At 40.2% G+C, this 288,358-nt stretch overlaps 1 protein-coding gene across 2 annotated transcripts; it reads right to left on the bottom strand.

Moving 5' to 3' along the window:
• Positions 1 to 6,779: 6,779 nt before the first annotated feature.
• On the bottom strand, positions 6,780 to 237,007 carry LOC126198256 (zinc finger protein 236-like). Of its 2 annotated transcripts, none has more exons than XM_049934706.1 (26): positions 236,882 to 237,007; positions 236,312 to 236,490; positions 233,039 to 233,169; positions 219,107 to 219,484; positions 218,545 to 218,673; positions 208,351 to 208,515; positions 201,925 to 202,059; positions 178,963 to 179,112; positions 176,761 to 176,878; positions 160,129 to 160,274; positions 155,773 to 155,962; positions 155,477 to 155,594; positions 155,229 to 155,361; positions 153,138 to 153,277; positions 136,705 to 136,901; positions 122,622 to 122,790; positions 97,696 to 97,930; positions 95,401 to 95,590; positions 91,614 to 91,819; positions 75,737 to 76,084; positions 58,037 to 58,230; positions 38,669 to 38,798; positions 38,373 to 38,485; positions 30,354 to 30,618; positions 19,553 to 19,832; positions 6,780 to 8,068 (listed from the first exon to the last, which is right to left on the bottom strand). In XM_049934706.1, the coding sequence occupies exons 2-26, from the start codon at positions 236,427 to 236,429 to the stop codon at positions 6,942 to 6,944; spliced, it is 5,505 nt and encodes a 1,834-aa protein (XP_049790663.1). In that variant the 5' UTR covers positions 236,430 to 236,490; positions 236,882 to 237,007; the 3' UTR covers positions 6,780 to 6,941. The 2 variants fall into 2 exon arrangements, with proteins under 2 accessions (XP_049790663.1, XP_049790664.1); XM_049934707.1 differs by lacking the exon at positions 236,882 to 237,007 and adding an exon at positions 236,620 to 236,752.
• Positions 237,008 to 288,358: the final 51,351 nt, after the last annotated feature.

Consider the following 288,358-nt stretch of genomic DNA (forward strand, 5'->3'; position numbering starts at 1 on the left):
ACATTAAAACTACATTTTTGCATATTTTATACACAGGTTCAGCTATTTTTATAGTAAAAATACTGTTTAATTGAACTATATATTAAAAATTGCACACAACAGATTAAATGTATCATTGTAGTAAATAAATTGCAAGTGGTATAAACTTTCTTATAAATCAAAGTAAAATGGTTCTGTATTGTTTATGGAGCGACTGTACATTGGTTTTAATATCATGTATAATAAAGAACTAATATAAGAATCCTATTAGGCAATGTCATCACATAACTTTGCATACATAAAGTATATCAAAATATCATTAGCGGTTTCCCAACAGCAATTGGTTAAGTTATGATAACAAAAGAATTTGAAAATCATGTCGCCCTCCCAGAAGAAAAATTTTCAGAAGGAAAATACATGGAGGTAACCCATGCAATTGCTTGACAAGTATAAAATCCATCACAATGCTATCACAGTCCATAGTCATAAAGAAGTTTAACAGTGCACAAATCTGAAGAGGTGGAAATGTATACTATGACCACAATCTTGTTCACATCCAAGTTATTTTGGCACAATAAGGCTCCAAGAAACTAATATAAAAGAGGAATGGGAAAAAGAGTCAGTCACTGTACACACTAGAACAAAAAATAGTGTACTTGTTATTCAACCTTAAATATGGAATTGCTCTACCAAGAAATAATGAAAGACTCCATAAACAATATTAAATTATTGAAAATAACTTTAGGGAACACAATACATGTGACTTTTGGTGGATACGTGATTACATCCCACAGAATCTGTGTTTCAGAAAGCATTATCATCATTCTGACAAATCACGACAGCTGTAGGGAGCGATTTTGATACTTTTCTGAGCTACGCGGCTCAGCTGTCCAGAATCACTTTCATGATTTCCCAGGGAGACACACGCGCGTATGATATCAATCACCTGTCTAAGATGAAATTTACAAACATATACTTAAACTAAAAGACAACAGGACATCTAGGTTGTTTGGTTTGCTGGAGGGAACCAAACAGCGAGGTCATTGGTCCCATCAGATTAGGGAAGGACAGGGAAGGAAGTCGGCCATGCCCCTTCAAAGGAACCATCACGCCATTTGTCTGAAGCGGAGAAATCATGTCAAACCTAAATCAGGATGGCCGGATGCAGGTTTGAACCACAGTCCTCCCTAATGCAAGTCCAGTGTGCTAACCACTGCACCACCTTGCTCAGTGGACTTCTGGGGAGGATGGCATCATCTCTGAGTTACTGAAGTACATAGGGACAAACACACTTGAGAAACTTACACACATCATCATTGATATTTGGCACACAAATTCAAGTCACATGCAAGATATTCTAAACATGTCTGCTACAAATGTAAACATAAGATCAGCAAATATTAAATGAATTTTCTACTAGTATGCTCACGCATAGAACAGATCTTCAAGTTACAAACAATGCATTTATAGAATCAGATTTTTCACTCTGCAGCGGAGTGTGCACTGATATGAAACTTCCTGGCAAATTAAAACTGTGTGCCGGACCGAGACTTGAACTCGGGACCTTTGACTTTCGCGGGCAAGTGCTATACCAACTGAGCTACCCAAGCACGACTCACGCCCTGTGCTCACAGCTTTACTTCCGCCAGTACCTCGCTTCCTACCTTCCAAACTTTACAGAAGCTCACCTGAGAACAAAGACAAACTTCTGTAAAGTTTGGAAGGTAGGAGGCGAGGTACTGGCGGAAGTAAAGCTGTGAGGACGGGGCGTGAGTCGTGCTTGGGGAGCTCAGTTGATAGAGCACTTGCCCACGAAAGGCAAAGTTTCCAAGTTCGAGTCTCGGTCTGGCACACAGTTTTAATCTGCCAGGAAGTTTAATGCATTTATACTTTTGTTTGCTTCAAGAAGACATGACTTGATTGACCAATAAATAAGGGACAAGACTTGAAGACAGTAAGCCTCATTAACTACACAGTCTACAACACAACATCTAATATAGCATTTATAAGCAAAAATTCAGAAACCTTTGAAATTAAAACCAGTGTTTGCTAAGGAGATGGACTGTCACCACCCATCTTCGATTAAATCCTTATGGGATTGTAAAAATAATAAAAAAACTCAACACCTCTGGAATCCTCTTTTGCTTGGATGAATAAAGATAATATCTCTTGCTTAGCTTTCACAGATGATTCTGTGTTACTAGCAGATGCTGAAATCACAGCAGTAAGAAAGAAGTCCTCAAACAATACAATGAAAAGGCTGGCCTACAAACCCACCAGTAAAGGAAGGACACAGAGTTCGACAACAAAAACCCAAGAGAGCATACTGTAGTGCGCTTAACATCTACAATGGAAAGTGCATATTCACACACCCAAAAGATTAAGACATAGCATGGTGATAAATCCTGGAACTCTGTGTCTGAGCAAAATTTTAATTCTCAACAAAAAAGTTGGTCATGAAAACACCGTAGAGGAAGAACAAAGAATTATGAGGAAAATTCTAGGTTTAGACAAAATGGAAGACTGATAGAGATTGAAATTCTGTAAAACAACAGAGAAATTGTTAAATCTGGCAGCAGACAACAGAAAAGAAGGATTTAACTTTTGTGGATATGTTCAAAACTTTGTAAAACAAGGCTTACACACAAAATAAGAGCAACATTGAACAAGTTAAAAATGTAATGTTAAAAGCCCAGATGGAAGGAGTGGAAGTTGTCCTTGCAGATAGAAATCTGTTCAATCAAAAGATAAACTGTTTGAGAGAATGTGTTTTTAAACTTAGAATCAAGGGGAAATGAAGAAAACTAGCCTACAGTAATAGAATAAGAGCCATATGGAAGACCAGGAAAACAAATGTAAAAGCACTGTGTGATACACACACAAATAATAGCAATAATAATAAATTAGAAAGAGAAGAAAAAGGAACCAATTAAGAGTTCAGATTATCTCTCTTCCAAGAATTATGTTTTATCACAGTTCTACTCCACATTTCTTGGATTTAAGTGCAGAAAACTAGTTAAGTCACTGAAGTCAACTTTAACAGTTGTTTTGTATTCTATGGACAAGATGGTAAGAGTTAAAGGACTGTGTTCACCCGAGATACCGCAGTCCCTGGCAAAGCTATTTTGATATTGAGATAAGCATCTCTTAACCCATACTTTGAAAAAACCTTCAAACGGGAATCCATTTCAATGCTCTTAATCTTCTCTTTGACTAGAGGTTGAAAGCAGCTATTACTTTAGTTACCTATGCTGTATCAATATCTCTGCTATATTTAGCACCAAAATCAGCTGAAAATTTTGCAAGATACAGAGCATTCACTTAGGGTGTTTCCTGAAAGAAAATTTAAGTTGGATGAAATGTTTCTATATATTTGAGATCTGTTTTCCATTGCACTTATTGTTTTGTTAAATATGTTAAACCACCGTAGCTCAAACAGTTTCCCTCCAGCCCTCTGTCGGCAAGAATTGTGTGCTTTCAGTCAAATAGCCTATTTGATTCAGCATCAGCTACCTAACATTTGAGATCCTATAACACTGTAGCGAAGTCGAAGCACAAGCTCCATTACAGAACTCAAGTGAGTTGTGTAGGCAGCAGCTGCGTGAATCAAGTACACTGTTTGTACGTAAGACATGTTACTGACAGACGCCTATTCGGTAGTAGTCATTTCTACTGCCTGGACGAAATTACACTGTATGGAGATATTGTGACAACAGTGTGCATATGCAGCCGCCAGCCAAGGGAAAAGGTGGTTCTTGTAGGCGGCAGACAGGAACATGAGTAATAGGAGAACTCACATTATCCTCTTGATTAATTTTTAAACAATATTTCTTTTAACAAGTCAGATATTGCGTGCTCTATGTGTCTACACCCTTGATGGGGTTCTACCTTGCCATGCTCTCGCTACAGCCCCATGCACACCATTTGTATTCTACTATCTTGGTAACTGCTTCCTGTACCTAGTGCAAGTCTGACCCATTATGGAAGGTGGAGAGGTGGTTAACCAATATTTCTCCACCCAATAGCAAAGGTTGAGAAGTCCACAACCAAGACTTGTCATAGAACTGTCTGAGCCTTGTAGTGTTTCAGGATATTTGTAAACATCCCAACATACCATTGGAAAGCTGTCAACAAGAGACGTTCATGAGTAAACTGAATAAGGATAAATGTAGTGGGAGTCATTTGAGCCAAGGTGCAGCAAGTGCCTGAAGCCGAGAGCCATGGATTGGCTCTGAGCACTATGCGACTTAACTTCTGAGGTCATCAGTCGCCTAGAACTTAGAACTAATTAAACCTAACTAAACTAAGTAAAAGTATTTGTATGGAGTGTAGCCATGTATGGAAGTGAAACATGGACGATAAATAGTTTGGACAAGAAGAGAATAGAAGCTTTCGAAATGTGGTGCTACAGAAGAATGCTGAAGATTAGATGGGTAGATCACATAACTAATGAGGAAGTATTGAATAGGATTGGGGAGAAGTTTGTGGCACAACTTGACCAGAAGAAGGGATCGGTTAGTAGGACATGTTCTGAGGCATCAAGGGATCACCAATTTAGTATTAGAGGGCAGCATGGAGGGTAAAAATCGTAGAGGGAGACCAAGAGATGAATACACTAAGCAGATTCAGAAGGATGTAGGTTGCAGTAGGTATTGGGAGATGAAGAAGCTTGCACAGGATAGAGTAGCATGGAGAGCTGCATCAAACCAGTCTCAGGACTGAAGACCACAACAACAACAACAACAACAACAACAACAACAACAACAACAACAACAACCTAAGAACATCACACACATCCATGCCCGAGGCAGGATTCGAACCTGCGACCGTAGCGGTCGCTCGGCTCCAGACTGCAGCGCCTAGAACCGCACGGCCACTCCGGCCGGCTGCAGCACCGGTGCTGGTTTTTGTACACCATGTAAACTGTTCGGAGGTAAGGCCGCGACTGTTACTAATGGTATTGCAGATTGGAAAAATATTTCTAATAGTTTACCTCATCATGAGAATTCACTTGAACACAAAAATTCTGTGTTATCAGTCTTAACAAGAAAAAAAGTGACTTGGAACAATAGATAACCATTTTGAGTCATATGTTGAGACAGAAAAAATGTACTGGTGCATTGTGCTGAAAAGGGTGTTTGCAGACAGAGGGGTATGTGCAGGAGCCCGCATCTGTGCATCGTGCTGCGGAAGTAGCTATACACTATGCGAAGTGTACATTATAGAACAATTAGTGTGGAAGTATGGATTAAACACAATGAAGATCGTATAACCATAGAACTCTTTTACTTTGAGTCTTATCACATACATATTTCAGCCAATAAAAGCATTTTCACAAGTATATAAAGATAAAAAGTCCAAGAGTAAATATTTTTCCCTAATTCGCATATTATTCTTCAAATAAGTAAGTATCTTGTCCTACACACATTCTAAAGTAGCTTGTTTCTCCTCAAGATTCACGCTGTCTCTGTACATTTCATGAAAACCGGTTCAGCAGGTTGGTTGTAAAAACATAACAGAGTTATTTTCACGTTTATAATATTAGTATGAATAAAACTTTCAATTACAAATCTTTTTTTTGATTCGATTCTAATGAACTGACGCCTATATGTTGCCCTAAACTAAGTTTAACTTACCTACAGAACCCCATGAAAATTTGTCAAATAGTTCTGGGGAAGTGTGTTCAAACAGACATGACAATTTTTCAGGTTTTTTTATAAGTACAGACGGGAAACTGAAGTTTTCTCATTTTGCTAGGTGGATGAGTGTACTTTAAACATTAGATACATTTGTTTGAATAATTCTCATATCTTTAAGTAGCAGCAATTGTATGCACTATTTACCCACAGGTGTCTGGCTCCGGCATTCATACATTTAGTTTTTGATCGTTTTAGTGTGAATGAATTCACTGCCTCCCCATTATTTACACTCACAGGTGAATCATAAAACACTGCATTTTATATACAATTCAGTTTTATGTAACCACATGCAAAACCACAGGCTTCACCACAGTTAACTGCTGAGTTACAACACAGTGCCTCTGTTTCCATGCTACCTGCTCTGAACAGCGGGACATGGTACTCAAGTTATCCATCAGTGTAGTTGCAGAGTTCCTGACAGGCCGTAGTGGACAGGTTGATCTGACTTGTTACACAACATTAACACTAGAAGCCATTAGTAAAGTGACCGAATGACATCAAACAGTCTCACTCTAAAATGAGTGTTCTTATTTTATCAGTTCCATGAAATGCTACACATTTATCAGCAGCATAGGTCACACTCTTCTAACAAATAGTTGCAGCAAAAATTTGTACTTCAGGGAAGCAGTGCATCTCTCTTCTACCTAGCACAGTTTGCAAATTATATTTTTGGAGATATGGTTGCTGATCTCGCTATACCACTTCTCAATGGGTGTTACACAGACAAGGTTTATGTCAGGTGAAGGTGGTAAATTAATTTGGGAATACTAAGGATACGCAAACATTTCCCAGCTGTCAACATATTTACCCAAAGAGAAAGGCAGAGTCATTATCAAAAGCACTCAGTCAAACAAGTTACATATGTGCTGGTATTATTGAAATGTGCCACTGGATTGTGAAGAATATTCCTCTGGGATTTCCAACACAGTAATTTGAAATTGTAGATGACTGTCATTGTAATAAAAAAATACAGAAACACACACTCATGATGTTTATAAGCAATCTGCATACATATTTTATTAATGTAGAAGTATTTAACTGCAAGTTCTTTTTAAGTAAATACAATAAAAGTAAAAAAAATATTTTATAAATAAACAGCAAAGAAAAATCACAATTTCAAAATATATTTACAATACAAATATACAATTACATTTTCTGCAAATGTATTACATTTATAAATATTTACGGCAGTTGTAACATCATTTCTGATGTAAACAATATTTGTACTGGAAAATGCATGCAAACATGCAAATAATTTACATATTAGGGGTCTGTAAGAAAAGTACTGTTCATCTGAGGAAACAAGTCATCAACAACTCTATCGAGATCAAGGCTTTTATCAACGTCAGTTTCGCTGTTTATTGAAGGTTTTAACTTAATAACTGATTTGGGTGTAGGTGGACCTTTCGTCCCAAGCTCAGAACAACTGAATCTGTGAACTCGCTTAATGTGGGTCTTCAAGTTACCTTTTTGTGTGAAGGAGTAATCACAATATTGACAAGCAAATGGCCTTTCACCTGTGTGACTTTTTAAATGTATACTCAAAGCATCCTTCTGATTGAATCTTTTGTTACACACAGTACACTGGAAGGGTTGCTCTCCTGTATGAATACGAGCGTGCCGTTGTAACTGACTTGGTTTTGAGAACCATTTACCACACACTTGACAGTCATGACACACAAAGAAATCGTCATCTGTCTTCTTCTGACCACCAACAGGCACTAGAGATCTGCCACCTTTGCGACTGTCACTGACCCTGAAACGTGAAGTTGTGGAGGGAGTTGATGAAGAAGCATTGTTGTCAATATCAACATCTAATTCACTTTCAACATTAAAAACAATGTCGCTGGTGGTTGTCACATTATCTGATGATGTCTGCTGAACATTTATAAAAGGTATTTCAAAACGCACAGTGCCCAAATTTTGATCATCCGTTGACACTTGAAATGTTTCCTGACAAACACTCTGTTCCGTTCCTGGTGCCTGAATAATAATATTGGAAGCTTGTATCTGTTGTAGAATTGCTTCATCCAGTTGTAAGGCCTGTGTAGGTATCAGATTCCCTGAAGTATCTATCTGAAAGCTATCAGCTAGTTGAAACTGGAAGTTATTGACAACTTGAGAACTGTCTCCAGTGACTAAAAATGTGGAATTGTTCAAATCTGCCTCTGCATTTTCGTTTTCTGCTTGGTGTATCTCTCTCTCAGTTACCATATTTTCAGTATTTTTCTCTTGATCCTTCACAGCTGGTGAAAAACCCCGACGTTTAGGCTGCTTTCTTTGTCTGTTCAGTCTACTGGTTTCTTTAATGTGTGAAGCAAGATGAGCTTTTCGGTGCCCTGATGTCCGAAATCTTGCGTCGCACACTGGACACTTGAATGGTTTGGCTCCTAGGGAGAAAAAGTTAATATTGCATTAGCACATTTTCATGACCAGACTGTACTCAATAAATTATTATGAAGGCTATAAGACACACTTAACATATATTTACTTCTAAGTTTTTTCTTGCAAAATTGTAACTGGTATGAGTTGGTTGAATTCAAAATTTGGAAAATACTAGGTGGAGAAGCATGAAACTGGAATTTAGTTGCAATAATTACATGTCTGTATTTTGAAACTGATAGACAATATTTTATTTAAAATAATCCCTTGCTATTTATACATTTCTCCCACCTCTCTGGCAGGCCATGAAAACAAAAGTTCTTCTTTTGAAGAGGACCAGTCAGCGAGCCATTTTCGTTCATTTTCACAAGAAATGAAGCGTTGTTCAGCAAGAGAATTTCCCAGTGACTCAAATGGATGATAATCGGATGGCGGTAAGTCTGCAAAATAAGCCGCATACCTTAGTACTTCCCAACTGAATGCCTTGATCATTTTCCTGACCTGTTTTGCGGTGTGTGATGGGGCATTATCGTGGAGCAATATGATTGTGTTGCCTTTTTCCATATTCCAGTCGTTTTTCATGTAATGCTCGATTTTAATCAATCATTTGCTGTTGGTAGCGATCAATGTTAATGGTTTCAACAGGTTTTAGTAGCTCATGACAGATGGCACCCTTCTGATCCCACCAAATACAGAGCACTCTCTTCTTTCCAAAGCTATTTGGTCTTGCAGTGGATGTCAATGATTTTCCTGGAGTCACCCATGATTTACACGACACTTAGGATTCTCAAAATATACCCATTTTTCATCATCTGTCACTATTCGTGGAGAAACCACTTTCTCTTGTACCTGGTGAGCAGCATTGCCCAAGTGGTCTTTTGATTTGCTTGCTGTCTTTCATTCAGTTCACGCAGAACCCATTCCACCCCCCCCCCACCCCCCCCCCTCCCCTGTGCACATTTTCTATAGATTTCAACCGAAGAGAAACAGCTTTCTGTGTCACATTCAATTGCTCCGTGAGTTCCTGTTTAGTCTGAGTATCATCTTCCTCCAATATGGCCTGCAACTCGTTGTCTTTGAACTTTTTTGGTGGTTTCCCATGCTCATTGTTTCTTACATCAAAATCACCACTTTTGAGTTTTTTGAACCAATTGAAACCCTGTGTTTTCCCGCAAGCATGTTCGCCGAAAGCTTCGACAAGCATTCAACGCAATTCTGCAGCAATTTTCTTCAAATCATAGCAGAAAACCAATGCTGTCTGCAAATAATAGTTCGTAGGCACAAAACTCCACCTGTTTACGGGTTTGAAACAGACACCGATGTATGGAACTTGGGTTGATGCGATTTGGCATTCGTCGTCAGCCATTACAGCTCCTAAATTCCGGTTTCATACTTCTACACCTGGTATTACTAGAGCCAAGCAATGTAAAATTATGATGCAATTCTCTTAATGTTTTCATTTCTTTATTGATAGTTTGTAGTTTTAATGCTACTCATGTGACTGCACACACACACACACACACACACACACACACACACACACACACACACACACACACACCCCTTCACTGACAACCATCTTTTACAGTTAATAGTCATAATTAATTTTAAATAAAACTTGTGATTTATATAGAACTTTCAAATTTCACCGAATAAGAGGCAGCGGCTGTTAAATTTTGACAACACATTCTTGATGCTGATTGATGTATAAACTAGATAGGCATAATCCTTATCGCTTCAGGCAGGGGGGGATACCTTCATAATCTAGGATGTTACTGAATTTAGCTTATGTTAAAATTCGGGAGTAAGTAAGAAACATGTAATTTTTTTTTCTTTTCTCCAAAAAAATCCTTGCCGCGAGACACAGGCCTCCTCCATTTGGACATCTGTCAAAGTTTGAATTTTTTTTTATAATGTACAGAATTTTTTCTTTTCAAAAATGCCAATTCAGAAATATAGATTTCTGTTCTGTTGATTAGTACCATGTAGTACTATAGTCTCTGTAAAGGAGAGCTTCCACTTTTAAGTTGGACAGGTTTTATTTTTAAAAAAATCTTTTTTTTAACTTTCAAGGGTAATGTATGTCTTTACTGAAGTTGTTTCTTACTAATTTCTTTGTTACAATGATTATTTCTTTTGTCTTTGCTGCAGTTATTTCTTATCACTTTCTTTTTTGCAGTTATTTCTTTTGACTTTCATTGTTGCGGATATTTCTTACACTTTGTTGTAGTTTCTTGTCAGTTTCTTTCTTGTGGTTTTTCATAGCAGGTTTCTGCAGTGTAGTTGTTCAGTGCTTATTTGTTTACTGAAGACGCTTCTGAGAAATCTGAGACCATCCAGTGAGTTCTGTGAAAAGGACTGTTTGAAATGTCTTCTGACTGGAGCCACAGGAGAGTGATGTGTGCTTGCTATTTGCATACCCATAAAAGAGTGATATACACTATGTGATCAAAAGTATCCGGACACCCCCAAAAACATACGTTTTTCATATTAGTCTGTTGACTGACAGAGACCACCGCCAGTAGAAGAGGGCCATAATGTGTAATAGGCAGACATCTATCCAGGCCATCACACACAAATTCCTAACTGCATGAGGATCCACTGCAAGTACTGTGACAGTTGGGCGGAAGGTGAGAAAATTTGGATTTCGTGGTCGAGCGCCTGCTCATAAGCACATCACGCCGATAAATGCCAAATGATGCCTCGCTTGGTGTAAGGAGCGTAAAAATTGGATGATTGAACAGTGGAAAAACGTAGTGTGGAGTGACGAATCACAGTACACAATGTGGCGATCCGATGGCAGGGTGTGGGTATGGCGAATGCCCGGTGAACGTCATCTACCAGCATGTGTAGTGCCAACAGTAAAATTCAGCGACGATGAAGGGGGCCTGCACCCCTTGTTGCTTTATGCGGCACTATCACAGCACAGACCTAGATTGATGTTTTAAGTACCTTCTTGCTTCTCACTGTTGACTAGCACTTTGGGGATGGTGATTACATCTTTCAACATGATTGAGAAACTGTTCATAATTCACGGCCTGTGGCGGAGTAATTACACGACAATAACATCCCTGTAATGGACTGGCCTGCACAGAGTCCTGACCTAAATCCTATAAGCACCTTTGGGATCTTTTGGAATGCTGACTTCGTGCCAGGCCTCACCAACTGGCTTCGATACCTCTCCTCAGTGCAGCACAATGCGAAGAACGAGCTGCCATTTCCCAAGAAACCTTACAGCACCATACTGAACTTACTCCTGCGAGAGTGGAAGCTGGCATACAGGCTAACACCATACTGAATTCCAGCATTACCAATGGAGGGCACCATGAACTTTTAAGCCATTTTCAGCCAGGTGTCTGGATACTTTTGATCACATAGTGTTTGTGATTATATATATAAAAACCAACAGACTTTGTTCAGGTTGAGAATAACTGTTCGCATTTGAAAACTTTGTTTCAAAGTGAAGATGTTTCCAGTGATGACTTTTTGTGTTCTGAATGTTTTGACAGAACAACAACAATAATTGTATCTGAACAAGGTGAAGCCTGCCATGGTGCAGATGGAGATTTTGCATCAATAGAGGAAGAATTAAATATCCTGAATCAGTCAACTACTGAGGTAGGTGTTTAGGTGTTAGTCCTGTTAAGAAACTGTGGTAAGTGACGTTGAGTCATAAGCTCTATGCATCACAAAAGTGCAGAGACATTACAAAAGCTATGGATGAATACACTACAGCAAAACTGACCACACTCTTCAAAGTAGAAATTCAATCTTCAAAAGAAAATGAACCAAAGCACACTTGCACCTCTTGCCAGGAATTTTTCACAAATACAATTCAGCTGTTGAATATTGTGCATCCTACAGTCAAAATGTGCAAGTTTTAACTATTATTCTAGAGACATTTTCAAAGAAAACAATTTTGAACCACATTCAATCAGTATCAAAGTACATAGCAGACAAATAAAGAAATGTGAGGTCTGTAAAAGGAGTCTTTGGAAGACCAGATCCCTATTATGGTCATCCTGTAGAAGCAGCTCAAGTTCCAATAGTGCAGTCATTTTATATGGAAGATAAACGGGACTGTTCTTGCCAGAGTGCCAACAAAAAAGACACTATAACTGTAACAGTTGAAGGTCAAAAAGTTGTGGAGTGAAGAGGTACATGACTTGCAGTATTAAAGAAACTTTTGCAATTCATAAGAGCAACTATACAACTTCACATATTGGAAGATCAAAATTTTATGCACTATGACCTAAGTGGGTAGTTCCACACCCACCTGGAAAAGTCTGTTTATGTGTGTACTGTGCGAATTTTGAACTTTGTGTGGTAACTTTGAATTATTTACTGAAGCGTGTGACATATGACACTTTGGTTGCGCATGTGAAGTCATTAGTAGTGTGTGACATAAAGTGAGAGAATTGTTTGTTTCAAGAATGTGGTGACTACCCTGGGAAGGGAGGACTGTCTTTACAGACACTTGGCCTGGAAGATGTAGCAGATAACTATGCAGAAATTACATATGTGACATGGGAGGAAAATAAACTAATTAAGAAAACTGTTGCGTTTGACAGTTTCATTGATGAACTAGGTAAATGGTCAGTGAAAGCCGTAACACACCAGCATCTGAAGAAATTGCAACAACAACATATTACAGAAGTGAAAGGGTGTGTACAGGTTGAAGAACTATGTTTAGTGCTTCACTGTGATTTTGCTGAGAACTGGTCTGCAATTCTACCGCAAGAAGTACAAGGGTATCATTGGAGTATTGACCAGGTTTCAATTTTTATGGAAGTGACATATTTTCAAAACGAGACCCCAAGTGTTGCAGTTAGAAGTGATGACACAGGATATGACTCAGCACATGCTTTTCTAGCAATGCGCAAAATTCTTCAACTGCAAACAGGGGCAGAGAAGATCATCATTATTTCTGAGAGTGCTCCCTAGTCATTTTAAAAATCGTTACCAGCTGTTTGAACTGAGTAAGTCATTTCTGCCAACTGACTGGTTATACAGTGCTACTGGTCATGGAAAGGGGCCTAATGATGGTGTAGGAGGCCTGCTGAAGCACTATGCTACAAAACAATCTTTCCAGACCAAATACAGCTGTGATTCAGAATGTTGAGGATTTTACGAGAGTCGTGAAATCTTACACATCCACAGCCCTCAATCTTTTGTCTAAGGAGGAAATCGAATTCTGTGAGTAGAAAAAAGAAGAATGGTCCAAACAAACTACTCCTGTGAAAGGAATTCAGAAGAAACATTTTTGGACTCAAAGTGATGGACGAACTCCTATTGCACGCACTTTAAGGAGCAAGAAAGAAGAAATTTCTTTTGTTTGGCCAACACCTCAGAAACAGCACAATAATATTCAGATTCACAACCTGAGAAGGGGGATGTTTGTGGCGTGTGTGAATGACTGTGACAGGTGGTTGGCAAGGATTATAGACACCAGTTATGAGTTAAATGAAACTGTAGTGAAGGACAGCAACAATGCCATCAGGGCTCAATTCCTGTTCGCAATGTTTTGAAGATAAGTTCTCCACTTCCTATTGGTTCAACAGGAAAGCAACACACTATATCAAAGGAAGATACTGAAGCAGTGGAACATATTTTTAGTTAATTGACTGGCTAATTTCAGTACAATCTCTTTAGTGACCCTTCTTGAAAATGGAAATCACCTGCACATTTTCAGTATCACTTTGAATGGTTAGTTCTTCCAGCAACCTATGATACATTGCTGCTAAAAGTTGAGAAACTTCTTTCACATACTCTTGTGTAGAATTATGTATGTATCTCATCAGATCGGATCCATTCGTCTGTCTTTTGCTGAGAGATTTTTCATTATGAATTTCTTTTCTACAGTTATTTGTTTCATCATCTGCCATTTTTGTATTCATTGAGACTGCTGAAAGAAGAAACTGCATGTGCTACAATCTCTATCAGAGAAGCAATTTCAGAAAATTGCCTGAAGTATTTCGGCCTTTTCTGTCATCATTTGTTTCAGTACCAGTATGGTCATTGAGTGACTTGACAGATAGCTTTTATCTATTTATTGATATAATGGAAGATCAAAACTTCTTTGGGTGTCCTGTCAAAGCACCTGATAGCAAAGTTACTTCTAAATCTGTTGAATGGTTCGCTGATGGCTCTCTTTCATGTAAGTTTTGTTTCATTTTTTGTTATCTACAAGGCTTTTGCAAGCTTTAAATATTTGGGGAAACACTCTGCTTTCAAAGTTGCTTTATAACATGGTGATGAATCACAGTGGGTCTTTCCCACCCCTCAAAACTTTGCTTGGCACATATCTGTTGAAGACATTGTACAACACTAACTTTGTCCACTTGTACTTGACATTTTTAGTGTCTGAGATGAGCGACGGTGACTGCTCAGCTAATCTTACACCATTCCTCGTTGCAGTTTTTAAGTAGAAAATCTTCCTACCTTCCTTTACATTCCAAATGACAGTCATAGTAATGATATAATTTATCAAAAGATTAAAAAAACAGTGTAACAGAGTTCCTTCTGTTTAAAATACTGATATAATTTATGTTATTAATAGATACTAGATCATGGGCTATTACTGACTTACATTCTGTCTTCAGTCAAAATATCTTTATTTTCTAGTTACAGTCCAATGTGTTACAGAGCTACAACTCCATTTTCAACGTGTGGGTGGATGTAATGAGCACTAGTTTTTCACATAGCAGTAATAGAAGAACACAATCATTAGATGGAACAAGAAAACTATCTCAGGTGGGTTAACGAGAGAAAAATGCTAAAGAAATGAGAGAAATAAAGTACTGCAACAATTATCTGAGTTTGACCACATAACATTCGTCTTCCGCATTAATGAAAGTATTCTATATTTGCACTTACATTTTAAACAATTTAACATGTTTATGACAGTAGTACACAACTCAAATGATATGTACTTACCTTATGTTACAGTCATGTGATGGGTATTGAAATTCCTATTATTTTTATTTACATAGAGTGACAAAATAAAATAAGAAATTAAAAATTACTTAGAGTATAGACAGTTAATAACTTGGGTTTACATTCTTACATATTCAATTGTTAACTGTCACTCCCTTAATGGATTATTAATTTCTGATTTTATTTCATCAATCTATGCAAATGAAAACAATATGAAATTTGATATTGCATCAAAGACTAAATAAGCATCATTTGAGTCACATAGTACTGTCAAACGTTAAACCATTCAAAATGTAAGTGCAAATGTGGAAGTTTTTCACCAATGCAGAAGATGAATGTTACATGGGCAAATGCAAGTAATATATACAGCACTTTATTTGTGTCATTACTCTAGCATTTTTCTCTCATTAATTCCTCCTGAGACACTTTTATTATTACATCTAACAATTGCATTGACTTGTTATTGTTAAGTGAAAACCTAAATCAGAAGTAATGACCATTATGTCTATACAGTCATTGAAAATGGAGTTGTGTAGCTCCAAAAATATGACAGACAGTAATTAGAAAATAAAAATATTGTGCCTGAAAATGGAATATTATTAACCAAACAGTCCACTGGTGTATTTCTCATTTTTAGTGTCCAACAGGTACATTTAGGCAATCAGACATGTCACCATTGTCAAGTCTGCTGATGAACTGAGCTCTTGAGGGTGCACACTAACTTATATCCCCTCCCACCGCAAACCTTTCCCTCCACAGTCCACAACCAAGGGAGCGTATTGGCAGTTGCAGAGGTGCTTGCATCGGCGTCTGTGGTAATGTCAATGTAGTTATTAGTACACCTCTAACCTAATTGTGTAACTGTCTTACTCCCTGTTCTACATCAACGAAGTTGAGGAGTTCAGGCCAGTATGTAAGCACGAGATTCAAGGCGTTACCCTTACAAATCTGTTCGCCAACTAACTTCTCAAGGTAATTTTTGGATATGGTATTTAGAACATTGCTTGCTGCTGCAGGAAGTGGTATCTTCCCACAGCTCGTTCTTTGAAATATTTTATTTATTAGAATTGAAAAATTCACTATTGTGACTTGGAAAAAGAGAGCATTACATATGGATGCATGAGAATGTATGCAATACAGAGTTGCAGGAGTAACAGCTCACTAGCTTCAGCAAGAAACTGATCTCTTATTAAAAATGCACTGTTACAAAATTAACCAAATGGCATTAAGAAAACTCTGTTCCTCCAAAGGGGATAGTTCTGTAATCGCCACACAGAGTGGCTGCGCGGTTTGAGGCACCATGTCTGGGACTGCTCCCACCGGAGGTTCGGAGTCCTCCCTTGGGCATGGGTGTATTTGTTGTTCTTAGCACAAGTTAGTTTAAGTAGCGTGTAAGACTAGGGACCGATGACCTCAGCAGTTTGGTCCCTTAAGAATTCACACACATTTGAACATTTTGTAATCATGCCAAAGACTACGTCACCATTATCAGCAACACAAAAGCATCCATCAATCATCTGCCTTACAAGGCAGTATTTTGCACAAAGCCAAACTACCAATTACATATTGGTCTGCTGTGCCTACTGATATACAAAACACTAGAATGAGCTGATACACACTGTGTGAGAATAGTTACATACTTGTTAAATAAATGTTTTCTGCCTACTGAAACAAAGGGGCAGATCTAATAACAATTTCAGCTTTAACGTAGTCCCATTATTCACATGAAGTCTGTTACGTCTAGCGGTTGCCACATTCTTCAAGTAGCAATTAAAGAAGAAGGCACCGGATTCAGTGCCTTGCAGAACTACAATGTTGTGTAGGTATGTTGGCAATAAATTCATTGTACGGAAATATGATTAAGAACAAGCACTTCACCCCGAAGTGACTCCTATGTAGGCTTAACAATGAAGACTAATAAACTTTAACTCCACTGGCCTTAAGACGTCGGCACACAGACCGTGCATCTGAATGTTGATCATGCCGACTTTCTGCGAGGAATAGCATGTTTGGGAGTCTTTCCAAATGTGCAGAGCAATATCTAGCATGTCAGATATTCTGAGGGTGCGTCTGAGCTTTGACCAATCAAATGCCACCTACGTCACATGCACGCCATCTCCCTTCAGCACAGAGTTGTGAGGGGCATTCAGTTCAAGCCTACGTATATATGCGATTTCCGAGTACCAGAAAATTGAGAATCACTCGTAAACCCATAGTTAACTGGGTGATTCGTTGCAATAAAATAATGAGAAACATCATATTCATGGCAAAAGAATGATTGTAACTTGCGTATTATGAGAGTATGCCACTTGAAGGCAGTGACACATTGAGGATCCACCAAAAACACATTGTTCTTGGTACAATTTGTTATAATTAAATTTTAATTAGTAACATAGCTACAATTAAAGCTTTTAGCAAGTGGCAACATGTTACAATTGGCCATAAATGAATTGTTGTCTCTTAAGCGTGGTGAATAGCGTTAATGATTCAGTCTCGTCACGTCTAAATATTTTTTTCCTAACATTCGCCTTTTTAATAGGTTCTGATGCTTTGTTATTAGTTCAATGTATGTATATACTACAATATTTGATGTTATGTAAATATAAGTTTACTTTTTTATGAGGAGAGAGTTTGTTCGATTGGCTTAATCTACAGGACAGCTTGCGCTACTTGTATAAAGTTATTTTGTTCCTTTTTCTTTTAAGTTTCGCAATTCACATGTCGTAAAAATTCTGCTACTGGGTAGGAACAGTGATCAAGTACGAATGACCTTAGGGTTTTACAAAACTGTGAGAAAGACAAAACAATATTTATCTTATCTATTGCAAATTTGGTTGCACTATTTGTAATGGAACTTTTATAAGCCTATGTCCTTACTGATTGGACATGGTACTTTCCTTTTTGTCTTAAAACATGTACATCGATATTGTAGTTTGTATTTGTGCGTATTATGTATAGAACAATGTGACTAGGATATGGACAATGGAGGAAATGCGCATTTTAATAGATCTAATGTGGGAATTTTATGTGCGCCTGTTGAGTAAACAGTGTGATTTACGAACTAGAAACATTCCACAACTGCCGCTGGAGGGTGTTGCGATTGCGTATACCATGTTGGGACCACCATACCGTGTGCACAAGTCGCAATGTTCCTGAGTCTTCAGCAGCACGTTGAACTGTACAAGCTCAATGTTGACATTCGACAGCACGGTCCATGTGCCGACGGCTTTATGTTCAAGGAACTGAGGCTGATTGGGCAGCACTTGCTCAAGTCTTCAAATCATTTCTCTCATTCAGGTTGATGAACAACCTTAAAGCTTTGGTAAATGAAAATGTGCAGCTGATTATCTTGTATGAGACTTGCAACAACTTTGATCTGTATGAAATAAGCTTTATCAAGCAAATCTTCTACTTCATATTTCTGTGAACAATACCTGCCAGTTTTTATTTCTGTACAACCTAAAAACATCTTCAAATTGATAAATGCTGCAAGTACTTGAGGTTAACTTTGAACATACAGAAACCATTTAGGGTATTGGGTATGTTCAAGAAACCACGCACATGTAGGAAATCTGCATTGAATGATCTGATGTCCTACCAACACTGAATGACAAAAGCTCAGAGAAGGCTGGGAAAAAAGAACAAAGAAAAAAAAAATTGCCATGAGACAATGATCATTACATGGTAGTAACCCTGTCAAACCCTTCCATAGCAACAAAGTTATGGCTAAATTGATATTTAGTACAGGAATTTATTTAAAAAAAACCTTGAAATTCATAATTAAACCACAAATAGTCCAGGATAGAGAAACCATAATATTATGAGAAAGATAGATTGCTACTCACCACACAGACAAGGCTGAGTTGCACACAGACATGATCAAAATACTACTAGACATTTAAGCTTTTGGCCGAAAGGCCTTCTTTGGAAATATAAAGCACACACAATTTAACACAACCACAAGTCACACAAACGTGGCTGATGAGTATGGCGCTGTGGCTATGGCCTTGTACGTATCTATCCTTTTCATAATATTGTTGAAATTTATGATTATGTATAAAACTAATTAGGAAAATTTAAAAATTAATGGTGTACACAAAAAAAACTTTGGCACCACAAAGTGTAACTTACATGTCAACAAAAAAAGAAGTCATCTGTGCTGTAGTAAAGGTGCTGTAGTAAAGGTCCAGTAACCTAAGTAACATCTATTAGTCGGACCATTGGTACTATCTACATGTCGGAGACCCATGACAGAATGAAAAGGAAGGCTGGGGGTGGGGAAGATACATGTGTATATATAAGGGCTCTAAAATTAGTTCTTGGAAATGATAGCACACTAACTGGAAATGCTCTTTCAGGAGATATGAAGAAAAGAAATCTCAACACCACATTTTACACATGGCAAGATGACAGGTGTTTGAAAGGAAGAAAGAAACTGAGTAAAATTCCTCGGATTGGAAATATTTTCTTGTAACACGCTTGAAAATCGAAACTACATTTTATATTAATCTAATAATGCACAAGGAAGGAACAAATGGTGTAACTATATAGATTACCTGTATGAAGACGCATATGTACTTTCAAACTTCCTTTTGTTGAAAAGAAGAAGCCACATACATGACATGAAAATGTTTTCTGCCCTCCATGCGTCTTTAGATGGCTGTCTAATGTTGACTTCACTGTAAAACACTTATTGCAGAAACTACATTGATATGGGCGTTCACCAGTATGGATACGGACATGGCGTACCAAGTCGGAAGGCTTCTTAAAACTCTTTGGACAATATTTGCATTTATTAGCATATAGAGGCTCCATCTTGTACCGCTGGTGAGGATCCTGAAACAAAAATCTATGTATAATTATACCAACAAAATTAGTACAGTGAGCCTTTAAGGTAAATAACTTTCACCAGAAGTTACCTATGTTAGATGGTACCTTCAAGTACTGAATTAATAATATAGCACAGATTGGGTTCACTATTAACATTGTACCAATGCCTAGAACAATATGTAAATGAGACTTTCCTCCGATCATGTAAGGTATAATCTGACAAAAACTACTTTCGGATTGACAGTGAAGGCGGAAGTGATTGTGACTGTTGTGCCCTGTGACTGTGTGTGTGTGTGTGTGTGTGTGTGTGTGTGTGTTTTACTGTTATTCATAGGGTGGTACCCAATGATGTCAGTGGGAAGTTCGTCTAAAGTTATTAGTGGAAAATTTTAATGTCATTCTGAGGGAATTGCCTTACAAGGCCAGTCGAGAGAAATGGTTAATGGTTTGCATGTTACCAGAGAAATGGTTAATGGTTTGCATGTTACGTGCCTCCTTTGAGAGTACAAAACTTAATGGTGGTGCACTGCTCTCCATTACCAAAGTAATCGACAGAACTGCTGCAGCTTTGAATGTAAACAAAAACACTGTTGTAGAGATAGAGACGGAAAGGTCTGACAAAGAAAAAGGAAGCTGAAGAACTGTCGAACTTAACACAGCTGGAAAAAACTATCATATGGATAAGTGGATTCCCAACATCAGTTTGTTTGCAGAGGATAGAATTCGTCATCATGTTTATGATTACTATCACAGTAAAGAAACATCTGGCACTCAGGAGGCTGTTGGTCACATTTAAAGACTAAGAACTTTTTCACTGAAGTCAACACATCCTTGTCTGAAGTTTAACACAACCTGGGCTTTTAATATGGACATTTCTGTAGCCGTAAGCTGTTGATGGAGGAGGAGGATATAACTGCATGGCACTGCCAATTTTTAAGGGACATCATAGCATAAATACCTATGAAGTCATGTGTCTTGACAAAACACGGGTCAATTCTGGTCACATTGTCAAGCATGGCAGGACAGAGGACTCAGCTAAACGAAAAATGGCAATGCCGTCTGGCAAGGGGGGCAGACTACTTCTTCTTCTTCTTCTTCTTCTTCTTCTTCTTCACAAAGGCACTTAGCAAGATTTCCCCCAAATTGCCTTCTGCTTTCTAAATCAAGGAAAACAGGAAATTATCATGAAGAAATGAAGCACGTGACATTTACAAAGTGGTTCGAAGATTCACTAATGTCAAATCATCAAAAATTGCCATCAATTGTTCTAGATAATGCTCTTTACCATTCATTTGTCATTGACAAGGCACCTACCACAGCAAACTCAATGTAAGTGATGACCTTAAAAAGTTAGAGATTCATTCACATACTGTATTCAACTTACTTCAATAACAAAAAAGTTTACCGCATATTGAAAATTCAGTAAAAACATGAAAAAATGCATTTTCGTAAACTGTCTGTATATTTTCTAAATTATTAACATATTAAGGTAAAACTAAAATCAAAATGTAGTGTAACTCTTCCAGAACACATTTCTGCAATTTTCATACCCATAAAGTGAATAGTTTGCCTGTTTGAGTAATCTGAATGAAAGATAAGATTATGCACGTGATCTATGCAGGACATGGCAACTCTGTTCTGGTGCCTCCACATGCTCCTGCTGAAGAGTCAATCCTAAAGTAATTTTGGACACACTATACTTCTGTTATTCAACCTTACAAATCTTTATACACTGTTTTCAGCTGACAACTTCAGCCACATTGCTCAGGAGATATGATGTTAAAAAAGAGTCACTTATGATAGCTTTTTTCTAACATATGGCCTCACATTTAAGCACTGCAATCAGAGCGTAGGAACTGTTCACTACTGACCAATTGCTGTCACTCTTTGCCAACAGTGCTACTGTACGGCAGTGTGGAGGGGCATGCGACAGCACAACCAGTGTTGTAAAACTACTGTAGGCTACCGTAGACTATCACAAGTAAGTGTAGACTACAGTAGTTTTCCAAGTAGCCTTGGTCAGTCAAATCTGTAACCAAATTACCTGTATGTTCGGTGTGATGTATGCCTAGTGGGTGTTAACTCAAAATCACTTCATTTGTATTTGCTATCAATTTCTAACTAGATTCCCCTTAAAATCAGAAGTAGCTTAACTGCCTAGAAAGTGTAATCTACGGAACATTTTTGTTCTGCATAGTTATCTTCCTATCTGTCACTTAAAAGTATACAGTATTTATAGCAAAATTGAAATTATCAGTGTTTACTTCAGGTTTTATTAGAAAATTGTTGTTTGTAATGTGAAACAGAGGGACTTTGTAGTAAAAGTAATAACAAAAGACATATGTATCATATAGCACTAGAAAACGCAATCTCTCCCCCCCCCCTCCCCTCCAAAAAAAAGAAAATAAATAAATAAATAAATAAATAAAGCCGCAAAATAAAGACATGTCAAACATCCCTTCAATACTTCATTGAGCTTATATAAAAAATGTTTGTGTTATTCATAAACAACTTTTGAAACTATCAAAACAACAGGAAACTCTTGCCTATCATCATGACGATGAACTTCAGTTAAGTACAAAAAATGGCTCTGAGCACTATGGGACTTAACATCTGTGGTCATCAGTCCCCTAGAACTTAGAACTACTTAAACCTAACTAACCTAAGGACATCACACACATCCATGCCCCAGGCAGGATTTGAACCTGCGACCGTAGCGGTCACGCGGTTCCAGACTGAAGCGCCTAGAACCGCACGGCCACACCGGCCGGCAGTTAAGTACAAAATAACAACAATAATTATATAGATTTTTTTGTGTTTGTGCATATTAAGCCTAGACAGAGTTCAGTGGAACAAGCTGATGGATATTTTGAAGAGGAAAGGAGTAGATTGGACAAAGACGACTGATACAGAATCTATATTTACACCAGAAAGTAAGGATAAGTATAGGAAATGAAATGTCAGAAGAAAGCAGCATTGGACGAGGTGTTAGACAAGGTTGTTGCCTTTCCCCACCGCTGTTTAATGTATATCTTGAAGAGATTATTATGAAAGGCTTAGATGGGAAAAGAGGAATATGTATTGGTGGAAAGAGAATAGAATGTATAACATTTGCCGAAGACATGGTATTAGTGGCAGAAAGTGAGCGGACAGTGAATAACATGCTGAAAGATCTGAATGAAGCTTGTGTGGAATATGGGATGCAAATAAACACAGCAAAAACAAAGAGTATGGTTATCAGTACAAGAAGCAGACGGTCCAATATTAAAATAGGACAATCTACCATTAGCCAGGTAAGTGCATTTAAATATCTTGGAAGCACAATAACTGAAGACTTGAGATGTCACCAGGAGGTGAAACCTTGAACTGCAATAGCGAAGGAGGCATTCAACAGAAAGAGGAGACTCTTATGTGGAAAATTAGATAAAGGACTAAGGAAAAGGCTTGGCAAATGTTTTGTCTGGAGTGGGGCACTATATGGGGCCACACACCGTCAGGTGGCTTGCGGAGTATGGATGTAGATGTAAAAACATGGACGCTGAGACAGGAGGATGAAAAAAGGTTAGAAGCATTTGAGATGTGGATGTGGAGGAGAATGCAGAGAATAAGCTGGATGGAAAGAGTGAGTAATGAAAGAATATTGGAAAGGGTTGGTGAGAGAAGATGTCTGCTGAAGGTTGTAAGAGAAAGGAAAAAGAACTGGTTGGAACAATCACTGAGAACGGAGTGCTTGCTAGCAAATGCTTTGGAAGGATTGGTTTGTGGGAGAAGACTGAGAGGAAGAAGGAGATACAAGATGATAGACGACATAAAGGGAAGAGGAAATTATGCAGACCTGAAGAGGATGACAGAAGACCGGACAGCCTGGAGAACTACCATGTGAAAACCTGCCTTTTGGCAGAACACTGATGATGATGATGCGCATATTAATTACACTTGCATCAAAAGTAATTGCTTTGGTGACATAAAAGTGCAGAAGTTGTACTATCAACTAATTTTTACTAATTATAAAATGTATTTTGTATGGGTATAAAATACACAGTGGACTAAAACTGAACGATATGTGATTATAATTATGTGCAAAACAAACAAAAAACAAATAGAAGTCACCTTCTTCCAGTTTCTCTCTCACACATTCATTTATGCTTTTCCCTACCAATGCTACTAATACTAAAAGTAATCCTACCATTTACTATGCCATTTACAAACTGTACCAAAATACCGAACAGTAGAGTTGGCAGAGTGCAACTTCATGAACTACGTTCACCCAGACATTAATGTCAGATAGCAAACACCCCTTCAAGTGAAACTTCCTGGCAGATTAAAACTGTGTGCCCGACCGAGACTCGAACTCGGGAAGGTAGGAGATGAGGTACTGGCAGAAGTAGAGCTGTGAGGACCGGGCGTGAGTCGTGCTTCGGTAGCTCGGATGGTAGAGCACTTGCCCGCGAAAGGCAAAGGTCCCGAGTTCGAGTCTCGGTCGGGCACACAGTTTTAATCTGCCAGGAAGTTTCATATCAGCGCACACTCCGCTGCAGAGTGAAAATCTAATTCTGGAAACCCCTTCAAGTAACTGCTGTGTTGTTCTCTGAGGTCTCGATCACACCATCTTAGCATACATTTACAAAGGGAAATTTTTGGTAGTATCAGCAATATAATCTGGAGCCTCTAAGTCAGTCATCCTCAAAGTGGGATGAGCGTCCCACTCTTACACGTGACGCATAGAGTAATAGAGGGGGCGGTACCAGCTTTCAGTGAAATATTTATACAGTGGAACCTCACTCAACAAGCAACTCCCAAAAAGCACAATTTGCAAAATGATCAAAACAAATTGTAAACAAGTGACTCACTTAATGAGCAATGTTTCACATAACGAGTGACGACGATTTAGTGTGACGTCACCAGCCCTTCGTACATGGTGGGGAAAATGTTAAACAACATGAACATTTTTCATTGTTGGCAGTGGCATACGAACAATGTCTTTAGTATGTACTGCAGTCTGGGTTCAGCGTTCTTTCTGCTACCATTTTTGTGCAGCTTGTCATCCAGTCCAGCCCACTTGGGCTCAGATTTTGGATGAAAAATGACTTTTAATACTGTACTACTTGGCCGACATTTTTGAGAAACTGAATGATCTTAATGTATCACTTCAAGGCCAAAATAGTAATATCATCTTTCTAAACAAGAAAGAGGAAACTTGGACAGAAGCAGAAGGATACCAGTGAGATATTTTCTTGTCTGAATGATTTCGTGGAAGGAAATAGGAAATAAGTCAGATGTAGGTAAAAGTAATAGAATTGGCATACTATATCTCGAAAACCTTTGTCAACAATTCAAGAATAAATTTCCAGAACCTTCAATCTGTTCAATATGATCCACTTAGCAACAGTAGAACAGGAGGAGCTAATAGAACTCCCAAGTGACAGAACACTTCAAACTGAGTTTAAATTGAAGTCTTGTGAAAATATTTGGGTGCAGACTCGGAATGACTATCCCACTTTAGCAAGAAGAGCAGCAGACATATTATTACACTTTGCATCAAATTACTGGCATTAATCAAGATGAAACAATGGTCTCAACTGCAGCTGGGAGGGTACCTGTGAGTCACTGTTTCAAAGATCCAACCACAAATGGATCTGCCTTCTTCTTATGAAGAAGCACACACAGCACAATAAATGTGCAGCTGGCAAAAAAATTCAAATTTTAACAGTGTGCATTTTTGCTATTATTTATTTCCTTTTTGAATGATCAGTTTGAATATTACAGTTTTCAAATTGGCATTTAAATGCTGAATATTGTTCTATCGCTATTTGCACATCAAGTATTAACACTTTCTAAATGAATTAAATTGTAGATGGAAACACAAACTAATGAACTTTTAAAGAAAGTAGGAAAGCACATATATTTGCTCAATTCCAATAACTGCACTCATTGTTGTGGTCATTTCTAGCCTAGTTGTATTTGTCATCTTGTACCATCTTTCAATAACACAAATTTATGACAGTTAAAAAAGAAGTTTACCTTTGATGTGCTCAAATTATACTCATTATTATTATTATTATTATTATTATTATTATTATTATTATAGTTGCAATAATTGGACAGAAGTAAATAGATTTCACAGGTCGTTTTTGTTTCAGGTATTAGAAGTAGTGCTGAGGAAGGAAAGAAAAACAAGGAGAGGGGGCGGTTTAAATTTATTTATATTTCAGAATGGGAGCATGATGGAAAAAGTATAAGAACCCCTGCTCTAGGTCATGTTCAGTCAGACATGCGGAATGCTCAACTTTGGAAGCAAAAACAAACATTATTACCCAGTGAGAACTGAAATGACAATCATGACTGTATACATGCACATTAAGTTTTAAAGCCAGGGAAAGTATTTTTGAATTAATCAACATTTTGATGCACAACAGCCAGGTTCTCTACTGCAGAGCCAAAAAGACTGGTACACCTGCCTAATATTGTATAGGGCCCCCCGTGAGCATGCAGAAGTGCCGCAACATGACGTGGCATGGGCTTGACTAATAATGGGTGAAGTAATACGAGAGTGAACTGACACCATGAATCCTGCACGGCTGTCCATAAATCCACAAGAGTATGAGGGGGTGGAGATCTCTTCTGAACAACACATTGCAAGGCATCCCAGATATGCTCAATAATGTTCACGTCTGGGGAGTTTGGTGGCCAGCAGAAGTGTTGAGACTCAGAAGAGTGTTCCTGGAGCCACTCTGAAGCAATTCTGGATGTGTGGGGTGTCACATTGTCCTGCTGAAATTGCGCAAGTCTTATCAGAATGCACAATGGACATGAATGGATGCAGGTGATCAGACAGGATGCTTATGTACATTTCACCTGTCAGAGTCGTATCTAGACGTAACAGCAGTCCCATATCACTCCAACTGCACACACGCCACACCATTACACAGCCTCCACCAGTTTGAACAGTCCCCTGCTGGGGTCCATGGATACATGAGGTTGTCACCATACCCATACATGTCCGTCCGCTTGATAAAATTTGAAATGAGACTCATCCTACCAGGCAACATGTTTCCAGTCATCAACAGTCCAATGTCGATGTTGATAGACCCAGGCAAGGTGTAAAGCTTTGTGTCATGCAGTCATCCAGTGTACACGAGTGGGCCATCGGCTCTGAACGCCCATATCGATGATATTTCATTGAATGGGTCGCACGCTGACACTTGTTGATGGTCCAGCATTGAAATATGCAGCAACTTGTGGAAAGGTTGCACTTTTGTCATGCTGAACTATTCTCTTCTGTTGTCATTGGCCTCGTTCTTGCAGGATCTTTTCCCGACTGCAGCGATGTCAGAGATTTGATGTTTTACTGGGTTCCTGATATTCAAAATATACTCATGAAATTGTTGTACGAGAAAATCCCCACCTCCTCGCTACCTCAGAGAAGCTGTGTCCCATTGCTTGTGTGCCGACTAACACCACATTTAAACTCACTTAAATCTTGATAACCTGCCATTTTAGCAGCAGTAACCGATCTAACAACTGCACCAAACACTTGTTGTCTTATGTAGGCACTGCCGACTGCAGTGCTGTATTCTGCCAGTTTATGTATCTCTGCATTTGAATACACATGTCTACACCAGTTTCTTTGGCACTTCAGTGTATTTTCAGTATGAAGGCACTACAAAACTGACATCACTGTTCTGATCCACATTTAGATCCTCACCCTTCCTAACTGCCCTTCTCTCAGTGTTTTAAATTGGAATTATACAAAATTAGTTATACTCTGTACCATGGGACAAAATATCTCTGTGGGTTTACTATGTGCCATCTTTACCAATTCTGTCCTTTTCACCTTTCCTCCTGTCTCTTTTTGTCATGTCCTCACAGTATCTTGAACAACTGTTCTCATCAGGTATTTCAAGTTTTTTTTTTACAGGGTGTAAGAAAAAGGACAAACTTTAGGAGCGGGTTCCTTATACAGATAAGTAAAAAAAAAAAAAAGTCTTCTAAACAAGGGGTCTAAATGTATACTTTACGAGCTTTGAGCATTTGTTCACCTTCACTAGTGTGAAACAGATCTCTTTTACTGAAGAAGTGTTCATAGCTCTCAAAGTATGCATTTTAGAGCCCTTGTTTACTAGACTTTCGTCTTGTTCTGGTGTAAGGAACTGGTCCCTGAAGTCTGTGTTTTTTTGGAACACCTTGTATATTCACTGTATTCCCTTTTGAGATATTATTCTTATCCTCTCTTCTCTCTCTACTCATAACGACCGATTAATCTGGAGATGACTATGACTCATTCATTACGCGCAGCCTTTTCTGGTCTCCAAATTTTAGACTTTTCTTTGATACAAGTTACAAGAAAATATCCTTCATTCTGGTACAGAGGCGGTAATGCTATACAGTATCAGGTGCAAACACACTAAAATGAACATTATTACAACAAGTTAATGATTTGTTACTCGCATCACATTTGCTTTGATACAAGTTACAAGTAAAATATCCTTCATTCTGGTTTCAGCATTTTCCAACTTGCCATTTCCCAATATATTAATGTGAGATAGCCAAGATTAAATAACGAAGGATAAGACATTGATTGTGTAGAACGTATCACCTCAACAAGAACTATGAAAATGGTTGCTTGCAACAACTATCTTTCCCCTTAATATTTTATACCCAGCAGCATTTGCTGTAAAGTGGGCTGCTGTTGATTACCTTCCCAATTCTACCCCTTTGCCCTTGTTGTTGACAATATAACATAACAATATTCAACACTTGTGTCATCACAGCCTACCTTAAACTATTTCACCCCACACCAAGAGAAACAATTATTAAATTACAGCATCTAGTATGCTTAAGAGAAATAATACTTAATTTTATTCTATGTAATGCAACAGCATATGAACTTTGTAACTATTATCAAGATAAATAAATAAACTTAATAATGTTAAAATACTATATAGAGACTTGAACTAGTGTGAAAAGCTCTCTTGTCTCTTGCTCTTGGGTTCTGGTCTCTCTTGTCTTGCACTTTTGCTATCTTACTCGCACTTGTTATCTTATGCTATTACCTCCGTTATTGTTACAAATACAGGATTGTCACTGTGCTGTACCAATCACGTAAGTGTCGTAAAACCTGTTTTATATTTTTAAAAATCTAAATAATATTTTCAAACAAAGGAAAATCCAGGATGGAATGTAACAATATCAGAGACGGAAAGTTGCTACTCACCATACAGCGGAGGTGCTGAGTCGCGATAGGCACAACAAACACACACACACACACACACACACACACACACACACACACACACACACACACGAAAGCGCAACTTGCACACACATCTGCAGTCTCAGAAAACAGTGTAGTTTCAGCTCTCTGAGGCAGCAGATGTGTGTGCAAGTTGCGCTTGTGTGAGTGTGTGTGCGCGTGTGTGTATGTGTGTCTACTGCTGACAAAGGACTTAATGGCCGAAAGCTATGATTGTGTGAATCTTTTTATTGTGCCTATCGCGACTCAGCACCTCCGCTATATGGTGAGTAGCAACTTTCCTTCTCTCGTATTGTTAAATAATATTTTCTGTGTATACCATGTTTTTTAACAACCCTTTCAATTAAAAGTATAAGAAAGTAAACTATTTAAATAAGGAGACTTTCGTTTGGTTCATGATCTTTTTACAAGTCATTCTGTTTGTCATTTCCACTTACTTGTGACACTCGTTAGAACCTGCTATGATATTTATTTTTCAAATTCCAATAACCTTTCTGGATAATGTGTTCTTATAGTATTGCTGCCAACCATAGGATTTTCAATCGATCATTTACGTAATTTCAAAACAGAGGCAGTAATGCTTCACAGTATCAGGTATAAACACACTAAAATGAACATTACTACAACAAGTTAATGATTTGTTAGTCGCATCACATTGTTATCACCCGTTTATTCTGTTCTGCTGCAATTTTTTTTAACCAGTTCACTTTCATTGATAGATTCAGATTGACTCCCAATTTTTTCTTATATTTCAATACTAGTAGATAAATAAAATCCTTATTCCAACAGCTAATTCATCTGTCATCTTTCTTATGGGACAATGAAGTTGCTGGTGTCTATCACACATCAATATTTTCCATCACATATCAATTTTTTCTATCTTTCTTTTCTCTTTAAATTGCTACTTTTTGTTTTGTTTAGAGAGAACCACTGGTAAGAAAATAACAAGATTTTTGAAATGTGAGGTGATTACAAGGTTGTCATTCTACATGACAATTCAGTTCTCCATATCTAAAAACAGCAAAAATTATTACGTCTTCATGATTTGGCCTACACCGAACAGTTAAACTTGGAAAAAAGCCAAACATTCAATTACATAAAATAAATTTTAAGATGAAACTTTGACATTTCTGACCAGGCAACAATCTAAAGAGTTTTTATTTCTGAATTCACAGCTAGCAAATTGTAATCTAAATGATAAAGTCATATGTTTCTTAGTTTCATCAGAGTGTTAAATATAAATTTACCATTTAAATTTTAAATTTAAATATTACCTTTATTTCACTAATTCGATCCCTTTCAGCAGCTGATGCTATTAGCACCCTCTCCGACACTGAACCAGCCTGTTCCAGTGGCCGCTGTGCCAGGACCTGGGTTTCTTCAGCACTTAAGCGAATAACTGATGCTCTCTGTCGACCTCTTAGAACACGTTCTCCATTTCCCCTGCCTGCTCTTTCACTTGCTGTATGCGTTCTTAAATGCCGGCGCATATGTGCAGCAGAATGAAATTGCATGTCGCAGACACTGCACTGGAAAGGCCTACAAAAATTAACTAAATTAACTATATGAAGATAACAGAGTAATCTTTATACATAAGAAAATAGGAACATCAAACCAACAGTAATAGTAGGAACGCATGACTGCACACATTTGAATTTAGAATGGTTGGCTTACTTTTGTTGTTTACAGCAATCATACATAATGCATTGAGTGTTTTCAGAAAATTAACAAGACAATGTCTTAATAAAAGGCCAGTTGTACAAGCAGCAGCTCAATTATAATTTTCTCATCATCTGTAGACACTGTTAAATTCAGCCTCTGACATTTTGTGCTTGCTTTATTATCTTCGACTCCTACAGAAGAGGGGTGCTTCTCCCATTGGTACTGAAGGTTTTTGCAAGTTATTATGATTGGAAAATTTCTTATTCAGTATATGTGACTCACCCATCTGCTGTGACTTTCTTGACACTACCCAAATCAACCTTTTCTTTTGCGATTACGTAAGGAACTGTACATATCTTACAAATGTGGAACATCATTCCTTTTGTGCTTCTTTTATGTCAGCAATAATAACTACTACAGAAATGATGGTACCTACGACCAGCTTAGAGACCGAAGTGATGACACTTTCTGCAGCACCTGACCATCATTTTGCAGGACAATGCTCAAGCACGTACAGTGCAAGCTGTTACTGATTTGTTTGACTGATGGAGCTGCTAAGTGACACACTCCCCTGACTTAAGACTACTTGAATTCAACTTGATTTCTAAACTGAAGGAAACATTTCACGGCATTCACTTCAGAACTGCTACAAATTCGTCGGGCAATAGACCGCGCCGCTCGAACTGTCAACACAACTGGCACTGCTAAGAGTACCCTACGACTTCCACATTGCTGGCAACGGGTTATACACAATGCTGGTGACCACTTTGAAGGTCAGTAAAACTATGAAACACATATCTATTATGTACTAACTGTAAATAAATAGTTGCCACTATTAAAGTTCCAACCCTTGTATAGTGGAAGGAGAGAAGGTAACAATTCACCATATAGCTGATGCGTGAAGTAGTCAATAGGCACATAAACATTACTGCCAAGTTTTTTGAAAAATCCTCCTCCAAAACTAACATCACCTGTATGACTACATTGTCCCATCTGATGACATTTGTACTGGCATGTGGCTTTACTGGTGTGAAGGGTTGTATTGGGTGGAGTGGGCAATGTTAGGAATGAGGCACAGATTGGGAGGATGGTTGGAGGAAAGGGTAGATGATGACTAGGAGGGAGAGGTAGCATGCACACAGGATAGGATTGTGACGGGTGACCACACGGTGGCATAGACAGGGGATGATGTGTGTGGTGCACAATAACGCAGTGGAGTGGCTTGAGAGGGGAGATAGAAGAGAGGAATGGCACACCCCACTAGGAAAGGAGTGAGTGTAGATTGTATGAAGTAGTGGTTGTGGTGGTGGTGGTGGTGGTGGTGGTGGTGGTGGTGGTGGTGGTGGTGGGGGGGGGGGGCATGGGGACAGAAGTGGAGGAGTGGATCCAGATAATAGGGAATGCAAAGCAGCCATTAAATACCAGCTTTTTTTGCTCAGCAGTGTGTTCCACCATAGTGTGGTTAATACTGATCATTGCCACAGTATGGTGGTAGCCATTCATTTGATTGGAGACACTTGGTTGGTGGTCATAACACCTCCCCCCCCCCCCCCACAATAGACACAAAAAGCATGCAGAAGTGACTAGAATGGGATGTGCTGAATGAGTGCCTGTGACAGGTTTTGCAGCTGGATGTTTCGCAGGCCTATGGCCATGTGGCAAGGGGTTGGGGGTAGGTGTAGCATAGGGAAGGATCAGGATATTTTGTAGATTGACTGGGCAGTGAAGCACCACTTTGGGAGGTGTGGGAAGTTTTGTGGGGGGAATGTCTCATTTCCAGTAATGGTAAGTATCTGAACCTGTGATGAATTATATGGTTAAGTTATTGCAGGTCTGGGGAGATACTGGATGTTTAGGGGGACTGGGGTGAGTAGCTTCTTTGCAGCAGTTGTGTCATTCATGGATGGCCAGACTATGTGAGAGTGATCTCTTAGTGTGGAAGTAATGGCTGCTATAAAAAAATAGAGGTACAGTTTATGGTCTGTGGACGTGATACAGATGGAGGTTTTTATGGAATCACCAGAGGAGAACCAGGGGAAGTGGTGGATTGGCGGTGGTCAGGTTTTGGAGTAAAAAGGATAGTGTCTTGGCCATGGTTCCATATCAAAGATATCATCAACAAACCTGAACCAGAGAAGTAGATTGGGATTTTGGGTAACGAGGAAGCTTTCCTCTGAAAAGACCTTAAATAGGTTGGGGTTGGTATATGACAGTGCCATGTGGGTGTTTGTGGATTTGTTTGCATATCTCCCCCTGTTTTGAAGGCACAACCTTGTGAGTGAGTACACCCACCAATAAGGTGTGCACCCCTGTTTTGAAGGCACAACCTTGTATGTGAGTATAACCACCAATAAGGTGTGCACCCAGCTGATTGACCACCACCAAACTCTGGCCGACATAGTGGCTGTACACACTGCTAAGCACAACATACTCACTTCAACGGCTGCTTCACAGACTATACCATTTGGATCCTTCCCTCCCAGTTTTTTTCTGAATTATGTAGGTGGGACTTGCTTTTACAATATATCTGCAAGTCTTCTGGCCTCAATCTTGTTTAGCCACTGTAGGTCGCCATCCTCCACACCCGCCCCCTTGCCCTCCATTTCACTAATTCTACACTCACACCATCTCCTCCACAGTCTCCATCTTCCTATGTTCTACTCCCCCTCCCAATTCACATCATTGAGTGTCATGCACAACTCCCCCTGCCAGTGCCACAGTGAGCTAATCAGTGCCACATTCGCCTCATGTACTTCTATCTATCATTCCCATCTGTCAGCCACTATTTTCCCCAAACCTCTAACACACACTGTGTATCCTTCCTCTTCTTATCCACTTCACTCCATACAACCCCACACTCCAGTTGATCTACAGTGTAGATGTAATACAGTTGCACAGATGTAGTCTGTTGGTTATGAAGGAGGATTCATCCTGAAGTTTGCGATGTTCTCAGTTTTGTACATTTGTAGACTTCCACAGCTGGTGGAAGTTCTTAGTATTAGACTGTGTCATTATAAAATCCTAAAGCAACTGAATTTCTGATGTTTTGACAAACTTTGCAGCAGTCCTCTCCACGGCAGTTAACTGCCCTAAAGAGGACAGCTGCAGAGTTGATCACAACATTGGCAATTCAGTTGCTGTGTGTTGCTTGATGGTCACGTCAATTAAATATCTAGGCATAATACTGCATAATGGTACAAAATGAAGTGGGCATGTAATGACTGTACTAGGGAAGGCCAATGGTTGACCTCTGTTTATTGGGAGAATTTTAGGAAAGCAGATAAAAATTCACTTTATGCCCTCCTGAGAGAGAACTTTCACTCCTTCCAATTTAACAATGTACCAGTAAGTGTAGACGAGATGTGGCTTGAGTTCAAGAAAATAGTATCGACAGCAGTTGAGAGATTTATACCAAATAAATTAATGAATGACAGAGCTGATCTCCCTTGGTACACAGCATGAGTCAGAATACTATTGCAGAAACAACAAAAAATGCATGCAAAATTTAAACAAGTGCAAAATCTTCGAGACTGGCGATCTTTTACAGAAGCTTGAAATTTGGCGCGGACTTTGATGTGAGGTGCTTAAAATAGTTTCCACAACAAAACTTTGTCCCGAAACCTGGCAGAAAATTCTGAGAGATTCTGGGTGTATGTAAAGTATGCTAGCGGCAAGACACAATCAATGCCTTCTCTGTATGAGAGCAATGGAAATATTATCAACAACAGTGCTGCTAAAGCAGAGTTACGAAACACAGCCTTCTGAAATTCATTCACCAAAGATGACGATGTAAATATTCTAGAATTCAAATCAAGAACAACTGCCAACATTTGTAACTTACAAGTAGATATCCTTGGAGTAGTGAAGAAACTTAAATCACTTAAGAAGAGCAAATCTTCCGGACCAGACTGTGTACCAATTAGGTTCCTTTCGGAGTATGCACCATACTTAACAACCATATACAACAGCTCGCACAGTGAAAGATCTGTACCCAAAGACTCTAAAGCTGTACAGGTCACACCAATATTCAAGAAAGGCAGTATGAGTAATCCACAAAATTACAGGTCCATATTATTAACGTCGATATTTTGGAACATATATCATGTTCAAGCATCATGCATTGCCTTGAAGCGAACAGTCTATTGACACACAGTGAAGAGGGACTTAACACAACACCATTCTCATGAAACATATCTAGCTCTTTACTCACATGAAGTACTGAGTGCTCTTCACAAGGGATTCCATATTTCTAGATTCCCTGAAGGCTTTTGACACTGTACCTTGTAAACGACTTGTAATCAAATTGCGAGCTTATGGAATACTGTCTCAGTCATTTGACCGGATTCATCATATCCTGTTATAGATTTCACAGTATGTAGTAACTGACATAAAGTCATCAAGTAACACAGAAGTGATTTCTGGAATCCCCAAGGTAGTGTTATAAGCTTTCTGCTGTTCCTTACATAGATAAATGATTCAGAAGACAATCCGAGCAGCCATCTTAGCTTGTTTCCAGATGATGCTGTCATTTGTCATCTAGTTAAGTCATCAGAGGATCAAAACAAATCGCAAAACCATTTACAAAAGATACCTGTATGATGTGAAAATTGACAAATGACCCTAAATAATGAAAAGTATGAGGCCATCCATATGAGTGCTGAAAGGAATACATTAAAGTTCGGTAACATGATAAATCAGTCAAATCTAAAGACAATTAATGAAACTAAATACCCAGGAATTACAATTATGAACAACTTATTGTTACATTCTATCTTGGATTTTACATTGTTTTGTAATGGAACTGACAAATAGACCTAATTTTGTCATATTATACACTGATTAAAGTTGTGTTAAAAAGCATTTGTTTAAAATGATATTAGGATAGGTGTTATGATCAATAATTGACATTGAAATTGTATGTTCTTTGTCGTTATGGCTGTGATCTTTGGTGAGCAATACGTTTTCGGCCACTTGAGCTCTGGCGCAGTTGAGTGTAGTTGTATTCAAGTTCTGGCAATTAATTTGGTATCTTTTTTTTTTGTGGTGGAATGCTGCATCATGATTCTCTTGCACCCAGAGCAGCAAAGCAATCATCGCCTAGACAACATAGACTCAGCAGCATCAACAGAGGAGACATCATGGCCAGCTCTATAAAGTACAATACAGCCATTAGCCACAATGTAAAGGTGTCTTTATGGAGATAACTTTTGCAGCGTAGTAGAGAGGGTCCATGATAAGTTTAACTATGAACAACTTAAATGGGAAAGAACACAAAGAAAATTTTACGGGAAAGGCAAACCAATGACTGTGTTTTATTGGCAGAACACTTAGATGACGCAACAGATCTGCTAATGAGACTGCCTACATTACGCTTGTCCATTTTCTTTTGGCGTACTGCTGCATGCTGGGATGCTTACCAGACAGGATTAATGGAGTACAGCAAGAAAGTTCAAAGAAGGGCAGCACATTTTGTATTATCGAGAAATAGGAGAGTTTGTGTCACTAACACGATACAAGATCTGGGATGGATGTCATTAAAACAAAGGCGTTTTTTATTATGGAGAAACCTTCTCATGAAAATTCGATCACCAACTTTCTCCACTGAATGTAAAAATGTTTTAGTGATGCTGACCTACACAGGGAGAAACGATGATCATTATAAAATACAGGAAATCAGAGCTTGCATGGAAAGATATAGGTGTTTGTTTTTCTGCATGCTGTTCGAGATTGGAATTAAAGAAAATTAAATAATAGACAACTACTGTGAAGGTGGTTTGATGAACCTTCTGTCAGGCACTTAAGTGCGATTTGCAGAGTATCCATGTAGATGTAGATACAGACATCTGTCAGGACGACCAGGTATATGTAGATACAGACATCTGTCAAGAAGACCAGGTATGTAACACTAGTGCTACACATTCCTGAGTACTGCTCGAGGCTGGATTAAATGAAGTCATTGAAACAATTCCGAGGCGGGCACCTAGATTTGTTACTAGTAGGTTCGATCATTAAACAAGAATTGTGATGCTTCGGAAACTCAAATGGGAATTCCTGAAGGGAAGGCGGTGATCTTTTTGAGGAACACCACTGACAAAAATTAGAGAACTGGCATCTGAAGGTGACTACAGAACAATTCTACTGCCACCAACAAACATTTAGCATAAGCGCCAAGAAGATAAAGAGAAATTAGGGCTCATACGGAGGCATGTAGACAGTCATTTTTCTCTTGCTCTGTTTGTGAGTGGAACAGAAAAGGAACTGACTATTAATGGCAGAAGGTGGCCTCAGCCATGCACCATACAGTAGTTTGTGGAGTGTGTACGTAGATGCAGATGATAGTGATAGAAATGGGAGTTCCTTGGCCAATCATTTGGATAAAGTAACATTTTCGGCACTGGTCAGGCGATGCATGAGCCATTTATGTTAGCACAGCTTTGTGGCAGTGGTTGGCACAAAGGAAAGAGTGCAGAACGGTAATCTGAAGGTTGAAGGATCGTGTCTCTATGCAGGAACTCTACTTTTATTTTCAATTTTTATGTTACTTATTATGCGAATGAACTGAAATTATGTTGAATATACTGTACTTACTAATTTTTCCATAAAAATCAAAGAAAAATATTGGACTGAGGATTCAGAAAGCAGTCTGTGAGTAAGAGGCAAAATTTAATTACTTCTTCAAAAGTCTGGGAAGCTTATAACAGCCTCATACAAAAATTGTTTGACTAATATGATGAAAGCATGCAGGAGAACAAATTTAGTGTGTTAATTCTTGGGAGGAACAAACAAATCAACAATTATATGAAAAAATTATTAAAGATTAGAAGGATTTCCTTCATGCAGTGTGAAAGTTCTCCTCGAACTGCACTCCGCTAGTGCAAACTTGTGATGCCTATTTTTATCGACAGGTAAAGAATTTGATCAAAAAGCTTCAAAACTGCTGTTATCTCAGAGAAAAAGAAATCATATACTCAGGAGACAGTATCAAAATTAATGCCATTGTACATCACCAGGTACACTTACGAATATTTGGTGAAACGATACATTACGTATGGTTTGCTGCCAAACTGTTCTATGACAGCGAACTTTTGTGCAAGCTGTAAAGTAATAAAAGTATCTAATTTTACATTCAAAATTCTCAAATATGGCTTGTATTTCCTTCCTGGTAACTTATTTTCAATCCCAAGGTTTTCCCTGCTTTTCCTTTAATGCCGCTTACAAAAATATTAATAAATACAATATGCTGAGCTTTATTTTGATTTATTTGCAGCACGACATAAAAACTGAAAGTAAGAAAAAAGTTTCCACATAGGGACTGGCTCCAATGACCCTCTCATTACTTTTCTGTATTCTTTCCGCTATGCCATTCTCTGCCTTGAAACTAGAGAAACATGAATCGCTCATGGTTCGCCTGATCCATGCGAATACTATTTTTTTCCAAAATACTTTGCCATCTGGAGTTTCCCTTCTGTTCCTTTCATTTTCAGCTTAATAGCTAACGGTTTTTGCAAGTAGTGTGCTGTTACTTTGTTATAAAGTGAAAGAAGTATAACACAACAATTCAAATTGTAGTAAATCACTGAAGTAATGCATTAATTATGACAACTCAGTAATTCATGTGGACACTGACTTACCTCTCCTCTGTATGTTCCATCATGTGCTGGCAAAGTGTTGTATAATCTGGAAAGCGGTAGTTACATACTTGGCACATAAGCTCAGCTCCTTTTGTGTGGCTTTTCATATGGCCCTGAATGATAATGAAAGTGTTAGTAAGAATATGGAGGCTTGAATTAGAAACATTTGAAGTAAATTTTCGTCATTATATCAAGTTAATGAAAGAATGACTAATTATATTTGGTCAACATTTGAATATTGTAAAATGAAGACTTGAAGGTTAAAGTAAAACACAGTAATATATGTGTTAACTTACTCGAAGTGTGCAAAAATTAACATATTTTTTGTTGCATATTAAACATGCATATATTTTTCCGCCTGTATGTGTTCTCATATGCACATTGAGGTAGCTTAATTTCTTGAAAGTTCTGCCACACTGGTTACACCTGAAAAATAATAAGTCATACAGATCACTATAAAAATATTGCCCATTACCCCTCTTAAAGATTAACTGATATTTTCTACCAGTATAGTACTACAAATGCAGCAAAGAAGGCAGAATTAATTAGTAGCTACGAGCCATACTTATGTGGCTCAGATGGATAATAGCACACCTAACCAAGATCAAGTAACATTCAAGTGGTTTTTTCAACAGACTTTTACTATCCTCCTACAAATCTACATATTAGTAAGTTTAGTGACAATACACAAAAATTTCATTTGGAAAGACAACCTAAAATAAATTCATCACAAAATGCAATGAGAAATGAAGGGAAAAAAATGCATAATTGTGAAATGTAATCAAGTTCAAGGAAACCAAGATGATCCAATCAGAATGCTAACAGAGTAAACTCATTGAAGGTATGGGTAAACTAATACAGAAGTGATACATAAAGTAAGTACTCCTCCATCTAGAAATTCTCATTATTGCTGTACCGAAGTTAAATATGCAATGCATTCAAAGAGGCAAAAAAATTATTTGGTACAGGAGGAATGCACTTATAAAAATGTTTCTGTATCCAAAATACACAGTAAGATGTATAATTAGAAAAAATGGAAATGGGGCAAGGAGCATAGCAAGAAGCACATATAAAGTGCGCACGCACACACGCACGCACACACACACACACACACACACACACACACACACACACACACACACACACACACACACACACAGGCCAAGAACTGGCCCTATTGCAGGTGGCAAAGGTACAGTAGTTTTCATCTGCACACCTCACGGAAATTACATGACCAACTTAAATCAGAGTATGTGGCAAAGCACCTTATAGTCAATAAGATCTGCTACACAATACTGTCTGCTTCTTATCTTTACATGCGACAAACAGTGAAACTAACTATGCAAACTGCCAAGAGCCTGAGAGTGAGGGATTCACACATCCTCCTGGTAGTGATAGTTATGGCCCAGATGAAACACTATGGCATAACAGTGATTGCTGGTATGAGTAACATATCTAATGCATGCATGTGATGCAGAACATCTACTACACATTTCCTAAATAAGGAGAATGGAAACACCTTCCAAGATATCGTTGCAAGTGATACGATCTCAGAGCAGAAAAATTTTACACAATATTCCTAAGCTTTATAATATGATACACAGAATGATTCACTATGAACTACTAAAAATTGTTAAGACAGACTTAACACTTCATTAACCATGAAAAAGTATTTTAAAAGAAATGAGGTATTTCTGCTATACTGTCTCCCTCCGTACTACTGTAACCAAAATCTAATTAAATTGGTTTGAAACAAGTAAACAGAACCATTCAAACTCATACCAACAACTTCTCATTAAAAACTTTGAAGGTATTTGCACAAAGATACATAACAGAAGTAACTGTAGAAGACTGGGGTGAAGCACGTGCACAAATTAAAATTACTGAGAGTGAATACCAACAATGTAATGTTTTAGTTGGGAAAGGAACCTGGAAATGTTGTGATACAAGTTGAACGTGACAGTAGTTACTGGGCCACGGATGCTGTCAAATCCAACAACAAATGTGGAAGAAGTTCTAACAGTACGACATCAGAGTGTACTAACACAGGTAATAAAACCATAGTCTAAAACCTTAGGCCTTACTACAGTATTTACGATCAGATACAGTACTCAATAAGAACTAGTGATGGGCTAAACTGCGATTTTCCGATATAAGTGATTTCTGTGAATGCTACTTTTCAGTATCTGTTATTCTTAACTGTGATTTGTCGCAGTTAAGAGTCGCAGTTAAGGAACATAGGTCGTGTATCCCTCCGCCACTGCTATTTCTGCGATTTCTGCTACTTCCGCGATTTCTGCTACTTCTGCGATTTCTGTGACTTTTGCTACTTCTGCGATTTCTGTGATTCCTGCGACTTACCACCGTATGAAAAAGTTACATCTGTCAACACAGAAAATTGCATCTCAACAAAACTGTCATTGGCAAGTATGTTTTACGTTTTTTCTTCCATTGGCTTTAATTTTGTATTAAAGAAACAACTGTGAAAATATTAATAGTGTAATTAATATGTAAGTAGCCGTACAGTACCGTAATAGTTCGTATTTAGAAAATGAATTCTAACCTATTGTTATGTTCACAGGTACCTGAACTACATTTCAGTCACTCAGTAAAGTGATAACTCAAAATATCATAGTCAACAGATCTGAAGAAATTGCCACTGCGTCTTTAGACTGTTTTCGTCAGACGAGAGGTTAGTTTCGAAGCGTTTCGATGGACTTAATTACTTCAGTGAGATCGTTCTTGCAAATTTGATATTCATTATAGCAAATATTAGCAATCTACTCTGTCAATTATATTGCTAGTAATTAATGACAGCAACAATTGTTTAATAATCCTTGTGTTTTTGCAGACACAGTTCTGACTCTGATTACTGGTTGCTGTACGTATCTATCCACATCAAGGCTGTTGAGAGAGACTCGTGAAGATTCAAGACAGGATTTGCAGTTTAAAAGTGAAATAATTGCGAAATAAGTGTGTGAATGATTAAACTGTGTTTTATTGAAGTTGTTGTGCGATTTTAAAGGAATAATAAATGTCAAATACAGTGAGTGAATAATAAAAATCTCATCTTCCACATGTTTAAGCCGTCCTATACCCATAATTTTCCGCCACTTACTTATTTACTTATTGGTAAACACTTGTTGGCGAGTGACATGCCCCCCCCCCCCCCCCACCCTTTCTCCACAATCTTGGTGTGACACTGACCTGTAACATATCCCGAAGTCTACAATATGCATTTTGAGGCTGTTAATATGAAAGTGGGAAGTACAGATCTTCCAGTTAAATCAGGAATAGCTTAAGTGCATTACTTGAAAGTAACACAGGAAAAGCTTACTTATGTAGGTGGTAGTAGTGTCGGCAAAAAGTTCTTGTGTGTGAAGTTGCCATGTAGAACACCAGGTGTAAAACTTTTCTCCCGAGTCTTGAACTGTGTCGGAACAAAAGTGAGGCATTCATATGACTGTTTTCATTTCTCTACACTTATACAGATGTCTGAGTTCTGCTGTGTTAACATTGCAAAGTCCTGTAGGCATGTGGAGTATTAACCAAAACTGTCATATTGGAAGCAGAATCAAACACATTTGTTACGTTACTTGATATTTTCAGGAGAAAAAGGCAATGTTGCTTCTTATTAATATAATACATTCAGAGTCACAGCAGTATTTGACCAACCATAACTGATGCTGAATGTGCATGTCATCATATAATATGAAGGGCTTATTTCAATAGTGGTACAAGTCCATTACCTCCACTTTTCTGTCTATAATGCTTCAGAAATTAGTGATCCAAACAAACATAAATAAAGGTTCATCTCTAGCAAGAAGCCATATGCTTGAATATTTCTGGTATCTCAACTGCAGATTTTTCAGCGCTCATTTAACTTTACGGCTCTGTATCTCAAAATGAACAAAAATGGACTTGTACCACTATTGAAATAAGCCCTTCATATGCACACATAGCACATCGATCTCGTGAGGCACAAGGCTCTCATAACGAAGTACGTACGTCGGTCAACAGATGACACTAGGAAAAGTATGTTAACTGCGCTTTTTAGTTGCTACTTGCGACTCTTAGTTGCGACTTGTCACGGAAATCGCAATTGGACTCCATAGCATACCGCAGAGATGGACGTAGTACGAACTTTGGCCAACAGATGCCACTGTTCACCGCGCTTTTTAGTTGCTACTTGCGACTCTTAGTTGCGACTCGTCGCTGAAATCGCAGAAAGCAGTGCTAAATTCGACCAATAGATGGCTCACGTCTTTGAATGTGAAATACTACTTGCAACTGCTAACTGTGACTGAAATCGCAGTTAGATTCTGTAAAGTTGCTACTGTGATATCTGTGACTTCTCAGTCACTGTGATTTCTAACAGATACGCGATTTCCTGCCCACCACTAATAAGAACCATTACTAATTGGGAGTACCTGCAGTGTCTTCCTATTGACAGTGGTGTAATTAATGTCACCAATCTCTAGTAACCTCGCTGTCCAGCATTAAAGTTACATAAGTCAAGTAATGAGAGAAATGGCATTCTCTCATTGTCAAAATTTGAAAACTTTTAGTAGCAATTCACACACAGTAAAACAAACATTTATTCACTCTTCATTAAAAAATGACATGACACTGCACTCTTGCACTTTTATCATAGTTACTCACAACAGGTGTGTTACGAGAGATTTGTCACAAAGGAAATTTTGTTACGTGCACGAACTCCAATAGCTTCGTTAAAAATCTACAAGTTGCAGAATAATTGTAGTGTTGATTATTAATGTAAATGCAGTTAAAAACATACAAATATTTGTGAAGAACTTTAATCTGGTCCAAGTTACTGTTTAGAATCAACAACAAAAATTCAAATAGCCACAATGATGGCAGAAAGAGAATGTGCCACATGAAAAATGCCCCATGTTCTGTACTATAAAGTAACACACTTGGCTTGATTGCCAAAATAATTCTTTTTAATTATCATTTCATGATACCCCATTATTAAATCTATGGAATGCAACATACAATAAAATACAATACTAAAATGCACACATTGCAAAATGCAGCCAAGCCTAGAAACATACCAGTAAAAAATAATACAAACTACCTTACTCCTTCCTACACTAGACCACAACACCATCACTGTCCCAGTGGACATGGGCTCTCTGCTTAGTACGCAATGCAATGTTTCCAATAGTTGGTGTAAGCGACAATAATGCCTAAGACATCAGGCTAACCGTTGCATGACAACCCTTATTAAAAACATACATGTGTTATTTAACTTACTTCTATATAAAAAGTTGTTAATAAAGGAATCACTTTGTAGCAGCAAAGCCATAACTGCTAGTTTTGGATAGTGTGATGCAGCCTCATATGACTTCTCTCCGAGTGTAAATAAAATTTCATAAACCTGATAAGCTGATTACATTGATCATCAATAACCACCCCAGGCCAAATTATAGCCGGAATGGAAAGTGCAACAGAATATTTACCGAGTCACATACATTCAGCATCTAATGCTCTTGTCTCCATCAGGGAAGTTACTACAGTGCCAGATGGAGATCACCAAGTATTATCTGACCCAAGGGTCTTGAGATCACTCTTGATAATTTGATTAAATTTCAAAATACTGAAGTAGGAGCACTTGCAGAATTTATCCAACTGGCCCAGTTTTCCTTATCTTTTAATGAGAAATTATATCAACAAACGAAAGGCCTTGTTATGGGAAACAGTCTTGTTGGCACAATAGTGAACATATTCATTAATTTATCTGAGAATAAATTCTTCATTTCTTGTCCTGAAATTTTCTAAAAATAAAATAAATAAAAAAAAAAAATAAAATAAAAAAAAAATTATTTTATATCATGGCTATGCGGTATATGATATTATTTCATTTAAATGTGATAAAGATGAAATCCACAGGTTTGTTAGCAACCTTGAATGCATTGCTTCCATGTATAAAGTTTACCAGTAGGACTGAGAAATATGAACTACTTAATTATCTTTACCTTTCAAGTAAGAAAGCAAGAAAGCTGGTAATGAGATTCAGAGTGAAGCAGGAATTGCAAAACAGCTGCGACACGTATTATATAAAGTTACTTCAAGCTTTACACCATTGTTGCATATGGCCTCCACCGCCAGAGACTGTGGTCGCGTTGTGTGTGTGTGTGTGTGTGTGTGTGTGTGTGTGTGTGTGTGTGTGTGTGGAGGGGGGGTGTTGACAAAAGCCTTGTTGGCTGAAGCTCACTTTCTGACAGTCTTTTTGTTATGCCTACCTGCAACTCAGCATCTCTGCTACATGGTGAGTTGCAACTATCCTTTTAATAATATTGGTTCGCAGTAGTATCACATTTTTGTGAAAAGGATTTGTGTTATGAGAATTTTGAATCTGTGTCTATTCCAGTCCACAGTGCAGAATATTTTCTGTTTGCATAGTATGTGGTTTATGATGTACACGTATACTGATGAAAATTTCTGTAAATGTGTTGTTATGGTACATGGCACGTTCACCACTGCTTGTTTCTTTTCAAGTGCAAACACCAGCATCCCCACCACTATTGGGGCCATGCATAAGGTCGTGCAACAGCAACCATGGGTGGATTTCTTTAAGACAGTATCCCAGGACTGATGACTCATTTCCTTAAATGTAGTCCGCCTGCTTAGCTGGGTGGTAATGTGTTCGTCTCTCATGCAAGGAGGCCCGGGTTCGATTCCCGGCCGGGTTGAAGGTTTTCTCTGCTCAGGGACTGGGTGTTGTGTTGTCCTCATCATCTTTTCATCCCCATCACAAGCATGCAAGTCACACAAAGTGGCGTCGAATGAAATAAGACTTGCACTTGGCGGCCAAACTTCCCCGAATAGGGGCCTCCTGGCCAATGATGCCATACGCTCATTTCATTTTTTTCTTAAATGTATCATGCTAGTGAAAAGAGGTTTTTTTATGATCTTAAGCTCATGTTTACTCCAAGCAGCTTGAATTTTTTTGAGTTTTCATTGATTTGCTCTTAAATATAACAAGGAAAAATATATTACCAGACAGAGGGTGTCACCAACGGAGGTGGAATAATTGCAATAATGTTGTGTTCCAGAACCCAGCACTTTTCAATTCTTGATGGCTAATAAAATTAATTTGCTGGGCCATTTGGGTGCATAAAGCTTATTAAAATGTCCTTCTGCCCAGTGGAGGTCTCTCAGAAAATTCTAATCCACCACTCTTTTCCATAAATGCATGTGGGTCATTCCATGTCAAAGGGACCAATATTAAAAAGTGACCCATCGCCGTATCTAATGAAATCTGGTGTGAAGGCTCTACATGGTCTTTGATGGTTATATTCCAAATTTTGTTCCAGTATTTTCAGTGGTTGAATTTTTAGGGGCTTTTAAAGAGAGCCTACTCATCTTCGCACCACGTACGAAGGCTTAAAAAAAGTTCTAGCAAACATTTGGTCATTTGCTTTAATATACATAGACAACTTTTTATGCTGAATTACATCGTGACAAAAATTAGAGATTTAGCCACACCTAAATATAGATACAAGCCTTTACAGTGATTAAAAAATTCATCGTATTATTCTGAGAGCCAAGGTTTGACCGATCACTGCTACTTTTCATATGAACCAATCACAACAAAACTTCAGAGGATTTTTCTACCTATGATATCTATGTATGGATCACATTTAATTAACACTGGATGCGTAGACGAAAATATACGCATCTGCAAAGTTAGCCGAAATTTTCTGCGTGCAAATTTTAGGGTATTTTTTGGTGGCAATATCTCAACTGTCTCTTGTTCAATCCTTTTTTGTGCCACAGTGGAAAGAGCATGCTTTAAGCTTTCAAAGCTACATTGTTTAATTTCTGGATCTTGAATTTTATGAGTAAGAATACCTATCAATACTAGGGAAAATAAATTACTGATAAATACAAAAAAATTAATAAAATTTGAAGTCATAAATAAAAAATGTGTAATTGTAATGTATTAATAGTATAAGATTTGCCTGTGGTATGTATACTGATAAGACGTTTTTATGTTATTTTAAATTATAGAATATAAATACAATAAAACCTCAGAAAATGCTCTTAAGATTATAAAATCTAGAAGATCATAATGGAACGCTATGTCGCTTTAAAATGTTTTAACCCTACAATACATGGTGGTGCAATATGCACTGTCATTCAGTTTCCATCGAAATTATAAAGCAGCAATACTTCATACGGCTCTATCCTCACAGCAGTGATACATTGCTGAATCACCACTTTCAGTTGTTGCTTTTATTACTGACAATTTTCACAGTGTCAGTTTTCTGTCTGATGTAATCTTTGGTGCGGACATTGTACAATCATGGTGTTGAGTGCTGAGTGTTTGAATAATCAATAAATTGTTGTTGTAGCTGAAGGTAAGCACTAAAACAATAGGTTTTGATAGGCTAATTTGTATATTTTATATACAACAAGCCTGAATCTACTATGCTTCAAACCAGGATATTCATGAGCTTACAAATTTGCTTGTTATAGGCTGATACACTATTGCATAAAATGAACCAAGAAACCCTTGCATCCTGCTACTTTGGTGGTTCAGATGGAGCTGATTATCGTAAGTCATCACCATTCTATTATGGCGAAAGTCAACTACCATCAGTTACAGAAATGTCGCCAGTGGACAAGGAGTTTCTACGAAATAGGTCTGGGCTTGATTTTACTGAGGATGCCCAAATTTGTTCACACGATAATACCTTGTTGATGATGAAATTTCAATTCCTGCAGAAGGCATTTTTCAACCTGTTTGGTAAAGAAAAACATGTAATCAAGAAGGCTTTAACACCAATAATCACTGCAATGTCTGATAGGTTGAAGTTACTGACTAATGAAGTTTTTAAATCTGGTCATAAAATTTGTACCAAATGTAGGCATGAAGTGGCCCAAAAAGAATCACCCCACCAGGATAACTAAGAATCACCCTTTACTGAAGTCATGAACGTTGTTGATGCTTGTTTTACTGCTCATACTTGATCACCACCACTTGGAGAGTCACCATTAAAGCTTCACTGATCAGCAATAGGGATTCAATGGGATACATAAAGTGCACAAGTTCTGAAAGCCCAAGGCAGCATTACTAAGGTAATTGCCACATATGCTGGTATGAGCCAAGTAGATATTGCTCAAATACAAACGGAAGAGTGCCAAAAATGTAAAGATATGGGCATCTTAATTGAAGAACTTAAGATTAAGCTTCAAACTTCAAGCAATTGCGCTAAAGTTCAAATTTGGACCCTGGCCCCAAATAGCTGGACTATTGAAAAAACAGCCGAAGAATTTGCTATTTCAACAAAAATGGTGAAAAATGCTCGGAAACTAATGATGGAATATGGGATTTTGGCAATATCTGCAAACCAAAAAGGGAAAAAGCTCAACGACGAAGTAAAACAAATTGTCCTCACTTTTTTTTGAAGATGAGTTTTTCTCGTTTATGCCTGGGCAACAAGGACTGTGTTGCATTAAGAATAAATGGGAGAGATTAACAAGCAGGAATGCTTGCTTCTTTGTATCCTGAAAGAAATGTTCATTGCCTATTGTAAGCAATACGGAAATCAACTAAGCTTCTCAAAATTGTGAGCTCAGGCCGAAATGGTGTACAGCAGTCGGAATATCTGGATCACATTCAGTAGGAGTTTGTGCAATTTATCAAAATGTCAAATTAATATTGACTCCAGCAACATCCATCCAAGATGACTACAAATATTTGATGAGAAAAAAAACTGTATGCAGTTTGGAAACGAAAGACTGTATGCTGCAACGTTGTGAGAAATTTCCAGAAAAAAAGCGACTAGAGGCTTTTAAAGAATATGACCCTCAACAAACAATGGAATACAAGCAATGTGTCAATACTTACAGACACATTAGAGATGTGTCAAAGAACTGTTGAAGATTTCATGGAGGCACTGATGTGTCAAAACAAAACGGAAGTGATCTCTTGCAGAAAATGAGTTAATTATATTGATGGATTTTGCTGATAATTATTCATTTGCTGCTCAAAATACCGCGCAAGAATTTCATTGGGAGATTAGGCAGGTCACATTACATCCATTTGTTGTGTCTTTTGGTGGCAAAGAATGTCAGATTATAGCATTTGTATGATAAGCAACTGTTTCCGTCATGATACAATTGCTGTTCAAGCCTTTCAAATAAAGTTAATTAAAAAGAAAGATTAAAAACATTAAGAACATTTATTACTTTAGTGATGTTTCAGCTACTCAACATAAGAATTTCAAAAATTTCATCAATTAATGTAAACACAAAAAGGATTTTGGCATCACTGCTGAATGGAATTTTTTGGAACAAGCTACGGTCAATTGCTTTGTATGGCACTGGGAGAACAGCAAAAAGACTAGAAGCCCATGCTAGACTGCAGAGGCACTTAGATAACCAAATATCAACACCATATGATTTGTTCAATTTCTTTGATGATAGTATTCCAGGCATAAAGATTTTTTATGTACCGAAAGAAGAAATTGAAAAGATTCAGCCTATCGAGAAACAAGGAAGTAGCAGAGTAGTTGGTGTTATCATTACTACATATAAGATCCAATAACAGGTGTTGTCTCAGTATCCACCAGAAGACGGCCATATGGAAATTGCGATTGGTTTCACTAGCAATTGCAATGACTGATGTTTTACAATATAATGCAATGACTGATAGCCACTATGTTACTACTGTAACTTTCTTCAAAGTCATAATTATCAGTGGCTCCTTTTCACGCTCTAATTCTTCCCACATTTTTTAAAGTTCTATTTTTGATCTTTTATTATTATGGCTGTCATTGTTTCTTAAACAGGTTGTTTGAAACTTGCATATTGAATTTCCATACGCACCATATTCCTACTTGCATTTTCAGCAGTTAGAGGCACTGTGGCACAGCCTTCTTGGTAGAAACAGCCAATTGCAAAGACTGCCTCATTTCAAATTATATCAAAAAATATGTAGGGTAGGTGGGGATAAAAGTACCCGTGGGGCAAGAGTACACATCAAGCTTTCAGGTCCCAAAGCAGAAGTTCATTACGCAACCACCAGGCAGCACACACATAATCATCTTTTCCTCATTTCTATTCTGGAACCTTGGGGCAGTCGGATGCTTGCAGCTGGTGTTACATGAACTAAAATCTACTTAAAAATTAGATGAATCTGCTCTTAGAAGTGGCAGCTCTCAGCTTTCAATATCTGTCTTGATCTACATTGCTTGTATGTGTTATTTGTAGATTGCCGAAAAGAAAATAGCAGAATGGAGTAAAAGTATGCAGCTGTAGTGGGGTAGAAGTTCACAGTGGGCACTTTCACCCCATCACTGTAGTTTGACTTGTGTAGTCCCTTATAGAGTACTGAAGCATATTTTGTTCTTGTTTATTTACCTTAGGTGCCTCGTTGTTAACCTTAGAGACTTGAAATTATTTTTTCTTTTCTGCAGTTTTTATTTGGTTGGATATTGGTTTTTTCAAACAAAGGTATCACTCAAACAGACTTCTAATACAATCACATCTGCCATAAAAGCATTTTTTTTTCCAGAAACCGACCAATAACATTTACTCAGCAGCCCATAACAGACCAGCTCTATCACCAAGCTGTTGGCATTATCAAAAATGGGAGCCCAATACGGCAAACAGCCAAAGCTATTGGGTTTTCAGAGGCTGCCTTACAAAAACTTTTAAAACTGGCAAAGATAGTACTTGGCTGAAACACAAAACCTTTTTCATTGGAGGAAGAACAAATAATAGTGCAGCATTACATTTCCCATAATACACTTTTTTTCAACCTTACTCTCAGATCACTGCAACATGTATTTTCAGACCCCCCCGCCCCACACACAACTTGCTTGTACAGACTTCATCCATGAGTTTATGAAAAGAGAGAAATTGTCCTAAGAATGGACTGAAACACCAGTGAAGCATGCATGATGGAATTTAACAAGATTCAATTAAACAAATATGTTTACAATCTGGAGGTAGTCTTCAAGAAATTTGGGTTTCCTCTTGATCGTATTTACAACATGGACGAGGCAGGTGTTCAAACAATGCCTAACAAGCTCCTTAAACAAGTAATTGCAAGAGGGATGAGGAACGTGGGGAAAACAGTGACTGCAGAACAGTGGCTAACAGCCACTATTGCCTGTTCCTTGAATACTGTGAGACACCGTGTCCCAACCTCCTCCATTTTTGCACAGAAGTGATTTGAACCCTTAAGTGATAAATGGAGGTCCAATGGAATGTGATATGGCTATATCCCATAAAGGCTACATGATAATTATGTTTATTACATGACTTAATCATTTCATATCTCCCACAAAGGTCTGGAGGTAGCTTTGTTTGCCGAAGACAGCCACATACACATGCTGTTTGCCACCCCATAGCAGCCATAAGACACAACCACTTGACTGCAACTTTTTCAGGCCTTTCAAGGCACTTTATGACACAGTAGATTTGTGGAATGTGTGTCATCCCAGGCAGGTCCTGAGCTTGTATAACAGAGATGAACTGGTGAAAGTGGCATTTTAAAAGGCAGCTACTGCTGAAAATACTGTCGCAGGTTTCAGGGCAACGGGAATTTTTCCTTTCAATCAAAACAAATTTTAAGATGCAGATTTTGCGCCATCAGAAGTGATCAATCAAGATTTTGACAGTCACTTTTACAAGTCTACTGAACAACACTTCATAGTAATTGGTGGAAATGATGATGTTGGTTTATCAAGGAACGAGACAATCAATGTAGAAGATAAGGAGCATGAGGGCAGGAATCACGAGGAGCAAGATCCACAGTTTATTACTTCTGAATCAGGACCTTCAACTGTTACTCCCATTGTGAGATGCCTACTTATCTTTCTGCATCAAACTCTACACCTGCTATCTGCCACGTTAGCTCCTCTCCCAGCATATCCTCCTCTTCTGCCAATCCTACATCTGTTACACCCTTGATATCACCAGACGGGATAATTTTGCTTCCAAAACTTGAACTAAAATGGAAAAGCAGGAAGGGCTGTTCATCAGAGTAGTTAAAGAGAGCTCTCATAAGGCAATCAGGGGAGATGGAATCTGCCGAAAAGAAGTCGTTTGATGACAAGAAGAAAAAGAAAGCCCTTGCTAGATATAACAGAAAGAAGTCTATTTTTTACTGTTAAAAAACCTTCTTACATTGTCTTCATCAATATCAGAGACAAAGGTTTTTCTGTATAACTGTAGCTGTGATCTGGACGTAGATTTTTCAGAGGACGAAGCTGATGTAGGAGATAGTTCTGCTATAAGGACAGGGGAATTCACAGTTGTAAAAGTCCACAGAAAAACTAAAATTTTGTCGCCGTTACCTACTGAAAATGCTTCACCACTTCAATCATTGTTACGATACAAGTGTCTCCCAGGCGTGTCAACAAGATTTCACTAAACAGACGAGGAACACCCCACACACACTATCAAGACCAATTTATAAATGCTCTGGAAGGTTTGCAAATACAATTAGCTTTTCCAACCATCTGTCCAATTTACTGAAATTACCATTCAAATGCAAGTTTGGATAGGCAACCACTAATCTTTCCACATTCCCCATTGCGTTTTCATCATGAAAGTATCTTAATTTGAAAATGGTTCTTTTCTGTTACTTTCTGTTGTTCTACAAGAGGAATGTATATTTTGTTTGATTGTCCATTTTAGTTATGTCAGTATTCAAAGTTAGCACAATAATCCTTTTTAGTCAACTAGTTTCAATCTGTGAAACTGAAATGCATAAAAGGCTGTTCCTAATTATTATATAATTATGTTCTTGTGATTTTTTTTAAAAATAAGGAGTTCCTAATTTATTTTTCCATGTATTTATTTGTAACCCTTTATTTTTTTGTAGTTGGGGGTAAAAGACACACTGCTCTCTCTTCCCCCAGGACTGTGTACTGCTAACCCACAGCATGGGGTAAGAGTACACAAAGTTACTTTTTAGGAAAAAAAATTATTACTCCTCTAATAATTACTGGGTGGTACTGAAACTTTTACACAATGTTAGCAAGATGTTGAACTAGGTGTTGCATGCATAATTAATATAACATTGTTGCACATTTCTCTCAAATATTTAGTAAAACCAAGCCCATGTGCTTTTAAGCCCACCTACCCTATGTCATTCTTTCTTTCAAAACAGTTTGAACATTTATGCGTTTCATTTTATTCAGTGGTGTGATCTGCAGGTGGTGTAGCATTACAAGTGTGGCTCTTTGTTTCGTTTGGGGTGAGGGGAAGAATCCCATTGGTGAATGAAATCGCAATGACTTACCATACTTACCCAATTATAAGATGGGGTTTTCCCCCTTTTCTACATTGTTTAGTAGAGTATATAGGGGTAGTCTTACATTTATAGCAGTCATATTACATTTAGAGATGAAGCTTTGGCTATTGAGGTCACATACAGATTTACTTTGAAGAATTTGGAAGGGACGGCAAATGAAACTCTCATTCCAACAGCCTCAAGATTTCCCAATACGCTCAAGTGCTTGATACAGTATCAACATTGCTCGAAAAATCACTGACACTGACTTGTGCAGTGCTAGTGCAAAAGACACATGAAAAATTATGAATTAGCCACTACAACAGTCTATTGCTCTGATTAAAATTTGACAATTTTGTGAATCATAGGAGGAAATAACATTAAAGTCACCATCTTACAAACTTTTGTTGTATCTGAACTGATTTGCAATAAATATTCCCATACATGTATTCTGAAGGTGGCAGGTGTAAAACACAGGGAGTGAAAGGCTATTTACAATTTGTACAGAAACCAGATGGCAGTTATAAGAGGCGTGGGGCATGAAAAGGAAGGAGTGATTGAGAAGGGAGTGAGACAGGGTTGTAACCTATCCCCGATGTTATTCAATCTGTATATTGAACAAGCAGTAAAGGAAACAAAAGAAAAATTTGGAGTAGAAATTAAAATCCGTGGAGAAAAAATAAAAACATTGAGGTATGCTGTCGACATTGTAACTCTGTCAGAGGCAGCAAAAGGACCCGGAAGAGCAGCTGAATGGAATGGATAGTGTCTTGAAAGGAAGACACAAGACAAACATTAACAAAAGCAAAACAGGGATAATGGAATGTAGTTAGTTTAAATTGGGTGATACTGAGGGAATTAGATTAGGAAATGAGACACTTAAAGTTGTAGATGAGTTTTGCTATTTGTGAACTGATGATGGTCGAAATACAGAGGATATAAAATGTAGACTGGCTATGGCAAGGAAAGCATTTCTGAAGAAGAGAAATTTGTTAATATTGAATATAGATTTAAGTGTCAGGAAGTCTTTTCTGAAAGTATTTATATGGAGTGTAGTGATCTATGGAAGTGAAACATGGATGATAAACAGTGTTGACAAGAAGAGAATAGAAACTTTCCAAATGTGGTGCTACAGAAGAATGCTGAAGATTAGACGAGTAGATCACGTAACTAATGAGGTACTGAATAGACTTGGGGAGAAGAGGAATTTGTGACAACTTCACCAGAAGAAGGGATCGGCTGGTAGGACATATTCTGAGGCATCAAGGGATCACCAGTTTAGTATTGGAGGGAAATGTAGAGGGTAAAAATCTTAGAGGGAGGCCAAGAGATGAAAACACCAAGCTGATCCAGAAGGATGTAGGTTGCAGTAGTTACTCAGAGATGAAGAGGCTTGCACAGGATAGAGCAGCATATAGAGCTGAATCAAAACCAGTCTCTGGACTGAAGACCAGAACAACAACAAAAAACAACAACATGTATGGATACCACATACAAACATTAATGGTGCTTTTTAAGTAAAGGAAACATTCAAAAACAGAAATAACGTCCTTCAAAAAGCATTGCCTGATTCAGAACCCAGACCAATATTTTATTTGGTTATTAGAGACTGTAATGATTTACTGAGCGGATTGCAACAAGAAATACGGTCACTGTTCATGTATTAGAATCCCAATTACAAAATGTTACAAGTTTTTAATCAGCATTTAAGCATGATGGTGACATTCAATTGAAACAAGAAGGAAAATTCATCCAGAATGAAATGTGTCAAAGGAAATAAACCATATTAAACTGAGTAGTTGTTATAGTGAGGATAAATTACACCAGCAAGACAAATTGCGGAGTAATTACCAATAGACATCACTAGATTGTAGGGACAGTGGAAGTCACACTGGGACTGAATCGTAATTGTGATCTTTTCTTTATGTAGTAGTAGTTGTTGCTACATGTGACCAGCAGTCATGTGTTTCACAGTTGCTTGAGCTCAGCAATAAGGAAGGGTTGGACGGGGAACACTGACACCAGCTTGGCTGAGAGCTGTTGTCTCATATTTCACTGTAATGATAACCTCAGAAATAGCAAAATATTTGGAAATTTCACAGTGCTATTTAGGATGATGATGATGATGATGACAGAGATTAAAAATACTGATACCATAGGCTACAGGGTTGGTGAGGGAAAAAAGGCAGGAAAGAATAAGGTCTGAAAATTAATGTAAATCATTTCTTTTTGTTCATTTTTTCTCTCCTAGTATTATTAAAATGTAAATAATCAATAAATGGGCGTACATTTAGAATAGGTATAATGGTAACTGTTGGGACATATTGTACATCAATAAAACAGATTGTAATTCTGATTAGTCAGAATACGTTAAAAATAATTTTTTCTCAAGGTGTCTTCATGTGTAATTTGCACTAAGCCATAAGTACGTATGATTCCTTTTGAATGTAATAAATGCTACTGCTCCCTTCCTATGCACGTTTTTAAGATTATCATTTTGATGTTTTATTATTTGGATTGTAATGTACAACAGTTTTTCTAATAAGTTGGTTGAAATTTTGACTGTCATATACACTCCTGGAAATTGAAATAAGAACACCGTGAATTCATTGTCCCAGGAAGGGGAAACTTTATTGACACATTCCTGGGGTCAGATACATCACATGATCACACTGACAGAACCACAGGCACATAGACACAGGCAACAGAGCATGCACAATGTCGGCACTAGTACAGTGTATATCCACCTTTCGCAGCAATGCAGGCTGCTATTCTCCCACGGAGACGATCGTAGAGATGCTGGATGTAGTCCTGTGGAACGGCTTGCCATGCCATTTCCACCTGGCGCCTCAGTTGGACCAGCGTTCGTGCTGGACGTGCAGACCGCGTGAGACGACGCTTCATCCAGTCCCAAACATGCTCAATGGGGGACAGATCCGGAGATCTTGCTGGCCAGGGTAGTTGACTTACACCTTCTAGAGCACGTTGGGTGGCACGGGATACATGCGGACGTGCATTGTCCTGTTGGAACAGCAAGTTCCCTTGCCGGTCTAGGAATGGTAGAACGATGGGTTCGATGACGGTTTGGATGTACCGTGCACTATTCAGTGTCCCCTCGACGATCACCAGTGGTGTACGGCCAGTGTAGGAGATCGCTCCCCACACCATGATGCCGGGTGTTGGCCCTGTGTGCCTCGGTCATATGCAGTCCTGATTGTGGCGCTCACCTGCACGGCGCCAAACACGCATACGACCATCATTGGCACCAAGGCAGAAGCGACTCTCATCGCTGAAGACGACACGTCTCCATTCGTCCCTCCATTCACGCCTGTCGCGACACCACTGGAGGCGGGCTGCACGATGTTGGGGTGTGAGCGGAAGACGGCCTAACGGTGTGCGGGACCGTAGCCCAGCTTCATGGAGACGGTTGCGAATGGTCCTCGCCGATACCCCAGGAGCAACAGTGTCCCTAATTTGCTGGGAAGTGGCGGTGCGGTCCCCTACGGCACTGCGTAGGATCCTACGGTCTTGGCGTGCATCCGTGCGTCGCTGCGGTCCGGTCCCAGGTCGACGGGCACGTGCACCTTCCGCCGACCACTGGCGACAACATCGATGTACTGTGGAGACCTCACGCCCCACGTGTTGAGCAATTCGGCGGTACGTCCACCCGGCCTCCCGCATGCCCACTATATGCCCCCGCTCAAAGTCCGTCAACTGCACATGCGGTTCACGTCCACGCTGTCGCGGCATGCTACCAGTGTTAAAGACTGCGATGGAGCTCCGTATGCCATGGCAAACTGGCTGACACTGACGGCGGCGGTGCACAAATGCTGCGCAGCTAGCGCCATTCGACGGCCAACACCGCGGTTCCTGGTGTGTCCGCTGTGCCGTGCGTGTGATCATTGCTTGTACAGCCCTCTCGCAGTGTCCGGAGCAAGTATGGTGGGTCTGACACACCGGTGTCAATGTGTTCTTTTTTCCATTTCCAGGAGTGTACTTTTGCTTCTAAACTATTTTTACTGTCATACATTATCTAAATAGGTTGGTTGAAGTTTGTGTACGGAAAATTCCCATATGCACTTCAGCAGCCCCAAGTGCAGCAACTACACCCTCTTTGATAGAAATATGTAACTACAACTACCGACAATTTTTGTAGAGTATCTGTAATGTGTGATCTCTATGTTACTTGTATAATCTGCTATTAATCCATACATAGGCAGTAATTCCTCCCAATTTTATTGTGCCCCCCCCCCCTGCCCCCTCGCACTTCCTTCAAAATTTTATATTCATTGAACTATCTGTAATTTGTTTATGCCATGTGATACTGTATTTCATGTTTTGGATGAAATTTACGTACTGAGGAATTTCAATTTGCATCACTCCCTATCTTAAAAATCTAGCAACTCTTTGGAACGTAGTAGATTTTGCTTCACTACTACAATGTGCGCGCGCAGGTGTCCGCACACGTCCCCCCCCCCCCCCCCCCCCCCACACACACACGTATCATACAACAATTATGCCTGATGTCATAGGCATAACTATCACTTGAAGACTTCAGAAGTTAAGTCCCATAGTGCTCAGAGCCATAACTATCACTATTGCCACCTACTGGCAAAATTGTTCCCCTCGTACCATGTCTAAGTGCCTATGTTTGTTTGGGCACTGATGGTATTATGGAATGGAGTGCGAAGTGACAAGATATTTTGTATTGATTTTAGCAGGTATGTTTCTCATGCCATATATCTGGCAATGAGGTTCTCCTGAAACACTTTTGCAAGCAAAACAGATGTATTACAATTTATTGGCAAAGATGGTCACAGATCTCCTGAGCGGCTTTTTATCTAAAGTGTCAACAATTTTTTTGTTTTAGCAACAGTGCAGTAAACAAAGTAAATTGTGACCCAAAAAGGTTATACTTATCTTTTTCTACAACAATCCACTACACATACCAAGGAAGAAAACTACTGCATTAAGGTGTGCTCGCATTCATGTTAAATGTTTTGGTATTGGCATTTTTTGCTTGATGAGCAGGTTACACCCACAAACTTGTTCCAATATTCAATAATTTAAGCATGTTAACAAAGAACTGTTACTGTTACTGGTACTGGTCTCTGAAATCCTGTTAGTGGACTTTTATGTTGAAAAACTCACTAGTTTAAACTAAAAAGGCAAGAGCCCCATTTCTGTTGCTTCAGCAAACGTACAGCCAATTTTCCCGACACTGCTTATTTCTAAATATCCAGATTTTTTAAAATTATATGGAATATGAGATACATTAAACATGGGATACTGACAGAAAAAGGTACTTCCACAAGCTTACTGTGGTTTGATACTAAAGATAGAGGTGGAAGCTATAAAATTATACAGGAACGAGAGGAATACTTACTTGTGCTGTTTTTCATCTACTAATAACTGATTGTGGAAGCTGTCACCCAGTAAAGCATAGTTTTCATCAACTACTTCCTCAACGGTAGACTGAGCCTGCTGCACTTGCTCACCGTCCTTTGGTACTTCATTTTTCTTCGAAAGATCTGACTGTGGCAGCATGTTCGACAAAGCTAATGCCAAAGTATCAGGAGCCTGTAACAAAAATAATACTATATACTGCACAAGATTTCGAAAATACTGAAGTAAAACAAGTAAATGAATAGCCATTATCTGACTCCTCAAAAAATAAAGGCAGTCATATTGTATTAATATTCAAATACCTTCATGTCTCAGCGGCAGCAATATGCTGCTTATTTTTGTAATCTGCATCACTGAAATCCCACAAACACCTATGCAAAGCATAGAGATTCAAAAAGTGAATATTTTTCTCCATTCCCCACTCCATATTTCAGTTTGTCTACACTCTACGAACATGCATAACCTCAAAACTCATGAAACTAGTGTTGCCAAAGTTTGAACACGCTGAAAGTGTTTAGTTTCAGCACCGAGTTGCGCAAACGCGCGGCACGCATGCACAGTGGTCAGTAGCGCAGTTGCCTGCAACCTAGTGTCGTGTAAACTAGACTGAACATGTAGACTTGCCTGACATGTGCAAGTACCCTGCCACAAGGGTATTCACACCTGAGTGTGAGAATATTGGGAGTAATGGATTGAGAGAACTTGATTTATGGCTTTAGAATACGAGGACTCTGTTACTTACGTGATCCCATCTAGCTACAGAAAGTTTGGCTAAATCAATAATGAAATGTATCTTAGAAATTTAACTGTCTCTACTCTTTTTTATTTGGGGACAATAAACTGCAAAATTTTAAAAATCAAGTTATAGATTATAACGAAGGGCTACCAGAAGTGCTGCAAAAAAGTGAAGCCCAAACAGAATTACAATTTGGATGTACATTGTATTACAGGGAAGCACAGATGATCTGCGGAAGGCTTTTGATACTACTAAAAGGAATAAAATGTTTTCCGTTCTTAGGTAGTGTGGTATCCACTACAGGGGCAGATGTGTGGCCCATTCTCTTCGTGCAAAGCAAACTGAAGTAGTCAGAAATGATAGTACGACACCGTAGGAAGAAAATATGGAATGGTGTAAGGCAGCGTTACCCACTTTGAGCACTAATAAGTAATTTGGATATAGAAGTGGCAATGAAGGAAATAAAGGGGTAGCTCAATGTGAGGATTGTTTTTCACTGACAAAAATATAGCATGATATCATCTGCTGCTGCTATAGCAGTGGCTAGCAAAAGTGAAGAGGGAGTGAGTTTAGTGCGTAATGAAATGAAATGTGTCATAGTAGACAGTTATAATATACAAATAAAAAGAAAACTAAGGTAATGGTGTGTGCATAGGTGCACTTGCTGGATAGCTAAATGTTAAATGTGGACATAACGTTTCAAAGAGATATATGAATTATGAAGTATAATAGACACAGAATTAAGGTGCAATAAAGGCACAGCAGCAAGGATTGCACAAAAACAAAAGGACTTTCTATAAAAAGAAACAACTACTTACATCCAAAAATATAAACCTTGAGATCAGAAAATTGTTAATGAAAAGGTACATGTTAAATACAGCTCTAAATTGATGCAAAACATCAACAGGTTTTAGGTTAGAGGGTCTCAGGGAAATACAAAAAGGACTTCAGTCTCAAAGGGTGCAAGTTGAACACAGGATGAACTGAGATCTAGGAACCATCAGTATAACAGTTTTAAATTGTCGTAGCAATGTTGGGATAGTACTGGAGTTCCAAGCGCTAATAAAAAGCACTGATGCCGAAATTGTTACAGGAACTGAAAGCTGGCTAAAGCTGGAGATAAATTCAGCTGAAATTTTGGCGAAGGGCCAAATGGTGTTGAGAAAGTATAGGGTAAATATAGTTGGCAGTGGTGTGTGTGTTGCTATTAGAAGTAGATTATCTTGTAGCAAAACTGAAGTAGATAGTTGCTCTGAGTTGGTATGGGTAGAGGTCAGTCTTGCCAACAGGAATAAAACAGTAATTGGATTCTTTCACTGAACTCCCAACTCAGATGATACAATTTCTGAAAGGTTCAAAGAAAACTTTAATCTAATTTCAAACACGTACCCGATTCAAATAATTACAAGGTGGCGACTTCAATTTACCGTCGATATGATGGTGAAAATACGTGTTTAAATATGGAGGTATGCATGACACATCATCTGAAATTGTGCTAAATGCATTTTCTGAAAATTATTTCGAGCAGTTAGCTCATAAGCCCACTCAAATAGTAAATGGTTGCGAAAACACATTTTATCTCTTACCAACAATAATGTGCCTAAAATGTATACAGGGATTAGTGGACACAGAGTTGACGTAGCGAGACTGACTACGGTAACTCCCCAATCCATCACAAATAAATGAAAAATATATATATTCACAAAAGCAGATAAAAATTCTGCTTGATGCCTTCATGAGAGACAACATCCACTCCTTCCAAATTAACAATATAAGTGTATACCAAGAAACAGTATTGGCAGCAGTTGAGAGATTTATATCACTAAATTGACAAACAATAGAGCTAATCACCCACAGCACACAAAACAGGTCATGATAGTGTTGCAGAAACAACGAAAAAAGCGTAGCAAATTTACACGAATGGAAAAGATTGGTGATCTTTTACAATAGTTTGAAATCCAGTGCAGATTTCAATGTGAGAGCTTTTATGTTTTCACGATGAAACTTTGTCTCAAAACCTGGCAGAAAATCCAAAGAGATTCTGGTCGTATGTAAAGTATGATAGCGGCGATGAAGGTTATGGTTGTGTTATTTTTGAACATTAAGCGCCTCTCTGACTTCAGAATGTGCTAGGGGTTTAGTGAAGATGAGGAACTGGGGTTGTGTGTGTGTGTTTTCAGTGTGTAAGCTAGTGCTTGGTGTTTTGCGTACGTGTTATTGGCCCCTAAAGTGGCGCATAAGGCTTAGTTTTGTGCACCGGTGAGAAGATTCTACTTGTTCTTGACCTAAATTTTGAATGAGAATATAGGGCGAAGTTTGTGTTGTTTTGTAAAATTTTGTGGATTTAGCCTGAATAAGTGTGTAGCTGGTGGGTTGGCCTAAAAGATCTCTTATACGCATATTGGGGATGTATCTGCCAGCGCCTATGATGACACAAAACACTTTGTTTTGGAGACGCAGCAGTCTTGTTAGTTCTGTGTCTGACACCATAGATCACACTTTTGAACCATACAGGATGACCAGAAGTATGAGCTGGCACCAGGGGAGGAATTTGGATGGAACGGTTAGTCTGTCTCCTTCCAGAAGGGGATACAACCTACAAAAAAGAACACAGCCTTTGTTTGCTGCAGTGGTGGGATGTTTGTTCCACGTTAGGCGTTGATCGATCTCAATGCCCAGATTTTCACAAAAGTTCTCCAGATCAAGTCCCTGCCACCAGTGTTGAGTTGATGATTAGGGAGCTTGATTTTGGGGGAAAAATAAATCACTTGGCACTTTGTGAGGTTAATCTTGACCTTCCATACATTACACCTCTAAATAATCTTGTGAAGATGTTACTGAAGTTTGCGATTTGTTTGGAGGAGACTGTGACTACTTTAGTAAATGGTGTCACTGGTATAGAGCACAATCTCTCTACCGATTTGCTTAGGCCGAAATACTATACCAACATTTTGGTAAATTTTGATTTCTAGACCAGCAGCCCTGACACTAATTTTGCGGAAAATTCAAGAGTGGAAGCGCCTTCTGCCCTTGACCAATACTGGTGTTCCGCTGCCTAGGTGGTCATATTTGATGGTGTAGTTTCTGACAGCGAATTGGTCTTCAGGCTTCAGGTGTGATTCTGTCAGACATAATACTGATGGAGTGCCAGTATACAAAATCTTCCAAAACAGTTTTTCTTGTTTGGCATTCCAGGTTAAATTTTCATTCTGTTGGACCTATGGAGATCCATAAAAATATGTTACTATCATCTGCAATACCCATGACTTTAGTTAGGGCATTAGGCGCAGTATGAAACTTTGCCCAAGTGTCCTTAAATGTGGATAAGTGTGCAGAAAGGTTTATTGCTGCATACAGATGCCGCAGATATCTCAGCTTATTGAGAAATGTGGCTGGTTGAGTGCTAGTAGAAGACTGGTTGTTTGGTAACTGTCTCTTCATCCTGGGATGGGGAGCGCTGATGTGTGGGGTGTGGGGCGGACAGGCGGCAGTGGCCATCAGGATATGGGTAAGCACAGGGGCTGTGACTATTGATGGTGGCAAAGCTTGTACTTGCGGGTGTGGCTGAGGCAGCAGAGCTCATGGTCGCTATCACAGCTGCAGTAGTAAACCATGAGGACAACAGCAGGTCATGGCTTGCGTTTGGCTTTAGTTTTGTGGGGCAGCGGTTGTAGTTACACGGATGGCTACCTCCGCAAAATATGCGCTTTGCTGGCTTGTCATGGTTTTTAGTGCACATGCTAGAGAGATGGAGGCCGGCAAATTTGATACACCTGGATGGTTGGCAGTTCTCAGCACTATGAAGGGGCTGCTGGCACTGTTGTCACTGTACAGGGCCTTCAGGCTGCTGATGTTTTTCAATAGTGATGTAGCAACACAGCATGTGTTTTATTGCTTACAGTTCCGTATTATTCTCCACTGGTTGTAGCACAGCTTTGAAAGAGACGTGCTTTTTGTGACCCTTTCCAGGTTTTGCTGGATCAGAGCCACGTTTCTTCTTTAACCTCAATTATTTTGAATTTGCAGAAGATTAGTCTGCCATAATTTCTGCTGGGTTTGTGTTGGGAGAGAGCCCTTTGATCTCCGCCTTGAAAGATGTCTAGCTTTGTTGTGAGATGTGTGTGATGGGGCATGTTGTTCTGTTTCAAACAGTCCTATTAGTTTTCTGCAATTTGGTGGTGCAGAGGCTGAAATTTAACTGATGTGCTCCTGCATGTGGTTTTGCAGCGACCGTTCAGCTTGGGGCAATCTGTTAATAATTTTCATAGTGCCATCTTATTGGCATTGTTAGGTTTCCTCGAACAGCACCAGCCCTACCAAGGACACTAAGCGAGTCTCTGTGTAGCACCACAGGCCCTGACGTAGGAAGTTCCCCACTCTCATAGGAGCAAGGAGGATGCCCCAGTGTTCAGGTTAACAAAAAACTATTTCCAACAGCATCTCCGAATGAACGTCTATGACTAAGTAATTGCTGCATTAACTTAATTCTATGACCATCAAGCCCAAGTAGCTGCAGCTACATATCAGTTCTTTCATTTGCAGAAAAAGCCGGAACATGTGTACCACCAGTGGTACACTGAATTAACGGGTATGGCTAGGAAGTGTAAATTTAAGTGTAGTTGTGGCAACTTTTACAGTGATTTAATGATACAGGATGCAATAACATTCAATGTCCCAGTTCGTAGAATAGGAGAACAGATCTTAAAGTACCCATGCATCACCTCCCCACGTATTGCAAATCTTAGAGCAATACGATTTGGTTGCCATAGTGGCCACTAAGCCTGACCACGCCCCGATTTGTTGGGTCGAGTCGCCCCTTATTTGCTACTGCCGCAAGCAGCGACGACAACCAGTGCTACACAGCCGCACAGACAGCCACGTAGACATGTAAACAGACCTGTGAATTTAATGAACTCTTGCCCTAGATGTTCTGCTCGCCATAAAAAGACAGGATTGGCCATCACGTTAAGTTACATGTTATGCATGTGGAAAAGAAAAGACCATGTCTAAGCGGTTTGTTTGCAATGGTACAAAAACGCCAGTTTTCCCACTCCTAGGAGAAAAAAAAAAAAAAAAAAAACAGGCTTGTGCACATGCAGTGAACGCTGTGTTTTCAAAACCTACAAGAGGTTCTGACAAAAGTAAGATTAAGGTTGGGCCAACTCCTCGCCTTAGTGCTGTGCAATGACATTCTAACAAACTATATGTCTCATTACGAATTGTTGGCCACTGTGTGAGCTTTCAGTTAGACACAGGTGCCTCAGTAATTCTGCTTAATCATGCGACGTACAAACACTTAGGTTCGGCACACCTTTCTTAATCTACCAAGCACCTCACTGCTTACAACAGACAGGAAATTCCAGTGCTTGGATGGTGTAGTTTGCCTGCCAATTACAAATCTCACATCAGAACAATGAATTATACTGTGTTGAAAAAATGGTTCAAATGGCTCTGAGCACTATGGGACTTAACATCTGTGGTCATTAGTCCCCTAGAACTTAGAACTACTTAAACCTAACTAACCTAAGGACATCACACACATCCATGCCCGAGGCAGGATTCGAACCTGCGACCGTAGCAGTCGCGCGGTTCCGGACTGAAGCGCTTAGAACCACACGGCCACACCGGCCAGCCACTGTGTTGAAATCAAAAGACAGTGAGAACATATTCAGTGTACATGCCTTTGATTTGTCTGGACTTAGCATCCAAGACAATGTACTTTCAGTGACTGCTTTTAATCCCAAAGACAATGTAGCTAGCTTGCTTAAAAAATTTCCTGAACTATTTTCAGAAGGAGTGTGAAAAGCTAATAACTTTGTAGCGTATGTTACATTGAAAGACAATTCCCAGCCTCAGGTTTCCTGACCCGCCACGTTCAATTGCTTTAAGAGACAAAGTAGCCAGTGAATTGAAAGAATTGCAAGATAATGATGTAATTGTTCCCATCCAAGCTAATCAATGGGCAAGTCTTCTCGTTTGGTTGCCTAAACCTTCTGGTTGTATATGCATTTGTGTTGACTTCAAGTCTGCAGTCAAACCACAGACAGTAGTTGACAGTTATCTGTCTGTCACCTTGCCCTGAGGAACTCATTCACAGGATTGGTGCAGGACGTTACTTTTCTAAGACAGATTTGCGTGATGCCTACTTGCAAATTCCATTGGATGAAGAATCACAGAAAGCATTTGTTATAAATACATACTTAGGACTGTTCAAGTATTTGCATTTGCCCTTCAGCACTGCTTCTGCACCTGCCACTTTTCTACCTTACTTGGAATAGCTGACTGCAAAAGTGCCATTTTGTTCTAACTACTTTGACGATATTGTCATCTCAGGTCGCACACCAGAGGAACACATTGCCAATTTGCATACTCTTTTTTGAGTGTTGTCAGAAGCAGGCCTCACGTATCGTCTCTATACATTGACTTTTTTTCAAACTGAACTACAGTACTCAGATCATGTGATAAACAGTTAGGGTGTGCAACCCCTCCAATCTCACTTTCTTGCAATCTGTGACCTGCCTGTTCCTCACAGTTTTTCTGAACTGCATTTGGTAATAGGCAAGATGACATACAACATTCAGTTCATACTGAATGCTGATCACATCATGGCTCCATTGCTTCGCAAAAATGTATCTTTTGTGTGCGTCAAGATTCATTTCAGGAACTCAAAAATGCTTTGCTTAGTGACAGATGTTAAGTGCATTTTCACCCTGCCAAGTCAGTAGTTTTTGCGAGTCGACACTTCTTCCTGCAGAATCAGTGCTGTGCTTTCGCACAGAATTGGTGCACAAGACGGACCTATTGCTGTTGCCTCACAGTTTTTAACTCAAACTAAGTGCAATTATTCTCAATTAGAAAACGAGGCTCTCACTATTGTGTATGGTGTGACAAAATTCCATTACTATCTGTTTGGTTGCAAGTTCTATTTTGTGACAGATCACAAGCCTTTGCAGTCCTTGTTTCACCCGGCGAGGCTGGTTCCTACAAGCACTGCTCAAAAATTGGTCTCATTCATTGAACAGTGTGCAAAACTCAGTTGTATGTCAATATTTTGCACGTCGACATAATCTCAGTTCAACAGGGTGTGATTTTAGTTCAAAATGACAGTGGACAATTGTGTGCGTTTATTCCCAAAGTGTTGAAAAAGGATGTGTTGCAATTATTCCACCAAGGAAATTGAGGAATTGTTTGCACCAAACAGTGAGCATGACAGCAATGTACTTGGCAGGGCATGGATGCTCATACTGAACGAATGACATCACAGTGTCGTGCATCTGTGGAAACCAATCTGCTCCACCACAGACATTATCAGCTTGGCCTACGATTCAATCGCCATGGCAACAAGTGCACATTGACATTGCAGGACCATTTGGAACATCCGTTGGTTCATAGTAGTGTACTCGTTTAGCAAGTTTCCATTTGTGGTGTCCATGAACTCTACCACGTCACGTAGCACCAGTCATGTGTTGTTTTCCATATTTTGCATAGAAGATTTGCCAGAAGTACTTGTGTTGGACAATGGACCATAGTTCACTTAACGTGATTTTGAACAGTTTTTTGAAAGAAATGGCATCTGCCATCTAACAAGTGCTCTGCCCCCCCCCCCCCCCCAGACCAATCAAGAAGCAGAAAGCTTCGTACGCACTTTTAAACATATCGCCAAGCTTTGTACCAACCACACATGGGAACAGGTGCTGCAACTCTTTCTTGCCTCCTACTGCTCCCACCTACAAGATGGATCATCATTGGCGGAACTTCCACATGGCTGCTGCCACCGGGTGCTGCTACCCTTGCTACAGCCACTGCAGCATCCGGCACTGCCAATGGTCCGCAAGTATCGCTTTGCACCGCGCGATCTCGTTCTTTTCAGGTTTTATGGCCATTGTGGGCACTGAGAAAGAGGTGTGATTCAGGAACACATTGGCTCCTTTATGTACTCGATTGCAGATCCCGATGGTTTGCAGCGCCACCACCAGAACCAAATTCGTGCGTGTCGTTTGCCCCACGATTCTCCTTTCTTCCCCCGGATTCACCGTTTTATGGGACTGTGCAGCCTTTGCAGCTGCCCACTGGTGCCACCAGGGCACCCCAACAGGAGCAGATGGACGATGCGCCCTTGCTCCCAATGTCCCCACTCGCCGACCCAATTGACATGGACCCACCGTTGCCATCGCTGTCATCGCCCCAGGACACGTCCTCAAGCCTGAGCAATTGCCCAGGCAACAGTTTACGGGAGGATGTTTCTGTTGCCTCGCAAGCCAGACGGTGGGGTACGGTTGGGAGTACGCCATCCTCCAGTCACAATTCCCAGCTCATCTCTATGTCCCCTCTTCCACTCCCCCGTTGTTGTTAGCACAATGGTGCAGCATTTCCGGGAGGTGGAGGGGGGGAATGTGGTGGCATAAGCTATTGCCAGTACAATGGTCGGCAAAGTGGAAGCGAGAAGACCGATAAGTAGGTGTAGGATTAAGCACACCAATCACGAGAGCAGCCACACAAGAGCAGCCAGACAAGCCGACAAGCAACACGCTGCCAATGCCCTCTCCAGAGCAATATTCAGGCTGCCACCACTGACCGGACGGCCTCACTGCCTCACTCAGAGTCTGGCGTCTGTCAGTACAATTGCAGAGTGGGCTCAGTTCAAGTCACAGGTTACGACAGTACATAGTAACCAGATTAGTGACTGTTGTTGTTGTTGTTGTTGTTGTTGTCTTCATTCCTGAGACTGGTTTGATGCAGCTCTCCGTGCTACTCTATCCTGTGCAAGCTTCTTCATCTCCCAGTACTTACTACAGCCTACATCCTTCTGAATCTGCTTAGTGTATTCATCTCTTGGTCTCCCTCTACGATTTTTGCCCTCCATGCTGCCCTCCAATACTAAATTGGTGATCCCTCGATGCCTCAGAATATGTCCTACCAACCGGTCCCTTCTTCTTGTCAAGTTGTGCCACAAGCTCCTCTTCTCCCCAATTCTATTCAATACCTCCTCATTAGTTATGTGATCTACCCATCTAATCTTCAGCATTCTTCTGTAGCACCACATTTCGAAAGCTTCTATTCTCTTCTTGTCCAAACTATTTATCATCCAAGTTTCACTTCCATACATGGCTACACTCCATACAAATACTTTCAGAAACGATTTCCTGACACTTAAATCTATACTCGATGTTAACAAATTTCTCTTCTTCAGAAACGCTTTCCTTGCCATTGCCAGTCTACATTTTATATCCTCTCTACTTCGACCATCATCAGTTATTTTGCTCCCCAAATAGCAAAACTCCTTTACTACTTTAAGTGTCTCATTTCCTAATCTAATTCCCTCAGCATCACCCGACTTAATTCGACTACATTCCATTATCCTCGTTTTGCTTTTGTTGATGTTCATCTTGTATCCACCTTTCAAGACACTGTCCACTCCGTTCAACTGCTCTTCCAAGTCTTTCGCTGTCTCTGACAGAATTACAATGTCATCAGCGAACCTCAACGTTTTTATTTCTTCTCCATGGACTTTAATACCTACTCCGAATTTTTCTTTTGTTTCCTTTACTGCTTGCTCAATATACAGATTGAATAACATCGGGGACAGGCTACAACCCTGTCTTACTCCCTTCCCAACCGCTGCTTCCCTTTCATGCCCCTCGACTCTTATAATTGCCATCTGGTTTCTGTACAAATTGTAAATAGCCTTTCGCTCCCTGTACTTTACCCATGCCACCTTCAGAATTTGAAAGACAGTATTCCAATCAACATTGTCAACAGCTTTCTCTAAGTCTACATACAAATGCTAGAAGCGTAGGTTTGCCTTTTCTTAATCTATTTTCTAAGATAAGTCGTAGGGTCAGTATTGCCTCACGTGTTCCAACATTTCTGCGGAGTCCAAACTGATCTTCGCCGAGGTTGGCTTCTATCAGTTTTTGCATTCGTCTGTAAAGAATTCGTGTTAGTATTTTGCAGCTGTGACTTATTAAACTGATTGTTCGGTAATTTTCACATCTGTCAACACCTGCTTTCTTTGGGATTGGAATTATTATATTCTTCTTGAAGTCTGAGGGTATTTCGCCTGTCTCATACATCTTGCTCACCAGATGGTAGAGTTTTGTCAGGACTGGCTCTCCCAAGGCAGTCAGTAGTTTCAATGGAATGTTGTCTACTCCCGAGGCCTTGTTTCGACTCAGGTCTTTCAGTGCTCTGTCAAACTCTTCACGCAGTATCATATCTCCCATTTCATCTTCATCTACATCCTCTTCAATTTCCATAATATTGTCCTCAAGTACATTGCCCTTGTATAGACCCTCTATATACTCCTTACACCTTTCTGCTTTCCCTTCTTTGCTTAGAACTGGGTTCCCATCTGAGGTCTTGATATTCATATAGGTGGCTCTCTTTTCTCCAAAGGTCTCTTTAATTCTCCTGTAGGCAGTATCTATCTTACCCCTAGTGAGATAAGCCTCTACATCCTTACATTTGTCCTCTAGCCATCCCTGCTTAGCCATTTTGCACTTCCTGTCAATCTCATTTTTGAGACTTTTGTATTCCCTTTTGCCTGCTTCATTTACTGCACTTTTATATTTTCTCCTTTCATCAATTAAATTCAATATTTCTTCTGTTACCCAAGGATTTCTACAAGCCCTCGTCTTTTTACCTACTTGATCCTCTGCTGCCTTCACTACTTCATCCCTCAGAGCTACCCATTCTTCTTCTACTGTATTTCTTTCCCCCATTCCTGTCAATTGTTCCCTTATGCTCTCCCTGAAACTCTGTACAACCTCTGGTTCTTTCAGTTTATCCAGGTCCCATCTCCTTAAATTCCCACCTTTTTGCAGTTTCTTCAGTTTTAATCTACAGTTCATAACCAATAGATTGTGGTCAGAGTCCACATCTGCCCCTGGAAATGCCTTACAATTTAAAACCTGGTTCCTAAATCTCTGTCTTACCATTATATAATCTATCTGATACCTTCTAGTATCTCCAGGATTCTTCCATGTATACAACCTTCTTTTATGATTCTTGAACCAAGTGTTAGCTGTGACTATAGCGAGACTAAAGTTTGTAATAGGAAGATTACCTATACTGCCTGCAAGAGGACTATTACTGATAAGCCTGTACCCCAATACATGGATTATATTCCATTTAAGTAAATGTTCATGGAACCGTATTAATCCACGTGTGCATTTGTGTTTTGGAAAGACAATACTCGTCACCCATAGCAACATTCTCTTTGTTGCAGTACAGGATTCTACAGAGGTGATGAGGATACTACAGTGGCAATGAGGATACCACAAGAAGATCAAAACCAACTGCAAAACTATTTACAGAAGATAAGTGTATGGCGCAAAAATTGGCAATTGACCCTAAATAATAAAGAGTGTGAAGCCATTGACATGGGTGCTAAAAGGAATCTGTTAAACTTTGGTAACCTGATAAAATCAATCAAATCTAAAGGCCATAAATTCGACTGAACACCTAGGACTTACAATTATGAACAGCTTAAATTGGAAAGAATACATAGAAAATGTTGTGGGGAAGGCAAACCAAAGACTGTTTTATTGGCACAACACTTAGAAGCTGGAACAGCTCTACTAAAGAGACTGCCTACACTACACGTGTTTATTTTCTTTTGTAGTACTGCTGTATGCTGTGGGGTCCTCACAAGATAGGATTAACGGAGTACATTGAAAAAGTTCAAAGAAGGGCAGCATTTTTTGTATTATCGAGAAATAAGGGAGACTGTGTTAGGGACATGATACAGGATTTGGGGGTGGCCATCATTAGAACAAAGGTGCTTCTCGTTGGGATGGGATCTTCTCATGAAATTTCCATCACCAACTTTGTGCTCTGAATGTGAAAATATTTTATTGACGCCAATCTTCATAGGGAGAAATGATCATTATAATAAAATAAGGCAAATACGGGCTTCCATGGAAAGACACAGGTGTTCTTTTTTCAGGTTGTATGCATGGACAAGGAAAAAAATTACTGGATTTTTCCTGGATGTCCCGCTTAAAATACACTTTTTCAGTGTTAAGTGACAGAATACTTTCTCTCGGAATCATAAAACTTATCTTATGATTAGGGCTTTATACACTAGTGTAGAACTTTCTGGCACTTAAAAAAATGACCCCCCCCCCCCAAAAAAAAAAAGAACAAACCCACGCGCATTTTGGACAGATCTTTGATGTGCAGCAGCATTCGCTGCATGTTTTTGTATTACGAAAGTATACATTTGAATTCCACCAAACAAAGCACGTTACTTTCTGAAGCATTGAAATTGAGATTGTGATGCACTTTGGTAAGGCAATCATAGCTGATGTCCTCTCGCCAGCCGATTATAGCAGATATTCAGAGCATAGGACATGTGACATAGTCCACCAATAGCAACCAACATCACTGTTCAGTAGCGCGAAAACACAAATAAAAAGAGTTAATGGTTTAAATTAATATACATAGTGTAGCTACAAGTAAAGCTAAGCTCTCCCATATAGTATTGGTCGTTTTGCACTTTTAACACTTTAATATACATCACACAAATGTACCAGTAAGATTTTAAACAATACTACTTCTAAGTTGTTGGCCCTCACACTGTTAGGCTTTAAACGAGAATCAAATGCTCTGTGATTTAAGAAATTCAAAACACATTTGCACACGTAACGTAATTCATATTGCGTAAAATGAAATTAGCTTTGAAAGTAACGCTTTTCAACCACCATTTGCAATATTTTCCTGTGACCTGTTAAAATTCATTTCAGCAGTTGTCACAGAGTGCCAGAAAATGGCGTTACTGTGTGTGTGTGTGTGTGTGTGTGTGTGTGTGTGTGTGTGTGTGTGTGTGTGTGTGCGTGCAGCTATGACGATGTATGAAGCCAAGCCTACATGTTCCTACCTATATAGCATTAAGAGGTCTTACATTACATCGTAAATGAAACAGAACATGAGAGGGTACTCCAAGAGCATCGGAATTTTGTAAACCGGACAAGCATTTATTTGAATGATCAAAGGGATAAAACAGAAGCACATTCATTTAACAATGAACATAATGTCACTGTGGAAGCAATTCCAGAAGTAGTGTATAAAGACATTTAAGGTATGAAGAAAAGAAAGATATATGGAGATTGTGTGGTTCTGTGGTTGAATAAACATCATTAAACCTGAAAGACAATTAAAACTGGGAATTTACAAAATTGTATACATAACGAGTCAATAAAATTTTTCTGACTTTGTGACCGCATTGTCACAACTACCGACATTTCGGTCACTGTTGCAAGTGATCTTCTTCAGGGCGTTTCTGTTTATTGCTGAATGAGAAAACTTTGTTTCTTATATACCTGAAGAGACGGTTGTTATCTTATTCTGACAGGCTATTAAAGATGAAGGGGAGGGATGTTAGAAGTTCTTTATTGGTCTTTTATTATTTCTTTTTATTGGTGGCAACTCGACGTTGTGATTGGTGTTTGTATTACTGTTTGTGATTGGTGGAAATCGGCGAATGGAAAACCAGGTGGCAGTTGTGACGTGGCTTTGTTTTCCTGCTTTTAGTGCCAGCTGAGGCATGCCAGTACTCTACGTACCTGCGGCCACTGCGGTCTCGCATGCGCCTGTGTGTATTGCTTCACATGAGCTGTCGTCCTGAAACGCTGTTTTGCTGGCAGCCAAGACATCAGAAGTCGGTACCCATTCTCTGTTCATGCTGGGGGAGGGGGGGGGGGGGTCACTTGGCTATTTCCATTGCTTTTCTAACCTCCCTCCTGAAAGTAAGTATGCAAGCTTCACCAAAATCAATCTGTTTGCTGCACTTGTCTTTGCCACCGCTTACTTGGTATATTGCCTTAGTCAGCTATATCTTCTACGTTCAGATATCCGTATACTGATGGGTTGCCCCATCTTGCCTACATACACTAATCCACATTCGCACCATTTGGTGAGCCACACAAATTCGTAAATTAAGGACACCATCTATTTTGTAGAATGTTTAAAAGCATATCTTGGCCACAGATCTGATGATTAGCTTCGACGTGAAGTCTTTGTTCATGAATGTAGCAGTACAAGACAACGAACATCTTAGAGGAACGCATGGCACCCGATATCTACAAGCTAGTGTGAAACTGTTTAACAACTACCTATTTCAGATGGAAATGGGAATTATATGAGCAGACAGACAGTATAGCTATGGGCTCCCCCCTCTTGCCTATTGCACAGGGGCATTTTCGTGAAAGCATTTGAAGAAACAGTGCTCCAGCCTGCACCAGTATGCTCAGAATGTTGGCACCGATATGTTCATCTTACCTTTGTTATCTGGCCACATGGAGAGGAAGAGCTGCGAAATTTCCACCAACACCTCAACAAGCAGCACAGCCGAATCCAATTCACTACGGAGATAGAAAAGAATGGGTTGCTGCCCTTCCTCAACTTGGAAGTTCACAGAAAGCCTGAAGGTAAACTGGGCCATAGAGAATATAGGAAGCCAACCAGTACTGACAGGTACCTACATGTCTCCTCTCTCAAATAACTTCCGGGAATTCAGCCAGGTAACACTTTCAGCAACCGCGGAAGTTATTTGAAAGTTGTATACGCCAGGAGAAACTCAGGTCTCATGTCTCCTCTCATCACCACCCTACACAAGAGAAATATGCCCTGCACACTTTAACCAAGTGGGCTCACAGGATCAGTAATAAGGAACATCTAAAGAGTTAACAACAAAACCTCAAGTCCATTTTTGATGCCAATGGTTATGGGATGAAACTAATAGATAAAACTATGCTGACAAAGAATGGAGGCAATAGAGGAGAGCAGAAATAAGAACAGAACATCACTCTGTTACTATGTGTTCAAAGTGTTACTGAATGGGTGGGCTAAATTCTCTGCAGAGAAGGCACAAGCCAATTTTACGAAGCAGCAACAGAATAAAATATATTCTTTGAACAATAAAAGATGCAGATGACAAACTACATGCCGCTGTAGTTTCTGAAATCAGGTGCGAATGTGGATTAGTGTATGTAGGCGAGATGGTGAAACCCATGAGCACATGACTATCCGATCACGAAAGGTATATCCAACTAAGAAGACACACCAAGTCAGCAGTGGCAGAACACCAGGATGAGTGTGGCAAACAGATTGACTTTGGTGAAGCTCGCATACTGGTGAAACAATCTCTTACTTTCAGGAGGACGATTAGGGGGGCAATAGAAATAACCAAGTGACACAACAACATGAACAGAGAAGACTGGTATGGACTTCCGATGTCTCGGCTGTCAGCAATAACAGCATTATAGGATGACAACTCACATGAAACAATACACACAGGCATCTGGGAGACCACAGTGACTGCTACAAAGCAGGGAAGCAACACCTCGTCAGAACTACCTCCTAGTTTTCCATTTGCCGACTTTCCCCAATCACAAGCAGTAATGCAAACACCAGTCACTAATTTGGGTTTCCAGCAATGAAAAGAAATAGTACAAACACCAATAACATCCTGCCTCTTCATCCTTAACAGCCTATCAGAATTGGATAACAGTCACATCTGCAGGTATATAGGGAACAAACTTTTCTCACTCAGCAGTAAACAAGAACACCCTGAAAAAGATCACTTACAACACTGACTGAAACATCAGTAGTTTTGCATAATGACAATGTGGTCACAAACCCAGAAAAATATTATTGATTGTGACAATGGCCACAGAAGCCTGTGTTTATATACATACAATGTTTATGCCTGGATGCCAATTCCCCAAATTTGGTAAAATGTTGGATTTACTCTACTCCACACAAAGAGTAGTCAGATTTAACAAAATAGTATAGATACATCGGCCTTCTCTCCATAAGGTACAATATATACATTAAACTATCATAAACCTCATATAAAGACACATTTTAATCAGGCACTTCAGAAGTGGATATAGTTCAATGGACTACTTGAACTCTGTGGACACACACATGAATATGAATTACTGCCTTGTCTAGGATTCTTCATCAAAATTATCGGCAGCAGCACTGGATGCATTTTCAAAGTCCTATATGGAGGAATAGTTATTGACATACACATAAACAAATTAATCTTCATTTTAAAGATGACATTATCCTTTATACAAGTGGTATAGATGAGCTTAAAATGCAAGATTGGAAATCATGTACAATCTGACTAAAATAATGCATAAAAAGCACCCCAAAAAGCAAAATATACTAATTATTAGTAAAGCCAAAGAAATAGTTTACACGTTTTTGTACCCACAGCAGTTGATGACAACTGAATGGACAGAAAAAGAAACAGAGAAATAAAAATGGCCTCAAGTGCTTCTGGTAAACTAAACATGTATTAGAATATTACATTTTTGATGTAGCTGAAATTGAAGGCTTACTTTTAATGTGTTATAAGTTCTGACTTACCACAGTGAATGTGGATGTTTTTTTTAATGTGAAAACCATTCTAAAGTGAGGGTTGCTCAGCAAATGGCTGAGATAAGTATCGTGGGAATTGCTCGGAGAGACAAGAAAACTGAAAATTGGATTAGAGACCAGGCCGGAGTGGAAACTGTAATTTTAACTGTAATGAAAATGAAAGAGAGATGACTGGGATATACTACCAGGTGAACAGATTGCACATGGATCAAGAAGGTTCTTTACTGGAGCCCAAAATTTATGAGATCAGCATGATAACCCAATGAAGGTGGGATGTCATAATAAAACACACAACAACAACAACAACAACATGAATGTAAAAGGCTGAAGATGATAATGCATGAAGTCAGGAGGAGCCACCCATTCAACAGTGGATGTCATATGTCTGATGCCTTTTTTGAGTAAATTGTCTTTAGCAGCCTGCAATAGTTATTAATTTAGAATTAAACTACAGTGACTAAAATGATAAGTTGAAGAAGTTACTAATAGAGAAATTACTGAACAAGGAAAAAAAATTAACAATAGGTCAATAGGTACTACAAGAATACTGACCTGTAAATTTACAGATAAGAAAACAGATGTATCAAAGCCTTGTGATTCAAATACTTCTTCAAGTGTATTTCCTTCATGATTTTCAGAAGTACTCTGCACAACTACTTCTTGCTCTGCTGTAGTGGTATCAGGCTGTTCAGCCTGTGTTGCGGATTCAGTATGTACCACTGGTTCAATATTAGCACGTGTTTCAGAGTCATTGGCAATAAGATTCTCCACTTCCTTCACCTCTATTTCAGAAATTGTAATTCCTGGGTCTTGGCAATTTCCATTTGCTAATTGCGTAGCATCTGAATCATTTCCAAATATTTGCTCATTGAGGGTCCTTTCCAGTTCCTGAATATTTTCCTGAAAATAAGAAATAGCTTTCCAGTAATGCGATCAAATTATCTATGGTGATTTAATATTTTAAAATTAAAGCTTGAGTTGCTATAAAAGTTCCCAGATAAATACGAGATCAAAAAGATTCCGTTTTGCAGCATTGTTGCAGCATTTAGGCAACATAGTGCAATTCCGTATATAAGCACCGACGTGTAAGCAAGGCATAAGTGTGGCAGTCATTAGTCTGACGTGTGTGCAGTAAAAGCGGAAATGTGAACTATGGCGATGTTATTGCCAAATGTGTTCAAACAGGACCAACATACTGTTTTTCTTTTCTAGGCTGAGTAGACATCTACAGGAGAATGAAGAATGTGTGGGGGACAACATGTCTGTCAAAAACCACTGTTGCGGAATGGTGTGCCAAGTTCCGTGTTAGGTGCTGCTGTGTCATGATAATGCACATTGCCATGTTGCAAATGTTGTAATCCATAAGTTATGCCAATTTCAGTGGGAAACACTCGATAACCCACCCTACAGTCCTGACCTCTTCCCATGTGATTATCAAACCATCAGTCCCTTAAAAAAGACCTCAAAGGATCAAGAATTCCTGCTGGATGAGCATGTGCAGTAAGCAGGAATCTGTGTTGTACCAAACAGATATTTTCAGCCTGGTGTGTCTGTGGGATGATTGCCATAACGCTTTCGGCATACTGAGTTTGGACTGTAAGGCCTTCGAACTGAAACCTTTTGACTATCCCTCACATTTTACATTTATATAATGAATGAACAATATGGTGTTATAACTTTATCCTCTAGGGAATGGATGGATATCAAATACCACAGAACTAAATGTTAGGCAGTAAGGTAGGTGAGACAGTGAGACAATGTTTTTATCGATGATCTGTTGTCAACAATTGCTGTATACCATTTGGTATAAACCGTTGTTTGAAACTTCAGAGAAGTATATATGCAGACTGAAGTGACAAATGTAAATTTGTACCAAAGCTGAGATTTGAACCTGGTCTCCTGCTCACTAGGCAGATGCACTAACCACTATGCCACCATGGCACAGTGGCTTTGCATAAACAGCATGGACTATCTTAGTGTGCTTCCCACATAAGTCCAAGTTCTCTTTCATACCTCAGCCCACTTGGTATTCCCCCTAAACCTGAACAGCACTGCAAAGGCTCTCCAGCTGTATTGGAATAGCACCTCAATGAATAATGAAATGGAATCCTGCCTGAAGCCCTGGCATAGATGTTTTAACCAAATAAAACTATATGGTTCTGAAGACTCTTTCAAGTCCCAAACATTTATGATGAATATATGCACTATGTATTTCAAAAATTTTGAGACATGAAAAAGTTTCTGGAAGTATGTAGTTCCATTTGATTAAAGCACTTATGCCTGGGTTTCAGGCAGGACCCCTGTTTCGTTCTACATTTAGGTGCTGTTTCAATACAGTTGAGAGCCTCTGCAGTACTTTTCAAGTTTGAGGGGAATACTACGTGGGCTGAGGTATGAATGGGAATTTGGAATGAGGAGGGAGGCATGCTAAGGTAGTCTGTGCATTACTGCAAAGCCACTTTGCCAGGTTGGCGTAGTGGTTAGTGTGTCTGCCTTTGAGCTAGACACCCAGGTTCAAAACCCGGCCTTGAGATACATTTTCATTTGTCACTTCAGTCTGCATATTTATGTCATAAATGTTTGAGACTTGAAAAGGTCTCTGGAACCATATAGTTTCATTCTCTAAAGCAGTGGTTGTGATGTCTCCAGTGCATTCTACTTTGCAGCTTGTACAAATGTATCCAAGCCCTGTCAGCTGTTACAAGGTTGTATAACAATTTCACATTTTCTTGATCCACTAGTTTGAGCATTTCCTTTCACAAATTGAAACTGTATGAAATTCAGTGGAGAGTGTTTGACAGCTAAATGTTCATGTAAAAACACATACATTGCAGTCTTTGATACACCTACAGACGCTTCTACTGCATGGTATGTCATATGCCAATCTCCTCTGATGGTTTTTAGAACAGTCAATTTTGGTTGATCTTCACAAAATTCAGGATTGATTGAAGCACAGATACAAAGAATTTCTGCAAATTGATTATAAACAATGTTTTCTGAGTGTGATTGATTACCAAAAGTTCAATGAAGAGATATAAGGCATTGTTGCTGAGGGAGACTTTTAATTTGGTAATTGACATCTATTTTCAAGTGGGTAATAATTCAGAATTTTTCAGCATTTCTATGCTGCTCTTCCTCAAGTCAAACAAACCTGTGAGAATTTGTAGTGCTGTTCTTTGTATGTGTTCAACATTTCCTCTTGGTGCTATCTGGCTCAGGTCCCACACATTCGAGCAATATGTCAGGATGGATCATGTGAATGTTTTGTAAGCAATATGTAAACTGCATTCCCAGGACCTTATCAGTGAACTGGAGTATGCTTCATGTGTTACCAATGAATGAACCTAAGTGATATCTCCACATATTGTTACACACTTGACTGATCCAATTGTGACCATTGATATTGTAGTCATAGGATACTTCTTTTTACATTTTGCGCGGAATTTGATTTTACACTTCTGAGCATTTAAATTAAGTTGACAAGCTTTGCTGCAATCTGAAACCTTACCAAGAACTGACTGAGTGCATTTGCAGCTTTTCTCAGACAGCACATTACTACAGAAAACTGCAACATCTGCAAAAAGTCTGAGGTAGTTATTAGTATTGTCTACTAGACCATTAACATACAACAAAAACAGAAAGAGTTGCAACACACTTCCCAGGCACCTGAAGGTACATCTACCTCTGCCCATGACTTTCCATCCAACATAATGTGCTGTGGCATTCCTATCAATAAATCTTCAATCCTGTCAAAATTTAATTTGATACTCTGTATCATTATAATTTTGATTATTAGTGAGTGCATGGTACAGAGTCAAATTGCACACGAGCAATAATACAATGAAGAACATGAGATCAATGACATTTATTGAAATGCTGTAACTTTTTTCCACTCCCATGTAAGAATGTCTTACATTCTAGGCAGCAGTTTGCTAACACTGATAAATGATGATTATTTGATGTTGAAATTCAATTTTTATTTTTCTCTTATGGCTGACATGTTTAACTTTAAAATGATGGTTGATTACTCATATAAAGAACTGATGTCCTAGATGCAATGCTATGCTAGACGACATGATGCAGGACTGATGGGGAAATAAGTGGTCTACGACACAGATATTGGGTGGTCTACTTGCTAAATAAATGGAACCTATTTAGTGCAAGGTAATATCACTGTGATGATAATGGAGATGTCCTGATGGTCATTTTTTGTCACAATAGGTGTGGACAGACCTCTACGCAGTTTCCACATTGTCTGGAGGTAAGTATATGAGAAGTTCAGTGCCAATAATTGACCAATTATACATGCTAGTTTTATTATTTATAAGTGTGTATGGCATTCCCCACCCCTTCCTCAGTCCAGCATATCGGCTACCAAATTTGAAATCTGTCAATGTACCATAAGTGTAGTTATATCATTGCCAGAAGAAATTCAGCCTACCATGGTGGTCCAAGCTGCAGCAGGTGACTGCAGCGTTCAACAATGTAGGACACCATACCAAAGGCCAAAGCCCTTAGAAAAGTAGCTGAAAGTAGTTGTCAGCATAGGCAGGGATTGCCTCAGATGTCTTCTTGCAGAAACGGCTGAGAATGAGGTCAGTATTTAGTGTGCAGCTCTCAAGTGACATCACAGTGGAAGATGAGACTTGCTAATGTCACATAAGATACACGTTTTGTTTACTACTACGTCTCATAACAGCACAGCAAAATTGTAAGAAGAAAATATGAAGTTGAATGCTGCAATGTTTCAGACCACCATTTTGTGTACACTTTCATTGGTAAGGTAAGCGAAGAACATGTGCAAGTTGTATGTATTTGTCTCCTAAGAAATGTAGATAATTTTTCTCGGTACACAGATGAAGTGTAATTTAAATAAAATTTTTTAACTCTGTAGGAAAAGAGATAGGAGGAGGCAATTTATTTATTTATCTTTTGTTTTTCATGCCACAAACAATGTTGGTAACACACTGGAGAGAAATGCTCTATTGAAGATGAGTGTACTGCCACCAGGAGTGAATGATGAGAACTTAAAAGAAAGAACATGTCCAACTGATGTGAGTGACATCTATGAGTGAATAACAAACTTGGAACTGGACTAGCAATGTTTAAATATGGGGCAGCCTCTTGTTATTACGTATGAAATAATTATGGCTTTAAACATGTAACAATGTAATTAATAATTTCTTTGACTTGTAAAGACAGAGACAGGGTGAAATGATAAGATATGCTTTAAAAAGTTGTTAGATACTGAATTAATACATATTATAGTTTGTTCTAAATGACTATACAGTATATTATAAGGAAACACAGGGCAATTATAATTAAAGTTAAACTTTCAAACCGCTGTAGAAATAACACCACTGGTCAGAATGATGTCAAATTGCAGCGGTATATTATCGAAGAAGGGGGAAAACATATGGGAGAGGAAAAATAAATAATTACACAATGTAACAATAGAAGGTGCTGTAAGCATCATAATTTAATAGTGGTTGATTACAAATGACAAATGAATCATACAATGCCCAAGGTGTAAGTTTGACGTAAAACAAACTGTACTACTCAGCGTGCATGGGTTTACAGGTGTGATACTGTTAGTTACTAAGCCGATCCACCAAGGCAAGGTCATATCACATCAGATGGGAAAAATTGGTGTTTAACTGTCCTGAGGCCAAAAACCATATAAAAAGCATCATTCAAAATCAAATCGGATTATTAATTTCCGTGTGACTGGCGCAAAACATGTTCAATATGCTGTCCACCATTCTCTGCAACAAGTTGAAATCGAGAAACAGGATGTTCCACAACTGATCGAAGTATTTCCAGGGTCACGTTCAGAATGTGTTGCGCACTGCGTGCCTTCAATGCAGCTAAATGTGCAATCATAACACTGAACAAAACGTCTTTCGGATAGCCACACAGTCAGAAGTCACACGGATTAAGATCAGGTGATCAGGACGGCCAGGCTGTAGAGAAATGGCGGCTGATAATTCTAGCATTTCTGGATTGGTGCTTCAGCAGATGCTTAACTGGATTTGCAATGTGTGGAGGTGCGCCATCCAGCATAAAAATGATTCCATCCACACATCCACGCTGTTGGAGAGCTCGAATGATGTGGTTGTGTAAAAGACACTTATAGCACTTACCAGTGACAGTACAGGCAACAGGACCGGAAGCACCTGTCTCTTCGAAAAAAAGATGGCCCTATGATAAATGGTACCACAGACCCTCACCACACAGTGACCTTTTCAGGATGAAGTGGTACTGGTTGATTTGCGTGTGGATTTTCCGTTGCCCATATTCTATAATTCTGTGTATTGACATATCCTGTCAGATGGAATTGTGCTTCGTCTGTCCACAAAATCTTCTGTCACGTTCATAACAACTGCCAATAGATTGTGCGAGTCACCCTATCCTTTGTTGTTGTCAGGAACACGAAACGGCACTATGGCACCCAAAGGCACAGGAGGAATTTTTTCTGTGAGAATCCCTTTTCATTTTTTTGGCTTGAATCTCAAGGTTCAATTTAGATTCAATTTTACCTTTGATAGCTTTCTCCACATTGAAGCAAACACTGCACAAAATGCTAACCCCACGACCTTCTACTTCATCGCAGTCACTGTCTTTACAAGAAGGTCCGCAGATAGCATGAACCTTTTGGCCACACATTTGTGACATGTATGAGTACCACTGGTTTCTTTTAAGGAGATGCAACATATCAGAAAAAGAATGATTTTCGTTAACCATAGAAATGGAAAGTTCTCTAATAACCGGGGGTTCATCACTGTTTTGGTTTCATCCATCAATAAATGCATTCTCATTTGTTTTCTGCAGGGAGATGTGCCACCTGCATTTACTAATCTCGTTTTTCTTTCTACTGTTTTACGCTCCCTGTTATTTTTTCCAGTTCTTCATAAGTCTCAACGTCACGGAAAAAGAGAGACCTACTCTAGCTTTGCAGCCGAACAGAGCTGATGACCTGTTAATTCCAAAATGAAAGGCTCTGTTTTTCATAAGGAGGACAAACCACAGACCATCACTCCAGCAGTTACTTTTTTTGTCTTGTATCCAAGCACACAGCAGATCTTCAATGTCCTGATTTGCTCTTTTGACACTGCTGTTTTTGTGAGTGGTGTGGCTTACCGTAGGTGATCTTCAAGGTGGGCCAAAACTCCTTTAGGCTGCTTACTACATTGTTTGTGAATTACCTGCCATTATTGGACAATAGAATTGTTGGAGCATCAAGTGATGTGAATATGTCATTGAGGTTGAAGGCTACTTCTTCTGTTCTCATGCATTTCTTCAGAGTCCTGATAACTACAAAGTTGATGATATGATCTTGGCGGACCATTATAAACTTGTACACTCTATCAGGATGGAACGGAAATCAATGAGATCAACCTGAGAACAGGAATTGAATTTCGAAAGAACCACAACACCTTTTTTAACATCTTTTGTTTCTCCTGGTAGGGCTTAAAAAGGTGAATGTCCAGCTCCGTGTCATGATGTGTAATGTTCTTATACTTGGGTGAAAGTTCTTTCAACATCCTGTCATGCCTTGCATGACCAATAGCCAAATGGGTCTTGGAGCACGTCAAATAACTCTGAGTCCAGGACGTAAAATTGAATAGCACTCTTACCTTCTTTAACAGGATAGATCAACATGGTCTTATTCTCGATCATCATTACGTCATAGTGTTTTAGCAGCCAGTAGTCCTGTGGTTCCTTCTTCATGGTCGTCTTAACCTTTTTCATATCACTGACTAACTTTTGGTTACTGGTTTTGGTTAGGAAAACATACTTTTTTTGACAGCATCTGCTCTTAGTTGAGATAATTCATCACAGAACCATCACTGCATGTCAGCATTGCATGATTCTTGTCTTGGCACTACACTGCCTTCCGAAGTGCTGATACACGAACCAGAAAAGATGATGGGAGAGCGTCTGTCGAACTTCAGCTGGATGATATAGGCGGGTGAACTATTATGGTGATATGCATTGTGTGATAGTTGAACATTGTACAATAAGCTGTCTTCGCAACCATTAAACAATGACCTGAATGCCATGGTAAACTGTGGTAGTGAGGCAAAAATGGTGGGATTAGGCATATTACATACTTTGCCAGCAGACAATCTGGCAAAGTATACAGTGCCTAGGCAATGTATAAAAAAATGCCAGATTTCACACAATGCCAGTAACATATACACCAACTGGTTCTAAAAGAAATTTGGATCTAGAATATAAAGAGTTGGTTAGCAATACTTCCTTTAGGATCCTATTGAACTGCACTTTGTCTCTAAACTTTTTATGGCTGCACAAGCAAGTTATCAAAAATGTGTGATCCTGAAAATGACAATTTTCTGAACCATTGCAAGTGATTTTAAATCTTTAAACAGATTATTCTTATGAATAAATAAAGATTTGTTTAGATACTTCAATAGTTCTATGATATGCTCCTCTCAACTAATACACATGGAGGAAACCTTAAAACTTTTTAACTGCACATTCAATCTGTATACTAAGCAAGCTGTAAAAGTAACAAAGAAGACATTCGGAAAGGAAATTAAGTTTTAAGGAGAAGAAATAAAAACTTCACAGGTTTGCAAATGACATTGCAATTCTATTAGTCACAGGAAAATATTCGGAAGATCAACTGAACAGAAAGGACAGTGCCTTGAAACGAGGTTATAAGATGGAAAAAAAGAGTAATAGAATATAGTCAAATTAAAACAGGGAATTGGACCAACCAGTAAATAAGACACTAAAAGTACTACATGGGTTTATTATTTGGGGATTAAAATAAATGACAACTGCAGAAGTAAGGTGGATATAAAATGCAGACTTGCAATAAAAACAAAAGAATTTCTGTAAAAGGGAAATATTTTGACATTGAATATAAATTTAAGTTTTTCAAAGTCTTTTCTGAAAGTATTTTCTTGAGTCTAGCAACTTACAGAAGTGAACATGGATGATAAACAGTATACATAAGAATGTATAGAAGCTTTTTGAGATGTGGTGCTATGGAAGAGTGCTGTATGATACGATGGCTTGATTGAATAATTTATTAAGAGGTAGTGAATCTAGTGGGAAAAACAGAAATTTATGGTCCAACTCAGCTGAAAGAAGGGTTTGATTGATAGGACACAGACACTGAGGCATCAACGAATAGTTAATTTGATTACGAAGAGAGGTGTGGAGGATGAAAATTGTGGAGGGAGACCACAGATTGACTGCAGTTAGCAAATTTAAGTGATCTAGATTGAAGTAGTTATACAGAGACGAAAAGGCTTGCACAGGGCACACTAATCTGCAGAGCTGCATCAATTTATGCAGTCCTTGATCCCCAATTTTCTTCTTCATTTATGTTTTTTTTTTTTTTTTTTTTTTTTGCCTCAATCTGTAAAAACAAAACCCTTACAGGATCACTTTGTTGTCAGACTGTTATGATCCTTTTCACATGGAACAGGTTGGTGTAAGTTCAAATTTATGTCACATATCAATTCCTATGGTCCCTTGGCAATGTAAAAAAAAATTAAGCTTCTAAGTCAGTGCAATCAGAAGATTCAGTCATTTATGTCACTCACTCATCAAAACCTATAGGGTGCTTCTCGTTGACAAACTATCATTACATTTGGCAAGAAGCATGGTTTCACAGTGTAAGTACAGGAAAAAAATCTGAAAAGTTTGTTATTTTTTATCCGTCTGTCTGTCCGTCTATTAAGACAAATTTTCTTTGGAATATGCTAGTCTATCCAGTTCACATTTATATCACATATTAAGGTCTATTCTCTGCTGGCAATGTAAAAAATTTAAGCTTCTAAGTCAACGCAATCGGCGGATCTGGGCATTTATGTCAAATAGTTTGATACTTTCAAACTCACTCATCAAAACTTATAGGGTACGTCCCATTGACCTAGAATTTTGAAATTTGGCAAGAAACAAGGCTTCACATTACAAGTAAAGTAAAGTAAAATATCTGAAACTTGTTAAAGTGAACTGTATCAAATAAAAAATATCTTTCTGCCATTTGAACATACATCGCATTCATAATCTGTCAAAAGCATAGCACTCAAACATTGCTGCATGTGAACTTAAAATTTAAGTTGTAGTCATGTTTTAGAAAGTAGGGGGAATAAAATCTTATTAAATTTTCTCTCTCTACATATATAAACTGAAGTTCCCTGCTCGTTTCTGTTCGTATGTCCGGGCTGCTCTGAGGAACTACTGTAGAGATTTTGATGTGGTCCTGGAATTCCTAGAATCAACATCTTGCCAGTATTGATATCAATAAGAGGCAAAAATTATTGAGATTCTAGATTACAAGGCTGGATGAACTACATATACACATAATTAAGTTTGTACAGAACTCTCAGTCCCACTCGCACTAGGCCAATTTTTTTTTTTAACTCTATGGCCTCTTAGCCCTTTTTCTGCATATTTTATTTTCTATTTATTTCCCAAAACTTAAGCTACAAAACTTTTTACTCCTGACTCATTTCATACATCTTCCATGGTCCAGAATTTGGAATGGCTTTCCCTTCCCTTCGGCATTTGTGCACGCACCCTTGTCTTTAAAATTCCACAAAGGTGGGAGTAAAATAATCGAGACATACCAAACACTGCTTGAAGAAAGGAGAAAAACACAAGAATGACAAAAGGGCAACAAACACTAAAATGGACAAACTCAGACAAGAAAACCACAGAGAGATGCACGAAACATATAGAAGAGATCAAATCAAGAGAGCAGATTACCATGGCTGGCTGACCATGAAAATAAAAAGGAGAAGCCAGCCACTCTGCAACACATCAAAACCTCCACCCTAAAAGGGGACAAAGGACATGTGCTAAAACTTAGATCAAATGATAAAACCCATCCTCACGAATAAAACATAAAACTAAAGCTGCTGTTGAGGCACTGTCACCCAACACCGAAGGTAGGGTGCTGGGGGCGGCTAAACACGGGCAGTCCAGCATGAGGTGGAAGACTGTCGGCTAAACATGGGTTGTCTAGCATGAGGTGCAAGACTGTCATTTGTGAGCCACAGAGATACCAAGGTGGGTCCTCGCAACAGAGGAGGTAACCATGCGTTAACCACATATGGCCAATAGGGAGCCGGCAGAAAACAAGTGATTTTCTGTGGGAGGACTGCATGGAAGACTTCCACACATTCGTAGTCTCCTTAATGACATGCAGTTTGTTGTACGTACTGTTATGCCATTCCGTCTCCCAAAGCCGAAAAACACTGCAGCATAAGACAGAACACAGGTCAGTTGCAGAGATGTCCATCTCCAGAAGTGATTTCCGCTTAGCTTGTTTGGCCAGCCTGTCGGCAAGTTCATTTCCTGGGATTCCGATGTGGCCTGGGATCCACACAAACACCATTGAATGACGGGACCATTCCAGGACATAGATTGACTCCTGAATGGACACTACCAAAGGATGGCGAGGTTAGCACTGGTCTGGGCACGAGCGCACACGCTAAAGAGCACAAGATATGGCTGCCAACTCTGCAGTGGAAACACTGCAGCCATCTGGCAAGGAGTGCTGTTTAATATGTTCTCCATGAACATACGCAAAGCCTACATGACCATCGGCCATCAAGCCATCAGTGTAAACCACTTCATGGTCCCGGCACGTGTCGAGAATCGAGAGGAAGTGATAGCGGAGAGCCGCAGGGTTAACTGAGTCCTTAGGGCCATGCGAAAGGTCCAGAAGAATCTGCGGCCTAGTTGTACACCATGGCGGTGTACGTCAATGGACCTCGAGGAGAGGTGTAATGGAAGAACTCCAGTTCAGAAAGATGGGACCAGACATTAACTGGAATCTTAAGTCCTGACCTGGCCCCCGATGTGGGAGATGAATCACTGTGGTTGGGAAAAGGAGACGGTAATTCGGATGCGCAATAGAACTACGGACGTGTGCAACGTAACTGGCGAGCAGTTGTGCATGCCTAACCTTCAATGGAGGGACTCCAGCCGCCACCAGGACACTGGTCGCCGGACTCGTTCTAAGAGCTCCCGTTGCTAGGCAAACGCCACAGTGGTCCAATGGGTTGAGTAAATGCAACGCTGAGGACTGCCACACCATAAACCAGACTCCCATAGTCAAGGCAGAATTGAACAAGGGCTCTGTCGAGCAATCTGCACCCCAGTTGGTGTTGCTCAGGCAGCGGAGGGCATTGAGGTGCTGCCACCACTTCCACTTAAGCTGGAGAAAGTTAGGTAGCCAAGTCAATCGGGCGTTGAAAACCAGTCCTAAGAATCGATATGCTTCCACTACAGTGAGTGGATTGTCATTAAGGTAAAGTTTTGGTTCTGGATGAACGGTGTGCTGCCGACAGAAATGCATGACACACGACTTCGTTGCTGAAAATTGGATGCCGTGGACTAGAGCCCTTGACTGCGCCTTGTGGATGGCTCCCTGTAGGCGCTGCTTGGCAACACCAATACTGGAGGAGCAGTGCAAAATGCAGAAGTCATCCGCATACAGTGAAGGTAACACCGACGGTCCGAGAGCCGTTGCTAAACCGTTAATAGCCACTAAAAATAGAGACACACTCAATATGAAGCCCTGCAGAACACCATTCTCCTGAATACGGGGGGAACTATGGGAGGCACCGATTTGGACACGGCTAGTACGGAGCGACAGGACATTTTGGATAAAAATCAGAAGCAGGCCCCAGAGACCCTACTCATACAATGTGGCACAGATATGATGTCGCCAGGTCGTGTCATATGCGTTACATAAGTAGAAAAAGACCGCAACCAATTCTTGGTGTCTGGAAAAGGCTGTTCAGATGGCAGACTCGAGGGACACAAGATTATCAGTGGTAGAGCTACCCTGGCAGAAGCCGCCCTGGCATGGAGCCAGCAGTCCACGTGACTCCAGGACCCAATCCAACAGCCGACACACCATGCGTTTCAGCAGCTTACAATGAAAGTTGGTAAGGCTGATGGACTGGTAGCTATCCACATCAAGTGGGTTTTGACCGGGTTCGAGCACCGGAATGATGGTGTTCACTCGGCATTGCGATGGAAAGACGCCACCACACCAGATCCAGTTGAAGACGAGGAGATGTCATTTGTTGTCAGATGAGAGATGTTTAATCATCCGACTATGGGTCTCATCCAGCCCAGGAGCTGTGTAGGGGCAATGTGCAAGGACACTGAGGAGCTCCCACTCTGTAAATGAGGCATTAAAGGGTTCACTGTGGCATGTAGTGAATGAGATGACTTTTTTCTTTCCATCCGTCGTTTGAGGGTGCGAAAAGCTGTGGGGGTATTCCCTGATGCAGAGCCTCAAGCATAGTGCTCAGGAAAGTGCTTGGTGATTGCGTTTGCATTGGTAGATAACACGCCATTGATGCCAGGGACACCTGTTGGGGTCTGGTACCCAAAAAGACGTCTGATCTTCATCCAGACTTGTGAGGGTGACGTATGGAACACAATGGTTGAGACTTACCTCTCCCAATACTCCTGTTTCCGTCTTTTTACAAGCTGGCAAAAGCGAACACAGAGCCGCTTATGTCACTGTAGAGCTCGACAACGCCCTTTAATTGCCTTAGTGACTTCTGGCGACCACCAAGGGACTGAATTTCGCCGGAAGCACCCTAAAGAATGATGGATCACGTTTTCTGCTGCAGATACGATCGTTTTAGTGACATACTCAACGACAACATGGCACCATGTGAGGGAGATTCAGTGTTGACAGCAGAGGTGAAGGCTTCCCAGTCTGCCTTGTTTACAGCCCACCTGGGTAGGCATTCGTGGGCATGATGCCGGGGGAGTGACAGGAAGGTGGGGAAGTGGTCACTACCACACAGGTCGTCATGTGGTGTCCAGTGGATAGATGAAAGAAGGCCAGGGCGGCAAACCGAGACATCAACAGTAAATTTTTGACCACCCTACCTCTTCCAGTAAGCATGGTGCTACCCAACAAGAGGTTATGCTCGCTACAATCGCCCAAAAGTAGGAAAGGTTTAGGGAGTTGATCAATAAGTGCAGCCGATACGTTCAGGGATACTGCGCCATCTGGAGGAAGCTATACATTGCAGACAGTTATTTCCTGTGTCGTCCTTATCCTTACAGCCACAGCTTCAAGAGGGGTTTGAAGGGGCACAGGTTCTCTACATACTGAGTTCAGGACATAGACGGAAACTCCACTTGACACTCTATTACAGTCGCTACAGTTCCTGTAATATCCCTTATAGCCGCAGAGGGCCACACTGCAGGGAACCAGGTTTCCTGGAGCGCAATGCAGAAAGCAGGTGTAAAGCTTAACAGATGCCTTAGTTCAGCCAGGTGGCGGAAAAAAGCATGGCAATTCCACTGGAGGATTGCATGATCGTGAGACCGGGAAGGCATGAAACACTCAATGAGGCAGTCTATGCCTAAGGGGCACCTGCTGCCACCAGATGAGTACCTGTGCGATCAACATCCATCAATGCGTACGAGGGCCCAGTGAGATCATGTCCTCAGCAGCGCCAGAATCTCCACCTCATCCTCAGACACAGAGCTTGTAGGTAGTGGTGGTGTGGGTGCCAGCACAGTGCCTTGGTTCTTGAGGGTCTTTCTCTTTTTGTTTCTCTTGCTACTCCTTAGATTTGTTCCGGCTGGGAGGGCTTCACATATTCAGTCTCAAGGACTGAGGAGGTGGTGGGTAGTGTTTAACGTCCCGTCGACAACGAGGTCATTAGAGACGGAGCGCAAGCTCGGGGTAGGGAAGGATTGGGAAGGAAATCGGCCGTGCCCTTTCATAGGAACCATCCCGGCATTTGCCTGAAACGATTTAGGGAAATCACGGAAAACCTAAATCAGGATGGCCGGAGACGGGATTGAACCGTCGTCCTCCCGAATGCGAGACTGAGGAGGACCGTGAAGCCCTACGACAAGCTGCCTGTTGTTGCTTCAGCTACTGGCAGGTGTCAGCTTTGCCTTTGGTAGGAACCAGGGAAGAGAATGACCCATGGGGTCCCTTCCTGATGAAGGAGCAGAAGACGACTTGTGCTTCCCTGGCTGAGAAGTGGGGACTGATGTCCCCGATGGTTGAGGGTGGGGGTGTTGCCCCTGAGGTAGGTTATGGAGGAGCAACAGGGAGGGAAGTGCCCCCCCCCCCCCCCCCCACCATCATCAAGGGGGCAGGTGGAGTCCTACAGCTCTGAGAGCCAATGGTACGTGGCGGAACGGAAAATAGTAGAACCGCTGTCGTAGCAGCGGCATAGTTTGATGTCATATGCACAGGATGTAGCCTCCCATATTTTCTCTTAGCCTTAGTGTAGGTCAGTCAGTCCAGGGTCTTGTATGCCATTATTTTTGTTTCTTTCTGGAGAATGCCGCAGTCTGCCGAGCACAAGGCGAATGGTGCTCCCCGTAGTTGACACAGATGGGAGGCGGGGCACAGGGAGTATTGGGATGTGAAGGACGTCCACAATCCCGACAGGTGACACTGTAAGTACAGCGGGAAGACATATGGCCGAACTGAAAGCACTTAAAACACTGCATCGGGGGAGGGATATATGGCTTTACGTCACAGCGGTAGACCATCACTTAGACCTTCTCGGGAAACGTGTCACCCTCGAAGGCCAAGGTGAAGGCACCGATGGCAATCTGATTATCCCTCGGACCCTAGTGGATGCACCAGACAAAATGGACACCTCGTCGCCAGGCTGCAAAAGAAGGTTCCTGTGAAATATGATATCCTGGACCATATTAAAGCTCTTATGGGGTGTGATGGAAACAGAAACATCGCCCCAGTTTGCACAGGCGAGATGTGCCCATGACTGGGCAGAGGATGCTTTTTTGATCAAGACTGACCATGACTGAAATTCTGTCCTCTAAATGCTCCACAAAAAACTGAGGTTTCATTACAAGAAATGTTCCCCATCAACCCTCGTAATACAAGGTACCGGGGTGAAGAAGCTTCACTGCCATCCTTAGCCTGGTATTCCTCCCATGATGTGGCCTGGGTGGGGAGGGGTGGTGGGTGAGGGGTGGGTGATGATGCTTCTTTGAATTGAAGTTAGACCTTGATTGCTTAGAGACTGCTGGTGTTTGCCCACCAGCAAGAGATGACGTGCTATGCTTCATGGTGTGACATCTGCTCTGATGCCACCCACTCCGACCAGGGGGCCCTTTTACTGTTGCTTCCATCAGCCACCACACCAAGAGTTAACTTGGTCTGAACGAACAGTTTTTGGTGTATCTTCTGTAGCACATGCAAACATTTACACATATGAAGATGCTGTGATGTGTGTTTACCAATAATTTCATACCTGAGTTAAGCAACAAACAAATGTTGCTGCAATGCATTAAGTACTACTTATGCTAGCACTAATGTGTACAAAGGTACAAAAGTAACAGTTACAAAAGTAATAGTTTATTCAAAAACAATAAATATAGTAATTAAGTCAAGTAATGATTGAATTCACTGTACCTGTGTCAAAGTACTCTGTCCTTCGAGGGCTGGTAAAGTAATTGTTCCTGTTGCATCAGCATGAAGGGTATGCGTTATTACACTAGCACTGTTCTGAGGGTCGTGCAATGTGTGTGTGATTACACTTGCACAATTCTGTTGATCATGAAGTGTGTGTGTGATCACACTTGCGTTGTTTGCAGGACTGCTACTATGATTCACTTCCTCTGCAACAATCATCACACAATATTGCTATTTTTTCACAATCGATTCATAAAATTTCACTTTCAAAATTAATTTGTTACTGTACACAGAAATTATGGGGTCTACATTAATAGTACCGCTCATCAGTTCTGCTGACATTATCATATTTTTATCTCAAGAAAACATGGAAACAATACACAATCATAGATTTTATCTGCTACATGTATAATTATTGTAAGCATATGGTTTTTAACAAAGGACAAATTAAGTGATGAACATTGTTTTTGTACAATCTAGGTTTTGTATCTGAAGCCCATTTTCCAGTACACAACTGATTCCAAAGATGGCAGCCAAGCAAAGATGAACAAACATCAACTTCTTTAATCTACAGCCTTTTGACAAACTATAAAAGTTACCTCAGTTGCTATTTTAATCACAAAACAGTTACATTTGTACCATATAACTTCATAATATTCATTATGAGTAAAATGTACTCTAACTCAAGTGTAGCTTGTAGCTGAAGGATCTGACTTTTGGCCGCCTCAGTGTATGTGTTAAAATATATTTGTCAATAATGTATTAGAAATTATGGCAATCAATATTTTTGCGACTGTTGGGATATAGAATGACATATTTCGAACAGGTAGGCTGCTTAGCTCTATGTAGGAGGGGCTTGGGAGCATGGCTTCTACAAAGTAAAGTTCCTATGAGCCTCCAAAGATTCAACTAGCAGAGCCTAAGTGTATCCCCGAACTTCCATGTGATTTTCATGTTCTGATGCTTACATCAAATGGTAATGAAAAGAGTGGCTAAAAATTCGCTATAAAATCCCTGTCTCTCTATCTATAATGCTTTGAAGCTTCATTAATCAAAACTTAGTATTAATGTTTTGATAGTGTTTTAAATATTTGCCTTTGGAATCAGTTTGTAAATGTCTTACTAGAGTCCATTAGAATATTGTAACATAAAATGTACTGTTATTGTTATTAGCTAGTTTCACTGAGTGACTGTATTGTACCCAAGTTAGAGAGAGTTTTATTTTCTTTTGAATAATTGCAGGATACCAGTGAGTCTGAAAACGGCGTAATATAAATTTAGTGTGGAATTTTTAGGTAAAAATTTGGGACATGAGCTTGAAAAAGAACTACTGAATCACTCAAATGTTAATAGTCATAGACCCTTTTGTAACACAGAATGGGGGACATACTGCTTTGATATATAAACAAGTGAGTTACAGTAAGTAAAATATGAATTAATAGGTGATAAGAAGTCGTTCCTCTGTTGTAACTACCTATTTAGGCTGCTGCAGGAAGTGCTTATAATGGGTGGTAACATTTTTCCACTGACATCACATTTTCTAACATTTTAACAAAAAACTTAAATCAGCATGGTAACTGCTCTGTTTGCTTCTGGTAGCCAATCACAGCACAAGACCTGTCATGTCACGGAAGCTTCACTGCTTCATCTTGTGAACTTATAATGCCGCAGATTGAACACATACAAAAATTAAGTGTGTCAAGTTCTGAATTGAAATCAGTAAAAACATTGGGTATGCAGTGAAGTTAAAGATCTCTCAAAAGGACACCTTTTAGAACGATTTGTTGTAATAAAGTGTCACGAAATGTGGTGTTGGCAGATAAATATGCTACCTATAGATCTTATCTTTGAGTTAGCTTCTGATGTAATTTAGTAGTTGACCATGAAATGGAAAGGATGTAAAGTACACAAACTTTTGACTAGAAAGAGACAGATATCTCACAATGATCATGGGTTTGTGCATTTGAGTGTGTGTGTGTGTGTGTGTGTGTGTGTGTGTGTACTTTTACTTGAGAAACAACAAGAGCTTGAATTCTAGTGTAAACGATGTTTTCACTTCTCTGTTTCTATGCGCCACATAAATAATACACAAAAGAATGCAAATGATAATGAATAATGTAACTGAAGTGCCGCCCCCCCCCCCCCCCCCCCGCCAACCACACACACACAAATACACACTAATGCAAACACAACTCACACACACTGACAGTGTGGCTTCAGTTGCCTGAGACTGCTGTCATTTGTGTGTGATTTGCATTTGTGTGTGTGTGTGTGTGTGAGAGAGAGAGATCTATTTTTGACGAATGCCTTATTGGCCAAAAGCTCTATTTGTGACAGCCTTTTTGTTGTGCCTATGTGCAACACAGTACCTCGCTATATGGTGAGTATCCTTTTCATAATATTGTTGAGAAAAAAATTCATGTTTTGTCTGTGTGTTGACTACTAATGTTGGGAGAGGGAATCCAAACTATCAAACTGGTGCACCAGGTACCCAGACCCCATCCACTGACAGAAAAACTGCATGTCACAGATGTGGGTAGTCTTTTTTTGGAAACTCATTCTCAGTGGTAACTTGGTGGTTATGCCAATGTATTATCCTCTACAAATGTTAAGGTTAACTAATGGATCATTTGCGTGGTCTCTGAGGTAATATATACACTCAAGGAAGGATGTACAGGAACATCATGAGATGGAAAAGTTGGAAACAGCATGGAGATCCCCATCAAAATGGTTTAATAACATCAGGTGCTATGATGATCTGAGTTACTGTCAAATTTTACAATTGAAGTATACTTACTCACAACAGCAGGTTAAGTGTTTGTTCTCAGGGGGTTTCCATGCAATGGCATGAAATTTATAACCCTTTTTGCCCTTGTTCAAGTTATATCCCTTATACTATCTGAGGTATAGGGCAAATGAATTTCCAGTGCTCATCAGAAGACGTTTTCTCATAGGTGTAGGCTATATTTTACAGCATTTTATATGTGTGGCTGTATTAAGGAACAGTTGGTTTATTGGAATAAATAACCCAGTGTGGTGCAGATGTTCTTTCAGCTACTCTTGACCCATTCACATCACATGCCTCATGCTTCTTCATTCATATTTACATGCCATGCTGTATGCTCCCAGTGCGCAGAGATTAAAATTCTTCTCAGTCTTTCACAATGGTGCATTTATTTTGACAGTTGACACTGTTGTGTCTTTCCAAAAAAAAATTCTGATTCAGACTCAACAATTGCATAATGCAGCCCAGGCAGGAAAAGAGTTATTGACAAGTTGCACTACCAATTATTTGGGAATGCTCTGAGTTACAATAACTTCTGGGAGATGCCTGAATCAACTGAACTAATTTGCATAAAGGTACTGTAAGTGTGTGTGTGTGTGTGTGTGTGTGTGTGTGTGTGTGTATTTTCTGAAGAATGCTTTGGCCAAAAGCTCAGAGTGCAACAGTCTTTTTGTTGTGCTTGTCTGCAACTCAACATTTCAACTGTACGGTGAGTAACAATTTACTCTTTTTATAATACTGTTGATATTCAAAACCAAACTTTCCACAGTTTGAAACCCTTAATTTGCATGGATGTATCATTTAACCTTGCTATCATAATTATGTTTAGTATTTCTCAATCAAATATTTGTGAGTCAGAGGAAGAAAATAATTTGCTGCCATCACATTCTGCTGACAAAAAAAATCTTTGGTGTACATTCAACAACAATTAACACAATTACAAACTTTATTTATTGCAATACAAAATACAAGAAAACTGGATTCAAGCAAAACTACACAAACCTGCTGTTAATGGCTGGGTAAGTGTCGTTTGCGTTAAGTCCGATTCGATGTTATCTTGTGACCCTGTTTCTGCTACATTAAAAGGATTATCTGAGAATGCCTGAGTGAAATCTGGGCCCAAGCCATCAGGTGGGAAGTTACTACTATTTAAATCCCTGTTACCTTCTTTATCTGTCCTTTGTTGAAGAGCCTGCAAAAGTTAAGGAATTAATCTTTATGTTGATCAGAGACACAATAGTTTCACAGTCCCCTCTCCCTCCAAAATCACTATTCTCGTGAAGTGTATTTCCATCACAGTAATGAAGTATCTTTTTTCTCTTGTCATCACTGGATACAACAATCTTTTTAACAATTGTGAAAATCCACTTAAGTTATTACAAATAAGTGGAAACATTATATTCATAAGATTGCATTTCATGAATTCAAATAGGGTGTAATTATGGTGTATTCTGCACATGGCAAAAGCACATTTAAAGGTAACAATTTTAGGAAAAGATACAAAATTCACTTTGATGAATAACTATTTTCCTTTTTATTATTCATCACTACTATTTTGAACATTTTAATATTTTCCATTAATTTCACGTCTATGAACTTGTTTCACTTAACACGATCAATCATCTCCAACAGATTCTAACTTTATTTCTTTATGCGGTTCTTCACCATTAACGAAATGACTTACTAGATCCTGGCACCTTCATGTAAGTTCAGCAACCTGCCCCTCGTACTGGAGACTGTGCTCTTTTCTCCCTGACTGCCCAACATCTCTTTATTACACATTTTATCCACCATTAAATTTATAATATCCTTTTTAGCACCAGATTTCAGGTGCTTCCATTTTCTTCTCCTCCAACATTCCTATATATGCAAGGGCGTGCTGAAAAGTAATGCCTCCTAATTTTTTATTCTGTTCTCAATATTACATGCATATTACTTGGCCAACTTTCCAACTTCGCGGATGTCAGCTGCAACCCTCTGCTGCACAAGGGCTCTGAATTGTAGCATGTAACATGGCAGTGTGTAATATATCTATGTCAGTGTGTGAGAAACATTGCCAATTTTTAACTGGAGAAAACATGCCTCAAGTGACATTCATAGAAGAATGATAGCTGTGTACAATGATGGTTGTATGGACATCAGTAATGTGTGACAGTGGATTGTTCGTGCTCGTAATGAAGGAAATGGTGGTGCTACCCTCAACATTCGTGACAGAGCACTGAGCAGATGACCTGGCCCCATCCAATTTTCATCTGTTTTGAAAACTTAAAGAACACTTTTGAGGACTTCACTTTGATAGTGTTAAAGTGGCGCTATCAGAGGAGAGGCTGTAGCTTCATCAACAAAGTACAAGTAATGCAAATTGGTTTCTCCTTGGGAGAAATGTGTTTGTCATCAGGGTGACTATGTTGAGAAATAAATATACAGACATGAAAAATAAAGATGTAAATGTTACGTAGTTTTGTGTTGTTTAAAACCTTAAACAGTTTTTACATAAAAAACTGGAGGCATTACTTTACAGCAAGCCCTCATAATTTCTACAGTTGTGCTCCATCGCGAGAAACAGGTACCAACAACATCATTTCAGACAATGGTTGACGCAAGTATAAATGGAGTGAAACGAAGCTCATTCTGTAGACCATGCAATACTTCAAATATAGGGTGTTTCAATGCACGATGCAATGCTTCAGTTTCACTGATGACAGAAATACAGTAAGGTAATTATTGGTTAGGAACTGTACCAAGCAACACACATCTGTGCTTATTTTTATTCTGTCACAATAACATAAAAATAAGCACAAGCACAAGTGGTGCGCGCGCGCGCGCGCCCACACGCCTACACACACACACCTCTGATTCCTCCAACATGTAAAATAGTGTAATTTGAGTAGGAGAGTAGTTGCGGCACTTCTACAGAACTGGTTATCATAACAAAATTTTCTATGTAGTTGTTATTGGCATATCTTCTGCAGTTGATGTTTTACGAGTAATATCGAGCACATGTGTATGGAAGTATACACAGAACTAATATAGGAGCCAAAAAAAGTTGACCACTGAAGATGGTTTAAATAAAGCGAAACATGCCTGATCCGAATAAAATCACAATCACAAAAGATGGAGTAACTTCCATATTAGTTCCATAATACATGTTTAAATCATCTTTTAATGTAAAAGTAGAAAAACTCTGCAGATGCTTCTTTACAAAGCAGATCATACACCAGGTTGTGCCATTATTATATTGGCAAAAGAAAATTTACAGTTCAATCGAGTGGAAATACAACCAAGAAGGTAAATTACCTGAAGCACTAATTCCTGCCGATGAGTTTTCATGTGTGTTCTACAATTAAAAGATGTTTTGAATGTTTTACGACAGTAAGGACACATAAATGGCCGACTCTCACTATGTGTCACCATGTGTCTCTTAAGGCTGCTGTTGGTTGAGAAATTATTGTCGCAAAATGGGCAACTGTAGATCTTTGCTCCTTCATGTGTTCGCAAGTGTGTCTTCAGTGATGCATTTGAGATGAAGCTCCTGTAACAAATTAGGAATGTATCTGCAGGATTTAAAGAGGATTATTTAGATAAATATATTTTTGTTAGAATTTTATATTAAGACAACAAAAAATGGTTCAAATGGTTCTGAGCACTATGGAACTTAACATCTGAGGTCATCAGTCCCGTAGAACTTAGCACTACTTAACCTAACCAACCTAAAAACACCACACACATCCATGCCCGAGGCCGGATTCGAACCTGCGACTGTAGCAGTCGCGCGTTTCCAGGCTGAAGCGCCTAGAACCGCTCGGCCATTGCGGCCGGCATTAAGACAACAATATCATATATTTAGAACAATTATATCATTCTGAACTACAATACAAAATCAGAAGCATTCATCATATTTCAGAATTTGTAGTCACTTTGATATACATCAGTGTTTGATTGGTACTGACTTCCACGCAACACTTCCTTAATAGTCTCAATTTTTCCAGTGGCATATTAGTCCAAAGGTCAAGCCAGAGAATAAATGTACCCTGCTGTCTAGTGTCTAATATTTCCAGATTCTAGCCATTTTCGTATAAGAATTTTGACCACTGCTAGAGATGAGAATAAGATAAAAATTTCCTTGGTGCATCCACCGTTGCTGATATGTGCAGTTCATAGTACAGTAGAATCTTGATAGTTCAAGTTTCCCATAATCCAAGACTCTATTTATTTATTTATTTATTTTAAGTTGCAACGATCAACTCTCTTTTTTTTACTGACATGATAAATAATGAAAACATCATTGCAAAAGATAGATAGGGAGAGTACAGCTCAGTGACAAAGCAGACAACAACGCAATCAACACTGACTATTAGCTCGCTGCCCTGTTGCATGAACATCTGTTGTCAGTATGGCACGAAATACCCCGACTGCTGTACAGTGTTGTGTGTCTTTTTTTTTTTTTTTTTTTTTTTTTTTTTTGACTGTGTGTACTGTTGTACACCTTACAAAGATGAGTGCTGTAACAAAAAAGAGGAAATTTGTGCCTGTGCATTAAAATTAGAAGCACTAAGACGACTTGACAAAGGAGAAACAATAAAAAAGAACTTGCTCTCGAATATGGTTGTCGGTGAAGTTACTGGTGGTGACTGGCGAAGAAACCGACTTAAATTGGAACAGTTTTCTTCACAGAAATACTCACACGAATCTCTCAGTCGAAGAAGTACAAGAAGTCAGACTTCGAAAAAACAAGTGAGGCATTGTTCATGTGGTTTACCCAACAGAGACAGAAGGTTGCTCCAATTTCTGGCACAATCTTGCAAGGAAAAACTTTGTTTTTCAGAAACCAGCTGCAGGAAGGAGATGACAACTTTTGCCGCTAGTGTGGGCTGGCTCGATAAGTGGAAGAAGAGGTATGGAGTGCGTCAACCAGACGTATGTGGAGAAAAACTATCTGGTGATGCTCAGGCCGTTTCAAAATTTATCGCCGAGTTTAAAAAATCATAACTGACGAAAATTTGTCTAATGAACAAATATATAACTGTGACGAAACTGGGCTAAATTTTAAAATGTTACCAGTGAGATCACTTGCTTCATGTGAAGAAAAAAGTGCTCCTGGGCACAAAAAAAGCAAAGAGCGGCTCCCAGTTATGGCAGCTTCAAATGCAACTGGAAACCACAAACTAAAACTAATTGTGATTGGGAAGTCTGTCAAGTAAAGAGCATTCAAGAATGTATCCACCTCGGCTCTTCCAGTTGTCTATACACATCAGAATAATGCCTGGATGAATCAGGAAATCTTCAAGAAATGGTTTTTTAACTCATTTGTACCTGACTGCAAGATTTTTTTAAAAGAAAAGGGGACTCCCCTGCAAAGCAATTTTGCTCATAGATAATGCGTCCTCACATCCAAGTGCAGGAGAACTGCTGTGCGACGGTATCCGTGCCTTGTTTTTCCCACCAAACGTTACCTGTCTTATTCAGCCCATGGATCAGGGTGTTCTGGAATGTGTGTGTGTGTGTGTGTGTGTGTGTGTGTGTGAAAAGGTATCGACGGCGATTGCTACAGTCAATCCTGCATTCCGAAGACAACGAAAGCATTGTAGGAGCTTTGAAGAGAGTGACTTTGAAGGACGTGTACTGGATTAGCGAATCTTGGAGCGAAATAAAGTCAGACACAATTTCTAAGTCATGGAGGAAAATTCTACAGGAAAGTATGTCAGACACAGAAACTGAAGATTTAGCAGATGAGGACGATCAACCATTGTGTAATTTAATCAGAAGATTGCCAGGGTGTGAAGAGGCAGAAGAGGTGGAGGTAGGCGAGTGGTTAAATTCGGACGAACAGTTGGAAGTGACAGACTCTTTTATAATTGACACGGTTAACATTCCATCGCAGTGTGAGAATGACGAGGCAGAGGCTGCACTGATGATAAGTCACGCCGATCACTAGGCTGCTCTTGAGGCCGCCATATGCTACGTGGAACAACAGCCTGAGGCGACACCAACTGACCTACTGCTCCTGAGATGGTGGTGTGACATTGCCACGAGGAAACGTTGCAGCTTCATCAAACAAAAGACACTTCACTATTACTTGTCTAAATAAATAATTATTGTTATTCTGCCAATGCAAATGCATGTGTAAATACTTTTATTTTAATAAAGTTCATATTTTGACCTGTATTACTTACAACATCATAATATTTCTTTTTCCCATTTAAATTTCGATAGTTCGAGGTGGTTCTGGTCCCGTTCATCTCAAACTATCGAGACTCTACTGTAGCTAAGAACTGTTGATCATGTCCAAAGGGGACACACTATAATGCCTACTACTTTCCATTCTACAGTGTGTGCAAAAGCACAGTAGTCACCCAGCATCTGACTAATACAATCCAATGTAGATAAGAATATCAGCCAAAGCAAGTCAGATGCCACTCATTATTCCTGTGTCACAGGTTCCTAGGGAATTACGGGGAGAATTTTAGGTTATAATTTTATTCCCGGAGTGTTAAGCAGATGAATGATGTGACAACCCAGATGAACTGTAGTTCCAGGCCAACATAATCAACAAGGACAAAGTAGCCATGGGTGTGTGTGTGTTTTTAGACAGTTTTGAAGAAGATATTGTTGGAAAGCTCAGTAATTAGTCCAGCAACAGCATCACAAAATAGGCCCTTTGCTTGCAAAAAATTTTTATATTGTGTATATAATTGAGAGTGTGTTGATTCCAAGTTTAACTCTCAAGACAACTTTTTATGGCCAAAAAACCAAGAAATTTTGGCACTTTTTCAGGTTTTCTACTATTACTCAAAAACTATGCATCCTACTGAAAATGTTGCCCAAATTAAAATGAAAGAACATTAAATTTTGCGTCAAATGACCTATTTAAATATCCAAATTGGTGCAATCATTTGGCCATAATCAGTTGCCAAAGTTCGTTCATTTTTACCAATCTGGCTCAAAAGTTGGCTGCAGCAACTGTAACTGAAAAATGTCAACCTCAAATGAAAAATGTCAAAGCTGTAGAGCATGAAATTTCATGTTACAAAAGTGACTAGATTTTCAGTTTTATGCACTATTAAGCATTAATACACTTGAAAGTCAAAGTAATTCCATTTTGTTGCTTTTTTTTAAAGTCAAAAGTAACTCTATATAAATGGAAAAATGGTGTGATGCTTTGTCACATGCAGTGATTACTGCAACAAGGCCAAGACCATTTCTATCTTCATTATTGATAGGGTTCAGTATATTCATCCACAAAAGATTTGGGTCGAGACTTATTGTCAACGCTCTTAGTGCAATTGGATTCACAGCTCCATATATTGAAGCTTCCCTATTTGAGATGTCATCGACTGCTCGACCTGAGCATCCTAACATAGCCAGTGGAGGATTCATTCAGCTCATCTCTGATAATGGCAATTTTAGCATCTGCACAATTGACAGGTCGAATACTTACCATTCTATGGGAGGAAGTCTCTCCCTACACAGCTGTGGAGTCTGACAAGAACACTGATTGACAAAAAAAGACATTCAATTTCTGAATTTTTGTCTAGCCAATGGAGAACAAAGTCTTCTGAAAGATCTCGTCATTTAAAGACACCAGGTTCTCCAACAGATATCATTTTCAATGAAGGTACAAATGCTGTATTCATACAGGAGAAGTTTCTTGCAAATAAGAGCAACAAGAACCACTTGATTTTTTTTGCCCATGAGGAAGTTTGAGGATGGAGGTATTCAAGTACTACAGGCAGATGATTTATTAATTGTGGAAACATCTGTTTCCCAAGTTACTAAGTCTGACGGTGCAGCAATTGTAAGAGTGGACATTGGCATGCTTGTTCTCGTAATGGGCTGAGGAAACAACTACACCAACGTGTACTTCCATAAACGGGGAAGAGAGAAATCAGCATGAATGTGGTACTCCAGTAATTCTTTCAATTTCAATCCTGCATTTGCTCTTTTCAGCCATGTCTTCAAAGAATGTGATACCAAATTCTCTTTTTTTTTGGGCAAGGGAAAGGGAAGTCACGAAACCTTATGAAGCAACAGCCACACCTCAAAGTGCTAGCTGCTGAATTTGTTATAACCTAAGTCTCCCAAGACTTAATAGCACAGGCTGGAGAGCAGCTGATTGTAACACTGTATGGGAATTACAATTGTGCGACTTTGGATGAACTTCTGTGCAAAGTCTGCCCTGAGAAAAGCTTTCCATAAGAAAGGCAACTGCCAACATCAGACTCTGCTAGGTGGCACTCATTGCGATCTTACCATCAAGTGCAGTCCTGGGTGGGGAATAAAACTGATCCACACCAGTGGGAGTGGAAGAAAAACTTATCAAGTTTGTTTCCCATGAGGAAGACAAAAGATCTGGCGCCGCACACTCAAGTGAAGACGATTTCCTGAGCATGCAAAACAAGATGAGCAGAAGTATGTGGATGTCGCAAGCCTGGACTGAGCTGCTTGTTACATACAAATGTTGTCGCTTATCTTCCAAGAACGCTCCTGAAATTGGGCTCGATGAGGATGAGGAAGAGATAGAAGGTATGTTCCACGATGAGGAAGCTGGTGAAGGTGCCGCAATGGATCCTGAAGATTGGATGCTCGACCGCGACATACCACAGTCTCCCAAACAACCTCAATGGAATTGAAATCTGATAAAATGTTAATCTTTCATATTTAAATTGTTTTTTAATATTGCTAGGCGCTATTATTTGTTCATTTGTACAAATTTTATATTACACATACATAAATACATATTGGCCATTGCTATGTGCTTGGTTTTCATTTTAGCAATCCACTCTTACAAATCAAGGCATGGATAAAAACGACTAAAAATACACATGAATGAAGGAAATTAAAAAGGTATGCACAGAGAGCACACAGGTGTTCATTAGAGAGCAGTCTTCCCGCTAGAAATTTCATTACCTTGAATAACTTTGACATAAAAGAAAAACAATGAATTACTTTGGCTTTCAAAGTGTATGAATGCTTAATAGTGCCTAAAACTGAAAAACTAGATGCTTTTGTAACATGAAATTTCATGCTCTACAGCTCTGATAACTTGACATTTTTGTTTTGAAACAGTGCTTTCTGAGTTACAGGAATTGAAGTCAACTTTTTAGCCAAGTTGCTAAAAATGAGTGAACTTTGACAACTGGTTGGCTTGGGGTATAAAGGGACCAAACTACAGGGTCATCAGTCCCTTTTTCCTGACGCAAGCAAGGCTCAAGGTGAAAAACACCCAACACCATACCTAAAAAGAAATCGAATGGAATGAACAAAAAACGGGCAAAACATACACCACAACGAAAAGTAGAAGAAGATATTAAAACCATAGAGGATATGGTCTGGGCTGCCTGATCACAATAACCCCAAAAAGACGAGGCGAGATGAACACATGTAAAAAAAAAAAAAAGCAAAGAAAGTGTGACAGGGTTAAAATGGAGGGAGAGTGGCAACCTCAGAGAGAAGCTTAAATGCCCACCCTCAGATGGTACGATAAGTCCGTGGTACGATAAGAAGTCGTCTGCATACAGAGAAGGTGAGACAGCTGGTGCGACAGCTGCTGCTAGACCATTAACGGCCACTAAAATAGAGAATACACTCAATACAAAGCCCTGCAGGACCCTATTCTCCTGGATATTGGGGGAGGGGGGGGGGACTATAGGAGGCACCAACATGTACACGGAAAGAACGGAGCAATAGGAAATTTTAGATAAAAATCGCGAGTGGCCCCCGGAGACACCACTCATATAACGTGGCAAAAATATGATGTCACCAGGTCATGTTGCAAGCTTTTCGTAAATAAAAAAAGACAGCAACCAGGTTTTGGCATCTGGAAAAGGCTGTTTGGATGGCAGACTCAATGGAAACTAGACTATCAAACATAGAGCAACCTTGGCGGAAACCGCCCTGGGCTGGAGCCAGTAGGCCATCTGACTCGAAGACCCAACACAACCGCCAACTTACCATACATTCATCAGCTTACAAAGAATGTTGGTGAGAGTGATGGGGCGATGGCTATCCACATCAAGCAGGTTTTTACTGGGTTTGAGCAGAGAAATGTTGGTACTCTCCCGCCACTGCAATGGAAAGATTCCATCGCACAGATTCGGTTGAAGATGACGAGATGTTGCTTGTAGTCGGATGAGAGATGTTTGAGCATCTGACTGTGGATCCAATCTGGCCCAGGAGCTGTGTCGGGGCAATGTGCAAGGACACTGAGGGGCTCCAGTATAGGGTTCAATGTGACGTTCAGTGAACAAGAGGACTATCCATCCACTGTTTGAGGATGCGAAATGCTGGGGGATAATTCTCTGATGTGGAGGCTTGAGCATAGCGCTCAGCAAAGTGCTCGGCAACTGTGTTTGCCAGTAACACCTGTCAGAGTCTGGTACCCACAAACACGTCTAATCTTCAGCCAAACTTGGGAAGGTGACGTATGGCACCCAAGACTTGGTAAGGTGATGACAATGGTCAAGGCGTACCTCTCCCAACGCACCTTTTTCCGTCTTTTTATAAGCTGGAGAATGCAGGCACAGAGCCATTTAAAAGATATTAGGTGCTCCAGGGAAGGGTGCTGCTTATGTTGCTGTAGAGCTCGCTGATGCTCTTTAATTGCCTCACTGATTTCCGGTGACCACCAAGGTACTGACTTTGGCTGGGGGCATCCTAAAGAACAGGGATCGTGTTTTCTGCCGCAGAAACGATCGTTCTAGTGACCTGATCAATTTCCACATCGATGGTACCATGTGGGGGAGATTAAACGGTGACAGCAGAGGTGAAAGCTTCCCAGTGTGCCTTGTTTAAAGCCCATATTGGTAGGCGTCTGGGCGATTGGCGCTGGGGGAGTGACAGGAAGATGGGGAAGTGGTAACTACCACACAAGTCATCGTGGGCTCTCCAGAGGGCAGATGGGAGAAAGCCTGGGCTGCAGAGGGATAAATCAATGGCCGAGTAATTGCCATGAGCCATACTGAAATGTGTGGGGGCCCCAATATTTAAGAGGCAGAGGTCGAGTTGAGACAGGAAAGTCTCAACATTTCTACCTTGGCCAGTATGCACAGTGCCACCCCACAAGGGGTTATGGGCAAAAATAGGAAAGGTTTAGGGAGTTGATCAATCAGTGCAGCCAATGTTTTCAGGGGTACTGCACCATCTGGAGGAAGATATATGTAGCAGGCAGTTATTTCCTGTGTCATCCTTATTCTGACAGCCACAGCTTCTACAGGGGTTTGAAGGGGCACCGGTTCACTACATACTGTGTTCAGGACATAAGACGGAAACTCCACCTGACACACTATTATAGTCGCTACGGTCCCTGTAATATCCCTTATAGCTGCAGATGGCAGCAGCCCGCATTGCAGGGAACCAGGTTTCCTGGAGGGCAATGCAGAAAGCAGGTGTAAAGCTTAACAGTTGCCGCAGCTCAGCCAGGTGGTGGAACAAACCACAGCAATTCCACTGGAGGATGATGATATTGTGAGGCTGTGAAGGCCTGAAGCATGCAAGGAGGCAGGTTCTGCCTCCGGGTCACCTGCTGCCACCAACTAAGTGTTTGTATCCATTCCTATTGTGGATGAGGCGTAAATGAGATCCAAGTCATCAGGGGATGCAGAGATCTCCACCTCATCTGCAGGTGCAGAACTGGTAGGGAGTGGTGGCGTTGGGGCCACCGGAAGGTCCTTTTTCTTAGGAGACTTCTTTTGTTTTCTGGGAGGACTTCTATGAAGTAGCTTCAGGCACAGAGAAAGACTGTCAAGCTCTTTGTCCAGCAGCTTTTGGCTCCTTTAGTCACTGGCGATTGACCACTGTGGCATTAGGGCATTAGTGGAGATCTTGGGAGAGAGGGTCCCAAGGGACCCCTTCTGCAAGAGAGGAGCCGGAGGAGGCTGTTGCTTCTCTGGCTGGGGAGAGGGGACCGATGTCCCCTGCGTTTGAGGGGGGGCCTTGCTCCCGAAATAGGTCCAAGAGGGCAGATGTATTCTGGAGGCCCGGAGGGTCCACTGTTTGTGGCACAGAGGTGTAATCGTTCAAATTTATGTTTAGCCTTTTGGTAATTCAACCGGTTCAGGGTCTTGTACTCCATGATTTTCTGCTCCTTTTCGAGTACTGTGCAGTCTGGTGAACAGGGAAGTGCTGCTCTCCACAGTTGATACAAGTGGGAGGAGGCGCACAGGGAGTATCTGGATGCAGTGGACGACCGCAGTCTCGACATGTGGCGTTGGAAGACATGTGCCCGAATTTCCAGCACTTAAAGCACCACATATGGGGAGGGACGTATGGTTTAACGTCATAGCGGTACACCATTTTGACCTTTTCAGGCAATGAATACCCTTAAAGGCCAAGATGAAGGCACTGGTAGCAAACCTGTTATCTTTGGGTTCCCTGTAAATGGGTCAGATGAAATGAACACCGCGCCATTCTAGACTGGCGCAGAGCTCGTCGTCAGAGGAAGTCGCGTTGGAAAATAATCCCCTGGACCATGTTGAGGCTTTTATGGGGAGTGACGGAAACAGGAATATCCCCCAGCAGGTCACAAGCAAGCAACACCCGGGATTGGGCTGGGGATGCTGTCTGAACCAAGACTGCACCGCTTCTCATCTTTTAACAGCACTGTCACTTCCCCAAACTTATCCTCAAAAAATGTTCAACAAAAAATTGAAGCTTCATAGGTAGAACGAAATCCCCGTCCATTCTTCTACAAACTAAATACTGAGGCAAATATGGCTCTCTTCTTTCTGTAGCCCTACGTTCCTCCCATGGTGTACCGAGGGAGGGAAACTATTTAGGGTCATAACTGTCAGCATTGTACTCCATCTTGTCCTTCTTAAAGACTGCTGGTGCCATACGGTCACCAGCAAGAGATGACTTAGTCTGCTCCATTGCAGGTCATCCGCCCTGATGCCGTCCACCCCGATCAGGGGCTCTCCCCACAGGCACCACCCACCCACACACCTGGCATGATGGCCGTTGCAGGGAGCCCTGAGACCCCAGGAAGATAGGCATCTACTCCTCGGCATACATGGGGAGTTTACATCTCAGGCATCAGCAGTGCGATCCTAGTGTTGTCTGAGGGCTACCACCAAATGGGTACATGACGGCCCCACCACAACAGACTGGCTACTGTGCTGGATATTGGGAGCAGAGAAAGCTAAAACTGTCACGGGGGCGAAAGAGGACGGGAGACAATGGAAGAAGATGACATACCCTGAAAAAGTGACCTCACCCAAATAGTTGAATTGCAGGTGGAGATGCAAAGCCATGACAAGAGGTGCATGAGATCGAATCTAAGGGCACTATGGAAAACTCATGCACCACATAAGGCGTCCATCCCCATATGACCCGCACTTCTGCAGAATTTGTAAAGTGGCAGGTCAAACCATAAAATGGGACCTGAACATATAGGGCTGAAAAGCATGAGACTTCTTTTAGTCGTCTTTTACGAAAGGCAGGGATACCTCAGGCCTATTCTAACCCCCAAACTCGCAGGGGGATTTGACAACTGCTTATGGCCAAATGGCTGCACTGATCTGGACATTTAAATAGGCCATTTGATGCAGAATTTAATGTTATTTCATTTTGGTAAGGGTAAAATTTTCAGTAGGATGTACAATTTCTGAGTAATAGGCAAAAACCTGAAAAAATGCCAAAATTTCTTGGTTTTTTGGCCATTAAATTGTCCCGAGTGTTTTGGAGGTCAAAAACTTGGATTCAACATATTCTCAACTATATACACAAAATGAAAAAAATAAAATAATCTACCTCATTTTTTTGCAAGAAAAAAGTACCCCATTACTGGAATATATGTTTTCAATCTTCTTTATCTTATTGTCGCCAACTCAAAATCTCACATCTACAATGGGTGATTACCTTTACTCCTTCCATTATATGCCTGGGTTATTGAATGTATTAATATATAATGCACTTTTGTGTACTGCTTACAAGGGAACCTCCCCATCGCACCCCCCTCAGATTTAGTTATAAATTGACACAGTGGATAGGCCTTGAAAAATTGAACACAGATCAATCGAGAAAACAGGAAGAAGTTGTGTGGAACTATGAAAAAATAAGCAAAATATACAAACTGAGTAGTCCATGTGCAAGATATGCAACATTAGGGACAATGTAAGCTGAGGAGCGCCGTGGTCCCGTGGTTAGAGTGAGCAGCTGCAGAACGAGAGGTCTTTAGTTCGAGTCCTCCCTCAAGCGAAAATTTTACTTTCTTTATTTTTGCAAAGTTACGATCTGACCGTTCATTCATTGACATCTCTGTTCACTGTAATAAGTTTAGTGTCTGTGTTTTGCGACCGCACCGCAAAACCGTGCGATTAGTAGACGAAAGGACGTGCCTCTCCAATGGGAACCGAAAACATTTGATCGCAAGTTCATAGGTCAACCGATTCCTCCACAGGAAAACACGTCTGACATATTCTATACGACACTGGTGACGGCATGTGCGGTCACATGACAGGAATATGTTGTCGACCCACCTAACTTGCACACTAGGCGAATGGGTAAAAAGATTCTTCTACCTTGCCCGATTTAGGTTTTCTTGTGGATGTGATAATCACTCCCAAAAAAGTGATGAAAACACAAGAGTTTGTCACATAAACTGCAACAAATGAATGCAACAGTTTCACAGTCGCACAGTTTCCCTGTGCTCTTTCAAAACATGTTTTTTACGTTTTCAAATGTTTCCGTGTGTAGACCGTAAAATTGCGCATATGTCCAAGCAAATCTGAACATGAAACTTCCTGGCAGATTAAAACTGTGTGCCCGACCGAGACTCGAACTCGGGACCTTTGCCTTTCGCGGGCAAGTGCTCTACCAACTGAGCTACCGAAGCACGACTCATGCCCGGTACTCACAGCTTTACTTCCGCCAGTACCTTGTCTCCTACCTTCCAAACTTTACAGAAGCTCTCCTGCGAACCTTGCAGAACTAGGACTCCTGAAAGAAAGGATATTGCGGAGAGCACTTGCCCGCAAAAGGCAAAGGTCCCGAGTTCGAGTCTCGGTTGGGCACACAGTTTTAATCTGCCACGAAGTTTCATATCAGCGCACACTCCGCTGCAGAGTGAAAATCTCATTCTCGAAACATCCCCTAGGCTGTGTTTAAGCCATGTCCCCGCAATATCCTTTCTTTCAGGAGTGCTAGTTCTGCAAGGTTCGCAGGAGAGCTTCTGTAAAGTTTGGAAGGTAGGAGACGAGGTACTGGCGGAAGTAAAGCTGTGAGTACCGGGCGTGAGTCGTGCTTCGGTAGCTCAGTTGGTAGAGCACTTGCCCGCGAAAGGCAAAGGTCCCGAGTTCGAGTCTCTGTCGGGCACACAGTTTTAATCTGCCAGGAAGTTTCATATCAGCGCACACTCCGCTGCAGAGTGAAAATCTCATTCTGGAATTCTCAACATGCCCTGGAATTTTGGAGAGCGAAGTTGATTATGTGTGAGAGCCTGAACTTTGATAATTGTCTGAAAATAAAAAATTAAACTTTTCTCTTGAGAGAAGATTTGAACTGAGGACCTCTCGTTCCGCAGCTGCTCACGCTAACCACTGGACCACGGCGCTCGTACGCTGGCACTCTCCTTGATGTTGCCTACGTTGCGCATGGACTACTCAGTTTGTATATTTTGCGTAATTTTTCATAGTTCCACACAACTTCTTCCTGTTTTCTCGATTGATCTGTGTTCAGTTCTTCATGGCCTATCCCTGTGCCACCTTATAACTAAATCTGAGGGGGGTGCGATGGGAGGTTCCCTTGTTAGTAACTTATGTTGCAATGATAAACAACAGCTTCATTAGTTTACAATATTATTGCTTCTCATTTTGGGCATTTTCATTGCTCCGATAATGATCTGTACACAAAAACAGGATATGTGAGAGTTCAGTTTGTAGATCACAGCACCAGTATCACAAAATGAACAAATCTGCTACCTAAACTATTTTATGAATTTGAAAGTACCAAGTAATTCTGCTTCAGAATGATTATCATGTCTCGTGTGCTTTTCAAAGCAACAGTTTTAGAAGACTTACACCAGAAAGACAAGGAAGACCCCACAGCAATTTAGGGGATTTTCCACTTTCATGAATTATTATTTTTCACAAGCACAATTGTTTCTCTGCCTTCCAATTTGCACATCTCTGCTGGTCAGCACTTGCCTGATGGTGATTGGCGAACGATGGTGGGGTCGTAAATCTCGGTGGGGTTGCGAATCCCTGGGCGGAAGGTGAGATGTGAAAGTGGGTACCGGCCACATTGCTGTCCCCTTATTCTTCAAACCAGGTCTGTGGTTTTGCACACTGCTGAAAGAGTATCTAAGCTGGTACAAGATGGCACGTCTGTTTGGACTGTGGCCAATCTTCTTGAGGACTCCTGACAAGCACAGTGTGAGGAATTGCTTGTCATTGGGAGACCCAATGTTAAGCAGTTGATGGAGACCCACCAGGGAACTAGGAGACAGGTAGGGGAAGGAGGCCAGTGTTCACTCTGTCCGCTTGCCAGGGGGTTTTATTCGAGATGTGGAGAAGTTCTGATGGCAGCAAATTAGCCTAATGGGTGCACCCAGCTACAAATCGTGGCTCATTTTGGCATAAATGATGCCTCTCGTCTTGGTTTAGAGGTCATCCTCAGTTCCTACAGGGAGCTGGATGATTTGTTGTAGACAGATAGCCTCGCTTGGGAGGAAGAAGTAGAGCTATCTTTAGTAGCATCGTTCTCAGAACTGAATGCAGTCTTCAGGTTTCGAGTCAAGTAGAAGTCTTGAAGCAGAGGCTCGAACAATTTTATGATGGTCTTGATTGCGGATTTCTTGTCCTCCACTATCAAGTGGAGAAATGTAGCTTGTGTTTCTTGTTGATATGCTGCCTGAAAAATAGACATCTCTGCCACAAAACCACTGATTCGACAATGCAGAGATTCTTGTCTGGAACATAATTATTGCTCATGGGTATTGAAATGGTACAAAACTGACCTAATTGTGTAGTGCCAGTCATTGGATTAAATGAGTTGTCCGAGACGTGTACATATCTTAATAACAGCTGAAATCTGTTTCTACTTTTAACAGATTCCCAGAACATGACATTGTAAAAAGGACTTCTACTCCAGCAATGTCCATCAATGGAATACAAGGTCCCATGTGCAGCAACAGCCCCAGAAATACTTTCATTTCCATAATATTTGTATCCCTCCATCTCAAGAGCCTGGTTGATCTTCTCCTCCCACATTTTTCTGCTACCTGGCTCGCATACAGATTTGTTTGTTCATGTAATGACACTAGGAACTCTTCAAAAGGAGGAGGAGGAGGAGCAGGAGGAGAAGAAAACTAATCAGCAAGTGCATTGATACCAACATTTGGTCAGTCTAATTTCAATCCTCATTGAACATAAATACTGGTGGATCTTGAGGAATATCATTCCAGTTGTCACTGTTATTCATAGTGGACCAACCAGCTCATCATCTTCATTGCTTTCACTGTTGTTTACATGTAAATCCTCACTTGGATGATCACATGAAGATGGTGTGTAGAAACTTCCACTATCCGAGAATTCATCCATAAACTCATCCCATTCCGATTCATTCATGCTAGTGGCTGTTCTAGTGCTACTTCGCACAGTTTGCTCTTATTATTAGCCATTTCATGAGGAAAACTGAACACAGATAATGATAAATATCAGTAAACCATCTACAATGAAGATTGAACAACTACTGACCCATTTACAACAAAGACATGGAATGAATTATCTAACGTGCTTCAAAATATGCAAGCTGGTGACAGTCTTGTCAACAAGTTCTCTCTTAGTTGGTGTCCGAGCTGATGTTTCTGCTCTGTATGCCAACTACGACATAACTCGCGGGCTCCATTCTACCGTTGAGAATTTTTTTCAGTTTCGATGATATGGATGGACTACAAATGAGATGACAAATCGACCTGTATGAACCGCTTAACTTCACTTCTCGAACTAGTTTACTCATTTTAGGCAAGGCAGTGAATGTGTTAACTGCAGGAGCATCCACGGGAAGGTGTCTGAACTAGTTTTGCAACAGTAACAAAGCTCACTTAGTACTACGGGCATAAACCTGGCTGAAACCAAATGTCAACAGTAATGAAATTCTAAGTTCTGATTGAAATATATATTGCAAAGATTAGTTGAATGTTAGTGGTGGAGGTGTGTTTGCAGTCATAAAAAATATGATAATATCTAGCGAGATTAGTACATATTCCAAGTGCAAAATATTTGGGTGAAGAAAAGTTTTAAAGATGGTTCAAATACAATTATTGGATGCTTTTATAGACCTCCTGCCTTATGAACAATAGCGGTAGAGCATTTGAAAGGAAACCTGGAGAATATTTTGCATAACTTTCCTGGTCACGGCGTAGTTTTAGGTGGAGACTATAGCTCACCAGCAACAGACTGGGAGATGCAAGTGATGAGAACTGCTAGTAGTGGCAGGGAACTGAGTGAAATTGTTTGGTCTTTATCTGAAAATTACTTTGAACAATTAATTCGAGAACCAACTCGGAGGACAACATCTTTGAACAGTTTGTGCCAAGCACCAAGTTTTCGACAGTGTTAGTGTAGAACAGGGAATCAGTCATATGATGGTTACAGCATCACTGAACATGGCTATAAACAGGAGTGCAAAGAAAGGTAGGAAGATCTATCTGTTTAGCAAGAGCAATATAAGACAATTTCAAATTATGTGACATGTCAACCTGAACATTTCACCCTAGCATTGACAACAGACAACGTTCAAGAGCATTGTACAATACACTTTAGGAAAGTATGTGCCAAGCAAAATTGTAAAAAATGGAAAAGACCCACTGAGGTTTGACAACCATATTAGAAAGATGCTACGGAATCAGAAAGAGCTTCACAGCAAATTTAAATGTAGCTAAGTCTCACAGGAAAACAAAAAATATACAAAGCCAAAATAAGGGTAATTCCATCTACTGACTTGACAGAAAATCCTAAGAAGTTTTCATCTTATGTTAAATCAGTAAATGGATCGAAGCCACCTACACAGACACATTATGACCATAATGGTGTTTAAACAGAGGATGACACAGAAAATACTGAAATTCTAATTTTTTCCCGAAACTGTTTCACAGAGGAGGATTGCACTGTTCCTCCACCTAGGACAGACTACAAAATGACAAATATCAAAATAAAGTGACAACAGGACAAAAACAGCCACTGAAATCGCTTAACAGAGGAAAGGCCACTGGCCACTTCTACACAGAGAATGAGAAAGAACCTGCTTCTCTTCTAGCAGCAGAGTACCGTAAGCTTCTAGAGGCATGATGTGTGCCTAGTAATTGGTAAAAAGCACAGTTCCCATTTTAAAGAAGTGTTGACAAACAGACATACAAAACTGTAGGCCTTTATCTCTGATGTTGGTCTATTGTAGAATTTTGGAAGATGTTTTATGCTTGCATATTATGACATTTCTGGAGACTGCAAGTCTCCTCTGTACGAATCAACGTGGGTTTTGAAGACAATGAATATGTGAAACCCAGCTCATTCTATTCATCTGCAAGATCCAGAAAACAACAGACACAGGCACCCAGATACGCCATGTTCCTTAACTTCCAGAAGGAGTTCTGATACAGTACCACACTGCCATCTAATGAACAAAATCAAGCATACAGACCATCAGACCAACTGTGTGATTGGATTGAAGAGTTTCTAGCAAACAGAACACAGCTTGTCATTCAGAACATAGAGAAGTTTTTGATGTGAAAGTATCTTTGGGCAAACCCCAAGGTAGTGTTCCAGGACATACTTGTCACCGTATATGCAAATGACCACGTAGATATTGTCAAAAGTTCTGCGAGACTTTCTGTAGATGCTGCTGTTGTGTACACAGAAGTTGAACTGCTAAAAAACTGTAGCAAAATGCATGAAGAGGATTGACACTTGGTTCAGGAAAGGGCAGTTGACCCTCAACATAAACAAATCCAACATATTCAAATACATATTCAGAAGTACCCCTTATTGTGCGGCAACAGGATTGCAGGACAATCACTGGAAGCAGTTATTTCTATAAAATATCTGGTAGAAAGTGTACAGAGCAAAATGAAGGCAGATGACAGATAGAAACACATTGGAAGAATCCTCAGGAAAGGTAGGCCACCAGCAAAGGAAGTGGATTACAAACACTTGTTCGACCAATACTTGAATATTGTTCATCGTAGTGGGATAAACACCAGATAGAACTGATAGAGAAAATCTCAAGAAGAGCAGTATGTTCAAATAACTTATGGGAATATAGCTGTGTGACATTGACAAGCACCAATATTTCAACAGGAGCACAGCCTGCCATTTTCAAGGCAAAACTACAGCAAGTAAGCAATGTGGAAGTGAATTTAATATCTCAGTTTTCATGGAAACTCTGTAAACACACACACACACACACACACACACACACACACAGTACACATAAAACAAAAATGGCTGATGTTAGAAGTTATCGATAGTGAAATTAATAATGGATGAGGTAGCATAAACCCTGTCCATCTGTTTTTTGATAAATGAGAGAGCAGGATTCCATGCAGAATTTAAACAAAAACTACCATCTTTGTTTATAAGGTTACTTGCTAATTTAATTTCAATAGTTTCTTTAATAGCACTATCCCAATAGCTGGAAGTGCACGCTAGACTCTCCGTGTTGTTATATTCCATAGTATGACCAGTGCCAAGACTATGTTCTGCAATGATGGATTTACTCGGCACTTGTAAGCATGTGTGTCACTTATGCTCACATTACATTGGTCCTCAACAGTCCTGACAGTCCGACCAACATATGACATAACACAATTGCACAGAATATGGTAGATACTTGCCTTATGCAAACCAATATCATCCTTTACGGAACCTTAAACGTCCCCAACCCTAGATGGTGCTCGATAAACACACTTCACATCAATACCATTCTAAATGCTCCTCTGCCAGTGCGCAGTTGGTCAACAGCGCAACGCACGTCTAATCTCCCTTTCACTATAACCACTCTGACAAAGTGACTTCGAGGTGGGCAAACTCTGTCAAAAAAACTCTCAGTGTCTGAGATGACAGAAGTCCTTTGAATGAAAGTACGAAGTACCCCTTCACGTTGAGATGGGTGGTGACAGCTGTCAGCCTGCAGATACAAGTCAGTGTGAATAGGCTTCCTATAAACAGCATGTCCCAACATACCATCGACCTTCCTCCTGACAACACATAAAGGAAGGGAAGTCAGCCACCTTTTCCATCTCCATTGCGAAACAAATTTCTGGGTGGATTGAATTCAGGTGTTCTGAAAAGGTGTTCAAATACTGACTGCCATGAGATCAAACAACAGAAGTATCATCTACTTATGTGAGAAAACATGCAGGTTTCAAAGACGCCAACTCCAGGAAGGTTCCTTGAAATTTCCCATGAACAAATTGGAAAAAGGCTTCCCATCGCAATCCCATCCGTCTGCTTGTATTAGAGGTCATTGAATAAAAGGTAAGTGGAAGTCAATCCATATTGAAATAGGTTCATTAATTCAGCACCAAACCATAAATAAAAATGGTGGTTTTTACTTAAATTCTGCATGTAATCCTGCTCTCTCACTTGAAAAAAGAAAAACCCGAGGGGGGGGGGGGGGGGGGACAGATTTTATGCTACCTCATTCTCCAATTATTAACTTCACTTTCGATAACTTCTGACATCGGTCATCTTTGGTTTGTGATGGCACTAGTGTTTACAGTGTGTGTGTGTGTGTGTGTGTCTCATCTTTACATAGTTTCTGTGAAAATCAAGGTATTAACTTCGCTTGCACAGCCCTTACTTGCTGTAGTTTTGCCTTGAAAATGGTAGGGTGTGCTCTGCTGAAATATCGACAGTTGTCGAGAATGTCACCGGCTGCATTCCCATTAGTTATTTGAACACTGTATACACCGGTAGAAACTAAGGTCTCACAAGAGCAATTATGTTTCATTACAGACTCATTTAGTAAGCAAGAAAGCGTCATGGTGATGCTCAACCAACTCCAGTAACAAGACGCTGCTAGAGAGGCGCCTGCATTGCAGTGCGGTCTACTGTTAAAGTTACAAGAACGTGCATTGCTTAAAAGGTCAGCCGACATACTGAGTCCTGTTATGTATATATCGCAAAAGGGCCATGATGATAAAATTAGAGAGATTGAGACTACATGGAGGTTTACCAGTAATCATTCTTCCCATGAACCATGTGTGACTGGAACAGGAAAGTGGGGTAGTGACAGTGTCACACAAAGTACCTTTCACCACACAGCATAAGGTGGCTTGCAGATTACAAATGTAGATATAGGTGTAATGACTGCTGCAACAAATGTGAATGCCAATACCAGACATATGAGGCCTGTCTAAAAAGTATCTAACATTTGGCTAGAAAAAATATTTTGAATACCTGACGGGGTTGGGACCTTAATTTCCTTCAAAGTAAGACCCTTGCACTTGCACACACTTAGCCCAAAGATCCTTCCACAGCTGGAAACAGCTCTGGAAGTCTTCTTTTGGAATGGCATTCAGCTCCGCCATCATGTTCCGCATTATCTCTTCTCCACTCTCAAAACAGGATCCTTTCAGTGGTGTTTTCAATTTTGGAAACAACCAGAAGTCGCAAGGAGCCATGTCTGGAGAGTAGGGAGGTTGGGGAATGGCTGTAATTCCAAGTTTGGCTACAAAATTTTGGATCAAGTGGGATGAATGTGTGGAGTACATTGTCATGATGCAGTTGCCAGTTTTTCACCATCCACGTCTTGTCTTTTGCGCCAAACTGTGTCACGGAGAACAGCTTGATAGTACTTCTTTGTCACTGCTTGTCCTTCCGGTGCATATTTGTGATGCAAAATTCCACGGACATCAAAGAAGACAGTCAGCATCACCTTGATTTTGCTTCACACCTGCCATACTTTCTTCCGCCTTGGAGACTCGGGATGCTTCCATTGCAATGATTGTCTTTTTGTTTCTGGGTCGTACCCGTACTCCCTGACTCATCCCCAGTTATCATGGTGTTCAGAAATCCAGGATCCGGTCATGTGCAACGTCAAAACTGAGGTCTTTTTGTTCCAGTGACAACAATTTGGGTACAATTTCGCAGCCACTCGGTGCATGTTCAAATCATCATAGAAATTTGCATGTGCAGAATCTTTACTCACTCCAACCTCTTGAGCAATCTCCCGCATGGTCAAATGACAATCTGCCATCACCAAATTTTGCACCCTCTCAACAAAAGCTGCACCCCGCTGCAACCCGAGCAGTTTGGGGCCTGCCAGAACGCTGGTCACTCTTCAATGAAGCGTGGCCATTTTTGAATCGGTTGAACCACTCCTTAATTTGTTTAACACCCATCGCATCTTCTCCAAACACCTGCTGAATCTTATGAATTATTTTGCTTTGAGAATTACAAAGCTTTTAACAAAATTTGATGCAGTACCTTTGTTCAACACAATCAGTCATCTTGAGGGAATCGGTAATCTGGCAAACACATGTAACACTTCACTCAGCGAATGAGAGGCAGCGACTGATGCGCTGGAAGGTGGGGGACAAAATTCACGCATGCGCATAAAGGTCTCTTCCGCTACTGTGTACAGTGGCGCTGCACTACTGTCTATTTTGCGCAGGAAAAATCAAAGGTCGGATACTTTTTAGACAGACCTCGTACTGTCTATTGGCTTCTGACTTAGGATCTTTGGCTGGTATTTATTTAATGATTTTTCAGGAATTTTGTCAGCACAAGTGGCTGGTATTCTTAAATTTTTACCCTCCTTGCTGGTGGCAGACTGCAATGGAGGGTGAACTTCAACAACGCCAGCCACTAGTAAAGGAGAAACATCAAAACAATATTTAAACATTGATGATCTGGACTTCCATGAAAGTAATTACGGTTTGTGCCAACTTTGAAAAAAAAAAAAAAATTATATATATATATATATATATATATATATATATATATATATATATATTGCATTGTTTATGTGTTGCAAGCATGACACAAAAATTGCCGAAGTATTCCATATATGAGAACACACTGCACCACAGATGAGTGTGTCTGCCTATGCATGCCATGAGGGACAGTATCCTGGCACACATCCAGTATGAAGGTTCCAGTATTCCAGTACGCTACCTCAGTGAAGTGCTCTAGTTCCAGCAGAACTACACACTGGTTCACACGAGTGAAATCATGCAGCAATAGTTTTCACAACAGGCTGATGTCAACCACATCGACTGGCCTGTTTGAGTGTTGGACTTCAATTCCATTGAAAATTTGTGGACCAAAATGAAGCGTCACATTAACTTACAACTGGCCGACACCAGCCCCATGACCTATTGTTGGATAAATGGTAGAGTCTTGCAGACAATGAGACATATTTCCAGAGGCTTAGTGCCTCCATGCCTCATGGGATGAGGCGGGTAATTGATGCCAGTCGTGGATGGACCTCACACTAGCCTCATCCCAGTGTGAAACTTTCCTCGTTTCACATCACTCTACTTTACATTAGAACATATGGTACAACTGTAAGTTTGTTAATTTGAAATCTACAGGAAAGCATAGTGATTTATATTTTATTTTTTAAATTCATGCCTCTTAACATTTAATACATGCAAATTTTCTTAAATTTATGTCACCAAACACTTAATACATGTAAATTTGAAGAAAATCTGTTACTGTCCTTCAAAGTAGTCACCAGCATTGTGTAGAACCCATAGCCGGTGATGTGGAAGGCATAGAACACCGTTAGCAGAGCCTGTTCTGTTGATGGTGCGAATGGAGTGGTCTACTGCCTGTTGAATCTCTGGAACAGTTCCGAAGCGAATGCCACGAAGTGGTTTCTTCACCTTTGGAATCAAATCAAAGTCACAAGAACCTAAGTCCAGGGTGTATGGTGGATGGTATAGCACTTCTCTGTCCCATCGACCGAACAGGGCAGTCACAGCTTGCGCTGTATGCGCCCGCACATTGTTGTGCGAAATGATGGGTGGGTTGTGCAGAAAGTGCCTCTGTTTCTTTCGCAAAGCTGGTCGTAGGTGATGCTCCAAAAACTAACAGTAATACTGTGCACTGACGGTCTGCTGTGGAGGAACATAATGCATTAGGATAACACCATCACAGTTGTACACGAGAATCACCATAACTTTAGACCGCTCCATTCGCACCATCAACAGAACAGGCTCTGCTAATGGTATACTACGCCTTCCACATTGCTGGCAATGGGTTCTACACAACGCTAGTGACTACTTTGAAGGACAGTAACAGGTGCAAACATGTAACTCTTTTGTATCAGTTGTGAATAAATAGTTGCCACTATTTAAATTCCAGCCCTCATATGAGACAAAGATAACACTTAATATTGATCAATTTTAGAACAGCTAACCCGTAAAATAATAATATTCTCTATCTTACTGCCTCTCCAACATTATTTGGGTTTATTGCACAAAGGAAGTGCTGCCCGGGCATACAGAAGCTCCTTTTCAAGTTAACATACTTCAAAAGTCTAAGGATAACACTCCATGCACTGTGTCCATTTGTCCATGTTAAGGCTTCAGAGAAACGACCACTGCAAAATATGCATTCAGTGTCTTCTTCATGTCGCACATCTGAAGCATGGTCCTCGTTTACATTTGTATCAGACTGTGAATGAAGTAACTTAATGTATCCTGTGTTTCTCTCTTTTTCAAGAGCAAAACTTTCTCTTCTGCCTGCTTTGATTCCACTGCAGCTTTAATCTATCTGAATTGTTTCAGACATTCCCTGTACGAAAATAATGTTAGCTAAACAGATTCAGATGTGGCTTGCCGATTTGGTAGCTAGCTGGATGATATTTGGACTTGCATTTATTCTGTTATTTGCATCTTGTATGTCAAACTCCTTGTGTACTGCAAAGTCATTGGGACTTAGTATATGCCTGTCATATGGAAAGAATTCTGTTCCTCAGAAGCCTTTTTTAACATTTTCCATTGTTATTGCTCTGAAGCAGACCACTCCAAATAACCTCAATCAAAAATGAGGTTGCCACTTGATCTTGGTTATTTTTATTCCTTGGGGATAATGAAATCCACACAAGAGGCTGTATTTTATATGAGGAATGGGGTGATAAAAAGATGATGCTGGTAAGGTTTTTTCCTTACTTTGTCTATCACACACATGTGATATGATGCCCATCAAGTATTAGCACAACAGGATCATTACCAGATGAATCCAAAAACTACACATAATTGCCAAACCACTTAGTAACAATCCGAGTCTGAACCCAGCTGCTATGGTGGCAAGATGAAGTCACCCTAATATGCCTAATATGAGATAGCATCTTCTAATACGGGATACTGTTGTGTATAGGGATAACCATAGTCTAGCATATTAGGAATAAGTCCTCTTATGCTATAAACCTAGCCTCATACTTACACTGTTTGGTATGAAGGACAATTCATCATGGTGAATGAAACAGTACTTTGTGAGGAATACAATCAAATGAACATTGTCGCAAAAGCTACTCGTCTTCAGATATTAAAGCACTACAGGCACATAGACTCAAAAAAAAATTGAAATTCAACATTTTTAAAATTATGTATTCTTGACAACATCCAACTCCACAATGGTCTTCTTGTCACTGCTCTATCCCTCAGTTACTGTGAGCGCTAAGTTCTGATACCTCCCAGCGAAGCTCAGCACTTACTTCACTCAGGATCTAGCTCTCTTACATTAGCAAACTCTCCTGTAGTAGACACATTCCCTTACATTCAATATCATTTTCAGTAATGATAATATCTTTTTGGTAAACTGAAACAATTTCAAATCATAACTAAATAATAATTTTCTCAAATTAAATTCTCATTGCATTAAGGTAAAGATTAGAACATTCTGTCATCTGTAGTTTCACGTCTACAGACCGCCAACATCACTGCGTTCTCCTTTCCTTACAAATTGCAGAGAAATGAACCACACTTTACATTGGAAAACCATATTCTACACTTGTCCAGGCAACTGGAAGGTTGTGCAGTTTCATAGCTGCTAATCTCTTTTGGCTCATTATACACATCCAACTGGATTTTAATATGTATAGAGTGACAGAATTTAAATGTTTTTTTCAGAACCATTATAACTTAGTTTTCCCAGCATATTTGTAAATTCACTTGAAGACAAAATCTTATGAGCTCACTGTTAAAAATTTCTCTCTTACTCAGTTTCATCTTAATGATTGTAGTTGCTACTTCTGTAAATAGTTTTAGGCATACAGACAAAACGTTCTATATGGGAACTTAATTTGGACCTGATTGTTTTCGACACAGAGTGATAGTGAATTTTATTGTTCCCGAATGAAAGCACAAAAAGATTGCTGTTGAGCTTGGTGCTCATATTTGAGTGTGTAATTTCACAAAAAATCTATCATTCAAGTATGTCATTTCATTTGTGGCAAAGATTTGAATAACTACTTGTTTGAAATATGAGCTTCGTAAAAGATAATATTTTGCTAGAACCCTGATCTAAAATCACTTCCATCTGAACATAATACTCTCTCACTCTTTCTAAAACAAATGCTTTTTAAATTACTCTGATTAGTTTTATTCAACATCTGGGAGTTTTTGAAACTTTTTTTTAACCTCTACTACGATAGTTCTTTCAAAAGACTAAAAATGATATGCACTAGTGTTGTAATGAACAAGAACTGAGAAGTTCGACCATTGCCACCTTACCACAATGGGGACATACAAAAATAGTGGCCAGATGGTGCAACGGGTCTCTGGTTCACAGAGTAGTATCACATGAAGTATCTTGAGGTACTGATACTAAAATAACAGCATTTAGGATCTATTGCCAGAAAACAATTCATATATTTGATTAAATCTGGTACTTTTTACCACGAGGTGTGTTCAACGCAAAGCACCCACTTCCTGTAGAACCTAATACTTGCCTTGTTGTATAGATGTCTGTCAGTAAGATGTTGCTCTGCAAGTGGATAACATTCATCAAGAGTGATATTTAGTATTCACTGTCCAGTTCATTTTATCTCCAATGCAAGTAACAACTGTGTCTGTTATATACCTTCCCTGTCTAACCTAACTGGAAGCAGAATTGTCGGAATACTTTTCTCCCCATGAATCAGATTTATCTATGTGCCACAGATATCCACTACTGTTGAAACTGCTTTATAGGACAAAACTACACAAAAAATAGTAAAAGTCTAAACATAACACACAAAACTAATGTGATTGTGGTATAAGCTGATTAACTCATGCTTACTTATCACAGATGTCACATTTGAAGGCCTTCTCGCCAGTATGCTTATGATTATGCCTCTTCAACTGATTTGATTTCCGAAAACTGGCGTTGCAGTAGTCACACTTGAATGGACGTTCACGGTTATCTACTGGAAACAACTCACTGTTCCGAGGCGTTTGTTGGTCAAAACCTGCAAATTATAAGAGGTATGTTGTAAATCTTGGTACTGTTGATAAATCATTAGCCAAACATGTAAGAAACCAAAACAAATTACAAAAAATTTCAAATTAGCAGTCTTCCTGATTCTCTGTGTGTTAAGTGACCTTAAGTAAAACTGAAGAAACACTTGCACATATTGCAGTGTTCAACACATGTTCAGTTTTAGTAGCATTACTCAAAAGTATATTCAGTAATAGCTATATCTTTAGCACACTGGCTTTCGATGCTTTATTCCAGGCATCATTAGTAGAGAACATACGAGACGGATTTTTCAGAAGTATTTATATTCTTTGAAGAATGTTTTTCAATTGTATATTTTTTTATAGTCACAGATGTTACATACACTTTGCCTCAAATGGTTGGAAATTTCGCTGTGTTTCCTTTTTTTGTTTTTCTTTCCCATAAACGTTTACATGCGTAAGAGCTATGTATTTCATTTAAATGTTTTGTGGACATTGTCAATGTCATACGTCCTTAAAACATAAAGAACATAAACAAAGATTATTCTACAATAAGGCTTATGTCAATCATTACTTTTCGATGACTGTTCAAAATGATCTGAGACCTTTTGAATTAACCTCCTTTTAGCATTAACCTGCAACTATGTTTTAAAAACACCCTCCATGTTTCATTTTGATGTCAGCAATGAGTGCTTTAGTGCTGCAATGAAATGTTGATTATATTTGTATAGCAGCCGATATAGCATATTTAACATGTTTCTTGTCTTCTGGTGCTTTTTACTTTTGGAGAAAAGACAGTTACTGTGACAACATTTGGTAATAATTTAGTAAATGGTAGACAAAAACACATTAATTATGACTGAAATATATATGAATCAAACAACGGAAAATCCAGGACAGAATAATTACAATATTATTGTTTTATATTGGAATCAAATTACCTACAGGGTAAAAATATTGATAATTTCAGTACTGAATTTACTGATGGATATTATGAAACAATTGAGTTCTAAGATCATGGGTTTAATGTGAACAGTCCGGCACACTACTCGTAAATATTTTTCTCTAAGCAGCATTGCTACATGCCATGCAACACATCACAAACCTAAATATAGTTTCGATGTACTGCATGGCTTTCGCATCCTAGTTGGGTGCCAATCACAACATGAGGCAGGTTCTGAGAGCTTCTGACAATGACACTCTTGTGTGTGGTGTGGAGTCATATTGTTGAATCATACAAAAGCGTACAAATTTTCTGAAACCAATCTACATATGAAGCTGTTTTTTTTTTAAAGCTGATTGTTGGATTATTTTCCTCAACTTGAATGAATAACTGTTTGTAATGGAACAATGTTACAGTTACACTTATGTAGTGTGCTGTCAATATTTTCTTTGTGATTTTATTAATGATTATTTGAATATGCAGAAGGGGATAAAGATGTTGCAGAAAGGTTGTAAAAATATGTTGTGATTAGCAATCAAACATTTATTTCCTGTCACTTCATTAAATAACTAAATGAAACATTTCTGTAAAGTCTGAGGACCTCCTGATGGAATAATGTGTTGGAAAGAGTGGTATTCAGTAGTGAAATAGGAAAGCCATTAGGCCAGTAAGCTGGCGAGTTTTTCCCTGGCATATTTCCATGTCTGGAAATGCCTTTTATGCACGAGAAGTGCACAGAGCCACACACAAATGACAGTGTCAATATAGGGGTCGACAGGTGGCCTTGTCATGTTTCATTGCTGGAACACATTTACTTGGAACAAGGAGAACAGAAGGCAGACTGAAATGAGACGTAACCATCAAGCAGTGGTTACGTGTAGCCATGTAATGGTGCACTCTTCAAGTTTTGAATATTTTGTTTAAATGTTGAACATTTTGTGGTAACATTGGTGCAATTTAGGGTTGACGGGGTTAATTAGTTATTTCATAGTAATAAGTTGTCTTTGGTAAATTGTAATAGTGGATGAAAGATATTTCCAGACAAAAATAAGATGGTGCAAGAATTACATCATAACACATCAAGAATGGTTTCTAAAATGCAGACATAATGGTACATTTGGTCTATCGAATTATTGAGAGATATGAATAAACCATAAACAGTTGTGCACCAAATTCTTAACTGCACTGCTTCAGGCAAGCAAAGCTACCAAAGTTGTATTCTGTGATTAAGTTTTCAAAGGAAAACCAAACTAGTGTTGAAAATAACTGTGGTGAAAGTGTTTTTTTGAGTTAATACAGTAACAGTTTAATTTTAAAGTGTAAAGTTTTTATTTTAAGTACCTTTCATTTACTTTGCTTAAATCCTATCTTAAAAACAATGATTATTAAGCATAGAAGTAAGTGCATTTAATATAATGTTTAGTGTCGTATATTTATGCAAGACTGTGGACACACACAACTTTGATGGGTTGCACTGTTGCAGTACATTATTACATTCATTTGTTTAGTTTACCTAGACTAAAATAGACAGGGAAGAATGACTACCTTCATTTTCATTTGAAAAGCTATGTAACGTGTTTACTGAGAAAACTGATTTGCTGAAGTTCTTGTGAAATGACACACTTTATCCAAAAGTAAACTAACTGATTCTTTAAAGTGAAATGAACAGAATTATTTTCAATATTCTGTCTATTCAGGACTAGTGATCGGAAGTAGTAAGAAAACTACTCATTTTCAAAAGGAAATTTCTCAAGGTGAATTAGTCTTAGTTCCTGATTCAGCACGGTGCTTTAGTGTCAAACATTGGATATCAGACAGAAATTTAAAGGTAATGATACAACATGAAGTGTTAAACTTTGTTCCTTCATAAAACAATACCCTAGTTTTTCACTAAATGCCATGGAAAAGGTACAGTAGTTAAGAGATAATCCTAACATATTTACATGTGGTTTAAGTTTGTGAGAGACTTCTGTTTAAATCTAAAGTGTTCTCGAAGTAGAAGTTTACTGTTCTTTTCAAATACGTAGATAGACACTACATAAATCACTCAAGGGCACAGCAAGGTCACAGTGTTGCAGATGTGATGGGGCACTCTTAACAAAAGATGACAAAATTTGGGTGAAGTGCATGGTCCAATACAGCTCGTTGGTTCTGACCAGTGATGTACTGTCTGATATCACGAGTTTATGATTGAAGGATGTCAACAGCATGTTATTAAATGTTTACCATTGTCTCAGTAACTGGTGTAAAGTACGCTGTTTACTCCAAATATGTTGTGATTTACAAGGGTGTGGCTACATAGGAATGTAAGAACACCCCTTAAGTTATTGCTAGGGAAACAAGTAGTGATCTTATTTATTATTTTTGTTATTATAGTGTCAAGCTCTTTCACCCACCACTCCCCTCCCCTCCCCTCCCTCCTTCCTTCCCAGATGGTACAGCCTCCAAATGCTTCACCTAGCAGTCCTCTCCTGTGCACCCCATTTCTACACTCTCCCATAGGCAGGACAAGCACCTTACCCCACACCCATCCCTCACCCCCCTACAACCATACCTTCTTCTTTGAACTTTCTCAACATTATCTGTTAGTTCTATCTGGAAAAGATCCCAGATCATACAGTAGTACTCCAAAAAGAGGACAGACAAGCATAGTCCAGGCAGTCTCTTTAGTAGGTCTGTTACATTTTCTAAGTGTTCAGATTATAAAACAAAGTCTCTGGTTTACCTTCCCCACAACATTTTTTGTGTATTCTTCCAAATTTAAGTTGATCATAATTGTAATTCCTACGTATTTAATTGAATTTACGACCTTCAGATTGGATTGATTTATCATGTAAACTGAAGTTTAATGGATCTCGTTTAGCACTCCATGAACCATGGACCTTGCCGTTGGTGGGGAGGCTTGCGTGCCTCAGCGATACAGTTGGCCGTACCGTAGGTGCAACCACAACGGAAGGGTATCTGTTGAGAGGCCAGACAAACATGTGGTTCCTGAAGAGGGGCAGCAGCCTTTTCAGTAGTTGCAGGGGCAACAGTCTGGATGATTGACTGATCTGGCCTTGTAACATTAACCAAAACGGCCTTGCTGTGCGGGTACTGCGAACGGCTGAAAGCAAGGGGAAACTACAGCCGTAATTTTTCCCGACGGCATGCAGCTTTACTGTATGGTTAAATGATGATGGCGTCCTCTTGTGTGAAATATTCCGGAGGTAAAATAGTCCCCCATTCGGATCTCCGGGCGGGGACTACTCAAGAGGACGTCGTTATCAGGAGAAAGAAAACTGGCGTTCTACGGATCGGAACGTGGAATGTCAGATCCCTTAATCGGGCAGGTAGGTTACAAAATTTAAAAACGGAAATGGATAGGTTAAAGTTAGATATAGTGGGAATTAGCGAAGTTCAGTGGCAGGAGGAACAAGACTTTTGGTCAGGTGATTACAGGGTTATAAATACAGAATCAATTAGAGGTAATGCAGGAGTAGGTTTAATAATGAATAAAAAAATAGGAGTGCGGGTTAGCTACTACAAACAGCATAGTGAACGCATTATTGTGGCCAAGATAGACACAAAGCCCATGCCTACTACAGTAGTACAAGTTTATATGCCAACTAGCTCTGCAGATGATGAAGAAATTGATGAAATGTATGACGAGATAAAAGAAATTATTCAGGTAGTGAAGGGAGACGAAAATTTAATAGTCATGGGTGACTGGAATTCGTCAGTAGGAAAAGGGAGAGAAGGAAACATAGTAGGTGAATATGGATTGGGGGGAAGAAATGAAAGACGAAGCCGCCTTGTAGAATTTTGCACAGAGCATAACTTAATCATAGCTAACACTTGGTTCAAGAATCATAAAAGAAGGTTGTATACCTGGAAGAATCCTGGAGATACTAAAAGGTATCAGATAGATTATATAATGGTAAGACAGAGATTTAGGAACCAGGTTTTAAATTGTAAGACATTTCCAGGGGCAGATATGGATTCTGACCACAATCTCTTGGTTATGAACTGCAGATTGAAACTGAAGAAACTGCAAAAAGGTGGGAATTTAAGGAGATGGGACCTGGATAAACTGAAAGAACCAAAGGTTGTACAGAGTTTCAGGGAGAGCATAAGGGAACAATTGACAGGAATGGGGGAAAGAAATACAGTAGAAGAAGAATGGGTAGCTCTGAGGGATGAAGTAATGAAAGCAGCAGACAATCAAGTAGGTAAAAAGATGAGGGCTAATAGAAATCCTTGGGTAACAGAAGAAATATTGAATTTAATTGATGAAAGGAGAAAATATAAAAATGCAGTAAATGAAGCAGGCAAAAAGGAATACAAACGTCTCAAAAATGAGATCGACAGGAAGTGCAAAATGGCTAAGCAGGGATGGCTAGAGGACAAATGTAAGGATGTAGAGGCTTGTCTCACTAGGGGTAAGATAGATACTGCCTACAGGAAAATTAAAGAGACCTTTGGAGAGAAGAGAACCACTTGTATGAATATCAAGAGCTCAGATGGCAACCCAGTTCTACGCAAAGAAGGGAAGGCAGAAAGGTGGAAGGAGTATATAGAGGGTTTATACAAGGGCGATGTACTTGAGGACAATATTATGGAAATGGAAGAGGATGTAGACGAAGGCGAAATGGGAGATAAGATACTGCGTGAAGAGTTTGACAGAGCACTGAAAGACCTGAGTCGAAACAAGGCCCCGGGAATAGACAACATTCCATTAGATCTACTGACGGCCTTGGGAGAGCCAGTCCTGACAAAACTCTACCATCTGGTGAGCAAGATGTATGAGACAGGTGAAATACCCTCAGACTTCAAGAAGAATATAATAATCCCAATCCCAAAGAAAGCAGGTGCTGACAGATGTGAAAATTACCGAACTATCAGTTTAATAAGTCACAGCTGCAAAATACTAACGCGAATTCTTTACAGACGAATGGAAAAACTGGTAGAAGCAGACCTCGGGGAAGATCAGTTTGGATTCCGTAGAAATGTTGGAACACGTGAGGCAATACTAACCTTATGACTTATCTTAGAAGAAAGATTAAGAAAAGGCAAACCTACGTTTCTAGCATTTGTAGACTTAGAGAAAGCTTTTGACAATGTTGACTGGAATACTCTCTTTCACATTCTAAAGGTGGCAGGGGTAAAATACAGGGAGCGAAAGGCTATTTACAATTTGTGCAGAAACCAGATGCCAATTATAAGAGTCGAGGGGCATGAAAGGGAAGCAGTGGTTGGGAAGGGAGTGAGACAGGGTTGTAGCCTCTCCCTGATGTTATTCAATCTGTATATTGAGCAAGCAGTAAAGGAAACAAAAGAAAAATTCGGAGTAGGTATTAAAATTCATGGAGAAGAAGTAAAAACTTTAAGGTTCGCCGATGACATTGTAATTCTGTCAGAGACAGCAAAGGACTTGGAAGAGCAGTTGAACGGAATGGACAGTGTCTTGAAAGGAGGATATAAGATGAACATTAACAAAAGCAAAACGAGGATAATGGAATGTAGTCAAATTAAATCGGGTGATGCTGAGGGGATTAGATTAGGAAATGAGACACTTAAAGTAGTAAAGGAGTTTTGCTTTTTAGGGAGTAAAATAACTGATGATGGTCGAAGTAGAGAGGATATAAAATGTAGACTGGCAATGGCAAGGAAATCGTTTCTGAAGAAGAGAAATTTGTTAACACTGAGTATAGATTTAAGTGTCAGGAAGTCGTTTCTGAAAGTATTTGTATGGAGTGTAGCCATGTATGGAAGTGAAACATGGACAATAACTAGTATGGACAAGAAGAGAATAGAGGCTTTCGAAATGTGGTGCTACAGAAGAATGCTGAAGATAAGGTGGGTAGATCACGTAACTAATGAGGAGGTATTGAATAGGATTGGGGAGAAGAGGAGTTTGTGGCACAACTTGACAAGAAGAAGGGATCGGTTGGTAGGACATGTTTTGAGGCAACAAGGGATCACAAATTTAGCATTGGAGGGCAGCGTGGAGGGTAAAAATCGTAGAGGGAGACCAAGAGATGAATACACTAAGCAGATTCAGAAGGATGTAGGTTGCAGTAGGTACTGGGAGATGAAGAAGCTTGCACAGGATAGAGTAGCATGGAGAGCTGCATCAAACCAGTCTCAGGACTGAAGACCACAACAACAACAACAACAACAACAACAACAACAACAACACGGATGACTTCACACTTTTCATTATTTAGAGTCAACTGCCAATTTTCTCACCAAAGATATACATTTTCTATATCGTTTTGGAATTTGTTTTGCTATTCTGATTATTTTCATAGACAATAAACAACAGCATCATCTGCATACAACCTGAGATATGGATGTTCAGATCATCTTCTAAAAGATTTATACAGACAGCAGAGGATCTATAAAAATACCTTGGGGAATGCCAGAAATCACTTTTGTTTTACTCTATGACTTTCCATCAATTACTGTGAACTGTGACCTTCCTGACAGGAAATGATGAATCCAGTCACATAACTGAGACAATATTCCATAAACACACAATTTCACTACAAGCCACTTGTGTAGTACAGTATCAAAAGCCTTCTGGAAATCTTAAAATACAGAATCAATTTGACATCCCTTGTCAATAGCTCTCAATAAATGTGTGAGTAAAGAGTTAGTTGTATTTCACAAGAAAGATGTTTTCTAAACCCATGTTGACTGTGTGTAATAGACCGCTTTCTTCGATGTAATTCGTAATGTTCGAACACTATACATGTTCCAGAATCCTGCTGCATATCGATGTTAATGATATGGAACTATAATTTAGTGGATTACTCCTGCTACCTTTCTTGAATATTGGTGTGACCTGAGCAACTTCCCAGTCTTTGGGTACGGATCTTTCATTGAGTGAGTGACTGTATATGAGCTATAGCATCAGCATATTCTGAGAGGAACCTAATTCTTATACAGTCTGGACTGGTAGGCTTGCTTCTATTAAATGATTTAATTTGCTTCACTCCTCCGAGGGTATCTACTTCTATATTACTTATGTTGGCAGCTGTTCTTGATTTGATTTCTGGGATACTTACTTCGTCTGCTTTCATGAACAAATTTCAGAAGGCAGTGTTTAGTAACTCTGAAACTTCCTGGCAGATTAAAACTGTGTGCCGGACCGAGACTCAAACTCGGGACCTATGCCTTTCGCGGGCAAGTGCTCTACCAACTGAGCTACCCAAGCACGACTCACACCCCGTCCCCACAGCTTTACTTCTGCCAGTACCTCGTCCCCTACCTTCCAAACCTTACAGAAGCTCTCCTGCAAACCTTGCAGAACTAGCACTCCCGAAAGAAAGGATATTGTGGAGACATGGCTTAGCCACAGCCTGGGGGATGTTTTCATAACTCTGCTTTGGCAGCACTGTCTTCAATAGTATTTCCATTGCTATTGTGCAGAGAATGCACTGATTGTATCTGGCTGCTAGCACAATTTACATGTAACCAGAAACTCTTTAGATTTTCTGCCAGGTTTCGAAACGAAGTTTCATTGTGGAAATTATCAACAGCATCTTGCATTGAAGTCTGTGCTAAATTTCGAGCTTCTGTAAAAGAACACTAATCTTGGAGATTTTGTGTTCATTTAAATTTGGCATTCTTTTTTTATTTGTTTCTGCAATAGTGTTCTGACCAGTTTTGTGTACTAAGGGGGAACAGCTCTACTGTTTGTTAATTTATTTGGTATGAATCTCTCAACTGCTGTCAAAAATATTTCTCTGAATTCAAGCCGCATCTAGTCTACACCTACATTGTTAATTTGGAAGGAGTGGAGATTGTTTCTCAGGAAGACATCAAGTAAATTTTTATATGGTTTTTCGAATAGGTATATTTTTTGTTTATCTTTGGAGTGTGGGCTACAATAATCAATTTCACTACAACAACCCTGTGTTCACTAATCCCTGGATCCGTTTCGATGCTAGTTATTAGCTCAGGATTATTTTTGGTAGCAGGTCAAGTGTTTTTTCACAACCGTTTACTATTCACTTAGGTTCATGAACTAACTGCTTGAAATAATTTTCAGAGAATGCATTTAGGACAATTTTGGATGATGTTTTATTCATAGTTCCTGATTTACACTTTGCCAACATACTGAGGGTAAATTAAAGTCACCTTCGAAGAAATCTGTGACACGATGACAGTGCTGAGAGAAGCCCTGCCGAACTGTGGTTTCCAACTGAAGCAGATGATTGACAAGACACTGTCCCTCCCAAAAGCTGCACTGGTAAGGAGATAAAAGGCCCACCATTCAAGGACCCAACTGAGCCAACGAGCTACCATCCATTTTAATAACTTGCACGGGGCATTGGCCAGGCCAGTAACTATCAAATGCCAGTAACTATCAAAGGATGATGGATCCTTGACAGGCTTACGGGCAGGAACCACAACCCTCTCCCTCCATTAAGAGGGGAAAATGCCTTGGAGATAAATACAGTTAATCACTCGGAGGAGATATTGTGATTGTAGAGGACTGAGTTGTTGAAGCAATTGGATATGGCTGGAATCAGGGCCAAGAGCTGAATTGTGGGAAGAGGTGAGGGCCAGAAGCAGCTCCCATTCACTAAAAGGTTCATTGTAGGATTCTGCCTGACAAGGGATAAAATGTAAGTGGGAAGCTTCAGCCTGCTGTTTCTGGAGGAAGAAGGTGGCTGGATAGGAAGCTGACACAGATGTAATCGCAAAATGGGCCACGATATGTTGCAGTAGATCTGACAGATCTGTACAAAGGCTACGTGGAAGGCTTCCACTGACAATCTTGGAGGGTGCAGAGTGTAGTCCACACTCATGACGAAGGGACAGAGCCTATATGAGACATAGCATTCCCAACACACTCGCTTGTTCTGTATGTTTAAGTAATGGGCTTTGCCGTGAAGATGTTTAAGACCGGCAGAGGAACGGTGGCACATAATACGTTGCAAAGCGCAACAATTAAGACCGATAGCAGTGGCAATGGCCATGATCCACCACAAAACTGGATGACAGGGAACAGGGCATGTCAAGTGGGAAAAGGCAATGCTGGCAGTGCAGAATATTTTCTCAAACGGATCACAGACGACTTCATCACTACAACCTGACAAAGAAGGTGTGAACTCGACCTGACCGGTATACAGAGGCCAAGCAGCTTGATGGAAAAGCACAGCCAGGAAACCCCGTCATCAGGAGGTGGGAACGGAATGAGGGAATCAACAGGGAGTGGTCACTATCACGGATGTCTTCATGTACTGTCCAGTGCAAGCAAGGATGGATAGAAAGGAGGAGGGAAGAAAGGAAGAAGTGGAGGAGATGAGAGTGAAATGTCACAGAAAGTGGCTTGTCAGTACTGAAATGAGTAGGGGAACATCACTAAGAATGCACAGGTTTTGGTTCGCAAGAAACTGGTCAATGAGGACCCCCAGGCCTCTCAAGAGGGTGATGCAGATTGCAAACCATGACTGCAGAGTCCAAGTGGATTGTGATGGCAACTGCTTCCAATCTGGTATGAAGAGGGGTCCATGTACTAACAATATCTGTACTGATCAAGGTGCGAACACTACTGGAAGCCCTCAAAGGGCCAACCCAGTTCTGGCAGAAAGCACAGAACCCACACAGGGTCAGTAAGTGAGCATCATCAGTAAAATGAGGTTCCTGGAGAACAACATAAGCTGCTGAATGAAAGGCAATAAGGGCTTGCAACTCCAGGTGGTAACAGTAGCATCCATTACAATTCCACTGAGTAAGCACAGAGTGGGTATCCAAATGGAAGGCGAACGGGCTGGAGCCAACATGCCATTGGATCACTACCCATCATCAACTAGGACAGGGTGACATCCATAATAAGAGATCAGACTCAGGTTGCAAGGGGGGAGATGGCACCTTCGGGGGCACTAGGGGGCCTTATCATGGGACTTATGTTTCTTCTTCTTCTTCTTCTTCTTCTCATCCATAGGTCAACGAGCGTAAAGCATGGAGGGAAAGCAGGCTTCTGTATAATCCAGAACCAAAAGAGAGTGGATGACCACGTCCTGTGGCCAAGTTGTGGTAGCAGCTCTCCTGACTGAGAGACACTGCAGTGAGGGGTCCGAGGAGGGACACCTGGAGGGAAGGGCATGGGAACTACAGGAGGGGATCAGGATAGGGGGATGGGAACAGAGTAAGGGTGAGGGCGGAGGGGAAAGGACATAACAGAGGCAAATATAGAAGTCATGGACACAGGATGAAGACTGATTTATTTTTGATGAGCCTCAATCAGGGAGCGAAAGGCTATTTACAATTTGTACAGAAACCAGATGGCAGTTATAAGAGTCGAGGGGCATGAAAGGGAAGCAGTGGTTGGGAAAGGAGTGAGACAGGGTTGTAGCCTCTCCCTGATGTTATTCAATCTGTATATTGAGCAAACAGTAAAGGAAACAAAAGAAAAATTCGGAGTAGGTATTAAAATTCATGGAGAAGAAGTAAAAACTTTGAGGTTCGCCGATGACATTGTAATTCTGTCAGAGACAGCAAAGGACTTGGAAGAGCAGTTGAACGGAATGGACAGTGTCTTGAAAGGAGGATATAAGATGAACATCAACAAAAGCAAAACGAGGATAATGGAATGTAGTCAAATTAAATCGGGTGATGCTGAGGGGATTAGATTAGGAAATGAGACACTTAAAGTAGTAAAGGAGTTTTGCTATTTAGGGAGTAAAATAACTGATGATGGTCGAAGTAGAGAGGATATAAAATGTAGACTGGCAATGGCAAGGAAATCGTTTCTGAAGAAGAGAAATTTGTTAACATTGAGTATAGATTTAAGTGTCAGGAAGTCGCTTCTGAAAGTATTTGTATGGAGTGTAGCCATGTATGGTAGTGAAACATGGACGATAACCAGTTTGGACAAGAAGAGAATAGAAGCTTTCGAAATGTGGTGCTACAGAAGAATGCTGAAGATAAGGTGGGTAGATCACGTAACTAATGAGGAGGTATTGAATAGGATTGGGGAGAAGAGAAGTTTGTGGCACAACTTGACTAGAAGAAGGGATCGGTTGGTAGGACATGTTTTGAGGCATCAAGGGATCACAAATTTAGCATTGGAGGGTAAAAATCGTAGAGGGAGACCAAGAGATGAATACACTAAGCAGATTCAGAAGGATGTAGGTTGCAGTAGGTACTGGGAGATGAAGAAGCTTGCACAGGATAGAGTAGCATGGAGAGCTGCATCAAACCAGTCTCAGGACTGAAGACCACAACAACAACAACGAGCCTCAATCTAAGATAAACAATCAAGGGACTTATATTTCTGGATCTTCTTTTCTATCTTATAAGCTGGGCAATCCGGTGAGCATGGAGAGTGATGGTGGTGACAAATAACACACAAAGGTGGTGGAACACAGGGGTTTCCTTCATTGAGCGGGTGTCCACATTCGCCACATAGAGGGTCCACCGTGCACTGGGAAGACATGTCCCTGAAAGCACCAAAGCACCTTCTGGGTGGCGGGCCACATGGCTTCACATCACACGGCACACAGATAACACACAACGTAGACCTTCTCCTGGAGGGTATCTCCCTCAAAAGCCAGATAAAGGTGCTGGTACTGAAGCAGTTGTCCTTACGACCTCTCTGCACAAGCCAAACAAAATGAATGCCTGTCATTCCAGACTGTCGCGGAAAGCTGCATCAGTTTGAAAGATGAGGTCCCTAAGAAAAATGTCTTGCTGAACGATACTCAAGGACTGGTGAGGTGTAGTGGACACTAGGACATCGCCAAGATGAGCACAAGCATGATGGGCTGCAGACTGGAAGTATTTTTGATCAACAGGAAACCCGGCTGCATCTTACTGAGAGACTCCACTTCATCAAACTTTTCTTTGATATTTTCTACAAAAAATAACAGCTTTGTGGTGGTGAATGTGTCCCCATCAGTCCTAGTGCAGACCAGGTAGTGGAGTAAATGTTTCAACCCAAGCTGGTGAGCCTGGCCCTCCTCCCAGAGTACAGCCAAGGCAAGGAAGGCCACAGTGCGCAAAATGATCCACTACAAACCAGAGATACAGACATACGCAAAGCATGTGCCTTGACCTGCCCAGCCACAGTGAGGACCATCTGGCATGGTGGCCATTATCAGGAGTTCCGGAAATCTCCAGAATGACAAGCAACCACTCCTAAGCATACATGGGCAGGCAACAGCTCAGGTATCAGAAGTGTGATTCCTGTGTTGCCAGGTGGCTGCCAGATGGATATGTAAGAGCCTCACTACCTCACAAACTGGCCATATGTGATGGTGACCTATTGGGGTGGATGGGGGGGGGGGGGGGGGGGCTACAGCGGGGAAGAAAAAGGGGATGAAGGGAGGGGGATAATAAGCACCGCAACCATGAGCCCCTTGGGGAGTGAGGCTTTCAGATGCCTAGAATGGAATTATCTTACTGACATACATTGACTCCAACAGTTACGCATCTATGGTGCAGTTCAAGGTTTGCCTGTAAGTGCCCAGTATATTTTCAATGACTTTCATCCCTAGTCCAGACAGGCTCTGTTCAGGAGTACCGTGGATTCTGTACCTGTATCTCATTGGCATCTTAACAATTTGCAATCAATATCTGGAATGAAGATGGCTTAAACGTTTGAAGAGACACACACAAGGGCATTTGTGTCACAGTTCCTATTTCAATGCTTTTTTTTTTTTTTTTTTTTTTATGTAGGAAAAGAAGGGATAGCCATCACTGCATTTTAGTCTTTGTAATAAACTTTATTGTACTGCTGTATCTCTGTTCTAATAAATTATGTTGCAGTGACATTCTGATGTGCTTCCTTGGGCAATTTTGAAATTGTAAAAAAAAAAAAAATGAAAAAAACCTGTGTCACATGACTATTTCCATTTGATGCAGCTCACATTAGAAGTAAGCTGTGCTCACTACACAGATATTCTTAGTCTATGAATAGCTACAAAAATATATACATATATTAATGAAGTCATGACACTTAAGTCTCACTGATATAGGTGTTTACCTGTTGTTGTGATTATGATTGGGTCCTGTAATTTTACCTCTGGCATATTATTTGAACCAGCTTTAGAGTTGTCACCATTTTTCTGTTTAGCTGCATCTTCTTTTTCATGTGATAATATATGCGCCTTACGACTACCTGACGTCCGGAATGATTTATTACAGATATGACATGAAAATGGTTTTTTACCTGTGTGCATCCTGTATGAGGAAAAAAGACATTAAATATTTTTTACAACATTAAGATACAAAAGACACACAAAATTCAAACCAGCATAAACAATTCAGTAAAACAAAGTCAGTATCTTTGCATAATCACTCAACTGTCAACTGTAAAGTTTATGTTAGATTATTACAGGCACATATAAATCCTTGAACTGGCAATGAAGCAATTAGTGATTGATTTTAAACCAATTTAATTTATTTTACATAAACTTTAATAAATTTCCCAAACTACTTTCACATCTTATGATTTCTTCCCATTGAGGACAAAGTTTTGTAGCCTATTTTGCAAGGTAATCTTGAATCAAATCATGTGTCAGTATCTCATAAGCTCATATCCAATGTAGAACAATATGGTATGACTTCCAAAAGTTAAACAACATGGCATCAACCTGGCCATCATTATCTTTACTGCTTTATGGACGTCGTGGACTAATAACTGGTGGTGAGTTTCACATGTGAGATTCTTGTGGTCTTCAAAAACTTATGTTAACATGAATCACGTTTCCATCATCCAACAATGAAGTGGAACAAATTCTGTTCAACTTGAATCTGGTTCAAGGTGCTGGACATGGTGGTCATGTGTGCATGAGGTGGACTTGCTGGTGTGGAATGTGTATTATATTTTCTTTTCTGAAGAAGGCTTTGGCTGAAAGCTAAATGTGAAACTATCTTTTCATTGTGGCTGTCTGCATCTCCATGTATAACCTTTATGGTGAGTAGCAATCTATCCTTTTTCAATGTTGTTGATATTCCAAACTGGAGTTTCCATTCTTTGAGCATAGACTGGGAAATCTATGGATTCATTTGCAAGGGGTACAGACAGGAGTGTTGTGGAGTACTATTGAAAAAATTTTCCAAAAACTGTCCTGAGCAGCTAATTTGAAAGCCCAAACTCACTTGAAATATTTTACACCTTGTAGCTATAAACAGGCCTGATCTTATCAATGAGCAAATAGGCAGTTGTTAGCTCCCACTTAGACAATCAATGGACATTGTTTAGTTTCAGTACGATGGACGTAATAGAATTATGGGCAAAGTTTAAATGGATTGCAATTTGTGCTCTGGAGAAGTACGAGCCAAGTTAAATGGAATAAGGATGGAAAAGATACACTGTGGTTTAATAACAAAATTCAGAAAATGCTAAGTAGAAACTTTTGCCCTCTCAGTTCAAAAGAGAAAGCACAAATAACAACAGGCAAAATGGAAATGGAAATGAAGTCCCATGCTTCTTTACAGAGCATAGGGGAATGATGCGGGAGACCCGCAACGCCTTATTAGGCAAGGTCCTAATGGAGGTGGTTTGCCGTTGCCTTCCTCCGACCGTAATGGGGATGAATGATGATGATGAAGACGACACAACAACACCCAGTCATCTCGAGGCAGGAAAAATCCGTGACCCCGCCGGGAATCGAACCCGGGAGCCCGTGCTCCGGAAGCGAGAACGCTACCGCGAGACCACGAGGGGCGTACAACAACAGGCAAAAGTTAGTACAAATTTGCACGTCTGTAAAAATTTCAATGTGTAAAGTATACAACTACCACCATCATACTTTAGCAAAAGATCTTGCCGGGTATCAGACTAAATTCTGGTCCTATGTGAAATCGTTAAGCGCGTCAAAGGCTTCTATTCAGCCACTTGTTGGCCGGTCTGGTGGGGCACTAGAAAATAATAAAAAGAAAGCTGAAGTTCTAAATATCACTTTTAAGAACTCATTCATGCATCAGACAAACATGTCATCATTTTGCCACCGCACGAACTCCCTTGCAGAGGATGTAGTAACAGGCATCCCTGGCATAGAGAAGCAACTGAATGTGCTGAAAACAAATAAATTGCCTAGTCTGGATGGAATCCCAATTCGATTTTACAAAGAATACCCTACGGCATTGGTCCCTTAGACAATTTTCATTTATTGCGAATCTCTCCCCCAGCGCAAATCTCCAAGTGACAAGAAAAAAAATCACAGGTGAGTCCTGTATATAAGAAGGGTAAAAGACCGGACCTGCAAAGTTACGAACCAACATCCTTAATATTGGTTTGCTGCAAAATTCTTGAGCATGTTCTCAGTTTGAATATAATAAATTTCCCTGGATGGAAAGCTTCTGTCCACAAATCGGCACACTTTTACAAAGCATTACTCGGTGAAACTCTGCTTGCCTTTTTCTCACACAATATTCTATTAACCATGGGTGAAGGGGAACAGGCAGATTTCAAAAAAAGCATTCTGACACAGTGCCCCACTGTACACAGGAACACGAGCATACAGGACAGGTTCTGAGGTGAGCGAGTGGCCCAAAGACTTCTTAAGTAGTAGAATCCAGTACAATATCTTCGACGGCAATTTCTCATCAGAGAGAAGGGTATCATCAGGAGTATCCCATGGAAGTGTGATATGGCCGCTCTTATCGCCTACACATAAATGACCTGATAGGCGAGTTGAGCAGCAATCTGCAGCTGATTGCAGAAGGATGCAAAGAGGATGCAAGATGACTTGGACAAAATTTCTAGTTGGTGTGATGAATGGTAGCCACCTCTATATGTAGAAAAATTTAACGAGTACGAAAAACAATCCTATAATGTTTGAATACAGCATTAGTAGTGTGGTTCATCTGCACAGAAGGATGTACACAGAACACTAGTGCGTCCCTTTCTTGAGTACTGCTCAAGTGTCTGTTATCCCTACCAGGTTGGATTAAAGGAAGAGAAAGCAACTCACAGGTGGGCTGCTAGATTTATTACCAGTAGATTTGATCAATACATAAGTGTTATGGTGATGTTTCCTGACCTCAAATGGGAATCCTTGAAGGGAAAGCGATATTCTTTTCAAGGAACACTACTGAGAAAATTTAGAGAACTGGCATTGGAAGCTGATTGCAGAATGATTCTACTACCGCCAATTTACATTTAGCGTAAGGATCACGAATATAAGAGAAATTATGACTTGTACTGAGGCATATAGACAGTTATTTTTTCTTCACTCTGCTTGCAAGTGGAACAGGAAAGGAAAGGGCGGGTAGTGGTACAAGGTGCCCTCTGCCATGCACTATACAGTGGCTTGCTGGGAGTAATTAAATTTCCTCATGAGCCGTGGCTGGCCCTCGGTTGGCTAGTACCGGATACCGACCAGATGCCAACACTGACCCATGCCCTGTTCATGTGTTGCTGGGTAAACTCCACTCTCACAATGGCAATTCTGCCCCGGTGACACTCTGCCATGCACTATACAGTGGCTCGTTGGGAGTAATTAAATTTCCTCATGAGCCGTGGCTGGCCCTCGGTTGGCTAGTACCGGATACCAACCAGATGCCAACACTGACCCATGCCCTGTTCATGTGTTGCTGGGTAAACTCCACTCTCACAATGGCAATTCTGCCCCGGTGACACTTTGGCTTGGCGTCAGTGACAAGGTAAAGATCCAGAATAGTGCCAACAGAAGCACCCCATCAATCACGAGGTTGGTAATGGTTAAGAGAGGGACGGTGCGAACTGGACTAGGCAGTGGAGCCTAGAGCACTGCCTCTCTTACCAGCCATCTCTTGACCCGAACAGACGTTAATTTCCTATCCTCTTGGACAGCCTTGTCCATTCAGTTTACTGGTGGTCTTCCCAGACACTGATGTATCCATTAGCCTTTACCAATAATGCTTGAGAATCGGAAAGTTTAACAGCATGTATCATCTGTTCTTATTTCATCCATCCTCTTAATCGGATGCCCATTAGATCCTGACCACAGTTACATAAGACAACTTGTACAGGCCACTAACAAGGACCAAAAAATTTATCTCCCTATATATTTACTGTGTTCCTACTATTTTTAATTGCACTGAAACTGATATTTTATGAAGCAACACAGTTATATATGGCCAGTGCACTACTGTTTTAACTTTCCATAAGCCTCATTAACAGTTTGCAGGCAAACCTCCACATACTGCTACAATAGTTTACTATTGAACATTTATGAGCAGTAAAAACCTAATCACAAAGTTCACAGCTCTTGAATAATAGAAAGGTACATATGGAGCATGGCCTAATGGTGTAACACTTATTTCAGAGTTAAGTTGAAGCATTATTGTTGTTCTAACGAACACAGGTTTCTCGTCTGAAACTAGGCTGTGGACTGACTGTCTCGGCACGAAAAATCGGGTTCATTTATATCCTTACAGTAATAGGTGCTGAAACTACACACTGTTCGAAGTTAAATTAACAGAAATTACAATTAAAACTTTACTCATTAAATTAACTGAATACATCGAAAAATTGGTTCTTTTTTTTACAGTTTCTTCTACTACAAGAGTTATGCCAAATTATTTGTTTAATCATAAAATTAACAAATATCATTATGCAAACAATGCTTTTGACAATACTGTTACTTACTTTGGAACTAATTAAGGGCTAGCTTTGCTAACATGTTTTCAATTAGAGCCAAACAGATACTTTAAGATTACTACTATTTTGTCTTCCAAATGTTTATAATTACTATAGAATTTATATTTGTTTATAAGTCAACAACAGAATTTAAGTTACGAAACAATTACTGATTTCACCCTATAACAGAGTTACTAACTAGGAATAGTCAAAATAAATTATAAGATCAATTACATACATAAAACTAAGCACAAAATTAGATCTGGTGTTGTAATCTTTACAACTGAATGCCAATCTATCTCTTTTATGAAAATGCAGATTATATTCACGTATGTTAATGGTTATTAGTTAAAAGTGAAAAAACCAATTCAAACGACGCAGATAGCAAAACAAGAGAGGAAGTAAAAATATCCCAGCTTGCTTCGTCACAAGGTAAGTGAATAACATTCTTACAATTGGATGATAAGTATTTCATAGTGGCCAGAATGTCATCCCTCAGCACAGGTTTCAGCATTTGGCAAACAGCACAACTACAACAAATCCACGCTCAGCACAGAATGCAGAGAGCATCCCTGAAGCTATGAATGGGTTAAGAACAAATATTAAATGTATGTGCCACAACTAAAGTGCAGCAGAGCCATATTATGGGATTAATTGTGATCTGGGGGTGTAACAGAATGGAGGGGGCAGGTGTGAAGGGTAGAAGAGCAAGGAAAGGCAAGTTATCGGATTGTCGCCTCCTCCATAGGTCTGCAAACAGAAGAGCAAGCAGGCGATTCCTTACTCTTATCTACCTCCTTACATCAGAAGAAACAACTACAGCATATTTCAAACAGTTATACTGACCCTTTGCCATGGGCCTTGTAAATCACTGGTGATGCAATGTGCAGATACGCCTGGGGGATGCTTATTTTCAACGAAGTGTATTAACATTGCATAGAAGCTATAAATATTATAAAAATGGATATAGGTATGTGTGTGTGTGTGTGTGTGTCGTCCTTTTTTTTTTTGGGCGCAAAACTGCTATGGTCATTAGCGCCCGGTCCGTGACTTAGGAAACAGTAAAAAACGAAAATGGAAACCAGCAGCAACGAGAACGAAACTCAAAAAATTGGAGAAACTAAAAGCAGAAGGAAAGCTTAAAAATTCACTACAGAAAGGGGTTGGTTGTCCCCAAAAAAAGCTTCAAATGACTGACGTCATCTCACTGGCACTAATAAACTCGAGAACGCGATCGGCCGAGCGCGTGTCATCTGCTAAAATGGACGATATATCAGGCGACAGCTGTATACGGGCGCGTAACGGAGTAAAATAGGGGCACACAATTAAAAGGTGTCTTACCGTCCACAGCTGAAAGCAGTGGGGACAGAGTGGGGGAGGATCGCCGCTTAAAAGATGTTGGTGGCTAAAAAGACATTGCCCCATCCGGAGTCTAGTTAAAATTACCTCCTCCCGACGACGCGTTCGGGAGGAAGAGGTCCAAGCACGGGGAAGAGCTTTCACATCCCGCAATTTATTATGGGGAAGTGTCGACCAATGTGCGTGCCATAAAAGAACAACACGATGACATAAAACGCTCCGTAGATTGGCGAAGGGAATCGATCGAATAGCTGGCCGAAGAAGAGAGACTGCAGCCTTGGCCGCTATATCGGCCGCCTCATTTCCACAGATACCAACGTGTCCTGGGAGCCAGAGGAACGCCACCGAGACGCCCCCCAGGTGAAGCAAGCGCAGACAGTCCTGAATCCGGTGGACCAGAGGGTGGACAGGGTAGAGAGCTTGGAGACTGAGGAGAGAGCTGAGAGAATCTGAACAGATAACATACCGTATCCGCTGATGCCGGCGGATGTATTGGGCAGCCTGGAGAACAGCGTAAAGCTCCGCAGTATAAACCGAACACTGGTCGGGAAGCCGAAATCAATTTGGGGTGTTGCCAACAATATAGGCACTCCCTACACCTAACGATGTTTTCGAGCCATCAGTGTAAATAAATGTGGCTTCCTTCATTTGTGCACATAGAGCAGCAAATGCCCGACGGTAAACAAGTGAAGGGGTACCATCCTTGGGAAATTGACAAAGGTCACGAAACAGGAAGATCCGGGGACGGAGCCAAGGCGGTGCTGTATCCCAAGTTGTCAAGAAGGTTTTAGGAAAGCGGAAGGAAAGAGAATGGAGCAGTTGACGGAAGCGGACTCCCGGTGGTAGTAGGGAGGAAGGGCGGCCTGCATACCCTACATCCAAGGAGGCATCGAAAAAAATGTCATGGGCTCGATTAGCAGGCATGGAAGACAGATGGCTAGCATAACAACTCAGAAGGACTGCTCGCCGATTGGACAGCGGAGGTTCAGCAGTCTCAGCATAAAGGCTTTCCACAGCGCTGGTGTAAAAAGCTCCAGACACTAAACATAATACACGGTGGTGGATAGAGTCGAGACGCCGAAGAATAGATGGCCGAGCAGAGGAGTAGACTATGCTTCCATAGTCCAATTTCGAGCGCACTAAAGCACAATAGAGGTGGAGAAGGACCACTCGGTCCGCTCCCCAGGAGGTACCATTCAGGACACTGAAGGTGTTGAGGGATCGCAGACAGCGAGCCGAAAGATAGGAAACATGGGAGGACCAGCACAGTTTTCTGTCAAACATAAGACCCAAGAATTTAGCGACGTCCGAAAACGGAAGGTTGACAGGTCCTAGATGTAAGGAGGGTGGAAGAAACTCCTTACGTCGCCAAAAATTAACACAAACGGTCTTACTGGGAGAAAAACGGAAGCCGGTTTCGATGCTCCAAGAGTGGAGGCGATCGAGACATCCTTGAAGACGTCATTCAAGAAGGCTGGTCCGTTGAGAGCTGCAGTAGATCGCAAAATCGTCCACAAAGAGGGAGCCCGAGACATCAGGAAGGAGACAATCCATAATTGGATTTATGGCAATGGCAAACAGTACAATGCTTAGCACGCCCTGGGGTACCCCGTTTTCTTGGGAGAAAGTACAGGAGAGAGTAGTGTTCACCCGCACTCTAAATGCTAAATGTGCGCTCTGCCATAAATTCGCGAAGAAAAAGGGGCAGCCGACCTCGAAAGCCCCAAGAGAACAGTGTGCGGAGGATGCCTGTCCTCCAACAGGTATCGTATGCTCTCTCCATTTCAAAAAATATTGCTACTGTTTGGCGTTTCTGGAGAAAATTGTTCATGATATAAGTGGAGAGAGCAACAAGATGGTCAACTGCAGAACGATGCTTTCGGAAACCGCATTGGACAGGTGTTGAAAGACTGCGGGACTCCAGCCACCAAGCTAAACGGCAATTCACCATACGCTCCAAAACCTTACATACACTACTCGTGAGAGAAATGGGGCGATAGCTAGAGGGAGATGTTTGTCCTTTCCAGGTTTTGGAACAGGAACGACGATAGCTTCCCGCCATCGTCTGGGAAAAGTACTGTCGGTCCGAATTCAATTATAAAGGCGAAGGAGGTAATGCAGACTATGGGTTGATAAATGCAGCAACATTTGGATGTAGATACCATCCAGTCCTGGGGCGGAGGAGCGAGAAGAAGAGAGTGCATGTTGGAGTTCCCGCATGGAGAAAACAGTATTATAGCTTTCGCGATTTTGAGAGAAGAAAGCAAGAGGTTGCACTTCCGCTGCACGTTTCTTCGGGAGAAACGCTGGCGGGTAATTCGAAATCCCAGCAAAGTGTTGACCCAATGAGTTAGAAATTGCGATGGGGTCCACTAATGTATCACGCGCGGCAGTGAGCCCAGAGGCCGGGGAGAAACTAGGCGCGCCTGATAACCGTCGAATCCGACTCCAAACTTCCGAGGAGGGAGTGAAGGTGTTAAAAGAGCTAATAAAGAATTTCCAGCTTGCCTTCTTGCTATCGCGGATGACGTGACGGCATCGCGCATGCAACTGCTTATAGCGGATACAGTTGGCCAAAGTAGGATGGTGGCGGAAAACGCGAAGAGCACGTCGCCGCTCACGTACTGTGTCACGGCATGCTTCGTTCCACCAAGGAACTGGGGGGCGCCGGGGCAATTCAGAGGTGCGTGGTATTGAACGTTCCGCAGCTGTAAGAATAACGTCTGTAATATGTGTGACCTCATTGTCGACGCTAGGAAAGTGACTGTCATCGAATGTCGCTAGAGACAAAAAAAGTGTCCAATCGGCATGGGCAAAGTTCCAGCGTCGCGGGCGCATATATGGCAGTTGAGGCTGCAGTCTAAGGACACATGGCAAGTGGTCACTCGAGTGTGTATCATCAAGGGCGAACCATTCGAAGCGCTGAGCTAGCGGAACAGTACCGACCGAAAGGTCCAAATTAGAGAAATTTGTCGTGGAGGCAGACAAAAATGTAGGGACCCCAGTGTTGAGGCAAACTAGATCCGCTTGGTGGAAGACGTCTAGCAATAGTGAGCCACGTGGACAAGGATGTGGAGATCCCCAAAGCGGGTGGTGGGCATTGAAGTCCCCAACCAGCAAATAGGGGGGTGTAAGCTGACCAAGAAGATGAAGGAGATCAGCTCGTGCCATTAGTGTGGATGATGGAATGTATGCAGTACAAAGAGAAAAGGTATATCCAGAAAGGGAAAGACGGACAGCGACAGCTTGGAAGGAAGTGTTTAAGGGGATTGGGTGATAATGGAGAGTATCATTGAGAAGAATCATGAGTCCTCCATGGGCTGGAGTGCCTTCAACAGAGGGGAAATCAAATCGGACGGACTGAAAATGGGGGAGAACAAAGCGGTCATGAGGACGCAGCTTTGTTTCCTGAAGACAGAAGATGACCGGTGAGTAGGATCTTAAGAGGATCGACAATTCATCCCAATTTGCTCGAATGCCGTGGATATTCCAGTGGATAATGGACATAGGGTGAACAGTAAATGGAGGAATGTGACCAAGGTTGCCGTCAACTCAACGACAGCTCAGAGCTTGCGACCGACAGCATGGAATGGCATTCAGCCGAAGGCAGAAGATCCTGATCCATAGATTGTTCAGGAGCAGCTCCTGCCACCAGCGATCAGCCGGTTGATCAGCCGCCAGCAGTGCGCCTCGGCGACACAGAAGACGGCCGAGGGCGATTTCCGCCAGGTGGTGCTGTAGATGAGACACGCCTTGGCGGAGGAGGAGATGAACTGGGTTTTTTAATAGCCTTCTTGGAAACATGATGTTTAGATGAAGCAGGAACCGATGGTTGTGAAGTTGGGGTACGTAAAAAATCTTCACGAGTATGCTCTTTTTTTGAAGTCTTGGTGTCTGACTTTCGGGCTCGAGATTTAGCAGAACCCGATGAAGGGTGAGCCATAGAGTGGGCAGGCGAAAGTGGTGAGGTTGAACGGGCGATCTTTGCGCTGGCCGATCTGACGACCGTGGCACTAAAGGTGAGGTCGCAAGTCTGTGTGGCCGCCTCCTTTGTTAGCCGAGGAGAAGCAAGGACAGCGCTGTATTTTCCTGTCTGAGGCACGGTGGGCTGTCGACTGGCGAATAATTTTCGAGCAGCAAAGGTCGACACCTTTTCCTTCACTCTGATTTCCTGGATGAGCTTTTCGTCTTTAAAAATGTGGCAATCTCGAGAGGAATGGTCACCCATACAGTTGATGCAACGAGGGGATGGAGGTGGACAAGCACCCTCATGGGCATCCTGCCACACGTAACACATTTGGCCGGATTGGAACAGGACTGGCTGGTGTGATTGAACCGCTGACACCGATAGCAACGCGTAGGGTTTAGGACGTAAGGGCGAATGGAAATTATCTCATAGCCTGCTTTGATTTTCGATGGGAGTTGAACTTTGTCAAATGTCAAGAAGACAGTGCGGATTGGAATGATGTTCGTGTCAACCCTTTTCATAACTCTATGAACAGCCGTTACGCCCTGGTCAGACAGGTAGTGCTGAATTTCTTCGTCAGACAATCCGTCGAGGGAGTGTGTATAAACGACTCCACGTGAGGAATTTAAAGTGCGGTGTGCTTCAACCCGGACAGGGAAGGCGTGGAGCAGTGAAGTACGCAGCAATTTTTGTGCCTGGAGGGCACTGACTGTTTCTAAGAACAAGGTGCCATTCCGTAATCTGGAACAAGACTTTACAGGACCTGCAATTGCGTCAACACCTTTCTGAATAATGAAAGGGTTGACCGTGGAGAAGTCGTGACCTTCGTCAGACCGAGAAACAACAAGGAACTGTGGCAATGATGGAAGAACTGTCTGTGGCTGAGACTCAGTGAACTTACGCTTGTGAGCAGACATAGTGGAAGATGTAGAAACCATTGCGGAAGAATCCCCCATGATTATCAGTGTCTCCGATGGCACGCTCCTCCCTTGTGGGGGCCCTCTCTGAGGGCACTCCCGCCTTAGCTGATTGTTCACACCTCAGGTCACACCTCCCGACAAACGGACGGAGGGACCAATCGGCACTTTCGGAAGGTATCAGCTCGGGTAATCACCCCTCCCTGGGCCTGGCCGTTACCAGGGGGTACGTACGTGCCCTACCTGTCAACCCGGGGCGGGGAATCACGCGTTACCCCGTCACCGGCTATGCACGAAAATGCATGGGTCGGCCTTCAGACACGCACAGGGAGGAAGAAAGAGAAAGGGAAAAACAAAGAAAGGGAAAGGAAAGAAGAGAGGTCTCAAACGCCGCAGCGGAGAAAAGGGTAAAGAGAAGAGGTAAGGAAAAGAGAAGGACAAAGGAAGGATGAAGACATACAAGCAGAGAAGGCGAAGAATGCGTTACATTTACGAGCGTCCGTCTCCGGACGTAGGCACAAACCATACTCTCAGAGGGGGAGAAAGGGAAGGAAAGAGCCAGAGGTGAGGGGAGGGGGGGTGGGCAGGGGGCGAAGATGGGGGATAGGGAAGGATGCGGAAAAGGAAGGTATGCAGCCCGGAAAGGAAGGAGGGCCACATTAGCACGTATCCACAAAAGAGTTGTGGACCCCCTGGGGGGATGTGTCGTCCTAAAACCCTGAACCAATTTCAACCAGAATTTATGCACATATCCCTTACTGTCAGACAACAATTGCTGTGGGGGTAAGAATCACCTATCTAGCATAGTTCAGGAGACATGTCATAAATGAGGTGAGTGAAAAAGTGCTGCATCATGCATGACATTTAAATTTATTACTTATGTGCTGCTAGCTCTATCTGCAATAAATTCTGCAGACAATAACCAAATATGCTTCTAAATGCACCTACAAAATTATATCATGGTACTAAGCACAGTTTAGAAGATACAACACCATAAATACCGAGATGCGCGGAAAAAAAATGCTGCATTTTGCATGAAGTTTTAAGACATTTCTTCTTTACTACTACTACAGTCAAGTCAACTTCAGTAAGTCCCCGACATCTTGCAGTGCTTTTGATAGCTTTCAAAAGCAGAGTGAAAATGGCTTTAGTTTAAGACAATAGCAGTTCATAGAGCTATGAAGAGGCATTGCCAAAGAGACAGTTACAAAATTGCACTGTAGAAATTCAAAGTAGCTGCATCCAGAGTATAGATTCTGTTTCGTAATTTCGATGGCGTTTCCACGAATACATGAAAATGAAATTTTTTCCATAGTACACTACAAACACAGTTCGTTTCTTGTTTACGTTTCTAATAGAAAATTGGCAAAATGAATAACAGGACAATGCCAGGTTTGTCAGCTGGTACAGATATAAAACCAACACTAGAAATGGCTATGGACACAATCTACATAAAGCTCTGTAAATGGTTCTATGTTGCTAGAGGGGAAGCTGATTCTTAGTCATCCTGTACTGCAGCTGTATTGTTCTTCCGGGAAACACAAATTTCCCCACCAGAAGCACAGCTCGCTTTTCACTTTGCAGACAGACTATACCTCCTCAGCATTTCCTGTTCAGTTCTGTTACATGAATTGAGAAAGTAGCTTCACTAATCTCGTGTTTGTATAGTGGAGTCATTTTCTGTTTATTAAATGAGAACCTATTTACAGCAGTTAAGTGAACTAATACAGCAAAAAAGTTTAACAGTTGGAGCTGTCAACTGAAGAGCCTGTTCCAATTAAAAACGTGCTGTGAATACATATCTGATAACTGTCAATCTGATTGTCTCCACTATCACTGTCTGGAATATTTTTCATCCCAGCCTCATCTCTCCCAAAAGACCTACATGCTTAAATTGTCTCCCTTCGCAACAAAAGGTCTTATGGAACTCTAGGTATTTTACCAGAAGTCAAGCAAAGCATTACAGAAGATTTTTCTTCTAGACTTGGACATGACTGGTCCCATTCCATCAGATATATTCACACCCTTAGCAGGATACACTGTGCATGTGTTGTAAATGGCTCCACTCAATGTAGTCCACTCTACCAGTGCTAGCATATCCAGAATGGAAGAGATTCATGCAGTCTATCAGTAACACTATGGCAAAAGATGTGCAGCTTCTTTCTGGTCATTCATTAATTCACCATCAAGTGGCAACAACACAATGAAACAGTTTTACAATACACTATCAATGATAGACAGCAGGAAGGTGCCACATTTACCAATCCCATCCCTTTCCCACCAGCACTACAAAGATTACTGACAACATCACATTCATAAATTACACACTTATAAGCCACTGTTCATAGGAATATATTTTATATTAAGCTCATATAACAACTGCAAACAGGTATTCATTTAATAAAATGAAAATAACTCCACCAGATACTCTTCAACAAGAGCTCAGTGAAGTTATTTTGTTTGCTCATGTAAAAGAATGGACAGTGGGGACGTATAGTCAGTTTGTAAACTAAAAAGTGAGCAGCACTCATTGGTGGGGGAAGTTGCCTTTCTTGGAAGAGAGCTTCATATCCATAGAGGATAATTAACAATAATTTTCCCCCTAGCAGTGTAGAAGAGTGTAGAGAGATTTACATCGATTCTTTCCATATAAGTTCTTGCGTTACTGTTATTAGTAACTCATAACTGTATTCCATGTACAGTTAATGCACTGTGTGGAAAATAACAGATTCCCCAACAAGTCTCTAATCTGTTTCACCAGTGATTCATAAGGTGCACCACGGAAGATTCTGCATAATGCCCTGTAGTTGCTTCTTGCTATGTAATGGAGTAGGTAAGAGTGAGGAATCACCTGCTTCCTCTTCAGTTGGCAGACCTATTATAGAGGTGACAGCATGACCAAAATCCAGTGACTTGCCTTCTCACACGCTTCTACCCACCACCTTCAGTCAGTCTTACCCCAAAAACACAATTTATCCCTTAATATGACTCTACTGCACTTAGGCATGGTCCAACGTTAATATTTGTTCTTAACCCTCTTCATTTAACAATAAATATTAATTTTTTACCATACATCTAAATGATAGTGATTACTCTGCAATTCCCAATTAAGTACCTGGAAGAGGTTTCATCGTACCAGTTTCAAGCTATTTCTCTGCTGTTCCACTCCTGAACAGCACTCACAGAAAAACGAGCATTTAAATCTTTCTGCGCGAGTTCTGACTCCTCTTATTTTGCTATGATGATCATTCCTCCCTAAGTACTTAGGTGCCGACAAAACATTTTCACACTCTGAGAAGAAAGTTGGTAACTGAAATTTCATGAGAAGATCCTGTCGCGATGAAAAATGCCTTTGTTTTAATGACTGCCACCCCAATTCATTATCATATCCATGGCACTCTCCCATATTTCATGATAGTAAAAATGAGCTGCCCTTCTTTGAACTTTTTCAAAATCCTACATTGATCCTATCAAATGTGGATGCCACACTGCATAGCAATACTCTAGAAGAGGACGTACAAGCATAGCGTACACACTATCTTTAGTAAACTCGTTAAAAGTGTTCTGACAATAAATCATAGTCTTTGGTTCCCTTTCCCCACAATATTATCAATGTGATCATTCCAGTTTAAGTTATTCACAACAGTCTTTAGATTTGTGTGATTTATCGTGTATCCGAAATTTAGCGGATTTCTTTTGGTACTCATGTTGATAACTTCAATTGCCACTTTTCGCAGCACACAGATATCTTGTCTAAATCATTTTGTAATTTGCTTTGATCCTCTGATGACTTTACAAGACAGTAAATGACAGGATCATCTGCAAACAATCTAAGAGTGCTACTCAGATTGCCTCAGGAACAGCAGAAGGCCTATAACACTTCCTTGGGGAACACCAGATATTACTTCTGTTTTACTTGATCACTTCCTGTCAATTACTATGAACTGTGACCTTCCCAACAAGAAATCAGGAATCCAGTTGCACAACTGAGATGGTAGTCCACAGGCATGCAATGTGATTAGAAGTCACTTGTGAAGTACAGTAACAAAAGCCTTTTGGAAATCTAAAAATATGGAATCAATTTCACATCCCCTGTCAATAGCTTCGTGAGAATTAAGAGCTTGTTGGGTTTCACAAGAATGATATTTTCTGAATCAGTGTTGGCTGTTTGTCAATAAAGTGTCTTCTTCGAGAAAGCTAATACTGTTCGAACACAGTATATCTCACAGAATCCTATTGCAAATCGATGTTATTGATATGGGTCTGTAACTCAGTAGATTACTCCTATTTTCTTTTTTGGGTACAGGTGTGACTTGTGCAACTTTCCAGTCTTTAGGTACAGATCTTTTAATGAGAGATCAATCAATGAGGACACTTTTTTTTTAATAATCTGTGATTTTTCCATCTTCTGCCATGAGGAAACTATTATTTCTAAAGAAAAAATGAATAGAACCTTCTTTGTAAAAAGCATTATATGGTTTAATTTTGTAGTTGGAAACATCTTCGCTAGAAACTTCACCTTGTTTCTTTTAGGTTACTCAAGAAAGACATAAAAAAGTGACACCTGAATGCCCCCCACCCCAACAGTGGGCATTTTTAGTTGTAGTCATGACACTATAAAAAAATTGGTGACTGCATGAATTTTTTTAACCTAATTTTCTTTTGATTACTACAAGGGAGGGTGGAAGGTGTAAAAACTGTAAAGCGACACGAAGGCTTACAGTAAGCAGGCAGTAATAATCATGCAGCAATTATGAGACTTGCACTGGATAGACTAGCATGGAGGGCTGCACGAAACACCTCTTGGGATTTACCACACCAAGTTTTCTTTCTTTTACAAAAGTGATATATCAATATTGGTACTCTTGCACTTCTATCTAAAAATGCTTCACTATTCTTCAGGTGGTGTACAGAGGTTGATAAGAATTGAGAGGAATGAATTGTAAGGTGAAGCTTGAAGTAAGTCCATGAGGGATACATTGAAGAAGCAACTGTAAGAGCCATCCCTATAGATGGCAGGTCCCACGATCTAATGCCAAACGAGCACAAGAATTTTAAATTGCTCAGTGTTGAGAGAAATACTTTTATCACAAGAGGAAAAAGTCTCCTTACTTTTAACTGCCATTATTGTCTCATCTAGCCTTCAAAGTTTCCAAAACAGTAGCTAGCATTTGACTGTTACTTTTCCTCCCCACCTACATTATTTTATTTTTCCCTAATAAATGTACTCCGGCTTAATCCAAACCATTGTGAAGTACAATATCCATTCTATTTCCTCTCTCTTCTGTAAGTGAAAGGACATCCTACACTCCATAAAATAATGTACACGTCAGACAGTTCTTGAAGATTAAAGTATGAATTGTTATCAATACGTTAAGGCAATCTCCCCCCCCCCCCCCACCCCAATACTGTAGCACATCTAATTCAACTGATTTTGAGCAGCATATTCAGTAACCAATTAATAGTATGTTACCTATTATACATATATTACTCAGATACATAGTACATATAATTTAGTAATCTTAACATAATTAGTGCCCCCCCCCCCCCAAGCAGAAGCTTATGTGTGAAATACAGATCCCCAATTTATTATCTACATCCATTACCTTAAATGCACATTTAAGCTACTTGGTGCAGAAAACTGCTTGAGGCATATAACACAAGTGTAGTCTTTCACCCCTGTATGTGTCCTGACATGAGCAGTGAGGGTGGACTTCACAGCAAATGATCTGTAACAGTGCAGGCACTGAAACAAAAGAAAACAAGATTTGAGTCCTTTCCAATTTGTACTGATCAATACTCCCATGCATTCAATCAAATGAATATGAATCACAGCTATTATTATTGGATTTTTTATAATGGAATCAACCAATAGCCATTGTAAATTTTTTTTCATACTTTATTCTGTGTGAGGTTAGATGGAGCAATTTGGTATTAAAGTTATATGATTATCAGGTTTACGGTATCTTTACAACAAGCTGCTCATTTCAAAACTATATAGCTCAAAATGTATTTGGCCAACGACGAAGTTTTAATAGGTTATAGACACATATACTGCTAGTGGAAATCTCAAGTCACAGATTTTTCTCAATCGCCCAAAAAAAGTTCTTATGATTTTTCTAAAATAACTTTTCTCAGGCCACGATAAAAATTAACTGAAACTGTGGGTTTGTTTTGGACGTCTTTTTTATAGTTCTAAGATGCTACAACCACTGTGATACAAATTTTATGAAGAATGATATTTAAGACTAGTTCTATGAATGTGTACCAGTGGGCGCAGTGGCGGAATAAGGTGCTATGTTGCCAATCACAGGCAAACTGTTTTCCAACAGCCTGGAGGTTCGTGGCAATGATGCATTCACTTTCACAGCTGTGCACAATGTTAATTGTGAGGTCCAGCATGCACAGGATCAGTCATAAATCAATATTACTCTTTATGAAATCCCCTCGCATTGTATGGTTACAGTTGTAGCTTCTTATGACGACAAAAGAGACTTTCAAAACGAGACCAAATTTTCTGTTATTTGTTTATCCAGGGCTGAGAAAAAGTTACTTCAGAAAAAGCAGAACAACTTTTTTTGTGGGCGATTGAAAAATTCTTTAACTTGAGATTTCCTTTGTCAATATATGTGCCTATAACCTATTACAATTTTATTAACATCAGACAAATACATTTAAGATTTCTGATAATGAATAAAAAAGCATCTTACTTAATGTACCGCAAAAAATTGAAATCTATATTAATGTGAAAAGATAATTACAAGAAGTCCCATAATAAACAGTGTGAATTCTGTAATATTCCTTGCAACAATATTTTTAAAAACTTGCTGTAACAAAGTGCATTGTGATGGTATCCAATCACATACTGACTTGTATAATACTATGGTTCTACAACATAACGATAATTTGTAAGAATTCCAATCCTAAAGAAAGCAGTCGCTGATAGGTGTGAAAATTACTGAACTATCGGTTTAAGAAGTCATAATTGCAAAATATTAACAGAATAATGCAAAAAGTGGTAGAAGCTGACCTCGAGTGAGATCAGTTTGGATTCTGGAGAAATTTAGGAACATACGAGGCAATACTGACTGACTGAGATTAGAAAATGACACACTTAAAGTAGTAGATATATTTTATTACTTGAGCAGCAAAATAAATGATGCTGGTCACAGTAGAGAGAATATAAAGTGAAAATGTAGGCTGCCAATGGTAAAACAAGTGTTTCTGAAGAAGAGAAATTTGTTTACAACAAATGTGGATTTAAGTGTTAGGAAGTCTTTTCTGAAAGTATTTGTACGAAGTGTAGCCATGTATGGAAGTGAAACATGGACGATAAACAGTTTAGCTCAGAAGATAATAGAAGCTTTTGAAATGTGGTGCTGCGGAAGAGTGCTGAAGATTAGATGGGTAGATCTTGCAATTAATGAGGAGGTGCTGAACAAAACTGAGGAGAAAAGAAATTTGTGGCACAATGACACATTCTGAGACATAAAGGGCTCACCAGTTTAGTAATGGGGGGAAGTGTGGAGGGTAAAAATTGTAGAGGGAGACCAAGAGATGAATACAATTAGCACATTCAGAAGGTTGTAAGTTGCAGTAGCTATTTGGAGATGAGGAGAGAGTAGCACAAAAAACTGCATCAAACCAGTCTTCGGACTGAAGACCACAACAATAACCATAATTTATGCTAAATTTACCTTGTATGGCTTCTCACGAGTGTGTATCCGAATATGTCTCACAAGATCTGAAGGTTTCTTGAACTCCTTTGAACAGTAGGAACACTGGTGCCATCTGATCCTTCCCACTCGCCTTTGTCTAATTATATATCTCCTGTAAATTAAGGCATCCAAATTTAACAAAATTATTGAGTTTAAAAATATTGTTTCATCATATTTCTACCTCTTTTCATAAAGATATAAAAAGTGACTTTATTCTTTCTACTTACCTCACACTTCCATCAAGTGCTTTGTCTGCCAAGGTAATAAGAGAACTTTTCTGCCTTTTAGATGTTTCACTAGACTGGCTTGGACAATCTGTCTGAAGTGTTTCTTCTCTTACTGCTTCTGAAACACGTATTTGGCAAGTATGGAATCCTAAATTGTCTAGAAGATATGTTTAAAGGCTCTTAACTGACATAGGTTTCAAATGGAAACACACTGCTCATACTCAAGTATAACACATGCAAAGTCAACACTAATGTGAGGTGGTGTCTCCAGGAAAGAATTTTCAGCATATTTATACCTGGAGGAGATGTTTTATCAGATAGACCACTTTTCATTAAAGCTTGCTGCAAAATGTCTTTAGGGTCTGCAGCCTTTTCTTCAGTTTTTTTTGATGGCCCCTCTATCGCTTCTTGTAATCCTTGCAGCTGTGTCATGACAGCATTAACATTTACCTTCATGGCTTCTTCCGGATCAAGAACAGCACAAACCTGTAACGTTCAGCGCATTATTACAACCTGTCATAGTTCTTCCACTTGTATTTTGTGGCAATTATGATCAACTCAAAAGCTCATCAAGAAAACAAAAATAACATTGAATAGGGGGGGGGGGGGGGGGGGCAACTGAGAATTTAATCTATACTACGAGGGCAGTTCAATAAGTAATGCAACACATTTTTTTTCTCGGCCAATTTTGGTTGAAAAAACCGGAAATTTCTTGTGGAATATTTTCAAACATTCCCGCTTCGTCTCGTATAGTTTCATTGACTTCCGACAGGTGGCAGCACTGTACGGAGCTGTTAAAATGGCGTCTGTAACGGATGTGCGTTGCAAACAATGGGCAGTGATCGAGTTTCTTTTGGTGGAAAACCAGGGCATCTCAGATATTCATAGGCGCTTGCAGAATGTCTACGGTGATCTGGCAGTGGACAAAAGCACGGTGAGTCGTTGGGCAAAGCATGTGTCATCATCGTCGCAAGGTCAAGCAAGACTGTCTGATCTCCCGCGTGTGGGCCGGCCGTGCACAGCTGTGACTCCTGCAATGGCGGAGCGTGCGAACACACTCGTTCGAGATGATCGACGGATCACCATCAAACAACTCAGTGCTGTCACAATTGTTCACCAGTTGGGATATTCAAAGGTTTGTTCCCGCTGGGTCCCTCGTTGTCTAACCGAACACCATAAAGAGCAAAGGAGAACCATCTGTGCAGAATTGCTTGCTCGTCATGTGGCTGAGGGTGACAATTTCTTGTCAAAGATTGTTACAGGCGATGAAACATGGGTTCATCACTTCGAACCTGAAACAAAACGGCAATCAATGGAGTGGCGCCACACCCACTCCCCTACCAAGAAAAAGTTTAAAGCCATACCCTCAGCCAGTAAAGTCATGGTTACAGTCTTCTGGGACGCTGAAGGGGTTATTCTGTTCGATGTCCTTCCCCATGGTCAAACGATCAACTCTGAAGTGTATTGTGCTACTCTTCAGAAATTGAAGAAACGACTTCAGCGTGTTCGTAGGCACAAAAATCTGAACGAACTTCTCCTTCTTCATGACAACGCAAGCCCTCACACAAGTCTTCGCACCCGAGAGGAGCTCACAAATCTTCAGTGGACTGTTCTTCCTCATGCACCCTACAGCCCCGATCTCGCACCGTCGGATTTCCACATGTTTGGCCCAATGAAGGACGCAATCCGTGGGAGGCACTACGCGGATGATGAAGAAGTTATTGACGCAGTACGACGTTGGCTCCGACATCGACCAGTGGAATGGTACCGTGCAGGCATACAGGCCCTCATTTCAAGGTGGCGTAAGGCCGTAGCATTGAATGGAGATTACGTTGAAAAATAGTGTTATGTAGCTAAAAGATTGGGGAATAACTTGGTGTATTTCAATGCTGAATAAAACAACCCCTGTTTCAGAAAAAAAATGTGTTGCATTACTTATTGAACTGCCCTCGTAATATTACAAATGCATAACTAGCTCTGTGGAGACATTAAGTCATAGACAGGCACAAGAAAGACTGCTAAACCAATGAGCATGGAAACAACAACTCATACATATGTGATGCTGTCTCTGGCTGCTGAGGCCAGACTGACCTGGCAGTCTGGTCTCAGCAGCCAGAGACAGTTGTCATGTACGTATGAGTTGTTGTTTGCAAGAATGTGTGTATGTATGTTGTCTAATTCAGAACAAGGCTTTCTGACCGAAAGCTTACTTGTTTAGCAGTCTTTCTGTTGCGCCTGTCTGCAACTCTGTATCTCCACTATATGGTGAGTAGCAATCTATCCTTTTCATAATATTGTCATTGTTCCATCCTGGATTATCTATTGTTTGATTAATTAGCTCTGTTATGCTTTTACGATTAAACTGCTAAACTGTCGATTTAATTTGTTATAGAGATAGCGAGCATGCTGAAGAATAACATACACTATTTTAGAAATTGTTTAGTAAAACTATATTTACCGATTTGGAAAATATAGTGTGAAATATGGAGACAACTACTCTTTGAGAAAGCTAGTGACTTTTTAGCTGTCACATTTATGAAAGTTTTTTTTCATAATATGATTCAACATTATGAATACAATGCTTATTCAATCCTAAAAGTTTTAAACTCTTACTTCCATACTAACATCAGTCAGAAGCCCATTGAATTTTAGCCGCTGAACTGAGACACTCTAAGACTCACAATGACAGCATCATTTAAATACTGTACAATAAACAGAGAGTTATTGTACGTTTACATATTGAATGAGGGAGGCTTTTAGTGAGTCTGTATTTGATTATGACGTGCTAGTGCAGCTGCAGGTAACAGGCAGACATGTGGTCTTGTGGGCCAGTCAACATGATATTGCTGCTATTCATGCCCGACGCAGCACCTCCACTGCATTACATGCAGTTGTATTTCATTATGGCAAGTTAATGGGGGAGAAAACCTTCCACCTTTTCACAGTATTTTTACACCAATGAGTGATTCAGCATACACAAGTACACTGACTTCACAGCAACTATCCGTCAAGAGATTGGAGCAGAGTTTGGTGAATTGTTCATCAAAAACTCCTACTATCAGATGTCAAATGCACTCGATTGGATGTAAACTTAGGGAAGGTTGTAACTTGGGGAAGGTTGTAACTAGAGTCATGCTGCACAATATCAGTCTAATACCAAATCCTCTCTGAAGAAAATATCAGTTACAGATACCCTCAACACAGATTCATTTGTTCTGATCAAAATGCAATTTGGTCATGGAGAAGGAAGAAACTGGCTTTAATTGCCAAGGTAAGCCCTACCATGATCAACTGGAACGTCATTTTACAACTGAACTTGTGCACATTCACAGAGACAAAACACCAGTGGTACATTTGGTACAGGGATCGTTTCACTCACCAACTATCTATCACTGGGTCTTGGGTTCGATTCCCAGGTGGATCAGATTTTCTCTGCTCAGGACTGGGTGATGCATGTGTGATATGACACTAATAATCAATATCACAATGCATGTTGTGAAGGCTTTTTTGTCACATTGCCTACAACATCTGGATTCTGAAGATGGGCAAATATAAGGTTGTAACAGGCAGTTGTTCTAAGATAGTGCGGGGTAAAAGAAGATTTAAAGAAAAAAGCAGTGTAAAATATATCATTTTTTCTCTCTTTAAATACAAAGTAAGTTTTTCAAAGCATGTCGTCCTCCAGCCACTTAAATCTTTTCAACACGGAATTCACTGCAATGGACAGAATGCATTAAAATCAACAAATTCTGATGATAAAGATACAGAAGTTTCACTTCACTCAGTTTTCATGTGCTCCTCTGGTACTGCAACAAAGGAACACAATATACTCTCACACAAAATAAATACTATTGCTGCACAACAGATTCCGAGCTATTTAACTGGTGTGGCTATTTGAAAATAGACTTCCAATGGCACTCATTTTGAATGAAATTACGTGGAATGCAACTAATTTAAAACAACTTACTATTGCATGGTTTCATGGACATGTAGAAAGAAAGAAATTAGACTAGGGAACATCAGATCTTCAACACCATCATCAACAACAAATGGAAAATTCCTAAATGGAATTGAACATTTGTTACATAAATGGTTTGCTTCATATTTTGTTATATCAATAATAAAACCATAATCATTAAATTTTACATTACATGCCATGTAAGAGAAAGCATCACCAATACAAAATTGATATTGTAATGTTTTTTAACCCAATGGCTGCTGTTCAATGAAAGATAGTTAAGGGATACCACTTTCTGCAATCTTCCTCAGCAGTCTTTAATAAAACCATAACTAGCAATTTTAACAGTATCTGATGTTGCAGGTGAGCAAGTACACATGCGTACTCATGCATACATGATGTGCGCATGCACCCATTCATATGTGCACATTCTCTCTCTCTCTCTCTCTCTCTCTCTCTCTCTCTCTCTCTCACACACACACACACACACACACACACACACACACCTCTTTTTGTAAATGATAAAAGTGAATCAGTGACAGTGTGTTCACGAGATACACTGATACACTGCATCAAAACAGTTTTTGTGTTTACTTACCAAGATTATCAATTGTTTTTATCACATTAACATTTAACAATATATATTCACAGCAACAATATCTCTAATAACAGAAAATTAATACATGCAGCTTACCCTGTAGTCTGAACAGTGCATACGGCTCATATGCGCATTCAGACTTCCCAGTTTCTTGAAGACGCACGGGCATTCCATACATCTAAATACTTGCTCACCTGACTGAGGTATTGCATGAACTCTGAGTACATGAGCATGGAGATTGCCTAAAAGAAAACACGAAATACTGTAACAATCAATAAGCTTCAACACAGGGTATTTTATGATAACAACATGTAGCACAAAAACTGTGTTAACAGATGTAATTTCAAGTGTTCAATAAAAAAATCTGAAAAAGATGTGTCACTGTTACAGTGAATATAGTTACTAGCAAATGTGTGTGGTGGTTTACTCTTCAGTCCAGAGAATAGTTAGGGGCAGTACTCTACACTAGTCTTTTCTCTGTAAGCCTCTTTGTCTCAATGTAACTAGTGCACTCTACATCAATTTGAAGCTGTTTACTGTGCTCAGGATTCACCTACATCTAGATAACCATTCTGCAGTTCACACTTAAGTGCTTAACAAAGGTTTCATCAGAGCACTTACAGACTATTTCTCTACCATTCCACTTTCGAACAGCACATGGGAAAAACAAACAACTAAATCTTTATGTGCCAGCTCTGATTTCTCTCATTTTAAGCCTCTTTACAAGAAGGGGGATATAGAGATACTGTCAAATTAGCGACCATTTCACTTTTATTGGCATTTTCAAAAATATTTGAAAAGATCATGTTCTAGCATCTTTTAAGCATCTGACTGAAAATAATATATTGTCCAAGTCATAGGTTGGGTTCCTTAAGGGTTTCCAAGTAGAGAAGACTCTTTACATGTACAGTGAGAATGTACTTAATTCATTAGATAACATATAGAGGCTACTGATATTTTCTGTTACCTGTCAAAAGCCTTTGACTGAGTAAATCACACATTCTCTTAAATAAATAAGACTATTATGGTTTCACTGGCAGTGCTGCAAAACAGTTCATGTATTACCTAACTAGCAGGAAACAAAGAGTGTAGTGGCAAAATAACTGTGGCATAAGCAATTAGTCTTCATCTGATTGGGAATTAATTATATGTGGTGTTCCTCAAGTCTCCATGCTTTTTCTTGTGTACGTTAATGACCTCTCACCCATTACTTTGCCAGATGCTGAGTTTGTTTTGTTTGCAGATGATAAAACATTCCAATAAATAGCATGTCAAGTATAGATTTAGAAATGACTGCTAATCAAATTTTAACTGACATTAATTAACTGTTTGAAGCTAATTCACTGTCATTAAACTCTGAAAAGACCCACCATGTAAAGTTCACAACCTATACAAGATTTTCTTCCAGCATGTGTATAACTATGACAACATGCAGATAGAAGACGCTGACAGTGTTAAATTTCTGTAATCACAATTCAATAATACAATTGGGAAGAGCATATCACAGAATTGATGAAACACCTAAACGAGTCTGTATCTGCAATGCGAATGATGTCAGATGTAGGAGACATAAATTTAAAAAGACTTTGATACTTTTCTAACTTTCATTCAATTATGTCCTAAGGGACCATATTTTGAGGTAACTCATCAGACTGAGCAGAAGTTTTTAGAATGCTAAAGCATTTTTAATGAACTTTGTTGTAAATAATGTGTGTCTATTTTAAACCAATAACTCAACACAGAGTATCAATACTAGGAATAAGAGCAAGCTACATAAAGACCTAAAATCACTTACCTTGGTCCAAAAAGGGGTCCAATATTCAGGAACACACCTTTTCAATAAATTGCCAGCAACCATTACAACGTGGATTCTGATAAAGCACAGTTTAAACAGTGTTCAAAAGACTTTTTGTTAGGCAACTCCTCCTACTCTATAGATGAATATCCTTACAGGGACTGTTAGACCAGCTTAAGTAAAAATGTCTGTTAAGATTTCAGTTTTGACAGCACTTGGCCACAACAGACAAGATTAGGTATTTTGCGTATGGTAAATTTATTAAAAGTGCATAACTATGTTTCATTCTAAAGCGTATTACTTCTGTAAATACTGTATTATCAACTTCAGTTTATTGTAACATTTTCACATATTTTGACAATCTCCTGAGTAATGATCACAGAAGTGAATTATATTCAAATGTTCTCTTTCCCTTTAATTTTGTGTTTTATTTTATTTATACTTTCTGACATGTTCCACACCCCTGAGAGTCGACTCATTTCATGGTCTATGGAACAAAAACCAAATCTAATCTAATCTTGTTACAATACCGGAGAATGTATTGTTACATTCCATCCTGGTTTTTCCATTGTCTAATCTTGTTACAATATTGTTTGTTGTTTAGCTGTAGAACAGAGTACGGTTACAAATGTGTGACATGAAGTTGTAATGTTTTTATGTGTATTCATTACTGATGTAATTATAGAATATGACACCTGGTTTTGTATGCATAAAGTAAAAGAATACAATAATTACAATATTTTTAACATCATACTTGTGCCTGGAAATTACTTATGATCGAAATTAGCTAATCACATGATTTAAATAAAGAATGTTTACATTACAGCCTACAATGGACCATGTTTTTTTTTCATAAATTCATTACCATGGTTGCTTTTCCCTATGTCAGTGTGCGTCAACAAAATATTTCTGCATTTCGAGGAGAAAGTTGGTGATTGTAAGTTTGTGGAAAGACCTTGCCACAATGAAAAACATCTTAGTTTTAATGACTGATATCCCAAATTGCGTATCACATGTCACACTCTCCTCAATCTTTTGCAATAATACAAAAATTAGTTGATCTTCTTTGATGTCCTGCATCAATCCTATCTGATAATAAGGATCCCATACTGTGCAGCAATACTCCGGAAGTGGATGGACAAGAGAAGTGTAAGCAGACTTTTTACTACATTTATTGCATGTTATAAGTCTTCTGCCAATAAAACACAGCATCTGATTCACCTTAGCCAGATCATTTTCTATGTGATGGTTTTAATTCAAGTTGTTCGTAATTGTAATCTTTATGTATTTAGTTGAACTGACAACCTGCGGAACCTGTCTACATTTTCTGCTGCCCTACTTTTCCCTCCATCGCCAAATTAACCATTCTTTGTTGTCTCAGAATATTTTATACGAACTTCGTTTCTTCTAATCAAGTTACGCCAAAAAGCTTTTTCTTTTCCTCTCCTTAATTTGACTCAGCACCTCTTCACTAGGTACTTGAGCAACCTACTAAACCTTCAACATTATTCAGTGGCACCACGCTTAAAATGTTTCTAGTCTCTTCTTCATGTCCGAAATATTTACCATCCACGTTTCACTTCTGTGCAAGACTACACAACAAATGCCTTCAGAAAATACTTCCTAACATTTGAATTTATATTCAGTGTCAAAATTTCTCTTTTTCAGGAATGCTTGTCTTGCTATTACTAATCAGAATTTTACATATGCTTTTTACTTCTGGCACTGTCAATTATTTTGCTTCCCATATAACAAATTCCTCACTGTGTGCAGGCTTAAAGTAGTGTTCATCTACATACATAAGAAGAAGCGGACACTAGAACCTGCTTTGAATGTTGAAAAACTAGGAGAAATGCTACTAAAGCATATTATGCTATAGAAATCAAAAACAGTTTTGAGGTCCTGGAGACCCTGGAAGCTAGAGAGAATGGGGAGGAAAAGTGGAAAGAAATAAAGTCTACAGTACTATGTGTAGCGGAGGATATATTGGGAAGAAAGAAGAAAATGAAGAAGATGAAATGGTTCAATGAGACATGCCAGAAGGCTATAGAAAAGAGAAGGAAGATGAGGGAAAAGTGGCTACCCGACAGGGAGAATGAGCACAAAAGGGAACATTTTATCAACGTCAGAAGGGAGACAAAGTGAATCCTAAGAGCAGATAAGAGAATATATCTAACCAGTTTGCTAGAACAAGTTGAGGCAGAGTGCCAAAACAAAAATTCAAGGCAATTCTTCCAATACATAAAAAATCAGAAATGTGAATTTCAGAGCCCGACTTTTTTCATTAGAGATAGGAGTGGCAACTTGATAAATGACAAGGAAAGAATTGTATAAAGATGGAAAGAATACTTCTCAGAACTGTTGAATCGCCCAGACCCAGATGAGATGTTAGCTGCAGACAATACGGAGGAAAGGAAAGATGAAGAAGAATGGGAAGATTTTGAAGATGACGTGAAGACCACAATCAAAGGACTCAGAAACAACAAAGCCCCAGGGGAGGACAGAAAAGCATCGGAATTAATCAAGGAGGGAGGTGAGACCTTACACTTAGAGATTTATAAACTGATCCAGTTGATACATGAGAAGGAGACACTGCCAGAAGAATGGAAGGTGTCTATAATATGCCTGGTATGCAAGAATGGAAGCAAAATGGAATGTGGTAACTACAGAGGAATCAGGTTTTTGAATGTAATGTATAAGGTACTGTCCATCATTATCCTCAGAAAATTGCAACCATTCATAGAGAACAACATACAGGAGTACCAAGCTGGCTTTCGACCAAACTGATCGACAATAGATCACATTTTCACACTTAGACAAGTGTTTGAAAACCACTGGGAATATGATAAAGATATCTACAGCCTGTTTGTCGATTTTCAATATGCGTATGTCAGCATCCACAGGAATAGCCTATAAAATGCAATGCGTGACTTCAAAGCACGGGTTGAAAGTAATGTACCAGAAAATGGACAATTATGCACAGAAGGTAGGGCTCAAAGTGAATCACGACAAAACAGAGTTCATGCAATTAGGAAGAAGACAAGAGCAGGAAGAATTTCTTGAGATAGATGGCAAGAGGTTCAGAGAGTACACCAGTTCAAATATTTGGGATCTTGGTTTACCATGGACAACAACATAAAAATGGACATCAAGGAAAGAATAGCAATGGGAATGAAATGCATGCATATCCTCAGAGAGACACTTGGCTCTAAATCGATCTCGGTGATCACTAAGATGAAAATCTACAACACAGTGATATGCCCGGCAGTAACGTACGGTTCAGAGACATGGAGCATGACTAAGTGAGAAAAGGAAAAAGTATTAATATTTGAAAGAAGAGTAATGAGGAAGATATGGTGACCAGTTTTAGATAACGGAGAATGGAGGAGGAGGAAAAATGAGGCAATCTACCTTCTGATGAGACAATGAACTATCCTACAGAAGATAAAGAGCAAAAGAATAAAATGGGTGGGCCATGTAGCTCGTATATCAGATGGAAGACAGGCGAAGATGGCACTACAGGGGAAACCAAACACCAAATGCCCCACTGGATGACCAAGGCAGTGCTGGATGGACGACCTGACGAAGGACCTGGCAGCCCTGGGGATTGAAGACACCTGGAGGAACCGGGCACAAAACAGGAAGGAATGGAGGAAGTTTGTGGGAGCAGAATGTGGTCTGCAGGGCCTGTGATCGCTGGATATCTATCTAGCAAAACTCGTTACTTTCAGAATATAATTTGTTCAATCTAATTCCCTCAATGTTGCTGGATTCAATTCGAATACAGTCCATTACTCTTGCTTTAGTTATGTTTATGTTAATCTTGTAAGTTCTTTTTAAGGCACTATTCATTCCATTCAACTGTTCTTCCAAGTCTTCGCCGTCTCTGATAGAATTACAATCTCATCTGCAAACCTCAAAGTTTTTATTTCTTCTCCTTGAAGTTCAATTCCTTTTCCAAATATCTCCTTGGTTTTCTTCACAGCTTGTTCAATGTACAGACTGAGTAACACTGGGGATAGGCTAAAACCCTATCTCACTTCCTTCTCAACTACTGCTTCTCTTTGAGGTCCTTCACCCCCCTCTCCCCTTATATCTGCAGTCTCTTTTTTTGTACAACTTGAAAATAATCTTTCGCCATCAGTATTTTATCCCTAGTAACTTCGGAACTGGAAAAAGAGCGCTGCAGTCAAAAATGTCAAAAGCTTTTTCTAAATTTCCAAGAGCTATAATGGTAGAATTGCTGTTCTTCAACCTATCTTCTATGTGAAATTAATAGTGGAAACTACCGTGGTTCACAGCATTACATATGTACATACTTATTCAGTTTAGACAAAGAATAAGATAAACAAGATGAGGAACATGTAATGAGGGGACCAAATATTAGTTCATGGTATGAACTATCCAAAATGCGGTTTAGGCGGTAGATTTTTCGACATAATTGGGCAGGGACCATACCGCTAGTACGGGTTAACCGAGTTCTTGGTTTACCCAATCTCAAAATAATGAGGGCCTATTGTATTAATGCATTGACAAATTAGCTGATGTTAGTTGTGACTTTGTACCAAACACAGAACCAGTGAAGGTTACTGGGGAAGCAGTGTTTGATAATTTTCTAAAAATACCCACTGAATTACGATACTCCTGTTTGCCATTAATCAAAGCTAGCCCTAAGTGTAATCAGAAAAAGATACGGCTAAAATGTTATACAGATGAGTTGGCTCTCATTAGGGAAGAGGTTCTCAGACTGTATTCAATGTATAACCATTGATGTAAACAAGGGCCTGAGCTGGATGGCACTTCTTATAGAGCTTATTTACAATGTAAAAAGAACTACAAAGACAAATTGACCCTGGCCACAAAACCTGCATGTGAACATTACTTGAAAGATGCTACCAACAAATGCCAAACAGCATGAGAAGTCATAAATCACGAAATGTCCCAAATTCACATACAAGGTGCAGTGCTGAACCAATAAGTAGTAAATGATTACTTTCTAACCTCAGAAAGCAATCTGAAAGACAAAATTAAGTAAAATTGAACTTGTGCTTGGGATACTCGTGGTGCTGAGCCACAAAAGAGTCAGGCCTTCCACTGGTATGTTGTCAGCCCCCAAAGTATGGACAATTTGCAAAACTGGCACATCACGGCATACACAACCCATCTTTAGCTGTAATTAAGTCATAGCTAAGCAACTGGAGTCAGTTTGTATCAGTTAAAAATATATGCTGCTCACTGAAAGAAGTTTGGACTATGAAGTCACAGAGCTTTCTGTGAAGTGAACCAATTTATAATGTTGTATTGTTCCAAGAGGCAAGGAAAATGGTCTGTTTATTTGTAATGGCTTGAAGAGATCATGAACACTTCATCACACTCATCTATGAATTTTATGTTGGATGAACTAATGTTTGGGGTTCACAAAATATACCTCAACATTAATACGGTGACTTTACACATGAAGACAAAGTGTGACAAATAATAATTACATTGTCAAATTGAATAAAGGAATGGAAGAAGTATTTCAGCAGAAAGATAGCTTGCAAGTTAGACTATTTTAGGGTGAAAGATTTAGTGCTTGTACAAAATCATCCTACGTCACCACTGATAACTAAACACATTAAGAAAATGAGGAACATAATGTTATATACTGGGTCATGTAGCATTATTCACATATCTCATGCTGGAGCATATTTGCTCTTTTACCCAAATTCAGAACACATGTAAGGATTATTTGCTTGTCAACATTAAGTTACTTTTATACCTAGACCAAGAGAGAGAATGAACCAGCAAATAGAAGAAATGATTTGATATACACATAAGTGGATTTTATTTATGTCACTTTTTGTATTTGTAGTAGACATGAGTGTAAATGTTATGTTCATATGTTTTATGGAGTACTGTGATTCAGTTAGCTGAAGTTGTCGTATTTATTCACAATAAATATTAATGGGCATAGAAAAGACATTTTGATCTGTTTGAAGTATGTGTTTAATATAAATGATAAAATGAACCTGAATCTGTGACTACTACTTAAGAGGAATATGTAAGGCTATTAGTAGTGTGAAAAGAATTAATGACTCAAGCCAGTGGTTTGCATATGAGCATGTTAAATTCAAGGACAACAGTTTCTAATGTAAGCTTTCAATATCATTTAGGAGACAATATTAGTGACGATAGTGTATTTCAGTTTTGTGGCAGTAAAAAGGACACGACACGTGTGTTTGTTAGTGTGTTGTAAAATCCAGTACTTGTAGAACTATTGAGCACTGACCTAATGTGAGTTTAAAAGAGTAGGAAAATAAACAGTGGTAATAATTTCCTTTAAACAACCAGCAACGGCAGAAGACAGGAAGAATGGTCCCCTTCTGAAGCATAATCCTATTATATCTCGTGCCATTTCCCCCTCAAACCCATAATCCTCCCTCTATCCTCAAGAACCACTCATAAAGGAGTGTCTTGTTCATAACCTAGTACCACCCCGGACTGGAACAATTGAACTACATCCTTCGCCAGGGCTTTGATTACCTATCATCATGCCCTGAAATTAGGGTCATCCTACCCAAGATACCTCCCACTCCTCCAAAAATGGTGTTCTGTTACCCACCTAACCTCCACAACATCCTAGTCCATCCCTGTGCCAATCCCAACCTTTTGCCTCAAGGATCATACACCTGTGGAAGACCCAAGCACAAAACCTGCCCAATCCACCCATTCAGCACTTCCTATTCCAGTCCTGTCACAGTTTTATCCTATCCCATCAGGGGCCAGGCCACCTGTGAAAGCAGCTGTGTCATTTACCAGCTCTGCTGCAATCACTGTACAGCTCTTTTTATTGGTATGACTACCAACCAGCTGTCCACCAGGATGAACGGCAACTGCCAAACTTTGGCCATGAGCAAGTAGACCACCGTGTGGCACTACATGCAGCTGAACATAACACACTTGATTCAATGGCTGAGTCACTGTCTGAGCCATCTGGATCTTTCCCTCCACCATCAGCTTCTCTGAACTGTACAGACGGGAGTTATCCTTACAACACATTCTCTGCTACCATAATTATCACGGCCTCAACCTACGGTAACATGCTGTTCCCACACCCTCCAACCAACAGCTTCCAACCCCCTCTGTCCTATCATCTCCTCTCCAGTCTCATCTCCCACCCTGTTTATTTGCAGCTCTCTGCCAATGCATCCACAGATCTTTCCCCACTCCTCTCTCTCTTCTCCCCCCCCCCCCCCATCTCTCTGTCCCACAACCTCCTGATGCTATGCCTGTTGGCAATCTAGTCCCTGCACACTCCACCAGAGAGTGTTCGACCCTCTCCCCATCCATATAACTACTACCCCTTCCCCTTCCTCACTCCCTCCAGATTGCTAATTCCATCCCACATGATAGTTGCTTCTGGACCAAGATGCTGGAGTTGGTGATCCTGTGTGCACGAGGTGTGCTTGCCAGTGTGTGAGAATGGTGTGAGTCTCTTTTACTAATAAAGGCTGTGACCAAAAGCTTTAAGTAAGTCTCTTAATTGTGCCTGTCTGCAGCTTGACGTGTCTTTTTTACAGTAAGTAGCAATCTGTCTTTTCCTACATTGTTGACATTCCTATGATTAGTGAGGCGTTCACAAGTAAGAAATGGTAATACCAAACACAGAATGATGCTACAGCAAACTGCACACTGCAGGTGACAGTTATGAGCTGACCAAAAGTGTTTCAAACCAACTGTTAAGCATGGGTAGCAATGCAACCTGTCTAGAGCACATTCTACACGGGTGCTGTGGGAGTTAAAAATATTGTGATCTATGGACCTCATGAATAGCTTACATCAAAGAATAAGTGATTGTAGGAACACGTGCTTTATCAGGCAGCCAATGCAAAACAATTTGTGCATTTCACAACAAATGGCATGGACTTTCGGAAGTGTGTTCCAACCGACTATCTGACATAATATAAAGCGCTTTGTTTGTGAAATTTGGTGAGTGTGAATGCTCTCATGGCGGAACCATAAATGTCCAACATTGAAAATCTAATTTGTACAAAATATTTTGCACAATGATGATGACAAAAATGAAGAAGAAGAAGAACAGGAAGATGATGATGATAACCTGTTCTTGATTTTCCTGGTAATCTTTCCTCTGGAGCTAACAGAGGTGAATGCTGGAATGAAGAAGATGCAGATCTCCCATAAAAACTCACCATGAATTACAAATTATCTTCCACAGAGAGAATACTAAACCAATCTCCATCAAAATGTATCGATATTTGCAATATGTGAATGTTGTTTTTTTTTTTTTTTTTTTCCCTCTCGGACAAAGGGATTGCTGTTGTATTCAGTGATTTAGGGAAAGAGATTTGTCTTAAGTTTTTGATTAATTCACTTCAATATTGTAAAGGTTCATACAATGTGTTCAGTTTTTCTTACATTTTAAAAGCTAAAAATCATAGCTAAATCATACAAATGTACATCATCCTGATGAGGGGAGCCAAGCAGAGGTGAAGTATGGCAGTAATTAAATCTGTAACAGATTCAACTATGCTGCAGCATGCATTATATCATGCCTCCTCTGGTTGCATCTTAACTCTTTCTGTTTAGCTTTGGGGTGATAGGATATAATTTTCGTCTTTATTTTTTTTACATGTAAAATTTTCTTGATCAATGATTTGGCACTCACTCAAACAACTTTCAACTCTGTTGCAAGCTAATTTTCATCTGTTACAAATAAATGAGTATAGGAAGAGGCAACTGTATCTTGTCTTTCTCTGTTAGTGTTGGAACTGAGCAGACTGGGCACTCATATACTGTATTAGAATGTCTTTCTTACATGCTCAGTTGTAAAGAACACATGGTGTAGAATACATTGCTAAACTATCCTGCACAAAAGATAGAACAACAAAACAATTCTAGCAGCAGCAAAGCAAGGATGAAGGTGCGGTGATCTGGTTTAGGACTTTTAGCATTCTGTCAAAATCTGCTCATATTAACAATATAATGAAAAGGATAGTTGCTACTCACCAAATAGCGGAGATGGTGAGTCGTACACCAGCACAACAAAATGACTGTCAGAAAGTCAGCTTTCGGTCAACAAGGCCTTCGTTGGAAATATACAACACACACACACACACACACACACACACACACACACACACTCAAATGCAACTCACACACAACTATGATCACAGTCTCAGGCTGCTGAGGCCAGACCACATTAACAGCTCACATTAACTCATTTTCGTCCACTTCACTTTCCACAGCCCTGTTGTCAAGCTTCTTTCCTTTATATAGCCCTTACAGATATTCCATCCTTTCTTGGCTTAGTGCTGGTTTGCTACCTGAAATATTTATGTTCATTCAGTGGCTTCTATTTTCACCAAAGGTTTTTTATTTTTGTATGTGTGGCATCTATCGTTCCCATAGTTATGCATGCTCCTACAGATCTGCATTCATCCTTCAGCCATTCCTACTTTGCCATTTTGGATTTTATGTTAACTTAATTTTTTCAGACTTCCATAATACTTGTTGGCTATTTCATTTGCTGCATTTCTTTATTTTCTTCTTTCACTGATTAATTTCAATGTCAATCCCATAATCCAAGCATTTCTACTGGGTCTTGTCTTCTTGCTTATTTACGTCATTTGTTGCCTAATGCACCCTTTGGAACACTCAACTATCTCCAGATCTTTCAACTTATTCAAGTTCCATACCTTAATTTCTTACATTTATTTTGCTTCATTCTGCATTTTGTAACTAGCAAGTTACTGTCAAGAGTGCAGATGTGCTCCTGTAAATGTTTTGCGGTTTCAAATATGATTCAAAAGTCTCTGGATTACTATTACATAGTTCATCTGAAACTGTTATTACAACAGGTGTCAGACAGGGTGATGGCTGCCTCCAGTTGTTTTCAACTGTGTTTTGGAGACAACAGTGAGTGGAAACAAAGATTTAATCAGGAACATAGCTTTGTAGGTACCTGAAAGGCTTGCTGTTAATGATATCAAATTTACTGACAATAAGAAGGAGAAGGAAATGACATAACAATGGAAAGATGACAGAATGTGCAAGCACAATGTTAAAGTTGAGCAAGTCAGTGGTGTGCAAATTATTGGGGGATGGTATTACGCTGAGTTGAGTGGGATTCAAATTTCATACAAATACTGTTGACAATATGGAAAAGTGTGTTGGCAGGGAGAAATATCTGTAAAATTATGAACACCACAAAGAAATATGAATTTTGTAGAAAGTTCACAGTTTTGCTGCAGATAATTTGCACTTCAAAGATGGCACAGACACTGACATAACTTATTTTGCCTATGGGATTTTGTATCAGGAGGTATCAGAACAAACAACTCGTAATATGCGGGAGCAAAATGATAGATTCAAAGACGCATTCTACAATAAATATTTACATAAACAAGAAGCATCTGAATTAAATCAGTCATTGGTTGATTCAGATGAAACATGGATTCATACACACAATGCTGTAAATAAGTGTTGTCAAAGTATGCAAAGAGTATTGTCAAACAGAGGTGCTAGAGGTGCTCATCGTCGTTTAATTACTATGCTAAGAAGGTTGATGGCATATGGACATGTAGTTTGTGGCAGTACTCCACTTACAAGAGTACTGGAGTGTGTTCTATTACCAACCTCCCCTCCCTATTTCTGTGACCTTAACATGACAGTACTGGCAGCCTGGTCATGTCATCAGTTTGCTTCACCAGCTAATACTTAATATGGTTGTTAACGGCCACTATCAAACAAAATAAAGAAGAGCTCCATATGAAACCTTGGAGCCTCGCCACATATCTTTCATATGCACAAAGTACGTAACTTACCAAAATAAGAAACAGTGCCTTATTTCTGCTGTAACTGAAGGGCAAGTGAATTACAGCAAAACATAGTTTAATTGAAGGAGTGGGGTTGTGGTTATAATTCTTTTTCTTTTCTTTTCTAGAATTGCATAAAGGGTCAGATCATATATATAACAGAGGGAAACATTCCACGTGGAAAAAATATATCTAAAAACAAAGATGATGTGACTTACCAAACGAAAGTGCTGGCACGTCAATAGACACACAAAATTCAAGCTTTCGCAACTAACGGTTGCTTCATCAGGGAAGAGGGAAGGAGAGGGAAAGACGCTTTTTTCGTCTTTCCCTCTCCTTCCTCTTTCCTGATGAAGCAACCGTTGGTTGCGAAAGCTTGAATTTTGTGTGTATGTTTGCGAGGGAAACATTCCACGTGGGAAAAATATATCTAAAAACAAAGATGATGTGACTTACCAAACGAAAGCGCTGGCAAGTCGACAGACACACAAACAAACACAAACACACAGGGTAAGGAGTCATTCCAATCCCGGGAGCGGAAAGACTTACCTTAGGGGGAAAAAAGGACGGGTATACACTCGCGCACACACACACATATCCATCCACACATATACAGACACAAGCAGACATATTTGAAGACATTATATATATATATATATATATATATATATATATATATATATATATATATATATATATAAAGATGATGGGACTTACCGAACGAAAGCGCTGGCAGGTCGATAGACACACAAACAAACACAAACACACACACAAAATTCAAGCTTTCGCAACAAACTGTTGCCTCATCAGGAAAGAGGGAAGGAGAGGGAAAGACGAAAGGATAGGGTTTTAGGGGAGAGGGTAAGGAGTCATTCCAATCCCGGGAGCGGAAAGACTTACCTTAGGGGGAAAAAAAGGACGGGTAGACGGGTATACACTCGCACACACACACACACACACACACACACACACACACACACACACACACATCCATCCACACATATACAGACACAAGCAGATATATATATATATATATATATATATATATATATATATATATATATATATATATATATATAACAGAGGGAAACATTCCACGTGGAAAAAAATATATCTAAAAAGAAAGATGATGAGACTTACCAAACAAAAGCGCTGGCAGGTCGATAGACACACAAACAAACACAAATATACACACAAAATTCAAGCTTTCGCAACAAACTGTTGCCTCATCAGGAAAGAGGGAAGGAGAGGGAAAGACGAAAGGATAGGGTTTTAGGGGAGAGGGTAAGGAGTCATTCCAATCCCGGGAGCGGAAAGACTTACCTTAGGGGGAAAAAAGGACAGGTATACACTCGCACACACACACATATCCATCCACACATACAGACACAAGCAGACATATTTAAAGACAAAGAGTTTGGGCAGAGATGTCAGTCGAGGTGGAAGAGTAGAGGCAAAGAAGTTGTTGAGAGACAGGTGAGGTATGAGTGGCGGCAACTTGAAATTAGCGGAGATTGAGGCCTGGCGGATAACGAGAAGAGAGGATATACTGAAGGGCAAGTTCCCATCTCCGGAGTTCGGATAGGTTGGTGTTGGTGGGAAGTATCCAGATAACCCGGACGGTGTAACACTGTGCCAAGATGTGCTGGCTGTGCACCAAGGCATGTTTAGCCACAGGGTGATCCTCATTACCAACAAACACTGTCTGCCTGTGTCCATTCATGCGAATGGACAGTTTGTTGCTGGTCATTCCCACATAGAATGCATCACAGTGTAGGCAGGTCAGTTGGTAAATCACGTGGGTGCTTTCACACGTGGCTCTGCCTTTGATCGTGTACACCCTCCGGGTTACAGGACTGGAGTAGGTGGTGGTGGGAGGGTGCATGGGACAGGTTTTGCACCGGGGGCGGTTACAAGGATAGGAGCCAAACCACCTTCCAATAGCAGATTACGGTAAAAAGGAGAAGGTGAATACAAAGTGAAACTACTGGCAAAAACACAAAGAGAAAATAAGACGACAGGAAAGATTTCGAAATACAACAGTGACAATAATAAACGTAATATTTGGGTTCAAATTAATGATATTAATATAATAGAGGGAAGCATTCCACGTGGGAAAAATATATCTAAAAACAAAGATGATGTGACTTACCAAACGAAAGCGCTGGCAGGTCGATAGACATACAAACAAACACAAAATTCAAGCTTTCGCAACAAACTGTTGCCTCATCAGGAAAGAGGGAAGGAGAGGGAAAGACGAAAGGATGTGGGTTGATGCCACTTCCTTATACACAAATATTCCGCACGTCCAGGGCTTCGCTGCGATGGAGCATTTCCTTTCACGCCGATCACCTGCCACCCTACCTAAAACCTCTTTCCTCATTACCTTAGCCAGCTTCATCCTGACCCACAACTTCCTCACTTTTGAAGGCCAGACATACCAACAATTAAAGGGAACAGCCATGGGTACCAGGATGGCCCCCTCGTACGCCAGCCTATTCATGGGTCGCCTAGAGGAAGCCTTCTTGGTTACCCAGGCCTGCCAACCCAAAGTTTGGTACAGATTTATTGATGACATCTTCATGATCTGGACTCACAGTGAGGAAGAACTCCAGAATTTCCTCTCCAACCTCAACTCCTTTGGTTCCATCAGATTCACCTGGTCCTACTCCAAATCCCACGCCACTTTCCTTGACGTTGACCTCCATCTGTCTAATGGCCAGCTTCACATGTCCGTCCACATCAAACCCACCAACAAGCAACAGTACCTGCATTATGACAGCTGCCACCCATTTCACATCAAACGGTCCCTTCCCTACAGCCTATGTCTTCGTGGCAAACTAATCTGCTCCAGTCCGGAATCCCTGAACCATTACACCAACAACCTGACAACAGCTTTCGCATCCTGTAACTACCCTCCCGACCTGGTACAGAAACAAATAACCAGAGCCACTTCCTCATCCCCTCAAACCCAGAACCTCTCACAGAAGAACCACAGAAGTGCCCCACTTGTGACAGGATACTTTCCGGGACTGGACCAGACTCTGAATGTGGCTCTCCAGCAGGGATACGACTTCCTCAAATCCTGCCCTGAAATGAGATCCATCCTTCATGAAATCCTCCCCACTCCACCAAGAGTGTCTTTCCGCCGTCCACCTAACCTTCGTAACCTGTTAGTTCATCCCTATGAAATCCCCAAACCACCTTCCCTACCCTTTGGCTCCTATCCTTGTAACCGCCCCCGGTGTAAAACCTGTCCCATGCACCCTCCCACCACCACCTACTCCAGTCCTGTAACCCGGAAGGTGTACACGATCAAAGGCAGAGCCACGTGCGAAAGCACCCACGTGATTTACCAACTGACCTGCCTACACTGTGATTCATTCTATGTGGGAATGACCAGCAACAAACTGTCCATTCGCATGAATGGACACAGGCAGACAGTGTTTGTTGGTAATGAGGATCACCCTGTGGCTAAACATGCCTTGGTGCACGGCCAGCACATCTTGGCACAGTGTTACACCGCCCGGGTTATCTGGATACTTCCCACCAACACCAACCTATCCGAACTCCGGAGATGGGAACTTGCTCTTCAATATATCCTCTCTTCCCGTTACCCACCAGGCCTCAATCCTCGCTAATTTCAAGTTGCCGCCACTCATACCTCACCTGTCATTCAACAACATCTTTGCCTCTGCACTTCCGCCTCGACTGACATCTCTGCCCAAACTCTTTGTCTTTAAATATGTCTGCTTGTGTCTGTATGTGTGTGTGTGTGTGTGTGTGTGTGTGTGTGTGTGTGTGTGCGCGCACACGCGCAAGTGTATACCCGTCCTTTTTTCCCCCAAGGTAAGTCTTTCCGCTCCCGGGATTGGAATGACTCCTTACCCTCTCCCTTAAAACCCACATCCTTTCGTCTTTCCCTCTCCTTCCCTCTTTCCTGATGAGGCAACAGTTTGTTGCGAAAGCTTGAATTTTGTGTGTATGTTTGTGTGTCTATCGACCTGCCAGCGCTTTCGTTTGGTAAGTCACATCATCTTTGTTTTTAGATATATATATATATATATCACTAAATACTAGCATCAATTCACTAAGTTTGTTCCAGTATTAACTCACCTTTCTGGCTAAAACTGGCTTTACAGAAGTCACATCTGAAAGGTTTTAAGCCATTGTGCTTTGCCATATGTATCTGAACAGACCACTTCTGACTGAATGCTCTCTGACAAATTTCACACTGCAAAAAATAATGTGACATTTAAAAAGCATATATAAACCACAAAACTGTAAATTTACACTTAATTAGTAACATGTTAACAGTATCAGAAATTCGTAATTTTTAGTATTGTAAGTGATACTCAGGTGTATTTTAGTGATTTCTTGATTTGTGAAAGAACAGAAATTCAACAGTATTTATAACTAATAGTCCATCCTGCAGCAGAGTGTACACAATAATAAAACTTCCTGACAATTAACCCTCAGGTATGACCTCCGCAGATCATCTGACAGCTCATGGTGTATGAGCTATGACATTTCCATAAAGTAACTGCTGTTTCTATTAAATTACACGAGAGAACGTTCTGGGAAGGAAACAGAGTGAACACAGAATACTATACATACAAAAAAAAACATGCAAATGCCTTTGCCATTTTAATATAATAACAAAATTAAGAGATTAAAAGTATGTTGAGTGTGGAAACGCTGAACGTAGGGTACAACACTTGGACAAGGAGATAAGTTCAACACAGCCATGACCTCCCTAGGTAAATAACAGCACAGTTATTTTTTGATGTAGTCCCCTCTCAGACTGATGCACTTTATTAAACTTTTTTCAAGTGAATAGGTTTCTACCAAATACTACCCCCCCCCCCCCCCTCCTCCCCAGCAGGGCTACAAAATATAAACTTACGTATGTCACAAACTTATCACTGAAGGATAAGGTTTCCAGGCACAAATTTCTTTAGATGTGAGAACATGTGGAAGTCAGAGTGCCAAATCTGGTGAATAGGGTGGATATTTGGACAACACACACTTCAGACTTGCATTGTCAAAATCACGTTTATGGGCAGTTGCTTTGTTCTGATGAATGATAATTAAATTTTTCTTTGTGATGCTGGTCTCTTCTCACACACTTTGTATTGGCCCAGAAGACTTCCATATCAGCAAGCAATAAGAAAACACTCTTTTACATCTTAAGAAAAAAGATGAATTCCTTTTTCAAATACAAAATGACTTGCCTATTTTTGTCCTGGGCCATTTACTTTTGCCCACTATGTGACTTTTGGTTCCTGGTATGAAGATGCTGAAGAAAATCTCATCTACAGTAGCAAGTTACTTCTTAAAATTGACCAAATACTGCTGGGAATTCTGTTTTCATGTTTGATTTTAGTCAGCATTCAAATGGTTCAAATGGCTCTGAGCACTATGCAACTTAACTTCTGAGGCCATCAGTTGCCTAGAACTTAGAACTAATTAAACATAACTAACGTAAGGACATCACACACATCCATGCCCGAGACAGGATTCAAACCTGCGACCATAGCGGTTGCTCGGCTCCCAACTGTAGCGCCTAGAACCGCACGGCCACTCCGGCCGGCAGTCAGCATTCAACAAATACCACATATCCTGCACAGAGTTTCATTATGTGATGTATATTTTACCCTTCTGTCTACTATGCCTATTCAGCCATAATACTCCAGCAATAGGTGATAGTCCAATAGTATAGTGCAGTGTGTGTGTGCTTTCTCCATGTTTATATCTGTGGTTACATGTCTAGGATGTCCTTACATAAATCATCAAGAACATTAAGTATGGTCATTTCTAAACTCAGTTTTTTTTTATTCCCCCTCCCTTCCTTCCTTCCTTTTATAGTCTTCAGTCTTCTAACTGATTTGGCGTGGGCTACCATGAGTTGCTCGCCTGAGCTAATGTATTCATTTAATTATTTCAGAGTAGCACTTGCACTTGCAGCTACCCATTTATTAACAGTTGAAAATGAAGGACAGAACTCCTTTCAAGCCTTCATAACCATCTTTGATACTTTCTATGAGTAACAAACTCTCCAAAAAAGATATTTTTAAGATAACACAGTACGTCAATTTACTGAAATGAAACCTACATAATGTAGCCACTGTACACAGCTGTATAAACATCACTATTCAACACATCAAACTGGCACTCAACTTACATAATTGGACAACATAAACCAGTGTAACAAAGGACACTTACGCACTTATTTTGAAATGTTTTTGAATGGTCAGGTATTTACTGTATGAATGATCTCAATGAATATTCTTTTCCAAAACCAAGTAAACATATTACCTTAAATGGTTTCTCGCCAGTATGGATCCGCAAATGTCGCACCAGCTGAGATGGTTTCTGAAATGACTTGCTACAAATATTGCACTTGTGTATGTATGAAGTTTTATCTCTCCTTCGTTTATGACTTTTCCGAGACAAACAAGCTTTTACCTAAGGAGGAACAAAATAGTCAAGTTTAGTTAGGTGAAACACTGATGGTAGTTTGTCAGCTTATAAATTTTAAGTAGCAGACATTTTACATCAATTTTACTGAAAACTAGTGTAAAACATAATAGTAAATGGTATTTTTAACACACAAATGTAAGTCTCATGAAAATGTGTAGAAACATTTAAATCCTTGGCTTATCGCTTCTGTGCAAAAGGAACACGGGAGAAAGATTGGAGCCTAACCTCTCATTGATGATGATGATGTTAAAGTAGTAATACAAGCTCACACTGCAGGATATGGAAGGGAATAAGCAGTCTACTTTTAAAGGAACTGCATAGCTTTGCTCAGTGGTTCTTTCAATATAGGGAAATCACGAAAAATGTAAATCTGGGTGCTCAAACTGTTAGTTGAACATCAGGCCTCCAAAAATCCACATTTTACCAGTCAGTCCCAAAATGCGTATAATTGAAGGGAATCTTCTTGTTAAGATGCAAAATGTGTAATTTAGCATGTGACAGTTAGGTTTTGTGGCTCTTTCCATTTTTATGGTTTTATTCATAAAAAGAGGATTGTATTTTGCCTTCAGCAGAATGGAACAACGGTTGTTGGCACATTGTGTGTGTGCGTGTGCATGCGCACCTGTGGGCACATACACATAAAACTTCCCTTAAAATGTGCAGTCTATTAACAACGCAATAATAAGGCACAATATGGGAGAGCTCAGAACTGTAGTAATCAGCAAGCAGGTCTCATTTATAGAAGCCAACTGGTGTTCTTCAGAAATCATGAACTGAAGTACTGGGTGGTTATAATTAAAGTGCTGCTACTCACAGGCTGTAATTATTGTAAGGCTGCAAAATTTCGTAACATTTTAATGCGTTAATGTGGAACCAATTTACGCTGGAAAAAAATTAGTTCCAATTTTTGGTCACCAGTGAATACACAAAATACGTATAAAAAGTTTACCATATGTAATGCATTAGGAATGGGACATCAGCAGAAAACGTCAAACAAATCAGAAAGGCATAAGGTGATTTTATTGCTAAGTACCACTTGCACAATTTGTTCAATATAAGAACCGCTATGATGCCAATATGCTGTACAGAGCCAGATTTGCACCTACTGGCCAAAGCTGGAACAATTTTTTTTCCAGCTTAAATCAGTTCCGCATTAAGGAATTAGCATACCTACGAAGTTTCACTGCTCTACGATAATTACAGCTCACAATGGACCACTGTGAGCAGCTATACTTTAATTACAACAACCCAGTACATCATTACAACTACAATAGTCTAAGGCCCAACACAAATCAAACCAATGGATTACAATCAACTATGTTTTATTTCACTGCAGCACAAATCTGCAGCACTTGCTTTAGTGTAGTGTAACATGAGAGTCTTCAGAATAATGTGTTCAACTATTATCTCTTAGGTTGACAAAGGATCTTCATCAGTGTTAGAAAGGTATTTTAAGGAGTTAGTAAGCGGGGGGGGGGGGGGGGGGGGGCAGCTAACTGTGTAGTCCCTTTATTTTTTACATGGAAAGAGGAGTGTGCTCTAAACATTGGCAAGATGGAGCAGTGACAGTGTGTGTATTTGTTGTGTAGGCCCACTTATGCTTTGAAATTGGGCTTGGTGGTGCCACAGAACTCAAGGAGAAGAGGGCCACTGGTAATAATTACCAAGTCCAGATACAGAAGAAGAGATAGTCCGTAATCTTTTAACTCTTTTGGCATTGCATGTTTGAATAGAGCCTCTGTTATAAGCTGAACTACAAGAGAGTAGTAGCACAGCGATCTGTACACCCACAATCGTATGTGTTTTATGAAAGAAGCAGAATATAGAACAGTTTGTTAAAAGTGGATATTTCAACGACATCAAAGAAGATATGAAAATTTTACTTGTGATGAACTGGAAAATTAAATAACAAGATAGAACTACCTGGTAATGTCAGAAGCGAAGAGCTTCCATAGCTTGTGAAGCTTGCTAATAATAATAATAATAATAATAATAATAATATAATTTCCACTACATGTAACTTCAACCTATTTCTCGTTATGTAACATTATTTCCATGACTGACTTCATGTATCATGGCTGAGCTTATGGAATTCAGATTTCTCAGAACCACAAAATTTCACCATCCACGTGTCTCGAACAAGTGCTGTTTAGATGAGTTTGTTATATTAAAATTGGAATAAATGAATCTAACAAAACCAATTTTACAGCAGGCTAGTAAAGTGAAATAATAGAGGCATCTTGGGATAGAACTGCTCTGAACAACTTCATTTATGACCTGTCAATCATATGCTATTCGTAGTAAATGTTACCTTCTTTAATCTTGACTGTTGCCTTTTCATAGTTTCTTGATGCAGTGGACCTGGTACGCAGTGCCACTGTTTCTGGCCATGTGTCTTTGTTTCCGTTTGCAGAGGGTCGAGGACTGTAAGAGCACGCACAACTACCCCAACTCGCTACAAAATTTTAACATCACTATTTGGATATCTCTATTAAATGTATTTACAACTGTGACTATGGACACCATCAGCTGTGGAATGGAATGGTGACAATGAAAATTTGTGCAGGACTAGGACTTGAACCCGAATTTCCAGCTCACTGTGAGCAATTGCCTTAGCATTTGGCTATCTGTGCTCAACTCGCAGCCAGACCCAAACTTTCATATTGCATCAACCATAAATGTGAGATATTTGACTTTAAAGTCACTTGTCCAGTGTCAGCGGATATATATGATATTGCAGTGCCTGTGTTATTCCGAATTATGACGCAAAGTTCCTTTGGACATAAATGCGTCAGTGTTATTCTGAATTACAATGCAAAGTTCCTTTGGAAATGCATTCATATTAAAAAAAACTTCACAACATAAATCAGAAAAACATAGGCACTGCAACATCGTATTTGGATATATTGTTTTTCAGTCTTATACAACCAAATTCTCCATTTAATTCAGAGGAGTATGAGCTTACACTTATTTTATATACTGTCTGATAAATATAGGAATCTCCCCCCCCCCTCCCCCCCTCCAATTTTTTCTCCCACTTCTACACATTTTAGCTGCCAGAATGTACTCATGACGTTTGGAAAAATCTACTTGATTTTCTGTAAGTCAGTGCTCTGAGACACACAATACTTAACAGTTTTTCATCTTACAAAACTGTTTCAACACTAATACAGGGTGCGGCACGAAAAACCGGCCTGTAAAATTCTCTTCTGTCAAGTTTGAATAAAAATCCCCCAGGATTCCCAAATAAACATCACTGTTCACTGTTGTCTCAAAGACTATGGGCTTTATAACGCGTGTGGTGGAAATGGTACACCAAACACCAACCTTCTTGTAACAAAAGGGTACCTGGAGGATCGCATGTGGATTTTCTGTTTACCAATACCGGTTGTTTTGGGAACTTATGTATCCAGACAGGTGGAAACATGCCTTGCCACTCATGAATTGATGAATGTTAGTGGATCCAAGACACCACAGGCAACATTTCTCAACAGCCATGAACAAAAATGCAGTCTCTTCTGTAGGTCAGGCTCCTTCAGTTCCTGTATAACCATCTGGTACGGTTCTAACTTCAGTTCCCTTATAACACGTCTGAAACTTCTCTCACTCACATGAACTTGTTGAGTCAATTTCCTGAATGACTTACAAGGACTTCTTGTCATTATCTCCTGCACTTGTCTCTCTAATTCAGGTGTGCAGACAGGTGGTGGCCTGTTCCTAGGAGCACTTTGAACCGATCCTGTATGCTTCCATTTTTCAATCAATTTGTGTGTGGTGCTTTTTGCTGGCACAGAACATCCAGCAAATTTCTCCTTTGTTTTCACAAAAGATCCAGTGTGAATGAATGCTTCAATCGCTGTTCACTTAAACTGCGTCTATGGAGTATTGTAACAACAATTGAAGTTTTTGATTTGTTATGTTCCAAGAATGTTTTTATAACTGCAATACAGGCATCTACTTCATTACAAGCCACATTGTTCGAATGTAGTCTGTTTCTTGTAACATTGTTTCATTTAGGATGATTTCCTCTAGGACAGCACTCATATTTTGTTCCCAGTTTTATGATTATAGCAACTGTGATGCCACAACTTATGTCATTTAATATACTAGTTAATATCCTGCCATGACTGTCCGCCAAAAGCAGCACACTGTGTTTATTGCCTTGTGTGTGTGTGTGTGTGTGTGTGTGTGTGTGTGTGTGTGTGTGATTTGAATTGCCACTCTCTTTAGCCAGAAATTTAGTTTTCCATTGTTTAAAAAAGTGTTTGTTGTTGTCATTAGTAATACTATAGTCAGTGTCTGTGCTACTTTTGTTTGAATACGTTTTCCTTGAGGAGTGGGATGGCTTCTCGTTGGTGACATGCTCGTTACTTCTAGAGTTCTTCTTTGAAGCACTAGAATTTTGATCCTTGTTCACAATAAAGAGCTTGTTGTTATCAGCACTTCTACCCACATGTGACACACACAAACACAATACAAGTTGACCATTTTCTGTTGGCAATTATTTTCTTACTACTTCATGTGGTTTTTATATTCTGAACATGTTGTAGCCATCCTCAATTGTAGTGTCTGGTTGGTCATTTGCAGAGGAACTTTTACTGCTTTTATTTCTTACACTTTACCCACTTACTCTCAGACCTGCAATTTTACAGACTATAAGATGCCTCAGACTATAATACACACCTTGATTTTTAAGCAATTTAAAATAAATAAATAAATAAATAAATATTTCTACCATTTTTATTATTAGACTGCAAAGCCACAAAAAAACTGATAGCTTATAAAACTGAACTGAACTTCAAAAACTATTCCGCCCTTCGCACATGAGATAGTCCTCACTTCCATTGAGAGTATTACGAGGGTGAGTCAAATGAAAATCTTAAATTTGTAATAACAAATCGAAATTTCGTGCCGTTACCCTGTAAGTTGGTAACCGTGCTACAAACAGCATGCAGTATGGCCTGTAGGTGGCAGCATAGTGCAGATGCACACATACCGTCACAGTATTAGTATAAAGATGGCTGCCCCACTTGCGACTTGCACCAGAGAAAAACAGCTCCATATTCGGTTTTTGCGTAGTGAAGGTGTGAAACCTATTGAAACTCATCGACGAATGAAGGTTCAGTACAGTGATGCATGTTTGTCACTGCACCAAGTCTACGAATGGAGTAGGAAGTACGCAAATGGTGTGACTTCAGTGGAAGATGCTCCTCGTCCAGGTCAGGCACGAGTTGTGACACCACAGAACACTGCAGCAGTTGAAGACAGTGAAGGAAAACCGCTGAGTGACACTGAATGACATTGCAGCATGTTTACAGATTAGTCATGGGTCAGTACACCACATTGTGCATGATGTGCTACAGTTTCATTAAGTGTCTGCAAGATGGGTGCCACGGCAGCTGACTCCTGAAATGAGAGAACGACTTGTTGATGCTTGTGAAGAGCTTCTTCGGAGCTTTGAATGAGAAGGTGATGGCTTCCTTGCAAGAATCGTTACTGGAGACGAAACCTGGGTTCACTCCCACCAACTGGAAACGAAGAGGGCAAGCAAGGATGGTGCCATTCCTCATCACCAAAACCAAAGAAGTTTCGAACAGAACCATCAACAGGGAAGGTTATGCTGACTCTCTTTTGGGACAAAAAAGGCATCATTTTGGGGCATTACATGCCTAGAGGGACCACTGTCACCAGTGCATCATACACAGATCTCCTAAAAAATCATCTGTGGCCTGCAATCAAATCAAAGCGACATGGATTGCTGTCAGCAGGTGTCCTTTTGCAACATGACAATGTAAGGCCCCACACTGCCCGTACAACAGTTGCAACAATCATAGACCTGCATTCTGAGTGTCTTATTCGTCCACCAGACCTTGTCTCAAGTGATTGCCATATGTTTGGACCACTCAAAGACGCAATGGGAGGAAAGAAGTTCCATTCTAATGAAGAGGTATGCCACACTGTTGTGCGGATAACCAAAAGAATTTTTTTCTAAGGGAATTTATTCACTTTGTAAGAACTGGAGGACTTGCATTGATCGTGGGGGAGATTATGTTGAAAAGAGATACAGCTTTGTACCACTTCTGCACAATAAATAATATTTTAAAAAATATTTAAGGGTTTCATTTGACTCACCCTTGTACTTATGCCGCACTTCTTGAAAGATTTACTAGTAATATCTTCTCTCACCCTCGACCATGACTTTTATCCACTGACACACTTGTTTCATTTTAAGTTGTTTTAAAGCTCCCTCCAGTGTGAATTCATTTTGAGTTTCATCCATCATCCATTTTTTCCATTCCTCTCTCATATACACTTTAACTGCTTTATTTATCGAGACATCAGCATGTTGCAATTGTGAAGTAAGTCCTTCTGGAATAACACTAAGCTCTGTATTTTCCTGTCTCAATTTCTTTTTCACGGAATTTTTCAAATGACTACTAAACTGATTTACCATGAGAAGAGAAATCTTCTTCAATAAAGTAACTTTCCTTCACTCCCATACTCTGTTAATCCCTAATTTCATACCAGTAGTGTCCATCCAACACTTGTCATGTACATGAACAACACCTGGCAGTATTTCAAAAAGCTTTGGCATTGTTTTGTGCTTGAAAATAATCATTGGATCAAGTTTAATACCATCAGCACAACATGAGAGGACAACAGTGTAGCACATTTTTTCATGTCCAATTGTCTGTATAGTCACAGGTTTGGCACCATTCCTGTCAACAGTTATGTTACTTGCCACATCAAATGTAAGTGGAGTTTCATCCATATTTGTTATTTGGCTTTCAATGTTGAATAATAAAGTGATAAAAGGATAGTATTTTCTCGTCATTCTGTTGTGGCATTTTCTGAAATATTTTGGTTTTGGTTCACACGTTAAGTCCATGACACTTCATAGCGCAAACAAATTCCCCCTTAAAATCTGTTAAGTTCCACTGTAGCACTAGCTTACAAGCATGTATTTGAATCATTTTTATATTAATTCCAATGCCATTTTGATGGTCTCCTTGAATCCATTTCAATATGTCATCATCTAGTTTTGGCCACTTTGCACTCAGTCCATTATTTGCACAGTATTCCTCATCTTTTTTTCAGTTGTTCTTTACTAGCCCGCCAAACGCGAATGGTTATTTTCTGTTGGTGGAGGGCCGAAATGCCACTCAGCTGCCCTGTTTCCCTGTTGTTCCGAATGTGCTATTACTTTCAATTTATAGAACACATCATATCAATACTTTTCTTCCCCCCCCCCCCCCCAATTTCGAAACTAGCTACTAACAAAAACATTGTACTGTTACCGATAACACAAATCACTTTTGATTCAGATTCATTGGCACTGTAGACTGCAATGCGCATCATAGACTAGACAGTAATCTGGGTTTGTGATGGCGGGCCGGGAGGAGGAGAGTGTTAGCAAGCTTGTGAATCCTCGCAATTCATGTTCATCGGATCGGTGCACTGCTGCTGCCAGCAGAATCCAACGCTGCTAGACAGAGAGATTTCCTATGGCATCGAATATACGGCCATTTTTAAGATTTGTGGGAATTTTAAATCAAACACTGGACATTTTTATATTAATTTTGAGTATAAGAAACACCTGAATTTTGGAGGCTATTTTTCTTAAGGAAAAGTGTAAAATAAGGTAGACTATCATATTTGGGGACGTGTGCACTTTTTTGCCATTTCCTTTTGGATAATGAAACACAGAAATTAATTTCAACAGAAATGTGGTCAGAGTCACAGAGCTATAAATACAAAATTCAACAAGAGTGCATGAGTAGTTTTAATTATAAATAAGTGAATACAAAAGTGAGAAAGCTACTAACAACGACATAGTAAGTACAGTATCATAACCAAAATTGGCAACCACTACAATTGTACAAGTTTATGTGCCAACAAAGCTTTGCAGATGAAGGGAGTGAAAGAATGTATGATGAGATACAAGAAATTATTCAGATAGTAAAGGGAAACTAAAATTTAATACTCACGGGGGACTGGAATTCGATAGTAGGAAAAAGAAGAGATGGAAAAGTATTAGGTGAATATGGAATGGGGGTAAGGAATGAAAGAGGAAGTCGCCTGGTAGAATTTTGCATGGAGCATAACTTAATCATAGCTAACACTTAGTTTAAGAATCCTGAAATAAGGTTGTATATGTGGAAGAGGTCTGGAGACACTGGAAGGTTTCAGATAGATTATAAAATGGTAAGACAGATTTAGGAACCAGGTTTTAAATTTTAAGACATTTCCAAGGGCGGATGTGGATTCTGACCACAATCTATTGGTTATGAACTGTAGATTAAAACTGAAGAAACTGCATAAAGGTGGGAATTTAAAAAGATGGAACCTGAATAAACTGAAAGAACCAGAGGCTGTAGAGTGTTTCAGAGAGAGCATTAGGGAATGATTGACATGAACAGGGGAAAGAAGAACAGTAGAAGGAGAATGGGTAGATTTGAGAGATGACATAGGGAAGGCAGCAGAGGATCAAGTAGGTAAACAGATGAGCGCTAGTAGAAATCCTTGGGTAACAGAAGAGATACTGAATTTAATTGATGAAAGGAGAAAATATAAAAATGCAGTAAATGAAGCAGGCAAAAAGGAATACAAACATCTCAAAAATTACATCGACAGGGAGTACAAAATGCCAAGCAGGGATGGCTACAGGGCAAATGTAAGGATGTAGAGGCATATATCAATAGGTGTAAGATAGATACTGGCTACAGGAAAATTAAAAACACCTTTGGAGAAAAGAGAACCACTTGTATGAATATCAAGAGCTCAGATGGAAAACCAGTTCTAAGCAAAGAAGGGAAAGCAGAAAGGTGGAAGGAGTATACAGACGGTTTATACAAGAGCGATGTACTTGAGGACAATATTTTGGAAATGGAAGAGGACATAGGTGAAGATGAAATGGGAGATATGGTACTTTGTGAAGAATTTGACAGAGTACTGAAAGACTTAAATCAAAACAAGGATGCTGAAGTAGAGATGAGATTCCCCCTGCAGAAGGCAAACTTTTCTTCACTTAGTTACATAATACTGTTATGTTGGTATCAAATTTTAATTTATTTCCATATGACCAGCAATTAAAAATATAGAGACAATATTTAGTACAAAAAAGTAATTCAGTATTCATTAATTAATACTTTGATTTGTTAATACATATAATACATATAAGATTGAAAAAAGTTGCTAACAGCGAGACTCAAACCAGCGACTTTATGGTTACAAAATGTTGGCGCTACACATATAGGTACCGACGACTACATTGGTAACCTGGAACTGTATTGTATGCAAGAGAGCTCATAAATTGCCCAATATTCAAGAAAAATTTATTAAGTTTATAGATAACTGCATCATACTGCTTTAGGAAACTGATGTCCAGGCACTCACCTTCAAAACCTGTACATAGAAAGAATATAGAAGAGGGCCAGTCTATAAGGTCCTCTCATTACAAGAGTACTGTATGTGTGTCAAACTAAATTGGTATCAAATGTTTGATGACTGTTTGAACCGGGCTCAAAAACTTTCAAAATTCAAACTTATCGCATCATGTAATACAATATTTGTGAATGTCTCAGCTGAGTTTTAGAAACAAATTACACTATCGTAAAATTGAAATGTACCTTCCCTTTCCAATCTTAAATTCCTTCTTCATGTCAACGTTCTCTGAAAAGGTCATTTTAGTTCGAATTTTTAACTTTCTGGACTTTATACTGTTATGTCGATACCCAGTTCCAGTAGTAAAATGCCCATTAAAAATGTGTATAAAGGAATTTACCATTCAGACTAAATTTCACATTAACGTGTTTTCCGATTTATATTTGCAAATAAGGGGAGTAAGCCATTCATTAATAATTCAACTTTGAAATTTTGTGATATGAACTGTGCAGTCATGTTACACCACAAATTATTGGAAACTTACTTCTTCACTGTTTCTGAAAAACTATGGTATTTATTCATAATGATTACTTAAAATGATATGTCTACTTGAGGGCTACCCTAGAGACCAATAACAATATCTTAGTCAAAGTAATTTGTTCACAATTAACTAAAATATAATTTAAATTGTTGTACTGTAAAACTCATTGAAATTGTATATGAAATTAAGTAAACTCTTCCAAATTGCATATCAGAACATGCAGGCCAATATGTGGCCCATTTTTTGATGTAAGTAACAAACATCATTGAATGACTTAATTGTTGTTTTGTAAATCTTACATTTAACAATGTATTCAATTGTTTTGTTTCATACAAAAGGATGTAGTGCATGAGCCACGCAGGCAGTCAGTCAGAGTCAGTAAGGATGTAGTAGTTGAAGTAAGGGACAGTTGCGAGAGTCAGTGAGTCTGCATAATTGCCTTTTGGAAGCTGTTTGTGAGAGACTCTTTCGAAGGCTGTCAGCCGACAACATGTATCTACCATCAATGTATATACTATTCAGTTATAATACAAAACAAGGAAAGTGATATACACTGTTTTTTATTAAAAAATTAGTACATCAGCAACGACAAATTCGGAACTTTCTGAAGCAACAACACCCAAGCATATCAAAGTTGAGTATCTCATCATAAGCAGCAGCTAAGTTATTATGTGAACTTTTATTAACTGTACTTGAAATTTTCTAGTTTTCACTCCTCTTCGTAGTTGTGAATGGTGGAGGCCCAAACTATTAAATTGTCCCGATGGTATGACTGAGCATTCACGATTACCATTGTCCAATTATAGATAGAACTAAAAACTGTACATTTTATTCAGATTCAGCAACAGTGGTAATTAAAATGTTTCTCTCCTCTCACAAATTAAGGGCAGCATTTTAAAAGATTGTGATCTGAGCATACAAAACAGATTAGAATGGACTCCAGGTAGTCCAGCTGCCCTTTGATCCCTAAGCAAGGTTACTAGCTGTGCCCCAAAACCTTAGAAGTAAAAGTGGTACAGAGAATTCTTTACACAAATTCATTTAATTTCGCTTTAAAGGTTTATTTTTTAACAACTTAGACACACACACACACTCACACTCTTAAATGTTACCTTTGATGAACATTATTTGTAAATGCAAAAGTGGAAATATAAACACACATCAGCCCAGCCCTCTTTTCTTTCTTTCCTTCTTTTTTTTCCAGTTATGTGGAGGGGTGGGCAGGGGGGGGGGGGGGCGAAATCTTCCAGTGAAATGAGAACTTGCATTAATTTTAATATCTTGGCTATATCGGGGACAGCAAAAATTTGATTTTCAATATTTCACTTAATTATTGACCGCATTTAAAAGTTTTAAATGCTGTCACAATGTACAATTAAGAGTCTCACAGTAAGACAAGTATTAGTCTAAGAAATTTTGTATATATGAGGGGCAGTCAAATGAAAACTGAACACCTACCACAATGAGGCCATGGAATAGTTACATTTGAAAGTAATCACCACATGCTTTAAGACATTTATCCCACTGGGAGATGAGACAGTCAATTTCTTTTTTGTAGAATGTGGTTGATCGTTGACAGATCCACAACCACACTGTGTCTGATATGAGAACAGTAACAAGGAAAATGGGGTAAGGAGAAATTTATGGGGGAAGGTGGTGTAGCAAGTGCAAGCGCAGCAAACATTAACGAAGTTGTAATTATACCAAATAAATTTAATAAAATTACCACTTTTTGCAAGGTCTGGAAATCAGTTTGCATTTAGCTGACTGTCAGGAGCAGTGCCATCAGGAACAGTACAGAATACATATCGTTATTGTTGTTGATACGTGAAGCCTCAGTTGCTGTTAAATATTGTATTAATGAGTCTAAGGTTAGGACCATTTGTATGCAACTGAATAAAGCCAATATTTGTTTTGTCAGACACATTTTGCCTCACTTTACTAATGTGTCATCGGCGGCCTGATATACATATATATTTTCCCATTATATGCGGCACTTTTAACTTACATGTTGAATAGTAGAATATTCTAAGTTCAGAATGCTACATACAAATGAAAATTTGTATGTATTTCAGGCTGCTGGTAATTCCTTAAAAAAATGTGGCACAACACTTTTGGCAAAATAATGATTATGTTCCTACTGTGAGGCATTTGGATATGAGGAAATAATATAACCTATCTCCAGGTAGGTTCAAAAAATGGCTCTGAGCACTATGGGACTTAACATCTATGGTCATCAGTCCCCTAGAACTTAGAATTACTTAAAGCTAACTAACCTAAGGACGTCACACAACACCCAGTCATCACGAGGCAGAGAAAATCCCTGACCCCGCCGGGAATCGAACCCGGGAACCCGGGCGCTGGAAGCGAGAACGCTACTGAACGACCACGAGCTGCGGACGATCTCCAGGTAGGTCTATGTTTCAATACCGCATCTGGCAGTTGGGACAACCAATGTATATTGCTTGTAGGTAGCAAATAATGAATTAAGGGAGAGTATCTTTTAGGCAACCAATTGTTTTTCTGGCCAAACTCTACGCTACATTCCAGATCATGTTAGCATCTGACCTTATGCCTTATTATATAGTCTTTTGTAACAACAATGCAGTACAACCCCACTTTTACGTTCCTGGAATTGACATTTTCATGCTGTTTATGACATTTTTTATCAGTCCCGTCCAATTTCCTATGCCCAAAATGTTAATTTGCACCTGATTTTGCATCAACATATTTATAAATTTTCCCGCAGTTAACGCATTATGAAAAAATGTTTGTGGAGAAAAAATGACACTGGCATGATGTTGACTGTCCAGTAGTGTTTACAAATATTATGTGGTTAAGTTTTTCGTGCCGTGTCTCCCGCTCAAGCTCTACTTGGCATGGTGGCTGATGGGAGTAACTATATAGGTTCATTCTAATGAAGATATCATGACCAATCACAACCATTTCCCAACTGTCTCTACTGCGCAAATGCAATTTTGTTATTGTTGTGATCATTGTGACATTTTCGTCGAGCCATAGTTAGCGTGTTTTGGCGTATGGCCACTTTGAGCTCTAGTTGACACCGCCATTCACTTTGTGTTGCTCAAATATTTTTAGTTTAAACATAGCGCCAGTTATGTATTTTATTCATGCTGGGCAAAGTGTGTTTTGAGAATTTATTTGGTTGTTGAGTGCAGTATTTACGTATGTATTTTTTGTTATGTTACACAAACAACTTGAGTGATTTTTGCGCTGTGTGTGTGAGATTTTATACATAACTGAAAAGGCGCGGTACCTGATAACCTCAAAAAGATGACTAAAGTGGAAGAGTTGCTGAATAACACACATTCAAATACCACACAAAAGCCGAGCGAGGTGGCGCAGTGGCTAGCACACTGACTCGCATTCGGGAGGACGACGGTTCAATCCCGCGTCCGGCCATCCTCATTTAGGTTTTCCGTGATTTCCCTAAATCACTCCAGGCAAATGCCAGGATGGTTCCTTTGAAAGGGCATGGCCGACTTCCTTCTCCGTCCTTCCATAATCCGATGAGACCGATGACCTCGCTGTTTGGTCTCTTCCCCCAAACCAACCAACCAACCAACCAACCACACAAAATACATATTTACACTTGACAACGAGAAAAAATTCTCGAAACGCATGATGCTAAGCATGAAAAAATACGTAACTAGCACAGAATTTCATTATTTAAATAATGAATGACAGCTGCAGGCTTTCAAACACATCGATTATGACTTAAGATGTTCAGTCAAATGTTCCTACTTCCCAGACACCAGACAGTTATCAGTTTCAATTAAAACAGTGGTTTTTATTACATAAATAACCTTCATTAGATAATGATCAAGTCCCTGACAAGTCTTTTGATGCCACATATATATATATATATATATATATATATATATATATATATATATATATATATATATATATATATATATATATATATAACAGAGGGAAACATTCCACGTGGAAAAAAAATATATCTAAAAAGAAAGATGATGAGACTTACCAAACAAAAGCGCTGGCAGGTCGATAGACACACAAACAAACACAAATATACACACAAAATTCAAGCTTTCGCAACAAACTGTTGCCTCATCAGGAAAGAGGGAAGGAGAGGGAAAGACGAAAGGATGTGGGTTTTAAGGGAGAGGGTAAGGAGTCGTTCCAATCCCGGGAGCGGAAAGACTTACCTTAGGGGGAAAAAAGGACAGGTATACACTCGCACACACACACATATCCATCCACACATACAGACACAAGCAGACATATTTATGTCTGCTTGTGTCTGTATGTGTGGATGGATATGTGTGTGTGTGCGAGTGTATACCTGTCCTTTTTTCCCCCTAAGGTAAGTCTTTCCGCTCCCGGGATTGGAACGACTCCTTACCCTCTCCCTTAAAACCCACATCCTTTCGTCTTTCCCTCTCCTTCCCTCTTTCCTGATGAGGCAACAGTTTGTTGCGAAAGCTTGAATTTTGTGTGTATATTTGTGTTTGTTTGTGTGTCTATCGACCTGCCAGCGCTTTTGTTTGGTAAGTCTCATCATCTTTCTTTATATATATATATATATATATATATATATATATATATAGTGCAAGGGGGTATCCTGTATGTAACTTTTACAGCGTAAAATGTTATTTCCCACAGTTTACGTTTTCCCACATTTTACACTATTTTTTATTTTTTTTGAGACCCTTGAAAAAGTGTAAAAGCAGGGTTTCACTGAGTAAGTATTTCAGGCTGCTGGTGATTCCTTAATAAATTGTGGCAAAACACATTTGGTAAAATAAAGCCTATGTTCCTACTGTTAGGCATTTGGGTATGAGGAAATACTGTAACCTATCCCACGATCGGTCTATGTCTCAATACCACACCTGGCTGTTGGGCCTATCAATGTATATTGCTTGTAGGTAGCAAAAAATGAATTAAGAGAGAGTACCTTTTATGCAGCTCGTGGTCTTGCGGTAGCGTTCTCGCTTACCGCGCACGGGGTCCTGGGTTCGATTTCCGGCGGGGTCAGGGATTTTCCGTGCCTCGAGATGACTGGGAGCTGTTGTATTGTCTTCATCATCATCATCATCATCATTCATCCCCATTACAGTCGGAGGAAGGCAATGGCAAACCACCTCCGCTAGGACCTTGCCTAGTTGGCGGTGCGGCTCTCCCGCATTGTTCCCGAAGTTCCTCGGAATATGGGACTTCATCATCATCACCTTTTATGCACACGATTGTTTTTCTGGCCAAACTCTACCCTACATTCCAGATCATGTTAGCATCTGACCTTACGCCTTATTATATAGTCTTTTGTAACAACAATATAAGGAAAATGATAAGACTGCTACTCACCATAAAGATGACATACTGAATTCAGAAACACACAACAGGAAGGCTATTACACATTTAGCATCCAGCCGTGCCCTCCTTCAGAAAAGTAATAGTTTTGTCATGGCTATCTCTTCCCGGGATCTTGATAATTCTGATGGAATTAGAGATGGGTCATTTATGGAGGAACAAGTGCAAAGGAACAGTTCACTAAACTGAATGGAAGAGACGAGGAATAACTTCTAAGTAATGGTCATTCACCAATCTCTTCAGGTTGGTTTCATTTCTGCCTCGATCTTTTTCTGTCCGTATTTTTTTCAGTGTGTCACTGTTTCTAGCTCCACTGCTTTTCGTTCAGCTTTGGTTTTTGTCATTCACTGTGTTCTCCTGTTCTCGATCAGTTTGAAACCATTCTTGAAGTCTTTTCTTCTAAGCGTGTAAGTGAGAAAAAGAATACAAGGGTATGAAATTAGATTTAAAGTTTGTCTGAAGTCACTAATTGCTCTCATTATCGAGTATTGTCTGTTTTAAGTTTGAGCTAGTTTTTTACACATTTCAATTTTTATGGTGTCGTATCCCTGAACTACGTATTGAACCGTGACAAAATTTTGTACGTTCATTCAATGGTACAGTGGTACATGTTGGTACTGTCTGTAAAATGTGTTGCGAGTATACTAACTAATAATGAAGCAATAAATTTAAACACCATGCTGATGTAACAGTTTTACTGCGTGAACAGTGAAAATATAGTAAATGATAAACTTTATTCGTTTCATCATTTTGTACAGTGTGTCAGCAAGAAACATTTCTGTAAAAGTTTGGAATTGTGTGTAAAATTTGTCGCAAGTCACTAAGTGCTTTCATTCTCACATACTGGATGAATATGGTCTGGGTATGCGCACATTGTGAGTTGCACTGCCTCAATAAATAGGGAGCAGTCTATCCCCCCCCCCCCCCCCCCCACACACACACACACAAAATTGGACCATAGAATTGTGCTGTTCAAAAGTAATCACATATGTTAAGACATTTGTCCATGGGGAGATGAGACGATAAATTCCGGTTTTGTAGAATCAGTCGGCCACTGACGGATCCATAGCTCCACCCAATCTTGCACTTCCTCATGCCACTGAAATTGATGTCTGCGCATGTCTTTCTTCTGGTCACCAAACATGTGAAAATCACACAGTGAAAGACTGACTGTACGGAGGATCATACATGCTTTCCCAATCAAATTGCTTAAGTGCAGCCTCCATCCGATCAGCAGAGTAGGGGCAGGTGTTCTTGTGCAATGGACCCTCCACTTGTGAATTCCTCAAGTGTGGAACTGCAATCAATGCACAGCATGATGAAGGCATTTTGCAGAAACTGCAATGTGCCATAAGGTGAAAACACCCAGGAATGCTGTTGAACAGAATCATCTATGTTCACGTCATCTGTAGATTTAGAAACAGCAACTGACTATGCTAACTGCAATATAATATTTGAAACTCTGAAGGTAGCAGGTACAAAATGCAGAAGTGGTTAGCTATCTACAAACTGTACAGAGCTCAGATTACATTTATAAGGGTTGAAGGACAACAATAAGTAACAAAATATTTGTGGTTTGGTGACGATATTGTAATTCTATCAGAGACAGCAATGGACTTGGAAGATTGATTGAACAGAATATGCTGTGTATTGAAAAATGAAGACATTAGACAAACATAAACAGCATGTACACACAGACAGCAAAAAGTAACATGCTTTGGAAAGATCTTCAATGCGTGGCAACATGTACACTGCATATTGTCAATATTCTGAAGGAATAAATACAAATTCCAGTGCTTCTAAAACACTGAAATAGAGACTCTGATGTGCTTTGTCAGCTAGTCATAGTTCACTTAATGAGATCTCGCCAGTCAATGACGAAAGATATTCAGAGTATGGGACATTTGATGCAGTCAGCCAATAGCGACATCACAGTTCAGTAGCACAAACACATTAATAGGAAAAATTAATGGTTTAAGTTAATATATATACAGTATAACTGAAAGAAAAACTAAGCTTTCACATATTATAATGATTGTTAATTTTTTTTTTTTTTTTTTGACAGTGTGGTTAGGCAGAATCCTAAGAGCACAACTTAAATTGCAGCAGCTGAATGTTTCTGACAAGCACGATTATAAGCTTTACTGCTGTGCACTGAACATTTTATGGGTTACCTAGCTGAATAAACATTCTGTCGAGCACTTTAACTTTTCCACGGGAAAAGCAGTTATTACACGTGAAATTGTTCACGAGCTCTCCCTGCACTTTTTATTAAGGGTAATTAAACTCTTTGCCATCACTGTTGCATAATTTGTAATCTATGAAAGGACTAAAATAAATACGAAAAACTAACCTTGAAGCTTGGTCTTTTTAAAGCATGTGTTACCTTTTTCAGATATACTAAACACATATTTTAAATAATGGCATAAATGGTGGTTGTTCTGAGCCTGAAATTTTTCGAAGTAGCTTGTCCTCAAAGTGTGAAGTTTTAAATTTGATTCAAATACTCCATGATTTAAGAACTTCATTGCACATTCTCAGACGTAACACAACTGATCCTGAGTACTTTGAAAGTAATGCTTCTGAAACCACCATTCACAATATTTTCTTGTGACCTATCAGAAATATGAACAGTTGTGATGCCACAGTCATAGAAAGCAGTTTGGTGTTACAAAGTATTGCATAGTCTTTGTCCTAAAGTCTTTGACACATTTTGCTGTCAGCAACACTTGTATGCGCACTGTGTTTTGTTGTCATAAAAGGCGCATATTCTTTTGTAACTAAGGTTTTATTTCGGTGTTATTCTCTGGTTTACGTTTTATTGCTGCAATATTATTCTGCATTAGCAGGCTAAAGTAAAATTCTTTGTTAGAGTATCAAGCAACAGCTCTTACTAGTCAAAATTACAAAAATTTAACTGAAAACTGAAACAATGAAAAATTTCCAGATTTCTAGAAAATCCCCAGGTTTTTCCCGGATTTCCCGATGTGTATGCACCCTGATTAAAAAAAGGTAACAGAAGTAGCCACTGAATCCGGACCATCTGTATCCTTCCCTCCACCACCAGCTTTCCTGAACTGCACAGATGGGAGTTATCCTTACAACACATCCTCTGCTCCTGAAATTATCAACCTATGGTAACCTACCATCCCCATACCCTCCATCCAACAGTTTCTGGCCCCTGTCCCCTCACCCTCATTTTGTGCCACCGTCTGCGAACACAGCTGCTCGTCGCGAACACAGCTGCTCGTCTTTTCCCTTCCTAGCTCCTCTCCTTTTCCGCTCTCCATTCCCCCCCCCTCTCACACCCAGCCCTCCCCTACTGCTTGCCCCGCAGACTCTGTCACTGCACCTGGTGGTAGTCTTGTCATGTCTCGTATCTAGATCCTGCTCAATCTGCCAGACAGTGCTCTTCTATTCCCCAACCGGTACCCTGCTATCCCTTCCCCTTCCCTGTCCCCTCCAGATTACTGCTTTAATTCCAAGTAAAAATTGTATAGAGGTCTGAGCTGCTGGAGGTGTAGGTGTGTGTGTGTGTGTGTGTGTGTGTGTGTGTGTGTGTGTGTGTGTGTGTGCGCGCGCGTGCGTTTGCGTTTTCCCTTTTCTGAATAAGGCCCTGGTCAGATGCTAAATGTGTAATAGTCTTCTCATTGTGCCTTTCTAAAACTGAACATCTTTACAGGAGAGTAGCAGTCTATCATTTTCCTTTTATTGTTGTTACAAAAGACTACATAACAAGCCTAAGATCATACGCTAATATGATCTGGAATACAAGGTAGAGTTTTGCCAGGAAAACAATTGGCTGCATAAAAAATACCCTCTATTAATATGTGACTACATAATTTTCTATTTACAAGCAATATACACTGGTTGACTCAAGTGCCAGGTGCAGTAATGAGACAGAAAACCTATATGGAGTTAAGTAACATTATTTTCTCTTACCCAAATGTCTCACAGTAGGAACTTAGGATTTATTTTGCCAGATGTCTTTGCCACATTCTATTAAAGAATCACCAGCATCCTGAAATACACACACATTTTCATTTGTATGCAGCACTCTGAACTTAATTATTCTGCTGCACAGGAGATCCCAAGATCTCCTCATGGTACCTGACAGCAGTCAAATCTTGCTGATTCACCCGTACAATTTCATGAAGATGTGTTTGAGTGGTCAACATAATCCCTGCCCACACCATTATGGATCCTCCTCAAAGTCTGTCTCTTTCCAATATGTAAGTTAAATGTGCTGCATACAATTGAAAATGTGTATGCACAATGGAGTCCAAAATTAAAGCAACAAATGGAAATTTTGCAAGGTTGGTTTTTTTGCCACAATATTGGTATAAACAAGTGACAGTAAAGTAGAAACAATGTAAAGAATACAGAAAGTAATCAACTGCAACATACATAACGGTAGACAAAAATGTTCATTTTTTTCCGCCTTACCAGACTTGCAAACACATTCTGACAACTGGTTACTGTGCTCAATAAGGGGTGTGACCACCTCTGGCACCAATACACACCTGACAACAAAGGGACATGCTGTGAATGATGTCATCAATCTCATGTTGAGGCGATAATGCCCATTTTTCTTGCAGAGCTACTCACAAGTCTTGAAGAATGGTTGGTGGATGCTGACGCGATGAAACCTTAATGCATGCCAGACATGTCCTATGGGACTCAAATCAGGAGAGCGAGCAGGCCAAGCCATACATGCAATATCTTCTATTTCCAAAATAACATCAACCACCCACACTATGAGGTCATACATAATCGTCTGTCAATGCGAAGTCTGGGCCCAGCACTTCACTACAACTGTGCAGGAGATCCCAAGATCTACTCACGGTACCTGACAGCAATCAAATCTTGCTGATTCACCCATACAATTTCATGAAGAGGTGTTCAAGTGGTCAACTTAAACCCTGCCCATACTGTTCCGGATTCTCCCCGATATTGGTCTCCTTCCACAATATTTTGGTCCCGAGACAGTGTTCCACATGCCCTGCAGATGCAAATCCATCAAGAATCACTCCCCAGACCAAATCGGGACTCGTCTGTGAAAAGAACATTGGACCACCATTTGACCGTCCAGGTGGCATGTTGATGGCTCTACTTTAGACGTTCATTATGTGAACACACACCAGAGGTAAACAGACAGCAGGTCTCCCACAACAAAGGCAACACTCCTGAAGCCCTCTGTACACCATTTGCCTTGATACAACAGGTGCAAGGGATGTCATGAGATCAGATGCCAATTACAGTGCAGTACTGTCATTCCTTTACAGCCAAATAATGATCCACTCTTTCTGATGTCACAAGTGGTTGGCTGTGTCCTGCTCTTGGGGACACAGTTGCAGTCTCTATAAACCATTGCCTCATCCAAGAAACAACAGAATGATTCACATTAAGCCATCAGACCACATCAGTTTGCAACTCTTCTGCTTCCATTCTTCCTAGGGCTCTCCACAGCAAAGAATCTGTAGGTGTCTTCTCTGTGCCATGTATGTATGTATGTACGTATTGAACTGGGGACCTAGAAATCACGGAGAGGCTTCATCCCTGCTGTAGTCCTCAGTGGTACACAACCCCACAACAAGCTACAGCAGGCCACTCACCCGACCGCTGCCCCACACCGAACCCAGGGTTATTGTGCGGTTCGGCCCCCAGTGGACCCCCCCCCCCCCCCCCCCCCCCAGGGAATGTCTCACTCCACACGAGTGTAACCCCAGTGTTTGCATGGTAGAGTAATTATGGTGTACACATACGTGGAGACAGTGTTTGCACAGCAATCGCTGACATAGTGTAACTGAGGTGGAATAAGGAAAATCAGCCCACATTTGCCAAGGCAGATGGAAAACTGCCTTAAAAACTATCCACAGGCTGGCTGGCACACCAGACCTCGACACTTAATCAATCGGGCAGATTCGTGCCGGGGACTGGCACGCCTTCCTGCTCAGAAAGCAGTGTGTTAGACTGCACGGCTAGCCGGACGGGCTTCTCTGTGCCATACTGCACCATCTGTGACTGTAGATGTGGGACTACCCTGTAAACACTACCCCATTTGATAGGTGCCCTGATGTCATTGCTGGTGTGGTTGTCTGTTGATCAGAATACCATCTTCCATGCAGAACACGATCGTAATGACATCTGTTGACAGTTTGTATGATTATATCGTGAATTAGACACAGGGTGAGGAAGTATCAGTTTGTTGCTTCAAGTTTGGATGCCAGTGTGTTTCAGGCCACACTGATGATGGATTAATGAAGTGAGGCGAAAAGTGTCTGACAAAACTAATGCTGGTGCTGGCTTTATATTCAGTTGCATACATGTGGTCCTACCCTCAAACTCATTAACTCAACTGAGGATTTACGTATCAACAATAACTCTATATATTCTGTACTATTCTTGATGGTGCTATGGTACTACTGCTGATCATCAGTTAAATGCTAACTAATTTCCAGATCTTGCAAAAATGTTATATCTGCATTCTGTAAACGTTTGCTACACTTGCTCTCAAACCCCCCCATCCCCACCCCACTCATTTCAAGTTTTTCCGTTTTCCCTTGATACTGTTCTCTTGCCACATCACTTGCTCATAATATTCATATCACAACACTGGGTGCATCTTGCTTTTCCCAAAAATACTTTTCACATCCTCTCCCCCATCTTGTCACCAAATCACGATACACCTTCAATTCCACTAATCCCAGCTATGTTACCTCAATTCAGCCTGCGGGACTAAATTCCCAAAATGACATATGCACAGGCTACACCACAAGCAGCAAACTCTAGCATTTATGTTGTTTTGCAATGTTTGGAAGCACCTGCTGAAAACACAGCCATGAGAAACATCTATGTATTCAATCCACTTTATTTTGATCATGTAAGCAACTTCAACTGCGTCACTTGGGGGTGACTCAGTAACACTCTACAAGTTTATGTAAGTGTGTTGATTTCAGTCTGAGCTGCCGGAGATGGCGCTCATGTGTGCTTGCTTGTGTGAATGTATGTGCATTTTCTTTTCTGCAGAAGGCAATGGCCGCTAGCTAAATGTGCAACGGTTTCTGTTGTGCCTATCTGCACCTCAAAGTGTCTTTTTCGTGAGTATCCATCTGCCCTTTCCCAATATTGTTGACTGTGGTTTAGCATACTTTACAAAGCTAAATGGAAATTTTATACATGGCTGGAACAGCAACTGTAGAATGAAACTCATCTTGATGATTTTACAAATGTTGAGACCATGGTAAAGATGTGTTAAATGAACCTTCCATTTTGCAACTGATTGGTTGTTTACTATTTCTACAAGAAGAGCTAATGGGAAATGTTTGTGTCAGTCATCCTGTCAAGAACAATTTATTTTAAGTAACATACAAAAACAAGCAGAGGAGAATAACAATTTTATGTTTCAAATACTAAGGTTGTAATTTGGTACCTTGTTATTATTGCGTGAATGTAATACTCGTGCATTTAAATGCTGATGTGAAGAAAGTTGAAGATAAACAAGCTGCTTGTACCTTATAGTGATCTCTCATGTGTTCCTTCAAAGCTGAGGCACGTGTAAACTGACGATGACAATGACGACAGCTGATCAACTTCGAGGTGTTTAACCACTCGGCAGCATGCTCCTTTTTGTGAGCATCTAACTGTGACTGTAATACAAAATACCTTTGTTATAATATAAATCACAGTTCCTCAAATTTATATTAAGGGAAAAATATAAAACAGAATAAATTAAAATAAATGCTGTTACTGTGGACTAGGAATACAAAACTGTCATTAAAGTTACTCTTTTAGTTTTGTTTTCAGCAGAATAAATTATGAAAGCTAGACTTCCTAATAAGCAATTATAATTCTCTATAGATAATTTCTTGTTATGCCTACCTCTTATCTAATGCATCCCTTTAGCAAGGCTGCCATAAATCTCCCTCTAAGAATACTTCGACAAAGCAGCTATAAAATTGTTTTCTGCTACTAAGATCAAAGCATTCACAAATTCACACACGTGTAGCTCTCACAACATTGCCACTGTCACCTCCAGACGCCCAAGAATGACAGTGGGCAAGTGTGTGAATGAGGTATGCATGTGTGTTTTGTCTACATCTGACAAAAGACTTAGTCTGATAGCTGATAATTTGAGGAAGTCGTCTTTCAACGTGCCTGTCTGATAGTCAACACTACCTCTATGTGATGATTAGGAATATAGCCTATTTCTTATTATTGATATAGCTTGCTGTGTTAAGATCAACAAAGATACTTCTGCTTCATATGTGACTATTGTAATGGGTAATATACTACCTTTAATGTAGTAAATAGTCATCACAGGTTTGCCGCCGGCCGACTTTGTGCAAATTCCACAATATTTCCTCGGGACAATTGACCGACATCTTCGGGTGGTTGAACCTCCCTTGTGGCTAGGTATAACTGATGGTACTGTAACACTGAGGCCCCTGTATATAGAACATGTGCATGAAATATGTGCAGGCACGGAAATCACACGCGCGCAATGATTTGCAGATAGATGGTGCATATTAGAACACCCTCTGTTGAAAATCACACAGCAGCCCTCCTGCGCGTGTCCCACGTTTACTAACAGTGTGACCAAATGTTACTCACTAAAAAACCGTACTAGACCAATGTTTGATGGGTCTGTTATTCAAAAATCTTTATTGTCTCATCGGGATTTAATAGCAACCAATGCAGGATTCCAGGCTGTGCTCATCTGAAATCACGCATCGCTGTTGATGAGATCATCAGCTGTTCAGATATGTACTGCTCCTTAATGACGCAATCCCAGAAAGATGATGCTGCGGATGAAACTCCCATCTCTTCATAAATCACGCGATGTCCTGTATTCAGAAAGTGTTCTGCAATTGCCGACTTCACCGGTTGGGGGTAGGCACGTATAACGCTGATGTTCATCACTATGATCTTGTACTGTGTGATATTTCTGGCCTATCATGCCACCCCACACTTGCAAGGAATCTTGCACACACAATGTTTCCTCAGGTCATGATCATCCTTAACCAAACCCAACAGGTTCACCAGTTTTGCAGATGGTCAAAAAACAGACTTAATGTCATATCTTCTGAGGACTCTTCAGGTTCTTGACAACATGACACCAAAATATTCGTGCCATGTCATCAAGAATCTGAAGAGTCCTCGGACGATATGACATTAAGTGTGTTTTTTGAGCATTTGCAAAACGAGGAACCTGTTGGGTTTGGTTAAGGATGATCTTGGCCTGAAGAAACGCGGTGTGTATAAGATTCCTTGTCAATGTGGGGTCGCATATATAGCCCAGACATGTTGCACAGTACAAGAATGCTGTGATGAACACCAGCATCATAAACGCCTACGTCAAGTGGAGAAGTTGGCAATTGCAGAACACTGTCTGAATACAGGACATCGCGTGATTTATGAAGAGCTGGACTTTTATCCCCAGCATCATCTTTCTGGGAGTGTGTCATTAAGGAAGCAATACATATAAATACAGCTGATACTCTCATCAACAGGGATGCGGGATTTCAACTGGTCTGGAACCCTGCACTGGCTGCTATTAAATCACAATGAAAAAATCAATTTTTTTCAATAGCAGATCAATCATAACAATGGTCTAGTATGGCTTTTTAGTGAGTAATGTCTGGCCACATTGTCAGTAAACATATCGTATAGCACACGCACAGGAGGGCTGCTCTGTGATTTTCAGCAGAGGGAATTTGAGTATGGCGCCATCAATCTTCAAATCATCGCATATGCCTGATTTCAATGCCTGTTCATTCTTCGCGCATGTGTTCTACATATGTGTTCTGTATGCTGATACCGTTAGTTGAACCGAGCCACCAGCAAGGTTCAATCACCTGAAGGTGTCGGTCAATTGCTCCGAGGAAATATTGTGGAATTCGCACAACGTCATCTGGTGGCAAACATGCGAAGACTAACTACTACATTACCCATTATAATAGTCACATACGAAGCAGAAGTATCTTTGTTCACGTCAATGCAGCAAGCTATATCAATAATAAGAACTTGGATATAGTCCTAATCATCACATAGATGTAGTGTTGAGTATCAGACATACACATTCACAGAAGACTTCTTTCAATTATCAACTATTAGACTAAGTCTTGTCAGATGTAGACAAAACACACACCACTTGAAGATGTCGGACAATTGCTCTGAGGAGTTATTGTGGAATATGCATAACGTCATACGGTGACAAACCCGTGAAGACTATTTACGATATATCTGCTAGGAAAGCTTGAAGATTCACAACTGTCTTTAATGTTTAAAAGGATAATACTAACTAAAACATTACGTTAATAAATAAAACTTGGCAGGTGCGAGTAGGACTTGCGCACCGAGGCTTCCACACAAACCTATGTACTTGACAGTTTATTCCAGCAGGAATTGAGGGTCTACATGATGTTCCCTGTTATTGACATTGATATGGCAAGATATCGGTCCCATGGGCTCCAAGACTTACCAGCATGTTTTAATTACAATTTTAAAGTCAGATAACTAATGAAAAAATATATTATTTTCTGATATTTCTCTTCTACTTGCACACTGAAACCTCCTTTCTTGACATACTTCATGCTTCTATATCAAAGAAGTATCCTATAGATTTTAACAACTTAGTTTGCAAGTACCAAAACATGTGACATCACTGGCTGTGTCTTTTGATTGCACTGACTTAAAAGTTGACTTTTTTTACATCACCAGGGGACCGTAGAAAAATTTAAAATTGAACAGCAACCATTTCCTGAGAAAAAGGGTCTTGAATAGTCAAACAGACAGACATACTGACAACAAAGTGATCCTATACAGGCTCCATTTTTATCGAGTCAGGTACGGAAACCTAATAGACTTCAAACACCTTTTTTCTGTAAAATCTGAGGTCATACATTGACCAATTTGCTTGTGAAGGTGATAATTTCTTGCTGAAGAAAGCTAGAGGTTGCCAGTTGTCATAATAAGGCTCCATTTGCAGTTGATGATTTATATGCTGTAATTGAGATGCTGCCCAATGATGCTTGATTGTGTACAAAATGTTGACAGAAGTTTGTCAAGTCCGGAAATGACATAATTCTCAAACTGTAATGCAATGGGAAAACTGAGTATTGGTTTCCAGTCTATCTTGAGGTGCCAGAATTCCTTGTGCATTGACAAGGTACCCTAAGAATTTTAATTCCATTGCTTCGAAGACACATTTCTGCATGTTAATTACTAAACCATTTTCTTGTATTCTAGTGAATAGTTGCCATAGATGTGCTAGATGCTCTGTCTCACTAGATGACATTAAAATCATGTCTCCAACATAAACATAACAAAACTCCAAATCTTTAGTTAATTCATCCAAGAAGCACTGGAAAGTTTCATCTGCACTGCTCAATCCGAATGCCATTCACAAAAATTTGTATGAAGCCTGAAAGGAGTGCAAACGGCAGTTTTGGGTATATCTTCTGGTGAAATTGTTATATGAGAAAAAACATTGGATGAGGTTGATCATGGAGAAAACAGTCTTACCGTAGCAAAGTCTTTGAGATTTGGCACAAAATCAGGTACTGTTCTGGTGTTTAGCTGATGAATTTTACTGCCGCCAACTTATATTTCATGGAAAGACCACAAAGGTAAGATAAGAGAGATTAGGGCTCATACAGAGGCATTAAGGCAGTCATTTTTCCCTCGTTCTGTTTGGGAGTGGAACAGGGAGAGATGATGCTAGTTGTGGTACGAGGTACCCTCCGCCATGCACCGTATGGTGGATTGCGGAGTATGTATGTAGATGTAGATAGTCACCACATGGACACCACTTGTTATGCTTAGGAACTATGTGAAGTGGAGCAGCCTAGCTACCATTTGAAGGGCAACAGATCTATTGTGCTAACATAAAAGACAATCTTGCTTTGCAGTCTTTAGTTGTTCTGTATACAGACGAGGCCATGCATGAACTGGCAGTCCTGGTATATTGACAATGTAAAGTACCACTGAGCATCTTACCGCTGCTGGAGTAAGTGATGGGTAGGTAATGTCAGAGAAATGATGAAACAGGTCATTGTATGGTGAATCACCTGCAGTCACTTTAATGCCAGGACGATTGGCACAGCAGAGGCTCCCATGACTGTACAACCATGTTGTAGAATCAAGCAGGTGTAAATATTGATGATCTGGGAGGAGATAGTAAAAAGAAATGAAGCCTGCTCCAATAACTGGGTACAGCAACGCGGCAACATTGAACCTTTATGATTCTTGTTGAAGAGTTAAGTTTAGATGTAAGTCGATGTAGTCATAATTATTGGTGGAAGATCTGTTTGCGGTATACAGGTGATTGCTAGCGGTATTTCATTATTGAAGGGGAAGAGAAGTGTACACTAAGGTATCAGCATCTCTGTCAATGAGAAATTGCAACTTATAGAGTGCTCTGTTATAATCAGTTGACAGCCATCCAGTTTGATATCAGTCACCATGGCTACTGACTTCTGGTGATGATTCCCTTGTCACAGGGTGGTCGACACTGCTGAGCATCAGATCCATTTTTTTTGGTGACACCAACAGATATTCTCCATGGTGAGGAATGCTTGTATCTGCTGGAAGAGCATGTATGGAGCACCATATTTGTAGGGCTGAGACTTGCTTAGACAGTTCATCTACTTGTGCTTGAAGTGCTTCCACAGAAGTCTTTATCTGGCGAAGACAGTTGTGAGACCTATCAATGGATACATCTCAACTATTCAGCCAGTAGCTCGAGTAAGAGTGTTGGGATCACCAATACAAACAGAGTATTTTCTGTGCATCCACAGACAGGAATGATAACCAAATATTTCACAGAATATCATTTATTGCGTTGCCAGGCAGCGTATGAAGATGATAAAGTAGCTGAGATGGTGGGCAGCACCGAGTTCTTCAGTATAGAGCAATTTTTCGAGTCATTTTCTGACCGAAACAAGCACATAATGTGCATGCCTGATAGAGTGACATTTTTTTACTGAAACTAGAATATCTTTTACTTCTGTAACCAACTGCTCATTAAGTGCAGCAACCACATTAATAGTGATGTGGGTCAAGACAAATTGGCTCTCAAGTTGGGTGGATCAGAGAACTGTATTATCTGACCAGAAGTGTGGGGGTTTCACTGAAACTGGACTACAGATCACATTTGCTGCTGGTAAGTCAGTGATGTCATGGCAGGCATTGATTACATGACACAGTTGCTCACTAGTGACTCTACATGGTGTGGTTGATGCAAAAACTTGCATAGATGCATTTTATAGTTCCGGTGAATTACAAATTTTTCTGGCATGTGATGTGATTGTTTCAGCACATGATTAGGAAACAAGGGGTCACCAAATGTTGTGTGGCAATGCAGTTTTTTTCAGTACACAAAAGAACAGTTAATTACAATGAGTAGGACTGCTAAGAATGCCTGCATCTATAGTTTGTTTTTAGCTCAGAGGCAGTGTGGAGAACCAGAGTTTACACTGCACACAAGAAACATTTAGCAGATGATTCACTGTTCACATTACGGTGTATTTATTTGTTCCTTTGCTACAGTGTGACAAAAGAAATGTTTCCTGTAACTGATAACCACAAAGTAACTGATAACCACAAGTTATAAATTTATGCACAACAATTAACAGAACACAGACACGTCATCATTTGCACATAGCTGGGAACACAAGTGTACGATTCTGTTTAAAAATGTCATCTTAAGCTAACTTACAAGCAATAAAAGTGTTAGATTGAAACAAAGGAAATATTCAAGGTATGGTAAAATTGACAGAGTACCTTTATGATTACTAAATTATACCACGTACTGTAACATTCCAATAACCTGTAATTTCTTTTTTCCTTTCCATTTGCAATGCTGACATTAACTGTGGGGGGAAAAAAAGGTGGGAAAACAACATGTAATATGTCTACTGGAAATAAGTCTTTCATACCTGCAGTGAAAATTCATCTCCACATTCTGTGCAGAAAAGACTTTCTTCTTTCTCATGCAGCATCACATGAGCCTTTAAACTTGCAATACGGGCAAATGATTTTCCACATTCGGGGCATTTTGGATCATCAACATTGTGGGTTGCCATGTGAAGAATAAGGTTTGACTGCAAAATAATAAATTTTCAGACATGAACCAGCCTCCTGAAATTTTAAGGCTATTATTTGTTATTTCATAGTTAGAACTGTGAACTGTGTTGAGTTACATAAACCAAAATGGAGAACTTATTCTGCTTGACTGAAAAAAATTAATGTAGTAATTTACTATTTTTGGTTTGAGCCTAGAATTGGGGAAAGTGCCAGTCAGATTTCATCCTAAGCTGCTGCTCCCACAACTCCTAAATATTTTTCTATTATTCTGGAATTATAGCTGTGGTGACAGACTGATTTGTGTCATAGCTTATGATTTTTGTTAGCATGGGAGTTGGTACAGTTACTGAAGAAATGTTTTCAGCTGTGTATTAAGAGAGAGAAACTAAGCAAGGTAGTGCTGCAATTACAACAACAGATTTGCATTTGGGAGGACAGTAGTTCAAATCCTTGTCAGTAATCCAGATTTTGGTTTTCCATGGTTTCCCTTAGTGCAAATCCTGGGATGGTTTCTTAGAAAGGAAACAGCTGATATTCTTCCCCATCCTTCCCCTATCTGAGTTTGTGCCGTCTGTAACTACCTCAGTGCCAACAGGACACTAAACCCTTTATACACTACAAAATTTATTTATTTTTACAGAAAATACCTTACTGACTTTTGGGATTACAACAACAATTTTCCAAATGCACTTTGCATGCAACAGTACTTTTAATGACAGTATTTGGCACAGTTTCTCCCACTCATTGCTGCTCTTTCTTTGGATACTTACACTAGACAACTGTTGGCCCAATTGGATCTGTCACATCACTGCTAACTGCCTTGCTTGATAGCAATATTTTGCATGGCGAACAAGACATCAAGTTTTCAAACAACTTATAACAATTCAGCCAGGTAATGGTGGGGTGTACTCCTGCTGAAATACCGGCGATCACTGTAAATATTACTTTGCTGAATTCCGATAAGTTGTTTGAAAATTGTATACGGCAGGAGAAACTCAGGTCTCACAAGTCATCAAGTATAACTACACTTCCTGTGTTATTTACAAATTCTTCTAAATAAATAATATTTTTGTAACTCAGAAATTGGCTTTTTCAATTATTGCTATCACAAAGCATCAGTTTATGTAAAAACACGTCATACTTCCATTTAGTTATGTACATGTTTCAAAAAAAAAAAAAAGAAAAAAGAAAAAAGTGTACTGGTGTACTGCAATGTTTTTGCCTTGAAATAAGAAAGGAGTTGCAGGAAACTGTGGCATCCAGCACCAGCAATACTGCTTCCATCATTTAAGTTTTTGAACATACTGCCATTGAACAACAACCTGCAATAATAGTTCACCACCAGCCATTTGACATTCACTGCTGAATAAAAGTCTTTTCTGGACTTCTCCATGCATTGTAGTCTTCAGTTAGTTTCTGCACTTTTCTTATTTATCCACTTTCAGAAGTTCATTGGCACCCTTTTCTGAGATCTACCAAAGAATTTCCTGGATCCATATACCATCCCATCCCATTGCTGCATATTCTGCCCACTTCTTTTTCAATGGTATTACAGTACATACTACATATTCCAATCCAGAACATTCCCTGATCAGTTTTATTATTTGTTATTGTTGTTGTACCTGAAAAATTTCTGCTTATGGAGTTCATCCACAAAGCCTCTTCCGATCTTCTCTTTTATTCCACAATCTATCATTCAGCATTTCCTCCCATTGTAGTCCTCGTTGATTCTCATCATCTTTCACCTGGTCTCTACATCTTGTTTGTGGTCTTCCAGTTGGTCTTCTTCCAGATCTTGTCCATTCCAGAGCTCTTTTTGGTAGTCTTTCTTTTCCCCATTCCTTTAGTGTGGCCAAATCATTTCCACTTCTTTCTCTCCAGTTTATTTTAGGAGATTGATCTGAAGTGTGTTTTGCATTGTTTCATTTCTTATCCTGTCCATTCTCATCTTCTTGAGACTCCTTGTAGAATGCACATCTCTTAATTACATTCTACTCAGATCTTTTTTTCAAGTTCAATATTCTGAACCATAGGTTAAAAGTGGTAGATAATATGATGTGTATATCATGAGCTTTGCTTTGGCAGGTAATTTTCAATTCCTAATTACACTTGATACACAGTAACAACTTGGACATTTTCTACCGTCTCCAAAATTTCTTTCTTGATGTTTTCTTTCTTTGCTATCTTAATTTTTAGATATTTCACAGCTTTTACTTCCCTAATAATTACCAATACAACTTCATATTTTTATTTTCCCTGCTGATCTCATTACCTCACTTTTTATAGAACAAAAATCTGCTTCAGTTGCTAGTAATATTTTAGTTTATTACATGACTGGTTTTGAAGCATAAAGCTTCATCTTCAGGTGCCAACAAATAATTATGGGAGTGTAGAACCAGTAACCACAGTGTCCATCTGGACAGCATAACACATAAGTGACTAACACAGACGGCCCAGAAGCCAGCTGACTGCGGTAGTGATGTAGGTGCCAAAGGGGTGTGGAACTAAAACAGATACTACAAAAGAATGAGAAATGGGGATGTGACGTCCGAGGTCCACACATTTATGTTTCCGTAATTTTTGGTGGAAACCAGCAGATGAAGCTTTATGCTTCAAAATCAGTCCTACAATAAATTGAGAAATTACTGGCAACTGAAGTGGAGTTTTATTCTATAAACATAATCCTCAGTTGCATATTGTTCAATGGATCAAATATTTTGTATGTCACTTTCTGTTGTCTGCTTCTTTCATATTCTAGTTATTGTTCTACCAAGATTCACTGCTGTCTTCCATATCATCATAATATTTTCATACGCTATGATATCTGCTCTTGAGCCCTTTTATGATGTTGTGCATGACTACATTGAAGTGAACTGGTAAGAAAAGAACACATCTCCTTGTTGAACTTCTCTATCTGTTCTAAGCCATTCTGATTTTTTGACATCTATTAACACACAATTCAGGCATTTGTTAATCTTTTTTTCCTGACTCTTGAGTATTATTCCTTTTGACAACATTCCGACTTTGCCGTATCTCTCCCCTTTTAACACTGTCGTAAGCCTTTTTTTTTTTTTTTTTATATCTGTGAATGCAACTATTATGTCTTTCCCAAATTCCTGTTTCTTTTCTACTACCTGTTTAGCTGTAACATGTTATATACTGTCGATCTTCCAGATCTAAATCCTTGCTGTTATTTTCCTCTTTATATTGGTCCTATCTTGTTTCTGATTTTCTGTAAATTTATATTTTCACAAATATCCATGCAATGGTGCGGTAATGCTATTCCTCTGTAGTTCTCAGAGAGCATCTTGTTGCCCTTCTTATTAATAGATAGAATAACTGAATTCGCCCAAACAGCAGGAATCTTTCCACAGGTCCATATTTATCCTCAGTATTCTATATAGTTGCTGAATCCTGACAAGTCCTGTGTTTTCAATTATTTCCACTGTGACATCATCTATTCCTGTAGCTCTCTCGTTTTTCCATTACTAATACAGTTTTCTCTTATGTCCAACATTTGTATATTTTTTCTATTTCATCAGGTCATTTATACATCTTTTCCTCTCTAATAGTGTTATTTCTTTTGCCTCTCTCTATTTCTCCTACATTGTGCTGAGATCGATAACACCATGGTGGCATGAAGTCCTTTACCACCAGTCTTTGCATCATGTCCTAAATTAAATTCCAAACCTCTCTGCAGTGTCACACAAACTGAGGGCACGCAACACTGTTGATGGTGATCTCCACACATCAGATGGGGACATTAAGCTCGGTGACCCCCTCCCCCCCTCGATGCTCTTTGAGAGCAGTAGACTATGTGCCAGCAATATGTTTTACCCTTTCCCTTCTCTCATCATCTCCTATGTGAACACGACACTGCACTATACACACACACTCATTACAGTCACTTACCCTTAACAGATGCACTTATAACACACAACTCTCATACTTCATGAAGGAAAGATGCACGCAGGTGTGAAATAAGGGAAAACCTTTCCAATTAGGCAGCTGGACCTGTCCTTTGGGCTCTTCCACTCATTCATGCCATATGACTACCTTATTCTGCCCTTTATATAGGTTTTGGAAGTGTTCCTTCCGTACTTGGAAAACTACTATTTCCTCCCACACAGCAAGCAGTGTCAAAGGGAGCAGGATGGGTGTAAGCATTGGGAGGTAAGAGCTGGTTTGGAATGAAAGAGAGAACTAAACTTTTGATTATATTCTGACAGTTGATATACATGAGGGCTCGCCCTGAGGGTAAAGGTGAAGGCTGACTGCCAGAGTAACAACTGGGCCTAAAATAGTGGCACAGGGAATGGGAAAAATGGTATCTCATGTTCATATAGTCACAGGCCAGCCCTGATGAACAGAGGCAGAGGGCACGAGACCGTCCAACCCCATGTAAAAGCTGGACCACAAGAGATCATCTGCCCTGACTGATGTCTGGATTCCAAGAGAGTGTAGCACCTGCTCTCTGTGACACAGGACATTCCGGCGACTACATATGTAACTCGTCTTGCACGCGCCCTATTGGCTAGATGGTGCCGTGGAATTGCGAGTTTCTTCAGCAGACATGCTAGAAAAGTGGCATCATGTAGGACTTAGCAACTTGTACTGGATTTAACCAGCTGTTCTGAAAGGCAGGCTGACTTGCACATAGACACTGATTGAAGCTATACTGGGAGAGCTTTTATAAAGGCTTGGCAGGGGCCTTTGAAATATATATATTTTTTAAACAAAATACCTAAATAATCCTGGAATAGCATGGCAAATCTTGCACAATGGGTTTTCTTTATTTGTTGATGACTTTTTGAAGTATTTTCTTTCTACTTCTTTCCACTACCTAATATGTGACACATCTTTTCAAATCCTTAAAATTAGCTTCTATCTCTCTATGTGCTCTTCTTTTTCTTCGAGTGCTTATGCAATTCTCTCATTTCACCATGAAGTTTCTTTGTGTCTGCTGCCTTGACTAATGCCCATTCAAACCCCTTCCGTTCTTCTTCCACATCCTCCCTCTCTTCTTTGGGAAGCAGTAACCTAATCTTTCCCTGTATATCTCTTGGGCATCTATCTTGCAGTTTCGAGTATTAGATTTTTTTCTGTCTTTCTCCCATATTTACCCTTTCTGGATTTCTTCCATGTCCCTAACAATAGTATGTGGTCACTGTTGAGATTAATGCTTAAGTGGTTAAGCCAGGCATCTTATGACTTCTTAGGTTATCATCATATAGTCTATTACAGATTTCTGTTGTAAATTCCAACTTTATCTGGTTAACTTAAGACTCACACTCTTTTTTATGTCATCTGTAATCAATAATCCATTTATTTCTCACATATATGTGTGTGTGTGGTAATACCTCCCTTTCATTGTTTCTGGGTTTGTCCACATGGCTTCCTATGACTGTTTTGTATCCTTTTCTTTCATTCTCTACTCTAGCACTAAAGTTTCCTATAATCATGGTCTTGTTAATGTTACAGTATCCTCCATTGTAGTGATAAACTCTTACTTTTCATCTGTCTTGCATCCAATTTGAGGAAAATAAACCTGTATTATAACGAGGCTATTTCCTTCCATCATTATATTAACTTTAACTACTCTGTCACATACATTTTCTACATTAAGTACTTTGATTGCCAGTTCTTTAGCCACTATTATTGTGACATTTTTTCTCTTTTGTCTCTTTTTGACCACCACACTTCAAATCCTTTCTTCCAGCACCTCACTGGCATTCCCTTTTTCGCCTACTTCTCATAATCCGATTATCGATATGTTAGTCTCAGTCATTATCTGTGCGATTTACTGAATTCTTACATCAGTTTCTCAGTATATAACATTAATAGCTCCAGTTCTTAAATTTTTCTTCAGAGAGATCTGTATCTCATTGGAACCATATAGGCCAGATCTCCTAAAAGGTTTTGTTATTTTCAGTACTGGTTTTGATCCGAGGGTTGTTTGATAGTCGGAAGCTACCACTGGCTTGCTAGGCCTGTCATGGGTCTTTGTGTTAATATTTTGTTGTGCACTAGATGGTCAGTGCCTGACGTGCATTTCCTCATGCAGTATTGTTTATGATTTTCTTTTATTTTCTCTCACGACTTCTCCCAACTACACCTCACTATTGCTTGCTAGGTAACCCACAGTTTCTGAATGGATTTCACATTAAAAGCCCATGTTTTACTATGCTGTTTAGTCTACCTTCCCAACACACTGCTGACACCCTCTTTCACTTCTCATCACAAGAAAAACAACTCCCACTTTACTAGTGCATGCCAAACACACATAGACTTGCAACGTAAGTCCTGTTGTGTAACTTTTACCCGACTGTCTTTATATAAGTTTTACTTATAAACATTACAGTGGGTTGTTAGACAAAATTATTCATAATTCTACTGTAAGAAACTACTATTATCTTGTTTTAAGATGCTCGATACATGTCTTTATGTTCAGGATCACTGACTGTTCACTTGAAAATGTCTTAGTGGCTGAGGTAAATACCTTTTAGCAACTGGCTTTACTATTAAATAACACTAAACTATTCTAATTTCAGACACTTTGGAAGTTTTTCTTTTTTACAACCCTTATTTGCATTTCCAAAAACACTCCAAGCCACTTTTATTCTCCCATTTATTTCTTCTGCTCTTCATCAAGTTGTTTTTTAATTTCCTCTAGGACTCATAGGAATGATTATTTTGTAATGTGGATTCTCATTACAGAATCACCTTTCAATTCTGAACTCCCCACTATCACAGTGAAATCTAACGGAAGCGGTAGCATTGACATATAAATTTTTCAGTATCACATGGTGAACTGATGCTTTGTTTTTCTATGCCTGTAACAATAGATCTTATTGCAATCAATTAAACAGTGCTTTAGATCATTTTATGTAAGTTTATTGAGTTTTTGTTTAATTAAACTAAGAGCAAACTGATTTTGCTCCTACATGTATACCTTGGTAACTAAGGCAGCTATTCTGAACATTTATACAAAGTATACCCCGCACCTGCTTGTGTTACGAAAAACTGCGCACTTTCTCGAGCACTGACAGACAGTTCATCATGGACTGTCCATAAGTGTAATTTATAGATTAGAAATTTCTGAAGACAGTGGGTCTCCCCGATTTATTTTCTGAACTATACGAACATTTCATGGAACCTTTGAATGACCTTACTGTTTTCTATGTGTTGTCTGTGACATATTTACTAATGAACTGTGATTTCCATACAACATACATTTCTGTTTAGTTTTTCTTTGTGCTTTATAAAATTCGATAGTACATTTCCACTTTCTCTTGAAGAAAGCTCTGAACAGCTTAGTTTAATTCAGCATATTTTCTTGTGTTTCCATTATTGTTTTCTTGAAAGTCTTGCTTTCTCTTTAACAGATATCTAATTCCATTTGAGAGTTTCCATTCCAATGGAACAACTTTCACATATTTTTGAAAGAAGCCTTGTCATTCTGTCAGAGTCTTTTGGTATCTGTAATACTGTTTTAATGTACTTTTTCACAGTAAGTGTGCACCTAAATTGTCTCCCTCTTATGCTTCTCTGCAGTAAATCACATGATCTGATTTTAATTCTACATGTTTTATGTTTTTTGTTGTACTGCTGATAATTCTCAAATATTCCAATCGGTCTTTCATAAAACTTGACTAACCTACCTTTTGAACTTAAGTTCTGCAATCTATTGCACCAAAACAAGGAATAGTAGTAGCAGGTGCTAGTGCTTATTTAGCCAGACTTTGTATTACAGGGTATAGGTAGATTAGTGGTAGGTTATACCCAATGGTTCAAAGTGATTACTTGAATTCCTTTAGTGCACTACTCCCTACATTCTTTCACACATAGGCCAGAAAACCAACATCACAGAAATTCTACTCAACAATGGTGCCTCTAACAATGCTACTCATGGCACACTAGGCTTGCCTAGCCTGAAGGATTTGGCAAGACATATGTTGTACTAAATCTTGGTAGTGGTATGTTGACAGCACTCTTGGTCAGTGCTTCAGACCTTGTTTCTGATGATAGGTTCAACACGGTCAGTTTGTTGGTCACTTGCCCTACAGCTCCAAGTATTAAACCATCATTTACTTTTAGTTAGTGTTATCACATCCAATTCTTGTACTACTGATCCATACAAAAATAAGCTTAGGAATAGACCCTTTGTCACACAATATTATCCTGGTCTTGAATGTGTTAATCAGCTACTTCAACAGGGCTACGACTTCCTAAAATCATGCCTTGAATGAGGTTCATTCTGTCTGACATTCTGCACACCACATCTGGAATAGTTTTCCATCGCCCTTCCAATTCCTGCAATTTCATTGTCAGAGCCTATGCTCCTTCTGCACCCATTTCCCTACCTTAGAGCTCTTTCCCTTTTGAGTGGCCTTGCTGTAAAATTTATCCTGTGCACCCTCCTACTATGACTTGTACCAGCCCTGCAACTGGCGAAACATGCTATCAAAGGGAGAGCCACATGTAGAACAACATGTCGTGCATCAGCTGTTATATAAACATTGTTCGGCCTTTTATGATGGCATGACTACCACCAAGTTATTAGTTACGATGAATAGGCACAGGCATAGGGTGTATATTGGCAACACACAATACATGATGGCCGTGACTTTGGTGCCTGTTTCACCCCACATTCCATATGGATTCTTCCCCCAGATACCAGTTTCTTGGAACTCTTCAGGTGGGAACTGGCATTACAACATCACCTGACCTTAATTTACATTACTTTCTTTGGTGTCAGCATTTCTTCTCAGTAACTATTCCTTTATTCCCTACCATTTACTTTTCTATTTCTGTTATTTTCTTACCTATCTATCCCCCCCCCCCCCTTCCTCCACCCCTTTACCTTTATAACACAGTGCACTTAGCCTTCCACTCTTTTTAACTTGTGTACAATGTTTTGTCATTAATCTGTCTTGCTTATTACCCTATCCTCCACCTTTAAGCTCTCAGGGTTTCAAACCGTGTCTGGTGCAGTCCCCAACAATCAATCTTTCCTTCTCATCCTGTCTACTAAACCTGTCTTTAACTCTTGAGTTCTGAGTGACTTTTCCAAACCCTCTCTATTTCCTAAATATCACCAACCCTTTCCCTTCATCCCTCTTCCTACCCCTTCAATCTTTCTGCCAGAAGGACAAGCCACTGGCTGAGAAAACTTGCAAATTTCAGTACTTTGCATGTGCTTTCTCCTGCTGCCACTTGGAGAGTAGATTTTTTACCTATCCAAATACACTATTATTTGTTGATATATTCACTCATGTGTTAATTAGCTTTTCATGTTTCATAATTCATTTTGCACAATAAATCATAATGACATGGAATGTGCTATTTTACTTTCACATTGCAAATTAATTTTGTTAAATACAGCCACATTGTGAATTCTCTCTCTCTCAATTAACATTTGTTTGTCAGGATCTCATGGTGACTACCTTAGATTAGCACTATTTGAAATTGAGTGTTAGTATACTTTAAACAAATAGTCTGCAGTAGTTGCTTCTGACAACTGGTGTATAATTTTACTCATTCCACATATCTGTAGGTTCTCCTTAATTATGGATTTAGGAAACACAATGTGTAAATAAATGAGATTTGCAGAGAATGACAACAAAGTCTGTTGAATGGGTTGTTCACCATAAAGGAACCCATCATGACAGTTACCTTATTGGCACTGACAGTTTGGGCCAGACACTGGTAAGCCCCCTTAATGTTCACTCTGACTTACTTAAGGACTTCCACCATAATTATTGACAGTCACCCTACACAAATGAAAATTCTCATCACAACATGCACCCCCCCCCTTTTCACACACACACACACACACACACACACACACACACACACACACACACACACACACACTACTGTAGCTCACCTGAGAATCTACAGTAAAGCTGTTATTCATAAGAGCTACCCATGTGAGAAAGATATTAAATGAGTAACTATCAACTCTGCAACTAGACATAAAATGAGTACCAAATGGTAAACTGCAGACTTCCAAATATGATGGACACATTTAACAGCTTACTCACCTCAACATTGAATGATGTTGAACATTTTATACATCTATGAGGTTTATCATCAATATGACACTTTATATGCCTCCGTAGCTGAGCCCATTTGGAGAATTCTTTACCACACGTCTCACAGATAAAAGGACCCTAAAAAGTAAAATAAAAAGTTACTCATATAAGATAGTAAGATAGAATATGACTGCTTGCTGAGAGGTAAAAGGAAATTGTGGAATTAATGGAACACTAAACGATTTAATTGCTTTTCAACTGGAGACGAGACAGTTAACAATAAGCAACAGAAGATTGGATTAAAATAAATAGTCCAAAATTTGAACACTTACTTGAATGACAGGAACATCAAAAATATCTACGAATAATCCCCCGCCCCAAAAAAAGTCACACTAAACTTATTACTGATGTAGGATAAAATTAACTTAAATAATACTTCTGCCACTATTTTAAAAAAGATGAATTTTTCTTTAGATTTTCTCAACAATGAATTTGCACTGGATAAGTCAATTTTTTTTTTTAAATTTAGTAACGCATGCGTATAAAGTATTTTGAACAAATTTGAAATTACCTTCCTCATCGGTGGTTCAACATTTGGTTCCTTTGTCTTCTGGTTTTGTGCTGCTTGCACCAATTTCTGAGGATCAAAGGATTCAGCTGTTCCTGCCCCAGGATCAGAGCTGGGCAGTTCAAATCTTACAGTTTTTTCACTGACTGCACTGTCTGCTATGTCACTTTCTTTTTGTGTTGTTTCAATAGGAAGACACACTGTTTGTGCAGTTTCATGAATATTTTCAAGGGCAATAGAAACTTCATTGTGATGTTCTTCATCACAAGGTATATCCACAGTTTCCTCTGGTACCTCAGCTGCTTCAATGACTATCTCAGCATCATTATCTGGGACTCCACCAAGAATTACTTGACTAGAAGTATCTGCTATAAGAGCAATCTGAAAATGGAAGTCCAAAGTTACACTGCAAGAAAGGAAAGTAAGTAGATGCAGAGCTGGACATATGCAACTGATTAACCGTTTAACAGTAGACATAAGAGATTCCACTAATTAATGCTCTTAAGTATGTTTTCACATTTCTGAAGCTGAAACCACTGTTTTTATAGTTATGGAAAGTATAGTTTTGACAGAATGAAAATAATTTAGGGGTAAAAGAAACCACTTATTGATACTAGAAGTGTTGATCATCAGCAGGCACACACAAATGACTGAATATTTTGCTAGCTTTCAGACAAATCCTTTGCCAACCTAGGATGAGCTCTCTCTCTCTCTCTCTCTCTCTCTCTCTCTCTCTCTCTTACCACACACACACACACACACACACACACACACACACACACACACACACAGAGAGAGTTACAATGTGCCGGCAGAACACACAGTGTTGGGACTGCAGTTTGGCAGGTGGACTGGGGTGAGAAGTTGTGTAGGATGGGGTGGCTAGAGGGATAGATGGAGGAGGAAGTGGGGGGAGGGTTTGGGAAGGGGTAGCTAGTCGCTAAGAGGGTGCGGTGTGCAGGATAGGAATGTCAGAGAGACAGGCAGTGAGTGCATGGGCAGCAGAGTCAGCGAGTTCAAATGGCACAACTTGACGTGGCGGCATGGTTTAGGAGGGGTGACAGGATAAAGGAGGGGAAAACTGTTGGGTAGGGGTGCGGGTGCAGTGGGTTAGCAGAGACTGAGGCCAGGAGGATTACAGAAATGGAGGAGGCATTCCAAGGGGTAACTTCCATCTATGTAGCTTAGAAAAGCCAATGCTGGGGGAAAAGCCCACGTGGCACAAGTTCGAATGCAGCCATTGAACTCGTACATGATGTGCTCAGCAGAACGTTCCACCAATTGATGGCCTACTCTGCTTTTGGTCAGTTTGGTTGTGGTCACTTATTCTGGTGGACAACTAGCTGGTGGTCATGCCTACAAAAAATGCTATGCATAGATTACTACAGAATTGGCATATAATATTGCTGCTTACGCAGGTTGCCCTGCCTCGGATGGGTAGGATAAGCCTGTGACAGGACTAGCGTAAAATATACTGTGTGGGTGAATTGGCCAGGTCTTGTACCTGGATCTTCTACAGGGATATGACTCCTGTTGGAAATGGTTGGCATAGGGAGATGCAGAGGGATGGACCAGGATATTGCGTTGGTTGGATGGGTGGGTGAGTGGCACAATAATATTTTTAGAGGCGTAAGAAGGATCACGAGTAGGATGCCCTCATTTCCAGGCATGATGATAGATAATCGCAGACCTGATAAAGGAAACAATTAGTTGCTTCAGTCCAGGATGTTACTGGACAAGGAGGTACTCCTTTGCATTATATGGTGGCAGGGTTAATGAAATGTGAGGGTATGGTGTGGGAAATTTGTGGACTAGGGTTGGGGAATAGTGATTGCCATGAAGGCTACTGTTAGAACTTCAGCATGCTGGGCAAGGAAATTCTCCTCACAGCAGGAACAACATCCACATGTGGCCAGGCTGAATGGGAGCAATTTTTTGGTATGGAAGAGGTGACAGCTCTCAAAATGCAGGTACTATTAGATATTAGTGGGTTCGACTTTCTTTTTGGGTGGTGACTAAAACACCAGTGTCCTGTACGCAGCCAGGCTAAAATGACCACCTCGCAATGTGAGGGCCAAGAGGAGGTCAACCATGCTATTGGGAGAGGTTTAATGTCCCAGAGTTTGTTCCCCTGGAGAGAAGACCACTGTGCACTCCAAAGTGATACTACGCGCCAACATACGTCAACACGGAGATTATCTTAGGGAAGAGAATGACTAGCAGGCTGGGGGAGAATGGCTGTAGCCTTTGCAGCAACATTAGCAGCCTCGTTCCTCAACATGCCAACATGAACAGGAACCCACAGGAACACCAAGTTGCCCCCCCCCCTCCCCCTCAAAGTAATTGAATGGAGGCATTCTCGGATCCATCGTACTAAAGGGTGGACTGAGTACAGAGCACGCAGGTTCTGAAGAGCACTGAGAGAACATTAGGAGATGACGCAATTTGGAGGTCTGTGTTGCCGCATGTACATGGTGGGCTGATAGACGGCGTAGAGCTACACAGTAAAAATCAAGCACTGGTCAAGAAGTTGATACTGAAAAGGATCACCGCCAAGTACAAAGGCACACCTGGCACCATGGTTGGTCTTGGAACTGTTGGTGTAGATGAAGACACTGTCCCCAAGCTGTGTGCAAAGTGCGAGAAACTCTAAGATACACCAGGCCAGGAGCAGTGTCCTTAGGAAGCAAACAGAATCCGAAATTAACACATGCCTTGGCACAAAGACAGGGTGGTGAAGAGCTTGCACCCATGGGGAATGTGGCAGGGAGCTTAAAGCAAAGTTGTTGAAGCAGCATGAAAGCAAACTCCTGGAAGCAACAGAGAAGACGGGTGCAGCCCATACTGGCGGTCGAGGGAATCATCAAAAAAGGGAGCACAGGACGGGCCACTGGGCATAGAAGACAGACAGCTCTTGTAACAACTGAGGAGAATATCCTACAGGTATGCCTCAGCATAAAGACTCTCAACAGGGCTGGTATAGAAGGCACCAGTGGCGAACTGTACCCCTCAATGTTGGTGTTAAGAAGACATAAGATTGATGGATGTGCAGCTGAATATACAATCCAGTTTCGAACGGACAAGGGACAAGAATTTAATTGTGTCAGTGAATGGAAGAATGAATGGGCCGAGACATAGGGACAGGGAAAGAAACTCCTAGCACATGTCAGTGAAAAACCGAAAGCGTTTGATGCTCCATGAGTAAACATGATCGAACATCGCTGAAGGTGCTGCTCAAGTAGACAGGTTCATTGAAAGCTGCAATAGATTGCAAAGTCATCAACGAAAAGAGAGCCTTACACCTCGCCTGGGCTCGTTGATGACTGGAAACATGTTGCCTGGTTGGACGAATCTCGTTTCAAATTGTATCAAGTGGATGGACATGTACAGGTATGGAGACAATCTCATATACCCATGGACACTGCATGACAGCAGTGGACTGTTCAAGCTGGTGGAGGCTCTGTAATAGTGTGGGGCACGTGCAGTTTGAGTGATATGGGACCCCTGATTCATCTAGATACAGGTGACACGTATGGAAGCATCCTGTCTAATCACCTGCATCCATTTATGCCCATTGTGCATTCCGACAGACTTGGGCAATTCCAGGAGGGCAATGTGACACTCCACACATCCAGAACTACTACAGAAGTACTCCAAAGGCACTCTTGAGTTTAAACACTTCCGCTGGCCACCAAACTCCCAAAACTTGTACATCATTGAGTATACCTGGGATGCCTTGCAAAGTTCTGCTCAGAAGAGATTGCTACCCCCTCGTACTCTTCGGGAGTTATGGACAGCCCTGCAGGATTCATAGCATCAGTTCCCTCCGGCACTACTTCCAACATTAGTCAAGTCCATACCACATCACATTGTGGCACTTCTGTGAGCTCGTGGGGCCCTGCACAATATTAAGCAGGTGTACCAGTTTCTTTGGTTCTTCAGTGTATTATGATGATCTCCCTATGTAGGTCACCGGCAACAAAATATTTTTGCAGTCTCTCAAAAAAACTGGTGAATGAAATTTTGTCAAGATTCTGCTACACCGACAAACACCTCTGTTTTAATAATGTCCACCCCACATCCTGTACCATGTCAGTGACACCCTCTCCCCTATTTCGCGATAATACAAAACGTGTTGTTCTTCTTCTGTTAATCCTATCTGGTAAGGATTCCAGACAGCAAAGCAGTACTCCAGAATAGGATGGACAAGTATAGTGTAGGCTGTCTCTCTTTTAGTAGATTTGTTGCATTTTCTGAGTGTTCTACCAACAAAACACTGTCTTTGGTTTGCCTTACTCCACAACGTTTTCTATGTGTTCTTTCAACTTTGAGTTGTTTGTAATTGTAATTCCTAGGTATTTAGTTGAATTTACAGCCTGTAGGTCTGACTAATTTATCGTGTAGCCAAAGTTTTAGGGATTCCTTTAAGCACCCATGTAGATGGCCTCACGTTTTTCATTATTTAGGGTCAACTGCCAATTTTTGCAACAAACATCTTTTCTAAATGGTTTTGCAATTTGTTTTGATCGTCGATGACTTTACTAGACGGCAAATGACAGCAACATTTGGAAACAACTTGAGACAGCTGCTCAGATTGTCTCCTAAATCCTTTAATAATACCAGAGAAGGAAAGTTGCTACGCACCATATAGTGGAGATGCTAAGTCATGAAAGGCACAGCAAAAAGATTCACACAATTATAGCTTTTGGCCAATAAGGTAATTTATATTGACATTAATGATAGGGGCCTGTAATTTGGTGGATTACTCCAACTACCTTTTTGAATATTGGCGTGACCTCGCAACTTGCCAGTCTTTGGGTACGGATCTTTCATTGAGCGATTGGTTGTGTGCGATTGTTGAGCATGAAGCTATTGTGTCAACATACTCAGAAAGGAACCTAATTGGTATACAGTCTGCAACAGAAGACTTGCTTTTATTAAGTGATTTAAGTTGCTTCGTTACTCTGAGGACATTTACTTAAGTTGCTCATGTTGGCAGCTGCTCTCGATTTGAGTTCTGGAATATTTACTTCATCTTCTTTGACGAAGGCATTTCAGAAGGCTACGTTAAGTAGAAGGCAAAGATAGATTGATACTTCCTGTATAAAGGAGATGTTAAGTTGCAGACAGGCACAATTGAAACACACTTAAACTTTTTAGCTTTGCCAGTGCTGGTCCAAAGCCTGGATTAAAAAGGATGGAAAATAGACGCAATGAGTGTAAAAAATATTCAAACAGTTCAGATGAAATAGTTTCATGGAAAACTAGCAGACTGAGCATTTCAGGTACTACAATATCTATTCTGTACATGACAAACACGCAGGATTTATTCTGCCAGTTAATAAAGACCATACATATTCTTCACTTTATAATGTGATGAAATTATTCCAAAACAACACAACCAATTGTATTTGAATACCACGACTTTTCTGACTGTGAAACTTGCCTAAGGGCATAAAGATTAAAATACATACTGAGTACTGTAAAAAGTAATCAAATAATTACATTTCCTCATTTTGGAGTATCTCTCCAAATGAAGAAGAACACTGGAAACAAATTGACTTTGTGTTTCAGTTGATGCTATCTCTCTTTTGTACATGATTTTAATACATACCATAATTAGTGCCAGTAAAACAGAAACTGTATATTTTAAGCTGCTTATGATTTGTTAAAATTATTACCATGTAACATAGACAATTATGTTTAGGTTGCATGAGTTTTAGTCATGAAAGTTGCCTACGGATACCAAAATGGACTAAAAGTACATACAACATATTGTAAAAAGTATGTCAGATGCTTATAGATTCAGAGCTTGAAGTGCTTTCCAGATGAAGTAGTATGCTGGAAAGAGATGGATCTGATTCTTCGTATGAATATTTAAAGTAGTAAATGAGTGTTGCTATTTGGGGAGCAAAATAACTGATGGTGGTTGAAGTAGAGATGATATAAAATGTAGACCGGCTGTGGCAAGGAAAGCATTTCTGAAGAAGAGAAATTTGGTAACATCCAGTATAGATTTAAGTGTCACGAAGTCTTTTCTGGAAGTAATTGTATGGAGTGTAGCCATGAATGGAAGTGAAACATTGATGATACACGGTATAGAAAGAAGAGAAATGTGCTACAGAAGAATGTTAAGTATTAGATGGGTAGATCATGTAACTAATGAGGAGGCACTTAATAGGACAGGGGAGAAGAGGAATTTGTGGCACAACTTCACTAGGAGAAAGGATCAGTTGGTAGGATACGTTCTGAGGCATCAAGGGATCACCAATTTAGTGTTGGAGTGAAGCATGGAGGGTAAAAACGGTAGAGGGCGACCAAGAGATGAATACACTAAGGAAATTCAGAAGAATGAAGTTTGCTGTAGTTATTCGGAGATGAAGAGGCTTGCACAAGATAGAGTAGCATGGAGAGCTGCACCAAACCAGTCTCCGGACTGAAGGCCACAAAAAACAACAACAATGAATACCTACTCGCTCCATGAAGCAAACACACCACATACATAGCTTTAGTTAGTAAATAATTATGCAGACTCATTGCATTAAAATGTCATTTAATTATTTTGACATAAAGGAAAGATTTTGTATTTGAAAACATTGATTTCTGGCACTGAAGTCTGCCTGAGAATAATTAAATTTATTTATGTAATCAAAAAGTGTCCATGCTAGTGGTCTTATGGTAGCGTTCTTGTTCCTGAGCACGAGGTCCCGGGTTCGATTCCCGGAGGTCACAGATATTCACCCGCCTCAAGGTAACTGAGTGTGTTGTGTCATCTTCATCATCACTCATCCCCATTATGGTCACCGGAAGGCAACGGCAAACCACTGCCATTAGGACCTTGCTAGAACGGCGGTGCGGGTCTCCTGCATCATTCCCCTATGCTCTGTCAAGAAGCATGGGACTTCATCATTATCAATCAAAATGTATTCAGTTACATCAAGAGTGTCTTCTGGCAAACACTTCATTTCCTTTTGAATTGTACATAAATGACTTGTTATGATAGCAAGCACCTTGAGTACAAATGAATGGGAGAGAGTGGCTGTAGGCATTTTACAAAGTGTACCTTGCAAGCTATGTTCGAAATATTCAGCACAGGTCCAGAAAGCCAGAGCAGGTAATTGAGTAGGCAGGAAGCAGTTCCATAGGAAGGGTCCAGATGCAGGTAGTCAGCTTTGGTGGTAATGACACAGTACTCGGCATCGCATGTGGTCAGTGTTTCTATATAAGTGACAAGCTTAACCTCTTTGTTGTAGGGTCAGTATTGCCTCGCATGCTCCTACATTACCCCATAACCCCAGTTAAATTTCCTGAGCTCAGCTCCTACCAGTTTTTCCGTCCTTCCGTAAATAATTCATAGCAGTATATTGCAAGCAATATTTATTAAAACGATTGTTTGGTAATATTTACATCTGTCAGCATCAGCCTTCTTTGGCTCTGGATTTATCACATTCTTCCTGAAGTATGAATATTTTGCCTGTCTCTTGTCTCTAGCCCATCACATGGAATAGTTTTGTCATCGCTCTCTCTCCCAGGAATCTCTGTAATTCTAAGTGAATGCCTGCTACTCCAGACATCTTGCTTTGATTTCAGTCTTTCAGTGCCCTGGCCAATTCTTCTTGCAGAATTATATTTCCCAACTAATCGTCACCTACTTCTCCACTTTCCATAGTGCTGCCTTCTAGTCAATTACCCATGTGTCGTTCTTCCGTACATTCCTTACACCTTTTCCTTCTTGGCTGACTTGCTATCCTAACTCTTGGTATTCATGCTCTGCTTCTCCTTTTTCCTAAGGTTTTTCTAATCCTCCAATAGCCAGCATCTATGCTTCAGTCAGGCATCCTTCGACATCCTTGCACTTGTCTTCTAGCCATTCCTGCTTGACCATTTAATACTTTCTGTCAATCTCATTCTTAGCCGTTTGTATTCCCTTTCGTCTACTTCATTTATATGTTTTCACCTTTTGTCAGACATCTGCTGTGCTGTGTTACTCAATGATTTCTACTAGGTCTTATCTTATTAGCTATTTATCCTCTGCTGCCTCCAATGTATAATCTCTCAAGGCTATCCATTCATCTCCAACTGTATTCCTCTCTCCTGTTTCTGACAACTGTTGCCTAATGGTTCCTCTGAAACTCTCAAAAACTTATGGTTCTTTCAATTTATCTATCTACCCATCTCTTTAACTTCCCCTTTACCTTTTACAATTCTTCAATTTTAATCTGCATTTCATAACATATAAATTATGATCAGGGTCCACATCTGCCCCTGGAAATGCCTTACATTTTAAAATCTGGTTTTGAAATCTCTGAAACCTTTCAGTGTCTCCAGGTCTCTTCCACGTACGCAACCTTCTTACCCGATTCTTAAACCAAGTGTTTACAATGATTAATTTAGTCTCAGACCAAAATTCTGCTAGGCAGCTTCCTCTTTCATTAATTTCCCCCAGTCCATGTGTGCCTAACATTTTCCCTTTTATTTTTCCTACTATCAAACCCCAATCCCCCATCACAATTTTTCATCTCCCTTAACTATCTGAATAATTTATCTTATGCCAGCAAACATTCATTCATCTCTTCATTATTTGCAGTGCTAGCTGACATATAAACTTCAACTATTGTAATGGATGTTGGCTTGGTGCCTAGCTTGGCTATGGTAAAGTGTTCACCATAGTGGTGATAGAAGCTTACCCACAGATCTATTTTCTTACTTATTACTGAACATTCTCCTGTATCACCCTATTCGATTTTGTATTTATAACCCTGTACTCACCTGACCAGAAGTACTGTTCCTCTTGCCACCAAACTTCACTAATTCCCACTTATCTACCTTCAGCCTATCAATTTCCCTTTTTAAATGCTTCTGTCTGCCTATGATCCACATAACACCAGTTTTTTTTGACGACTGCATCCTCCTCTGTAGGTCATGCTGGGAGATTCAAATGGGGGAACATTTTACGTATGAAATATTTTACCCTGAAAGATGCCATCATCACTAAATCACACAGAACAGCTGCAAGCCCTTGGGGACAATAAAGCATGTAGTTTTCCTTTGCTTTCAGGCATTTGCAGTACCAACACAGCAAAGCCTTGTTGAATAATGTTACAAGGCCAGATCAGTCAATCATCCAGAATGTTCCTGCGACTACTGAAAACTCTACTGTCTCTCTTCAGAAACCACAGATTTGTCTGGCCTATCCAGAGAGATGTTGTAATTGAACCTATTTTAAAGAGAGCTTTTCCTTCAATAGTTTCTGATCATTGTGTGTCCTTTTCAGTACTCACCAGCAGATCAGTGTTCCTTCATAGCTGCACATCTATAATATCTAACCTACAGCATATATTCTTCACTCTACTAAATAAAAGAGTAAAGAATTTGGGTCTTGGTAAGCAGATATTTTGGATCTCATATTTAATTTTACTTTCCGTTTGTGGACAGATTTTACTGTTTCACAATGCATGAGGGTTGAAAGCTCTTTGATCTATTTTTCCCATACGGTGTTTTTGCAGTCATAAGCATCCTGTTAGTTCATATAATGAACAAAGTATACTGAATGTCTGTGATGTCATTTTCATGTACTGGCTTTTTTTTTTTGTCATCAGTCTTCTGGCTGCTTTGGTGCGGCCCACCACTAATTCCTCTCCTGCGCTGAACTCTTCATCTCAGAGAAGCACTTGCAACCCACGTCTTCAATTATTTGCTGGATGTATTCAAATCTCTGTCTTCCTCTACAGTTTTTACCCTCTACAGCTCTCTCTAGTACCATGGAAGTCATTCCCTCATGCCTTAACAGATGTTCTATTATCCTGTCCCTTCTCCTTATCAGCGTTTTCCACTTATTCCTCTCCTCTCCGATTCTGTGCAGAACCTCCGCATTCCTAATTTTCAACATTTGTCTGTAGCACCACATCTCAAATGCTTTGGTTCTCTTCTGTTCCGGTTCCGCCACAGTCCATGTTTCACTACCACACAATGCTGTACTCCAGATGTACACACTCAGAAATTTCTTCCTCAAATTAAGGCGGATATTTGGTATTAGTAGACTTCTCTTGGGCAGGAATGCCCTTTTTGCCATCGCTAGTATGCTTTTGATGTCCTCTTTGCTCCATCCGTCACTGGTTATTTTACTGCCTAGGTAGCAGAATTCCTCAACTTCAACTATTTCGCGACCATCAATTCTGATGTTAAGTTTCTCACTGTTCTCATTTCTACTACTTCTCATTACCTTCATCTTTCTTCAATTTACTCTCAATCCATTTGAATTTTAATTCCACTCCTGACCTTTCTTTCATTTTCATAATTGCTTCCTCGATGTACAGAATGAACAACAGGAGCGAAAGGCTACATCCCTGTCTTACCCCCTTTTTAATACAAGCACTTCGTTGTTGGTCACCACTCTTATTATTCCCTCTTGGCTGTTGTACATATTGTATATGACCCGTCTTTCCCTATAGCTTACAACTACTTTTCTCAGAATTTTGAACATCTTGCTCCATTTTACACTGTAACACTTTTTCCAGGTTGACAACTCCAATGAACATGTCTTGATTTTTCATTAGTCTTGCTTCCATTATTAACCGCAACATCAGAATTGCCTTTAACTTGGATGCATGAGCTGTTAAGCTGATTGTGCAGTAATTCTCACACTTGTCAGCTCTTGCCGTCTTCGGAATTGTGTAGATGATGCTTGTACGAAAGTCAGATGGTATGTCGCCAGACTAATACACTCTGCACATCAACATGAATACTTGTTTTGTTGCCAGTTCCCCCAATGATTTTGGAAATACTGATGGAATGTTATCTATCTCTTCTGCCTTATTTGATCTTAAGTCTTCCAAAGCTCTTTTAAATCTCTCTTCTAAATCAACTCCTGTTTCTTCTTCTATCACATCAGACAAATCTTCCCCTCATACAGGCTTTCAATATATTCTTTCCATCTATCTGCTCTCTCCTCTGCATTTAACAGTGGAATTCCCATTGCACCCTTGACGTTACCACACTTGCTTTGTTGTTTTGAATTTCCTGTATGCAGAGTCTGCCCTTCTGACAATCAGTTCTTTTTTATGTCTTCACATTTCTCCTGGAGCCGTTTGTCTTAGCTCCCATGCACTTCCTATTTATTTCATTCCTCAGCGACTTGTAACCCTCTATTCCCGAGTTTCCTGGAACATTTTTGTACTTCCTCCTTTCATCAATTAGTTGAAGTATTTCTTCTGTTACCCATGTTTCCTTCACAGTTACCTTCTTTGTACCTATGTTTCCCTTCCCAACTTCTGTGATGTCCCTTTTTGGAGATGTCCATTCCTCTTCAACTGTACTGCCTACTGAGCTATTCCTTATAGCCTTCGAGAACTTCAAACATGTCTTGTCATTCCTTAGTACTTCTGTATCCCACTTCTTTACGTACTGATTCTTCATACTACCATATTGTGATCTGAGCCTAGGTCTGCTCCCAGGTATGCCTTATAATCAAGTGTCTGATGTCGGAATCTCTGTCTGACCATGATGTAATCTATCTGAAATCTTCCCATATCACCCAACCTTTTCCTAGTGAACCTCCTCCTTTTGTGATTCTTGAACAGGATATTTGCTATTACTAGCTGCAACTTGTTGCAGAACTCAATTAGTCTTTTTCCTCTCTCATTCCTATTCCAAAGCCCATACTCTCCACAACCTTTTCTTTCACTCCTTCCCCTACAACTGCATTCCAGTCTCCCATGACTATTAGATTTTCATATCCCTTTACATATTGTATTACCCTTTCAACATCCTCATACACTTTCGCTCTCTCTCTTCATCTTCAGCATTAGATGTCGGCATGTATCCCTGAATTCTTGTTGTCGGTGTTTATTTGCTGTTGATTTTGATAAGAACAATCCTATCACTGAACTGTCACAGTAACACACTCACTGCCCTACCTCCCTATTCAAAACGAATCCTACTCCCGTTATACCATTTTCTGCTGCTGCTGATATTACCCTATACTAATATGACCAGAAATCCTTGTCTTCTTTCCACATCACTTCACTGACCCCTACTATATCTAGGTTGGGCCCCTGCATTTCCCTTTTCTGATTTTCTAGTTTCCTACCATGTTCAAGCTTCTGGCATTCCATGGTCTGAGTCTTAGAACATTATCAAAATGTTCAAATGTGTGTGAAATCTTATGGGACTTAACTGCTAAGGTCATCAGTCCCTAAGCTTACACACTACCTAACCTAAATTATCCTAAAGACAAACACACACACCCATGCCCGTGGGAGGACTCGAACCTCCGCCAGGACCAGCCGCACAGTCCATGACTGCAGCGCCTCAGACCGCTTGGCTAATCCCGAGCGGCAGAACGTTATCCTTCCATTGATTATTCAATCCTTTCCTCATGGTAACCTACCCCTTGGGGGACTATTCCGGAATCTTTCTCCAATGGAGAGATCATCATGACACTTCTTCAATTACAGGCCACATGTGTCCTGTGGGTACACGTTACGTGTCTTTAATGCAGTGGTTTCCATTGCGTTCTGCATTCTCATGCCATTGATCATTGCTGATACTTTCATCTTCAGGGCAGTTTCCCACCACTAGGGCAAGAGAGTGCTCTGAACCTCTGTCCACTCCTCCGCCCTCTTTGACAAGGCTATTGGTAGAATGAGGGGTGACTTCTTATGCCGGAGTCTTCGGCTGGCAGTGCTGATTATTAATCAAAATTTAAGCAGTGGCGGGATTCGAACCTGTGACAGAAGACATTTTGATTATGAATGAAAGATGCTACCCCCTTTTTTTCCCTTTCTTTATTTTGTTCAGCATTGTTCGTTGCGTCTGGTCTGGGCGAATGTCACATGACATCAAGTTAACTCATCAAAGGAGTCAAAGGGTTAATGCTTAACATGAGATGTTTACTGTTTTTGATAGTGAGATATGTTTTCCTTACGATGGTGGGAGCACTGAAAATGTTGTGTCTTTTGTGATACTGTAGACCATTTTAAGAGGTTTGTATTTCACTGAATAATATGCAAGATTAAAAACTTCTGAACTTTTGAGATACAGACTGTGCAGAGACAACAAATAAGTGCCTACAACCCCAAACAAACAGATCCAAACAAACCATTCCTCGTGCCTCCCTGCCTCTCATCGGCAGCTGCTAGGCTTGTGGCAAGAGGTGGTGGCAGCACTGACTGCAAGCTGAAGGAAGGGGAAAAGCAGTAGGCTAGTAATGAAGGAACAGGGAAGCAGTGCACTTACTCAGCTGCACCCAGCCAGTGATGATGCACGACACCCCATTAAACAAACATTTCATCTACTGACACAAAAAAAGATTTTTTCCATTTTTTTTCTAATTTCCGTAATTCCCCTGACATATTTGGACATTCTCTGATTTCCGGAACCTGTGGCAACCCTCACATTAATAAAAATATCCCCAAGAAGTTGAGCAGACCAAGATACTTCTTTACAGAGAACTATGGAAGTAGTGCATCCACATTTTGAGATTCACTTTCTTGTTGACAAGAAAATGATATTTTTGACTTTTGATGAAGTGTTGAGATATGGGACAACATTAATTTCAAGATTGTGAGTGCTGATGATCTAAGAATAATACAGTAACAAAGGTCTAAAAATATTTACAGATAAGCAACCTCTTAACTTCTTTTATACTGCAGGAGAGCAAGTATTATAAGTAAATATAATTACACCATGAATGTGAAACACCACATATGCTAACTGATATACAGTGCATCCATTCCCAATTCCAATGGATTAAATTCAGTAAATTTTAGGTAGCCTACAGACAAAGCTCAGTAGGCCTACATTAGAAGTTATGACAGCTGTACTACAGTAAATAAGAACGGAGATTCATAGTTTCGCATCTACATAATAATTCAGAATTTTATTAGAACTAAAGCAGAAACTTGGCATAACAGTTCAATATTAAGCAGTTTTTACCTGACTAGCATCGAGAAAAACAGCATTACTAGGAATTGTTTTCAGCAACAAATTTTGCTGAGAAGCAACATCCTGAATCAAATGAAATGGAACTGTTATATATGTTGTTCCCTCTTCTGCGGAGATGATCTCTGCAAATGAAAAATACATTAGCAGTTAATATTAAACTCTGTCTTGAGAGAGAGGAAGAAAACAAAGAAACAGCAGACAGACACACACACACACACACACACACACACACACACACACACACACACACATATATATATATATATATATATATATGGTTATAATAGAGGGAAACATTCCATGTAGGAAAAATATATCTAAAAACAAAGATGATGTGACTTACCAAATGAAAGTGCTGGCAGGTCGACAGACACACAAACAAACACAAACATACACACAAAATTCAAGCTTTCGCAACAAACTGTTGCCTCATCAGGAAAGAGGGAAAGACGAAAGGATGTGAGTTTTAAGGGAGTGGGTAAGGTGTCATTCCAATCCCGGGAGCGGAAAGACTTACCTTAGGGGGAAAAAAGGACGGGTATACACTCGCGCACACACACATATCCATCCACACATATACAGACACAAGCAGACATATTTATAAATTTTCCTACGTGGAATGTTTCCATATTGGTCTTTAAATATGTCTGCTTGTGTCTGTATATGTGTGGATGGATATGTGTGTGTGTGCGCGAGTGTATACCCGTCCTTTTTTCCCCCTAAGGTAAGTCTTTCCGCTCCCGGGATTGGAATGACTCCTTACCCTCTCCCTTAAAACCAACATCCTTTCGTCTTTCCCTCTCCTTCCCTCTTTCCTGATGAGGCAACAGTTTGTTGCGAAAGCTTGAATTTTGTGTGTATGTTTGTATTTGTTTGTGTGTCTATCGACGTGCCAGTGCTTTCGTTTGGTAAGTCACATCATCTTTGTTTTTAGATATATTTTTCCCACGTGGAATGTTTCCCTCTATTAATTTTCATTATGCATCCAAGAGACAATTTGTTGAATTTTCCAATTATCTCTCTTTTGTGTGTGTGTGTGTGTGTGTGTGTGTGTGTGTGTAACCAATCATTGCTTTAACCTCCTTCACTGCTATTATCATCTAGGTCAATTACAGGAGCAATTTTCCTGTTTTCCAGCAGTCAGTGACAATTTCTGAGAGAAAAAAAGAGCAATGAGGATAATTACATAGATGGGGATCTTGCAAATGCCTCCGCAAGAACATTTTAGTTGTTACACATGCATATCCTTAGTTCTCTGGACATACAACAGAATAAAAGAAAAAAATATTTTTTCCCCAAAGTATTGCCTTTTCTGCGAATTAATTAATCAAGGTACTAATCTGGATCTTTTCCATGTGTAAACATAGGGAAATACGGAAGCGTCCGATCCCGCCCGTCTGCTTTGACCCATGATGTCACAAATATGGCGGAAACAAAAACAAACACACACACTTTCCACAAGAAGCCTAATGACACTAACGGGACAAGCGCGGGAAATGGGGTGTTTTGGGTGGGGGGCAAAGTAAATATAAACAAATTTAGATGCCTTGCGTAGCTACAACGTGTAAGTGAAGACAGCCATGCATGAATACCCACCCACCTCCCCAAGGGTCGTAACCCCTGCGACCCATAGAAGATAAAGATGCTTCAGTAGCTGATTAGTGTTTTTTGTCTTTTTTTTAAAAAAAAAAAAAAAAAAACTCACGGGATAGAACGAACTGATCAGAAAGATAAATATAATAAACTAAAACATAAATTGGAGGAAACAGATAATTCAAATAAGTAATAAGTGTTTTTAAATAAAAAAAAAAAAATCTCACGAGATAGAACGAACAGATCAGAAAAGTAAATAAAGTAAGATAAAACAGAACTGGAGACAGCCACACTCAAACCAAACTCCGCGCCGTCATGACGTCACACACAACACCCTTACGTCACGGGTCAAAGCCGACACGTGGGATCGGACGCTTCTGTCGACCCAAACATAGAATAGGTAGCAATTAAGGCAAATAATGTAAGTGATATGATTAATAAGAGTTGGTAAATCAGGTTAGTAAAGCAAATCAACTTAACTGGACCACTATACTAATGTACATTTTGAGTCACTCCCAATGAACGAGTCACAATATAGTATCTACGAAAAATACTATGATGAATGATTACAGCTCAACTGATTACTACTTACAATTAATACCTTGTCCTTTAAAATGCATGTCATTAATTATCCTTACCTTTTCTCAACTAACTTCCTTGATACTTGACTTTTATACTTTGAAACTTCACAATTTTCTTTCATGGACTGTACAAAATTAAGCTTAATTTTTTTTATATTAGTTCTAATTGTAAAAAATTTATTTTCATGCTTTCGGTGATTAATACTTTCAGTTCACAAATAGATATTTCTCAGAGACTTGTGTACAAGCAATGGATGTTAGAGAGGTTGTAATGAGAAACTCCAACAATACCTAAAACAGGTTGATCAAGTGACATAAAACTGAATATTTTTAAATGTTTATGCAGGTATTAAATAAATCACTGACAAGAAGATCAACATAAGCTCCTGTGACTTGATCTTGCAAAACAATGTTAATACTAAAATCCACAGATATATGTTTTTGTGTAGCTTGTGCAATAAAAATGTGGCTGCTAAATGTAAACAATCTCAAAACACAAAACAGGTTCCCTCTTTTGCATCCACAGAGGAAGAGAAGTATATAACTGGAACTCAAATAAGTGGTGTGCATGTGGATAGCAAGTACATGATACACTAAGGTATTGGGGAAGAGTATGATACAATCCTTGAGAAATAATATAGGTGGTATAATATGTAATTACATGTGGATCAAGGCAAATAATACTATAGTTCTAGGAATGCTCTGCTTTTAAGTACCAGACTGAGTTGGTCTGTTAACATCCAAAAAGCAGAAACTTCTAATTGCAACACAGAATTCTACAATAACACGTTATTTGTGCTCCACAACGCCGGACGGGTGTATTTGGTAAAAATCAAAATAATGACAACTGTGTCCCAATGCATTCGACTATAATTGTTTATTTTCCCTTCTTTTAAAACACTGAATTTTAGAGAAAAACAATAGACTCCTTACTCAGTACGAAAGACATAAAAACTATTAGAACAAATGGTGTTCGTTGTGTTCAGAATTATGAAACGTGTCTTCATAACGAAGTTTAAACATTAGTACATATAACTATTAGGCTGTTTTACATTGTAAACATAACCTCTTCACTAGTATGATTACTCACCTCCCTGTGCCATCACTGCACCACAATCAGTTGAAAATACTAGCTCACTAGGTTCGAAGGCGTTATTATTATGACAGCTGATTGACGTTTTAATCTGCCCGGTGGCTGCTCCATCCATTTTGTCTTTAGTTTTGTCGTCATGCAGGTGACTGACTGAATGCCAGTGTAATCAGTGTTCACTACAAATAAAACAGTTTGTTACATATACAATCCTGAACATTTGCGAGTATCGTGCATTGAGTACGGACATAAACATAACACAAATACAAGCCAAACTCTCGAAAAACTAATAAAAATAATAGAATTACATGTGATTAACGGGTTCATCTGCTCGAATATTGATGACACCCCATGTTTGTTATGTTTAAGAATCATTTTTAACCACGAAACCAGAAATGTCAAAGTAGCAATCGTTAACGAATGAAAACCTATTCAATTCAAGCCGCCAAACGCTAGGCGTATACTTCGAGTTACTGTGTTCATGAGGGCCTATTTTACAGTATCATTCCGCCCAAAGAAAAATTACATGTTCCTGAAGTAGCTTCAAATTCGTATCATTAGATTACCAACCAGTCTGTTAATTGATGAGTTTGCTGAACAGGCATCACATAAAATATTCTGTTTATGATTTAAATTTCCTTGAAAACATTAAGTTTCAGATATTTTTATTCACTCAACCCGTAAATATGGCGGAAGAGGAACTGCGACGACAGACCCACAATGCTGTGGGAAGTTGTCCAAGTAGTTATCCAATTCATCAATAGATGTCACTATAAATTATTGCTATCGCGCCAATGTGTCGTGGGTATTACTGTTAGTGGAACTTGTTTTTCACTGTGTCATCCTCAACGCCTAAGTTCTAAAAGGATAATTATTGTTAAGTCAGGTGATACGTGTGATCAGAGGTACCAGTTGCACATGAGACAAGTGATGGAGGTTAGGTACTGAATTATTCAGAGTTCTTGCATTTTCATCAAAACAGGTTAACTTTCATAGGGGGAACAGATCTGCTTTGTACGGTCATTTGTTACGGAAAACGACATGAATATGTTCGAAAGAAATTTGTAATGAAGCCCCTTGTTCCATTCCCTTCTATGCGGACGGTAAGGGCACCGGGAACAACATAAGATTTGATCAGGAGGCACAGAAGCAAACGCGTTACTATCATTGTGCGCATGACGTCAGAGAGGAACACTTTGCGCTTACATTTGTATGTTGGTGGCTGTGGGATTTCGTGAGTGTTGTTATTTTCGCTTAGTTATGTTTGTGCAAATGAAAGGGTTATGTATGTGTGCGAGCAATGTCAGATTGTGCTGTTTTTGGGTGTAATTCTCGAAATCATAGCACTAGCAGTGCTCCAAGTTTACTCTCGTGATGCAGGTCTGCAAGTGGAAAAAACAATGAGAATGTTGCAAATACTAGTATATGCTCTCGTCATTTCAAATAAACTGGTTATGTTAGAGGCTTGCGTTCGGGCCCGCTAAATTAACCGCGGTAAGGAGTTCTGGAGGATGCTAAGTTCACCCAACCTGGATTTGATGTGACGTCATTATGACGTTTATACGCTTTAGTCGATTAATGCACCTATCGACTTTTACGAACGTTCGAGATTCTAAACTGTCGTCAGCTAGTGGTTTGTTTTGACACGTGCGATTCCGAAAACAACTCAGTGTGGCAGCGTATATGTATTTCGCCAAAATTAAAGAGCTGGATACTAATAGAAATATTCTTGACCGTGGCCTTGAAAACACCACGTAAAAAAGTGAAGTCTTCTTATGTCCCGACCAGATTAGATTGTGTGATTGTTGTATTGAATGCTTACGCCGAAAATAATATTTATTTATTATCAACATTTTAGTATGGTTTCATACAATTGGTCTTGTCAGTACATATTAGATTGTAGCAGCATACTCTTGCTGACTTTTTTTTCTTAATTTATATAGCTGAAAGAGAACTCGTGCAAGTTTGTTAGCTACGTTATTTATATGTCCACCCCAAGATAGTCTTTTATCAACCATAATTCCAAGTAATTTTACACTCGGACCGCAGAGACAGGTACAGGTCCAGTAATGACTTATGTGTAGAATGATTGAATTTCGAACTTAAAAAGAAAAATATGAGACATTGTTGAAGAAAAATCGTCAACCGGAGATGAAATACGAGGAGAAGTGGATTTCTCAATGTAATCTTAACCAAAGGTTAGTGTCTAGTACTGATTGACGTATGAAATGATTGAATGCAGTGTCAAAGCATTTCATGGTGGTATGATAGTGTCAAAGCATTCCATGGTGGTAAGGTTTCCTCTCATTAGTCTCTCGAATGCTGAACACATAATTAGAGACGAGCAAACGAAAAACAACGCACAGGACACAAACACAGTACAATACACGATTTAAACGCAAGGAACGCAAAACACATTTAAACGAATGGCGCAGAGCACAGCGCTACCCTGTCACAATCTCTCGAAAGTTCACAAAGGTCGAATAGTCGATATACGGCTTCCATCGTTTTCGATGTAGCGTGTATACGTCATAATGACGTCACATCGTATCCAAGTCCGGTGAACTTAGCATCCTCCAGGAGTTCTTAAGAGAGATGCATTTCCATCGTGTAATTTGCCTTGTAGTAGCAGCACCAGTGTTAGCACACCACATGTGACAGAATATGAGATATCGATACAAAAGGCACAGAGGCTTTAGAAAAGCTTTCAGCGCGGAAGAAGAGTGCTGATAAATATGCATTTACAGATAAAGTTGTTTGTAGTAATGATTCAGAATAAGCTATATAACAGAATTCCCTAGCGGCATTAGAAAGGAGAAATGCATACCTGAAAAAACATGCCGTGAAATTGCGAGCACGTAATAAAGATCTTCGAAGTTGGTATTGTCATCAACAAAACTACGTCTGCACGACGAAGAAAATAATAAAATTTTGCTTGTGTCCCCTGAAATTAATCGCTACCGGATATTGGGCAAAATAATTTCATTCAATCAAATCAGAAGTTTGTTACAGCGATCAAAATGGGTTCAGTGGTAAAGAGGTAACGTGCAAGTCAATTACTTTACCCCCCGTTTAGAGGGAAAAATTCGGGTACCTCTACATGCAGTGTCAACTTTGCATTTTGGGGTTAAAAGCACCTCAGTTGACACCCAGATATTTTTAAGTTTGTTTTTAGTTAGATTAGTTAATCTAAATGCTTTCTAAAAAGAAGGCACTTGTGTAATTCATTGAGTGAAAACGGTAGTGTCCGCTTAGTAGTTGAAGTTCTTTTAAACTCGTGGTGAATACAAAATGAAAATGAGCATCTTGTTTACTCGTTAAAAGTTTCTCAAAGCCAAATTAAGAATTGCATAGTTAGTTTGAACATTCACTTTGACATAAAACTGCAAAAACAGAGTATGGTTATCATTTGTTGCTTGGATGCTTGAATAATAATAATAAAGAAACGGCAATGTCTATTTAAAAACCGAACAAATTACAGAGTGTAGCAGTAACAGTCTAGCAATAGCAGAACAGCAATTTAAATCTACTTATTTCAGCAGAAACTAAAATACAAATACATCAAACAAATATGCAAACCATATATTGCAGCACTGTTCCAGGGGCAGATGGTGTACCTCACAGTCAGTCAGTAGAGACATAGAATGCTTACTGTGCAGCCTTTTTTTTCTATGAACCTTGAATTTGTTGAAAAATATCGAAGAATATGAATTAAGTGTAGAGAGTTATGGCACATCTGAATACGACAGATTCAGAAATTGATGTGACCCTTGTAGCTATTATATGTATTCGTTTTGTTACAAAACAGCATAACATCCCTTTAATATGGAGGAATAATTACTCCCTCCCAAGTTTCCATTCTGTTTGTTGAAATGAAAAATGGAGGAGGAGGAGGTTAGTATTTAACATCTTGTCAGCAATGAGATCATTAGAGGCAGAGCTCAAGCTTGGATGAGGGAGGAATTGAGAAGGAAAGCAGCTATGCCTTTTTGAAGGAACCATCCTGGCATTTGCCCTAAGTGATTCAGAGAAATCATGGAAAATCTAAATCTGGGTGACCAGATGTAAGTGAAATGAAAAATAAGATTGTAATTAGCCTGAAAGACTCAGACTCATAAATTTGTTGGTAAACATTAATGCTCTGACAATTTATATGTGAGCCACTAACCACATGAATGAGAGCTCTACGATGTGACAGTAGAACCAAAATTAAAAGGTGGTAGGATGGAGCATAGGGCAGCATAGTGTCTCTGCTAATAAATGTCTAAAGTAGCTTTGCAGTTACCTGGGACTTAACCCAGCTGACTGTCCAGAAGTGATTCATGACTGAAATACTAAATGTTACCAAACTTCATGATTTTAAACAGGTTTGTAGTCCCAGCAGAAATGAGATGCTAGACTATTGAAGGCACTGATATATGTCTCTGTTGTCACAATATTGTGCTCCTGAACTGTGGTAGCCATTCTAGCAGACAAATTAAAGCAGTAGCTCATTATACCAAATGGTGCATACACTACAGTCTTTTCTTTTCTTTGAAAGTGGGAACTGCCAACTTCTTACCCAGTTACATACATATCTATTACAAAAAGTACTGTGCTTCCCCAGTGGTATTATTTTGTTAATGAACTGTTCTGTGTCTTTCCACTGTGACTCTAGATGCGAAGTGATACCCCTACCAATATAGATATCTCGCGTTCAAACCCCCTGTAATATTTGAATTTCTTTTCTTCATGTGAAAAATACCGAGTTGCACCATGGTCCAATTTAACTCGATAAGTTAGTTCTTAGATTGGAAGAAGAAGGCAAGAGTAACAGGACTATTCGAGTGGCTGCAGTATTCACTGAAGTAAAGAAGTCGAACTTTGATGTGTTTTCTATGTCGCCCTACTTTGGCACATAATTTTGTGTTGTGTGAAACCTTTCTGCTTTAAGAGTGTGTATTTTGTTGTTTATACTTTGGCTCTGTGTGTGTTGTTGATGTATATCCATCTCACGTTAAATAAAGTACACCATTTTTACAAGTGTCGTGTACTATTCTTGCTACAAAATATATCCACTGTTCACCACAACAGTACTCGTTTTATGGGCTATTTTTTCGTTTGCTGCGGTTATCAATGAAATGGTAAGATTTGTCATATATGGCTGACATGATGCTTGAGCAAAATGATTGCAGTAGTCATAGAAAAATTCAGAAGTTGTCAAGTGAAAGTCAGTGGGAAACATAGAAATGGCACATTCAGCTTTGTTAAAGGAACATTGTCTGTGTTTCGTCTGCCTGCTTAGCTGGATGGTAACATGTTTGCCTTCCATGCAGTAGGCCCGGGTTCGATGCCCGGCTAGGTTGGAGATTTTCTCTGCTCATGGACTGGGTGTTGTGTTGTCCTCATCATCATTTCATCCTCATCACCGGCATGCGAGTCGCCCACTGTGGTGTCGACTGCAATAAGATTCGCACTTGGTGGCCAAACATCCCCAGATGGGGCCTCCTGGCCAGCAATGCCACACAATCATTTCATTTTTTTTGTGTCTGTTCAATTGTAGATGGCATACATCAGCGTCCATCATTAGTGGAACGTGATAACTATCCAACATATTTCCATGCTGACAAAGGGACAATGTACAGGTAGTCTATATCAACAGAATGACACTTGAGGAGAAACCTGCTATTTATGTACGAAAGAAGAGTGATGCAAAAGCGATCTGCAATGCCCTCACATAACAGTGTTATCTTTATTGCAATGATTATATACATGTTCGATTGTTTCTTTCAAATGATAAAGGATGACATCAAGCAACGAAACATGCATAGGTACTTGCAAACATTTTCTATGAATTATACAGTGAATTGACGAAAAGTGGTCCAAATGCACCCTTTCCACTTTCAGTCTTCATCATATTTTCAGAACATTTGGGTCCAAATATCAGTTTTATTGGTCAACCTGGTACTGTGTTCCTGAATCTGACCAGATGAAAAAACCTCTTTTTGAGAATTTGCATTTGACTGAGAATTTACTTGCAATGTATGGAAAGACTCAGGCAGGTAGCAGTTCCAAAGCAAAATCCAAATCTCATGGGCAACAGTGAAAACAGAAGAAATTCTCAGCAGAGTGAAACTCACTCATAGCTGCATCGCAAGATAATTGGGAATATTATAAAATGCCAAAAATGCATGGCTGTGGAAGAAATAAAGATGACAGTTAGCAATAATAGTTTAGTTTTAATTTAAAAGTCAATTTCAAATCAGATACATTTTTCGTCAGTCCCTTGAAAGTTCACTTTAATTTTGATAGTGCTGATACTTGGATTTTTGGCTCTGGTACGGCACACAATATTTCACCAAATAAATGGGATTCAGCTATGTTTAAAAAGTTTCTGATCTTTCAGAGGACGCAGACAGCTATCAATGAAGCTATTTTCACTTGTGGGACTGACCGTATTAGTACTGAAGTATACATAAACTACAAGGGGGTGCCTGTTTTGCTAAATAATGTTTTGTATGTGTGTTATGCCAGACACAAGCTTTTCTCTGTTCATCAAACTGCACAAAGTAAATATAATGTGACTTATGATAATAAAGGTGTTACCATTTGGTTACGTAGTGAAATGTCACAATAGAAAAACTTGTTGGTACGTCATGAACATATGTGTTTGTTACTTAGATTCACAAAAACAAATTAACTTTGCAACTTTAGAGGAACAGTTACAATGTTGGTATGAGAGGATCACATCATGTACTAGATGTGCCTTCTTGCTCTGGTATATCAGTTAAGTATTCTGATACCAACTTGTTTTGTGATGGATATGTTCTTGCCAACATTTCAGTCCTTGCAGAGACTGTCCAAAAACTGTCAGTGAATTGATCAATTCCGATGTTAATGGACGAATGTCTGTTGTTTCTGTAAATGGTTTTTGGTACTATATGTTTTCCAAAGATGATTATTCATGTTTTGTTCAGATACACTTCATATTAAATAAGTCTAAAGTACTCGAATATCTGAAATCAATTTTGAAAGAGTGTGATGCTGCTGGTCATATGATAAAATTATTTTGTCTGATGGTGGAGGTCAGTTTAATTTTAACATGATAACTGCAGCACTATGAGATGAGTTTCACTTTATGTGTCTAAATATGCCCAAGCAAAATGGTGTTGCTGAACAGGTACACTGAAACATTGCAAAATTAGCTTGCTCTATTATCATACTGCAAGATATCTAAATAATTTGGAGCTCACGCATATGATGAAGTTGTTTCTCTACTCAGTCGTACCAAGAAGTCAAGAGTTCAAGATAAAACACTTTTTGAATTGTGAAATGGCAATCTGTTCGACAATTTTCGCTTTTTTGAGTCATAAATGCTACTTTTATTTGGCACAGGAACTTTGTTCTATGGCAAAGCTATATCTGTTCATTTTATCAATTATGTGAATGACAGAGTACAAGGTGTGGACCCAATCAAACACCATGTAATGTCATCACACAATGTTGATTTTTGACTAGAGAAGTTATGTAAAACAGGGAATTCGACTTCGCTGCAATTTAATTCTATACCTGAAGAGGCAGAAGAGGAAAGTGACTTGATTAGTAATTCTTGATCAAATGAGAAAATTAAAACTAATGTTGATCAAATTGAGACTAGTGACCAAGATGTTTGTATGAATTACGAAATCATCATCCAGTTCATAAAATACACCCACCAGTGAGGTTTAGTGATTACAAGTTGGGTTACCAGGTTCTTCAGTCTTGAGAAATAAATGCATTAGTTCGCCCAACAAAAGAAATCCATGAAGAGTTGCACCAAGAAACTTCAACATCACTTTCAAAAGTTGTAATTCCAATAGCTCATTTAATTCAATGAAAGAAGAAAGGAAGATCTCTGAAGAGAATGATACCTGGGACTTAGTATAACTGCCTGAAGATAAACATGTTATTAATAAACATACTTCCTGTATCATATGAACCTAATGGATCGATTAATTGATACCACGCTTGTATAGTTGCTCACAGTATGTTTCAATGTCCAAGATTTGATTATGAAGGAACTTTTCTGTATTTCAAAAGGTAGTTACAAACAAACGTAGAAAGATACTCAAAAAATACTTTTGTTTATGAACAGCAAATTCTATCCCATTTTACTCTACTTGGTTTTAAAAATGGCGTCTTTTGTCTAGACATATTGAGAAAGTCTTTCTTGGAAGTTGTTCATGCTTCTTCATGTGGATTGCCTCCAAAAATGCTTGCATATTTGTGGGGCTGTGTTTATTCACTTGAACATTTAGGCATCCCCAAAGGAAAAATTTATAAGGTGATAAATCTAGACCCCTTGCGAGTTGGAGGATGTCTTCTCATGAACACAGAAGACGTTCGTGTGTAATTCCCCACCTTATTAACTGCGTAGAACATAGAACTGCTGTTTGCATCGTAGCAGGCATTTTCTTTGTGTCTGAAGAGCCATTATAGTAGTTGGATCCTTCAGTCGAGTGGTAGCTTTCGTAACAGCAGAAGCAATTCACAGTACTGTCAGGTGGCACAGTTTCTCATAGGAAGCGACTTATTTTCAATTTCGTCAGTGCTCTTTAGCTTCAGTTCTTACATCTCATGCATGTTTGTGTATTTATCAGTCCGATTTTAATATGGGTATGAACTTGGACTATTGTATTCAGATGTGAGATGAGTTGGTGTCCATTTGCTCACAGTCACAGCTTCAGGCAGTGTTGGCTTCAGTCACACAGCTTGAGACTGTTGCCAATGGGCATCATTGTTGGGTGAGTGGATGGTTCAATCTGAGGGATTCCAGCATGTCTCACACATCCTCCAATCGGTGGCCACTCTGGGTAATGCTCCCACTGAGGTTGACTGCTCACCCATGGTCAAATGGGAGGTATTGTAAGGTGTAGCTGGTAGTGCAAGACCTTCTGGGGGGCCAATAGGAGGGTCTCCCCAGTTCATCTGATGAACATGTTTAGGCTGCTATCTGTGGCTGACAATGTCCCTGAGCCAGATAAAGTCGATAATACTGTTCCAGAGGAAGTCTCTCAGGTCACAAGGTCTGGGCGTGCACGGTGGTGGGCTTACTTGTAACTGGGAGCTCCAACGTTAGGTGCATAATGGGGCACCTTAAGGATCCACCTGTGAAGGGGAGAAAAGAATCCAGTGTGCGCTCTGTGTGCATACTGAGAGGAGTAATTCCGAAAGTGGAATGGGTGCTCTCAGATGCTATGAGGAACACAGGGTACAGTGAAATGTAGGTTGTGGGTTAGGTCAGTATTAACGATGTGTTTCATTTTGGATTTGAAGAGATGCTCTCTGGTTTTCGGTGCCTAGCTGAAGTTGTAAAGACTTCCAATCTTGCCTGCAAGATGAAGGCAGTGCTCACAGTCTGTAGCATCGTTGACAGAGACAACTGTGGTCCTTTGTTACAGAGGTGGATGGAGGCTCTGATTTAGAGGCTCAGATGGTTCTGCGACTGTGTAGGCTGTGGATTCCTCGACTTGCGCCATAGGGTAGCGGTTTCTGGGTTCTGCTACATAGGTCAGGGGTCCACTACTCACAGGAAGTGACTACACAGGCAGCGGAGGCTGTGTGAAGGAGGGTTCTAGGTTAGAGGGTCTTGGGAAAGTGCAGAAAGGGCTTCAATTCCAAAGGGTGTAGGACAAACACAGCAAGAGGGTAGACATAATAACAATCAATACTGTACTTGTACATTGTCGTAGCTGTGTTGGGAAAGAACCAGAACTTCAAGCATTACTAGAAAGCACTGAATCTAAAATCGTTAAAGGTATAGAAAGCTGGCTAAAGCTGGAAATTAGTTCAGCCGAAATTTCTACAGAGGACCCAACTGTGCTTGGAAAGGATAGATTAAATACAGTTGGTAGTGGAGTATTTACAGCTGTCAGAAGTAGTTTACCCATTAGTGAAACTTAGGTAGATAGTTTCTGTGAATTAGTATTGGTAGAGGTAATATTTGACAGCCAGAACAATTTAATAATTGGTTTCTTTTGCTGACACCCAACTCAGATGACAAAGTTGCTGAACAGTTCAAAGAAAACTTGAGTCTCATTTCAAAGAGGTACCACACTGATACAATTATCTTTTGACGGTGACTTAAACACACTATCTGTGGTGTCACCGCTAGACACCACACTTGCTAGGTGGTAGCTTTAAATCGGCCGCGGTCCATTAATACATGTCGGACCCGCGTGTCGCCACTGTGTGATCGTAGACCGAGCGCCACCACACGGCAGGTCTAGAGAGACAGACTAGCACTCGCCCCAGTTGTACGGACGACATTGCTAGCGACTACACATACGAAGCCTTTCTCTCATTTGCCGAGAGACAGACAGAATAGCCTTCAGCTAAGTCCATGGCTACGACCTAGCAAGGCGCCATTAACCATATCTGGAGAGAGTCTCACTTGTATTATCAAGAGAAATGTACCACAAAGAATTAAAGTTAAGTATACGAGAAGCTCCGTTCTTTTCTTTATAGCTTTCATCACGTATCCTGTTTCAGACTTAACGCAAGACAGCGTGAGTTGACGCGTGCCCTTTCGGCTACTTCTCAGTGTGGCGTAGCTAGCTTGTTACACCACAACAGTTTGGCGACGAGGATGGGATGAACGTGTTCTTTCTAATTTGCACTAATTTGCTTGTGTCATGGCTTCACCACAATCTCCAGATGTACTGTCCGAATTTTATCGCTTGCAGAATCAGCAGACGCAGGCGTTATTGGATGCCCTTGGACAGCTCGTCCAGGGTCAACGTGCGCTGCAAACCGATGCGGCCGCCGCCGCTTCATCGTTACCGCAGCCACGACACGCCATTGCACCACCGTTTCGTCCGTATAAAGCGGACGACGAAAGCTGGATGGAATGGTCCCGACAATTTGGATTTCATCTCGCCGCCTACAGAATTCAAGGTAATGAGCGGCAGCCGTTTTTGCTTTCGTGTGTAGGTGTGTCCACCTACCGTGTGATAGTGAAATTGTTTCCCCAGCGCGACGTAGCAACTCTGTCATACGAAGAACTTTTGTCTGCTTTAGATGCCTATTTCAAAGACACATTTAATGTCGTTGCAAAAAGGTATGCGTTCTTTCGTACAAAACGTACGGCCGGTCAGACTAATAGGGAGTGGGTTGCAACTTTGCAAGGACTTACTAGGGATTGTGCATTTGAATGTGACTGTGGACTCCCTTATTCAGATACAATGGTACGTGATGCAATAGCACAGAACGTTTCAGATGTTCGCATACGGGAACAGATTTTGAAACTAGTCAATCCCTCCCTTCAACAAGTGATAGACATATTAGATAGGCAAGACACACTTGACTTTGCTCAGGAATCATTTGCAACTTCGCCAGCCATGGGTCACATTAACCGGCCCGCCGGGCCCGCTGCACAGAACACTAACCTGCCCTCGCGCACGTCCGCGCAGCCACGTGTGCCGCGTAAGCAAGCAAATGCAGTGAAATCATGCCCGCGGTGTGCAACTAGACATTCGCGTGACAATTGCCCGTCACGCCAAGCTATTTGCTTTTACTGTCATAAGAAAGGACATGTTCAAAGTGTTTGCCAGAAAAAGCTCCGATCAGACAATCAAACCCATTCCAGGCCCTTTGCTTCGCGCCGGAATCGAACCAAGGACAATCAGGCTCGTGAACCTTCGCCCATGGACATTCATGTAGTTAATTCCACTCCGCCCAGTGTTCCTCTCGCTAACAGTGACTGTGTTCGTCCAACAAAAAGTGTGCGTCGAAGTCGACGGAAGTCCCGTCCCGTCGTACGTGATTCTGTACCAGTGTCTGTTCAAGTTGCACATAACAGTCGCTCTTGTCGTCAGCAGGACAATAAACTTTTTGTAGATTTGGACTTTGCTGGACAAGTGATACCGTTCCAGCTCGATACCGGAGCTGCAGTTTCATTGCTCAATCATGCCACGTACAAATAACTGGGCGCACCTCCGTTGCGTGCCGCAAATGTTCAGCTCACGAGTTATGCAGGACAGAATATCCCTGTGTTAGGACAGTGCAGCCTTCTTGCACCATACAAGGGACAAACAAAACTTGTGTCTTTTTACGTTCTTCGTTCTTCTTCGGCAGTGAACTTGTTTGGTTTAGATTTATTTCAGTTGTTTAACTTGTCTATCGTCAATCAGGTCCTCTCAGTGAATCAGACTGTGCCTTCAGCCAGTGTTTCTAGTCTATGTGAAGAATTTGCAGACATTTTTGCACCGGGCCTTGGTTGCGCTAAGAACTATGAAGAACATTTGGAACTGAAAGTGAACGCGCAACCGAAATTTTTCAGAGCGCGCAATGTTCCCCACGCATTGCGTGATGAGGTCGCCAACCACTCTGATATCTTGTATCGGTCCCCTGCTAAGCACGGAAACGCCGATGCGTTGTCCCGTTTGCTTGTTGCTGAGGATCGAGCATTCGATTCTTCCGAACTTGCTTGCATGTTCATTGATTCGGAAACCGATGACGTGGTCGAATCGTTTCCGATTGGTTTTCGTCGTGTAGCTACAGCCACAGCTGCTGACCCTGTCCTTGCTACTGTTTTGCGTTTTGTTGCTACGCAATGGCCCTTGTCAAAGTCGCGGATCGAGGATCCGTTGGTTCGCCGATTTTTTGCTCACAAGGAGAGACTTTTTGTACGACATGGTGTTTTGTTGTTGCGTTCTGATAATGACCAGTCCAGAGTCGTGGTCCCACGTTCGTTACAGTCCTCTGTCTTACGGCTCCTTCACCAAGGACATTGGGGTATAGTGTGCACGAAACAACTTGCTCGTCAGCACTGTACTTGGTTCGGAATCGATGCTGCGATTACGAATATGTGCTCTTCTTGCATGGCGTGTGCCGAACAACAATCCGCACCGCCGCGGAAATTCTTTGCATGGCCAAAAGCCACTTCCCCTTGGCAACGCTTGCACATAGATTTTGCCGGTCCATTCTGGAATGCTCGATGGTTGGTTGTGGTCGATTCTTTCAGTAATTTTCCTTTTGTTGTCCGGATGTCTTCCACGACGTCATCTGCCACCATCCAAGCGTTATCCGCTATTTTTTGCATTGAAGGTCTTCCGCAGACTATTGTTTCCGACAATGGCCCACAATTCATGTCCGCAGAATTTCAGTCATTCTGCAAGGCCAATGGTATTCAACATCTGACATCCGCGCCGTTTTCGCCTCAGTCAAACGGTGCCGCTGAACGATTGGTCCGGACTTTCAAGTCACAGATGTTGAAGTTGAAAGAGTCACATTCTCGGGAGGCCGCATTGTTGCTCTTTTTGACCTCATATCGCTCTCAGCCCCGAGATGGTCGCTCGCCGGCTGAGTTGCTCCATGGTCGTCCTCATCGAACCTTGATGTCTTTGCTGCATCCGCTGCATCAGGTTCCTGTGCAGCGGCAGACTCCTGCTTTTGCTCCTGGCGACGTTGTCTTTTATCGCACCTATCGAGGTTCACGGCGTTGGCTCGCAGGGCGCATTCTTCGCTGCCTCGGCCGCGCGATGTATTTGGTTTTGGGGGCCTCTGGTGAGGTGCGTCGGCATCTCAATCAGCTGCGCCTCTGTCGTCGCCCGGGTTCTGCCGCTCCCCGTCTGCTTTCAGCGACGGTGCCGTCCGGTCAGCGCCCTGGGGACCCATCTACTGGCTCGCCTCATCCCCAGGTGTTACCGACGATGCCTTCCATTTTGCCCCATGGCGACGCGCCGCTGCCGCCGCCGCCTGTTCTCCCGCCGGCGCCGCCCGCAGTGGACGCTTCGCTGCAGCCGCCCAGCGCCTCCCTGGGTCGCGCGCCGCCGATCGCTTCCCGTGACCAGCTGTACTCCGACATGGAACTCTTGCCCGCTCCGGACCAGATGTCGTCTTCGCCCGTCGGGTGCCCCGACCACATGGAGGTCGACCCTTCGGCCCCTCCTGTCTCATTACGGGCGCATACACCGCATGTTGACGTGCACCCTGGACTAGGTTTTCAGGCGTTTCCTAGCTCCCCTCGGACCGAATGGCAGGGTGCGGGTGGCACAGCCTCGCCTGTTGTTAGGCTCCCCACCTCGTCACATACGTCAACATGGGGTCCTCCCCACGGCGGGCGGAAGCCTTATCACACGACCGTTCGCCGATTTGCGGGGGAGGAATGTGGTGTCACCGCTAGACACCACACTTGCTAGGTGGTAGCTTTAAATCGGCCGCGGTCCATTAGTACATGTCGGACCCGCGTGTCGCCACTGTGTGATCGTAGACCGAGCGCCACCACACGGCAGGTCTAGAGAGACGGACTAGCACTCGCGCCAGTTGTACGGACGACATTGCTAGCGACTACACGTACGAAGCCTTTCTCTCATTTGCCGAGAGACAGACAGAATAGCCTTCAGCTAAATCCATGGCTACGACCTAGCAAGGCGCCATTAACCATATCTGGAGAGAGTCTCACTTGTATTATCAAGAGAAATGTACCACAAAGAATTAAAGTTAAGTATACGAGAAGCTCCATTCTTTTCTTTATAGCTTTCATCACGTATCCTGTTTCAGACTTAACGCAAGACAGCGTGAGTTGACGCATGCCCTTTCGGCTACTTCTCAGTGTGGCGTAGCTAGCTTGTTACGCCACAACACTATCGATATGTTGTCGAAAATAAATATTTGTAGTCGACTGTACATTTAAAACTTCATCCGAAATTGTACGGTATGCTATCTCAGAAAATTGTTTTGAGCAGTTGGTTCAGGAGTCCATCCACAGTATAAATGGTTGTGAAAACACACTTGGCCTCTTAGCAACAAATACTCCTGACTAAATAGGAATCATCGCGATAGATACAGTGATTAGTAAAAAGTTTCCTTTAATTTACTTCTATGGTCACAATCTTTTCTGTTTAACAGATTACCGGTTTCGGTCATTAATGACCATCATCAGATCTGTCTCATAAAATCAAAGTCCTAATGCACTGCAGCCATGGTGGCATAGTCAACTGTTAAATGCGGAATCAGCACCAGCATCGTCAAATACATATAAATACATATAATTCGAAACCATTAAAAACTTCCTGCGATAGTGAACAGTTAGACAATGACTCTTCCAACGCTCTCGACAGCACCATAATTTATTGTTCAGCTGTGGGATCGTTACTGTATCTGATATATTCTTCTCGTCCAGAACTCTCTTAAATTGTTTCAAATGTTGCTCGATCGATGGCAAAACCCACTTTTTCTGCTTGGAACACTGTAAAAAGCTTTTTCAGATACCTTCATGGTAACTCATACTTCGTCCACTTCTGCACTTAATCTGGTGGATAAATTTCGTGCATAAACTGATGCTGACTTTTGAGGCAATATTGAAACAAGATGATGAACTAACGGTTTCGTATCAGTGATTAGCGACACGGTCATATTGTAGATGTCACAGCGGCAGAAATCGGTCGTAATACCCACGATCGTTTCAGCTGGTAAAGGAGCCAAGGTATTGGTAAGGCTTAATCGACTATTATTGGAGATTAGCTCAAAAATGTTCAAATGTGTATGAAATCTTATGGGACTTAAGCTTACATAATACTTAACCTAAATTACCCTAAGGACAAACACATACACCCGTGCCCGAGGGATGACTCGAACCTCTGCCGGAACCAGCTGCACAGTCCATGACTGCAGCGCCTTAGACCGCTTGGCTAATCCATGTAGCGGAGATTAGTGAAAAAAGGGTTGTTGTTGTTGTTGTTGTTGTGGTCTTCAGTCCTGAGACTGGTTTGATGCAGCTCTCCATGCTACTCTATCCTGTGCAAGCTTCTTCATCTCCCAGTACCTACTGCAACCTACATCCTTCTGAATCTGCTTAGTGTATTCATCTCTTGGTCTCCCTCTACGATTTTTACCCTCCACGCTGCTCTCCAATACTAAATTGGTGATCCCTTGATGCCTCAGAACATGTCCTACCAACCGATCCCTTCTTCTGGTCAAGTTGTGCCACAAACTTCTCTTCTCCCCAATCCTATTCAATACTTCCTCATTAGTTATGTGATCTACCCATCTAATCTTCAGCATTCTTCTGTAGCACCACATTTCGAAAGCTTCTATTCTCTTCTTGTCCAAACTATTTATCGTCCATGTTTCACTTCCATACATGGCTACACTCCATACAAATACTTTCAGAAATGACTTCCTGACACTTAAATCTACGCTTTCCTTGCCATTGCCAGTCTACATTTTATATCCTCTCTACTTCGACCATCATCAGTTATTTTGCTCCCCAAATAGCAAAACTCCTTTACTACTTTAAGTGTCTCATTTCCTAATCTAATTCCCTCAGCGTCACCCGACATAATTAGACTACATTCCATTATCCTTGTTTTGCTTTTGTTGATGTTCATCTTATATCCTCCTTTCAAGACACTGTCCATTCCATTCAACTGCTCTTCCAAGTCCTTTGCTGTCTCTGACAGAATTACAATGTCATCGGCGAACCTCAAAGTTTTTATTTCTTCTCCATGAATTTTAATACCTACTCCGAATTTTTCTTTTGTTTCCTTTACTGCTTGCTCAATATACAGATTGAACAACATCGGGGACAGGCTACAACCCTGTCTTACTCCCTTCCCAACCACTGCTTCCCTTTCATGTCCCTCGACTCTTATAACTGCCATCTGGTTTCTGTACAAATTGTAAATAGCCTTTCGCTCCCTGTATTTTACCCCTGCCACCTTTAGAATTTGAAAGAGAGTATTCCAGTCAACATTGTCAAAAGCTTTCTCTAAGTCTACAAATGCTAGAAACATAGGTTTGCCTTTCCTTAATCTTTCTTCTAAGATAAGTCGTAAGGTCAGTATTGCCTCACGTGTTCCAGTGTTTCTACGGAATCCAAACTGATCTTCCCCGAGGTTGGCTTCTACTAGTTTTTCCATTCGTCTGTAAAGAATTCGTGTTAGTATTTTGCAGCTGTGACTTATTAAACTGATAGTTCGGTAATTTTCACATCTGTCAACACCTGCTTTCTTTGGGATTGGAATTATTATATTCTTCTTGAAGTCTGAGGGTATTTCGCTTGTTTCATACATCTTGCTCACCAGATGGTAGAGTTTTGTCAGGACTGGCTCTCCCAAGGCCGTCAGTAGTTCCAATGGAATGTTGTCTACTCCGGGGGCCTTGTTTCGACTCAGGTCTTTCAGTGCTCTGTCAAACTCTTCACGCAGTATCATATCTCCCATTTCATCTTCATCTACATCCTCTTCCATTTCCATAAAATTGTCCTCAAGTACTTCGCCCTTGTATAGACCCTCTATATACTCCTTCCACCTTTCTGCTTTCCCTTCTTTGCTTAGAACTGGGTTTCCATCTGAGCTCTTGATATTCATACAAGTCGTTCTCTTATCTCCAAAGGTCTCTTTAATTTTCCTGTAGGCAGTATCTATCTTACCCCTCGTGAGATAGGCCTCTACATCCTTACATTTGTCCTCTATCCATCCCTGCTTAGCCATTTTGCACTTCCTGTCGATCTCATTTTTGAGACGTTTGTATTCCTTTTTGCCTGCTTCATTTACTGCATTTTTATATTTTCTCCTTTCATCAGTTAAATTCAATATTTCTTCTGTTACCCAAGGATTTCTACTAGCCCTCGTCTTTTTACCTACTTGATCCTCTGCTGCCTTCGCTACTTCATCCCTCATAGCTACCCATTCTTCTTCTACTGTAGTTCTTTCCCCCATTCCTGTCAATTGTTCCCTTATGCTCTCCCTGAAACTCTCTACAACCTCTGGTTCATTCAGTTTATCCAGGTCCCATCTCCTTAAATTCCCACCTTTTTGCAGTTTCTTCAGTTTTAATCTACAGGTCATAACCAATAGATTGTGGTCAGAGTCCACATCTGCCCCTGGAAATGTCTTACAATTTAAAACCTGGTTCCTAAATCTCTGTCTTACCATTATATAATCTATCTGATACCTTTTAGTATCTCCAGGGTTCTTCCATGCAACAACCTTCTTTCATGATTCTTAAACCAAGTGTTAGCTATGATTATGTTGTGCTCTGTGCAAAATTCTACCAGGCGGCTTCCTCTTTCATTTCTTAGTTTCGTCGGATGAATCAAGGACTGCAGTCGCTTGTGACCCGTTACTAAGTAGAATGTTCTGTCGTACAAATAGTGGTGGAATTTGTTGACACATTACACAATAGCCAAAGCCTCTGTCTCGATTTGTGAAAAGTTACACTGATATTTGGACAATACTTTTGATGCGAAAGCGATAGGCCTGTCTTTATTACCAGTTCTGTGCCAAAGCACTGCACCGATTCCGTAAGAGGAAGCATTAACTTGCAATACAACTTGTTTGTCAGGGTCAAGGTGAACTAAGCATTGATCACTGAGCAATGCATCTTTATATTTTTGTAAAGCTAATAGGCACTCACCTGTCCCAACAAAGGGGACATTCTTGCGAAGCAAGCGATACAATGGAGCTGCGATTTGTGCATCATTTGGTATGAACCGAATATAATAGTTGATTTTCCCTAAGACTGACGGAAATTCTGTGACGTTGTGAGGAACTGGTAAATCTCATATTGCTAACAAATGCAACAGAAGAGGCTGTACATCTTCACTGTTTATGACATGACTGCAACTCAGGTTAACAAAAAATCACACTTGTCCAGCCTACTATTTTCAGGTGTACGACCAGCTACGACAATATCGTCCAAATAGTTTGAACAGTTTGGTACATGCGCAGTCAGTTGTTCCAAATACCGTTGGAAGCACTGCCAAAAGGCAAACGCAAATTAATTTTTGAAAAGTAGCGACCAGCGCCTAATCTGTCCATGAGATCCTATGGGCGTGGCAAGGGGTAAGTATCAATCACAGTTTGTGGATTGACCGTAGACTTAAAGTCAACACAGAGGCGAATGCGACCTGAAGGTTTCAACACCAGTGGACTTGCCCATTGACTAGTGACTAGCTTGTATGGGCGCAATAGCTCCGCTATCTTTCAGTTCTTTAATTTCAGCAGCGACTGTGTCCCGTAATGCAATGGGAACAGTTTTGGCGCGGTAACATTTCGGCTGAGCATTGTCTTTCAGAGTAATATGTGCAACAAAATTGTTGGCCTTGCGTAAACCTTCAGAAAAGTGTCCTGGGAATTCTTTCAGCAAGGTAGCTACATTATATGCATGGAATGCAGACACTGACAACACATTGTCCTGAATTTGAAAGCCAAGCAGATCAAACGAATCAAGACCAAAGATATTCTCACAATCGCGTGATTGTAGCACCGTAAAAGTCACTGTTCATGTATGTGAGCGATACACGGCAGGCGAGGCACATTTTCCGAGAATGGGAATGTCTTGCCCTTATAAGCCATCAGGTGCTTGCTAGTTTTAGACAGGCATGGGGAGCCTAACATTTCAATTGTGTGACGATTCAGCAATGTAACAGAGACACCCGTGTCCAACTGAAATTTCCTACGTTTCCCACAAAGAAGCAATTGAACAAAAAGTTTTTGGACTGGTGTAGCACTGAAGAAACTGCTCGCTTGATAGTTTTGCTAATGCCTGTATCAGACTTTGAATATACTGCATTAATGACATGGGCCTTGTGACCAGATTTTTGTGAGTGGGCCGAGTTCTTATGTTTGTTCCGTCGCAAACATATGGATTGTACATGTCCCTTCTTGCCATAAGCGTAACACTGTGCTTGTCTGGAGGAATAGTCTTTGCGTTTGTGCCGTGAATAACACCAAGGGGATGACTTAATTCTGTTCGCCTGTTTAGTGAACTGATCACGCGGCGTGGAAAATTGTTTACGCGGCGTGGTGCACGCAAGCTGTTGCTTAATGGGCTGGTCGCTAGCAAGGTATAACTCAACCCGACAAATTGCTGGCTGCTCAAATTTGTCGGCTGACAGGGCACCTGAACTGCACTGATGTAGTATTTGCACTACTTGCCGAAAAGTTGGACCGGACTGTTTCAAAATCTGTTCTCCGACTATGACATGAGTTACATTATATACGATCACAACACGCAACATAACAAATGGTTCAAATGGCTCTGAGCACTATGGGACTTAACTGCTGAGGCCATCAGTCCCCTAGAACTTAGAACTACTTAAACCTAACTAACCTAAGGACATCACACAAATCCATGCCCCAGGCAGAATTCGAACCTGCGACCGTAGCGGTCGCGCGGTTCCAGACTGAAGTGCCTAGAACCGCTCGCGCAACACAACATCCGAATATAAAGCACCACAAGCATATTTGAATTTGCATGTCCTCATCAGACCCTGAAAATATGTTACCCTCTCGTGATGCGTTTGTTCTGACCGTTTTTTGCAATTAAAGAATTGATGCCTAACTGCTACCAGATTCAGTCCGCAGCTCGTGGTCGTGCGGTAGCGTTCTCGCTTCCCACGCCCGGGTTCCCGGGTTCGATACCCGGCGGGGTCAGGGATTTTCTCTGCCTCGTGATGAGTGGGTGTTGTGTGCTGTCCTTAGGTTAGTTAGGTTTAAGTAGTTCTAAGTTCTAGGGGACTGATGACCATAGATGTTAAGTCCCATAGTGCTCAGAACCATTTTTTTGCTACCAGATTCACTTGGTCATAATAGTTAGTTAGCGAATCTACAACCTGATCGTACGGAAGTTCACTTGGAGTGGCGTTAGGGAACAGTTTTTGTTTGAGTCTAATCACTGCACTTCCTACTGTTGAGAGAAAGTAACGGTTTTTCACAGTACCTGGTACGTTGTGAGCAATTACGTGGGCTTCAAGCTGTTGCAACCACTCAAACTGTGGTGTCACCGCTAGACACCACACTTGCTAGGTGGTAACTTAAATCGGCCGCGGTCCTGTAGTACATGTCGGACCCGCGTGTCGCCACTGTGTAATCGCAATCCTAGCGCCACCACATGGCAGGTCACAAGATACGGAATAGACCTCGCCCCAGTTGTACGGACGACATAGCTTGCGACCAGACCTACCAAGTCTTCCTCTCATTTGCCGAGAGACTGATAGAATAGCCTTCAGCTTATTCCATAGCTACTACCTAGCGAGGCGCCATTTGTATCAGTGCTTATAGCTTACTACTATTCAAGAGATGTATTCCAACAAGAGAATAAAGTTAAGTATATTATTCCAGCTACGTACTTTTCTTCTTATTCATTAATAAGTCTCATGTTCCAGTACTTCACGCCCGTCTGCGTTAGTTTAGCGTGCACTTTCAGCCACTTCGATCTACAAGGTGTTGGCCCAGCTGCCGACACATCACAAACCATTCTTTTCTTGTTCACAAAACTGGCGAAAAGGCGGTGTAGCACTTAGAGTTGGCGAAGGTGGTGCTTGTGCTGCGTTAGTACGAGGGTGAGTCCAATGGAAACCTTAAATATTTTTTTAAATATTATTTATTGTGCAGAAGTGGTGCAAAGCTGTATCACTTTTCAACATAATTTCCCCCACACTCAATGCAAGTCCTCAAGCGCTTACAAAGTGCATACATTCAAAAGGACACCTGCTGACAGGAATCCATTTCGCTTTGATTTGATTGCAGGCCGCAGATGATTTTTTGGGAGATCTGTGTATGATTCACTGATAACTGGGCTCCCTCTAGGCATGTAATGCTCCAAAATGATGCTTTTTTCGTCCGAAAAGAGTGTCAGCATAACCTTCCCTGCTGATGGTTCTGTTCGAAACTTCTTTGGTTTTGGTGATGAGGAATGGCGCCATTCCTTGCTCGCTCTCTTCGTTTCCGGTTGGAGGAAGTGAACCCAGGTCTCGTCCCCAGTAACGATTCTTGCAAGGAAGCCATCACCTTCTCGTTCAAAGCGCCGAAGAAGTTCTTCACAAGCATCAACACGTCGTTCTCTCATTTCAGGAGTCAGTTGCCGTGGCACTCATCTTGCAGACACTTAATGAAACTGTAGCACATCATGCACAACGTGGTGTGCTGACCCATGACTAATCTGTAAACATGCTGCAACGTCATTCAGTGTCACTCGGCGGTTTTCCTTCACTATGTCTTCAACTGCTGCAATGTTCTGTGGAGTCACAACTCGTTGTGCCTGACCTGGACGAGGAGCATCTTCCACTGAAGTCACACCATTTGCGAACTTCCTACTCCATTCGTAGACTTGCTGCTGTGACAAACATGCATCACCGTACTGAACCTCCATTCGTCGATGAATTTCAATCACACCTTCACTACCAAAAACCGAAAACGCTTTTCTTCCCTGGTGCAAGTCGCAAGTGAGGGGGCAATCTTTATACTGATACTGCGACGGTATGTGTGCATCTGCACTATGCTGCCACCTAGAGGCCATTCTGCACGCTGTTTGTAGCACAATTACCAACTTACAGGATAACGGCGCGAAATTTCGATTTTTTATTAGAAATTTAAGATTTTCATTTGACTCACCCTCGTAGTTTGGGTCGTCAGGAGCTACTGTACCGTGTTTAGCATCGAGGATATTTGCTGGCTGTGAAACTGAAACATCTGCATTAGCTGTGTTGCATCTAACGCTGTCAGCTGTGGCGCCTAAGTAGGGGGTGGGGTAGGTAGGGTGTGCATGTTGGAAGAGACAAATGCAAGAAATAGATCAGGAAAACAAGAAAAATAAGTACATAAGCAAAGAAAATTTCTGCAATAACCACCCGAAAACTCTGATTAGCAAAACACGACAAGAGACTGTTAAAGCAGGTAAACACCACTGCAAAGAAAGGACAAGAGAGAATTAAGGCTCCAGCAAAACGCAAAAGAAAATTCCATGGTCAACAGCCACTGGGTTCTTCTTATAACTCGTCGCCAATGAAGTATCCTGCCCACTCGACTAATATAGGGTGCATACGAAGCTGTTTTCTCGGATCGCTAGACAACAATTCAAGCAAATCGTATTAATGGTGTCTATTACAGTAAGTTAAACTGACAATACTTTGCGTATTCACAAAGGTGTGTCGCAAGCAAATGCCGACGTGCAAATAATCAATGTCCTCGGGTATATACAATTTCAATGCAAGCAAAACAATTCAGTTCATAAGTCACTGTTATAGCGTTTGTATGAGGGCTCGTCTTCCACTGCGGCCGCGTCTCGGCGGCGAGCGCTTATATTCTCTTCGTGTAGAGGCCGCTCCGTTCCTAGTGTCGTCCTAGAGAGGGGTTCGACAGCGTGCTATTGGCTGACGTCGTCTCACAGCCCCCTCTGCTCTTCCGTTCTTCATCGTCGTGCCAGCGCTTGTCGTTTCGCCGGAACAGCCCTCCTTTGTATACGTTCAATATACACGGTTAGCAATATCTAGTATGGGTTGATACACTTGAGCAATGTTCTAGGAGGGACAGCGCCAGTGTTTTACGAGGTGCATTCAAGTTCCAAGGCCTCCGACTTTTTCTCTAATTAACTACTCACCCGAAATCGATGAAACTGGAGTTACTTCTCGACGTAACCGCCCTGCAGACGTACACATTTTTCACAACGCTGACGCCATGATTCCATGGCAGCGGCGAAGGCTTCTTTAGGAGTCTGTTTTGACCACTGGAAAATCGCTGAGGCAATAGTAGCACGGCTGGTGAATGTGCGGCCACGGAGAGTGTCTTTCAGCCCGCATCTCGTGGTCGTGCGGTAGCGTTCTCGCTTCCCACGCCCGGGTTCCCGGGTTCGATTCCCGGCGGGGTCAGTGATTTTCTCTGCCTCGTGATGGCTGGGTGTTGTGTGCTGTCCTTAGGTTAGTTAGGTTTAAGTAGTTCTAAGTTCTAGGGGACTTATGACCACAGCAGTTGAGTCCCATAGTGCTCAGAGCCAAGTGTCTTTCATTCTTGGAAAAAGCCAAAAGTCACTAGGAGCCAGGTCAGGTGAGTAGGGAGCATGAGGAATCACTTCAAAGTTGTTATCACGAAGAAACTGTTGCGTAACATTAGCTCGATGTGCGGGTGCGTTGTCTTGGTGAAACAGCACACGCGCAACCCTTCCCAGACGTTTTTGTTGCAGTGCAGGAAGGAATTTGTTCTTCAAAACATTTTCGTAGGATGCACCTGTTACCGTAGTGCCCTTTGGAACGCAATGGGTAAGGATTACGCCCTCGCTGTCCCAGAACATGGACACCATCATTTTTTCAGCACTGGCGGTTACCCGAAATTTTTTTGGTGGTGGTGAATCTGTGTGCTTCCATTGAGCTGACTGGCGCTTTGTTTCTGGATTGAGAAATGGCATCCACGTCTCATCCATTGTCACAACCAACGAAAAGAAAGTCCCATTCATGCTGTCGTTGCGCGTCAACATTGCTTGGCAACATGCCACACGGGCAGCCGTGTAGTCGTCCGTCAGCATTCGTGGCACCCACCTGGATGACACTTTTCGCATTTTCAGGTCGTCATGCAGCATTGTGTGCACAGAACCCACAGAAATGTCAACTCTGGAGGCGATCTGTTTAACAGTCATTCGGCGATCCTCCAAAACAATTCTCTCCACTTTCTCGATCATGTCGTCAGACCGGCTTGTGCGAGCCCCAGGTTGTTTCGGTTTGTTGTCACACGATGTTCTGCCTTCATTAAACTGTCGCACCCACGAACGCACTTTCGACACATCCATAACTCCATCACCACATGTCTCCTTCAACTGTCGACGAATTTCAATTGGTTTCACACCACGCAAATTCAGAAAACGAATGATTGCACGCTGTTCAAGTAAGGAAAACGTCGCCATTTTAACTATTTAAAACAGTTTTCATTCTCGCCGCTTGCGGTAAAATTCCATCTGCCGTACGGTGCTGCCATCTCTGGGACGTATTGACAATGAACGCGGCCTCATTTTAAAACAATGCGCATGTTTCTATCTCTTTCCAGTCCGGAGAAAAAAAATCGGAGGCCTTAGAAATTGAATGCACCTCGTATAAGCAGTCTCTTTCTGTGAATGGTCTCTTCGATGGTTTTTTGGAGCACACCGTTTTACAAATCTGGATTTAATTTCCTTTCAGACTTGAGTATTCTATTTTTTGAAGTCTGCATAGTTTAGTTTCCAACTTTCTATTCCTTAATACTCGAGAATTTGTATCTGAAAATTGGGTACAATTTAATTAGTTTGTAGACGCTAGCCTTCAAAAGTATAAAAAATGTGACAGTTCAATATGTGGGTACTTGAAACCTTGTATAACTCTTTCAGTGCTTCTCACACGTAGCCGAGAAATCAGTTCCTTCATGTTAACACTACGAACGATACAGTGTCTCGTCTTCTTCCAATTTTAAGAACCCCATAACGGTCAAACTTGTTTGTAAAACTCGCTCTTTCATACCCGCGCCCACAGACGTACCAACAATGTTTGTCAGTTTAACCTCACTTTCGAAACGGACGTTGTTCATACCACAATGTATTTTGACACTATTGGGAATCGTTACCAATGCAGACAAAGCATTTCTTGCATTGATTTTAGTACTGTGAATAAAGAAGAAAAAGAAAACAAGACACTGGTCCAGGAATGGTTGAATTTGAGAGAGAAAGGCACCCATGACAATTTGATATTGGAAATGTTACATTCAGATGATTACATCAACTTTCTCTGAACGGGGAGTCAAACTCTTAATAGCTCGTTAGTTTATTCGCACTCACATTGACAAAGAGAGCACAAGTGCGCACAGTTTCATCCTATAATGACAGTTCATTACAATGCCACAATGTGGTTCAAATGGCTCTGAGCACTATGGGACTTAACTTCTGAGGTCATCAGTCCCCCAGAACTTAGAACTACTTAAACCTAACTAACCTAAGGACATCACACACATCCATGGCCGAGGCAGGATTCGAACCTGCGACCGTAGCAGTCGCGCGGTTCCAGACTGTAGCACCTAGAACCGATCGGCCACTCTGGCCGGCCACAATGTGGGAACATATAGATAGTCCATGGGGAATCAGAGAGTTTCGGTTTTTTAAAAAAATGATATTGCATTTCCGCTTGTATGTTGTGCGTAGAATATTCATTTTCTTTTTAACGTCTTCTTGCGTGATATACGGCTGGGAAAGACGTAACACCTCTACCTTTTTGGTAATTTCCAGTGTACTTTTGATTTTATCTCGACCGTAGGTTCTACAGTCGTGGAACTCAAGGCACAATGAAATACATTGTAGTACGACACTTTTGCGCTAAATATACGTGGCAAAACATAACGCAAAGAACGTCTGCCATCGTGTTGTCAGTCAAAATTTCTCTCAGACAGGTAAAGCACTATCTAAGTTTGACAGGTATGTCAACCAAAGACATACCCGGTCAAATATTTGACAAAACTTGTAATGTTTGACAAGTAGTTTTATCTTGCGTAGGGACCTTGAGAACTAGCTTTCGAGTTTAACATGGACCACGGTTAAACTTGACATTTGCATGCAAAGAAAAAAAATAGATATTACAATATGTTTGAACACAGAAGGTCTACGGTCATACGAGTAACACCTAACTGGCAGAGTCACTGTCCAGTGGCGTAACTCAGTAGGTTAACAGAATAACACCGATGGGGGAGCGTGTTGTTATTTTTTGTAATAAGTACGTAAATAATGAACAGGAAGGTTGGGCAAAGAGTGAGTTACTGTGAACAGTTCATTGATCAGAATGTTCTCATCAGAATCGCCATCAACCATCACAGACAATGTTAGTTCAGGTATACGAGTCGACGTCGCAAGCGGAAGATGAAGAGACAGAGGACACTGACTGGGTAATTCAGTATGCAAAGAGAGAGAAAAATCTAATAGTGATGGGGTATTGGAAGAGGATTGTTGACGAAGAAGTAAAAGAAAGGATTACGGGAGAGTATGGGCTTGGAGCAGGAATGTGAAAGGAGTAAGACTAAATGAGTTCTGCAATAAATTTCAGCTTGCATTAGCGAATACTCTGTTCAAGAATCACAACAGGACGAGGTATACTTGGAAAAGGCCTGGAAACAGGAAAGATTCTAGACAGTTTAAATCGTGGTCAAACAGAGATTCCGAAAACAGATATTGGATTGTAAGGCGTATCCAGGAGCAGAAACAGACCCGGATCACAATTTAGTAATGGTGAAGACTAGGCCGAAATTTAAGAGACTAGGCAGGAAGAGCCAATGCGCAAAGAAATGGGATACGGAATTTATTAAGAAATGAAGAGATACGCTTGAATCTCCCTGAGGCTATAGAAACTGCGATGAGTACTCAGTAGGCAGTTCAGCCGAAGAGGAATGGACATATGTAAAGAGGGCAGTCACACAAGTTCGAAAGTAAACTGTACGTTCAAGGAAGACAAGTGCGAAGAAACCATTGGTAACATAAGAAATGCTTCAGTTGTTCCACGAAAGAAGTAAGTACAAAAACGTTCAGGGAAATTTAGGAAAACAGAAATACAAGTCACTTACGAAGAAATAAATAGAAAGTGCAGGGACTCTAAGGCGAAAGGGCAGCGTGAAAAACGTGTTGATATCGAAAAAGAAATGACTGTCGGCAGGACGGACTCACCATATAGGAAAGTCAAAACAACCTTCTATAGAATTAAAAGGAAGGGTGGAAACAAAAAGAGTGCAACGGCAATTCCATTGTTAAATAGAGAGGAGAGAGTGGGTAAGTGTAGAGAGTACACTGAAGGTCTCTGTGAGGGGGAGGAGTTGTCTGATGACGTGATAGAAGAAGAAGCAGGAGTCGACAGTGAAGAATCAAGGGATCCACTGTTAGATTCAGAATTTAAGAGGTTTGAACGGCTTAATGTCAAATAAGGCAGAAGGGATAGATAACATCCCATCGGAACTTCTAAAACCGTTGGGGAAGTGGCAACAAAACGACTATTCCCATTGGTGTGCAAAATATGTGAGACTGGAGATATACCATAAGACTTTCGAAAAAATAAAAAAAAATCCATCCACACAATTCCAAAGATAGCTAGAGCCGACAAGAGCGAGAATTATTGCACCATCAGCTTAACATCTCTCGTATCCGTGTTGCTGATAAGAATAATATACAGAGAAATGGAAAAAATTGAAGACCTGATAAATGACGATCAGTTTGGCTTTAGGAAGGGTAAATACACCAGAGAGGCAGTTCTGACGTTGTGGTTTATAATGGAAGCAATACTGAAGGAACATCAAGTTATTTTAATAGGATTTATTGACCTGGAAATAGCATACGCCAATGGAAAATGGTGCAAGATATTCGAAATTCTAAGAAAATTAAAGGTGAACTATAGGGAAGGACGGGTAATGCACAATATGTACAAGAACCAAATTGGAACAAGAAGAGTGGAAGACAAAGAACGAAGTGCTCGGATTAAAATGGGTATAAGACAGGAATATAGTCTTTCGCCCCTAGTGTAGGAATCAATGATGGCACTACGACTAGTAGAAAGGTTGACGGATGAGATTAAAATACAATGTGAAAGGATCTCAATGATAAGATTCGCTGATAATATTACTGTCCTCAGTGAAAATGAAAACGAATTAGAGGAGATGTTGAATGGAATGAACAGTCTGAGCACAGATTATGGACTGAGAGTAAACCGAAGAAAGACGAAAGTATTGAGAAGTAGCAGAAATGAGAGCAGCGAGAAACTTAACATCAGATTAGTGGTTCACGAAGTTAGGTAATTCTGCTACCTACGCATCACAGTAATCCACGGTGGACGAAGCAAGGAAGATATAAAAGGTACAGTGCCACTGTCAAAAAAGGCATTCCTGGTCAAGAGAAGTCTTAATAGTATCAAACGTAGGCCTTAATGTGAGGAAGAAATTTCTGAGAATGTACATTTAGAGCACGGCTTTGTATGGCAGTGGAACATGGACTGTGTGAAAACCGAAACGGAAGAGAGGCGAAGCATTTGAGATATGGTGCTACAGAAGAGTGTTGAAAATTAGGCAGGCTGATAAGATAAAGAATGTGGAGGTTCTCCGCAGAATCGGCTACGAAAGGAATTTGTGAAAAACACGGACAAGAAGAAGGGACAGTGTGGTAGAACGTCTGTTAAGATATCAGGGAAGAACTTCCATAGTACTAGAGAGAGAATAAAAACTAGAGGAAAATAGAGACTGGAATATATCCAGCGAACATTTGAGGAAATAGGTTGCAAGTGCTACTCTGAGATGAAAGGGTTGGCACAGGAGATGAATTCGCGGCGGATAGCTCAAACCAGTCAAAAGACTGATGACTCAAAAACAAACATAAATAATGAAATAGTGAGTACGAAGTTGCAAGGTCCTCACTTTCAAAGGAAGGAAATTCAGCAATCGCTTCCAAAATTGCAGTGAGTGCACCAATTGAAGAAATAATGAACCGCTTCTTCAATTTGTCTGGTAGAACGGCTACCCCAGTTGCGATCACGATAATTTGATACCAGAGATATCTATCAGAGCCTTCGATAATCCAGCATCCCATTTCTACTAGGACTAAACGCCTGGATTCTCGATAGCAGCGATAAAAGAACTACAGTCTGACAAAAGCGTCTTATGTATGGGTAAACATAATGTCAGACAGAGTTAGTGTCGTAATTAATATATCATATAAAACTTCCTGGCAGATTAAAACTGTGTGCCGGACCGAGACTCGAACTCGGGACCTTTGCCTTTCGCGGGCAAGTGCCCTACCAAATGAGCTACCCAAGCACGACTCACGCCCCGTCCTCACAGCTTTACTTCTGCCAGTACCTCGTCTCCTACCTTCCAAACTTAACAGAAGCACTCCTGCTAAACCTTGCAGAACTATCACTCCTGAAAGAAAGGATATTGCGGAGACAAGGCTTAGCCACAGCCTGGGGGATGTTCCAGAATGAGATTTTCACTCTGCAGCGGAGTGTGCGCTGATATGAAACTTCCTGGCAGTTTTAATTTGTAAATAGAAACTGACGTTTTTATACACAAACAATTTCGTATCAATAATTTCAAAATCGCCTGTGCGTGCGTTATTCTCTCTTCCACGATACGTTATGTCCACTTTACGGCTGTTGAGGAAGTCGAATCTGGCGCCATTGATGGTCGAGAATCTTGACGGCAGATATATCTGGCAGTCCTGCAGATGAGCCAACGCCATTTCTCCAAATTTGTTGGTGACGCTTTTTGAGCTTAATATCGGGAGGCGGCGCTCTTTTTCCCACACTGACAGTCAAAAGGAGCTTACTGTGCTGCCCAAACTCTTCATGTTCTGTAATATGGATCCCTCCTTTCAAGATTTACAGTACGTAATTGATAAGCAATTTATACACACACCAAAAAAAGTTTTGCATCACCACGGTTCCGAGGGTTCCGGAACCTGTACAGCAAATTGGAATAGAGATCAACATAAACATCATTTCCTCCCGTTTTATTACTCATGAAAACCACACATTGCATGTTGTACCACCATGCAGAGAGACCTTCAGAAGTGGTGGTCCCGATTGCTGTACACACCGGTATAGTAGCACGTCCTTGTGCATTGATGCACGCCTGTATTCGTCGTAGCATACTATCCTCAAGTTCATTATGGCACTGTTAGTCCACATTGTCCCACTCCTCAACGGCGATTCCGCGTAGATCCCTCAGAGTGGTTGGTAGGTCACGTCGTCTGTAAACAGACCTTTTCAATCTATCCCAGGCATGTTCGATAGGGTTCATGTCTGGAGAACATGCTGGTCACTCTAGTCGAGCGATGTCGTTATCATCCTGACTCGGGCATGGATGTGTGTGATGTCTTTAGGTTAGTTAGGTTTAAGTGGTTCTAAGTTCTAGGGGACTGATGACCTCAGATGTTAAGTCCCATAGTGCTCACAGCCATTTTGATGTCATTATCCTGAAGGAAGTCATTCACAAGACGTGCACGATGGGGCTGCGAGCTGCCGTCCATGAAGACGAATGCCTCGCCAATATGCTGCCGATACGGTTCCACTATCGGTCGGAGGATGGCATACACGTATCGCACAGCCTTCCATAAGCACTTACGGCGTACGTCGGCCTCATATAAAGTCACCCCAAAACCTTGCTGCACTCGCTGGACAGCGTGTCTAAGGCGTTCAGCCTGACCGGGTTGCCTCCAGACACGTCTTCGACGATTGTCTGGTTGAAGGCATATGCGACACTCATCGGTGAAGAGAGTCCTGGGCGACCTATTCGGCATGTTGTTGGGCCCATCTGTACCGCGCTGCGTGGTTGCGAAGATTGACCTCGTCATGAACGTCGGGAATGAAGTTGCGCATCATGCAACCTATTGCGCACAGTTTGAGTCGTAACACGACGTCCTATGGCTGCTCGAAAAGCACTTTTCAACATGGTGGCGTTGCTGTCAGGGTTCCCCCGAGCCATAATCCGTGGGTAGCGGTCATCCACTGCAGTAGTAGCCCTTGGGCGGCCTGAGTGAGGCATGTCACCGACAGTTCCTGTCTCTCTGTATCTCCTCCATGTCCAAACAACATCGTCTTGGTTCACTCCGAGACGCCTGGACACTTCTCTTGTTGAGAGCACTTCCTGGCACAATGCGGACGTGATCGAACCGCGATATTTGAACGTCTAGTCATGGTTGAACTACAAACAACACGATCCGTGTACCTCCTTCCTGGTGGGATGACTGGAACTGATCGGCTGTAGGACCCCCTACGTCTAATGGGCGCTGCTTATGCACGGTTGTTTATGTCTTTGGACAGGTTTAGTGACATCTCTGAACAGTCAAAGGGACTGTGTCTGTAACACAATATCCACAGTCAACGTCTATTTTCAGGAGTTCTGGGAACTGTGGTGATGCAAAACTTTTATATATACACAAGGATATAAGACATGTCAAAGTATTTACAAGTTTAGACCAATTTAAAATAAGCTAATTTGTATACACGTACATTTACAGACTTCTGGTTAGAGACAACCATTAGTTTACTGCTGGTATACAATACTGGTTTTTACAAATAACTCATTAAATAATGTAATGCCACACTGTTCACTCATATCTCAGTATCAGTCACTGCACACACTATATACACACAGTTTTCCAACACTTCACTCACTACACACACACACACACACACACACACACACACAAACACACACAACCTCTGGTGATTTCTGGGCCATTTTGTGTACCGCAACGTCCCATTTGCAGTCCTGAAAAACGGAGTCAGCACCCCTCTATAATTAGTGAGATGTTGAGATCAGAAAGAGGAAGAGGTGTTTGTATTGTGCTATGCAAGCTTGGGGGTAAGTATTTCTACACTCCTGGAAATGGAAAAAAGAACACATTGACACCGGTGTGTCAGACCCACCATACTTGCTCCGGACACTGAGAGAGGGCTGTACAAGCAATGATCACACGCACGGCACAGCGGACACACCACGAACCGCGGTGTTGGCCGTCGAATGGCGCTAGCTGCGCAGCATTTGTGCACCGCCGCCGTCAGTGTCAGCCAGTTTGCCGTGGCATACGGAGCTCCATCGCAGTCTTTAACACTGGTAGCATGCCGCGACAGCGTGGATGTGAACCGTATGTGCAGTTGACGGACTTTGAGCGAGGGCGTATAGTGGGCATGCGGGAGGCCGGGTGGACGTACCGCCGAATTGCTCAACACGTGGGGCGTGAGGTCTCCACAGTACATCGATGTTGTCGCCAGTGGTCGGCGGAAGGTGCACGTGCCCGTCGACCTGGGACCGGACCGCAGCGACGCACGGATGCACGCCAAGACCGTAGGATCCTACGCAGTGCCGTAGGGGACCGCACCGCCACTTCCCAGCAAATTAGGAACACTGTTGCTCCTGGGGTATCGGCGAGGACCATTCGCAACCGTCTCCATGAAGCTGGGCAACGGTCCCGCACACCGTTAGGCCGTCTTCCGCTCACGCCCCAACATCGTGCAGCCCGCCTCCAGTGGTGTCGCGACAGGCGTGAATGGAGGGACGAATGGAGACGTGTCGTCTTCAGCGATGAGAGTCGCTTCTGCCTTGGTGCCAATGATGGTCGTATGCGTGTTTGGCGCCGTGCAGGTGAGCGCCACAATCAGGACTGCATACGACCGAGGCACACAGGGCCAACACCCGGCATCATGGTGTGGGGAGCGATCTCCTACACTGGCCGTACACCACTGGTGATCGTCGAGGGGACACTGAATAGTGCACGGTACATCCAAACCGTCATCGAACCCATCGTTCTACCATTCCTAGACCGGCAAGGGAACTTGCTGTTCCAACAGGACAATGCACGTCCGCATGTATCCCGTGCCACCCAACGTGCTCTAGAAGGTGTAAGTCAACTACCCTGGCCAGCAAGATCTCCGGATCTGTCCCCCATTGAGCATGTTTGGGACTGGATGAAGCGTCGTCTCACGCGGTCTGCACGTCCAGCACGAACGCTGGTCCAACTGAGGCGCCAGGTGGAAATGGCATGGCAAGCCGTTCCACAGGACTACATCCAGCATCTCTACGATCGTCTCCATGGGAGAATAGCAGCCTGCATTGCTGCGAAAGGTGGATATACACTGTACTAGTGCCGACATTGTGCATGCTCTGTTGCCTGTGTCTATGTGCCTGTGGTTCTGTCAGTGTGATCATGTGATGTATCTGACCACAGGAATGTGTCAATAAAGTTTCCCCTTCCTGGGACAATGAATTCACGGTGTTCTTATTTCAATTTCGAGGAGTGTAGAAAGGAAACAAGAAGGAAAAAACATAATGTGAAGGTGTTATGTGGAATTTTGGATGTTTTATAATCATTATTATTATTTATTTGTATAACTTTTTTTTATCAAACCCCTACTCTGTTTTACCTAAGTAATCCTTCAATGTATAAAATGTATTGCATAACAGGTACCTTTTAGCTGCATTTTTAAATAAGTGTATTTTTGCAATTTCTTTAATCTCTTTTGGCAATTACTTGTAAAGTTTTATTCCTTGGTAGAAAATGCTGTTTTGAGTTTTATGTTTATTTTTTCTTGGTAAATGTAAGTTGAGTCTAGGTCTTGTTGCATGGTCGTGGACAGAGCTGTTTTTGCAGTAATTAGCAATGTTGTCTTTGATGTGTACAAGTGACTGGTAAATGTACTCAGGTTCGTTTTATCGATGTTATTAACAGTGACAGCGATAGCACCGCCCTGGCCGGCACTGACTGCTACCGTCATACAGATGTGCTGCTGAGCCGCTGCTGGAGTACTGGTTATTCTTCGTGCTTTCCTGCTTCTGTTGACACATATCGATAAAATGAATAAAGCACCAGACTAATTTGTGACAACTCTATCGAATGGGCACGTAGAATTCCACTTTAAAACTTATTTTGCTGGTAATGGGAAACAAGCCGACGCTGTCCGTCGACGACTGGCGTCTTGTGAAAGACGCGATGGACGGGATTTGTTTGGGGTGACTTCAGCTACACGTTGCAAAAACGAAATTGCAAATATCTGCCGAAACATGGAGAAAATGCGTCTGACAGTCCACGGGAGAGACAACGGTATAGATTCCCATTAGTAGCAGTATCTGTAGTAAGTAACGTCTTTTGCGAAGACAGCGACTGTGATGTAAACTCTTCAAAGGTTCAGCGTCAACTATTAGCTTCCTATTGAGTTTTTTCCAGCTTTTATACGAGGGCATTTCGAAAAGTAAAGATAGAATGGCTCGCAGTTCTTAAATAGAAGATTTATTTAGAAAACGTCAGTTACATCTTATTAACTGGATTATTTGTTATTTTTCGATATAATCACCCCCGTTATCCAAACATTTGTTAAGTCGGTGCACAAGCTTTCGTATCCCACAGTCATAGAAGGTTGCCGCTTGTCGTTGGAACCACATTTAAACTTCATCTTTGATCTCTTCATCGTCGTAGAATGATTTTCCACCAAGATATGACTTCAGGTAACAGAAGACATGGAAGTCGGTGGGCGCAAGGTCCGGGCTGTATGGCGGATGGTCCAATACGTCCAATTTAAATTGTTTGAGTAGTGCTTTGGTTATGAGCGCTGTGTGAGTCTAAGCGTTGTCATGAAGCAAGTGGACTCTACTTGTCAGCATTCCCCTGTGTTTGTTTTGAATTGCCCTTCGAAGACGTTTCAAAGTTTGGCAATATGCAGCAGCATTAAGTGTCGTTCCAGGAGGCATAAATTCCAACAGAAGAATGCCTTGTCTGTCCCAAAAAACAGAAGCCATGAATTTTTTTCTGCGGTATGACCAAAAAATGGTTGTATTCAACAACTATGCGATACAAAAGTAGAGCTTACCTTCAGATCCGATTCATTTCCACTTTTTAACCTGTATTGCTGTGTACTACGAGGTACTTTGAAATTGATAAACCTGCAAAAATTTTTTGTTTTGCCATGCGCAAATTGCACCCACCTGAAAAAATGGCTAGGGTTACTTTCAATGTGATGATGAAAGGAATTAAAGATATTTTTCTTATCTTCCTTAGCCCGCACAAGTTAATTTGAAAAGATAGTGATGTTTTATTGAACAGGATATAATACTGTTATTATGAGAAAAGGACTCGCCTGCTATTTGAACTTATAACAAAGCTGCTTTAATTGTTATCTTCGAGGATGATATAAAAAACAAAATCTTTGTAATTTTTGTGTCACTTGGTTTTACACTCTTCTCTTGTTATCTGTTCTTATGCTTTCGTTCTGGCCATATCTGTACGGAGGGATACATGTAAATCTACTTATTGAATAACAAGTTAAGATGAAAAAAATATCTATAGCATTCTGGTCTACTATTGTAATCAGAATATTACTTTTTAATAGTTCATCTCAAGGGACAACAGGTGAGTTTTTGTAACCAGAATTAGCCGGCTTGATCGCGATCTGTTCTGCTGAAGTTGTGGCCATTTAATTGGGATAATTATTACTTACATATATTACGCAGAAAATGCTGGTTTTTTTGAGGAAGTCTCATTAGGTAGTATGAACAGAAATTGATGCGTGTATAATTTTAAATCTGACAGTCATTCAATTCTATTTAACTAATTTATATAGAATAAAAATGGGCTTCATTTGCTAGTACTTTTCCTAATTTATCCCACGACCGGCTTCTAAGCAGAGAGCTTCATTTTCTGGTGCCACCAATTAACTGCGCAAACTTGAATTTGGACCAGTCATAGGGGTGGGGGAGGGCGGGGGATCACACCCATGTCAAACAAATGCATGGGAGCGTAGGATCAGCAACCACAGTGCCCACTTGGACAGCAAGACACGAAGTGCCTAACGAAGCTGATTTTTATTCTATAAATATGTTCCTCAGTTGTCACATGATCAAATATTCCATTTAACTAAGCCTGTTAATTCAAAAGAAAAGACTTTGTGATCAGTCTACTAATTTAGAGAGGAAGGTATTTTGTCTTTAGACATCTATAATGAACAGTTTTAACGTAGTCTTTTCTCTCAACAATGTAACGCTCGTTTTATGTGACGCTCGGTCCGACTTTGGACATTACTTAGCCAGAAAGATTTTACGTAATTTTTTCTCTGCTCAGATTGCAAATAAATGGCGTTACACTGGCGACCGAGAACAGCCTGTAAATGTAAACTAATTTATTGTATTGTATGTGTTACTTTATTTACGATTATATATTACATGACTATTTATTTATCTTCCATGTAATCATTCGACGCACATGAGAACTGAACTAAGTAAAAATGAATGAAGAAAAATTTATAATAATAATCAAGAAATAATGAAACAAAGTAGTAAAATTCAACAGAATGATCAAGACTGGTAAAATTATAAACTCTCGAAAATAATTGAAATTACGTTTTTGTCTGCAACAGAACTGTTACTCTCGATCAGCAGCGAATGGTAATGTAAAATTTCGAAGTAGTGAGGTCCGTTTACTTGAGTCCTACCTTGTCTGCAGAATTTATTATCTGCCAGAACTGTAATTGTTTTGTAATTACTCTAATTTCGCAAGTACGTCAGAGGATGGTGGACGTTCTTGTTTGACTGCACGCGGTTAAAATACCGATGTGCTATGTTTCCAAAGAAATATTTTTCGTGAATAACGTGTTGCTTAAGAAGAACATCTGTGATTTGTTAAGCCTCAACCTCAATGCAATCAGCTGTAACTTGAAGCAATTATTCTCCTACTTTAATATGGTAAAAACGAGACGTAAGCTTACCGTGATGAAATTATCAGATACAGGGACTTTATCAGATCAAGTACCACAAGGCGAATCCGCCAGTGAGATTGTAAATAGCGTAACCGCTTCAGCGAATGAGGTAATGTCACCTCCTACGTACGAAGCTATTAATGAGTATGTTGATACGACGCCAGATTCTATTGTGCTAATGGCCCAAAGACTAGAAGCTACGATAGCCGGTCTGTCGAATGAAATAGGTGGATCGACGAATGAACAACACAAAATGTCAAAAAAGGTGAACAATTTGGCTAAACTTTTCGATACGATGAGTAAAAAACAAGACAGTCTTGCGAGTCACGTTGCCCTCGACACTGAACAGTTTAAAAATGAAACTGAGCAGTTGAAAACCGATGTTGCCAATCACATAACCGGGTTATTACGAGGAGATCGTAAAAGTATGACAAATAAAATTTTAGGATTGGAAAAAGTGATTAAGGGTATTCCTGAAATGATAAAAATATCGACTGAGGACTTTAATATTCTACAACTAGCACAACCACTTCAGCAAGTGGTAAAATAAGTGGAAAATTTTTCTATCAAACACGAAAAAAGGTGGAATAATATTTAAGAGAGAAAGATGATCAGATCACAGAAGTTTAGAGGCAGAATTGCGGAAGTATATACCTAGCAAAAGACTTCAGTACAGACGATTAAGAGCGAGTTAGGAAAAATATGGGACACATTGCCTCAGATAGATAACATAGAAAAAGAATTGAATGTTTTCAGGAACAAGTAAGAAGTGGTGCAGCCCATGTACTTAGTACGAATGTCTGTCACAGTTCTGAGTCTCGTGAAAACACGTTTACTAACTAAGTATACGGTAGTCATCGATTACCACAAAACCATATAGCTAGGAGTATGGGGCCAAAGCCCACCATTTCTTCTGTTTTGTTAGACGAATGCATACTAAAAAATTGCGAATTTCAGATATTCACATCTATGATAATTGTAGTGCGGATCTCTTCTCGCCCTGCACTTACAGTTTTGCTGTCGTGATTCGTCAAAAAAACGTCAATCTGATGACACAACCTATGGCGCCGTCGTTGTGTTATACCCGACACGAAGAACATGGCCAGCCTTGTGTTAATAAGATCGATGTGACGGAAGCCCAATCGGTTACCCTCATTCCAGGCTGGGTCAATAATCTGATCTTGACACAAACACAGGCCAAAATGTAAATTATGTGCAGTTGCTCGGAATTTCAGTACGATACAGCACTTTTAGCGTGAAATGGCGAAGAAATCAACCCGTGAAAGGGGTGGGGGCAGTTTCGATCCAAAAAGTAACACGAAAGAAATTATCTATTAGCATATCCAACAAGCAAGAAGATCAAAGGACTGTACTCCCACGTGGATATTAAAAATACTAGTATATAAAAATTATTAATGGAGGTGGAATGATAACACAAGGCTTGCTAAACATAATTATTTACGTAGCATTCTGATAATTAACAGGATACCCCTAAAATACTTTACGATAATAAATTAAGTAAAATATAACAAAAGTCATTACTCTGCTTTCGTGGAAGAAGTGAAATACTGTCTTATGTCTGAGGGATTATACTTCAGTCTTTCTCTATAAACGTTATTATTCTGTATGCAATTAGGATACGTTAGTGACTAGTTGCTGTACGTAAATAGGAACATATTTGTTATGATGAGTGAAGAAATGTAATACGACTGCTATAGTGGAAGGTTAAGTATATTTAAGGGAGTCGGAGTTGGTTGACACAGCCCTGATAAGTAATTAAGTACAGTCTGGTCAGTTTTATGGGACTACAAAGGAACAAATAAATCGACCTTCTGTAAGGCATGGTATTTTGGCGATGGATAAGTAACGAAGTTTATAAGATTTTGTGAGGTGTCTAGTTAATAAGACAGATGTTGTCTCATATAAAATTAAATATTAACTACCTTAACTGAAAACTAAATAATAGTACCCACATAAATCTGGTTATGTAAATACTCGTAATATTATGATAGTTACTGAAGGAAGTGGAAGCGTAGCTACTAACTGCTACAACAAAATAGGCACTATAGCTAGTAGCTTTGGATGAAGAGTCTCAAAATATTGATTATGTACAGCTATGATAAAGTAATTGTTCTTCTAGTACTTTGTGGAGCAAAGTAATCTTCCCACCTCGTGATCACAAAATAATAATCTAGGTCTAGTGGAAGTAGTCTGGTGAACTGTAACCTGATGAAGCATATGCTAATTTCATTTTGATTTAGAGGAGAGCTTCTCATACAAGAAGATGTTTGATGTGAAGGTACACATAATAAGCATTGCTTAATACCTTGTCTTATAACTTAAACTGGTGAGAGCATAAACTGTGTTGGCACTGTAGAAGTTTTAATCGAGAAAGCAGTATAATGAAAATCTGGCAAAGAATCAGATTTTTGTAGCCAATGAAAATAAATTATCCTCTACTCTGTGGAGTAGAAACCAGAAAGGAAAACCAGAAAAGAAAAAAAAATAATAAAAATCTTAATTTTGTAATCATTTGCTGAAATAATAACTTCACTGAAGGATTGACTGAACGTATAAGTTTGTAAATAGCACGTAATAAGAATTTTTAGTGCATTAGTGCTAATTAGCAGAAGTCAACATTATGTTTAATGTACAGAGAGCATTCTAATAGTTGAGAAAGGGTGCAGAAAATGGTAAAGCCCATGACGTCATATTTTCTCATGTCTGCACATACCTGAATATACACTGTGAATAAGACCGCACCTGCATGGCAATGGTTCAAGTTTATCAGGTGTTGTCCTAGTGCATAAAAAAAAGAAAAGATTATGACTCTGAAATGTGTGTGGGTGTAACCAGCTAAAATGAAGTCAATTAATATTTTCTATTTGTGTTCGACAAATGAATAATCAAACAAAGGATATTGCAGAATTACACGTGTGAGTCTCAAATAAATAGATTTTTCCTGGTAACTTGGCAATAAAGTTTTCGATCTGTCTCCTTTGGTTGAGACTGATATCTGCACGCACATAATTTTCGCGTAATTGAAAGATATTGAATTAAACGTTTGCAAGTAAATGAATAGCACTGGCTTGCCATATACGGGTGACGAGGATACCGAGTACGTTGATGTGTGTTCTCATCTTGGTATCACTGGAAACGAGATATTGCTTTTGGAATGTGTGGGGTCTTGCCCACGCATGACTTATAGGATAACTAAAGGATGCTGCGTTCTCGGAATGCTATACAACAGTTCAAACAAATTACATTAATAGTTTTATTTCAATAAAGCAGATTGATAATATTTAACGTTTTATTTAGAACAAGTGTCGCAAGTGATGGGTGACATGCAAACAGTAATGTTCTTTGCTATAGATAATGTCCAAACAAGCAATAGATTCGGATCACTATTAACTGTTCTCGTAGCACTCTCTGCTAGGCCGTGCTAATACTCTGCGAATACTGTCCACTAATGTCCGCCCGAAGCTGGCAGAAGCGGTGCTTATGTTCACTTCGGCTAGATGCCGCTCCTATCGTGGTGCGGTCCTAATCAGCGCACTATTGGACGATGTCGTTTCACCGCCTTCTCTTCTCTTGCGTTCTGCGTGTTCGTTCCAGCACTTGTGGTTACGCCAGAACAGAATGATCGTACGTGCTCACCGGACAAGAAAAAGCAATACGTAAATAACGGCAACATGACGTAAAGATACTATGTGACGTTCGGAGTAGTTTGTTATTAAAACACTCATGAGTGAGACCAGACTCTGTACAAAATAATATTTAAATAAGTCAAGGAGAGAATCACACTTAACATTGATCAAGTCCAGTTAATTATCCGTGTGGTATGCATTCAGAACTATTAGTAAAAGTGAAAATAATGTGAATTGGTGATAAAAAGTGATACGAAATAACCATCTCGCTGACTGAGAAAGCCAATCGACAATGAAAACATGTTTTACTTACCAGTACTGGAATGTTGCGGAGACATAGAGTGAGTGAGTTCACACAAGATTTTCGTTTCCTCCTGTTAACTGGATTCCAAGTTGCACGATCACTGGACGCACAGATGACCTGAATGTTGCAGAGATCAACACTGCCTATTTACGTACCGATCGGCGTGAGAAAGTGACGCAAGCAAGGCTAGTAGCGCACAGGGCAACGATTTAGACTTGATTATTGTCGACGTCGGAGTGCAAACGCCAGCATTTTTGACGTTAACGTGCAAATAAAATTGGAAGGAAGGTTAGCATTGGCCGTAATTTTGATGATTTATTAACAGCAAAATCGATTTTCGATAACATGATGATCATCTTCAGTGCATTTGACATAGCGATCAATGGATAAGAAACGAAAGATCACAAATACACCTGAGTATAAACCAACTGTTGGTAAGAACATACCTTTAGCGTACAAATTAAAGCTCGTAGGCACGGGTGTCTAGTTATTAGCGGTAACAGAAGCTATGAAACGATCACAATAACTGAAGCCGCTGTTTACATTCACCTATACAGCAGACCTCGGTGTGACAGGTGCTTGGAACGCCCTCTATGTGACATGTGTCACGCGAAGACTTAACGTTACTTTATTTGGCAAGAGATTACCACAAAATACCGAATCTGCACTTGCTAATCATTAATTGAATGTTTTAAACTTAAAATTGTACATTAAAAACGCTTATCAAAAAGAAAGGGGGGAATGCACATCTTGCCAACATACACCTACGTGTTAATTTCAAAACCACTTAAAAAAAGATGCAAGAATAAATATCAACAGGTAAATTATAAGGTGTCAGATTACAGGACTAGTAAAAAAGAAAACTATACAAATAACATATCAAATATAACAGAATTTGTTTTAAAACATTGACCGCCATCTGGCATGGGAAGTCAGAGGTGCAAAGTTCTTAATTTACGTAAAATATTACGTTGGAACCAAGAAGTCAAATACATAAATAGTGGTAATTGTACAATATATGCCACGATTTAACAGGTCAAAATGTCATGAAACACAATATTCTTTATAAATATTTTTTTAGGGTGCATACTAACAATTTTTTTATCGTATTTAACGACATGATGATACACACATCTTATTCGTCCGGTTTGGACATGTTAACAAATTATAACTGTTTCTGAGGATTAATTAAAAAAATCATCATAATTATGAAACGCAGAATGACATAAAACAGATTGTGGATGCAGAGATCGTTTAGCGCACTCATCAGTAAGAACTACTGTTACAAATTGCAAAGAATTAGTGATATGTTGGCTAGAGACACAAGTGTACGAAATACGCTAGCCTAGTAGAAACCTCCACTACCACACCTATTATTTATAGAAAAAGTTTCCTATGATACAAACAGAACTTGGGTATAAGGAAACAGTGTTCTCTTTAAAGTATAAAAGCTTTGTCCCAAAAAAATACATCATACTCTGGTTATACACTTTTACACAGGGACTGGGTCAGAACCCATCATACATACATTTACAGTTGATACAACAGAAATGAAACTGTCAAGCACACGGTTCTGAATGCTCATATGAAGGAGATAAATTTATTAGATGTCTTACAGCAGCAGTGGGACCTTTTATAACATAAAAGCTGATTTTAAAAGTACCCATATATCCAAAGTAGGCCATAAAAATTAATCTAAAATGCAAGGTGTGGATAAGTAGTGATATATATCATACATCCAGAAAAAACCTCATAACTTAGGAAAGGTAACAGTACAAATTATTCCCAAAATAAAATGTGTTTACCACCTGGCAAGTAACACTTACATAGACACTGCGACTAACTGTCTTCAGGTCGATCTTAAATTAATCATGGCAACTAAAAAATTAACCCCTGAGTTTCCCACAAATGGTTGATGCGAAGCTTAAAGTTATCTTAGTTGTGGGACAAAATTAAGGTGTCATGTTAAACTCACGAGAACTCGTAATGACTCTCAATGTAAAATAATTTTGGTTAGTTTCAGTTCGAAAAGCAGATCACTTGTATACTAACGTGAACTTTGCACACATTGGTATTTCGCGTGTGCAACCGTTTCGTTCGAATATACCGTATGTATCTTTTAATGAAATCTACCAAACGTGGATGTCCTCACGACCTCCTAGTATCTTATCCTGAGCGGCCTCGAGGTATCCTGAGTACGATTTCCGACAACCCTTCCTGGATATTCCTGATTTCCGATGATGTATCCTAAGTTGTCACGCAACCCTGTCTACAGCCCTTCGCAATCTGTCCATCGTTAGCAACGCAACTATCGGCAGTTCATCCTAGTCGACATTTTCCATTGAAATTGTAGTAAGTGAAAGAACTCATGTCTATCAAAAAATCTTTGAAAACTTTCATGGAAATTAAATTATTCGTACCCTTGAATCAAGATATTAAGTGAACACAAAAACTGAATAATTGGTAATACTCTTACAACAGCGATATAACCGGCGTAAATCTTATAAAAATAAAAATTTGTAATGTCAGCTGAAAAATTTGTGTGAAACAACATGACAAAGGACTTGTTCTAAGCTCAAAAATAATATGTTGTGTAAATCAAAGAGGAGATCAGAGGATGCCGCTGCAGTTTTTGTTCTCAGGCTTTTCCTGCTCGTTTCGCTCAATTAGGTGGGAAAATATGGCATTTGTAATGAAGGAAAATTTATAATCCACCTATCCCACTAAATTTTCATGTTAGCTGGTATTTTAATCAAATGGTTCAAATGACACTGAACATTATGGGACTCAACTTCTGAGGTCATCAGTCCCCTAGAACTTAGAACTACTTAAACCTAACTAACCTAAGGACATCACACACATCCATGCCAGAGGCAGGATTCGAACCTGCTACCGTAGCGGTCTCGCGGCCCCAGACTGTAGCGCCTAGAACCGCACGGCCACTCCGGCCGGCAGGTATTTTAAATTTCTCAACAGTTCTATAATCAATAAACTTGCAGCAACAGCCTGTTTGGCCTTCTGCAAATCTTTTGCGGCTCATTTGCTACCCATCTGAAACGTAAAGAAAATAGGGACAATGCTTGCTTTCATTTAACAACAGCAACAATAATTATGTGATGCGAAAAAGTAATGCTTACCTAAATGTTGTGTATAATCAGCGGTATAAGACATGATCAGTGCTAACACTGGTGCTTGCTCGATTCCAAACAACAGGTAAAGATAACTGACACTATGCCTCTTAAACAACATTATTTTCCCAAACACTCCAGTAGCATAAACAACTGATGCTATTAGGGTAATGCTGAGGTAATGACATTACGCAGAACGCAATATTTCATTCAAAGCAACTACGTGTTGCAAAAAGTAGGGCTTACCTTGATATTGTGTGTAATCAATAGCATGAGACAATCTGATCTCTGCTACACTTACTCGCTCAAGATCCAAGCAACAACTCTTAAAGATAGCTCACACTATGCCTCTTATACACATAGTTGCTCTCACCACCATAGACAAAAATATTTTTTTTTTCAAATACACTCCTTTTCACGATGAAGCCTTTGTTTCTCTCGGATTTCATGTGGATTGCAAATAAAAACTGAAGGTTCGCCACGATTATTTGTTGTTTAAGGAATAGGTATGCGCAGGCTTTGATTCAAAATAATTTGGAAGAATCACCTTCAAATTTTCTCTTAGAATCGTGGTAATGATTAACGATAAATTTCTTGGGGAATCCCATCCAGGATTTTTCTACTGAGTAAGCCTCGCCCTGCTCGTGATAATGCAAAAAAAAATATTGATGTTTTAAAAAACTGGTATTTGAGCTGCTTACTTAAAAAGTATATGGGATACCTCCTCTCCTTATAGAGAGAGAGGCTGGAGAGTTTTGGAGTCGAGAGGTATGTTCTAGCAAAAGTCTGTTGGAAAAGCACTCAGCTTATCCATTTCTTGTCTCAACTTGCATTGGTCTATCTGTTTCCTCACGTTTGGTGTTTGTGGGAAGCTGGCGTTTGCGAGAATGTGATTGTGCAGGTCCTGATTCAACACACGAGAGAGATAAAAAATTCTCTGCTGAGCTATTTGCTTGTTATGACTGAGCACTGAAGTCGATGAGTGGGACGCCTGTCATAATAGCAACAAGGTAGCGCAAACCTATCCGATCTTCCGCGTGCCGGCCGGCCGCACGCAGCTGTGACTCCTGCAGTGTTGGAACTTGAGGACAAACGATCACAGTCAAACACCTCGCTGCACAGCCTGACGTCTCTGTTGGTAGTGTTGACACATTTGTCCACCAGCTGAGATAGTCAAAGGTGTGTGCTCGCTGGGTTTCTCACCTCTTTACAAAAAGACGATAAAGAGCAACAAAGGACCATCTGCGCGGAATTGTTTGAGCGTTACGAGGCTGATCGTGTCAAATTTTTGTCCAACACCGTCACAGGGGATGAAACATTGGTTAATCACTTCGAACCGCAAACTAAACGGCAATCCACGGAGTGGTTCCACACCACTTCCTCTCTGAAGAAGAAGTTCAAAGCCACGCCCTTAGCCGGTAAAAACATGGTGCCGGTCTTCTGGGACTCTGAAGAGGTTATTCTGTTTGATTGCCTCCGTTATGGCACAACGATCAACTCTCAAGCGTGTTGTGCTACCCTCAGGAGACAGAAGGAACGAGTTGACAGTGTTCGTCGCCACAAAAATGCAGACGAACTTCTCCTCATTCACATTTCTCACAAAGAAGAAGACAGCAACCAGCCACTATTAATAATGCTATTTATTTAAGTAAATAGCGCTGTAACCGGGTTCGAACCGACAATTTCATCACCAGACGGCTGTTCACAAGATTCACAAGATGCACTTTACATAATCGTGGGTTTTCGATTTTTATTCTCCCACTGTAGCGAAATATTCTTCGTGTGTTGGTGCCCTACGGTAGAAAACTATGCTAGAAGTGCGCTATGTGAACATAACTAACCTTCAAACGATATAATACAGAGTAAAGAAATATGTGAGGTTAAGTGGTTATAGTACTTACATCGAAAATTCCGCGAAATTTTGTTGCAAAGTTTCAGGATTGTATTTTTGAAGTATTGCAAAGTATATGCAGCGCTTATATGATCTGCACATCACCATATTGTGGAAAGCATCTCCCACCCACCCACCCACCCTCCCACCCACCCACACACCAAAACGTATTTGCCAGATGTGAAGTTGATACAAAGATTGCGGTTTCACAAAAACAACAGTGTCAGAGATCTTCTCTCTCAGAGATATTACAATATGTAGATTACTTCGATTTCACAGTATGAATGTTTATAACGAATAAAAGTAACATCATGAACAATTAAAACACAATTACATTATGAGCATATAATATTACTGTCAACTTCATCTTTGCAATAGTTCAAAAATACAATCCTGCAACTTTGCAACAACATTTCGCGGAATTTTCGATGTAAGAACTATAACCACATAACCTCACATATTTGTTTACTCTATATTACGTCGTTTGTAGGTTAGTTATGTTCACATAGCGCGCTTTTAACATTGTTTTCTACCGTAGGGCACCAGCACATCAATAATATTTCGCTACAGTGGGAGAATAAAAATCGAAAACTGACGATTATGTAAAGTGCTTCTTGTGAATAGCCGTCTGATGATGAACTTGTCAGTTCGAAACCGGTTACGGCGCTGTTTACTTAAATAAATAGCAATATTAATAGTGGCTGGTTGCTGTCTTCTTCTTTGTAAGAATCAACCTACATTAATTGTACACAGCCACGGTCTCACCATGACAGTTTTCGACAAAATAGCATCACAGAACTTCATTGGACTGTTCTTCCTCATCCACCCTACAGCCCGGATCTCCCAACTTTCGAATTTCATCTGTTTGGCCGAGTGAAAGACGCATTCCGTGGAAAGCAGCATGTGGGTGATGGGGAAGCTATTGCAGCAAGACGTTGGCTCCGGCGTCAACCAGTGGAGTGGTACCATGCGGGAATACAGGTCCTCCGAGTAAGGTGGCGTATGCCTTACACTGAACGGAGATTGTGTTGTAAAATAGGGTTTTGTAGCAAAAAGAGTGGGGAATAATATGGTGATAAAACTAACCCGCTTTCAGGAATAAATGTATTGCGCCACGTACTTTTCCATATTATTTGCATGCGATTTTATACACATCACTTTGTGGTAAGGGTTGCAATTTGTCTTTAGTGTCGAATAAAAATTTTGATATGCTATTGGTATTATCAAATGCAGGTCGGTGCCTGCGAGACTTTAACTTTTTCTGTTAAGTTTGCAAGTTTTTTTATAAAAAATTGTGGGTATATGGAAAAAATGATTGCATCGATTTCGTAAACTTTCTCCTCACCTAACGTCTTCTTAGGTATCGTATTCTGTTGCTGAGCAAAACTGACTGTTGGTTGACCCTGTGCTGCGAATATGAACAGTGGAGTGAAACAAAACTTCATACAATACAAAATTTGAAATAATGAAAGTTAATCAAATTAAATACCAAAAGAAACTAATTGTGTGCACAATGAGAGCTATATACCGACTAAAACTAGTACCGAAATACATTATGAACGTTGTGTGATACGAAGCGCAGTGCTTGACTTTGAATATCCAAAATAAATAAATTACTGCTGTACTCTGAAGAAAGTAACTGTTCGAAATTACCAACACTGTTCATTGAATATTAATCTGCTTCCTAGCACGACACCTGACAATTCCGACTACACACCGTTTGCTCAACAATGCAAGGTGAGATCTGCCCTGAAATAAAAGTGACTTACCTCTCCCTCAGCATGCTGTTTTTTGTTTCTGAAGTACTGACGTTCTCGAAAGCAAATACAAATCAGCAGATGCGGCACCCAAAAAGATAAATAATCTACTCTAGGTTTTTTTGTTTGTTAGAAACAATCTGTAACTTAGTGTGGCATAGGGTGCAAAGTACAACTTAACTATGAATCATGGAGGTGAGTTTTATTCTAAAGAAAATCATTCTTGAGAAATCAAATTCTAATTATTGAGAAAAAGACACCACGAAGTAAGAAAACTCTAACAATTACAAAAGTCTATCATTACAAAAATTACGAACATACCTTTATAATTTCTCCAAAATCTTCTCCAATACACGGAACATGAAAGTATTCTAAATGAGTTGTTAACTCCATAATAAAGTGTTCCAAATAGTTTCTCCCGGATTCACAGGAAACTGAACCCATTCTTTGAAAAACTCAACTGCACGCTGCTAAGCCTCAAATAAGAATGTCCCGTTGCACAACTGACTGACTAGCAAGTCAACTACAAATAAAACTAAACACAGAGTCAAGGATATTATTCAATACTCATGCAGTGCACTCATTCCTCTTTGTCGAGGTACAGTAAAGGTGAATTATTTACAATAGCAGTAAACAGATGAGAATCTTTTAGGTTATCTTAAATGTTGCCCATGTATAGGGTTTTGCATCAGTTTTTGTAGCTACTGACTTATTGCTGTTCGCCAGCATCAAATGTGGTGCAATTTTATGCATTTCCTTTTGGTATAGTATATTATAAGTCAGGGCAGAGTTATAAACCATCGCTGGAAGCGATGTGTTTTATGGTCTGTAGTTCTGTTTGGAAGGCTGTAATGGAACAGATATAAGGCTATGCACAATCGAACGGAAAGTTGCATGTTAGTGCCTGTGTGGATGCTGGGAGCTTGCAGGGATAGCCGTTCCTGTACCTATGGTGTTCTGTAAATGCTAAATAAGTGTCTCCATGTGCTAATATCTGTATTAAAATTCCAAGAAATTTGTAGAAGAGCCTCCTCCCAGCTCCATAGTAAACTGAATGTCCTTGTGCTGTGAGTTTAAATGTTGTAGTAATTTATCTAATTGTCTAGTGATACTACTCCATAAACATAGGATATCACCCACATATCTGAGCCAGTATTACGCTGCGGTGGACATTCATCTGAGCTTTCGTGGAACCTGTAGTAGCCAACTAACCGAAGACACCATGACAGTGCGGATTACGGGAACATTGTTACGGACCACTTCCATACCTTCATGATTGATGTCGTTCCCGACGGCGATGGCACCTTCCTGTAGGATAAATATTTGTGTCACACGGCCAGAATCGTGCTACAGTTGTTTGAGAGGAACAAGATAATGAACTTGCGTTGATGTCTTGGCCACCAAATTCGCCAGATCTTAACTCGATGGAACACATGTTGAGCACTGCTCGCACCCGTTCCACAGGAAAAACCCACTGGCCCGCGTGTTATGGATAATTCTGGACCTCCGCGTAGTCAGTTTGTGCCATATACCTCCGGTAATCTACTAAGAGCTTGTGGAATCTATCCCACGCAGAATTGCTGATGTATTGCGTTCCAAAGCTCACCCAATGCCCTGTTAAGCAAGTGGTCCTATTGTTGTAAGTATAGTACGTGGTGTTTATCCACGAACGTCATGTGTGTACGTCTTACGGTTCGAGACATTTTAACTGCGCCGTCACCAGACATAACGCCCGCTATGGAATTCGTCGTAAGTAATTCATCACAATTTCAGAAGAACAATGATGTCCATACTTCCAACACTTGAGGAAGGCATGACCTTTATTACCCATCGTTAAACTTGTCAGCGGCTCAGAAAGGAGTTCAATATGCAGCAACAAAAATTTTTGATACTTTGTCCAGTGACATAAACTGTGTGACATGTAGCAATCAAGTTTTAAATCTAACCTAAAATAATTTCTCCTGAACAACTCCTTCTATTCCGTACTGAGGTGACAAAAGTCATGGGATACCTCCTAATATTGAGACGGACCTCCTTTTGCACGTGTCCGCAGCTCGTGGTCTCGCGGTCGCTTTCCGAGAACGGGGTCCCAGGTTCGATTCCCGGTGGGGTCAGGGATTTTTCACCTGCCTCGAGATGACTGGGTGTTTATGTTGTCCTCATCATTTCATCATCATAAATTCAAGTGGCGAGATTGGACTGAGCAAACGTTGCAAATTTGTATGGGTGCTGATAACCACACAGTTGAGCGCCCCATAATCCAAACATCATCATCCTTTTGCACGTCGTAGTGCATCAGCTCGACGTGACATGAACTCAACAAGTCGTTGGAAGTCCCCTGCAGAATTACTGAGCCATCCTAACTCTATAGCCATCCTTCATCGCGAAAGTGTCAGCGGTGCATGATTTCTCTCTGTTATGTCCCATAAATATTCTATGGGACTCACGTCGAGTGATGAGCATGGCCAAATCATTCGCTCAGATTGCCCAGAATGTTCTTTAAACCAGTCGTGAACAACTTTGGCCCAGTGACATGGCGCATTGTCATTCACAAAAATTCCATCGTTGCTTGGGAACGCGAAGTCCATGAATGGCTGAAAATCGTCTCCAAGTAGCCGAACATAACCATTTCTAGTCAACTATCGGTTCAGCAGTGCCAGAGCACGGTCCATTACATGTGAACACAGTCCACACCATTATGGAGCTACTACCAACTTGCACATTGCTTTGTTGACAACTTGGTTCCATGGCTTCGTGGAGTCACACTCGAATCCTAGCATGAGCTCTTACTATGTGAAATCGGGACATTTCTGACCAGGTCACGGTCTTCCAGTCGTCGAGCGTCCATACGATATGGCCTCAAGCCCAGGAGAGGCGATGTCGTGCTATTAGCAAAGTAGCTCGTGGCGGTCGTCTGTTGCCATACTCGCACTGTTATAAAGGATACGTTCGTCCTACGTCCCACAATGATTTCTGTGGTTATTTCAAACAGTATTACTTGTCTTTTAGCACTGACAGCTCTACGCAAACGCTGCTGCTCTCGGTCGTTAAGTGAAGGCCGTCGGAATCTGCTTTGTCAGTGGTGAGAAGTAAAGTCTGACATTTGGTATTCTCGCCACACTTCTGTGAATCTCTGAATATTCGATTTCCTAACAATTTACGAAATGGAATGTTCCATGCGTCTAGCCCCAGCAACCATTCCGCGTTCAAAGTATGTTAATTGCCGTCGTGCGTCCATAATCACATCGGAAACCTTTTCACGTGAATCACCGGAACACGAGTCACAGCTCCGCCAAAGCAATGCCCTTTAATACCTTGTGTACCCGATGCTACCTCTATCTGTGTATGTGCATATCGCTGTCCTATGACATTTGTCACCTCATTTGTCTCTCCTATCAGTATGGAAGCGCGCGACCGCTACGATCGCAGGTTCGAATCTTGCCTCGGTCATGGATGTGTGTGATGAGGTTTGTCAGGTTTAAGTAGTTCTACGTTCTAGGAGACTGCCGGCCAGAGTGGCCGAGCGGTTCTAGGCGCTACAGTCTGGAACCGCGCGACCGCTACGGTCACAGGTTCGAATTCTGCCTCGGGCATGGACGTTTGTGATGTCCTTAGGTTAGTTAGGTTTAAATAGTTCTAAGTTCTAGGGGACTGATGACCTCAGATGTTAAGTCCCATAGTGCTCAGAGCCATTTGAACCATTTTTTTGTCTCTCCTAACAGACATTAGGCGCATTTTCTCTGTTGTTTTAGCAGATACTTGAAATTTCGTTTTCGCATTATGTAGTTGGAGCGAGCTCAAACAACCAGTGCACATCACGACTTTCGTGCGATACACAGTGTCGACGGAAAGCTTTGACGCTGCCCTGGTCCGCGCTTTCTGCTACCGCCAAATATGCAGGGCTACTGCTTCGTTACTGGAGTGCTGGTTATTCTTCGTGTTTTACTGTCCCTATTAATACATATCGATGAAACAAATATCACTCTAGACTAATCTAGGATCGCTCTGTCGAATGAGCACGTAAAATTCCGCTTGAAAAATCATTTTGCCTGTTGCGGGACACGAACCAACACTTTCCGTCGGTACCGCGTGTCGCATGAAAGACGTGATGAGCAGTACTTCTTTGGGTTAACTCCAGCTACACGATGCAAAACCGAAATTTCATACATTTGCTGAAACAGTAGAGAAAATGCGCTGACGACTCTTAGAAGAGACACCATACATACAATGATCAGCCAAAACATTATGGCCACTTGATCAGTAGCTTGTTTGTCCATCTTTGGAACGAAATACATCACTAAATCTGGGTATCCGGGATCCGACAGTTTATCGGTCGGTTTTTGGAAGTATGAGACATTA

The sequence above is a fragment of the Schistocerca nitens genome, chromosome 1, assembly GCF_023898315.1.
Source record: "Schistocerca nitens isolate TAMUIC-IGC-003100 chromosome 1, iqSchNite1.1, whole genome shotgun sequence".
Taxonomy (NCBI): domain Eukaryota; kingdom Metazoa; phylum Arthropoda; class Insecta; order Orthoptera; family Acrididae; genus Schistocerca; species Schistocerca nitens.

Coding starts and splice junctions, on each gene's coding strand:
- LOC126198256 (XM_049934706.1), bottom strand. CDS start 236,429: ATGGATGGAGCAGCCACCGGGCAGATTAAAACGTCAATCAGCTGTCAT. Junction 208,516..218,544: donor CAACATCATTCAATGTTGAG/GTGAGTAAGCTG, acceptor ATTATTTTGCAG/TCAAACCTTATTCTTCACAT. Junction 122,791..136,704: donor AATCATAATCACAACAACAG/GTAAACACCTAT, acceptor TATAATTTGCAG/GTTTTGACCAACAAACGCCT.